This window comes from Cololabis saira, chromosome 12, assembly GCF_033807715.1.
Source record: "Cololabis saira isolate AMF1-May2022 chromosome 12, fColSai1.1, whole genome shotgun sequence".
In the NCBI taxonomy this organism is placed as follows: domain Eukaryota; kingdom Metazoa; phylum Chordata; class Actinopteri; order Beloniformes; family Belonidae; genus Cololabis; species Cololabis saira.
This window is the reverse complement of record NC_084598.1, coordinates 29,307,222-29,509,148: the sequence shown is the minus strand read 5'-3', so window position 1 is coordinate 29,509,148 and position 201,927 is coordinate 29,307,222. Positions and strand designations below refer to the sequence as shown.

The window sequence follows — 201,927 nt, the reverse complement described above, 5'->3', positions numbered from 1 at the left end:
AAGTCTTTCAATTCCTTGAAAGCTGATGTAAAGAAACAAAAATCTTAATGATTTACCTGCACAGACTTTCATATTGTCCAAGCCTTACAGTATATTCATTTTGGAATAACTCTCCAACATGCAATTTCTTAAAAGGACCTTAAATAAATAAAATAGATTAATAAAAAAATTGATTTTCACTTTTTTTTAATTTTCTGAAAAACAATTTTGATGTGTTGTTTTTGTATTCCTTCAAATTACATGAAGGGATTGTAGCAACACAAAGAACCTTTTTCCATGTTTTGCTCAGTGGTTCCCCTTATAGGCGTAGAGGTTTAACTGCTTTTACAGCACAAGATTGACTCTTGTTTGATCTTTTTCTTGGTCACTCTCATTTTCTCTTTTCTCATAACTTTCTTTCTTGAGACTCTTAACCCGTGTCAGTAGTATGCTGCATAGTGTCTTCACAGTTTTGTAGTACTGTCTGGAAATGTAGGGAGATTTGTTATATTCAATTCAAATCAATTTTATTTTCATAGCGTCTATTACCACAGAAGTTGTCTCTAGGCGCTTTGCAGAGTAGGGAAGAAACCTTGAGCAGGACCTGACTCAAAAGGGGGACCCTCCTGCCAAAGGCCAGCTGGGCAGAGCAGGAAAAGAGAAAACAGACAGAGAGAATGAAAAACAGAGAAAGGACAGACAAAGACACAATGGTTCGCTGGTACACTACAGAGATGACTGTATAAACAGATTGAGATTCCGGACACTGAGGTGGTCAGAGGGTGGGACTGCAGGTCAGGATGTCAGTAGGTATCCAACAGACATCCATACAGACAGGTGGAAGCAGCAGTGGGATGATCAGAGGGTGGGACTGCAGGGCACCATGCAGCTTCTGAACCTCTGGCCTGCAATCATGCATAGATCAGAAAAGGAGGGAGCAGACCAGCACAATAAACTACAAAAACAAAGGAGAACAATGATGGTTATGAGATACTTCTAATTTGTAACTGAGGGTGGATCTGATAAAAGGAAAGAGAAGAAGAGGAGAGAAGGAGGGGTGATGGGCACCACTCAGTGGATCATGTTGGCGTCCCCCTGCAGCGTAGGCCTATAGCAGCATGTTTACGATGAAGCTATATTTAAGCTGAACTGTTTTAGTCTTGTCCTGTAGCTGCAGCTATGACTACTGGCCCTAACACACTAGAGTTTACACTAACTATTGGCTTTACTAAACAGAAACGTTTTAAGTTTTAAAGGTGGAGGCCTCCTTAACCCAAATTGGAAGTTGGTTCCAATCCATAGTAATGGTGCCTGATAGCAGAAGATCTTGAGCCAACCATTTTCCACAAACTGAACTAAAAGTGATTGTCAGGTTTGCATTATGCATCTTCAGTTTCATACAAGTAAAAATATTTTGCCACAAACTGAATAGTTTCTCTCATGTATGACTTGACTTTTTTCTTTTTCCAGAAATTTAACAATTAAAATTAAATAAATAAATAAACTATGAACAGTCCCAAACTCAAGATGCAATATGACTGTTATTTAGCTTATGACAGAGCTAAGAGCTTCAGCCACATGCTCCCAGCCTTCGGCCATAAGGTGAACCCCGTTATCGTTTCATACCGCTCCCACCTTTGGGGACTACACAATCTTTACATCATAAGAAAGATTGATACATGCTCACCTTATAAGTAAAAGTTTGGAGCTCAAACCCCCCCCAAGAGTCCCGTGATCGGGACCGCAAAACGGTACTAGTTTCTTCTGAGCGGAGTAAGATTTTCGCCCGTGGGTAGAGGCGCGTGATCCCACTGCACCAATAGGATGTGTGTAAACACATCCTAAATAAACACAATATATTAATATTAATAACCCAAAATAGAGCTACAGTTTGTCATCTCCACGACACGTATCGTGACGTTCTTGTATCGTGAAATTTCGTGGCACAAGATATTGTTACACTCATAAACAACAATGACCCAATGAGCATTTCTCTTCAAAAGTAACATGAGTAGTGTCTGAAAGTTAAATTCTACTGATGAGCTCACTCGTAGTCTCCTAAATAGAACTCCACAATATAGTGACCATGAAATAGTGCTCTACGTAGTGAGTACCGGCATTTAGACTTTCTCTCTGCCATGATCTCAACTCTGTAGCTCTGTAAGCTAATTTGGGTGATGATGTGTGTCATAGCCAGACAGGACCTGGCTGGTATGGGAGTCCAATTAAAAGTCCAATTAAAACAGGATCACGTGAGAGCTAGATGACAAGTCCTGAGAATAATCAAATATGTCATCCTTCCATTTATCTACGTATCTGCTTCTTCCTATTCAGGGTCACAAGGGCCTGCTGGAGCACTCTTTAGGTGAAAGGGAGGGATGAACCCTCAACAGGTCACCAGTACATCACAGGGCTATAAACAAACTAATCAAATATTCCTTCAAATGAAAGAGACTGACATTTCAACATGAATAAAAAAACAAAACAGCCCTTGTTCTAACTTTAAACATCTTACAAACCTTACATTTTGTATTTTATACAGTATTCCATTTGCAAACACCAAATCAGATTTGGGCAGATGCTGGTATTTCTTATCCCCATTGTTATGCAATTTGTGTTTTTTTTTTATGTGCAGTTAGGGATTATTTTTTTTGCTAGGAAGGCATCAACTGCTTTTTTTTTCTTAATTGAAAAGACGGCCTGCTCTCGGCCCACCGGCTGCCACTGAAGAGACTGAAATAACCACATAATCATTTGCTCAATACACAAACACAGCTCTGGTTTAAGTCAGAACAAAGATAGTCGCTTTGTCAATCTGTATGCGAGACATGAGTGGTTCTCTTCCTTCCGCTCAAATTGTTTTCATTCTCTTCAAGACAAGTACAGGAAAGTGTAGTGAAACTTGATGTTTTGACCAACTTCATGAGCTCCTAAGAAGCAGGCAAGCAGCAAGATTATCCGAATATTCCATAATTGTGTGTCGTAATAGCTCTTTTTGCAGAGGTTTATTTTGCTGCCTTACGTTTGTTAATAGGTCATTTTCATCTGCGCAGTTAATGATTTAGTTTTTTGCTGGCGCAGCATTTGTGTGTATGAATGCTCATGATGGATGCAGGGCCCACCCAGGAAGTGACTCCACCCAGCAACGATGAACAGAATTCCCCCTTGCTGAAGGGAAGAGAGCGAGCCGTGCCCGTAGCCCCTGCGTTTGCCCCTCTCAAAAGACTCCATTGTTTCCAAAAGTCTGAGGCGAGTAAGTGAGCTAACGGCAGTTATGAAGCTCGCTGGTGGGGCAGAGGCTGGGGCGGTGGGTGTTGGGCCGTTGCCTAAAACCACATGGAGGAGAGGCAGCCAGACACAGAGCATCTCTGTGCGACTCGCAGCCTACTGTTGGAGCCATGCCTCAGCTTAACAGCACGTTATGAAAAAACTCCATGACATGACACAAAAAACACACCTTACTGTCAACCGACTCAACGATCCAGGGCCATATGGTCTTCCATATTTGGTGTTGTTTGTCTACTTGAAAAGGGATATTTTTTTCTCTCCCTCCCTCTCCCCTCTCTCTTTTTAAGTCGAAGAACGACTTCTAACGGCCAATCAGAGGGGGCAGCTGGATGCAGCCCCTGGCTACTTGTTAATAATGTGTGCGTGTTAAACTTGGAAATAGTAAGTGTCATGAGACCGTAAGTATATAATGATGGTATGTAGTGATGGTCAACAATGGGTTCATTTTTATCTGTTTCCATGGTGACTCTATAAGTACTTGATAGGAAGAGACAAAGAAGAGCTCTTCATGAACAATTACAGTAAACACATTATTGTTTTTTTTAGGGTTTTTTAAATTTTTATTATGATTTTTTTTATTGGAACAGTATGAACAAAAACACTGCAATTAAATAAAAAGTTTGAACAAATCAGATGGCACAAGTTAAAGACCGAGAAGTAATAATGTATGGCAAAAGCAGAAGGGAGGAAATGAACACATATCGTTGCAAACATTTGCAGAGTCTAAATTCTATTCATTAAACATTACACCACTCATTCAGTGCACATATTAAATAAGCTTATAAAGCAAGCAGGGCTAAGCTTAGACTTCATTATTCGTATGCCCATTTCGCACACTTAAAACTGTAAAACTGAGAAAAAGGGCATGACTGCCTAATACTGTGAGCTAAAACTAAGTGCAGCTATAAAATGTAATACTGTGTTTCAAAATCCGGGGTTGAAGATCGGATGGATGTTCCAGTAATCTAACTATTAAAGAACTAGGGATACATTGTCACGGCAATGCTACGATTACATCTGGCCGTTTAGAGCCAGAAGTCATCCAAGTACTTGTCTTTGGAATGGGCGGCAGTTAAAAAAAAAAAAAAAAAGTACAGTCAAGTCACATTAATAATGCACTTCAAAAGTTAAAATCCTCCTAGAGAGCAAGAGAATACCAGAGACAGTGGCACAAACCCTTCTGCTAAATTTCACAGATATGTATTAGCCTTTTATATGTCAGTGTTAAAGTGGGCAGAATGTCACGTTACTCTCGCAAATGAGGTTTTCTCTTCTGCTAGCCCCTAGAGCGCTCAAGTGTTGATGTAACTTCTGCACACTGTACTTCATGTAGATGGCCGACGTGTCAGGTATTCTGGCTGCACAGGAAAACTGTTTTAATTGGTGCTGGGAGGGGTAGGGGGTGGGGGTGCTTTAGCCATAAACAAAAACCTACGGTTGGCTGTACATACTGTGTATTCCATAATATCAAATGCTTGCCTAGTAACTGCAACAAATGAAAATGATATTAGCTGTATACTATGAAGCGCCTTTGCATTGTATATACATACATCCTGTGGAATTTTTTCAAAACAGTTTGCTCCGTCATAACCCCAGTTTTCATGTTTATTTGACACATTGCTCAATGAGTATTTCCCATGCATAGGTATATTTTTTTCCAACCTTCAAATCTAGGAAATAACTCCCCCTAGATATAATAATCAGCTTGTTTTTATCCCAATGAAATGCACGTGAAAAGCTCTGAAATTCAAAGCGATAACCTGCGGGCCCCTTGTTTGATTCTCTTGGGAAAACAGAGCCTTTCAATGTCAGCAGCTCCTCGGGATCAGGGAGGTTTGCAGGGGATGCAAGGATCTTACGTACCCCTCTCATCTTGCATACGATATAGTACATGCAGTATATACATCAACACATACACACACACATACACATACACACACATACATACACACACAGACACACACACTCACACGCACACACTCCTCCCTTCACCTCTTTGTTTTAGCATCAGTTCAGAGTCCTGGTTAATTTAGTTCAGTTCTGGCATCGTGCTCGCTGTAATGATTAAAATTGACGTCACAGTTCAGTAGTTCAGAATTTCCAGAACTTGGCATGCTTCTGCTGCTTGGTCGACTTCTTCTTCAAGGTCTGTGGGAGAACAAGACAGATGCGGTCAGTGATTCGGAAAGGAGGATCACTGTAACCATGGGAGACAAGAGTAGGTGGGGCTTGTGTTATTTCAAAGTTAAAGTCTTTGCTTTAATTGGTGAACTTATTTTATTTTTTTTTGTTATTTGCAATTAATTTCTCACTTTAAGGAACACAGACTAAAAAGAGGAAGGAAAGGGAAAAAAAAGCTTGGTTTTAGATTTAATTAAGATATTAACGATGTAGGACAGTTTGCAAAAAAAGGTTTCCCCTCTTAGCATACAGCAGCTTTTCAGCCAGCTTTATATAGTGTCATATTTTTTAACCAATAATCACACATCTGGACATTAGTTACCAAAGATAAAAACACAGATTTGCAGCTTCCACTTCCAGTGAACACAGACCCTCTGTTTCTGGAGATCAAATCAAGCCGTTAATATCAAACCAGCCTACGTGATGACCACTGGCCATGTAGACTGACACTGAGTCAATAAACAAAGTCATTTTGAGACTAAAGAGAGCCACTTGTCACTATGAATGGCTTGATTTTCCCTCAGAAGCATGGGACTATGTGTCAGTGAAAGGAGCAACAACAATCAAGCTTTGTCAGTATTTTTTATTTTTTTTTTGGGGTGGGGGTGGCATCTGTAGACATCGGTTACACGTCTGTGAAATGGTGGGTGAAAAGTTAAATTCATTAGCTGAAAGCATCAAATAGAAAATAGTAAACTAAACCATAATGCTGTCTTTTTTGGCAGGTTTTTTGCTCTTGGCAGACCTGTGACACAAAGAAAACATTAATCATCATTATTATTAACCATTATATTTAATCATTATATTCTCATATGGGAGGGTGTGGTCTGTGGGAATACTCTGACAGGGGAACACTGAGACCAATTATGGTCAAAAGTTTGTGTTGGGCATCCAGAGGCATCTTATCACCCAGAACAACGAGTCCTATTACCTCACAGGCTGTGTTCATTCAGTGGTGGATGTGTCCGTAATGACCAAATACTCGTGCCTCTTGGCAACGTGTACAGGAAGCCAGAAACCATGACTCCTTGAACATTAACTTCACAGCTCATGGTGTGAACTGCACAAAATATATGTATGAATGCCACTCGGAGGCGTTGGAAGAAAAGATACTTACGAATATTTGCCCATCCTTCTCACCGCTGCAATCACCACGGCGCTGACGATGACCATTGCCAACAGGGCCCCGATCACAATCCCGGTTATCTGCCCAGAGCTCAGACCGCCTGTGAGACAATAGTTGGATGTTTAGATAACATCAGTTTGTTTCTGGTATTACTGATAATGAAATACTAGGCTAGGGTGTAATTATCCCTCTTTCAGTGACTCGAATGTCATAGACCAGGGGTAGGCAACCCAAAATGTTGAAAGAGCCGTATTGGACCAAAAACACAAAAAACGAATATGTCTGGAGCCGCAAAAAATGAAAAGTCTTGTATGTATAAGACTTAGAATGAAGGCAACACGTGCTGCATGTATCTATATTAGTTATAACTGGGGGAAGATTTTTTTTTTCATTATGCACTCCGAGAAAAAAGTCGAAATGTCGAGAAAAGTCGAAAAGTCGAGAAAAAAGTCGAAATGTCAAGATTAATGTTGAAGTACAATCTCGAGAAAAAAGTCGAAATTTTGAGAAAAAAGTCAAAATTTTGAGAAAAAAGTTGAAATGTCGAGATTAATGTTGAAATCTTTTTTAACAGAAATGTTGAAATGTAATATTTATTCTACACATTTTTGCAGCATTGGAAAACATTCAGAATGTTTGTGTCATGTTTGTCCTCCTACAGAAACCACATTAACACAAAAAATATATACCCTCCCCCATCGATTTCCATTTTCAAACATTTTTGAAAAAGCTCCAGGGAGCCACCAGGGCGGCGCTAAAGAGCCGCATGCGGCTCTAGAGCAGCGGGTTGCCGACACCTGTCATAGACTAATCTATGAAAGGAACATCTCGAAAAGATAAAGTCACAATAAAGTGTTAATGCACTTTAATTTCACTTTAAAAAGGTTTAAGGCTTACGCTAATCCAGCTTTGTCCCCTTACCTTCATCAGCTTTGTCGTCGATAATCACGTCTTGTTCCCCCTCTGGCTCTACTGGCGCCTCGGTTCGCTCCTCGGGCTCCGTCGGTACAGCGGGCGCTGCTGTCTCCTCGGCAGGAGCGGGGGCCTCCGGAGTTGGATCTGCAGGCACCTCGGCGTGGGCTGTGGTCTCTTCAGCAGAGGCCGTAGCCTCAGGAGCAGCAGGAGCGTCAGACGTGAAGGACTGTGGAACTGCCGTGGAAGGATCATAAGGAGCCTCGGCCGTGACGGCATTGGCCTCAGTATCAACGGTGCCGGGGGGCAAACTGGGCTCCGCTGCAACATTGGGGATGGCAGTGGGGTCGGTGGGAGCAGGTCCAGTGATAACTGCGAGGGAATGAGTAGGTTGTAGAATGTCTGTCATCCCAGTATTGTCCGGGTCTTCGGGGAGCATCGTGGGAGCTGGGGAGTGCAGATGTAACAAACATTGCAGTTAAAGGAGCTGTATGTAAGAGCAATAATAAAACGAATCATAAAATGACCCCGATATGTCAACAGACATTTAAAAATCATGTTCATTTCAAATACTTATGTCACTGACAACAGCACTCAAGCCAAGATATTCCAGTTTAAAAAGAGGAGTTGCAGCCCTCAACTGATGTTTATGTTGTCATTTTTTGTTTTGGCCTGAAGCTCCACCCTCCACCGATCTCCCAATCGCCAAGTCAGTATTGTTTCTGAAGCTCCACCCTCCACCTATCTCCCAATCACGAAGTCAGTATTGTTTCGGCATCTGGGTTGCCAGCTCGGCTCTAATTATGGCAGCCATGGCAGCCTACGTTCCTGCTGCATTCTGCAGCCTACCTGGCAACCTCTGGTCGGGGGGAGGAGGGGGAGGGTACACGCCACTCAACAATATTTTGAAAGTGACTGCAGTACCAGTTTTGGACATTTCTTACAGACGGCTCCTTTAAGTTACTTGCTCATCTTTTCTGCATTTCATTTTTTCAACGGTTCTATCTGAGAAATGCTCGCAGGAGTTTTTACACCAAACTGTGCCCACATGCTGGCTCATTAGCAGTTACAGTACGAGTATGAGCATCTTTGTAAAGTAATTTGTCACATTTTACAAAATGTGCCATTTCATACACCTTTTAGGCAAGACAACTCTGAACATTTTATCAGTTATGTGAACTTCACAGTGTACTAAAGCAAAATTAATTTCAAATGACAGTAGCGACCCACTGAAGGAAGGAACCCAGGAGTGTGAAGCTCTCCAAACTGTCCTGATGGTGCAAACAAAAGAGGACAAAAACATTTAAGAAAGAATATTTCCGCCCACTCTCAGCTAACTATTCTTCCCCTCATCAGCACATGGTTACCAAAGTGGCGTGTACGCCCCGCCCAGTGACCTCAAAAAAAGCATACATCCTCCCTCCATCCTGTCTTTAGGTTTTTGTCTTTGTGTACTGGAATGCCACATCCTCTGCCTCATTTCCTGTGGAGGGAGCCAGTGTGTGAGGAGAGAAGTGGATGGTTTGTTAACCCTCAGACATTTATCAGCCTCAATTATTGGATGGTGGAGCTGCGGGGACGATCCCCACCATGACTGAGAGCCACTACTTTTTTGAATTTTATTCTTTTATTAAAAAAGGCAGTATGTTGTCATAGCAGCCGTTGTTGCTACTTTTTAATCCCATACAAACTTTTTGGACATTTATATAGAAAAAATAGGCTTTTTGCAGCGAATGTCACCCAGACATCTCTTTATCCTTGTCTTTTGCATCAAGGCCGGGGCTATGAATTCCTAATGGTTTCCCTCTAATAGCCCTAACTCCATCTCGTCACGCTCAACATCCCTCCAGCCACAACTGAAAGTTTAGCCTGGACAGCACTGCTATGAAATTAAGGAGCAAGACTTCAGCGTGGCACCAAAATTACAGTTCACAATCAACTTTCCACTGGCAAGGCCTTAGCCCGAAATGGCTCCTTCTCTCTGGAAAAGTAAAAATCTACTCATCCCTCCAAACTTTCTTTCTGCGAGGAGCGTAGAGCAAACCCTCCAAACTTAGCTCATGACATCATTCGCGCGCTCTCTCCATCTCCCTTTTATCCAGTTCCTTTAAATAGTTGAAATAATAGAGAATACTCTACAAGGGCAAAAATAACTCTGAATGGCCTGCAGTCATTAGCAACAGGCAGGGTAAATATAACAAAACATTTGTTCCCAGTGTGGACTATTGAAGGGGGGTTTTCAGATGGTTTGTTTGGAACGTCTGTAAGCGATGATAAAATGGTCTTCGCTTCACAGAGTATTGCTGCGCACTATGTGTAATCACCCCCTCAACCTCCACTAACAATTGCTTCATTATGTGTACAGTTCCCACAATTAGCTCAGAGTAGTATTTCCTTCCCACAGAGCGAACCCTCCTGGGTTAATGCAGCTGCACTAGTGAGTAACCTTGTCGCAGCATGCATCCCCTCTCCTCTCTTTTCCTTTTCATCTCATCTGTCTACCTCTCCGCGACCCGGCCGCTCCCCGAGGACAGATTTGTTGCTGCCGAAACTGTTTGATAAGGCCGAAGCCCCGGAGAGGAGATAGAGAGGGATGGCAGAAGGGAATCACAAGGGTTAAGAGCAAGGCACTCTGATGGGACGGCCTTATTCAAAACGCTCTGCCGTCCAGTCTGTCTCCTCTTAAAAGAAGGAGGGGACTTCTGTCTGGATCTGAAGGGGATGCTAATAAATGTGTGAGTCCTTTGGAAAGTCAGGCTAGAATCTGCAGGGCCAGATCAACGGTTTAAAGGATATTTTACATATATATGTGAGCTGTGGGCAGTTGCATTACTCAGCACTAGGGTATACAATGAATAACATTCAGACATGTTAAATACTTTGAAGAAACTTTTTTTTTTTTTTACCATAAATACTGTACCAAAGCCCTAATTACTCCAAATTATGAGTGGTGCAATCAGACCATTTACCTCTACTAAGATCATTTAGACCTCAAACATTCACTCGTGGCTATTTCAGTGTCAAGCACGCTTGAAACATCATCTAATGTCTGAAATGAATACCAACGAGTTCACACTGCATCTATTTGTACCTGGGCGTTTACATATACATTTTTGGATTTTACAAGCCACTGGAGCAGCTTCAGTGGTATTAAAAAAAAAAAGATATTCAAGATAAGCAAAAATGATCAACACAACCAAAACGTTTTAAGGATTAAGGACACACGAGATTGTGTAAGATTGTTTTCCCGAGTTTTAATGGGCCACAATAATTTGTTAGCCACAAATGACTCTGGTTTTACAGTTTCCCTGAAATATATGACGTGATGCAGATAAACAGGAAGGGTGAAGTAAAAAAAGGCAGGCAGTGAGTGGGTAAAGGAAAAGAAGGAGCTGCGAAAGACACTGAGGCACCCACGTGGGACTAGACATAAAAAAAAATCCTCCATGGATAGTTAAGGTCTGCAACAATATAGAGTGTGAGACAGGAAAGGAGTAAGTAGCAGCTCCCATCTTTCCATAAGATCGTAATCAGCCGCCACCGAGGGCCCCTAACTGTGTGTGTGTGTGTGTGTGTGTGTGTGTGTGTGTGTGCTTGCGTGTGCTTATTCACAGTTCTGTGTGGGAGAGAAATTTGAAGTGAGAAGAGTGTGAGTGGGTCCACCTTTGGAACGCAGGAATGTTTTCATGGCGCTGAAGAAGGGAAATGAGATAGATGCAGGCACCATGCCCATCTCAGAGCACATCCTCCCCCCACTTCACCAGCAACAGTCATCCCTGAACATACTGGGTTGTGCCATGTTAATGCCCATTCGGGATTTCAAACGGGAACCGGGCCAGAGTGGAATATTCTCAGCCAGACTTATCAAAAATGCAGTGCAATAAGTGTCTACACTCATAGGAACTGATGTTTTTCTCCTCACAGTTTAGATAAAAAAGGACAGGCAGCAGGTCCCATCTGGACTCCATCAGCATGGGCAGAAGCTGGCACCAGATCAAGTAGGACCTCTAATCTCAGGCTCCACAACTCTGATCACGTTTTGACAACGTAATGAACCCCGAAACGATGAAGGTATAACAAATAAGATGTAACGACTGTGGAAATAGCAAAAAAAAGAGAAAAAGACATGCTTTTTCACATTATTGCTCTCCTTTTTATTGAAAACAATTGAACTCCAATAAAAACAAGATCACTGACCACTGCAATTGTATAAGGCAAGCCCTCTTAATGTATTTAAAATTTAGCTGACCTTCTACTCCCACGTCACAAAACACCCACCCTGCTGAATAAGTGTTCCTTTGTCAGCAGCTCTGCTTTTTTTCCCTCCTTTTTTATCTTACAGCATGTCTCACCTCACAGAGAACATACGAGCTACTGATATGAGACGTTCAAGTTTTTTTTCCCCCGTTTGAACCCTTTTTTTGAAGTTTGAACCCGACTCTGCTTCTGATGGAGCTTGTGGAGTTCCACTCACATGTGACGGAGGCTGCTCCAGTTTCAGGTCATCAAGGCTAAAGCAGCCCTCCTTTTCCTTAAACAGATGTTTCTTTTTGCTTGCGGAGATATTTGGAAGTATGACTGTGTTTTTCTCCCCCCCCCCTCCTTCCGCAAAATGAGACTCAGTTGACGTGAGAGGAGGTTGTTCCCGTGGCTCATATTTGGAGCATGAGCGCAACATTTGAGTCATCTCTAAAAGCTGGGCACGGACAGAGGGCAACGACCTCTCCCTTCAACGTCCAGATGTGACTGGGATGTTATTAGCTCCGGTGAAGCAGACAAAACTCATTAAGATGGAGAGGAAAGGGTGTGGTAGGGGGGCCGGCGGTGAGAAGGAGTTAGGATTTTACAAGGTTTGTGGGGTTTCCTTCCCAGGATGGAGTTAAAAACATCCCAACTTGAGAGGCATGAAAGGGGCCTGAGCAGTTCTCTTTGTTTCGCTTTTTTTCCTAAAGATTAGGAAAACTAAACCCATAGAAACGGAGCAGGCATGTACACTGGTTAAGGTTGCAGTTTAAAAATAGTCCCACCCCCTCTGCTCCCCTGGTGTCCACACCAACTTTGCCTCCAAGGGTTAGACTCATCAGGACTGAACTAGGCATGGGGCGATATACGATATTATCGCGATATACGATATTATCGTATATCGCGATAAAAAACGGCTGCGATAACGTTATCGTGGGGTAATGTAATTATCGCCAATTTTTTTTATTTTTTTTTGGTCACACAAGGCTACCAGCCAGGTAGAAGCCAGTGTTATTTTTTTTCAAGTATTTTATTAATATTATTTATTATTATTATTTATTTAATATTTTTTCAGAGAGTAGTACAATCCGTGTGCATTTGACTACTGTGGCACTTTATTTTCACTCAATCTTTGTGTTGGCCATGCAGCTTTTGTTTTGTATACTACAGAGCAGTGCCTTAATTTTATTATTTTTCCAGAGAGCCGTACTAAGTAGCAGGCAGCCAGCCACTGTTAAAGTTTCAGAGAGTAATACAATCAGTGTGCATTTGGCTCTACTTTGTCACTTTATTTCTATTTGTCCCTTATTTCTTTCGACTCTCAGGGAAGTATTTTCTTACAAAAAAAGAAAGTTCAAATAAGTACCGGTACCGGTACTATAGTTTACACTTTGTAATGCATAACATTTACAGTACACTATTTGTTCTCTACCTCAAGTGTCACTGTGTTGAGAATGATTTGAGAATAAATGTTCTGAAGGAACCAGTGGATCCACGGTCCTTGCATTTTAAGAATTTTATAAGCAACGCGCTAATATCGTGATAATATCGTAATCGTGATATTTTTGTCCACTAATATCGTGATATGAAATTTTCATATCGTCCCATGCCTAGACTGAACAGGGGAAGGGGTGAGAGTCGGAGGAAAGGCGGAGGAGGGCTGTCCGGTGGAAGGAGAGGGGGTTTCAAGTGGTGACGCTCGACACCCCACCAAAGATGGGTAAACGCCAGGGGTGGCGTGCCGCGCGGTTTAACAATATACGGGAAAGGGTGGGGCACCCTTAAAGCTCATTGCGCCTCTTGCTCCTCTCTCATCCATATGACTGTCTTAAATATAGAGCCCTCTCACTATTAATACACCCAAACCAGCGCAGCCCTGCCCTATAGTTACCCCAGGCCTCAGCCACCCTCTCCACTACGGTGCCAGCTACTTTCTCTGGGCGAACAGTTGCTGGTGAAGGTGAGGGAGAGAAGCAGAGGAAAGAAAACGGACTAAAAACAGGGGGGATCCAGGAGAAAGAGATGGAAAGCTCCAACAAGTTTGAAGCAGGAGTAAAACGAGACGGAGTACACAGGATAGGCTTTCTGATAAATGTGCATGCGGTGTACGTTACAGTTTACAGCCCTCGCTCGCCCCCTCCCTCATTCCCTGCGTATGAGAGCTGCTTTGGGAGGCTTCCAAAGGATATTCCTTTCTCCTCTTTAGCAGTGCCAAGAGTCTACAGACGTGAGGCAGCAGAGCTCCCGCTATTACATCATATTGTTCCCACATGGCAGCAAATCAAACTTTTCCTCTTGTCTGGAGCGGAGAAGTGAGTAATAGTGTGGAAACAAGAGCGAAATATAGCCGGGAAGAAGACGCTGTCTATGAAATCGGCATACGGTGCCCATTTGAGCACTTCCTCTTTGTTATATTGAGCTGTAACACGAGGCTGAGGGGCAACATGATGCTGGAACTCCAGCCGGGCTTTGAAATTGTTTTCTCTAATAAAAAAAAAGATTTAAAAGTTTTAAAACATTTTAACAGGACAAAAAAAAAAAAAAAAAGTTTGATTAGATCCAGCCGTGAAAGTAAAGCTGTTCTGCCTCCATCTGAGTCCAGCCTCCGGAGTGTCATTGTTCAATCAGCGAGGATTACAGCAGACAAAGAGTGGTGTGGTGAGGGCACATGGAGGCGGCGGCACAGAGGGGACACGGTGTGCTAAAGGCAGGACAGGAATAAAAGAGCACACTTACCTGCCCATGTGAAGGCGCAGAAGGGCCCGGCCAGAGCCAGCAGGAGCAGATGCTGAACTTTCATTGTAGGAGAAAACTCTTCTTTAGTCTTCGGTCCTGTCAAAACCTTCTGGGGCTCTCTCAGGGAAAAGAGCACAACGCTGGGGACCTCGCACACGCCGCTCCAGACAGACACACCGGAGGGGAGAAGATAAAAAAATCGCCCCACCAAAAAAAAAAAAAAAAAAAGAACAAGAATCAAAGTAAAGTGTGTGGAGAGAGGTTTGGAAAGGAGGAGCGCGGCCCGGGATGTGGATAAGTTGTGAAGGTGAGGATGGAGGGGCAGAGCGAAAGAAATGCAGTTGTTGAAGGATGTGGAGAGGACAAGAGAAAAGAGAGGCGTCCTGGCCAGCGTGAGGAAGTGTAGCAAGAGGGAGGGAATGGCACACGGCAATGAGAGAAAAGAGGGTGTGTGTGTGTGTGTGTGTGTGTGTGTTTGTGTGAGGAACTGAGAAGGGGAGGTGGTACTGGTGGGCTAGGCGGGCTTGGGGAGAAAGGAGCAGGTTGGATTGGGAGGAGGCTCTTGTGGAGAGGGGCAGTAAGTTGGTTCCTACCCTCTCTGGTCTAAATGCACGGCCAGGCTGGCAAACCCAGCAGTACCAGCACACACTCACACACACTTGGAAACACAGATAAACAGAGAGTAGACTTACTTAGCAAGATATGAACACTTATAACTCTCATCCAGACCTGACCGACTTATAGGATTAGAAAGCTGACGTTATTTGTTTTTAAGTGCTTGAGAAAGATAACAGAACTTTAGTCTCAAATACTGCTCTCTAATCCAGCTAAGTTTGATGTCAACAAAGTTTAATAGTTCTTTGTTGCTTATAATAGGAAACATTGAATCAAATAAGCATCTGGAGCGCAGCTGCAATCCTCTTCTCAAACTCAAACATCACTTCTGCTCCTCCAAAAAAACAAAAAAAAAAGGATGGTGTGGAATCGTACATCTGCGGCCGGCGGGACAGCAACGAGACTTTGTTGCTTTTTGAACCAGTGAAAAGGAGGTGTAAATACAGTAAGAACACCGTGTGACATTCACATGAGAAAGCATGGGTGGTCTGCCCGCGTTTACATGCAGCAGCAAGGCAAACAAGCGGCCGCCTGGCACGAGGCTGACACCTGTTGGACAACAACCTGTACACGAAGGGGCACGGGGAGACTTTTCTGCCCAAAAAAATGAAACTTAGCAGTTGCTTTCAGTTTTGTTTTAGATGAAAAACGAGGCCTGGCTCACTCCCAAAAGACAAACCGACCCAGTCCACCGACACGCAGACGTGTTGAAAACAACTCTGAAATCAAAACACACAGCTGATGCAAGATTTAGTGCCGTAAAAATGCTCAATGACATTTTAATAAACACTCAAACAAACTTTAACCGTTGAACCGCCATACACAGAATATTTATGGACACACAAAAATGCCAATCCCTTTTTTTTTTTAAATCACTTATTTACAATATACTGAAAGTATGTACATGATGCATCTCCTGAAGGACAAGTTACAAAATACCACCCCTGTTCGCAACTTCCCTTTTTTTTTTCTTTTTCTTTTTTTAAATCAGTCTGTTTTTAAGGGGCAAAGAGAAGAGCAACATACTGATATTTACAAGGACAACCACACACAAACATAGAGGATATACATATGCTGGTCACTGTATTACAGCACTGAATGGCAAGAAGGAGCTTTTTTTTTTTCTTTCTTTCTTTTTTATTTTTACATGAGATTTTGCTCTGACCACCTGAATGATCACTGAGATTTTCCAAACGAAATAGGCTTTAAAAGGGATTTCTTTTCTCTTTTTTCCCTTTTTTTTAAAGTACATATAAGTAGTTTGTCTCTTACCTGCACTGGGCAACAGTTAGTCTGGAGAATCAGGGAGGAATTCTGTGGAGAACCTCGGCTAAAAGCTACTCAGACCTCAGAGACGTTCAAGCATAAATTATGCCAACAGATATTTACATGGGCTGGATGTCGGATTAACGCGGTCCGAGTTGGGATACAATACGAGCCACGTTATGCAGATGTCTGTTGGTAAAAAAAAATGTAGAGAGAACTGTGTTTTCTAGAAGAGTTAAGAAATGTGTGAGTTTGAGCTGTTTCAGATAATTAAAACTGGTTTCTCCACAACCTTATTGAGAGTTTGGTTTAGCCGTGCTCCTTATCAGAATCCCTCCCCGACTCTGCAAGTAGGGAGCGCTGTGACTGATGCCTACTGCAGATTAAAACCCTGACTACACAGAAGTACAACCAATTCCAACTCAGAAAAAGTTGGGACAAAATGGAAAGTGCAAATTAAAAACCAAAAAAATAGTACAATTATTCTTGAATTTACTTTGACTTATTGTTCTTTGATGACAGGACATTCAGATTATTTTATATTCCATGTCTACGTTCCTCAAACGTCATTTAATCTGTTAAATGCATCCATTTTTATTTTTCTTATTTCAGGCCTGCAAAAGACTTTGGACGAGTCTTCACACCAACACATTAAAAAGGCATATTGGCATTGGGGATACCAGGAATTTAAGTGTTATCATTTTTATTTTTGTTCACTTTTTCCTGCAGTCACATTTTAAAGTTTGTAACTGACCGTGCCACATTTTTATTTTTCTAAATTCTCCACACATCCCCTTCTGGGGACTTGGTCCAGAGTGCTGGAGAGTCAGTCTCTTTCCCCTCCCCTCTCTCTGTGTAGACTGCAGAATGTGGTTTTGTATTGTCTTATTGAAAAATGCATGAAAATCCCTGGAAAAGATGTCTTGTAGATGGTGCACATCATTTTAAATTTCACAGTACTTTTCTGCATGAATGACGCCACTACAAATGTGTAAAAGGCCTTTGCCAAGAACGCTGCTATATTCCCAAACCAACCCAGGCCCAAGCTCTTTTACTTGTTCTTACAGTCTAGAAGGTCTTCTTTGTCTTTTGTCCAAAGGATCACTGAATATTTCTTTCAAAATAAAATTTAATGACAAAGTGGCAAACACTTTGCTCCTCAAAGACATGGCCTACTATGGGCACTGCTTTTGTACCCAGTTAACATCCCCCCCCCCCCTTCTTACAAGAACTAGTCCCAAGTACCAACATTTTTTTACATTACGATGCAAGCCTGAAATCATAAAATGTATGTATATTAACATATCAAATAAAGTTGACTTGAAAAATCATGGAATGTCATCTGGAGAATAAAAAAATCAATTTTTTTCCGTTTTTTTCCCCTAATTTTCTTTTTCCAAACGTACCTAAATCAGGTAACCTCCACTTTTTCCGAAAAGAAAAAAAAAAATCCCAATAAGGTAATTTATTTCACTGTAGGAAACCCTAAAAAGTGTTGATACGAAGAAATTCATGTTTCTTAAGCATTTTTTAAGCTGTATGCAAAAAGAAATCGGAGACGACTACACACACTTGTACACACAGACGAAATTAACATCACAGTGAACAAAATGTTAAGCATTTTGTCTTTGCTCCTTGTCGAGCTGCTTTTTCTATGTCTTTTAAAACAAAGAAATAATATTATAATCATTAAAAACAAAGTCACGCTCTTCTTTTATTTATTTTCTTTCTTTTTTCTTTTTCTTTTAAACTAGACGCTATCCAGTTTGGCATTGTGCAAAAACTGCTCATTTTCTCCGTCGAGAGGCATCGTTAAACTCAAAGCAACCTGCTCCTTCTGGTCAGAAATGATAAGCACTTTTCCCCGAAATCATAGACACTTAAAAAAACTGAATTATATTATATCTGAGATAACGGTTTTATTATTGGCAAAGTCCAAGTCCGGCATCCATCTTGTTTTCATATTAATTTGTGGGTGTTTGTGCTACTGCAAAGCTCGTTTTCCATAGCATTTATTCATTTAGTTCATGGATATAACAAATATCTGCAAATCTTACAGTGAAACGCTGCTGAATCAGTAGCCAAACTTACAAAATAGGAAATGAAGACCGGAAGCTGCTGATGAGTTACCTTTAATTGTGTAGCAGATTAATGTTTCTACTGTATCATTATCAAAGTACCCAGAACATTCAACGTGCGCATGAAACAGAGGAGAGGTTCAACCTCTTTTTGGGTTGTTGTTTCTTACAATAATCAATAGTATAATCTATCGTGTCCTTTTAGGGTTTCTGTCTGTGAAGCTTTGAGGTGTTTTGGTCCCTCTTTGGATGATGATTGGATGTCGAGTGTGTGATATTTGGACGTGTAGATTTTTAAACTAGGTTAAATTATTCCTCCAACCATAAACACGTGCGCCTGATGAAATGCTTCCATTCTGTGTCCGGTTTCACTCCGATAATGATACAATGATACAGAAACAATACAGTCTTCAAAAATCAAAGGCTGCAAAATGAACCAGCCAACTTCGGTGTTCTTTTGTTTTCCCTTTTTTTTAACCTTTTCGATGTGCTTTCCTAGAGACGCTCGCGGTTAGCCGACGGAATCTGAAGACTGACGACGTCAGTTCACGACTCACAGTTAACCTCACATTTACACCCAGGTGCCAAAGGTATGAAGATGTGTGTGAACCCCCCCAGTAATATGAACTATTACACTGAAGATTGTGATATCTTAGTAAGAAAATAATAGGAAAAAAAATGAATTTGGGTTCAGAGTGACAGAACAAAGATAAAGACAGAACATTATTGGCAAAATATGGTAGGTCCTTTTTAAGACAAAGAGAAAGTGTCCCATATGTAACCAGCAGGTGGTGCTCTACTCACCCGTCAGGGTGATCGACCATCATTTCTTCCCTTCTAAGTTTTGTTGAGATGCACAGCAGCATAGAGAAAGCCAGTAAAAGAGTGAAGAAATTATTAAACAGAATGAAAATTTGAAATATTTGGACGTGCTTGGCATGTGTGAAAATAACTGTGATTTATGTTGTATCTCAGGGAGTCTGTTAACTTCATTAGGTTCTGGTGAAACATTGCAGACATAGGATAGAAGCTAGAGCTGGGAACATTTTACAGAAAAAAATTAAAATAAAACACAGTTGAGATTCACAATTGAGATTTACAGACAGTTTGACAAACTCTTGTAACCCTGTTGGCACGGAGGATGTATCATGTTCCCATGTTGCCGTCATCCTACATCAGTCTGTCACTTCTCAACTTTTTATAATGATTGTCTTATGACTCATCAGCTGCTCGCCATACAAAAAAGGCCAGCATGAGTTAAAAAACAAACAAACAAAAGCATCTGTTGGATTGTCGTCCGTTTCTTGGCTCTGGTAGAAACGGAGAGCGGGCTGGCCAGTTCCATACCTCACGCTGACACCGTCACACATCACCTCGGGGCTCTGAGCTCGTCTCAAGTCCTTCCCACCACCCCTTTGTTGGACTGACCCCTGCGTTTAGACGATGGAGTCCCAGTCAAAGTCGTCCTGGATGTCGTCGGCCGGGAGCATGCGTCTCACCTGAAAGTGCTGCTGGCTCAGCTGGCTGTGATGACCTGCACGAGACGAAACATGAGGAAGCGCTTAGCGTCCCAGATAACAGATTTCATTCCTTTCAAATATGTTAAGTAACTGAGATGAATAAGTAGTTAAGTAATGAAAGAAAAATCTGTTCAATCTGTCAGTTTTAACTGTCTTCAGTATTTTATCAAACACTAATTTTGTTGTATTTTTGATGTATACTTATTGTAAGTGGCCTAAAAGACTATTTTGAGATGATTTTATCACTGCAGAACTATTTTCAGCATAAAGAATTTCAACAGAAAATATAAGAAAGGGATACAATCTTATCAATTATTTTCTTAATGGGCTGGTCCATCAAAAAAAAAAAATGTCTTCATATAATGTCTTTAATAACAACTTTGCAGCATTACCTGAATTATGAGCGATTTTTTTTTTTAATTATCAAGAACTTAAATCTCTACTTCTGTAACTATTTCTCTTGTGAGTCAGCAAGTTTCAGAATGATTAAAAAAACTCTCTTGTATTCACCACTGGCCATAAAATAAGGAGTAGCATATCGGCTGTATCATCACAGTTCACCTCTTTTCTAATACACGCTTGGCTGCATTGACAGTCAGAATTATTATTCATATTTTCTACATATGTATAGAGTAAATAACTGTTTGACGTAGTTCCGACCAATAAAAGGTAACATATTAAAAAAAAACAAAAAAACTAGCTGTCCAAAATCATCATTTTTGAAGGTATTTTGCAGACGTGTCTCTGGGGTCAGCAGGCTGAAGCCACTGACCTCTCTACGTTTCCTCGCAGGAAAATGAGAAAACAAAATGTGGGTTTTCTTGAATGCACTGCCAGCTTCTAATTTTCCCCAAAAAAACCTACAAATTGGAATGAAGTTTGGTGCTTCCTTGAATCTTCATATTTCATCTTGTTAATTTTTAAGTGGTTTGAATATCATTAACGTGTTGCAAGGCACATTTCCTGCATTCCCTTCATTGTATCTTTAAGTACTTTCTGATGTGATGCATATTTCATAACTAATGCAGTAACTGCAAGATGTTAAACTGTCGAGGGGATGGAGCAAAGCCAAACCAGAACATTTCCTCCGCAACACTTGATAGTTTCTGGAAGTGTTTCTTGAAAACTGTGTTTGGCTTGTGTCGTCACGCAGTCCTTCATTTGTCCTGTAGAGAGTTTTTTTTCTGGGTTTACCTTTTGTACCCTCTCCTTGATTGTGGATACAACACTTTAAACCCAACTTAAGCACCTACAGTGATGGGATTTGGGGATTTGTGACTCATGGTTTCAAAAACCTCTCAGGATCGATGTGTGGGTCCTGCCAGTTCTGAAAAAACTGTAAGTCTTTTCACTCTATCCACATATTATTTTGACTGGAGTGATTTATTTTAGTTAATGATCTTGTACCAGACGCATAGGCATCTAAAACTTTTCTCTGAAGGCTATAGAGAGATCTTAAATTTTTTTTAATGGTGATTCAACAGATTTTTTTTACAAAAAAACCAATAACACAGTGTCCTTGACGTCAGACACGGAGATACTTATTAATCACACCTCACTGGGAATTTCTGATTATAGATTTTTGAACGTGTTCTTACATTTTATTTCTAATTGAAGTTTTTATTTGTTTGATATGAAAAAGATAACAAAAATTACATTTTATGAGTCATTTATGAATATAATTATCATTAACATGAATTATGTCAAAATGCTATCATGTTGCTTTGTACAAACACGTTGAAAACATCTATGAGTGACATGTTTTTCACTTTAGTTTAGGATTATACACTTGTAGCACCTATTTCTGACCTGTGAAGAGAGCGATGGAGGAGTCACCTGTCATGTTTGGAGCCGTGCTGCTCATCGGAGGCATGTGGGGATATCCTGGCGGGCCCATCAGGGAAGAAAGGTTCTGTCTGGAGTCCATGTAAATGGTCCCTGCGGGAAGACGAGCAAAAAGCAAGGACAAGTATAGTCAGATTAGCATCCTGACTCTCACACATTTGTCTTTGCAGAGCCCGAACTGTCACCGTGTGCACGCGCGATTCTACTGCCATCTTATCCTAAGCCTGATAAATCACGTAGAAATCTGCTGTCACTCAAAAGGATTCCCCCACAATTGAAACATCATCTCTCCTCAATCCCCACATTTTCACTGCAGTTGCCTTGAAATTGACAGCATCCATAAGCCCTTTGTAAATATATGATGGGCTTATAGCGGCACAATGAGCAAAGAGACTGTAATTAAGCTTCAAGGCCTGAGCTTCAGCCTCCGACACAGCCAGCGAGTGCAGAAATGGCCTTGAGCGTGTCTCTGAATGGCTACTGTTTAGGGTACGAAATATTTCATTGGAGATACAATTTCTTTACTATTTCTTTACTTTACATTTGAAGGTGAAATAGTTTTGGGTTTTTTTTTGGTTTTGGTTTCTTCATTGCATTATCTGACGATAAGCGAGATTATAAAATTCAGATAAAGGATCCAGTTTAAGCAGCAATGACTTTCAGATATGTTGGTCAGTAACTTTACATTAGAAACATATGCGTCAAACCTTTTCTTTGCTATTAAATGTCGTAGCTTTAGTTTTCCCTCTGTGTTTTAACCACTTCCTTCACTTATAAAAGTAAGGTGCTACTGTAAAAGACTGCAGGGTGGACTCACCTGTGCCGATGTGATGGTTATGTGGGTTGTGCTGAGCGTGCTGATTGTGGTGGCCGGGCTTTGGATGCATGGCGCCGTGCGGCTGAGGAGGGTGCAGGGGCGCTGACGGTGCCGGCGGGTGTTGGACCTGAGGTTGCTGGGGGGGGGTGATCCCCGTGGCTGTGAAGAACTGGTTAATGGAGGAACACAGGTCAGCCATCTGGGTGGCATCCAGAGACCAGTTGTTGAGCTCAGCCTGCCGCATGCTCTCCTTTAGACCTGACAAACACAAGAAGCAGAAGCAGACAGCGACAGTCACCCACTGGGTCGCTTTTATCTAAATCATCTCCTAAAATTACCATAAAAACTAGATACACATTTTGTAAAATCTCAAATTAAAACATTTTCAAAAAATTCACCAGTTTTCACTTTCTACGCCTGCACTAAAACCACGATGCATAATACTTATGTACTCAAGAAATGAGAATAAAACCCCCAAAAGAAGAGTTTTTGAAATGCGTTTCAAACCTTTCGCTTTGTTGGAGCACATTTTTGAAGTATTGAAGCCTCAAGTTTTCCTGGGCTTCACTTACACCTGGAGTTCAGGTTTTTCTGCCACTGCAAATGTTTGCTTATATTCAAGTCAGTGGACCTAAGACTAAACCAATTCTTTGCTGTGCATTGAGGGTTATGGTCCTCTTTAAAAGTGAACCTCCTGGCTCCGAGCATTATTAGGATGGTTTCAGTAAATATCTCTGTACTTTGTCCGGTTAAGCTTTTCGTGACGCTGTAAACACCTCCACAACATAATGCTGCAACCACTATGGTTCGCTGCCTGTATGGACAGATGCTTGGCTTCCTTCAGATATCCCACTCAGATTTGAGGCCAAACAGACAGGCTTTGATCAGATCAAAGTAATCTGGGACCCGAAGTGGACTTTTTTTGCTCTTCCACAGGTGGGAATCTGCTACCTGGCCTCTTTGCCCAGATTCATGCTGCATCACTTGGCGCTCAGCTGAAGTAACTATCAGGGTTTCTTCTCCATTGAATGCCTGATTTGAATCACCCTGTAGTTTCAAAGTTTTTCCATTTAAGACTTATGGAGGTTGCTGCGCTTCTGGAAACCTTCAATGCAGCAGAAACGTCGGCTTTTGTTATGGTATTCATCAAGCACCATTTCAAATGTCATCATAGCAAAGGTTTGAATGGTTTTATTTGTAAATGAGGCCAAGTGTTGCTCCATTACTTAGATTTAAACTTGTAATAATGCAGTTTTTTCTTTACCATTTCTTTTCTAATACTATTAAACTAGAACGCACTGATTCCTGACTATTTATCAATGTTTTACCTGTTTTCCAGGCAAATTCCAGGATTTCTTTTTAAATCTACCATTAGTAAATCACACATTGAAAAAGAAAGATAATCAAGTAACCTACCCATTATAAATGATTGTGACATTGAATTCAATAAGTAAAACCCAATAAGGTTTAACTATTCCTAACTGTGCCACGTAACTCAATTACAAATCCCTCATCAGCCCTCTGCTGATAACATGGATGTTCAGATCCGTACGTCGTACAAGACAAGACCCTGAAACTGGAACACGTGCTGTTTGCATGTGCTTATTAAAAAAAAAAAATGAACACTAACAAATTAACATTGAATCAATTTTATCTGGCTTGTGTTTGCCAAGACGCTCTCTGGATGCAAGACGGAGACAATAGAGGAGGTGTTAACGTCTGTGCGAGGGAGGTCAAGCGTTGCAGAAAGCTAGAGGTGGAGGGAGAGCGAGAGAGAGCGAGAGAGAGACAGGCAGGCAGCAGCAGCCTGGGTGTTTTAGGACCCGCCTTCTTCATCCATCATGTGGAGATGTTGCTGGCTTTGTGCGCTGACCGTGATAACAGGCTGTTACTGAGCCGGGATCTAATTGGATTATTCACATCATACAATTGGGAGGGTGCGAGACAGCCTGCGCGCACTTGTGTCTATGTGAGACGGAGAAGCATAAGAGCGGCAACCTCCCCGATGCAGGATAATGGCTTTTATTAGGGCCAGAACTATTATAACGTCGGGTATTGTGATACTGTGCCTCAAGGCCGAGTGTACATGAAGGCACAGAAAGGAATCATAATGGTTTAATCTGAAGTAACTGATCAGCATCATAAGCATTTAATCAGTTGTGTCTGTGTTGAAACAGACTGCAGCAGACAGCTTTATCAGTTCCATCTCAGACGTTCACAGTGCCGGAGCAGGACCGGGAGCGTAGGGGGCTGTGGATGCATACCTTGAAATGGGGAGAGGTCTACGTCAGCCCAGTTGTACCTGGTAGCGACGCGGCAGCTCTCTTTCAGCCAGTCAAGGTTGGGGTACCAGTCGGATGGCAAGCCTGAGACACAGCACATACACTTCTTTAAAGAAAGATGGAAACCCATTTCTGAATAGCCATGTGACCGATCTGATCCAACAATGACAAACATCCATCCATCATCTATCCCAGCTAAGGTGTCTTCTTTTTTTTTATACACACAATTTCCTAGTCTTGAAGTGACACAAAGAAACTTTTATGATATTTTATAGCAATGGAGGTTTGGCTGCTTTTACAATAATGTCCGAGATGTACTCTTGTTCAGTCTCTAGCTCAGCCACTTCCTCAATTTGTCCTCTGTGATTCCTTTCTTAAGTCTTTTAGTCGCCTCTCTTCTAGCTACTGTAGTTTCATCGGAAGCAACATGCAAGAATAGTAGTCAAGCTGCAAACAACAAGCAAGCCAAGCTCACGCTAGCACAGCAAGAAATGATAGAAAAATTGCAGATAGAGATGGTGAAATGACACAGCACCCACCCGGTTGTTCAAAATCACATGAGAATTCTTCCATTAATTATCGGCACAACATTGGGACTTATTGTTACCCTTTTCCTCTGAATTTTGCTCCAGGTTCAAGCAGCTAACAATAAAAAAAGTACTGACGTTGCACTGAATAACAAACAGGAAACAAACGTCCAACTGAGTAGAAAATGTTAAAACATGCAAGACAGAAATCTGATTTTCAGAGATAACATATCAGATAAAATACTGTACTGCTGGTGCACTGTAATCTCATCTCCATACTTGCACTTGCACTTGAACCATACTTGCTGATAAGACTTTCTGGTTGACAACAAAGCAAAAAAACAAGAGCCCAAGAGTTTCAGTTTTCCACTTCTGAGTTACAACAAAGTTGATCCCAAGCGGGCATGAAAGTGGTGAAGCGTTTTACCAGTATGAGCTGCATCTGTGTTGCAACAGTATCTCCTCATCCGTACGCAGTCAAAGTAACAGGGTTGCATAGTTTTTCAGTCATTTCAGACACCCACATATAAAAACTCTCAAGCACAAAAAAAGTGTTTGTTTTTTGTTGATAAAATGTCCCCTTCAAGGTTTTATTTAGTTATGTTAATTCAAATAGGTTTTACATTGTTATAACCTGCATGACTGCATGAGTTAAACACAATTTTCAGTCATTTGCTGAAATTTTACCCAAATTACACATTTTAACATTCAAATATGCTCTTGACAAATGCTTCATTCCTGGGTAAGTCTAAAGAGACTTTTGTATGACGACCGTGAGCATGAACAGTTTACTGGCTACACAGCTAGAAAAGCTGAAGTCTAGTCCAACAGGGGATAAGATAACTCATAACTCAGCTATTAAATATCTTGATATACCCCAGTTTCTGGGTGACGGGTGTACAATGTTGTTCCAGTAGTGGAAAAGAAAGTAATGTAAGAACAATCTACAAACTGTGATCCAGCCAAAGATGAGACTGAAATGAATTGACTCACATCATTTTACTAGATTAGTCAAGTAAACTGTTGACATTAGTGGACTTATTGCTTGTGTTGTGATCAGCAGCAAATGTCAAGCTTCACAATAAATACACACCCAAATAACTGATGCAAAAAAGTCACAAAAACAATTTCTGGCATTAAAAAAAAGGATTTATGTTTTATAAATGCATGCTTCTTCGCGTTTTTGCTCGATTACCTTTAATATTGTGTTGTTTTCTGGACTTGTTGCTGAGTCCATACATCTTTTTTTCACTTTTTGTGACTGTTACACAACTGCTGCATCCAAGTATTCATTTTGTTCAGGATGATTTGTATCACTTGTCACTTATTGCGGTTCATTTTTCCAAAACCTTGACTTATAAGGAAAGATTAGAAACCAACAATTCCTCTTATCTACTGAAAGGATCCTTTTAGGTCTTCTTTTTCCTCCACACTTTTATAATTCAGTAATTAATTGCGTCGTTTAGTGACGGATTTGCAACTAAATACCACCGTAGGGATTTGACTATGACTCAAAGACCTAAAAGAAGTGAACTGGTTCGTACTGAATAGTAGTCAAATTTGTGTTGGTCTTTTCTGCAAACAACCACAAGGTGGTACGAGTTCACACAGAAAAATTCCAGCTCCAGCCTGTTTTTTTCCCCTTCGTTTTTCTCCGCCTTTACCACCACCACCACCACCACCACCACCATCTAAACAACAGTGCATTCTCAAGCTGCAGATCAAAGACAGAGCGGTTGCTTTCATTCATCCCCAGCTTGGTTGAGGGAAAAACTAACCTAGATAAATGTCTGAAAATTATTTTATGCTCGCTCCAGAGCTGTGCTGCAGAGGGGCAGACGAGTAAAAAAAAAAAAGAAGAAGCAGATTGAGGATATGGGGGAGAAAAGCCCCACTTAAACTCTAGACAAGCCGGTTTGTATCAGCCCTATGCTTTTACTATAATGTGATGCATTCTGAAAGCCTACAGTGGAAAGGATAACATATAAACACAATTATTCTATGCAGACAAATATCAATGAATGTGTGAACACCAATGAAGCTTTGAGAATCGGTTGATGCAGAATCATCAGGCTGCACTGCATCTGTATATGTGTGATAGAAAACTACGCTTTCTGTGACGGTTTCACTAGAATCAGACAACATGATTCAAGAGAAAGGAATTGTGTCACCCTTTCTCCCAACTTGGTGTAGCCAAAGCAGAACATGCCATGGTCAGAAAAATTAAAATCTTATACGATCAGCATACAGTTTCTGGTAACTGGAAACTGTAAAATGAAAGAAAATGACACCAAAAAGAGTGGTGACTGTGTTCCTACCTGTCGTGGAGCAGCTCTGTACCGTGTGAGCGTGGTGGGAGAGAGACGGGTGCTGCTGGTGCTGGCCACGCTGCCCGTGCACCTGGTGCTGGTGGGACGAGAGGTGAGGGTGGTGGGACTGGATGTGGTTGTGTTGGTGATGATGTCCGCTGCTGCTTCCGGCACCAGGAGAGTGCTGGTAGGAGCAGGCTGTCCGGGCCTGCTGGCCAGAGTCACTCATATTGATCACACCAGCTGAGAAAAACACAAATAAAAACAACTAAGGTCAAGAAAATGGCATGGAACTGTTTATAAATATATCAGCAAATTGGTGCAAAATCAGTGTGACTTCAATCTCAGATTGTATAATTTTTTTTAATTATATACACACACACATACATATATATATATACATATACATATGTAGTTTATAGGAAATACTTATATAAATAAACAAACGCCCGTTCATTTTTTGGGAAATTTTATACAAAAATCAGGAAATACAGTCAAAGAATACCAGTTTGTGCACTGAGCAACATCACAAGTGATTCATTTTGTGGTTTCATTCCTAGTAAAGGTCTGAGCATCAGAATCTTTCATTAAGCAATGTAAAACTAGCTCCCTAGCTCTTCTTAGGGTTGTCTTCAGAGATTTTCCTTTCCAGGAATAACAAACACTGCATGTATTGTACACTCCAACCCTGCAACCCTGCACCTTAAACAATGTAATGAGCCCAGTGGCTCTCCTGATAATAGTTACCACATTTTCCTTCTGACAGCACTAACAAGCACCCTCTTCCTCATTAACCCAGTGATTTTATATATTCTGTACAGTACACTTTAGATGATTCCTGCAACAAAACAAAAAAAAAATGCTCACAAACACAGGAATGCATGCCACAAGGATGTGTTTTATCTTCGAGTCTTCACCAAGAATACTGACAGCTGTGTATATACAGGTTACTAGCTTTCCTGTCACGTTTGCAGACCTCTCAGAACCACTGCATTATCATCTTGCTTCCGTCTCTTCAACTTTCAAATACTTAAGAGTTACCCACACTAATTCTTTAAAACTTCCACTTGAGAAACAACCTAAAATTCCCCAACCACAATTGTCGGCCAAGACTAAACAATCTTAAGTTTCATGTATTAGAGCTATTTGGGAGAAAGCTGTAATACATTAAGTCCTGCTATAAAAACTATACTTTGACCAAATTTGTCATCATTTACAGACAGAAATAATCTGCGTTAGTCAGTAACAGTGATGTTAAAGTCTGAGTAAAACAGCCCAAAATATGTGTTCTCTGTTTTAAAGTAAAGTCTTATTAACCACCTAAGATTATCAAGAATAGTTAAAAAAGTATTTTTAAACTTTAGTTTTAAACTAAAAAGTGACGTTTTATCATATTCTTGAAAAAGTAGGAGTTCATTTATCGTAGCACACCTGATAAACTTACCAATAATCAGATTAATTCTGTGATTTAACAAGAAACAACCTGTGCTTGTGCTGTTTCTAAATGACAGGCTCCTGACTTACAACAAGGGTGACTGTTCTGCTGATCTGTTAATCGCGCTGCACATGGGAGATTGTCTTCATCAATATTGACGTTCCTTACTGCTGTTATGTAGATTAACACTGTTTTTGAAATGTTTCCTGGTTTAGTAGATCTCTCCCCAAGTCCTTGGTGCAGGTTTATGCTCATTTCTGAAATTTCTTGGTTCAGACATTAAGAACCGTTTGTCACAAAAATACCTGAACCTAACAAGGTGACCCAAAATAATAAGCTAAAGAAACCTGCCTCAGTTGAGCACATCTCTGTCACAAAATGTACACTTTCAACCTGGTTTATCCTCGTAGGGGTTTCTTCTCCTTTGCTTGCCTTGCTCTGTTATTACACCACCCACCGCTGGATGGCAGTGCAGGTTCTTTTCTGGGGTGCTGAAGTTCTTTTTCTTTCTATTTCTTATATATTTATATATCTCAGGGAGAGCGATGTACTTAATGAAGCATATTTTATGTAAGTTGGAGCATATAAATGTTAAGCACAGGTAATATTTACTGTCATTGTAGCAGTCAATCTTACTAGCAGGCTGAAAAAGACGAAGAAGTAAAAAAGATTCTGCGTTGGTTTTATTTTTTTTATAAAAAGTTATAAATTTGCCGTTCCAGTTGCAGTCAAGTTGGGTGAAAACGTCAGGCAATCGCAGGTTATATCCCAACTTACCCGCTCGCGCAAATAAAAAAAACAAAACTTGTCAGTTAACGCAATAAAGTTCAAGGATCAATTAAAGCTGCAAGCAGAGATGAACGGGCTCTCGCACCCTTGTGCACGTTCAGGCGTGCTGCAGTCGAAACGCTTGTATGACTTGCATGTAGATTCTTCAGGCCTGGACATTTAGCGGATGACACCAGCCACGACTCTCTATATGAAACCATTCAAAAGTTATGACAGAAAATAGGAACTATCAGATATCGACCAATCAGATGAAGGGGCGGGGCTAATTTGCAGCAATTATGTTCAAGGACGCAAAACCGAGTCAGATGGCACCACCCACGACTCTTTATCACATATGGACCAATCAGATGAAGGGGGGGCGTGCTTTTTGGCGTCTAGCGTCGCCACGGTAACGCTGTTTTCTTCCTTGCTTTTCTTGTAGATCTAAATGCTTCTGTTTTTTTTCCCTCCATCACTCAACAGGTCTTTTAACTGTGTCATTTTCCTGTGTGCGACACCCTGACCACAAACTGAAGAGGGACCTTATCAGCGGGTGAAACCAGGTAGCAGTTGCAAAGCTCAACGAAGCGCATCAATCTCCTCGGTTACAGATTACTACAGATGTGTGTTGTGAAAATAATGTGAGAGGAAGAGGGTGATGAGAAGATGGTGGGGGGTCCAGGAGGGAGGAGGCCTGGTGACCTGAAAGCTTCAGAACGCAATTAGCGAGATGCTTCACAAACTTTAGAACCGTTCTAATTAGCTGCTATGAAAGCTGCAGAAGCCTTTTGTGCTCTGCTACAGATGTGTTTGCGAGTTTCTTTCTCCTTCTTTTCAGTTCTTACTCTTAATTGCCTTTACTCATTTGACTGAGTGAGCCGTAAAATGCAGATATGCGGAACAACAAATTGTTTGTTTATTTGAATACAGCAAAGCAGGAAGAGTGCATAGAGGAGGTTAATATCAGAACGTTTGCTATGAAAGCGATGTTAAATTGTTTGAATTTCAGTGTGACTTTAAGCGTGTTAGTTAATTATGTGCATGAAGCCTGACATGGAAGTCTACAGGCATTTCTTTCTGCTGGCACTGCTGTAGATGTCAAACAGACTCACAATAACAGCTCGAACGAACCACGGCGAGGGAGGATACCCACCTTGCTGTGAGAAAGACTGCTCGAAGACACACTTGTAAAGGCTGCGGAAGGAGGCGCTGAGGTCCTCAAAGTCCGAGAAGCAGAGCTGCTTGTCCCGCGACTCGGGGACGGGTAAACCGTACTGGGGCTGTGGTGGAAGAGGAGGAGGAGGAGGGGGTGGCGGTGGAGGCTGGGTGGGCTGTTGGAGACTCAGGGACTGGGATGAAGGCTCCGAGTGGCTGCTCACCTTCAACACACAGAGAGGAAGGTTAGATGGATTCGTAACAATTGATAAAACCTGAATGCACCGAACCAGAAAGACTGATGCAAGATGCTGGACATTTTGATGTAAAAGAACAACACGGGAAGTGGGAAGCGGGAGAAATACGGGGCTTTCCAGCAAAACTATGTGCTCAAGCGTGAACGGTAGATCATTGTTCAGTCACACTGAGGTCTTGATATTCTGCCGCAATTACTGCAATTGCTGCGGCCCGTGTTTAACCAGAATTTACAGACGTCCATTAATCGTCTCACATGCAGATAATCAATTAATCAATGCCTGTGAAAGTGCAACAATAAGACACTTTACTGGTTCTCCAGCAAGGCTTTAGTGTGGAAGACACTCTGCAAAATAAAAAAAGTTAAATTCAATAATAATCACATTCTACTTAAATTAAATCACTGTTTCAGCTGGGCCTTCCAATCCGGCTATGAATCATTTTGTTAAATGAATCCACTCTTGCAGCTTGATCAAACCCAATTCAATTCCACAAAATGAAAAAAGAAATCTTTGCACCCGCTCATTTATTTTCACATAAACACAGAGACATAACAACGTCCCCTCAGCTTTTTTCGTGACTGTGCAGCCACTCTCCCTCCATCCTCATTCATCTCATCCGAGCTGTTGCCCTCCTCATCATGCACACTGTGAGCACAAGAAATGTTGTTGTGATCTAGGAAGCCTCTGCCGATACGGCCAAGTCACCAAGATGCATCTACCCGCACCCAATAACGGGAGAGCTCTGGCAGCGCTGCCACCAGTAATCACTGTCAGTCAGGAGGGTATCACCTGTGCAAGGTAATGAGTCAGAACTAACCCTGATCCCGGTGGACTAGACCGCAGATGAGCTCTGAAATAATGGAGATGGAGGAGGAGGGCGAGGAGTGGGGGGGAGCTGATGCTAGGAAAAAGGAAAACAAAAGATGGCCCCTAGAAATGAGAGGTTAACGAGATGAGATTGCATTGACCTTTGCTAATGCAGGTGGGATGTGAGCGGGGAAAAGTGATTGATGGTAAAAAGGTGAGCAGCTGTTACAAAGGGGAAATAATGAAGACCTGGGATTTTTCTGAGCTCTTGCAAGTCTGGGCCAAATGTTTTTGAACAGAGTGTGGCCTTTAAAATGATACAGCATTTGCTTTAAAAACAGAGAGAAGAAGAACACTTTAACAATCGTCTGGTTTCACCTATCGTGTCTATATTTGACACTTGGGAACTTTAATCATCACAAAGGGGAATGTTGACTGCTGCTGCTGCAGTATGAAGTATGAAATATGAAGTAAAAGGGTGGAGGGAAGAGAAAGAAATACAAAAAAGGAGTAAGGTAAAAATGTCAGGTATGTGTTTCTGACAACTACTTGGTTAACTGTTCTTCATCACAGATATAGATCTTGCCTGGATGCCAGGATTTACAGAAGATGGGCCACCGGCTTAAATTACATAAGAACCTTGAGGTGTGGAGGAACCAGATTGTGGAAGAGCTGAAGTTGAAACACAGAACCGTACATAATGCGCAGTGCCACATTGAGCACAAATCAAACACACTGTATTCCAACAGTCAAGAACGGTGTTGGACAGATAATGACTTGAGCGTGTTTAGCGTGTTTTGCGGCCACTGGACCTGTTTACGATGAAGTTATTAACTCCTATCTCTACTTGAGTATTTTACAGTCAAACATGTGATCATCGTCTCTTTGACAACTGAAGTTTGGCCAAACTTAAATGATGCAACAGATGGATGATCACAATAACGCAAAGAAATCCGCTGAAAAAGAAAATCAGCCCAGGTGTGTCGTGTTGTAGCCCAGTCAAAGCTCATTTTGTTGTTGATGTTGCATTACTGCATGATAAGGACTCCTTATCATTATAACGCAATTACGAAACCTTTGGAGATATGATGGCTGCAAAAATAATCTAAAAGATGCAAAAACGGCTGGTGTAGCGTTTCTTGGCTAGTCTGAGTTCCCCTGCAGCAGCACGCAACACACGACAGGACACGTCTGGTCAAGGTGGCTTTATGGAGAGCTCTTTTCAGTGTTCAGGAACTGATGGACTTGGTTGCGAGCCCTGGGTCCCAGGTCCTCCTCTGTCCCAGCTGCTACTGCTTAAAAGGGGGGACGGCGATGCACAGAGCGAATGCAGCTGGTCCAGTCTCGGCTGATCACCAGAACCGCTGCCCCACAGCTGAGCCGAAACTGCACCCCGAGGAGATCTGATATCCACCTGATGTCCACAATGAGATTATGCTTAAAACCCTGTTTAAAAAACAAGATTTGGAGTGTCTGATGTGACCCTGAGCCATCCTGTTGGTGTGCTGCTGTAAGTGTAGACCGCTGAACAGAATTATCTGCTTATAATTGCGTACAGTTTCAGGTGTATTCATTCTGCAGAGGGCGGGCATCATTTAAATGCACCAAAGATGATAAAGATGCATCTTTTTGAACCAGCTGTCGAGTTTTTGCATGACGAGCCTTTATCAGAGCATCCCCCGAAGGTTCAGAATCTACTTTGTGGTGTTTGACCCTGAGGGGTGTGAGAAACTGCGAACGCCATTAACGATCTGAAAACAAAATTCATTTCACAATGTAAATAACTGGTGGTTATGCTGGTAAAATGTACTAATATTTCTATGGTGCTAAAAAGGACTTCAGAGTAAATACAAATCATTTAGGACAGGCCGGTTTGACTTTTTTGATGAATAATTAATCCTCTACACCATCTGGCTTTGTGAATCATCCCTTAAAATAAATCAAATAAATAAATAAAATAGCTGGATTATGAATACTGGCATTTTTTTGGATCTAAATTGGGGGAAATTTAGGAAATATCCTTTGATCTGATGTCTAAAAATTTAGCCATTTTAGTCTGCTGTGAGAGCTTGCAGACCATAATAAGCTGTTGCACCTGGCTGATCCTGACTGACAGGATAATAATTAAAAAACATTTTAAAAATCCCCTGAAGCAAAGGCTATCATTAAAAAAAAAACAAAAAAAACAGAAAGGATTATAAAACTTATTCAAAATTATGACAAAACGTACATACCAGTACATGAAAGACATTAAAACATCAGAGGCTTCAGTGACCATTTGTGACTGAACTGTAAGAGATCAGCTGAAGAAAGCGAGAAAAAAAGCAACAAAAAAAACAAGGTTACAGTCCCCTAAAGGGAGGAAGTCATGGGCCGTGCTCGATCAGATGAAAATTATTAACAGTGATGAATCATACATTTGCATTGAGAAAGGGGATGAAGTCAGAACTTTTGTTTGGTTCAGGTCCAATGAAACATATTAATGTTACTGCATAAAACATGTCTCAACTATAGTTAGAAGGCCACTATCTGTGGACCTCAGAGGTTGGGAGGCTCTCAGTTGGGACGAGACCATGTAAGGCTTTGAAGGTGATCAGTAGGATTTGTAAATCAATACGAAAACTCACAGGAATCCAGTGAAGGGAAGAAAGTACAGGGAAGATGTGCTCATACTTTTTTTGTACTGGTAATGAGTCTTGCTGCAGCATTTTGGATTAATCGGGGGCGATGGGGGGAACGCTGACTGATACCTGAACACAGTGAATTAAAGCAGTCCAGGCAAGAGTAGACAAAAGCATGCATAACTTTTTCTAAGTCAGCTATTGAGAGACATGACCTGATTTTAGCTTTTGTATTCAGTTGGAAAGAACAAGACTGAACTACATTTAAATAAATATGTCAAAGTGAAGAATCCAACAAAATCCGGTTTCTTTATTATATAAAGTTAGCGCTGACTGAAACTGCCTCCTTATCTTCTGTATCTTGGCGTTTTAAAGTAAATAAACAATAACAAAGGCCTACTTCACTTTTTATTTTCAACTAAGTGAGCATGTAAGACTTATAAAGATAGAAAAAAAACTAATCATCTCATAAAATTTCACAGAAAAGTACAAATGCACATCCTCTCGCAGAATGAAGGTTCTCTGTTAAACATTACTAAAAAAAATAAAAACACATAATAAAAAAACATCAAGCGCACGGTGAGAGTTTCAGCAGTGAGCTTCTGCACCCACTGAGTGTCTGGACAGCTGACTGAATCCTCCAGGAAAAACCGTGTTCGTGCCAGCAGTATAAAATGTCTAGGCCTGGGATGAAAAACCCAAATGAACCATGCGAGACCCAGCTGTGGCAGCGTGAGGTTAGCTGCAGCTCACGTGCATGTGGACATCCTCCTGCAACCAAGATCAGTCCCACAACCACAACAGAGAGAGGGGTCTTACTGGTGTGTAGCCGTGTACATTGCTGCCGCTGGTGATGTTGCTGTTCAGGCTGTTGAGGTTGACGGATGCCAAGCTCTGCTCGGAGAGGCTGTTGCTCAGGCTGCCACCCAGGCTCACGGGACTCTCGCTGTCTTCGGCTTCGGGGTTGTACAGCGCTACCTAAACAAACGTGCACAGGAAACAACCAGGTTAACATCTCAAATGTTTTACAAGGATGCACTGGACCTAAAATACTGCCAACAAGACAGCAATGCATGACTTCATTGTCCTTCATTTTGTTTTCACGTTGAGGTGGAACAAGTCCACATTAAAGGTATTGTGACATCATTTTTAACATGCTTTTAACACTATTAAAAGTCTTGGCCAACATCCCTCAAATGTGTCTAAAAGAGTGTAACAAGAAAATATTCACTCTAGAACTCTATTCCTGGCTTTTTATTACAGTGTTTTTTTGCGCCGTGAAAAATGCTTCCTTTTCCCCCTTTCCTGTCAATCATTGCCCCACTCCTCCTCCAAACCTCCTCCTCCTCCAGCCATACGCTCACAGCGGCGTCGGAGAGAGCCGGGAGCGACAGGCGAAGCATGCACGGAAAAGGAGCATGGCGAACCACAGCAAACAATCATAAAAATAAAGGCATGCAAGCAGCAGTGTCACCTTATCTTAAGTCCAGTCAGTGGCCGCGGGTGTTCTTAGCAGTTTTCCTCCGGGGATTAGAACAAAAGAGGCTCTAAACACTAAACAGCTCCATGTTAAGCCTGATTTATGGTTCCGCGTTAAATCGACGCAGAGCCTACGCCGTAGGGTTCAGCGTACGTTGCGCGTCGCCGCGTAACCCTACGCCGTAGGCTCTGCGTCGGTGTAACGCGGAACCATAAATCAGCCTTTATGGTGCGCTGGAGAGGAGAGGAGGCAGGAGCTGGGTGGAGGGGGCGGTGATTTAGCGGATCGTTACGTAACGATCCGCCACCAAACCACATGCGCCGTTTTTGCACAGTTATGCGGAAAATCCCAGAAAGCACACAATACACTGAATGTTAAAAGTTCGTTGTTTTTTGGGTGTAATTGATGTCAAGACACCCAACAAAACACAAAAAATCAAGAAAAATGTGTTTTTCATGTCACAATCCCTTTAAGAGTTCATCCAATCACTCATGAGGAAATATATAAACAATAGGGATGGGCGGTATGGACTAAAAAATGTATCACAATAATTTCTGGCATTTATCCTGATAACGATAAAAATGACGATAAAAAAAAAACCAATTCAACTCCATCTTTTTACTATAAATCTATCTCGCTCTCAGATCCACCATGTTTGTTACACAAAAACGTCATCAACGGGAATTTATCTTTCTTTCTTTCTTTCTTTCTTTCTTTCTTTCTTTCTTTCTTTCTTTCTTTCTTTCTTTCTTTCTTTCTTTCTTTCTTTCTTTCTTTCTTTCTTTCTTTCTTTCTTTCTTTCTTTCTTTCTTTCTTTCTTTCTTTCTGGCTCATTTCCTTCCTTCCTTCTTCCCTTCCTCCTTTCCTTGTTTTCTCCCTTCCTTCTCCTCCTTCCTTCCTTCCTTCCTTCCTTCCTTCCTTCCTTCCTTCCTTCCTGCTCTCTCCTTCCTTCTTTCCTTCCTTCTTTTTTCCTCCTGCTCTCCCCTTCCTTCCTCCTTTCCTTGTTTTCTCCCTTCCTTCTCCCCTTTCCTTCCCTCCTTCCTTCCTTCCTTCCTTCCTCCTGCTCTCTTCTTCCTTCTTCCCTTCCTCTTTTCGCCCTTCCTTCCTCCTTTCCTTGTTTTCTCCCTTCCTTCTCCCCTTTCCTTCCCTCCTTCCTTCCTCCTGCTCTCTCCTTCCTTCCTCCTTTCCTTGTTTTCTCCCTTCCTTCTCCCTTCCTTCTCCCTTTCCTTTCTTCCTTCATTCCTTCCTTCCTTCCTTCTTTCCTCCTGCTCTCTCCTTCCTTCTTCCCTTCCTCTTTTCTCCGTCCCTTCCTCCCTTCCTCCCTTCCTTCCTTCCTTCCTTCCTTCCTTCCTTCCTTCCTTCCTTCCTTCCTTCCTTCCTTCCTTCCTTCACATACGTTGTGCGTGGATTTAACACAGAACCATAAATCAGCTTTACACAAAAACATCATCAACGGGAATTTATCGTTTTTACCGCAAGATGACAAATTCTTACCGTGGGGAATTTTTTTGACGGTATATCGTGAACGGTAAAATATCGCCCATTCCTAATAAACAAATAGATAAATATTGGTCTGAGCACATTTGTCCGGTTTTTGGATAAAAGAACACATGATCTTCATTAAATGACTAAACCCCGATGAAACCTGGCCCCTGTGCTGCGTTACAAGTCTTGTGGCAACAGATCACAGAGCGTTTAAATGCAGAGCCTCAGGATTACCTTGAATCTCGATTCTTTTTGTTTCGTGTTTTTTTTTCTTTTTTTTTTTGTTGTTGATGTTTTTTTTCTTCTGCTTTTTCTGTCAGGACTTGTGAGGCAGAGTGCCGGCATTGCCTCCAGGCAGCATTTAATTGTAAAGACAAATGTGAAAACATAGCCTTTGGGTGAGACAACAGTAAAGGCTCTCAGGGGCAATGCTCTTCCCTCCGGAGCAGCGTATAATGAGGGAAAAAAAAAGAAAAAACATAAAAAAGGAAAAGTATTTTTGAGTAGTGAGTGAACATTTATTCCCTCTTCCTGTGACAGTGTAATAAGAAAATTATTACATAATTCATGAGATACTTGACATTTACATGGATGCATAAGAAAAGGAGAAAATAAGACATTTTAAATTGTGGAAAACCTCAAATTTACAGGTTTTGTGAGATTTAAGAAAATCTTCAATCACCACACGTAAACACATCAGAGCATGAATATGAAGACCAACAATATCTCTAAAGAAACATATTTTCATCTATTCTAATTTGCTTTTATGAAGTAAGATGAGTATCTTTCTTTAGAAGCATAGTGCAACAACAGAATATCGGAGAGCAAATGCGTTGCAGAGGAGAGTCTGACACACTGCTCTGCCTGCAGGACGCCACCTGTCTGGACGTGGGCGAATATCATTGACGTTGGCATCAGCCTCATTATCATCAAGGTCTTCCTCTCCCTGCTCTGAATCACTCTTGCAGCAGCCTGACATGAGACATGGTGGAGATTTTCATGGTATAACAAAAAATGACTGCAAAGTGACACATTTAACTATAATGAAAAGATCTGTTCTTTGCTTTCAATCCACCTGCTACTAGTAAGAAACACTGCAGCAAGGATTACTTTGAGATGACAATGTAGATGGCTGTTAACAACATGCTCCGTTATATGAACTTTGACGGTGTTGTTGCACTACAATAATCAATAATGGTGTTAGATGATACCACTCAGAAAGAAAAAAAAATCAGAATTAAAATAAATTCCTTCAAGCCTTCAAGGTCAAGAGGTTGGATCAAGTAAACTCTTTAAACTTTAGTGTCCAAATTTCGAATATGAAGAATTGGCAGCATAATGCTAGTGAGAAATATCTGATCAAATCTCTTAAGTGCTGCAAAACCACGATCAAAGCCATTTTTGTTGACACACTCTGGGAAGTATGAGTCAGAATTTGTTCAAAATGCAGAGCAAAGCTGCAAAATGGGGTCAAATCCAGAGCTACAAATGACATCCAGAGCAAAAACGATCTGCTGTGGGACAAATCTCGTCTTCGCAGGATCAGCTGAAGGGGTCACCAATTACACAACAGCCCATCTTTGTGTGGATTCGCGATTCTGACAGGCGTGAGAGTCGCTGCTCTATCTCTGACCCTCAAATATGATCACATTTGCTAGAGAGTGTTCACATCTGTTGTATATTTTGTGTATTTAAAGTGAAAAACATAAAACAATAGGATTCCCACCCTCTGACAGTGAGAGAGAAAACAGAGTTTACGTTCTTCCCAGTTTTTTGAACAGTTAAATATATTTTGATTCCTCTTGAAATCAACAAGAGCTTACCTTGTTGGTAACCGCATTGATGGCCAGAGTTGGGGACGCCCCTCCTGACATGATGCAGTCCATTCTCAGAGACTCCGACTCCAAACTGTAAGGTGTTGATGCCTGCAAGGAAAGTGGAAAAAACATCTATGGATCAAAAAAGAATAAAAAAAACTTATATAAAACTTCAAGGACTTGGAATCTTGAGAAAAAGTCTGTTTTGTTTTCTACTTTACTGTACATGAAAGGACAGTAGATAACACTTATACTTCATCAATTAAAGCCACATATAGTAATTCTTACTGTAATTCATACAAACTGCAGGAGGAGGGGTGAGTAGCAGCAACCATCATTAATGAAACAACATTACATTGCACTTTTGGGATGATTTTTGTACTTTGAAATCGTTTCAAATGACCAGTCTTGGTAATGACACTTTACTTTGCCCTTACATGGCAGATGAATATCACATTTCTTTTGTAATGAAAACAGTAATTTTTTTTGCATACTTGCTTGTTAATGAGTCACGCTATTGTTAACATGTGTGTGTTTTTCTTTTCTAAAAGTCTGCAGCTTATGAAACTTTTGAGTTAACATCTAAAAGACAACAGTAAATAATTGGACATGCACGCTAAGACTGAGCACATGTATGCACAGAATTAGGCTTTATAAAGGGAGATGCTTTAAAAAAATAAAAATAAAAATAATGACATCAATTATACAAAGTGCACTTAAACCTCAACTATATCAGTATTTAGTTGATACACAAATTAGCCATGAAGAGTGCTGTAATCCTCTCAGGAATACTACATAGATTGTTCTGGGTATTTCTTTTTCTTTAATTTCATCGCATCACAAAAAAAAACTTGATATATCTCATTATTTCCGTAGATCTTCTCTGACAAAGAGTGGTTTGTGTTTGTTCTGCTGCGACGGCCTGCCATCTGTGGCAACATTTAAGCTGTTTTGTACTGACTGTAACTCAGACAAGAAGCTTCATAAATTGATTTAAATCAGAGAATCGGTACACACCCCAGGGAGACTGGTAAAACGTAGAGAAACCGTGATAAAGACAGTAAATCAACAAAGACCCTCGTTTGAAATTCTAGTAAACCCCATTTTGCTACTTTTAGTTCAATTAACTCACAAATTCCTGGAAAGTATCATGTAATAACCCTGTAATAACCCTAAAATACAAAGAAAGAGCCTGGATCACTGGCATTAAGTGAAGTATTTCCCAAAGATTCATTACAAAATAAATTAACAGTAACCACAAGTCTTTTCAGTGAATTGATACAGTATATATAAAACTATTTTAATAGACTGTGCTGAGTGGAAATACAGAGTTCACAACAAAGAACTTCACCCACTAATCGGAAACGTGAGCTGGATTTCGACCGTCGTGAGACGGGTTCGTTTTACTCTACTGCTGATGTGTTGTTGCAATAGTCATCAAAAGTTATGATTAGTTTCTGAGTGGTGCAAGTTCATGATTCGTCAATGAGCCAACGGCATCTCCGGCATGAAACAGCGTGAAGCAGCCGAGGTGCTGGACGTTTGAGCAGCTACAGAAGTGGACATTACAACTTTTACTCAATAAGATTAATTAAAATCATCCTTGTGCAACGTTCAAGCACCAAAATGTTTTCAGATGCAGTTCTTTTTCTGCCATCCTAAACAAGGGCAAGCAAAGGGTAACTCTGTGGGAGGATATAAGGAACTACTCAAAGATTGATGAGAGCCTGAACTGATGCCTCGCAAGTAAAAAAAAAAGTAAAAGTAAATTTTAAAAAGAATTAAGAGCAAGATGTTTTTTCCTCCTTGTCAGACTCCTTTCAGGGTTCAAGGCAGCTTGCCTGCCTCCCCAAACTGCTTACAGTAAGAGGATTGGTTGGTAACAATGCAATCTTTAATTTATGATAAACTCTTGGTGAAAACGGGTTTGCTCGTCCCCCCTGGTCCCCCCCGGCGGAGGCACTTAGAAAGAAGGAGGTGAGATGAGTCAAAAAGGCTCGGGGAAGAGGCAGAGAGAGGATGAATAGGTGGATAATTGAGTGGTGACAGACAGGCATATGAAGATCCATAAATGAAATGAAAGGGAGTGTTAATTCTGAGGGCAGCGGAGACGCAGGTACTAAACTAAATGTACACGGCCTGTCTACACATTAATACGGCGTATTAAGTGGATGACATTTAGCCTCACTGCCAACTTAAAATCTGTAGCTGTGAAGCCAAGGTGCAACAGCACCGCTAATGAAAGCGGCAAGACATTTTTAGTACACCATCTTATTCTTTTTTTTTTTTTTTTCCCCCAGATGGTAATACAATGCCATAAATCTTAACACTAAGAATCTCCCAGTTTCTCCTTGGCCCATGTGACAGCCCACAGCGTGTCTGCCAGCGATGCAAGTGAGGCATAAGAAAAAGGGTTAAAAGGGCCCATCCATGTAAGACGAGATGACAAGGCTCTGAATTAATTAATGTTTGTAATAAAAAATAAAAAAAAGCGTTGGTGAAGAAAATATGTCTAACGGCAGCCCCGGGGCCTTCTGCGGTAATTAACTGGAACACAAGCCTGGAATACCACCTCCTCCCTCGACTTACTGCTTTTTCCCCTTCCTTGAAGCTTAATTCTTTTCCCTGTACACGCTCTATACCTTGATGTCTTTTTTTATTATAATTATTATTATTATTATTATTATTATTTCTGGGTCCTTTCTTTTAAACGCTTCTTTATGTTACTACAAGCAACCCTTTCTGTCTCTTTACCTCAAGTCTTCCTCCAGTGAGTAATAGTGATTGTGCACTTTGCCGCTCCATGCCTGCCTGTGCTCTCTGGAGACGGGAGGCAGCAATATGGGCAGAGAGGGAGAGGACAGAGTGGCAGACAAACAGAAAGATAATGATTATGTTGCAACCGACAGCGACAGAGATGCTGGATGAAATGGAGAGAGGTGGCCGTGATGAACCACCGCAGATTTTATACAACAGTCTGGTGTACCTTTATAAAAATCTCAGCCATGCCTAGGTGGAATCTAAAATATGCAATAAAAAAAATAAAGGGAAACCTGCAAATTTGAGTTTAAGTTCCCCTGTTAAATAGTACAGATCCATTTTATGATGAACGGAAAATAATACCATGTGTTTAAGGTGCTAAATTCTCAATCTGGCAGTTTGGTGTTGAAGCATCAAAGGAGACATATTCTGGGCTGTTTGTCAGGATTTGACACAATTTCCTCACGTCTTAAAAAAAAAAAAAAAATGTCTTTCAAAGGCTTTAGTCAAAATATCAAAGGGATAGACTACAACAGCTCCCTTTTTAAACCAACCGCACCGCCGGATATGCCTTTGGAGATCCTTCGTACAGCTTTGCCCCTTCAACGGGCATTTGGGTGCAAATCACACTCAGTAACCTTTGAAGCCAATTCATTCACGTAAAAAAGCATGCAATGGTTAGCCAGACACAATCAAACCAGCAACTAGCGGAGAAACACTTGACCAGCAAGTGTTTTCTCTCAAGTCATGTAATAAACCAGCTCTGGCGGGGGTTCCCTGTTTAAAGTGAAACGAAAAGCAAAAGTAAAAACACTTTGAGGTGCAGCACATGCATCACAATGTTTAAATGGGTGGAGATTAAAGATGGAGCTTTGAACTGGAACTGCCATGTCAATTTACCCAGCAAATATGATCATAGTCTTATCATATTACATATTTTGAGACCTAGGTGACCTCACACTAAAGTACGTCATATTTAAGTTTGCAGTCACCTCAGACACTCAACAACTTTAATCAATCCACTTTGGGGAAATTATTTGAAAGTAAAATAAACAAATGATCATTTTGTTAATCATCTGCTTAGAAAGCACGAACACAATATGCAGCAGTCGGAGTCAAAACAACAGAGATGATAGCAGACATGGGTGATACGATACCAGCAACACATCATGAAGCTCGCTTTGAACTGCTTTTGTATTCACATCTGCAGTTTAATGACTGAGCGCCAGCCGCACTCTGCCGAGCCGATGCAGGGTTACATATATTTATAGCCTGCGCTGCTGTCAATCAATTTCTCAAAACCAATCTTCACTCCTATTTCTGTATTCTCAAATATTCCCCTGTAGCTCGTTCCCGCTTCGGCGGCATCTTGAAAATTGCAAATCCAGGAGCTAGTGATTAACCTGAGAGACTTACATACGCACAGCATTGTTTAATTGCAAGTACAGGCTCTCGTTCTGCTATGAACGAGCCACACGAGTGGTCAAAGACGCAGGCTTTTTCTTTTTTTATTCCCCATCACTTTCTTCAATATGAAGCGTTCCAGTAATGAGTACGTCTTTATCAGTCAAATTAGCCCTTAAGAATTCTATTTCAGTGGCTTGAAACATAAAATAAGGCACAAACAAATGTTTCTCCTGCCGTTCTCTGTGCTGTGCTTCTGTGGAGACGTTGTCTGCATGTAGCCACTTTAAACCTCCATGTGTGCCGACACAAGGCATTCAGACACAGCACACAATCAATGTTGTTACAAGCTTACAACAAGAAGAAAATATATTTGAGGCTTCAAAATGCACTATGGGCCGCATATGCGACTGCTTTGTGCTGAGAAATGCAGAAGAACTGCAAAGTGAAGCAATGAAAAGATAAGTTGCTTGTTTGTTCAGACTTTGTCCAGCTCTTTCACAGCATAAAATAAATAAATCCCAACAACTTTTGAACTACTATGAACCTTTTATGATGGCTCTCATAAACCCCCTTTTCACCAGAGGCTCCATACTTTGCTGGTCCACTGAGCTGTCAGTTAGCATCACCACGACGTGCATTTTTATCCACTGGTTTGATTTACAACCATGTTCTTGTCATAAGGGTTTCTGTGTTCAGTACTAATCATCTGATGTCCATGTTCCTACAAGCTTAACAAGAATTTTAATGGGGATTTCAGTGTAGTTTTCCAGAGGCTCTGCAGACTTTTTGGATTCTTTTTTTTGGAGGGTGGATCCTAGGGCTGCACGATTCTGGACAAAATGAGAATCACGATTTTTTTGCTTAGAATTGAGATCACGATTCTCTCACGATTTTTTTCCAATATATAATTTATTGCACTTATTACTTTACCTTTGCAACAGCTGAACAAAAATATAATAACAATAAACATCTCTTGTCTTCTTTACACAAACCTTTGAATAATTTAAACAATAATAACAATTTTGAACAATATTTGTTCCTGCCTGAGTTGAACACCCTTTCAGAAAGGGGACTTGTAACAGATCCTGTAGTTCTGAGGCAACAAATTATTCCTCTGGCTGGGATGAACCCCCCATTGCCTTTTGCTGCTATTAAGAAGCTGCCGATACAAAAGGTAAACGTTACAAAAAATATGATGGTGCCTGATAAAAGACTGGCATCAACTTTGTAACAGCTGACATTGAACATAAAAACAATAAACATCTCTCTTGTCTTTAAATAATTTAAACAATAATAACAATTTAACAATATTTGTTCATCCCTGAGTTGAACACCCTTTCAGAAAGGGGACTTGTAACAGATCCTGTAGTTCTGAGGCAACAAATTATTCCTCTGGCTGCTTTTTGCTGTAACAGCTGATATTGAACATAAAAACAATAAACATCTCTCTTGTCTTTAAATAATTTAAACAATAACAATTTTAACAATATTTATGTGCAATATGTGTCAGGTGATGAGAAAGGTAGATGTTTCTCCAAATGTAATCCACAATCATTAACAAAATATAACAAACATGACAACATGATAGTTGACCATGACAGGACTACAACAACCTAGAACATAGGCCTAGTCCTTTTTTTAATGCAGCCATTTAAAAAAAAAAAAAAAAAAAACTTTTTTTTTTTTTTTTTTTTTTGAATCGTCGTCATTTGGAAATGAGATTGCGTTCAAGCATGAATCGAGATCGCGATTTATTAACGATTAATCGTGCAGCCCTAGTGGATCCCAATCTCCCGTCCTTTTCTGATATCGTAACGAATCTTTCCTCTGAAAATGCTCATGCTGACAACAACTTATCACTTCTTTATTCTTCTCCAACATACTCCTTAAACCTGGATAAAAACAACTCCAGACACTGAAAATATAAGAGAAGTGGTTTGATCTGCTTGAATCCACAACTTGTCAGTGATGGAAGTTGCTTTAATCACACCATGTAAGGCTTCTAAAACAAACAGCTCTAGTGTCAGATGTTGGATTGCACTGAAGAACCACCGAAGCTTACCCGTTCTCCAGAGCGTGGCCTCTTCTTCGGCCTGCTGGGTACTGAGTCTTCTTTAGGATTGGTATCTATGGCCCAGTAGGAACCCTGAATGGTGAAGAGAGCAAAGAAAATTGAGTGTAATGTTTGGTGTCGACTGCTCTGTGCACTCTTTTAGAGCTTTCTATTGCTCTTTGGGATTTCAGTAAAGCTTCGTTATTTTTTTTAATTCTCTACTAAAGCCGAGTTTGGCAGAGAGATCCCAAAAAGAATAAACAAAAAAGGCAGAATAATCCACTCGTTCTCCACCGGATGATGCAGACATGATACCATTAGATACTGCAGTAACAGTTAGTGGACATAGCTCAACATTTTCTATAGCCTGACAAAAATAAACAAAAAATAAAGAATATGAAATTCTATATCCATTACCAATTGTATAATGCAAAAAGCAAATAAAACAAACAAAGAAAAAGACCTCAGAGCCTCAGAGATGTGCATCAAGACTTTTTGATTATTTTGGTTCAATATGTTGCTTATAAATTCTCAAAACATCCAAAAACAGCAGAATTATAACCACTTCAGTTCAGATATGGCAGACTCATAGATAATGATTATCAATAATTTCAGACCATCATCTTCTAAATTGCAGGAGCATATTGGTGCATTCAACCTGTCATTCCTCAAAAATCTGATATATTTCCCAACATAGCCTGGGAAAAAAAAAAATTAATGCAGTACATGAATAAGTTAGATAAGATATAAAACATGTAGCCCATTGCTGTCAACAAGACTAAGTTTTTTTGCAACCACCGAGATGGTGCTCACTAACTTTAAAGGGCTGCTAACAGTCCTGAAGGCCAGCGTACGAGACTGCTTCAATGTCTTATCAAAACAACATCAACATGTCTATGTCAGGAAACGGTGGTGCATAACCAGGACCAGGTTGCAGGGGGAGCAGTCTACGCAGAGATTCCCAGACCCCCTCTCCCCTGCCACATCCTCCAGAACAATGAGGCATTCCCAAGTCAGCCAACGGACGCGAGCGTGCCAGAAATTCCTGGCTCCGCCACGAGGCCTTCTCGCGGTGGAACATGTCTGAAAACTCTCCCCAGTGAGCGGTCCAGAAGGCATCAGACGCTCAAACATCTCAAACGACTCATTTCGATGCAGAGGAGCAGCAGCGCTTTTTCTGCTCTCCCACACCTGAGCTACTCACACAGTCCTTAAGGCTGAGCCAAGAAACCCATTGGAGCAAGCTCGTTTGAGCTGCTTTTATTCAAAATCTGCTCCTTTTAGTGACTATTTGCAGCTTGTGACCCGTAAGTGAGGGTTGGAACGTTAAGAATGATGGGTAAAATCATGGGTTTCACCTTTTGGCTCTGCCTCTTTCTTCAGACCAGTGCAGCATGCACATCACCCCAGACGCTGCCTCCATCTCCCCACAAACCTCCCACTCTACTCTACAAAACCCTGACATATTTAATTCATTTTCCTTTGCGTTAGATACCGCTAAAGTTAGGTGTGATTGTCACTGGACTTTTATTTGCATCTTTTTATATCAACTTATTAGGGGCATTGTTCATGCTTTTCTTACTTCTCCCTAATTAGGGTGCTTCAGTAACTCTGACATGTGGAAGCATCACCAAACTAAAGTCTTGCAGATGCATCCTTTAAAACCAAATGCATCTCATTTTCTTCCAGTTCTATATCAACTCAGTTCTTTTTTTTTTTTTTTTTCCCTGTGGTACTTACTCCTCTTCCTTCCCAGAAAAATGTGCGTCGAAAGAGTTTGAGTGAAACGTTAAAACACCGCCGCCTTTGAAATAAACACAAACAATAAGAGAGGAGGTAATCAACTGCTTTTGAAAGTTGCTGATTTCCTCTTGGTCTAATTTTTTTCCCCCCTACTTTTCATTTTTTCCTCTTCACTCCCAAGGAGGTTTAAATCTGCAGATTGAATTCAGGAGGTTGTTGTAGGCCACACATACAGGCAGAGCAACCCTCACCATCTTGCTCCCCCCCACATCCCCCCCACCTCTCTCTTATTCTTGCCTCTTCTCCTCCCCCTGTCTCTCAGTCCCACATCACTGAGCAGTACACAGCCAATTAACGTTAGCACATGCATGATTTAGCTTTTCCCTTCTCTCTGTGGCTTCAAACAGAGCATGTGCATTCAACTTCTCCACACAGAGATGACCTCGCACAGCCCACCCATGCCAAGGTATCGACCACTTCGATCCACGGTGTGAATTACGGTGCTGGTCAGGTCCAAGTCAGGCTAACAGGGGGGTAGCAGCTCTCTTTGTGTCTTTCCAGACTATAAGGCTCCACTCAAGCCCAAGGATTTTGTCTGAATTATTTAAACCTTCCTACCCCTAATTCATTTTTCAATGGCTCCAAAATCCCCACAGCCAGGAGAAACTCCCTCCCCCTCCACTACCTCAACCCCCCTCCCCATAAAAAACAAAACGAGCAAAGTTTTGAAAGCTAACTGAAAAGTTTTGGTGTGTCAGGTTTTTTTTTTTCCCTTTCAAAAAAGCTGTGAATTGTTCCAACACAATAAACCGGTGACGAGTTAAAATACATACATTTGATCTCGGATTTAAAAAGAACCACATGAAAACAGGTCTAATTACATACTTTCCCCGTCTGAACAAGTTCTTTGATTGAGCACAAACAAGGACTTGACAAATTGTTGTTAGCAACCTGGCACCATTGAAGTGGCCCTGGCAGCTCAGAAGCCTTCTAACCACACGATCAGTAGCGGCGGTTAAGTACGTCTAAAACTTCCTGTGATTGTGTCTCAGAGAGAGAAGAAAAAAGAAACAAGCCCTAATAAAGCATAACCGATGCATGACAGGTCTTGTGTCTGAGGGCGTGTACCTACATATACTTATTATTCATTACTCCCTGTCCCAGATTATTGCTTGGCAGAATCAATATCTGAGAGACCACAGAACATTAGAGATTCAGCCCAGCCAATTGTGGAGTTACAAACTGCTTTTAAGCACAAAGACTATACACACACATATATATATATTATATATATACACATAGATATATATACATATACACACATACATACTGTACATACATACACATATATATACACACACACACACGCTTCTTTGTCTGCCTTAGAAAAATAAAAAGAGCAGGTGAGTGTCTTAGCGTTCACTTTTATACATGTATGCAGGTATGCGATAGAAAAGCAAATGAACACTTGAAAAGCCATCACCTTTTCTTTTAATGCCGCTATTATTTTTTTCAAAAAAGATATAAAGATCAGTCAACACCATTCACAGCCAAGTGCATGAGTCAGAACCCGCTCTTTTGATCTGAGGTGTTTTGTGTAAAAGCATAACAACATCTGATCGTTGTGGTTCATAGCATCAGACGAATAGCAGCATATGAGGTTTTCACTGTGTTGTTATTTAGTTAACTAAAATGAAGGTGTAGCCTGGTCAGCCATCCTAAATGTCTTCCTCTTGGATAGAAATACTTAGTGTGGTGACTCTGGATTCAACTTTGATTTTGAAGCACACCTCTAAAAAAAGAGGGGGCACAAACTTTTGCACATTATATAACTCCTAATTATATGGAGCAGACACACCACTTCTATATGCATTTGTCTGAAATTCATTTGTATTTCATTTGTAGAGATTTTGTCCGTTTGTTTTAGTTTTTTCTTCACTTGAACAAATTTCATTGAAAAGTGTTTGTTTTTGCTTGTTTTTTTTACTCCTTCACCTCCATCTGCCAGCGCAGCACCTGCAGCCTGGTTGTGAGCTCCACAGGAGTTACTTTTAAGCTTAAGTTAATTCATAAATTCATATATTTAATACTTATTTTACATTTAATAGCCAAAATCAAAATACAAACAAACAATGAAAAGGGGATTTAATAGTCTTTGCATTTGTAAAATCAGTGACTGCTGGGTAACAGGTGTTATTTCACTGACCATTTCTGAATTTCTGTGCAGATACAGAAAAAAGTAACCCATAATGGAATTACAATGAATTCTGCTGTATTAAAATACATGAGAGGCAAGATACCGGAGTTAAAGCAACTGTGTTAACTGCTGGCAATGGTTGAGAGTATCCAAATACCGGATTATTATAAACAATATAATAGCAAATAATAATAATAAAAATAGCAAGTCAACAGTCATAAAATACCAAAATAAGTAGAGGGGATTGGGTATTGACATTTTGTCTGAAAATACAAGGTACGGGTCTTAAATCCGAGATGAGCTTTTCAGTCAAATCGCATTGTTCAGGGCACACTTACTTTTCCAGGGTCATCTTTGGAGCGAGGCACTTTGAGAAAACACTTGTTCAAAGACAGGTTGTGTCGTATCGAATTCTGCAAAGAAAGAAGAGGAGGAATGAAAGAAGAAAAATAGTTTCACAGTGAATCAACATTAAGCTCACATTTGTTAGAGAGGGAATCTACATTTACAGACTTCATTATAAGATCTTCACAATGACGCTAAGTGCCTCTTTAACTTTCTCAAATATTTATATCGTTTTAGAACTTGAGAGATTTAGAAGATGCCAGTCGACAGAGGACCCATCTTGCCGAGCTCTGAGACTCCTCTAATCCACTTCCATCGTTTAATTGAGAGAAGAAAATGCATGCGTTTCCCCCAGCAACTTTTACTAACAATGAATAAATATATCATCATAAAGTCCCAACAAACAGGTGATTATATCTAGAGTCAATACCAATGATTGTGTCATTATAGAAGCAAGTGATAAAATGGACCATAAAATAAATAAATAAAAAGAATCAAACCTGCACTAAAATTGACTGACTACATTTATAGTATTTAACTTTACGAAGATAGCTTGTACACAAAAAGACAACTAAGGATACTCTGAATGAACTGCTCTTGTCCACTGACTTTTAAATTAGTTTGATTGTACTGTTGCAAAATGCCAAATAGATTTGTTAACTTTAACTTTATTTACTTGCCCACATGATGTTGCTTTATTGCCTGGACAAAATTCACTTAATAGTACCGACAAAGTAATAAAAGGGCTTCGGGTTAAATAAGGCTTTTGACAGTACTGTCAATTCTCACGTATCGAAGAGTGAGATTCATGAATTGACTGTTTTTATGTGTCACACAGCAGCACATATCCATCTGCTTCACAGGTGGAAAGCAAATTGACAACGGAAAACTGGGATGTGAACACAGTCAAACCGGCTACAAATACAAGAACTTGAAAAGTATCCATATTCAGTATGCCGTTCATCTCAAAGGGTTGCATTTACACTGCAGGGTTCACAGGACCACTTTCCAACCCCCCTACCCCCAGATCAGTGTCACTTTACGTCTCCCGCCAGGAGAGGGTACAACTGGGGGTTGGTAGTCCAGTGGCTACAGAGGTGGGCTTGGGTCTAAATGGGACCCAGGTTCAAGCCCCAGAATGGCAACCAAGATGAACCACCTTGGGCTCCTGAGCAAGGCCTTAACCCTAATTGCTCCACAGTGTGTTTGTCTCAGATCTAAGTCGCTTTGGATAAAAGCGTCTGCTAAATGACAGTAGTAATAGTAGTATTAGTGGTAACTCCTGCTCATCGCATCTTGAACTTGGTCAACTTTTCTTTATGCTCCACCTTGGTCATGAAACAATCTGCAAAATTCACTACAGCTTCAACATTTTATCTCCCTGACCAGATTTAAAGAGTTGAAGAGTGTGACTGCTGTTCTCAAACCAGGCTTATATGATGTCGTCATTGTAAGTGTCTTCAGTAAGTTTTCAGTTTTGCTTTTTGTACTGGATCACCTGAATGAGTTTCGGCAATCTTAATCGTACGTAAGTTCATTCTGTGCCGGTGTCCCTCTTAAAGAAGTCCCCCTCGAAAAGGAAATGTTATCTCAAATGACTTCCTGGTAAAATAAAGGTTAAAAAAAAAAAAAAAAGGTAGGCTGCAGAGTGTTAAATGCAGATGAGCAGTCTGGCCGGGGGGTCGGGGAGTTCCAGATGCTCATGCACTGTGTCCATTAGGGCTGCAACTAATGACTATTTTCATAGTCGATTAATCTATCAATTATTGAAATGATTAATTGACCAATTGGTTTATGAATTGCACAATAACCTCAACCAGTTTACTTAGCCATTACGTTTTAAATTAGCCCAAGATTGTTTAAGGCATGTGCCAACTAACAATAAAGGATTGAAAATGATTTCTTCAGTCAAAAATGTGTGATTTATTTTAACAAACTTTGCTGCTCTAAAGACTATATAACATAAACAAATGACACGCAAAGGCTTTATATATTCATATTTACATAAAATGTCTAGTTAAAAACCCCTTAATGACCATCCTGTCATCACTAACAGGATTTGACAGTACTTCTCATTAGCATAACTCCTAGACCGTTTAAGATATGTAGAAAATTCAAAAACTAGCAGAAGTGAAAAGGGACATGAAGTTAGTTGGCATAAGAGAAAGGGACGCAGATTTTAGGGTTCGATAGATTCGCTGTGGAGAACCCTGAAGGGAACAGCTGAGAGGAAAAGAAGTCCTGAAAGCAAATAAAGCTTTGCACACATCTTTACGGCGGCCCATGCATCATCAAGGGGTTCATAAGTTGGTCAGTCATCTCGATGATGTGGTTCTTTAAGACCCTCTCCATGGCCTTCGTAGGGAGTGAGATGGGAGCCACAGGCCAAGGTATTACTTCAAGATGGGGACCACAGTGGGGTGCTTCCACAGCTGGGGACCTGTGCTGCTGTCCACAGAGCTCTGAAACGTGCTCCCCAGCAGCACCGCAGAACCCCACTGCTAATGTTGCATGGTGCTGCGCTCATCTTTGCTCCTTTTGTGGTCTCTTGGTATCTCTGTCCACTTATGTGTGTAGCCAAGCCTTCTATGTGCAGCATGCCGTCAGTGTCATTCTTATTTAACCACGTTTCCCTGAATGCAAGGTTTGAGGCAGTCCCGTATTAATGCATGCGGGTCACGCTGGAGTGCAGCGTGCCTGTTTTGCTGCGCGTAGAGCGCATTGGCACGGATGATGGAGGGGGCTGCACAGTCTTTACAATTCTCCCTCTTAAGTCTGGCTCGAATTGCAGCCGTATTCTTCCTTCTCCTCATTACCTTCTTATTTTTGTTGTGTGTCTAGTGGTCCTGGAGTATTTCCTGGGGTTCTGTGATAGAGGTGTGGGGTAGCAGAGTGAAAGTCTCTGGAGCAGGTGACTTTCTGACTTTTTCGGCTCTTCTCAGTTCCTTCTTCTGTGAGGTGTGCCTCTTTACAAACTGGTGTTATACTTTAGCACTACCCAGATAGCAAAATATGGTTACGCAAAAACATTGAATCCATGATGAAGCCCGGTTGTTGACAAACAGAATACGTTGATTCAGCATTGATTCGATGTTGGCATTAGAATTGGATGATTGTTTGATGGCTGATCCACCATCAATCATCGACCCTAACCAAAAAAATCAACCTTTTCCACCATAATACAACCTTGAATTTACATCTTTTGCTATCTGGGTACCTGCCCTCGAGGTACAGATAATAAGGGACGATGTCAAGTTGGGTGGGTATAAAGATATGGAGGCTGGATAATTCAACTCTGGATCTGTGATGTCACAGAATTCTGCAACTATAAACTCTGCAACTATGACATAATTTCAGCCCAAGATGGGCCTAAACAAGGAGACAGGGTCGAGCTATACTGGAATTTGTACTTAATCACTTCAAAACACCCAAAAATATGCTCTCACACACACACAATTTTTTTTTTTTTCTTTAAATCCCCTTTTAATGTTTACGCTGATATGGTTGATTGTCCACTATGAAAACATGAAGTTGCAAACGAAGTCACAATCTTGAAATAACAATAACCTTTCTTATTAATTTTTATTAACACGAGTGAAGCGCAAGTCCTCGTGCAGCAGATGCCGACAACTACATTGATCAAACCTGGAGCGTCTTTTCGGTACATGAAAACAGAAGATGAAGATTAAGCACATAATAACCCATTCAGTGTTATCCATACTAACAGGGTGGTGATATTTCCACAGTCTATAAAATCTTAAGGGTGTGTGTATGTGTGTATGCGTGCTTGCGTGCGTGCATGTGCATGTGTGTGCGTTGTGTACATGTAAGAGGAGGGAGAAGAAAAACAGGAAGAGAGAAGGCCAGAGAAGCCCACAACAGTGTGCGCAAACCTGAACATGAACCTGTTCTCCCTTCAGGCTCCCATTCTCCACTCATCTGCTGCTGCTAATTAATACCACTGGGGAGGAGGAGGAGGGGAGAAGAGAGACTGATCGGAGGAATTTTTTCTCTTCTCCTTCTCTCTGGTTGCTGCTCAAATCCAGCTTTGTTTCTCCAACAAAAGCATCTTTCTCTAGCATATCACGGTAGCCTCGTCCACCTCTGCCTCACCCCAATCCTCCGGCAGAAATGCTTCAGCAGTTTTTCAGCTGCTTTACTTTGTGGGTCACTGGCTTTTTTGAGGCCGTCTATCAAGGAAAGACACGGCAGTCTGGTGATGGAAAATAAAAGCAAAGACAAATGCCACCAGCTCGCCACACAGTGGCAAACAAACTCTGAAAAACTACCCAGTGACGTGCCGCTCGTTTATTTGCAGCCAATGGTTTCACTTCAGCATTCATTCCCGCTGACTTTGTTGTCTTTAACCAACCTTTACATTTTATTTTAATCACCCAAGCAGTTTTTGCACATCATTGAGCAACTTGCAACGTCTGCACAACGCCCCATATTTCATGGTACACACTGGTACTCTGAGTGCGTGTCCTTCATTACGCTGAGCGTTTTACTGATAAATGACCTACAGTGACAACAACAACAATTCCTACTGACCTTCAATTGTTAATTTTATGTCATCAAGTTTGGTAAATGTTCTCTTATAGGCCTATGTGGGTGTTTGTCAGTATTTCAAAGTATCCTTTTTCAGAGGGCTTGACTGTGCAGGGACACATTTCACCCTATAGCCAAATGCTAGTGTATGTTATTTTTTCAAATAAATAAGTAAATAAATACAAATAAAATACACTACGATATAGCACATTAGTTGCACGCTTCATACTGTGGATAGTTGTAACATGATATAAAGTGTAACAGTGTGCTCTTTGTAGTGTCGTCTAGGGTCAAACACATTGCAGCCAAAAATGTTCTACTAATACTGTTGGTTGAATGTTATATTGTTTCATGCAGCAATTTTATTTTAGTAGTCAGTACAGTATTACAAAACTAAATGCATCATTTTTTAAATACATTTATTACAGATTTTTAAATAATTCACTTTGTGGAGTATCATAGAGTGCTGCTTAGCATTACTGCTTAACCTAACCCTGCAAAATCGTTGATCGGTGGTTCTGATTGTACTGTTGCTATGGGATACAGTTTATCCCACAGTTTATCCCAGATCCACATGTAACATGAGAAATTGCATGAACTACAAGTCCCTGTAGTTAGTGCTTGTGGTTTAACTTGCAGCTGAATAAAAGAATAGCGTGAACTCAAAAAGACAACTAAAAATACAACACTTAAATCAGCAGATGTCTCACCATGACAATGCAGTCGTGTTCAGTCGAGTGCAGCCGTGAGTTAAACAAAAAAAAATGTTGCGGTTTTAGCATAGACTGTATAAAACAATGGACAAAGCATTAGGTCACATTGGTTTCTGAAGAGCGGTTTTGAAGCCTATTTTTCCTTGTACAGGGCGCAGCCATGTTGCTCGAGAAGCCGATAGAAACACACCCACTGCATGTCTATCAAAGTCAGCTTTGCTCCCAGCTCCTTCAGCTGAACCCCGCTGAAACAACTTCAGACATGAGACGTCAGATGTTCACAGCGGGATTTACCGTTTAACATGTTGACTCGATGGCAGAATCAAAAATGACGTTTAGCCAAAACTGGAACTGCAACGAATCTTAGTTCTGCGTGAACCTCAACGCGTGAACCTCAACGCGTGAACCTCAACGCGTGAACCTCAACGCGTGAACCTCAACACGTGAACCTCAACACGTGAACCTCAACACGTGAACCTCAACGCGTGAACCTCAACGCGTGAACCACAACGCGTGAACCACAACGCGTGAACCTCAACGCGTGAACCTCAACACGTGAACCTCAACGCGTGAACCTCAACGCGTGAACCTCAACGCGTGAACCTCAACACATGAACCTCAACGCGTGAACCTCAACGCGTGAGCCTCAACACGTGAACCTCAACGCGTGAACCTCAACGCGTGAGCCTCAACACGTGAACCTCAACGCGTGAACCTCAACGCGTGAACCTCAACACGTGAACCTCAACACGTGAACCTCAACGCGTGAACCTCAACACGTGAACCACAACACGTGAACCTCAACACGTGAACCTCAACACGTGAACCACAACACGTGCACCTCAACACGTGCACCTCAACGCGTGAACCTCAACGCGTGAACCACAACGCGTGAACCTCAACACGTGAACCTCAACGCGTGAACCACAACACGTGAACCACAACACGTGAACCTCAACGCGTGAACCTCAACGCGTGAACCTCAACGCGTGAACCTCAACGCGTGAACATCAACGCGTGAACCTCAACGCGTGAACCTCAACGCGTGAACCACAATGCGTGAACCTCAACACGTGAACCACAATGCGTGAACCTCAACGCAGACGTTAGATGGTTGGTGCTCAAAGTTGTCAGTTGAGTGAAGAATTGTTTGTTTTTCTTGTTTCAGGGTGGCCATGTGATGGACTGCCAACCTGTCTAAGATGTACTCCATCTATCAGCTGCCACAGGACTTAAATTAGCCCCTACTTAATAACCAATGGAGTCCGTAGTAACTGGAGGGCGACAGCCTGATGTTTTTAATGGAAGTAGTCAACTATGCCTCCCACATTTACAAGCTCATGCAAATTAGTTTGGTTAGTTTCACAAAGGCAACAATACCCTTTAGTGGCTTTTAGTGGCTAACTTTTCAGACATAGAGCCATCTGGAAACCACAAAGCAGTATTTGGAACGTCCTCAACATGATTTCCAGTCCAAAATTGTGGATTTATTCCCAATTTAAAGGATAACCTATTCTCACAATGTGACTCACATATATTTTATTGGCATCATTGTCACCTTTTGATGAAAGAAAATGTATATTATTTTTCAAAGTATTTGTTTGTGTGTATTGTTAAACCAATACCTTAATACATATGGGCTTTTTTAAGTTAGGGTAAACACATCCAATAAAAGCTACTGTATTGTTCCATATAAATGTCCCAATTAGCAGTGTTTTGAAGTGAAATAATGTGATACTTTGCACCTTTTGTACATCCACCCACTCCTTGCCCAGCCTGATTAGCAAGCATTTTTTTTTTTGTTAACTTGGTTGGGCCAACACAATTACTCCCCAGAAAGATCACAAAGTCACTGGCAATGCAAATGTTTAGATTTGAAATACAAGGAAATGCTGAGGGTTTCAGCGGGTTGAGTTTCAAAACTTTGGCATTAATTAAACTACATAGGTCTAGACATCCCAAGTAAATCTCAAGTAAACCGCACATTAGATGATTGTTTGAATATAGTCCCATAGAAAATGAATAGAATGCAGAGTGACACTGGCTCTTTATTTATTTACTTTATTTACGCCTATAGGAGCTTTTTCTTGGCCACAAATTCATAAAAGCCATAGAAAAAGATTTCATCTACAGCATATGATTTGGAAATCAGCATCATTAACAATTTATGAAAACATTTTTTTACATCCTGCCTCTGCCATGAGTAAAGGAATGTTCCTTTAGGATTTCCTAAAGAATGGATGACACCCATATTCCAGTCTAAGCTCCTTCAATTACTTTTGCATAAGTAGGAAAAATGTTATTAAATTGACTGACGGCTGGTAACCTACTCTATTCCTGTCTGAATTGTGTATTTACAGTTTTTGCCCATTGCTTGAACACATTTTGCAAAATTTCGCTCATTGTGCCAAAACTCTACACACAAGTAAGCATGACACAACACTGGGAAATATACCATTCACATCTGTGTCAAATTGAAACTCCACTATCACTGCCTTAACTCTGCTATCAAAACCTATGAATACTTGGTCAAAATGTAACTCTGATGACAAAATGACACACACTTGTATCATATGCATACACTTTCAGATCAGGGAGAACACACTAGTCTACTTTATATAAAACACTGCAGTCTTTGATTTTGTTTTGTTATTTTTGTTTATTCAGCAGGCACATTTTCAAGCAACCAAAAAAACCAAACCAAATAGGCCTACTCAATGTTGTACATAGTAACGTGAACTAAAAAAATAAATAAATAGAAAAAACACTATACTGTAAACAAAAAATTGTGCATACTGCACGTGGGCTCATGTTGTGTGCTGTTGTGTGAACAGGCGTTGGCGTCCTCCCCCAGAAGGTTTTCTAGTCATTCTAGAGAAATACAAACACAAATTGTCATCAGTTTGATTCTTTTTCTTACAGTACTTCACTGTATATAATGTATCATCCACTGTATTGAACCCTGCAATACCCTGTACCAGTGATGTGGTAATGTGATATACTGTAGAGTGCCATACATACCATCTGAGTAGAAGGTAGAGAGAGGAAAACATACCTGTTTTCCAGTCTGAATGTTCTTACAGTATTATAGATGCCACTGTGTGAGGTGCGGGTGGACTCTCTGCCCAGCTTCCCTCATTGTTCAGGCCATGATCTATAACATGATCCACCAAAGTTGCCCTTATATCGTCAGATATGGAGGTCCGTGCATTGCCTCTTCGACCTTGTCCTTGCCCTCCTTGTCGTCCTTGCCCTCCTTGTCGTCCTCGTCCTCTTCCTCGTCCTCTAGCTCTCCCTCTGCCTCTTGCTCTCCCTCCATCCATGCTTGCAAAGTTCTTGAAATGGCTAAACTGAGGCCTTTTTGTAGCTGGCTGATTGGTGTTACGTTTAGCAAGCAAGTGGCTTCAGGTGTGTATTTGAATGGTTGCAATTAACCAATGTGTTTTGTATTTTGGAAACATGTGTTTTCCAAATGGCACCCTGAGATTTCATTTGTGAACGAAGTGTCTTATGTATGAAATAGAGTCTAGTATGCAGGACCAAGTGTGTTGCATAAAGGACTAAGTGTGTTGCAGAATTGCAACTAGAGTGCAAAGCAGCGCTTTGGTTTAAGGTATGGGTACATGTGTTTGAGGTATGGTAACAAAAGTTTCAAGTTGTGTTACTTTAGTTTAGGCATGGGTCTATAGTGTTCAAGCAATGGGCAAAAACTGTAATACCTCTCTTCAACTGCTTTTTGCTGTGTTTTTTCCCCCACCAGTAGGCTTGTGCCTGCAGCAAAAGTGAATCTTGGGTAAAATACGGCTACATTCCACCGCCCGTCACTAAGGCCATACGATGTACTCAATACACTCATGCTGGGTGTAAACAGACATACTTGGAGCAGTCCACTTGTGGATCCCACAGGACAAATTTTAATACAGGACACCAAAGAGTTATAAAAGAGCTGTTGCAAAAAAAAAGGAAGGAAGAAGAAAAAGCATCAGTTTTTAAGCATTTATTACTCACACTGTTGTGCGGTCAGTGAATGTTCCTGCTGCTGCTTAATATGGGGAGCAGCATCTTAGACTTGACGAGGTTAGTTACATAAAGCAGACCTGATAAGCATGGGTGACTTCTTGACAAAATGCAAAGCGATATAATGTGAAGTGTGACAAAAAAAATAAAGAAAGAAGCCGGGTTTAGCTTTTGGGTGGAAAAAAAAAGACAAGGGGCCGGAGTGCAAAACTTAGTGTGTTCACAGGAATTTGCCACATACACTGATGTGTGATCAAAGACTGGCTGATGGGGGTTGAAGGGAATGGAGGAAAAGATTACATGCATTTGTGTATGTGAGCAAATATGACATGTACAGGTTGAAGCAGCCATCGGGTTACTCTGTGTATGTGTGTGTGTGTGTGTGTGTGTGTGTGTAAGGAATATGCTCATGTAGACTCTCAGTCATCCAGGTCACGGTAACTCTCAACTGGACTTCCTTCCAAAGGATTGATTAAAGCCTTTGAGAGACGCTAATGAAGCAGGTCACATGGAGAAAAGTGGCATCACACAAGTGGTACGGCAACATCAATAGCATTTCCTATTCCTCCTATGGCGAATTAACACTGTTGAAAGTAATGCATGGCAAGCTTGGACACAAAGCTCACGCCATTGCAATATCAGATATTTAAACCACAAAAACAGTCAAAATAGCTTAACAGATTTAAGGATGCACAGTTGTAAAAGCATCATTCTGTATCTTACTTTCCAAAAGTATCCTTCTAGGGCTTTTTCGTATATAGCATCCACTTCTTAATGATGGCGTGTGAATGTGTTAAATCAGATTGCAGGTCATGCAGCGCAACATTCACAAATCGGGCTACAACTTAAGACAAAGGTAACGGCAGCTATGTTGCTTGATGGTTTACATTAATAAATGATAAATCAATAAATGATAAACTAAAGGGGGCGGAGCCTTCTGTGAGATGAAGCTGATGTCAGCATGTCCTTCACAGCTACAGTATTTCATCATCTTTGATCAACGCAGGAACCTAAAAAAAGTTTCCCAACTGTAACTACATCACGCCAAACTTACATAAAGGGCAACCGAAAAAAATAATAAATACATATACTTAATATTTAATAATGTTTTCTAATAGCTTGACAGCAGTATGCAATGCATATAAAAGAAAAATAAGATGTTGCAAGGTTGTTTTTTTCCAGTATCCTGCGGAACTATCACTATCGGATTCTTTTGCCCTCCAGCACTAAGAAGACACAGAGTTCTGGGTTTAATTACGCATCATCAGATGCGCTGTTTTGCACAATGAGACTTCGTATAGCTGTGTTGTTGCAGTAGGAAGAAGAAGAATGATTAAAGCTGGGCAAAATGTTGATAAGCTGACAATTGAAGGATGTGTGAAATCATGCACGGGGGTCTATTCAGGCTCTTTCAGACAGACAGTGAGACGCTGAGGATAAAACTAAGATAAGTAGGCTATCGTGACAAATTGGGTGAGAACACGAGGTAAAATATCATACAGTTTGAGGCAGAAGAGTAAGAGCTGAATGGATGGAGGTGGGTGGGTGAGAGAGCTGGAGTCAGCTGGGAGAGAGCATAGCTATTGCATGTACATATGGACAGGTGTGTCAGATTGGAGTCTCCAGGCTCTGAGCCTCATTGAGATGCCTTATTATATCCTGACGGTGACAGAGTGACAGACACAGAGTATGCAGGGTTGAATACAAGTCAACACTTCAAATCCCACCTGATACATATTCATTTCATTTGATGGACCCTTCCCCCAACTTCTCTCACTGAAGTATTTCACGGAAGTTATCTATAAGATGGGAAGGTGGGTGTTTATACGACGGTGTGTGTATGTGTGTGTGAGTGAAAACGTGTGTCCTTGTGTAGCGTGCTTCAGTTCTGTCTGTGCATACACCTCCATGTTGACACGCATGTTTAAGTATGTGTGAGCCACTGTGCGGGCTTACTGAGACGTAATTGCAGACGTCTGGATGAATATGCGTTTCTACATGCATGCATTTTAACAGTTTGCATGTGGCATGAAAACATCACAGAGAAAAAGGAGGAAGCGGGATAGCTGTTGTCCCTCGGGTCCTTCCAAAAAGCTCCAAAAGAGTATGAGCATCCTTAAATCCAATGCATCCTTCAAACCAGTCAGCCCTGCTTGAGTAAATACACCTTTGACTATCTCTGATGCAGCTTTTTACCCTGTGACACTTTAATATAGCAGGTTCTTGCCGGTTGGTTTTCCAAATATTGCCTTTCCACAGGCCCAGGTCGGCTATCATTTCACTGATGAATCAGTTTTTTGTCAACAAACTCAACATTGTCAATGAATTTTTTTTTAAATGGGGCATTAGCTTAAAGGGGACCTATTATGAAAAACACGTTTTCTCTTGCTTTAACATATATAAAGTGGTCTCCCCTCAGCCTGCCAACTCAGAGAAGGAGGAAAGCAACCAAATTCTGCAGTGTCTGTACAGCCGCCCGGATGAGCCGTCCAGTGTGATGTGGCTTCTACGAGCTGTTCAGATTCTGCTTACGTAACGACGGGAGCGATTTACATAGGTTGGCCTCCGATGCGTGAAGCCACGCCCACAACTAACTCCGCCGGCCAGAGCTTCCGCCATTTTCTACGCATCATTCAGGCAGCCAATCAGCACAGTGCCTCATTATCATAGCCTCCCCGCCCACTCAGAATCCCACATAGATAATGTGGTTAGAGAATGGGAAGATAAAGATATGGCTCAGAGGCTGAATTTCTCATTTATTTAGCAAAAAAAATCAAAAGCTTGATTTTAAGACATTCAAGGCCTGTTTAAAATAGGTATTAGATGCCATAATAGGTCCCATTTAAACCACATTACTGTGTGACATTATTAAAGTTAAAAAAAAATATGACAAAATGTACTGACACTTTCGTCAATGGAAAATAAATGAGACGCTAAGATTCAGCAGAGATCGTGATTCTAAGATTCTGTAAGATTCTGCAGATCGTGCAGAAAAATGGGAGGAGTTGGGAACATGCAAACATCTGATATCCTTTCAGGAAACAACTCAACAATTAGCTCCCATACACAAATGTCAAGCCTGCGAAAAAGAGAAGTGCAAATATATGATCAGATTAAAGGATATTGAAAAAATATGAGACACTTTTTCTCTCATTGGAGCCAATATGACACGAAAAAGACAACAAACTAATATTGTTGTAAGTAACTCATTCACAAATTCAGCTATTAGCTAAAGCTAATATCGTTTCCTGTCCCACAGGTGTATTTTTGAAGAACTATGAACACCACTGATTTCATGCAATTTTAATGCTACTGACCAAACAACAACAAAAAAACATTAACTTAAGATATAAATGGTCTAAAACATTTTTTTAAGAATCGTAGGAGAAAAGTTAGAACCTGAAATAGTTTGTCTTTAAACGGGTTCTCAGGATTCTGTGACAGTACAGCACAAAGCTAAATACGGAGGACTTCAAGAAGCAGAGGAGAGTTCATTTTGTTTTTGATAGTGCCCGCAGTATTATTGCTCTTTTTAGTAAGGTGCTCCTCTGTGAAAAAGCAAGGTTGTATATAAAAAGTTATGTTTTTATTTCTTATGTGTGTCAAATCAGTCTGCACTACATGCTCAAACCTTAACTCTATTCCACAACAAGTTAACAGGGCTTTAATTACATAAAAAAAGATATAAATAATGATTTCAGAACTTCAAGGGAAACTTTACCGCATTATAACTGAATCCTGGGGTCAACCTCGGGATCTTCTCCCGCTTGGACAAAACGCCTTCACAGGGACAAATCCATGAGGCATCCTAATCAGATGCCTGAACCTGAAAATGACTCCTCTAAATGTTGGAGCAGCAGCTACTCCACGTCCCTCTTGAAGGATTTAACCTCTCACCCTAACGCTAAGGTTCCGCCACCCCTAACTCTCAAATTCACAGTCCCTAAGTGGTAAACTGTGGATACTAGGTACTTCACTAAATCTAAGAAAATTCAGATGAGAAAACTACAAAAAAAACTAAGTTCAGTTTTAGTCAAAATATTATAATTAAAACTGAAACACAATTAAAATAAACTCAATAAATCTGAATTATTTCATCAAGAAGCAGCAAGTCAAGAATTGCATATAAATCAATTTTGCCTTATTTGGAAAAGTCGATAACTTAAAAACTTTTAGTTTCTGACAATGTTGTTGGACAAGGTCTTTCAGTTGGTGTTTAGAGTCTGTAATTAACTTGTCCTTTAAAGCGTCAAGGAATTCAACAGGAAATACCCCCAGCTGCCCTCGGTGAAGGTTTGGACACACTGCAGTTTCTACAATGTTTCAAAGAAGAAGTAGGCGGACGTGACTCATGCAGTGCGCGAGGTTTACAGAATTAAAGTCAAGTACGTTGGGAGCACCACAATTTCTCTGGCTCACATCATCTATATCGCTCTGAGGTGAAAGGAGCTGAACATGTTAAACGTCCAGCTGCCGTCCAACGAAATTTGCAGCACTTATTAGCACTGAAAAAACACTGATCTCCGGTTCCACCTAGAGCAATACACCCGTACGGTTGAGTAGACGACGAGACGTAGAAAGCGCTCTGTACCTAAAGATTATCAGTTTTATCTTATCATTTTCCAGGGCCTTTTTTTTAAATGAATGCTGATGCAAACCCAACATTTCCCTAAAAGCTTTGAGTCAGTTACAAAGTATGCTGTCCAAGATATCAAACATGCCTCAAACTTTTACTTGAGCGGGTTGGATGGAAGTCAAACATTTGAACAAATGTTTGCTTCATTGTAGAATATTTAAGCCACAGTATTTCTGAGTTAGAAGGCTTTAGTCGAGTAATTAACGTGTTTTGTTTTTCTTGACATTCCTGTATAGTCAGAGAGAGGTAAAAGAGACTTACTAAACAGGGAACATGAATAAAATATCCAATATGGGAGTCAGCAGTAGCAGAGCTTAAGAAATAAAAGGTATCTTACCAATTTGAGACTAGTTCCAAAGGGGACGAGCTGTCGGATCCCATTTTTTCTAACTGAAAACGTCATTGCAAAGCAGCTGCGAGAAATGCAATGACTTCACTGAATAATAAAAGTTTCACAAAATCATAAACAATATGATGTTAATAGTTTGGGACATATGGGCATGGTATTGGCAGGGATCTATACAGGAGGGCAAACGGATGCATTGATAAATCATTAAAATTTGATCCGCGAAGTTCAGTTTGAGTGACGGATCAAAGCATTGATTTCAAAACTTAAATTTAAATTTAAAAAATGTTTTAAATGGTAACATTTCTAGTGCACCTGGCATCTCAGCGCAACTGGACATGAGTTGACCTTACTTTGTTGGACATTATATCCGTCACATGAGGCCTCTTCTAATTAAGTAAAACAAATCATTTCAGCTGTAATTGTAATAAAGCATTAGAAAAAAAAAGAATAATACAACAACCAAACTAGGTCGTGGTGGAACACTTCCAGTTCTTGGTTGTGTCAGGCATCGGCTATAGTGAAGTGACAGCCTGCGTCAGCGGCTTTCCCGGAGAGGAGGTGTGTGAGCAGGAGAGGCAGGCGAGCAGGAAGGAGTGCGCTGCTTGTTCTACACATGCATCCAAATAATGTGTGATGACAGCCTTTTTCTATTGTCTTGCTGAAATGAAGGTCATTTCAGATTGAATCTTGTGCTTATTAATTAGATCATTTGAGCTGGGGTGACATCCAACTAAATAAATACTTTTTTTTTTTTTTAAAAGGCATATTTTTCTCTTTTAGTTCAGATTTAATGATTTTAAAGTACAACAAAAGTCTGCTCAGACGCGGCCGAGGACTGGATAAAAGGTTAAATTCAGGTGTCTTATTTTTGCCACCTCTCCTGCTCTGCCGCCTCTTTCTGTAATAAAATTTTCATCACAGCCATTGAGAGAGCACTTTGTCATCATAAATTTACAATCAGCCCTCAGTAGCAGCACAACAGCTGCTTTTGGCCCGTCTTGAACTGTAAGTGCCCACAAGCCATTATGGTGTCTTTTGTGCTAAATCAGTTGTCTGAATATTATGTCAGCAAGACCAAGTCTGCTTTGACTCCAGTGACTCTTTCAGTCATACTTGATGACAAATAACTTGATAGAACCATGGTCAATTTTATAAATAAATACAAAAAAACACCACAAGGGTTTTACTGTCTCAGAAAGTCACATACTAGGGCAAGGATGCTTTAGCTTTGTTTAATCTAACCATAAAATACCACTTCCCTCTTTTTTTAAGTCTGATGTGATTTAAAAGGTGTGAAAAATGACAGACTAGCATCAGGGAGGATGTATAATCTGCAACCTAAGAAATACGCTCATTCTTTGGTATAATTGTTGCATTCCAGAGTGGTAAGGAAACAGTTTTAAGCCTGTTATTAGCCATATGGAGAGTGCTATGAGCCCGGCTGGTTAGTGAGGGAAACACAGTGCTGGATGCGTGCCAAACGCTCAAGGAGATAGCAAAGGAAATTCCTCACTTTTAATTAAGAATTTAATAGTGAGACTGGTATTAGTGATTAGTACCTAATTAAAAGCTCTAGCAGTGGTTCTCCTACAAGTATAATTAATAGTGTAGGGGTATGTATGTGTGCAGCTTGGTCATATTGTATATAATATAAAGTCATGTAGAAAAATGTTGAAATGTCTTTCATCAGGACATCAAATGAATAATACACTACATAACACACTGCATCACAGTTCATTTAACCAGGGAAAATCAAACTGGAGAAGCTTTCTGTGAAAAACTAAGTATAGCTTTTTTTATGCCTTTTTTCAGGTGGTAATCAAATGCACTTGGTTAATTGAGTTTGGTAGTGTGCTAACATAATGCCAAGGAGGAGACATCAGCACTGATCTTACAGAACTGAACTGAGTTGAAATCTATAATACTTTAAGGGAAATTATATTGTTGCAATCTAAACTATTTAAGAAAAGTAAATACATTTGCTAAAAAATAATAACTAAATTAAATAAGAATAGACAAGATAGTAAGTGTACCAGAGAGCAGCTTAATGGAAAGTCTCCAGCTATCACAAGTGCATTGGAGTTTTGTGCAGGTAGCCTGGCAACAACGTGGTTGATGAGGTCACATGGAGCATCAGCAGGTAATACAGGTGAAGTCTCTGTGCAGACAGCGTGGACAGAAACTCCCAGCCACAACAGTTCAATATCTGAGGCACAGAGACATCCATGGCAACATGTCAAGGACCTCACCATCCACTGTCACTAAGCACTCAGAGCCCAAGAAAATGCATTCACAATCCTCCTGCTGTCTCCACATCAGCCTAGATTGTCAACTTCATATAAAAAAATTGTTTCAATCTTCTTTTTTCTCTCCATGACCTTTCTTTTTCAACTTGCCTGGATTTGTGGGCTTATTACAGGTGTTAGCTGGTTTCAGGAAGGCTCAATCAGCCGGTCCTAATGTAAATAACTTTCCCTTGTCGTGGTCATGGTAGCAGATGTGAAAAAAAAAGCCAGAATTACTGGCAGAAAAGATTTAATCTTAAATTAATTCAAACCAGCACTTAAAATACTTTGAAAAAGAATAAGGAGATCAGAAATCGTACTTTTTATGGGAACAGAAAATCTGCAGAGACTCTCAAGGACATACCAAGAAAGACTTTTACAACCACAGCAACAGGGAGTCACTACTGTAACACTATTTTAAAATACAATGTAGAAATAAGTAATATTTGCTTCCCATCAATCTGGTAAGTTTTACAGGGTGATTTCCAAACAATAAGGATTCCATCTTAACATCATACCAACTGTCAAACACAGCAGCCCACAGGGGCCCGGATCCCACGGTAAACGCCGCGGGCCAGCTCCGCTGGGGTTTTGCCCCGTCCTCAGCACGACTTCAGATCACACCAGGAGCAGAGCATCACCTGCTCAAATCACTTCATGTAATTACCCAAAGGTTTCCAGATCATGTACGAATGACATGCAAATCTTTTGATGTACAGAGATATATTTCTCAACCTTTCTTGTCCTTTCTGGAGTGATATATCCAGTATAAAAATGGATGAGTGGTGTCAAAATATGCTTTTCAACTTCTAAGATGATCCCCTCGTTGTATTTGGTTCAAATTCCCCCTAAATCCCTCAGAGACTGATACCATCATACAAAAAAATTATCATTAAGTTATTATTACCACTAAAGATGGTTCTACAAGCTTCTGAACCGTGGGCTGGACTGGATGCACATTCATTTCAAAGAAGCTTAGAAATGAAAGCACCTTCTTTTATGTACAGATAAGCATGTGTGTGACTCAGGATAAAATGTCACCTAATATGTTTTAAATTCAAGAGCAACAGCTTATCTTACACAGATGTGGTGGAGGGAGTGCTTCTGATTTACCATAATGTCTTAAAAAGAAAAAAAAAATGTAATAAATTGAATTTCTTTTCCTCATCAAACTGTGACTGAAAGCACAAGGACACTAGAAGTATTTTCTTACTTTTCTTACATTTGAAAGGACTCTCATTGACGTTGTGCATTCTTTAACCCATTACCTGAACCTTGAGGTTGGGCAAAGCCGTTCTAATCAAAACACACCTTTTCTCAAATACCTCGCCACTCTCCACTTGCTGTCAGTTCTGAGTGTACGCTATAAAGTAAGGAAGTATTTCTACACAACTCTGGCTTTTGCAGAAATAAAAAGGGATGTAAAGAAAGAGGGTGGTTATCTCACCCTTTTGCATTTTAATTGACTTAAATAAGATCAATGTTTCCCCAATTCATCCAATTCAAGGGATATTAAAGTGACACGGTGCCTACGTACACCCCCCTCTGACTTGCTGCAGATATATAATCCAGCTTTGCTAATGATCCATTCTTTGAAAGCTGCGTACTTCAGGAATTAGTAGCCAGCTTCTGATCAATCACAAGTCGATCCACAACATCCCAAGTTCACATGCCCAAGTGATACTGAGCCCCACATTGCGAGCCGGTTCGTTTCTCGCTTGTAAGTGGCTTTGGACTAAAGCATCTGCAAAAATGATGGTGGCGTAATGTGAAGCTGAGTCCATCTTCAATAAATCATCAAAACATCTTTTTAAATTCATAACCACACACATACAAAAACTCAAGCTGTTTCAGCCTCTCAAAACAAACACACACTTACACATCTGGATGACAGACTGGTCTAATCGGACATATGAACTACAAAATGTCCAAGTAACAACCCTGTATGTGTATCTTAACAATGGAGGGTGTGAAACTCAACTATTGAATAAAAAAACAAGACAATTAGAGGTGTGTGTGGCATTTTAACAGTAAACTCTATCAGACTCATTTAAAATGTCTCTCTGGAAAAGACAAAAGCACACAAACGTTATGCTAAAATATGCAGCTGTAGACATAAAGGCGATGTTGTGAATGCATCGAAGAGACAGACGGACATGTGCAGCATATCCTATACATACGCTACACAGGCGTTGTTTCAAACTGAATCAAAACCAGCAGACTGGAGTGGTGAATAGACCAACAAAAATGTACCAAAATTCAAATAATGACTCCAGACTTCCTTCAAAAACATAAACATTTGACAATGAGTTTTGACTCGCACCGCTGTGGATCGCATATGTCCAGGGAAGGACCGGAGCCGGTATGATGATTCATATCAAGTCTGTCACTTGTGGTGTTCAGCCAAAGGCCAAAGTTAAAGGCCATCTTGGCACTGGTGTCTATCATTAATTTGAAACCAATTAGCTTGGCCGCATGGGAGCTCGTCTGAGGCCACGGGGTCCGCAAGAGACACGTCTGACTCCAACAAGCCAGTTGGTGAAGACAAAAAGGTCTAAACTCCATATCTCAAGTGGTAAATCATGGGTGGACCTTTACATCTCAATAACAACAGCGAAATGAGCTCTGAGTTGCTTAACTCTGTCACGGTTATAATTAGCATGACTGGAACATAATTAAATTCCAAATGTTGACATAATTTTCTGACGTTACCCACTTAAGAGATAGAGCAAATGCAGCATGATGGGAAGTTGAGTGGATATAAAGATGGAGAAGCTAGATAACTCTACTCTTATCCGAGTCTGTGATGTCATAGTGTCTCACAAATACCTTAAAACTTACTGAATGAAAAAACGCCTGCAGGAAAAAGTATGAGAATGCTTTCGTAATTACTGCTTTTCATAAAGTAATTAGTCTTTGGGTTCATTGACTTTTTCTTCCAGCCCTGTGAATGTTTAAGGAGTGTCTTCAATAATGTCCTCACGAGAATATAATTGTTTATGTTACTAGTTTAAGCACAATGTGTTAGTCTATTACTGTCACTTAGATGAAGATCATGTCGAACGTTATATGAATTTTATGAGGTAATGATGGGGAAAATTTTAGGAAGTTCACAAACTTCCCAATGAAAGTGACGAGGTTGTGAAATCTCAACGTTTCTGAGTTTATTACCTCAGACACCAAAAATAATGATGTGTCATAACATATCTCCTTTAGGTGTAGAATACAGATCGAGCTGGGATTTTATTTTATTTTATTTGATCGAATAACTGATTTCTTTGAAACATCTAATAAACAATAAGAACTGTTACTAAATGTAACATTTTTACCTGAAGAGCTACTCAAAATGTCATAAAAGTATATCAGTAAATGCAGTATGAAATATGACAGTTTCTAATGTTTTTTTAGGGGAGGGGGGGTTCTTCTTCTAGTGTAGCAGAAACAAAAGCATGCACCAGAGTGGAAGAAATAAGCGACTATTTTAGTGCTTCATTTTCTGGTGTCATCCTGGAAGACAACAGACGGATCCGGTGGGAGAAAATTACAGAAACACATGCATTAATATCAGAAAAGATGAGGCAGGCTGGATCTGCAAGGAAGCCTTGAATCAAGCAGTCTTAAATATGAAGCTCCCAGATATACTGCAGAGCCTGACTACCTGAATGTAATATATTAAGAAAGTATTTTCATTAATAGATTGTATTTTTCTCTTCTCTGACAGCAAGTCCTTATTACACAATGACAATGGCTGGATCTGTGAGGCTCAAACTGGCAAAGAAAGGTTCAGGGAGCTAGAGGCGTCATATTCACATGTGGACTTCGGTACAAACAAAACATAAATTCCACTAAAATATTGACATTGGATAGGTGACATGCTCACATTTTCTACAGCAAATGCATTTGCAACCATATCTAATGATGGACAAGTGATTAGATTTATTAAAAAAAAAAAAAAAAAAAAAAAAAAAAAAAGATGCCACCAAATTGACCCAATGTTTTGTCCATCACATTTTAAAGCCTCAGCTTTAAAGTTTTGACACCATTTTGATCTTCTGGAACCAGAAAACATCATATAAGCGAGTGGCAGACCTAAATGCAAACTGTAAAAAACTAACTGCCCTTGGGAGAACTCCCCAATCTTTTGATCTTCCAGATCCGACAAGAATCCTGCTACCCTGTGATGTCCTGCGGTCAGTGCATTAACTACATTACCTTGTTCCCCTTCCAACATTCCTAAGACAAAATGCATTTCCCACATTTCCCACTGACAGAAAAACAAGGAAAAAGGAACTGCTGTGTGGCGATGATTTCCTGCCACATGCTCTTTATGAGTTGTGTTAAAGGTGGCCTCAAGTGTGGAGGGACACGTGGATGTGAAAGGGATGTGAGGGGGCTGCAGAGGGCATGGGAAAGTAGAGCGCTGCAGATCGGAGCCTGATGCAATGCTGTTTGTATTCCAGTTGTAGCTCCCTTTGAGTTTATCCCTCTGCTTTGAAAAAAAAAAAAAACAACAACAAAAACACGGAAATGGTATGCATGCTTGTCACACAAGATGGTTTTAGAGGCTTCAACGAGCTTCATAAACAAAATCGCTTATGCATGCATGTGCTACTTAATTTTGGGATTTTTTTTTTTGTTTTGTTTTTTGTCACAGACCTCTGCCACAGCTCTAAAGGACGTTTCTCATCATTACTTCTGAGATGAAAAGAGCTCTCTCCATATTCATGCTTCCAGTAAAGATGTAGACAAAAATAAAAAGATAAAATAAAACGTTAAAAATCACAAGACATTGTGAAGTTGCATGATTACAACAGAAAGCTCTATTAAAATTTTAATGCCTTTCAAAGGGAGACTTTTTTTTAATAGATGCAAAAGATGCAATATGGTGGTCAACCAGTCAACCATGTTTTTGTGTAGCGAAACTGGTGCATGTGTGTGGTGTGTAATACTATGTTGTCCTGGTTTCAACTCTGCCATTCCTCCACTCTCACATTATCATACAGAGCAGACGGAGTGCGTGTGCTGGGTAGTAAAACTCTCCTCTGCTCTCCAACAGCACGCCCCTCCCATCTCATCTCCTGCTGAGCCCCCCGCGTGTAATCTGCAGACTGCACACGTACGCTGCCTACCTGAGTCAGAGTCTCTGCATGTGTGTGTGCGTCCGTGTGTCTACGTAAAGGAGACAGAAATTCCGGACGCATCGCACATGAGGTATTTTCTAAAAGCTGAAGACTTGGTACATTCAGAAAATAATAAATAATATATATATATATAAATATATGTGCATCTTTTTCAGCGTACTTGAAATGCATGTCGGTGTCACCTGACAATGTCTGCCGGATGTGGCGGCAAGACAATCTCTGCGGCTGCAACCCACCGTGCACAGCTGACAGCAATCACCTGAACTGGAATGAACCAGACTTATGTAACTGTGTGGCTGATATAAAACAAGTCCCGCTGAGCTGGGTTGGGTCATCCAGGAAGCAAAACTTTACAGTCTTTACTCAAAGGCTAATTTGTTTTTTCACAAATTCCAAAATATCCGCTCTTGCAAAAGTCAATGATGCAAGAAAATGCTAATTTCCCACGCATCTGAGCAACCTTTTTATAATTTACTTGAGATAAAACTGTATAAAAAAACAACATATGTATACTTATATTTTGAAGTCTGAAATATATTATTAAGAGTACTGCTATGCCGACACATTTGAATATTATGTAACATTGGTATGTCCCGGTTTAAGTGAAAAGCAACACAACTCTGGGTTCTGTATCTCGCAATAAGATCCTTGCAGTGATATCAAGGACAAATCCCAGAATATGTGAAAAGCAAACCTCAACGCCATCAGAGTAGAATCTTAATGCTACTGCTAAAATGTTGCCATAAAAACAAATCAATGCATCTCACGGTATAATTATGAGATGCTGAACCATCCTGGCGATCGCATACGAGCATCAGAAGAACGCGCTGGCTCCAAGGAGAACAAGCCAGAAAGGTCTCAGTAACCCTCATCTCCGCTCTGTGAACAAAATAATAATAATAAAAAAATAAAACTAATTGATCGAGTCCTATGTGCTGGTGAGGAGCTCTGCCAACACAACCTGGCTTGTATCATAACCTTTTTGTCTCTGCTTCTGGCGTGCATCCGCGCTCAGGGATTGGTGTGTTGAAGATTACAGACGGGGAACAAACAAGTTTGTGAAAGGAAAACACTAAGAGAGGATAGCAGTGAGTGACTAAGAGGGTGATGGAGAGGGGAGGGGAGTGCAAGTGCTTGGGAGATGAAGATAGAAAGTGAAAGGGAAGAGAAATAATGAGAGGAGAGGAAAAACGTTCCCACTCTCGGAGAGATGAATTGCTTGATAGTTTGCAGACAGCCTTTTCAGTGCATCAGTGGAGGGACTGTATACATCCTCTTCCTCACTAACAAGGCAGAGAATCCCCAAGACACAAATGCAGGGATCTATTCATTTCTCTCCAATAACGCTGGCACCTTTCTGCTCATATTAGCCAGGATTTGCATAGCCACATTTGCATAAAGATTTAATAATGTCATTTGAACGAGACAAAAATGCACCCGTCAATCATTCTCAGTTTGCTCTATCAAATCTGTTGTTGATTCAGACTTATTTCTAATCCTTTACCAAAAGTAGCCTTTGATTTTCAAATATTCACATTATAAATACTTAAAATGGAATTTAATTGATCTGTTTTTAAGGATGCAAAATAAAAAAATCAGCAGGTCTGTGATGGGAAAAGGCCTCCAGTTTTGTATTAAATGATTTTGTGCATTTAAACAGTATTGTGCATAGATGCACATGATTTTCTCTACATCTTCATTGTAAACATGAATATACTTAAATGAGCATCTGCAATGACCCGAGAGGAGTTGGAAATTATCATTGGTTGGAATAATCAAATCTAAAATGTAACGGCCCTGGGCTAGTGGCAATATAGTCTAGACGGGATGTCCCAAAAAGTGAATGTAAGGAGCATTTATGGGTACAAGTCGGGAACCGGCCTACTTTATATATTTCAAGGGTGCTGAATCCAAAAAAACCGGTACCCGAGCAAAATTTTGAGTTTTTGACCTTCTAATTTGCATATAAAAATGGCCGCCAAGCTGCCTGTCTTTTTCAGTCGTTGGACCATTTTCTCCAAGTTTTTTTGTAAGTAGGCATTCAAAGATGATGAATTAAGTGTCTAGATCTATAGTCTAGGGTCAAACAAGGATATAGTGGAGGCTCAGAGCCTTTTTTATGTATATATATGCAAAATACCAACTTTTAAGGTGAAATTAAGCATAATTTTTATCATTTTTTAAGGCCGACATAAATATTCAGTCAATATCAATCTTAAATGTTCCCAGTGTATATATGATATGTGATGTATTCCATATTACATAATAACTAAGAATAACACCATTGCAAGTTGTCTGAGAATTCATTTTTTTTATGCAAACAAAGCATAATGCTCTTAATTCAAACATCGAAAAACCCAAGTGAATAGGGAAAAAAAAAACATGAAACTTCCCTTGAACAGTTCTACAGATTTCGTAGTTCCATAGTTCCATTAACATTTTTCCATATAGTTCAATTCCATATAGTTCCATATAGGTCAATTGTTTTGGTAAATTGTTTTTATACCTTTCTAGTTTGCTTGTGTGCCATTTGTCTTTGGAATTTCATTTTGATTAGTATTTCTTTCTGCAGTCCTTTTCCAAGTTCTTTGGTTACCCATTGCCTTGGTATGCTTGAGGACTACAACTCCACATTTAAACGAGGACATTGGTCATCACTCTGACATGTACACATTGCAGTGCATAATAGTCCCGATTTTCAGCATTTGGCTATAGGTGGCTGCAGGTGGCTATAGGTGGCTGCAGATGGCTATAGGTGGCTGCAGGTGGCTATGGGTGGCTATAGGTGGCTGCAGGTGGCTATAGGTGGCTGCAGGTGGCTATAGGTGGCTATAGGTGGCTGCAGGTGGCTGTAGGTGGCTGTAGGTGGCTATAGGTGGCTGCAGGTGGCTATAGGTGGCTATAGGTGGCTATAGGTGGTTGCAGGTGGCTGCAGGTGGCTATAGGTGGTTGCAGGTGACTATAGGTGGCTGCAGGTGGCTGCAGGTGGCTGCAGGTGGCTATAGGTGGCTATAGGTGGTTTCAGGTGGCTGCAGGTGACTATAGGTGGTTGCAGGTGGGTTCCAGAGCCCAAGCTATGTGTGGAGGTGAGCCCGACTATCTCTAGCCGGTATCTCTCAACCTCACGCACAAGCTCCGGCTCCTTCCCCCCCAGCGAGGTGACATTCCATGTCCCCACTGTGAGGGTTTTGGTCCAGGGATTGGGTCGTCGAGGCACCCCGCCACGACTGCTACCCAGCCCACATTGCACCGGCCTTTCATGGACCTTCCTGCGGGTGGTGGGCCTACAGGAAGGCGGGCCCACGTCGCCGTTTCGGGCTGAGCCCGGCCGGGTCCCACGGGCAAAGACCCGGCCACCAGGCGCTCGCCTACGAGCCCCAACCCCAGGCCTGGCTCCAGGGCGGGGCCCCGCTGACGCCGATCCGGGCGACGTAATGGTCCTTGTTTTTCTTCTTCTCATCATGGTAGGCTTGTGAACCGCTCTTAGTCTCTCTAGTCTGGCCCGTCACCCAGGACCCTGTTTGCCATGGGAGTCCCTACCAGGGGCGAAAGTGCCCCCGACAACATAGCTCCTAGGATCACTCGGGCACACAAACCCCTCCACCACAGTAAGGTGGCGGTTCAAGGAGGGTTTTTTTTTTCTTTGTTATCATATAAAATGGTGTACATCATATGTCATATCAACAGGGAAAATTTCAGAGTAACTTTTATTTAATATTTAGGTCGGCCTTAAAAAATGACACAAATAATGCTTAATTTCACCTTAAAAGTCGGTATTTTGCATATATATATATATATACATAAAAAAGGCACTGAGCGTCCACTATATCCTTGTTTGACCCTTGACTATCGATCTAGAAACTTAATTTCCTCATCTTGATTGCGTACTTACAAAAAAAAATAGGAGGAAATGGTCCAATAACTGTGCAAGATGGGCAATTTGGCGGCCATTTTAATATGCAAATTAGAAGGTCAAAAAACAAAAATTTCACTCGGGTACCGGTTTTTTTGGACTCAGCATCCTTGAAATATGTAAGGTAGGCCGGTTCCCGACTTGTACCCATAAATGCTCCTTACTTCTTATAAAAGGCCTTTTTTCTGAAATCCGTCTAGACTAATAGTCGGTTGCCCTCCAAGTGGAAGGTCGTCGGCCCAATCCCCAGCTCTGTCACGTGTCGAAGTGTCCCTGGGCAGGAAACTGAAACCGGCCCTGGTCAACCATCCCATTTCTTTTCCTCTTCAATACAAATAATCCAGTCTGTTTCCTCTGGATTTGACTTCGATTTCCAGGGGGAAGGTCCAGCGGACAAGGTAGAAACTGCCCCTGGATGTCATCAGATGGTCACACAACCAATCAGAGAAAAAAGTATCTCGTGTACGGAGAGCGACACACAGACACAGATCTGCTGCAGTAAAAACTTGTTGCTTTAAGGTGTTATTTGCAACTGCGCTGCCATCTTGTTTCCTTTGAACAGTGCCTGGATGTTCCTATGTGAGTCACCGCATTATTACTGCCCCATTACAAGTGATTATGTACAATCTGAATAAAAAGGTTAATAAGCTTCTTGTGCTTATTCCATAATCTTTTGAGACCCATTTTACAGGCTAACTGAACCCCACATTGGCTGGAACAAAAACCCAGACACTCAAAGGCTCACAGGCCAGTGCTCTCATGGTACCACTCCATAGGCCAGATTAATGGGGAGGGTTCTGTTATATAGTTCAATATCAATTAAACTCATCTATTGTCAAAAACACAAGTAATTTAATTGTGCCAAATGTATAGACTCCTGCATTAAGAACTTTTATTTTGAAAACCACTTCCTGTATGATAAGCACTTTAAAAAGTTCCCATATTATCCTGTTTTAATGTCAATTTATCCTTTTAAAAGTAGTGGTTTGACATAAACCTCAACTCAAAAATGGTTTTCTGGATTGCAGAGTTTCGTTGACCCCCCCAGTCCCACCCCCAACACTCTGCTGTTATCGGCCACTTCTCTGAAACAGTCAAACGTAGAATAAACCAGGACCGCCGGGCGCGCAGTTGATCAACACACTTCCTTCATGTGCACAAATCACTGTCAGAACAGCATCATCACAGGAACAGATGTAGTGATGGTAAGGCCTGTAATAGAGCTGTATCTTTAGCGCCGCGGTAAAGCAGAGTTATTAACAAATGCCAGTAGAAAACAAGATAAACTGATGTTGTAAATATAGTCAATGAGCGATGCATCTGGTGCACAAAGTCCATCAGAACACTGATTCAGGAATGCAGTCCATCTGAAATCAAGTTAATTTGAAATTGAAAAAACATTCAGGCTAATTTGGAGTAACAACAACAAGAACAACTGGTTGCTGGTGCCATGATTGAATTTGTCAGCAAAGTACTGTAGTGACACTGTCAAATGCAGTCAACTACAATAAAACTGATGAACACTCCATGAAAGAGGACTCTACAGAGGCAAACTGCAAGTGACCGATGAATCAAAACCACTTCAAAAACATGTTTTTGATCAGCGTCTACATGGCAGTGGATGAGAGAACCGTACATATTTTGAAATGTATAGTTCTATATGAGGCAACCATCCAGTCAGCAAGTCTGCAGATCTGAGCAGCAGTGCGGATCTGGAATCAGGAATGCAAAAGACAGCTACCAGGAGGAGCCAGGCGGCTTCAACTGAGAATAAATAAGAGACTAAAGGCTCTGAAGTACAGTACCCGGTTTAGTACAAATGAGTCTAATGGTTTTAATTATTTTAATTCAATTTAAAGTTTTGTTTGAAACGTTGCATTTTCCTTGTCTCATTGGGTTGCAAACTGGCAAATACCAGGAATTTGTGTCTGAAAGCAGTATGAATAATACTTCTATTAAAGCCTATTGTGGAAACTTAATGTTGAAGAGCATATATTTGAGTGTCTGAAGGGACTCCTAACTCATAAACATTACCCCCTTACATGCTGGCCTTTCTTTAAGGAATATTTCTACCTTTTCCCAGTCTAAGTGTGTCTATGTAACCACTTATAACCCACATTTTTCCCACCTCTTCTTCACCGCTTTTTTCCCCACCTCCTGGGGAGCATAAAAAGGGCTGAAAAGGAGGAGATATCTTGTCCATTTAAGGTACATTCTTTAATTCCATAACTGAGTGTAACCTCAAACAATTTCTGATGACGTTTTACTCGTGCAACACCATTAACGGGATGTGGAAGATCACAGATTGAAACTCCTGTGTCTGCAGGAATTTTTCTTTAAATCACATTCACATTCAATCACATTAAACTTAACAATATTGAAATTAAAAAAATTAGGAGAAATACAGAAATAATGAGATTTGTGAGTCATGGGTCATCGTTATTTTGGCTTTACTGGCTTTCACACTGTGGCCCTGTATCTTTTTGGCCAAAACATGTCACAAAAATGTTGTTATGACCTCAGAAATTGTGCCAATTTTATTTGGGTGGGGTGGAAAAATGTTTTAAAAGACATTAAATGCCTCTTTCAATCCAGTGACTTCCAAAAAAGATTTTATCTTGCAGCAGTTACAGCAGCCCACATGATCAGAGCAGGACTGGGTGCTGATCCATTCAGGTGCAAGAAAACTTTATTTTGCAGACCATTAGACGCACCGGGTTATAAGGTGCATAATAAAACATATATAATATAACCTTTTTTCAACTTATTCATAATAACTCAGAATATCATTCAAACATAACTAAAACAAAAAAACAAATTCACATTTTAAACCATTCATCTTCCGTGAATCAACAAATAAAAAGTGGCGGAGGTAAGCACCGTACTACTCCTGTCCTCTGATTGGTTCATCATTACCAGCTATAGTGGACACCTGAAGTTAGTGTGAGGTTGGAACAACTTTGTATTCCATTTGATTATAACTGGATAATGATGTAGATTTGAAAAATTGGCTTTATGCTAAAAACCTAAAGTTGGTTTGACGTCTGATTATAGTAAGGTAACATTGACTAGATGTTGGACGATGTTTGCTTGCCAGCACTACATAATTAGTTATCTAACGTTGTCTGACGTTGCAGCCCGTATCCAATCAAGGACCAACTTTAATGTGTCAACTGGGAACGGTCCGATAATCAATCAAGCGGAGCGGCTTACGGAAGTCGCACTAAAACATTGACAGATTTTTTTTAGGCAGTGTACCACATAAAACTGATTCGAGGTCAGTAAGCACAAGTAAATTCATACATAAGGCACCCCGGATTATCAAGCGCACTGTGGATTTCGGAGAAAATGTAAAGAAGTGTGGAGAATACGGTAGATTAAGGCTGAAACTGAAAAACCTGCTCAACATTCAAAGTATTACTTTATAATAGTTTAAAAGGACTGTCCCGTCTTACCTTCCAGCCGCTACCCGCCTCTCTGTAGTAGGGGAAGTTGTCGCAGATCCACTGGTAGATCTCACTGAGGGTCATCCGTTTACGCGGCGAGCCGTTGATGGCGAAGGTGATGAGGCTGGCGTAGCTGTAGGGGGGTTTACCGTCTCTGTGCTGCGCGGCTTCCTCCTGGTCCAGAGTCGTCCCTGGGTCCAAGTGCACGATTTTCTTGCCAGGCCCGTGCCCGTGATGGTGAGCGTGATGATGGTGGTGGTGGTGGTGTCCGTGGTGGTGTCCCGCATCCACCTTCTGGATGGCTGCCCGCATGCTGAGCTGGGGAAGCCAGTCCATGGAAGTCAGGCTGCTCTCCAGCTCAGAGGTCATGTCGGCGCTTCTTGGTCAAGGGGTCAAAGGGGATGGTGGGGAGCTAAGCGACGTGGCGTATCGAGGCTCACTGAATGGGTTCTGTGCAGCAGTCTTGGCTCAAGCCTAGGAAGAGCAGGAGGTTTGTTTACTACACCTATTCATCTCCTGTAGCTGGAGCAGAAAGCACACTTGGCAGAGACACACGGATGTCAACTTGCATACCATTTTCTGCATGCAGTCTAGCCTTTTATAATGGATAAATCAATGTTTCGGAATTCTAATCAGTTTGTATTTAACACTGTATGTAACCATTACATGCAATGTAAGCTATGAATATTAAAAAAAAACTTTATCATACAGTTTTATCCCATTAATTATACATTACAAAGTGGTATGAGGTCTAGGTATGAGTTAAGTGTCTTACTCTTCCCATTTCTTTCCATCTTTCTTTGGGCCAAAGCATCTGGGGAAGTGAAAGGTAGAGTACTCTTCTCGTGCATGTTCACAAGATCTTCATTTAGCCACTTCACTGGCTGCTGATGCTGCTGCTGCTGCTGCTGCAACGTACAAGCACAAAACCACACAAGACGGTGAGCTGGCGCTCGCAGACAGCTCTCATAAGATATTAATATCGCACAACCGTTCAACTGGCCTCGGCATCTGTCCAACCCGATTAAAAACTCTTCTCCCCTTCTCCCTTTGTGTTATGCTGTGTCTATCTGGGTAGCCTCAAAGTCTCATTCTCTCCAAAGTGGAAATGGCAATTGGATCTGCGGAGTGACTAAAAGCTGGGGAATTGTTTTCACAAGTGCCTGCCAAATGGGGGGGAACAGCTCGGGAGGAATTCCAACCCTCCGGAGGAGCTGACAGACTCGTCCCCTTTCCCTCTCAGTCTAACAACCCCCCCACCCCACGCCGAGCCCCACACGCCCCCCCCCCAAACACACACACATTTTCTTTTCTGACTAGACGTCTCTCATTCTCCTGACAAGTCCGTGCCCACCTCTTTCCCCCCACCGTCTCAGACTCTCTGATCCTTGTCACACAGACAAAAACAAAGAAAAGGGAAAAAAAAAAAAAAAAAAAAGCTCAATAACCCTCACCGTTTTACTACAGTAGCTATTCTTGGCGCGGCAATGAACTTAAACACATGCCACGAGTTCAACAGAGTCTTTATTTCGGTTGCAGGAAGCTTTGTCAAATAGTTTTAACAGGATAGATTCATGCGAGAGAAATTACCAACTGTTCTGAGCATCAGTCAGTGGGAACATTCGTAGATTTGTCATTGCTGGACTGAGAATGTCATGCAAGTCTTACTCATAACAGAAGATGCTGCGTTCAACCCATGCTCTGATTAGACAGATTAGAGATAAATGTCTTTGCTTAATGCTTTTGGAAGATAAGCATCCTACAGCCTGAGCGATAGAGGTAAAAGAAATGGGCACAGAGTTGGGGCAGTCAAAAGTGAACAGCGGTTGTATAACAATCATCCTCCAAATGATTTAGAAGTGCAGATCTAAACGGTTTTACCGCCCCACGCTCTAACCTTTTTAAGTTACTCTGCAATAAAGGGCACAATGGCCCATGCATTCTCCATTTATGATGCGAATGATCACGGTGGGATAACTTCAACGCTTTCCTCCAGTTTTTATTATCAGCATGATTAAGAAGAGGAGAAACACCCAGCACTTGCAAAAGTAAGACCAGACAAAAACATTTATCAGAATCATAAAGCCAAAACAAGTCAGATAGTGGGACTATAGAAAAGAGAAGTTCAGCAAGGCTGAACGCATAAAAACCACCCTCATCTTCCACCTGAAGACTGTGTAAATGTCAAAAAAGCACACCCAAACGTCTTCTCCAAAATCCCAAGAGCCATCTCAATCAGTGCAGCTTTTCTTTTTCTTTTTTGTTCTGATGTTTTCTTTTTGGTGGGTAGGTGGAGACACAGGGTGGTGACACGCAAGACACACAGCAAGTACTTATTTTCCCCTCATTAAAAGGAGGGTCGAACTGAAAATTGAGCCCGCCACAAGCCTCAACCTGCTGCTCCGCCGTGCCTGTTGTTGTAAGGTCTGGGAGCGTGGGCTGACTGCACAGCCGCCCGGCTGAGGCTCCGCACCGCTAGCCTGGTGAGGTGTTGGCATGATGAGGGAAAAAAAAGCACGAGAGCGGAGAGTCAGGGGGAGGAGGGGGAGGCATGACTTGGCTGCTGGGGAGGGCTGCCCTGCTGGGTGGTTAGATGCAGCCAATTACCTAGTCGACTCAGTCAAGCGGTCCCACAGTGACCGAGCTAATCTCAGCGCTGTGCCTTTTGTTTCTGATATCTGCTGAGTCTCATGTGGGTCTCGGAAGCGAGCATGATATTGTGCAAAATAATAATAAACTACTGCTACCGAGAAGCCAATTTACACTAGTGCGGAGCATCTATGCTTATCCATCAGTTTTGTACTGAAATATACAGTTTTGTAAAGAATGCACAGACTATTGCGCTAAATAAGTACCGCAGACCCCCCAACATGAATTTGACAGGTTCAACATAACCACTTAGGGCAATTTTTAAGTACGTGTTCCTATTTCTTAAAAGAGTTTCCAACAAGATGAGCACTCTGTTGTGCAATAATTGCCTCAGAAAATTTTAATTTCATCATAATTAGTATAATTCACATTATTTTTCAGTTACAGAGGCAAAGAATACAGACAAAAGCTATCGGGGGGGTTGAAGTATGTGTCTCGTAAAACAACTTTCCATTTTATGTAGAAAACATGTGGTGACAGGCAGACACTTAAAACTTAACAGTATAACATTACTTTGTTGAGTGTTTTAACCAGATGAAAGTACTAAACTTGTAACACTTGTTTAAAAAACACGCTTATTAGGTTGTTTCAGCATTTCAACTGAGGTCTAAAGACAAATTTTCAAGTTGGTCCACATTGTCAACTATGTGAAATGCATACGGAGAAATGTTCATCTTCTTTTCCCACAAAAGCCATTTTCTTAATGTTGATAATCTGCATTAATAAAGGTTGTTGGAAATGAAAGTTATCTTTTGTTTAGTTTGTCAATAACCATATTCAAATATTGACCGGTATTTATGAACGTTGCTAAACAACATGATTCATACCGAATGATTTGAGCGGAATCCATAAACGACAGCAAGCGATACCGAAAAACCCAACAATGTTGCCAGTACGCTTTTAGCAGCACATCAGAAAACGTTCAAACACTGACAGCTGGTTTTAATGTTAAAAGTTGTTCTTTAACTACTCATTTTAATTCACTTTTATGTCATGTAATTCTTCTCTTTGCGGTTTTTTTGTTTGTTGGTTTTTTTTAAATATAGCAGTCAAAATGTTTTAAAATGTGTGGTCAATATGTTTTAGTTCTGTTTGGCATCTTTTTCCGCCATCAAATTTATTTTGTACTTTGCCCAACGACCATAGTGGAAAGAGTTGTTCCATTGCTGCTTGATTTTGGTGTCCGTTGTTTATTGATCATTTTTCACTTGCTACTTTCAACACAGACAAGACTTAACCCAGATGGCACAGAACATTTGGCCCAAACTTGGCCCATTTCTTCCAGTGTTCTTTGGTCAACATTTGACTTTGACTGATGTTATTGACTCAAGGTGATTGCGGCTGCCTGAACTTGGCCACATATCCAGCAGACATATTTCATTTCTTCCATTTTCTTCAGGCCTTTGGGCCCTGGCTGGCCCTCACAACATATGCCCAAACACAAGTTTGGCCCATTCGTGAACTTTAGGACACGAGCGGCCTGGCATATATGCCTTGCCGGTACCATAAATGACCCATAAGTGTCATGTATCCCATGTGTCCCTGATAGCAGACGCGTGGCGCTCATGTGTCTGCTATCAGGGAACAAATTTAGTCACTATATTTTGGTTAGTCCTACCTAGGGATGGGCGGTATGGACATTTTTTTTTATCACAATAGTTTCTGGCATTTATTCCGATAACGATAAAAATGACGATAAAAAAAATACCAATTCAACTCCACCTTTGTAACTATAAATCTATCACCGCATTCAGTCTTTGGAGCCCCCCAAAACACTGCTCTAAAAGAATACTAAATGCTACTAAACTACACCAATTACATTGAATTAATAAAAACCAATTAAATGAGTCCACCTGTACTGCAAAACTGTAATGACTCAGATCCGCCATGTTTGTTACACAAACACGTATCAACGGGAATTAATCCTTTTTTATTTCTTTCTTTCTTTCTTTCTTTCTTTCTTTCTTTCTTTCTTTCTTTCTTTCTTTCTTTCTTTCTTTCTTTCTTTCTTTCTTTCTTTCTTTCTTTCTTTCTATCATTTTTACCGCAAGATGCCAAATTCTTACCATGGGAAATTTTTTGGACGGTTATCGTGAACGGTAAAATATCGCCCATCCCTAGTCCTACCTAAGATTGTCCCACCCAAAGACTAAAGTCAAAGACTAGTCCTATTGTAACCAGTTCTCGCGACAGGCCCAGCAGAGCTTTGGGGCCAAAGCAGTGCTTAACTCATGGTTAACTGTCACAACAGAAAGAACTGTTTCTAACTGAGACAACTGCCCCGAACCAGCACTGGAACCACTCTGGTGGAATGATTTTGGAGCGAGTCAAGGAAAAACACCCCCTTGAAATACACTAGTTCCTCAAAAAGGTTCCTGCAGGCAAAACACAGGTCTTTACAGGTTTTTACTAAAGCATTATGCAGTAATAGAAGCAGCCGGTTTATGCATTTTGACCAAACCGATGAGAGTTTTTAAAATCTATGTTCTTTGAGGCAGTTGGGTATTAAATAAAAACGTGTTTGGTGCAGGATCTCCTGATTGCTGAACCTATAAAAAAAGATCAAATATTTTGAGTAGTTTAAATATGCAAAGAAACAATTTTCAAAAATGGATATGTAGCTAAAATGTGTAGATATCAGAAAAAGCTCAAATTATGGTAAAAAGAAGATCATTTCCTCAGTAGAATATAAAAATCATATATTTTTAAAAAGTTTTGCAGTTGAGAGATATTAGCACTAACGGAAGAGATTATCAGCGTTATTATAATTAATTTTTAAAAGATAGGATATGGATGTTTATGAACAAGCAATCTTTTACCTTCTTTAAAAAGACCCCAATTTCTTCACTGTGGATGGCGTGTGATTGAATGTATTCACCCATTAGACTTTGCAGCCATGATGCACTCACTCAGCTGTATGCATCACTAACAGCTAACAGTCCCCCGCTGCTAGCAGGCTTTTAGACTGAGAGAGGCTTTACAGTTCTGCATTTTAATAAAGAACTTTGAATGGAGTGACAGGGGATGGGTGAGAGAAGCAGGGGGGAGGAGGGAGAAGGAGCCAAAGAAAGAGGCATCAAAATATTTTCAGAGGAAAATGAAGTAATAACAAAATACCCACCCGGAGCGTGCAGAACGGAGAGGGGTTTCTGGAAAGAACTGATTTGGCAAGTGTAAGGCTAATGGGTCAAAAGAAAGTCTGCAGGCGTACTTAGCGCTGACATGTCTAACAAGTGTGGGCCATTCATAGGAAGGAGGAAAAGGTCCAAAAAGCAGTATTGAACATCTTAATTGCTTTCTGCTTCAGCAAAACATATAACTGAAAAGGTTCAATTATAAAATATCACGGCAAATCAGCTGCCCTCGTGGTGGCTGTTTGTTCGTCTCTAAATGGAGTTGGGTTAAGCAATTATCGTTTGATACTTTTTTCTCTCTCTTATTTATTTATTTTTTTTACTATCAATACTTACAGAAAACCTGCAGATGCTTCAATGCAACGCATTATTTCAAAGTGACATGTTTTTTTTTCTCCTCGTCTTAGTCCTTGAAGGGAGGGGTCAGACGAGCTACTTTTTGAAAGGACAAATAAAAAAGAAGAAAAAAAAGTCAGAAGACTTTCATCAGCTGGTTCATGTCAACCGAGTCAGGCTAGCAGCATCTCAATTGAAACAGAGCATCCTCATTCACATCATTTTTCTAAGGTCTGAAAGAATTTCTGATTGAAAGACGGAAAGTAAATCAGTAGGCTCCATTGAATCCCTCCAGGCGAAGAATAAAATATTCAAGTCGCTCAGCCCACACAGAAGGTAACACCTGAAAACTTCTGCCGAGGTAGAGTGAGTTAGCGACCCTCCAGATTCACTACTAACGACTACAAAAAAGCTATCAGAATTTGAGATTCTGACAACGACAGAATTAAAAAGGCATATTTTGTCATAAATAAAACATAGGAGTGCAGCATTCCGACAAACTCCCCCAACGAAAGGTCCCAAGAGAGAGATGGGATGCTGTTTGTGAGCTCGTACTTTGCACAGTAAAGGAGGCTATAGCAGAGCGTCACAGCAACTCAAACTACATTCCCACATCCAGCCGTGTTCAGCGAAGACTAGTCCTCTTTAAAAATTCATTAATTTACAGCAAAAATAGATTAAAGCGCCCAACTGCACCAACCTAAAAAGTTTGGCTTGTGAATAGCATTAATAATGGAAGCAAGCATCCCGAACCTCGAGGCCCAGGCTCGGAGGCATGGCTTTGGTTTTGTTGCGCTTTATAATGGAGCATAATTTACATTTTTTAGAAGTATTACAGCTTTTTGATGCTTGTTTATAATTACATTGTTTTCCATGCAAATTGGCTAACAATTGCTCCTCATTAAAACATAACCAGTAGTGTGCAAGTCTCTCAGCTTGTGTAAGACACGAGCTTTACATCAGGTTCAAAATGGAAGCGCTGCAGTGAACTCTTGTAGCTGGCAGCACAGCAGCTGGGCTCAATCCAAATAACAGCCCTTTAAAGGTGATCATACCCCCTTCTTATCTCTCTCATCTTTCTTTTTGAAATCACAGCAATGCTTTCCTAACTGAATCAAAGAGGATTTTGACAAGATAAAAGGATTTGCTGCATTAGAATTCAAATTATGTGTACTTTCCTGGGGACATGACAAAAATCTCAGTGACGGGGAGCACTCAGAGGACTTAAAAGTACTTGAAAAGAGAGAACGCCTGCACTAATGTGTTGTCAAAATGTATCAACTTGGAGCCTGATGACAGAGGATCCCGTTATATAGCTAAATCAATATACCATTTCATCTTTTCTATATACTGTAAAAATTAACAGTCTCTCACAACTCTCTTACATGCGTTTGGGGAACTATCAGCTCATTCCAATGATCACTTTTAAACAGATGATAATTGATTTAAGCAGTGGTAATTAAAGTGACCCGTTGACCTGCAGAGGCCTGATAATTAGAGGGAGATTAAGAAGCTTCCAGCTCAGATGACACCTCATCCTCACCTCTTTTAATAGCCACCACTACGGTACCTTCCAGCAAGCCGGTTAGCCAGCGGGCCCCTCAGGCAGAAGCGTTCATGATTAAGAGGAGCAATGCAGCTTCCAGGAGTCAATCCATACAAGAAAGGACTGCAGGCGTGTTTTTTAGCTCAAAGCGTATTGTTCCTTTATTATGTTTGTCATAGAGTGAACGGATCTTTTCAAGGTTAAACACAGATTCTTTACAGCAGCTGCACCGTGCAAACTAGAAACTTAATGCTGCAGCTCCGACATACAGAACGCCTTCTGCACAGCATGTCAAATATATTACTTATGAGCTGCAAAAACAAAATAAAAAAAGACTTTTAGACAATAAGCGCTAATGTCGATCACGCTGGCTTTTTCAATAAACCCGACTCAGTGTGAACACAGTACAAGCACCAGGGTGCAAGGCTTGCGTTTCCATACCAGATGTACTAAAACATGATTTCACACCCAAAAGTTTCAAAATGTTGAATACATATTTAATGCATTAACTCCATCGCATTTTAACCAGTGGAAAATTACTCTGAGCAGGACGAGTGGCTGCCCAAAGGTGCACAAGAACAACCTACTCCAAGTCCTGATGAATATGCAGGCATAGAACATAAAACGTTGACAGCCATGATTGATTTAAAAATAAATGGCATATGGAGTTCATCTTTGTCAAACAAACTGAAATGCCTGTGGAGAATCCACAAATAACCCTTCATTCAACTTTCAAAAAGTCGTAACTACACTCTTTTTTTTTTCCCCAGACAGCATTTGCTGACATTGACAATAATTAAAGCGACCTTTCTGATGGTAAAACACAAATCAGTAAAACATTGCGATGGTTCCTTCTCTTCACGTTTCATAAGATTCTCCATAACGTTTTAATGAGGCATTTAGGGGTCCGTGAGTGATGTACTGAGAAAGCCTACAATGGCAATCAGCTGTGAGTGTGGCAGCTGTTCAGCAATTAAAAAGCCAAATTACCCTCAATCAACACCATTTACAAGCACAAGTAAATCTCAGAGCAAATAATGATGAGAGAAATCTGCTCAGACAGCTCTCATCTTGATAGGAATTAGAGACGCATCCAAATCAGGAGCAGGGTTTTCTCTCCAAAAGCTCTCTTCAGGCTCTCTCTTTCACCAACACACACACACACACACATCTTCCTTTTGTCTGAACATCTTTAGTAAGATTAAGTTGGACAATACCGGCTGGCTGTCCACTCTACATTATGAAGAAAGACAATGGGTCTCCTTTAACAGTAAGATTATGGATTCTTGGTGGAAAGAAGCTAGTGTTCCATTAGGGACCATTTATGGAGAAGCACAGCTGGACCTTCCACCAGCTTGCTGGAAAACTCACAACCTTTCAGTTTGACAGCTTTTGAGGAGTTGTGCATCTTCTCTTTGTCACAAATGAATTGGTAAAATAATCTCCTCCCTCCTCTATAGCTGTGCCATCTGGATTGAATAAAAAGCACAGGATGATTCCAAATCTGTAAAATATTTTAACTCGAAGCAACTTAACTTGGCATCATCATCTTTGATGAGGAATGTCTGACTTTTTCTTTTTTTTTTTACATAATAGTCATAAACCGGGCCATGGGAAAACCTGTGATAACAATGACCCTGGACATAACGTGCACAGATTCAAGCATGCAAACACAAAACTATCACATCTGTAAGCATCAACATAATGGCCATCTATGAGTGGAGAGAAACAAAGTTTTCCTGAATCTCTCCAGACAACTGAAGTCGCTTCCCTTACTGTGCAGCTCATGTGGGACACATCACCATGGAGCCCGGTGTCCTATGAGTTTGCTTGTCTTCACATGAGAAGTCTCCAAAAGCTGTGAAACCCCAGTGTCCTCCATGCATCTCTGCTTCAAGTGCAATTGGATAATAATTGTTGCAAAAAGGGGCCACTTTCTTCATAGCATCTCGCCTGTCAGCCTCACAACATCAATGTCACCAATGAGCAGGGGCGTCAATTGGGTATGGCAAGGTATGGCAGCCGCCACACCTTTGCTTCAAGGGTTAAATGTAAATGTTTGTTTTTTTGGAATAACTACAAATGCAAATAAGAACAACATGATCGATTTCACTAGTTATTATACACTGCAAAAACTCGAAATCTTAACAAGAATATTTGTCTTATTTCTAGTTAAAATGTCTAATTTTTAGTCTCTTTTTTTTTAAAAATCTCATTACATTTAAGACAAGACTCAAAAACAACCATTTTCACCTGTTTCAAGTAAATTTTCACTTGAAATAAGTAGAAAAATCTGCCAGTGGAACAAGATTGTTTTGCTTGTAATGAGAAGATAAATCTTGTTCCACTGGCAGATTTTTCTACTTATTTCAAGTGAAAATTTACTTGAAACAGGTGAAAATGGTCAAATAACAAGTTATTTTTCTGGTAATGACTCTTGTTTTAAGTATAATGAGATTTTTTGACTAAAAATGAGACATTTTAACTAGAAATAAGACAAATATTCCTGGTAAGATTTTGAGTTTTTGCAGTGAGCGAGACTGCATTTGAAAAAGTTCAAATTTTTCTTGACCACACAGATAAGCTCCATAGCAGACTTCAGTGATGAGTATTTGCTGGACGTGTTGATTGATACTCTAGTTAAGTTCTGTGACTCGTAACCTTGCCATACCTTAGCTTCCACTGAATTGACGCCACTGCCAATGAGGTTCTCACGGTAAACTTGCAGAAGTTGACTTTTACAGCCTGACACGGTGTTAAAAAGGCAAACGCTCCGGTGTCTGCATCCGTGCATATTGTCACGGGCAGCTGATTTATGGTCCCGCGTTACACCAACGCAGAGCCTACGCCGTAGCGTACGCGGCGAAGCGCACCCTACGCCGTAGGCTCTGCGTCGATTTAACGCGGAACCATAATCCAGGCTTTAGTACTCACCGTCTACATGAATGTGAGCCGGCTTCTCTTCTTTTTTTTTCTTCTTTTCTGTTATGTGTACTCCCTTGAGGTTCTCCTTCGCAGACAAAAGCCCCCGGGGGTGTGAGCGGGGCTCGGGCCGGGCTCCGTGCGGCCGTGCGGCTGCAGCTGACCGCTGCTGTGGTCATCAGCTGATCGCCGCTCGACGCGCTGCAGACACTCGTCGCGGTTTGAGCTCAGCAGCAGAAGAAAACCCGGCTTTTCTCCGCGATCCGGAGCTCCGCTGGTGATAACCCACCGGAACTACTTCCAGCGCCAGCCGGAGCACGTTGAAGATGAATTCATGCACCACAATGGGGGGAGAGGGAAAAAAAAAAAATGAATTCACGTCCATTCAACTAGTCCCTGATTTCAATATTCTTGAGCATCTTTACAAGGGCAATCCGTGTCATAAGGAAAGGGAAAATAGCATAGGATCGTAATGAAACGCTCTACAGGTAATTATGAAAGCACTTGAAGGCAGTGGCGTCAATTCAGTGGAAGCTAAGGTATGGCAAGGTTACGAGTCACAGAACTTAACTAGAGTATCAATCAACACGTCCAGCAAATATTCATCACAGAAGTCTATGTAGCTTATCTGTGTGGTCAAGAAAATTTGAACTTTTTCAAATGCAGTCTCGCTCACTGCAAAAACAAAAAAAAAAGGAATATTTGTCTTATTTCTAGTTAAAATGTCTAATTTTTAGTCAAAAAATCCCATTACACTTAAAACAAGAGTCATCACCAGATAAATAACTTGTTATTTGACCATTTTCACCTGTTTCAAGTAGAATTTCACTTGAAATAAGTAGAAAAATCTGCCAGTGGGACAAGATTTATCTTCTCATTACAAGCAAAAAAATATTGTTCCACTGGCAGATTTTTCCACTTATTTTAAGTGAAAATCTACTTGAAACAGGTGAAAATTGTTGTTTTTGAGTCTTGTCTTAAATGTAATGAGATTTTTTTTTTACTAAAAATTAGACATTTTAACTAGAAATAAGATAAATATTCTTGTTAAGATTGTGAGTTTTTGCAGTGTATAATAACTAGGGAAATCGATCATGTTGTTCTGATTTGCATTTGTAGTTATTCTATATGTATTAAGTAATAGAATAATCAATACAAATAGACACAGAGTAATTCCATAAATGTAAAAAAAAAAAAAACAAACATTTACATTTTCCCTTGAAGCCGAGGTGTGGCGGCTGCCATACCTTGCCATACCCAATTGACGCCCCTGCTTGAAGGAAGGCAATTGTGCTTTTTTTTAGTTATATGGACCATATTCCTTACTGTTGCCACCATCCCAATGACTTTGTATCTTAAAAGTGGGAAAACTATAGAAAAAACCTGGGATGATTCAGACAGCAAAGTATAGTCCATACAAAAATGAAGGAAACAGTGCCTCAGCAAAGAACTAAAAGTGCTCTGCACAATGTGCTTTCTACACAAATCATTTTGAGGCTGCTATTATGTGTGTTTGTTTCTTAAACCTGTGTGGCTTCCTGTCTGAACAGGGAAAAGCCTGATGTGAAGTCACAGCACACCCACCTGGAGATAACATCAATCAGAAAACAATGTTAAGGATGCAGAATGTCCACCACCCTTTTGGTGACTTTTTCCCCCCTTGGCAGGTTTCACGGTTCACGTTCACAGTTTTGATTACCAAGGACATAGGTCGACAAAAAAGTCACCACCTGCAACTCAGTAAGAGCGTACCTTTGGAAAAGTGCTGCAGTGATTCATATATTTTTGATGGAAACAAGTTATTCAACCCTAACTGATGCAGTGTTATAAACAATAATATCAGAATTCTATCAAAGAAATAAAATATCTAAAGAAATAAAATATCTGCTGTCATTTCTAATATTGGGCTAAGAACCGGCCAATGAACTAATAAAACCTGAAAGAGTAGTAAACCATTATCTTCAATGAAATAAAATGGTCTCAGTGTAATCTAATTGAAGACAATGGTAAATTATTAGTGGTAAAATGTAGTTATATAGCAATTGTCTAATCTTTGTTGACTAAAGGTCATGTGAGCTGATGAGTTTAGATATAAACGGTTCCACCATGATGGGAGCATCGAGGTAAACACCCCCCCAATGACATGAACATATTGATTGAACGATTGAAAGAATGGCTCAGACAGAAGGAGACGTAATTTTCACACACGAATTAGCCACCAGAGTCCATTGACAATCATTTGGATGTGCTGGAGATGCGTATGCAGCAGTTTGCTTCTCCCATCATCCAAACAAGAGAATGAAACGACACTCTGGAAAGAAGTAAATGCTGTGACACCGCACAAGCATATTGAAATGACAGTACAACTGAAATTGAATGTGGTCAAACACAAATATTTGTTCCATCAATTTTTTTTCTAAATTTCCAATGGCATTTTCCTTTAGAAATGCCATGTTTTCTTTTTAAACTTCAAATTTGGTCCAAATTTGAGGAGCAGCTGCCAGCTCTCTGAGAATTTTGACAGAGATTATTCATAGACCTAATCAAATGTAACATGAGCAACTTAATTCCCCCCAAATAAAAGAATAAATGAATAAATGTACAGCCACAAGTCTCCATTTGCAAACAGAAGCTGCTGATCACGGATCATCACAGACCATCAGATACTACAGGAGAAGGTCTCATCCTATAGTATTTGATGGCAGGTTTAATAAGGATACCGCGCAAACTCAGAAGGAGGATTAGAAAAACACATGACGCTAAAGCACAAGAGACAGAGACTAGAGTTACACCCAGATACACACTCGAAGTGCTGCAGTGCTGGTATTGACAGTAATAAAAATAAATTGAAACATCAAGTTAATCATACACATGAGATATCTTGATTTGATCTCATGACAAAAATTAATGTTATCGATCAAAGACTGACCCTTTGTGGATGTTTTTTCACAGTAATGATTAAAAACTCTCACATCATGACAGTCCTAGAGATGGTGGAGATACTGTGGTTCCCTTTGTGTTTCAAATGTAAAGTGAGCTCCTGAAACTTTAATAACAAACAGGTTACTCTACAGTTCACTCACTGAACTTGTCATTTGCACAGACAATGATTTGAAGTTTTTTTTTATTCTTTTCCCAGGTACTTTGGCTTCTTCTCACAATCTAAAAACATGCATGGTGATTTTCAGTTGTTCTTCCTGTTTGTCTCCGTGTGGTCCTTTAATTTAGTGGTGACTTGTTCACAGTGAATGATGATAGATGACAGTTGGCGTAAACTTGAAGAGACCCCTGTGACCCTGAGGCAGCTTTAGATGGATGGATGGATATATGGATGGATGGACGGACAGACAGACAGATGATAATAATAACTTTATTTTATACATTTATCACATCCTTTAAAACAAGCTGTGAACTAACCAAGGCATTTATAATGAAAGAAACTTCCAAGTAACATTATAAAAATTGATACTGGCAACCCTGAGACTCTCTGAGATGATACTTCAAAATTTAGGAAATGCAAATGGAAAAGGGTCCGGACATAATACTCACTTAACACCAGCTACAGATAAGTATAAGGTTTTGCAGACAGATCAATACACAAACCAAACAGAAGGCAAAATGCACCCCTATGTTTTTGATACAACTTAGACTAATGTCACCTTAAATGTTCACAGTGCCTATCAGTGAATCATATCTAAGCAGCTTATTACTAGGTACTCTCTACTTTATTGATTTATTTAATTATATATTTGTATTCATTTTTTTCATTATGAAACTGAAAAAGCAACGATGTCATACACTGATATTACCTTTCATTGTGATATTTTAATATAAAATTGCAGGGAGGACAATTATCCCAAAATTAGTCATTGCCTGTCTGTGTAAGTCTATAGAAAAGTGTATTGTTAAGAGTGTATTATATCAATCTAGTACAACAAACTGGATTAATATAAATGTAACTTTTTATAAAACTTTCAAAGTAAATGAGATAAAGTATGGCGGAAACCATATAAGTTTAAATATACGTCATCACTAAAACATAGATCATATGTTTCTTTATTGATCTATGAACACATTAGGTTTTGAGTGGGAGCTCGGCCAAGTGATTTGTCCTTGTTTGGCTCATAAACGAGTCAGTGCTGCCCTCGTCTGGATTAAGAGACAACATGCAGCAAAATCAATTATATTTATGTCGACAAGTACTTAATCTACTACTAGTAATCTAGTAAAACACCGCTAGAGGGCGCTCTAGACCGCGGTTCAAAAATGGTGTGGAAAGTTTTCTTTTGTTCATATACTGTACCTACATTTTGAATTAATTTAATTAATTATATTGTAACAATAAACACTTTTAATTCCTACGTGAAAGCAGTGTTATCCTGACACAGCCTTCTCATCTATATCATCCTTCCATATATCAACACTTTTTCACGGGCTTTGATTTCAGACAAAAAATATGAATGTCTTTTTAGTTGAAATAATCTGCATAATATGTCCAAGATCTTCTCTGGTGTAACGGTTAACTTAACCCAAAGAGCACTTCTTGAATGTACAGTAACAACCTCTCTGCCCGCTGCTAAAACCGCGTCTGCAATTAATGCTGCGTTCCATTTACCTCGGAAGTCGGAACTCGCAATTGGGAATGACGTCACAGCCGAGTTATCAGCGTTCCAGTTACAAAGTAGGTAAACAAGTTTGTAGTTCGCATATACCACATAAAAAATGTAAATTACACTATAGCAGCATATATATGCCGAACAATACTTGTATACAACTGATTTAGTGTGACCAAAACTAGAATGAAGTGCTACGAATTTTTACAGAGCTCTCTTCTACTGTTTACAACCGGGGCAGCCATCTTGGAATGTGAACTCGGAGGTGGTGAAGTCTCTCCCACTTTCCCAGTGGGAAATCCCCATTCGAGGGGCGTTCCAGTTGAAAAATCCAACTGGGAACTGGTAAATCCCCACTTCCGAGGACAAATGGAACGCGGCATTAGAGCAGGTCGCGAGTGATGTGAAGAGGACCAATAAGACGGGACGCATGGAGGCTGAGAGAGGAATGTGCGTCTGTCGCGGAGCTTTCTGCTTCCGTTGTGCTGATTTATCATTTGGCAGCACGACGAAAACGACCGGCTCGGCCCGGTTTGATCCAGCTGGCGCTCCGGGGAAGCTGCACGACGTCATCGCAAAAGGGCAGAAGAATCCTCAGCTCCTACAGTGGGGAAAAAATGACTCTCCCTCTCTCTCTCTTAGGTTTTTTTTTTATTTCTGTTTTAGTCCACTTGTGAACACAGTCTCACATGACAGATAATTAAATTACTGATGTTTAATCGTCTTTAAATAAAAATTCAGAAACAACTCAAGCCACGACAGCCTTAACAATGTATTGTTATCAATATGCCTTTATAATAATATATGTTACTCCGTTTGTGTGTGTTTGTTGGGAAAAGCGCATGTAAATAAATATATAATTGTCTTGTTGGGTTCAATTACAACTATAGCCTGTATAACGAGGTTATAACAACATCAGAGAGAATTTAACCATAACATGTGGTTAACATGTGGAATATCTTTCACTCACTGCAACGTGCAACTATGTAAATATCCATAGATATCCGTCTGTTATCTTTTTATATACTAGTATTTCTTATTATTTATTTTTCTTCTTATTATTATTATTATTGTATATACCAGTTTACTGTTTATAGTGTGTTGTTATTATTATTGTGTTATTACTTTTCTATTGATGCCTCTTGTTTTTGCACTATCCCCTTTGCTGCTGTAAACTGCAAATTTCCCCTCTGTGGGACTATTAAAGGTTTATCTTATCTTATCTTATCTTATCTTATCTTATCTTATCTTATCTTATCTTAACATTGATGATGTGTGTGGGATACTAATATCGCGAGATAGAATAGACGAGAGTTGCTATTGCATCAAACGAGAACTGAATTTGTAGTATAATAGATTTAAAAAGAAATTAAATTAGAAAAAAGTTTTGTTTGACATCCATAGTACCATTAATGTGTACCTCAGTGGTATTCCTAATGTGATGCCTTGAAAAGTATTAGCAACAATATGTTGCTTGAACATATAAGCAAGGTTTCAGGATTTCATTGTCTAGATTTGCAAATGCTCTTGTGTAAATCTGAGTTGTTGAGTAATTGTTATCTAGAGTTCCAACGAATGCACCATGAAAAAAATACTCTACATGAAAAAAAATCTGATCAAAATAAAATATCCGATTTAACATTTCAAATGGGACACCATGCATGGTGAGAACCTACACCAACCAGGTTAAATTGTGTTAACAGGCTGTAATCACGCTGTTATTTCATGGTTTGTTCCCACTTGTCATACTCAGACTGGCCACTGTCTGTTGAGAAACATCAAGGCAGCACTGCTAAAAGGGAAGTACTGTCTAGTTTAGCCTGTCGTCTACCCGGCAGGTTAGTGACATGACCTGTAATCCATGTTGGCTCTTAATCTGTGTACAGTATAAGTCGTCTGAGCCTTGGTTTGACATCACAGATTAAATATGAATATACAATACAATATGTTGCTGGAACATATAAGCAAGGTTTCAGGATTTCATTGTCTAGATTTGTAAATGCTCTTGTGTAAATCTGAGTTCTTGTGTTATTGTTATCTAGAGTTCCAACGAATGCACCATGAAAAAAATACTCTACATGAAAAAAAATCTGATCAAAATAAAATATCCGATTTAACATTTCAAATGGGACACCATGCATGGTGAGAACCTACACCAAACAGGTTAAATTGATCTCAGCCAAACCCTAGAAGGATGACTCAAGTCTGAAAAGATATGAAATGGGGAAAAGGATTGGCTATAAACCAGATATTGAGATGAAGCAGGAATGCCAGTAAATAAATTGCCCCAAAGATTAAGCATAGAGGTGTGAAAGTTTAGTGAGATGAAGCCATAATTTCAAATTCATATGCAATACTCAATTTCCAGAGAGGGAATAAAATCAACTGGCCTAGTACAGTACCTGACTTGAATACAATAAAATACCCCTAGCTGTTTAAACGTGGAAACTGGAGCATCACAGCCTAGAAAGAACAAAAGCTGCAGGGTTTAAAGAAAAGTGTCTCAAGAGTGGTGTACTTCCCTTCCTTAAGACCTGAATAAGGGTTTGGTTGCCAAAATATGGAGTATTTCGTAGCTATAAAGTTAACAGAATTGTGCGCTTTGGGTCCATAATGTTTTTCCCTTTTCCTCTTTATTTTACCATTAATGATAATACTAATAATAAAAAGTAGGTCAAAATGTAAAGGAGCCGCTGATGTACTGTATGTTATATATCCATGGGTGTACACATAACTTTTTTTAAATGTCAAGTTTCTTTGGCAAGTTAGGAAGTCTTAGGTGGCGTCTTATCAGCAAACTGATGTTTAAACTTAATTTGTGAGTGATACAAAAGGAAACGTGGTAGTATCAGAAAGGGTAAATATGAATTATTTAGCTTTATTTACTTATTTATTTATTTTTGGCTGCATTCCTCTCCTTAAAAAAAACATAATTGTAGAACACCATCATACCCATACGCACATACATACATAAGCGCACTCATACTCGCACACACCTGATCGAAATCTGTGCAAAAACATTGACTTTCTTGTTTTGTACTATTTCGTTTGACTGTTTGTTTTGTTTGTTTTCTAGTGTAAATAATAATAAAAAAATATTTTTAAAAAGTGCATTTTTATACTTAATGATATGGGCATTACTTTTTTTTCTTTCTTTTTTGTTTTGCATTGGTTTTGTGTTATTACATCTATCCATTCATTTGTTTTTATGTATTGGTGCTTGTTTGTTAAAATATCAAATACATGCACCATGTTTGTTTTTCAGAAAAAAAAAAAATTTGATCACAAAAAAAAAAGTGTAAAATTCCACACATCATAATTCTTTTTTCTCTGATTGAATTGCACCATATCCCCCTAGAAAAGGCAATGGGCGGTCCTTTGTGCTCCAGTACAGAGAGGAAGGAAAAGAAGTGGGTCATTCACATGTTTTCTCTCAGCTAGATGGCGTTGGTAAACAATAGCCATCGTCTTGATCCAGTTATCAAATAAATACATCCCTGCCTTTGCAAAAGGACAACGGCCATTCAAAAAAAGGGAGGGAAATACAAGAAGTATTTAATATCGTTGGGTCACAATGACCTTATGTCATCTCCCCGACACTTGAGCGACCACCGCTACTACTGGTCTGGTCTAAACCGGTTCGGAGGGTGCGTGGTCTCATGCGCACTGCAGCCTACAGCATGAATTATGGTCCCGCGTTAAATCGACGCAGAGACTACGCCGTAGGGTACACCGTATGGTCTGCGTTGCTGTAACGTGGAACCATAACTGGCACTGTTTTCTCAGCCCACTCTGCGCGCTCACCAAGCCCCGCCCCCCTGCCACCGTCTATCCATAGACATATATAAAGGCTAGATGACTCGTCCGCGCTGCTGCGACGTCGTCACACGGCGGCCATCTTGCCACAGGAGAGTTCGCTCACTCATAACATTGTGTTTAATGGTGCATGTACTGCTTAAACAACATTAACTTGCTCAATTCTAGACAGATTTTCAAACAGTTTGGTTTGTTATGAACGTCAGAGATGTAGTTATGACACTGCATACTTGTGAATAATTATAAACATTGAAAAACGTACTTTCGTATGAAAATAACAAGAAACAGATAGCTATGACATGGTATTTATATTAAATGAATATTTCGATTGTATTCTTAGTAATATTTATATTTACATTATAACATATATACATATATATTATAACCTTATAACATGTGTGTATATATATATATATATATATATATATATATATATATATATATATATATATATATATATATATATATATATATATATATATATATGTGTATATAATTATAACATTATAACATGTTTATATATTATTACATTATGATGTATTTATATCATGACATTATAACATGTTTACACACATGTTATAATGTCATGATATTAATACATCATAATGTAATAATATATAAACATGTTATAAGGTAATAATATATGTATATATGTTATAATGTAAATATAAATATTACTAAGAATACTATAGAAATATTGATTTAATATAAATACCATGTCATAGCTATCTGTTTCTGGTTATTTTCATATAAAAGTACGTTTTTCAATGTTCATAATTATTCACAAGTATGCAGTGTCATAACTACATCTCTGACGTTCATAACAAACCAAACTGTTTGAAAATCTGTTGAGAATTGAGCAAGTTAAGGTTGTTTAAGCAGTACAGGCACCATTAAACACAATGTTATGAGTGAGCGACTCTCCTGTGGCAAGATGGCCGCCGGTGAACGACGCTGGAGACTCCGCCTTGAGTCATCTAGCCTTTATATATGTCTATGGTCTATCCATCGCTCTGCGTCTATCCCGCCTCTGATTGGCTACCCGAGCAGCGGCCCCGCCCACACCTTCCGCGCGTTGCCCGGACAACGAGACGGTCCGGGGCCGTGATTGGTCGCCGCCCCCTCCAAAAGCTTTGTTTTGGGGCCGACCCCGTCGGTCGCAGCCGTGCACGCCGCGGGCGCGCGGAGAAGTGGAGTTGTAAACGCAGCGTGGACTTTTCAGCACCAATACCTCGTGGATAGCAGCCAAACGCACCGAGAGAGGAGGCTGGGTTTTTTTTTCAGCCGTGTCATACAACGAACATTTTTTTTCCCTTTTTTTTTCCTTTAATGCTGTTTGTGCAAACCGCTGCGATCACGGGAAAACTTTAGCAGCAGAGTCGTGAAGCGGAAATACGGAGCAGCCAGGGCTTTGTATGAGAGAGACTCTAAAAACACTCGTTCTTCCGGTTGAAAAACACAATATTTTGCTTTTTTCCTCTCCCAACCAACGGTCTAGACGATGCACCGCGGACGAGACTAAATGGCTGGGAACGAAAGGAAACAAAGGGGATAGAGAAGACTGTCCTCCCCCGCCGGTTCGGTCCAGATTTTTTTTTTTTTTTTTGCTTTTTAGCCACATCACCGCCTGCTACAGTATACTAGTGCCGTTTAACCGCCGAGGTCTCCATTGTGTGAGCATCTCACCGCCAAACTCCGTCTGAATCCCGCGCTGCACCACACCTGCCCCCATAACAACAACACCACCACCAGGACATATTCTTCTTTTTTTCTCCCTTTTTTTTCCCTTTTTTTTTTTTTTTTTTTTAAATAAATATCACATCCTAACATGTGTTCTCGGGTGTGGTTCGTGACGGACCGGCGCATCAGCCAGGAGTACCCTCAGGTCCAGATCCTGCGGGCTCTGAAGGAGCGCTGCGTCGACGAGGATGTGGAGTTCCGCTCCCTCCTCATGGATCAGATCGTGCTGACGATCAGCCAGGGCCAATTAGGTAAGTATGACCCATTCAAATCATACCTGCCCCCGTCTGAATCTCGCATTTTGTGTTGTACATACTTAATTTTGCTGAATTATGGTTCCAAGTTAAATCGACGCAGAGCCTACGGCGTAGGATACGCGGCGACGCGCGCCATACGGTGCGCGTTGCCGCGTCCCTACGCCGTAGGCTCTGCGTTAGTGTAACGCGGGACCATAAATCGCCTTGAATTATGGTTCCGCGTTAAATCGACGCAGAGCCTACGCCGTCGCCGCGTAATAACGTCTGCGTCGGTGTAACGCGGGACCATAAATCAGCAGCACAGCGGTGACCGCCTAACCCACTTTCCAGCTAGACTGCCTCGTTTCATCCTCTCCAGTGTTGATTTACCCGAGCATTTGAGCTGCAGGAAGTGATTTTTTTTTAAGGATATAAAAATCCTGTAAACACCGTTTGCGCTTCTATGTTTTTAATATCTAGGCAGTTTGTGAATTTTTGCCCACCATCTCCTTGTAAATCAATTTGTGTTGAAAGGCTCTGTTGAAAGGCTAGCAATTATAACCAATCTGAGTTAGGGATGGGCGGTATGGACTAAAAAATGTATCACGATAATTTCTGGCATTTATCCCGATAACGATAAAAATGATAATAAAAAAAATACTTCTTTCTTTCTTTCTTTCTTTCTTTCTTTCTTTCTTTCTTTCTTTCTTTCTTTCTTTCTTTCTTTCTTTCTTTCTTTCTTTCTTTCTTTCTTTCTTTCTTTCTTTACTTCAGGCTAATTTCTTTCTTTCTTTCTTTACTTCAGGCTAATTTCTTTCTTTCTTTCTTTCTTTCTTTCTTTCAGGCTCATTTCCTTCCTTCTTTCTTTCTTTCCTTCTTTCTTTCTTTCTTTCAGGCTCATTTCTTTCTTTCTTTCTTTCTTTCTTTCTTTCTTTCTTTCTTTCTTTCTTTCTGGCTCATTTCCTCAATTTATCATTTTTACCGCGAGATGACAAATTCTTACCGTGGGGAATATTTTTGACGGTTTATCGTGAACGGTAAAATATCACCCATTCCTAATCTGAGTTATCAAAAACATCGTGTTTGTACTGAAGGTAGTAGTTTGCATGCAGATGTGACCAACACCCAAAGTGATGCTTAAAAGAAGAAAAAAAACACCTTAAAAAATGATTTCATTGTGTTAACTATAAGGCCAAATGCTAATCAGATTAACTAAAGAGATAGAAAATAAGGCTTGCACTGTTTCTGTTTGCTATTTGATGGATGGCTCATGTGGTAAACTGATTATGACGACTGGAATTGAATAACCCTGTTTTTGTTTATGTATTTTGTTGTCATTTTGCATTGCTCTGTCCGGAACCTTAACTATTTCACAGTAACAGGAGGGGGCTTAATGAAGTGACGGCAACAGCAGGAACTCACAACAGACACACATGGAATTTGTGGGCATGGTGCGAAATGGGGCTGTGTCTCCAGATGAGAGGTGTGAGAAACTTAATTAACACATAAATGGTGGGTTTAAATAAGCAGAGGCTGAGTTGATGGGTGCAAGCATGGGATGAACAGGAGTGTGTGTTAACAGCCTGTAATCACGCTGTTATTTCATGGTTTGTTCCCACTTGTCATACTCAGACTGGCAACTGTCTGTTGAGAAACATCAAGGCAGCACTGCTAAAAGGGAAGTACTGTCTAGTTTTTATCAAAAAGGAAGAAAACTGTCCAGTACTGTCTAGTTTATCCTGTCGTCTACCCGGCAGGTTAGTGACATGACCTGTAATCCATGCTGGCTCTTAATCTGTGTACAGTAGAAGTCGTCTGAGCCTTGGTTTGACATCACAGATTAAGACAGGTTGGTCATGTTGACGGATTCCTTCACAGGGTGTCACAGAATACATCTCTTCAGAATCAGAATCAGAATCAGAAAAGGGTTTATTGCCAAGTTTTCACACAAGGAATTTGTTATGGGGATTGGTGCAACACAATACAAATATAAAAACAAATATATAAGAGATAAAATAAAATTAAATGTATAAACAATAAAAAGTATAAACAGTAAAATAAAATGTAGACCGGAAATGTACAAAATGAGGTTTTAAAGTGCCGGGTGAGTCTGTACAAAAGTGACTTAGGAACTTAGGATAGGTAAAAAGTATAGACAGAAATGTACAATGAGGTTTGTAAAGTGCCGGATATGAGTCTGTGCAAAAGTTACAGGATTGGAGTTTTTACGTTAATATTGGAGTTTTTACGTTAATAAAACTCCAATATTAAGATGCACACTGGTCATACATTTATTATATCGCTTACCTACACTTCTTTTACACCTAAAATACAGACACGCTGGAGTTTGAAGTTCATAAACTGAGGGCAAGGAGGAATTGGCACCTCAACAGCATTATCTCTATCCGTAAAGCATAGTTTTTTCTTTTGCAATGCATGTGTCTTTCCAGGCCACATAAATTTACAATTTAATAATCATAAGGATTTGGTAGCAAAACATAGAAATGTTAGGTATTTGTATTTTGTATTTATTTATTTAGCACAATTTAAAAAATAGTGCAAGGAGGGAACGAAGCCCAGAGGGCTTGTACAGAGTTCCACTCCCGTCATCTACTGTAAACAGAAAATTAAATGTACAAACATAAGAAAACTCTAATTATAAACATGAAAAGAAAACAAGGATACATAATAGAGAATACATTGAAAAATTAGGACATGAGATATTTTTTCAGTAATTTTTTGAGGGATATAAATGACAATGTGGACCTCAGAGACATATCTAAATTGTTCCAGAGTTTAGGACCTCTAAATGAAATATTAAACTGATGAAAAGATGTTCGACAGAAGGGTAAATGTAGATTGACACTATGTCTAGTTGAGTATGAATGCAAGTCAGATATCATCTAGTGAGAGATAAGTTTTTATATAAACCTCAGAAAATATAGCTACTGTACGTCTGAGGTGTTTTTACAGTACTCATTGTGTATACATTTGAAATAACATCTATACATTTTAAACTAATGTATCACCTATGAAAATGTCCATAAATTAAATTAAATCAATATTTAGAGGGTGTAATAGGAAACGGCCCTGGGGCTTTGACAATATTATGTTACGTTTGAGGCAGTGCCGTTATTGTGGTGCTTGTAGTCAGAGGTTACAGTATATCCTCACCAAAGCTAGCTATTCCTCAGTCCAATGATGTGTCACATGCCACTGTGTCTGAGTGGCATGTGGTGGCAAATAAAAAAAGACATGTACTCACTATGCCCCGGAGGAAACTCATCTGTCAATATCGTCTATCTAAATCATTTTGCACCACGTAGTCTCACCGTCACTAACTGTGAACGTGCCTGTTATTAGTTGGAAGGCACCTGTCACTGGAACAAATGACCATATGTGTCTGATTGTAATGTGACGAGTCATGTTATATTTTTACAACAGATTAGCTAGTTGCTATTTTTCCAGTCTAGACATATGTCCGGCCAAGGGCGTGTCTCTTCTAATTGGTCATTAACCTAGGTATGTTAATCACCCGCCCAACCATGGAAATGTCCAGTAGAAGCTGCCGTTAGATGGATGAATAACCGTCCACATTAAGTAAGTAGTGGCCTTATCATTTGCCACCGCCTGCTGGTCAGTTATCAGCTTACCATTGGTCAGATAAGTAGCTGCCTGTGTCCAACAGCAAGCAGAAAGCCTCAGTGGACTGCCTTAATAGTCTTCACTTTGTCCACTTTACGGTCCAGATTAATGGCTTCAGTGTTTCCATGGGAAGAGGCTTCAGTGAGCTCACACATGTGCAGCTGGGGGATGTGGCCTGAAAGTAACATGTCTTATTTTCTTAACGCCACACCCAATTTTCAATTTTAAAGTTGGACTTATTTTCCCTAAAAAAAAAAAAAAAGATCAACTCGAGGTTAGGTTCATAAATAAAGTGTAATATAAACATTTAAGACTAATTAATTAAGTCTAAAATCAGTGTTTCCGCGGGGTTTTAAAAAGTATTAAAAAGTGATAAATGAAAATTGCCAAATTTAAGGCCATTAAAAGTGTTAAATTCACTGTCAGAGGTATTTTTTTTTTTTTAAATTGGTATTATTTTTTTACCTTTTACATTTTAAGCAGTCTATTTTATTGTCATTCACAAAGTGAAATAAATGTGAAACATCTGGTCAATATCAATGAGTCTATAAATCTGTTCTGTATAGTGTTCTATAGTTCAAAATCTGTATTAATGTTAAAAGGTCCGTGATTAACACTTAATGTTGTGACAGTTTTTTAAAAAAATCTGAAGGTAGTGAAAAAGGTATTAAATTGGTATTAAATTTAACATAAGGATTGCTGTATAAACCCTGAAAATAAATAAACGTATAAATAAGCAATCATAATAAGCAGTGATGTACCAGGGATCGATTAAATTGATCATGTGGATGAACCAATGCCTTTTTCAATGTAAAGTCAGCGTCAACGTGGTCAGGTACATCACATTGCTCGACACATGGCAGTCCCTTACATTAGATGTCTAAATCCAGATATCATCTAGTGAGAGGCATTTCACACCCGGCGTTCAAACATAATTTAACAAGTATCGGATATGAACTGATGTCATAAACCTCCGTGATCCTCGCTCCAGCCAGTGGGCACTCTCTTACCCCACACTGGCAAATGTGACACATTTGTGTCAGTAAATATGGAATATTATGGATGGCTTTGTAATTATCTCACCAGTGGATCATATGGCAGTCATGGGTTTCAAGTAAAGTGGCGTGTGCATGTTTCCAAAATACAATTACACTAAATTCTGTTGTTTGATGCTTGATTTGCAAGCTCTTACTGATCACTCATGCCATAAATTGGTCAGATTGGATGACTGTAATAATAATTTCATGAATTAACATCATATGGTTTTGAATTCTCCGATAAAATAACGTAAATAATTTAATACAAAAGATTGCTCACATGCAGCCTGAAGAGGTCTGTTTGCATTTTATTGGTTTGGGGCAAAGAACGTCACAGGTCTTGCTTCTTTTTTTTCCCTTTTTTTTGTCTAGATATGAAAGCACATGGGGCAGAACAAATTTGCATCACTCTGGGAGGTTTATTTCTTTATTTATTTCTGATAGTGCAAAACAGGCAAATAGGGATTCATCTGTCAACTTTTACAGTTCCCATTCTGACACTGATATGTGGGATTTGCATATCAGATACCCAATAATACTCTGACAAATGAATGCAAAGGGTTCACATACTTTTTGTTGCCACTGCAGTTATGTGCAGCTGACGTGTGACTTTGTAAGCGTACACACAGAATTCAGGTTGACAGATCAGCCTCATTGATCTGCCCCATTTAACAATACCTGATCCGGCTATTTAAACAATATTGAGCCCAATATCCGATTGTTATCAGATCAGTGCATCTCTACAGGCCCTGGCCGTCACACACTACACACTACACACTAATGTTGTTTATCCTTTTACAAGCTGTGATGGAAGAAGCTGCAGATTAATTCAATCCCATAAATATGATTGAAACATTTCAACGTTCTTCTGCATGAGGCTCCTGTTTTTTTTCATTTGGGGATTTTTGTGAATGTCCCGCCGCTCTGGCAGGTAAAAATGCACATTTTGGGCATGGCAAAAGCATCTTCACTGCTTCATGCTAGGGCTGGGCGATATGGACCAAAAGTCATATCTCGATATTTTCTAGCTAAATGGCGATACTCGATATATATCTCGATATTTTTTCTGTGTCATAATTGGGGTTTCCCCCAAAGCATTATAGCATAGCATCTCTGTTAGCTTCATTTTTTTCTGAGGCAAACCCTTAAAAAAACAGTCAGTTTTAATACAAAGCCTCGTGCCAAATGTCACACAGGTACCTTTGTTAACAGAGGTCTGCACAATATCAAAATGTATAAAACAAATCAAATAAAAATAAACTGCCTGCATATATAGAATAAAAATGCTTCTTGAATCAAATAAAACAAATATTCCTTTCCTGCATAACAAATTAAATTAAAATACACTGTGCAATTAATACAATGTAGACAGTAACAGGCAGACTTTTCCACTGAGGTTGACAGTTGTGCAAATAACAAAACATTTGTGCAAATCTCAAATAAAACATTCAAGTCAATTCGTCACAAAATAAGCTATATCAAAATCATTAAAAAAAAATGTAAAAAAAAAAAAAAACGTAAAAAAAAAACCTAAACATTTTTTTTAAATCGATATAAACGATATTGTCTCATACCATATCGTGTTTGAAAATATATCGATATATATTAAAATCTCGATATATCGCCCAGCCCTACTTCATGCTTTTTCAGTTTTTGTTTTTGAGCTATTTTTGGTGGCCCGTCTCCACTGCTTCAGCTCAAGAATTGTAAATGTTAAAATGTATTTAGCGTATTTAGCACTTGAGTGGCTTGTGAGCCCAACTCAAACCTTGAGAAACTGCATTAACATGCTGCCTCTATGGGTTAACGTAGGCAGGATACCCTGACCTCTACTGAAATTGCATTAAGGGCCGACATTAACTCGCCAGCTAAACACAGGCCCGGTCTGCTGTGTGACGTTGCAGCGGCATGCGTAGAATGCCTGTTATGCCTCTAAGCTTTGTAGGGCAGATTGAAAATGGGATGCACCTATACAATCCATCAAACAATGGGAATGCTACATTGGATCAAACCTGGATGAAGGAAAAAAAATCCTATTTCTTCTAAATATGAACACTTCGTACTCTAGTTATATGAACGTTATCTCAAATCTACCATATGCTTAAATAGTTATCTCGCAGAATTGCGAGGGATCTCTAAGCAGTTTTGCCATGGTCACATGACGGGCATTGTAGAGCACACAAACACTTGCATCAGATGAATAGGCCTGATTCATCCGGCTGCCTCATTGGTCTCCGTTAGGTCCCCCAGGAGACAGAGACGAGCACTGTGAATACTGTCTGTCAAAAACCATGAGACCACATCCCCTGACACTTCTCACTGTAACACCAGTCACAGCGCTCTCAGCGGCTGCACAATCACTGCAGTGTGGAAGAGCGCTGAATAGGGTTGGAGGTGGCAGTGAATCCTCCTGCTTCTTTGCGGAGATTGTCAAGAGGAAGTGGAGGAGAAAAATGAAGGGGTGGGGATCTGTTCATTGCCTCTCACACTTCTCTATTTACATGCATTTTTACATCGCACCTCACACCTCATTGCCCTATTTCAACATATTGGAAACTGTTGTGTTTAAAGATAGCAGCGACCGTTAAGCTTAAACAATTTCTAAGATCGCTGGATTGCCGCGTCACTGACAAATGTCCCTCCTTTCTTTTCCATTCTGTACATATAGTACACATGAATGCACACAGCTGCGCATAGGTTTTGTCATCACTTATTAAACATAAGGATGAGTTATTTAGTTGCATTCATAGGCTCAAAAAAATCTAATTTATCTCCTTTTCTCGTCCATGGTGATAAAATACCATCAGTCACCAGTAAATGATTTGCCAGGTTTCGGTCCACGGCTGCTGAAAATGCCATCTGTGCTGCAAAACATCAAGCCAACACATCTATGTGATTCAGTCATGCACATTCAGAGAGCTGCTTGGAGAGGGGCTTATAAGTGTTAAAATGTGCTTGATTTGTAGCTTTTTGTAGAAAGGTTGGCACGTTTGTAGTCAAACTATCAATTTCCTCACTATGACACCATAAAAGATTGTCTTTGTCAGCTCCCCCCACCTCCAGTTTTCTATAGCTTATACGTGGGGCGGTGAATTGAAATGGCTTTTCAGCAACCTATTCAGATGTGCTCAGTAAGCTATTGTTCCTTTGCTCTGATTTGCATTAGAAAAGTGATATCAGGATGAAACAATTGAGACCAGGGTCAATTTCATTTTCAATAAAGGAAAGGTTCATGCATTTCCTTCATCTGTTGGATTACACTGATTTTGCTTTGTGAATCCATCAGAAACGATTGACATTTAATCCAAACGATGTTGGTCTTGACAGTAGGATATTATATCCTAGAAATGTTTAAGTGAAATTCACACATATGTATGTTAGATTTCCCCTCACTGATTCTCTGTCTGAGCTCATGAACGGCTGTCACGGCATTTCCAAACATCTAACCCGTCCGGAAGTGAGCGTGTAATTCATGTGAATCCAACGTAGATGCTCTGTCACTGTGTTTACAGTATAATGCTGCTGATCAGTGTGATTAAATTGTAGATTTGCACCCACGGGACATCAGACATCTCTTTCCCTAACTGTCCTACATTGGGGCAAATACATATTTGGTGTCAGTATGTCATCTAGGTAGGATATCTCTTTCCCTGTGAAGGAAGAAGTCCACGTTTTATTACTGCAGTGGTAGATCTCAAAAGAGGCTGGATGTGTTTTAAATATTTGTATCAGGCTCTGCCAGGCTCACATTCATGCTTCGGCACCACAAACCGTGGAGCGTCGGCCTCTGCCCGGCCCTGTTAACCTGGCAGAATTCCAGTCCGTAGCCGTGTTGAGGCCCGGAGCAGCGTCCACACTCAGTAAGAGGAAGAAACTGTCGCAGCATTCGATGATCGGTTCCTAATCTCACCAGGCTGTAAATATGAATCTTAGGGAGGGAAATTGGAGCTGGAAACACAAATGTTTCAGATTTTAAACCTGTAAGTCAGGACATGCAAGATACTGTCTAAAGGCCCCAATTCCTCTATGAGAAAATTCCACCCACTCACCAGAACTTTTTCAGTTTTTCAGTCTATTTTGTATATCCTCAAGCCCACTGAGTGACTTAATAAAGGTACAAGATTTGTATCTAATCATAACCCTTTTTTGATCTTTTGTTTCCTATCTACTACTCTCTTTTCCCCATCATCGTCTCCCCCTCAAGGTCTGCGAGTGGAGCAGGAGTTGGTGACGTCTTACCCACAGGTGGTGGTGGTGCGGGTTCCTACGCCCTGGGTGCAGTCTGACAGTGACATCACGGTGCTGCGCCACCTGGAGAAGATGGGCTGTCGGCTGATCAACCGGCCTCAGGCCATACTCAACTGCGTCAACAAGTTTTGGACCTTTCAGGAGCTCGCCGGCCACGGGGTTCCCCTTCCCGACACCTTCTCCTACGGTAAATCCCCACCCAAACACTCCCAGGCGAGGCCAAAATTTACATTTCATTTCATTTAATTTATTCCATTCATGGTATATCTTAACAATGTTGTACAAAATTCCAAGAAGTACACATTACACCATGAAAGAAAAGGAGCAGGAAGAAGAAAACGTATGATACCTGCCCCTCTCTGTTAATACAATTACATTGACTTGCTGAACACCAATCTATCTATATATAAACAAGAAAACAAACAAAAATACCACTCTTCTATTTTTTTTCTCTTTCTCCTTCTTCTTTTTTGTAAGCACTTATCTTTTCTTTTTTAAACATTTTCTTAAGCTGACACAAACTTGTGCAACTTTTCAGTTCCTTGCTTTGTCTATGCCATAATTTTACACCTGTAACAGAAATACACATTTGTTTTATGTTTAGCCTTGCAAAAGTATGTTTGAAATCAAATTTAAGTCTGTTATCCTCATCCTCCAATCTGAACAAATGTTGTAACTGTTCTGGTAATGATCTTTTTTTTGCTTTAAACATTATTTTTAAAGTTTGAAGTTCAACTATATCCACTATTTTCAATAAACCTGCCGAAATAAATAATCTGTTTGATGGTTCTCTGAAGCCGACCCTATGAATGACATTCATACTTTCTTTTTCTTTTATTTAGAATATCCCCATAATACTTAGCGGCTACTTAAGCATTTATAAACAGCTGTTGCTGGGGTATTTGCAGGCTAAAATAAAATGTAGTGCACCTCAGGAAACGATGACGGAAAACAACAAGTTAGGAAAGAATAACAATCTCCTGTGCTTAAAAGGGCCTGCCAGCAAAGCTACAACCATTGTTATTTATTTATTGTTGACTTCATTGATTTTTGTAATAGGAAACAAAGGCAGACAACCAGAAGCACGTATTTCTTTCTGTTTACAAAAAATCCACAGTGTAGTGGTGTTCATGAGATCAGAAAGAGAAGGACGGAGGGGGGAGAAACGAGGGGGGAGCTGCATTCCTTGCGTCTCTGTGCACAGTAGGCCAGGCGAAGCCTGCAGAGCAGCTGGAGAGCTTATGTAACCGCCCCCGACCACCACCATGTACACACATCCCACCCCAAGCCTTTTTTTAAAATCAGTTTTCAAATTAAATATGTAATTTCCGTAGTAGCTTTATAATGCGGTTGTGACCACGTTTGGTGTCCGCTATCTCCTCCTCTGCTCCTTCGGTGTTTTTCCCCACTCAGGGAAAGCATGTGTGATTTAGAGCGTCAGAATAGAGCCAGGAGACTGGCTTGTTTTGCATCTGTTCCTTTGACCGAATGCCAGGCAGGACCAGACAGGAATACGAGGAGCGCGAGACAGCGCCAGAGAGGTGGACAATGGAAGTTGATGTGGAAAGAAATTATTATCACCCCTAATATTTTCAAGCACATTGTTTCATTGTCTTTCAAGCCGAAGCTGAAAGAATCTTGAGAACATCTGTTGCAAGGAGCTCGCGTTGTAAATCCTTGTCAGATACGGTCAGCTGCTTCACATTAAACTCTTCGGTCAGTGAGTCCTCTGTTCCAGTCGGATGAATCAAGCGACGAGTTCTTAAGCTCAGGACGGCTCTCGTACAGGCGTTCTGTTTTGTGTCCCTCCTGTTTCCATAGCGACGTGCTACATTTCCTCTCCTCCCACCGTCGAGTCGACTGCAATGTGTGAACCATGCCATCAAAACATGAAAAGCTTGTACTGTGGTTTACTATTTTTTCCTGAAAAACAAATCTTTGCATGGGTTTTCCTCAGGGGGACATGACAACTTCCGTAAGATGATTGACGAGGCGGAGCCGCTGGGCTACCCGGTAGTGGTGAAGAATGCGCGTGGCCACAGAGGTAAAAATCTATAATTCCCGTAATTAATTCTGTTCACCACACCTCGGAAATGTCCTCACCAGCTGGAATTCAGTCCACCCCCTCCATGAAATTCATTGACAGAGTGTCAGATAATTAGGTCTGTGGTGCTGCTTAGACTGTGAAACACAAACTTGTTAAGCTTTCAGACTGATTAATCATTTCAGTTTCTATTTTAAAAGTTGCGTGAGTTTCCTCATTTTCTTGAGAGCATAAGAGGCTTGTAAGTGGGGAGTTTGAGCCTCACCATTAATGCCGTGTGTCTCTCCGAGAGATCAGCCCCGGAGTCTGCTGACCCATCAGGCATTTCCTATTCGTAGTCATTAACTCCTGAGTGGCTCTACGATTGTGTCAGGGAATAACAACAGTGTTCGGTACCCCGGGCTGCCACCACAATGCATTGTTCTGGAAATCAGCCGTCAGTTAACAGCAAGTTTGACCCTTTTTATTGAGTTCACTGTCTCAAGGGTTGTTTCAGTTTTCTGTGGTTTTCCGGTGATGCTGGCCAAAGTCCAGCTTGCCTTCCTTCTCATTTAACCCTTGCAAGGCACTATGGCTTGGGTCAAAATTAGCCAAAACGAAGGCCCTCAGCTCCTCAGAGGGCTCGCCTATCCCTAAAGGAACAAATACAAAGAGCAGTCTGAAAACTTTATGGATCAGTGGAATTAAGAAGTGTTTATCACATGCCAAAGTTGGATATCATGTGCTGTCCACGACAAGTTGTTGGAGGATATTTGATATAATATTGAGGTGAACCACCCTGAACACCCCAATGTTTCAGCTTTGCAAGTACAAACTACAAATATTGATAATCTTAACTGTTATTCCATGCATATCATGTTGGATGTAGGGATGGGCGGTATGGACAAAAAAATGTATCACGATAATTTCTGGCATTTATCCCAATAACGATAAGCTGATTTCTTTCTTTCTTTCTTTCTTTCCTTCTTTCATGCTCATTTCTTTCTTTCTTTCTTTCATGCTCATTTATTTCTTCTTTCTTTCTTTCAGGCTCATTTATTTCTTCTTTCTTTCTTTCAGGCTCATTTCTTTCTTCTTTCTTTCTTTCAGGCTCATTTCTTTCTTTCTTTCTTTCTTTCCTTCTTTCATGCTCATTTCTTTCTTTCTTTCTTTCATGCTCATTTATTTCTTCTTTCTTTCTTTCAGGCTCATTTCTTTCTTCTTTCTTTCTTTCAGGCTCATTTCTTTCTTTCTTTCTTTCAGGCTCATTTCTTTCTTTCTTTCTTTCTTTCAGGCTCATTTCTTCTTTCTTTCTTTCAGGCTCATTTCTTTCTTTCAGGCTCATTTCTTTCTTTCTTTCTTTCTTTCTTTCATGCTCATTTCTTTCTTCTTTCTTTCTTTCAGGCTCATTTCTTTCTTTCATGCTCATTTCTTTCTTCTTTCTTTCTTTCAGGCTCATTTCTTTCTTTCAGGCTCATTTCTTTCTTTCTTTCTTTCTTTCTTTCTGGCTCATTTCCTCAATTTATCGTTTTTACCGTGAGATGACAAATTCTTACCGTGGGGAATTTTTTTGACGGTTTATCGTGAACGGTAAAATATCGCCCATTCCTAGTTGGATGTAACACTTAAGGAGTCAAACGTCTAAAATGAGGATCAAACCTGCTCACCATATCATTATAATATTAGGAAGACAGTGTTTGGATTGCAAGATCTGCATGTTCACGGAGCTGTGGCATGATTTTTCCTGGAAAAGTGTTCAACGGTCTTGACCATGAAGACGGAGCCAAGAGCTGCTAATTAAAGCGTGAGAAGCAGCTCTGAGAAGCAGCTCTGTCATGTCCTTTTTGTGAGAAATTGTAATTGAAACGGGATTTGCTTCGAGGATCTTTCCAGGAAAACATTGAGGACTCAATCCAGCCTCAACTTACATAACCCAAATGATAGACCTTGCGAGCGTCTTGATTGCATATTCACGTCGAGGCATGTGCTGCGACAGACTGAAAACAAGGCTCATTAGTCCTTTTCTTTTCTCATCTAGTGTGTTCTTCCGTCTCTTAGGAAAGGCTGTGTTCCTGGCGCGGGATAAACACCACCTGACGGATCTATGCCACCTGATCCGCCACGATACCCCCTACCTGTTTCAGGAGTACGTCAAGGAGTCGCATGGCCGCGACGTGCGCGTGGTCCTGGTGGGCGGCCGTGTCATCGGCTCCATGCTGCGCTGCTCCACTGACGGTCGCATGCAGAGCAACTGCTCCCTGGGTAGGCAGATGCCCGAGAGGCGGCCATCACAACGTTTAATTACTGAACCTGCTTCCTCCGCCCCTCTATAAGAGCTGTAATCACCACACTGGAACAGTTCTTAAATTCAGGACACTATTTTATAATATTTTGGCTTTCGATGACCCAACCTTTTGTCCTGACCTCTTACATGAATGGCAGATAACGTTGCCATCTGACTACTGCGATCATCAAATCATTGGAATAGAAAAAAATTGACCATTTACAGCATTCCTCTGTAATTGTGATTGAGTTTAATTCTCCACCTGCTCCAGCTGGTCTGGGCACCTGTCCAGAATCAAGCAGCTTGTGTTAAATCCGCCCCCTAGACTTTATATGACACAGCATTCCAGCTGATGGGACTGATTTCAGTGTCAGGGCATGAGCGGTTTCGGTGTAGCTAATACTCTGTGACATATTTAGGGCATCAGTCATCAGATTATTCTGATTCTGTTCAACAGTTCTTGTTGACGCTCTAGGTGGATCTTTAGGAGACGTGTCATCTTATGATGTTCAAAAGCAGAGGTGTCAAGTAACAAAGTACAAATACTTTGTTACCTTACTTAAGTAGAAATTTTGGTTATCTATACTTCACTGGAGTAATTATTTTTCAGACGACTTTTTACTTTTACTCCTTACATTTTCACGCAATTATCTGTACTTTTTACTCCTTACATTTTAAAAACAGCCTTGTTACTCTATTTCATTTCGGCCTTTAAAAAAAAACTATCCAGTTAAATTGCTCCATCCGGATAGAGTGAATTTGGTTGTGGTTGTTTCAGATGTTCTTGTCCAGTTTTGTTCTTACATCCGTTCCCTCAGATTCCTGCAACTAAACTTGGATGTACATTCCAATAAAGGTTAGGATAAATGATAACATGCCTCTGAAGTTTGACTTTTTGCACCATTACAATATTTATAGGCAACTAGTCATCATATCTCCTGCTCTCTGAAACACATTAATGCTCAATAGTACACATATATGGTCCTTTAATATATTTGCATTATACTAAGATGCATTCATTTTCAATGGCTTTTGTCCTTAATGGCTTTTTCCCCCTTACATTACTTTTACTTTTATACTTTAAGTAGTTTTGAAACCAGTACTTTTATACTTTTACTTGATTAAAAAACTTGAGTTGTATTGTGCAACTTGAGGAGTATTTTTAAACTCTAGTATCTATACTTCTCCCTGAGTAATGAATGTGAATACTTTTGACACCTCTGTTCAAAAGTGTACACAGCAAAATCACATTTTTACATGACATGTTGTTCAGTCTGTAGAAGTGCATCATGTTGGAGGTGTTAATCAGTTTCCCGTGTCTCTGAATCGCTAGGTGGCGTGGGTATGATGTGTCCACTGAGCGAGCAGGGGAAGCAGCTGGCCATAGAGGTGTCCAACATCCTCGGCATGGATGTGTGCGGCATCGACCTGCTGCAGCTCAACGACGGCTCGTTTGTGGTTTGCGAGGCAAACGCCAACGTGGGCTTCATCGCCTTCGACCAGGCCTGCGGCATGGACGTAGCGGGGATCGTGGCGGACTTTGCCCTGTCCATGCTCCCCGGCCGCCTCACCCGTAAGATGTCGCTGCTGTCCGTCGTGTCCAGCACCAGCGAGACCAGCAGCGAGCCCGAGGTGTGCATCGTACCGGCGGGACATACCGGCGGCTCGCTGCCCGAGGCCGTCTGCAACATGAGTGTGGGTTCCACTTCCAGCGAGAGCGACCCGGAGCTGGCGGAGCCCTCCCAGTTGTCTCCCCGCCAGTCCACACCCCCGGCCTTGCCCGATCTCCCTGACCTCTCTGATCAAGCGTACAACTTCAACACGATCCTGGCCAATGAGATCAAGCTATTGACTGAGTGAGATTAAAGCAAATCCGTACACGCACAAACACCACAAACACACACACTTACCTACACATGTACAAATGGCTGCATATCTCTTGTCAAAACATATCAGCTCCCTCCCCCCACCAAAAAACAACAAAAAAACAAACATGGTATGTAAAAAAAGAAGAGCTGAGAGAGATAGAACACACACATTGTGACACACAGAAACACGAGCGTCCTCCTCCTTTCAAGAAAACGATCTGAGGCTGCTCCCCTGACTCTCCTCTCTTTGATAGTTTTCTAAAAGTAGCTTATGCCGCAGCACGATGGGAAACAACCTGACAGATAACTGCCAAAACAGGCCTGCATTCATATTTATTTACTATTTTTGGAGGCGTGAAGGATTCCTACCGGTGCAAACACCTGCCTTGTTTTTAGATTCCTCTCAATGCAAGTTCGGACAGAAAAGGCTTTCCTGCTGAGACTGGGGTACGGTTCGGAGGCTGAATGAAGTATTTTCAAGACTCACGCTAGGTATTATATACTGTCAACTCTATTTTAGCAATGTAGTGCTGATGAAATGGACACTGGACGGGATGAGGACCAACGAGAGAGATACTTATTTAATTGTACCCGGGTCGTAATAGTTGCAACATGGCATGTTATGAGTTAACAACTCTTTTGCTCTATATTCTAAATTGCATGTGTATCAACCAATAGCAGTAGTCGGCTGCTTTTTAAAGCCTTTTAAAAAGTCATGAAATGCCTAGAATTTTATAATAAACCGATTCATTTTTCTCACACAGGATTTATGTAGGAAAGATGAGTCCGTTTGAAAGCCGTGTCGACACTTGCAACAAAAATATACCTCAAAACAGTAACATGTCACTGCCATAGGATGACATAGACATTCAAAGTTACGATACATATCAGCCTGGACCCCTGTGGTTTTCAAACGGCCCGGACATACCAGGTGTTCCTTCCGTTTATGTCTTGGACCTAAAAAGATCAATATGCATTACTTTTTTTTGTTACTTTTTTTAGTTTTGTAAATATTATAGGTAGCCAATTAGCTTTGCAGCATACTAGTGTCCAGTGGGTACAACTGGAAAAGCTGAAATAACTGCCGACCTTCACACTTCCATAAGCTACTGTGGACAAACTAGATTGTAAAGACTTGCGATATTAAAAACGTTAAGGTTGGAATTTGGTGCTATCAGTTGTGGATTTGATCAAACATGGATTCTTGTCATTTTTGTAGACTTTCCTTTTATTATTTTCATGACATTTCATAGTACTTTGTTTTTGATAAAAATGAAATAACACATGGAACATGTCGCCATGATGTACAAAAAAACTGAAAGTATATTTTTAAAATTTTCTTGAGTAAATTCTTTTTTTTTTATTGGAGAAGAAATCCAGGGATTTAAGCAGCAAAGACCTTATTGTTTACAGTTTTTATTTTCCTGGATTTACCTTTGATTTACCTTGTGAAGAAAATGAGATAGTCATGGGGTACACTGGGGTAAATGCCATCATTTTAAAATAATTTCCAACTGTGATCAAAAGCACAATTGCCAACATTATTTCGTCCACATAGTGACTTGTCTTTAGGCTTGTTACCCTTTCTGTTGAACACAACTCAGGGAAGCAGCCTGGATCTCAGCCCCCCAGCCCCACAAAAAAGGTATGATATAGCCATCCAAGCTGGAGACATGTCATGAACATAATATTTACACCCACACAAACAAAAGAAACCCCCAGAAAAATACAAAAACAACTATCGAAAAAAGGTTGTAAACTACAGTATAAGATGGTTGATATGCACTTTTATTTTTCCCCTGCCTGTTTCAGAATGTTCCTTGTTTTCTTCCTAATTTTACAGTGTTTTTGAAAAAAGTAGTAGTTTGTGTGCACTAATATTGTTTCAATAAAGTGAAACCGCTGTGAAGCTTGATTTTATATTCCTTTGTTGTGGGCCAAATTTACTAACTGTCTTGAAACTAACAGGCCCTGCTGCAGGGTGCCGTTTCTATATTTGCCAGACGACCAGACAGGGCAGCTTTTATTTTAAGTCTGCTGTCGATTGATCACAGTTGCTCCACAAGATTTTCACTACTACTGTGACGTTGTCTGGTATCTATATAATCCAAGTATATGACAAAGAAGCTGTGAAACCCCTTAACGTCGATACACAAGCAAGGCTTTCCCTAGTCACATCCCATCACGACGCCTCCCACGGGTGAACTCTCTTCTCTAGTTTGTCCCCAGCTCGTCTTTGTCTTTGTATGGAATCACACGTCATTCCACATTGTGTACATAATTGTAAATTCAAGCTCACATATTTCTTACATTGATAGTTAGCCATAGAAAAGAATCAAACTATAATTTCTCTCCTCCGGTCCGTTTTATTGTACATGCTGTCAGATGATATCTTGCCGATGAAGGCTGATTTACGAACCTCAGAACACCTTGGGTAACACTTTGACGTCTGGAGATGAGTCAGAGTTTCGCTTGGTTTTTAAACAAACAGCCACCGTAATGAAGTCGATAGCTACTGAAAGAAACAGGGACACCACGTGTTAGAAACAGCATTGGAAGGAAAAAATGAAGCATTTACTTGCACAAGTGGTGCCTGGCTGGACTGGAGCGTACAAGAGCGTAGCACAAGGTTGCTATTTAATTCCACTTCTGCTGCTATTGTACATTTAGTACAAAAAACAAAAAGGGACTATGAGAATTTCAAAAAGTGTTTCTCTGTATTGCTGCCTCTACAAAAAAAAAAAGTATGCCAAAAAACAAACATTCTGTTGTATAATTCAGTACAAATAACACTAGTAGTGTAATCATTTTAAAAATGACTTTACATAACAAATACTGTTTTCAAAGTGTATATAGAGATTTGACAGCAGTCACCATGTTCATTTTATGTCTTTTAAAACAAACCTGTGGTTTGCTGGAAGGTTTACAACTTTTATTTGAAGGAGAAAAATGCAATGTTTTTGTTTAAAGTAAAGTAATCCAGCTCTTGGGCTCATGTCATACATTAGGTACAAAGCGTTAAATTATATCGAGATATGTTGACTTTATAGAGAGGTTGTAGACTGCAAGACAGAAAAAACATTACATTCATAAGATTTCAGTAAAGTCCCTTGACCGTTTTTCTGTTCTTTTTATTTTTACAATGTTAAAAAAATGGATTGAAAAATGGATTCCAAAATCATGTAATTCACAAATTTTCAAAATGGTGTACATATGCATCCCTCTTTTCTTTTTTTTTTTTAGATTACAATAAAGAGTCATTATTCATAACCAATAAAAATGTGTCCTTTTATGCTTTTTACTGCGTTTGTTGAGAATTTCTACATCAATGCTTAATTTAAAAAATGTTCATCACATGCGGTGTATTCAAATATTCTTCTCAGCACTGCAGCTGTTGCTGTACTCACATGGGAGAAGCCGTGTACACGGGGCTAAACAGATATCCCAGTGGAGCAGCTCTCCGAGCAGAGGAAGAGACACGGCGTGTGTGCTGACTAGCCAGAACCAGGTTGTGGGTCTGTCTGCAGGTCCTGCACCAGCTGCAGCAGCAGGGACTGGACGGGTCCTGTCAGGTCATGCTTTGGTATCAGCTGGCTGGCCTGCAGGGCCGTGCTGCCAAATCCCAGTGCCTGGCACACAGTTGGAAACAGAAACAAATACAGCCATGCAGCTGCTGGACTCTGGGGAGTATAAAGCTGACTTATATTATGATGTCGCTTAAATCGGACCTCGGCCAGATGACTTCACTAGACCTACTTCTTTCATCCTCGTATCTAACTTGATACTGTGATACCGGCTTAGGGGAAAAAACTACCTTAGATGTAACGATGCCAAGCTCAGCGAGGGTTGTAATTCTTGCAGCATTTCATAATTTGTAAACAGCTGAAAAAAATTAGTCACACACACTTGTGTCTTCCACAAAGGTTTGTGTGTTTCCTGCCACATCCACACAGATCTCTTTGTATTTAATACAGCTCTAATACACTAAACCAAAGCTCTTTTGTGTGATGTGCCTTACATCCACACATTCACACTAAAAGTCCCTGGAAATATTGCTTAAGAAGCCAAACATTGCTTCTTCTAGACAGCAAGGATTTTTAAATGATAACAACTGAATCTCCAGGGAGTGAATTAACTTTCTTTTTTTTAAATTACGGTGCCAACACAACTACAGCAACTCGCGAGTCTCGTTTCCAAAACAAATGTTATAAACCAAACTACAACCAATTGCCACTATGCATCACTGACATCAATAGTCCAATTTTGTTTTTCACTGAATATAAGGAAAGACATAGCTGGACTGCACAGCAAACGTTTAGCTGGATAGAGATAAATCCTCCTTATACCATGCTTCAAACTTGTGTTAACAAAATTCACAGCAATAGCAACGAATGTAAAGCCATTTCTGCAAGGTCACAAAAGATTCCAGGGTGGCATTTAATGTTTTGATTGGAATCATAAATGTTATGTGATAAAAAAAAGAAAACTGTGCATTCAAGTGTAACAACTTATCCAGCATGCAAAACATGATGATAATGATGATGATATCATGAAGTGTGTTATGCAGTAACACAATGTGACGAAGCATATGAGGCTTTTAAAATGGGTGGGTGGCTGGATGGATGGATGGATGGATGGATGGATGGATGGAAATGATAAGATAAAGTCCAGACATTAATCCAGCAGGATTGTTATGAAAAGCCTTGAAACACGGCTTGCATGAGAACACTGATAATCATTCCAGAGCTGAAGCTGCCTTTTTTTTTGCTGTTGTTGTTGTATACCTGATAGTGATACAGTCCATCTACTGTCTTTTATCTGCATACGGTATATACTGTGCGTAATGCTGAAAAAATTCTCTCAATATTGCCAAAATAAATACTGATCCACTTCTTCAGAGACCCGTGAAATACCAACTGAAAAATGAAACGGATTACACTGAGGGCTCTTGGCATCACCGTGCGTCATAGTTTCCACGGTGATCCTTGGCACTCAGTCTTCCAACTGTTGTCTTGCTGCTTACAGTGAGTAGTGTATCTTCTGGCAAGTACAAAGTTAAAAACAGACCCCCAACAACATATCCCCCAGCCCTAACAACATAACAATAAAAAAAAATGAAATACAACATAAAACCACAAAAGATGTACATTAATTGCAGTGTTGAATTGCTGTAACTTTTCTGTCCCACAATTGTCTGCTTGTGCTTGACCATAATGTCCTCTAGAGGCATTGTGCTCTCTCTTTATCCAAACCCACTGAACATAAAAACTAACAAAGTGAGCCAGTCTGGTGTCGCCAAAGGTACAGATTCATCAACTACACCACTTTTGCATTGTTTTCCATAATATACAGGACTGTCTCAGAAAATTAGAATATTGTGATGAAGTTCTTTATTGTCTGTAATGCAATTAAAAAACAAAAATTTCATACATTCTGGATTCATTACAAATCAACTGAAATATTGCAAGCCTTTTATTATTTTAATATTGCTGATTATGGATTACAGTTTAAGATTAAGATTCCCAGAATATTCAAATTTTTTGAGATAGGATATTTGAGTTTTCTTAAGCTGTAAGCCATGATTAGCAATATTAAAATAATAAAAGGCTTGCAATATTTCAGTTGATTTGTAATGAATCCCGAATGTATGACATTTTTGTTTTTGTAATTGCATTACAGAAAATCACAATATTCTAATTTTCTGAGACAGTCCTGTATAAAAAATATCCAGCTCCATCTGACGTCAGAAGGGCAGAAGCAGGACACACAGAAACAGTTTCACAGTATACGGAAACAGGAAGCCAAAGTATAGGTCAGAATGGTGTCAGTCCTTCAAACTACCACTAATCTGCACCTTATGTTTACGACTTCGCTAATTAGAGATAATCCAGTCTTGAGACAGCATAAGGAGCAAATGTGGAACTGTGTCACAGTGTCATACCTTACGTCATCATATACTGTAACTCACCTGTTGGGAGTCTCCCTTCAGAAACCACAGGATGGCCAAGCAGTGAGCCACCATCGCAACCTGATTGGGGTCTTTTCTGAACTTTTGCTGTTCAAATTCCAGTATATCTCTTAATATCTTATCCACCTCAGCTTGCTGGGATTTGTCTGATTGAGAATCATGGAAGTAAAAAAAAAAGATGCCTTTTTATTTTATACCATGGTCTAAAATAATAATAAGCATTAATTTGCAAACAATTAAAAATAAGAATTTCAGAAAAGTGCACCAAATACTTAAATCTCTCGTTGGTATATTTACCGTTATCGTAAATACACAATCAGAATGATTTTCAAACATAGTTTGGAGCTGTGTCTGATGCAGTGCAGTTTAATGCTTTAGTGCTTCAAGGTCACACTCATCCAACAGTGGCTTCCAAATGTGGCTGATATGCAACTGAGATTTGTCCCTCTTCCGAAAATGTGTTCTCAGTATTATGCAATGTAGATGTTGAAAGATATCTTTAATATTGTAGATGTTTTTTTTTTTTTCTTTACTGATGAACTAACTTGATCAATTGATTCCCCTACAGGAAACCCATAGATTTGAAAATATATTATATTATTATATTATATTTTTGTCTGTCTTTCTGTTGGACTTGATTATGAAGTTTTGTTGTATTTCAAGAACTTTGCAACTTTTCTGGAAATGGCCTTAGTAAACTCCACATCAGAGCTCTTGTAGCTCATGTGGTTGTAATTCAAACACCATTTCCTCCAATAAAATGCATCTTGTTTTATTTTCTATATATTTTTTGTGAGCATTCTTTCCCACCCGTTTTTGTCAGTGAACATCCTATAAAGCCTGGGAATTTGCACTGCAGCTAACAGGCTTAGCATTATATGTAGGGCAGCAGCTGTGATAGAGGGTAGTAGTGCGGATGCTGCACAGCCAGAGATGTGTCAGCAATGGTCTCTCGTCAGCATTAAGCATGCTATAGTGTAAATCTGGGGTTTAGCGTTTGGATAGCACAGCAAGACAGATCAGCTAAATATAGCACTGCTGACCTTATTTTTTTCAGTTCCTCTTAGTTTCATTCATTGCTTTCCCTGCTAATAGATCTCTGGGCTGGAGTTTTTTTTTGTTTTTTTTTTGTCCAGCAGTTTGGTATATCCAAATGCAAAATTCAAATGCATTTACACTGTACATATTAACGGCACAGTACGCACCGAAAGAGGAGTCAAAGCTCATTGCAGGATCTTCGATGTTTTGCTCGTAGATCTTCAAGAGGTTAGTCAAAAGGCTGTGCAAAGTACGTACCACCTGCAATATGAGCAAAATACAATGATTTATGAAACACTTGAAACAAAATTACATTTAAGTTCTGTGTACAATAACATTTTAACAATTTCATCCCATGTATAGGGTACAAATGTGACATTATATTTACTTTACTTTTAATGTGCATCAAAGTATGTAAACGCCCTCTAGTAGTTGGGGAACTTTGTGAGTTTGCAGGTCTTTACATGTTCAGATAAGGTATGTTCTACTTTAGATAGTAAGGTATGTTCTACTTTGCTAGTAATATGAGGAAGTCCACACCTGTGAGTATAAGGAACAAGCAACAGACATCTTCTCCTGTTTAACAAACACATTAGCCATTAGAAAGTAGCCAGCACAGATGACTGTGCTATCCAGACCATACTCCTCACAGGCGAAGTATATCTGCAAACAACAGTGGGAATATCGAATTAGCAAAGTATTTTGACATCAAACAACAGAAATGACAGCATCTGTGCAATATTACTCAAATGTCAAATGAATCAAAACTGTACCATGTTTCCAGAGCTGCACCAAGTCTATGCTGATAAAAACCTTAACTGATTTAACTGAATGATCTCAGAAAATACTTCTGAGATATAACATCAAAAGTATGTGTCTATCTGCATGTCAGCATCCACAGAGTGGAATTACCAGAGAGGGGAAATCCATAGTTGTTGTCTGCTGACTTGTATTTTTTTTAAAGACTATTTAAACTGTTAGTTTCAAATGTTTTCAAAAAGCAAACACTGCTTCAGCTGAGAAGTAATGCAAATATTGAAAGGTAAAATAATATACAAAATGTATTCCTCTTAATGAAAACACTAACATCATTTGCAAAGTGAAACAGAGCTTCTTCCAGGTTTCCGGTTGCTGTGTTGAGGCGGCCGAGGCTCCTGTGCAACCGGTGTTGGACTGAGAAACCACATTCTGGACTCTGCAGTACGGCCCTCTCAGCATGGGACAGGAGCTCCGCTACAACCCCTAGATTATCCAGACCTGGATATGTTGAAGCAAGCACACATATGCACATGGGTACATGCAATAACAATAACATAAAAGAAGAAACTAGCGTAATCATTTGAGCTGGGACAGTATTTCAAGGTAATATCTCACCCATGTTGACCTCAGCCAACAGCAGGTATGCAGGAACCAGCTGAACAGTATTGGGACCGTGGACATCAATGGAACAGCGTAGGCAGAACTGGGCTGCAGGTACAGCTTCTCGGTGTTTACCCTCAGAAACCTTCCTTTGTGCCACCAACCTGCAAATCTCAATCAGCTCTTCCTACATAAAGAACCAAAATCAAAGTTACTTTCTTATCCCATTTACCCTTGGAGGGTTTTTGGGCATTTTGAGCTACTTTGGATTAGACTTCATATATCCCATAACATTTATTTTTAACATGGTAAATTTGTTCTACACATTTTTCAGCACTATCTTCTCTTCAGGACACCATAGCTAGTTTCAATAATGTACATACTGTATAGACTGTAATACAAAATCTACAATATAAAAACACAAAAACAAAGCCAGAAAATTAAATTTTAGTATCATAGAACACATAAACATACAATAACAAAGGTTGTTGTAGAATGGAAATGTGAGTTAAGGCTTATGTAGACATACAAATGACATGCACATGTTTGGTGAATTGAATTTATTATAAAAAAGCATAAAAAACTATCATTTTCCTTTACAAAGATGCTATAATTAGGTGTTTGTATATGTATTAACTTTAGTTGCAAATGTACAACTACAGGGTGGTATACAGCTCACACCAAGCAGAACTACTTGTTGGATTTGATAATAAAACAAAAGTAATTCACAACACAAGCCAGCATGACAGGACAGAGGTTCATCAAACATCAAAGAATGTTCTGCAGCAGTTCATAAAAGTGGGACTTCCTGTTTGTCACTGTATTTCATTAAGTGGAAACCAAAACATGTGTTTGTGTTATGAAAAGGTCAAACTTAGATTGTACAACTTAGTCCTGATTACTGATTAGTTAAGCTTTGGATTTTGTTAGTCTGAAATTAGCAAAACTAAAGACTGAAAGTTCAGTGCTAGAGTATTTGTATTGGAATGTTGAGTTACAGACAGAATGTTTTTGGCTTGTGGCTGGAGGTATATATATATATATATATATATATATATATATATATATATATATATAAACATTTATATAAACATTTCCAATGAAGTCTTCACCTTTTCACTATGGTTGTCTTCCGAGAAGTGAAGTGTTGTCAGGCTGCGGATGGGAACAAGCAGTTGACAAATTTTCTCATGGATCCCATCCCAGTCAGCCTGTTGGTGCTCCTCACCACTGAGAAATTAAATAAATAAATACATTACAGTTTCATATTATATATATATATATATATATATATATATATATATATATATATATATATATATATATATATATATATATATATATATATATATATATATTCAGATGTAGAATTAGGCAGGTACAGCATACATTGACAGTAAAATTTTACTTGTTTGGATTTTGTGAACATTTCCAAATCAAACTATTTAGAAGACATCATCTGAGTGCATGGAGGGCATTCTAAATTGTATGCCATTACATAACAAGTCTGTAATTTTCTTCATCTGGCTGCCTGATTCTGCACACTTCTGTGGAAACTGTCTAGGGTTTCCATGCATATTTCTTACTGTGGAACATGTGGCTTCACTACTGTGGATGTGAGTTTATGGACCCAAGACAAAAGCAGTGGAAAGACAAACCTGCCCAAAACTTCACTCGTATCACTGACACCACTTGTGCATGCGTGTACAGGCACACACACACACACACACACACACACACACACACACACACACACACACACACACACACACACACACACACACACACACACACACACACACACACACACACACACACACACACACACACACACACACACACACACACACACACAAACATAGATCAAGTGGTCCTCTCATGACTTACTCTTTAACCCTGCTAAATGTTCTTTGCCAAATATGCAGTAACTGTAATACTGTATGGAAAATAATAGCCAGTCACAACAAACAAAACAAGAAAGGATAATAAAGCTTGCAGACAAATAAGATTTAATAACAGCTTTGCCACAAGTCATTAATTCCAAATACAAAATAAATATGTTATTTATGCGATGGAAAATTAAAAAAGAGCTAAGTTATGACACATTCCCTTCAGCACTGATAAAATACAATTAAAAACATGTGTTTCTTTTGTCTTACTGATGTCCAGACTACAAATTTGCACTAAAATGAAAACATGTATCTCATTCATTCATTATAAAAGCTTGGAAGAAACACAAATGTGGTAAATGGCTGGAGGCTCCCTGAGCCCGCCTGCAGTGGTTTATCTCTTTCTAGTTGTCCCCAGAGAGGGTCACCACATGCTTCTCTTCCTACTGTGCCAGCTAAAATTTCACCAAGGACCATCATGTCCTAGAGATAAAATGAATGATGGTTTATATGGTACAATGGAAAAAAATAATAATAATAATGGGCCACTTCTATTTAAGGGGGGCAAGAACCCAGGCACCAGTTCCATGGCCAATAAATAAATAAATGACCACCCTGTGTAATGTCATTTCCAGCTGTTCCTCCTCCTGCTGGATGAGATCTCCTCGCCGACGTGGAACTGATTTTTGCTTTGTTAAAAAAACATGGTTAACACTGACATCTAGCGTCCAAACTTGTAGACATGGTTCGATGGAAAGAAAATATAAGAGTAAAAACAAAACAAAAACAAAAAAACACGCACAATGTATGGCCTTTTATGTCCCATCTGCGGTACCACGAACCTCTACAGTTTAGGGCATAAATGTTAGAAAGCTGTGAACTTACCAGTAAAAGGTGACCAAGCAACCGTCGCACTGCAGGTGTGCGTCTCTCTGACAAACTTCACACACCTTTCTCATTCCCTTCGGGAAGGCTAAAGGGATTATCTTAGTCCTTGTTCCCGAAACTGTACGTTCAGAATCCATTATAAAACAATAATAATAATAATAAAAGCCAATGTATTCCGGTTAAACGCACCAATCAATTAGCCTTCATGAAGATATTTCTGGTTTGGATCAGGATATTTGCCGTTGCTATGGAAACCGACTTCTGTTTTGAAAAGCGGACGCACTAACATCGGTGACAGTTCTTAACGTGTGCCACTGCAGGCATGTTCTGTTTTAATCTATCTGGCTTTTTTTTCTGGCTTTTTTTTTTTTTTATTACAAAGGGGGGGAAATGAAATAAAATAACTACTCAAAAAGTAATTGCTATGGTTAATGATTAGGCCTACTAGATTATTGAGAGTAGAAAGAAAAGAGTGAGTAGAAGGGCCCAGTGCATCACGGCCGTCCCCTTGTGATGTTTAGGTATACAGGACTGTCTCAGAAAATTAGAATATTGTGATTTTCTGTAATGCAATTACAAAAACAAAAATGTCATACATTCTGGATTCATTACAAATCAACTGAAATATTGCAAGCCTTTTATTATTTTAATATTGCTGATCATGGCTTACAGCTTAAGAAAACTCAAATATCCTATCTCAAAAAATTAGAATATTCTGGGAATCTTAATCTTAAACTGTAAGCCATAATCAGCAATATTAAAATAATAAAAGGCTTGCAATATTTCAGTTGATTTGTAATGAATCCAGAATGTATGACATTTTAGTTTTTTTAATTGCATTACAGAAAATAAAGAACTTTATCACAATATTCTAATTTTCTGAGACAGTCCTGCATATCGACATAACTAAAGCGGGGTTACCCTAAATACAAGGTTTATGAAAATGGATAGCTGTTACAACGTCTACCTCATCAAGTTGATGCACAACTACACAAGAGGGAAATTAGAGTATAAAAAGTGGCACCACTTGTGCATGCGTACAGGCACACACACGCACACACACACACACGCAAAAAGCACACAAACATAGATCGAGTCGTCCTCTCATGACTTACACTTTAACCCTGCTGAATGTTCTTTACCAAATATGCAGTAACTGTAATACTGTATGGAAAATAATAGCCAGTCACAACAAACAAAACAAGAAAGGATAATAGTCAGCTTGCAGACAAGTAAGATTTAATGACAGCTTTGCCACAAGTCATTAATTCCAAATACAAAATGAATATGTTATTTATGTGATGGAAAATTAAAAAAGAGCTAAGTTATGACACATTCCCTTCAGCACTGATAAAATAAAATTTTAAAAATGTGTTTCTTTTGTCTTACTGATGTCCAGACTACAAATTTGCACTAAACTGAAAATATGTATCTCATTCATTCATTATAAAAGCTTGGAAGAAACACAAATGTGGTAAATGGCTGGAGGCTCCCTGAGCCCGCCTCCAGTGGTTTATCTCTTTCTAGTTGTCCCCAGAGAGGGTCACCACATGCTTCTCTTCCTACTACTATTCATTTTAATTAACCAACAGCACCAGCAGTATAATCTAAAAATTCAAACAAAAATGTAGTCTATGAACCACCAGTTAGTTGTTTGTTACTTCAGAAATCCTATTTGCCGTGCTGTTATTTAGCAACCTGAGCCAGCAAAAAAAAACAAAAGTTGTAGTGAAGAGGAAAGGGGAGACCAGTACCAACTGTTCATGGCTGAACTACACAAGAGGGAAATTAGAGTATAAAAAGTGGCAGTCAAGTATTTTTCTGGCATTTAGGAGTTCTCAGAGGCTATGTACCTATGCCCTTTCATGTGGTAACAAGGGCCTCATTGAGAGCTGCCTGCAATTTGCTTCCAAATCTGTGTTTGCAAAGAGATGCAAAGTTGTCAGAGTGATCTAAAAAGGACACTCTTCATGGATGTTGGGAATGAAAAAACCCACTAGAGCTGTAAAAGCAAAGTCTAAAAGGGTGTTGTTGTACAATCATGCATTTCAATAAAACCACTCATAAAAAAGAAACTGGATCAACTTGTTAAAAAAAAGTATCCTTTAATAAAAAAACAACAAAAAAGTATACAAAATTTCTTCACTGTCTTTCTTGGTTACACATGACTACAGCAGGCAGCAAAAAACTATGACATGTCCTACAGTAAAGGTGAGCATAATAACACTGATCTAATTTTCCATGGTTAAGATATAACCTGTTATGTTTCCACATTTGTTTTTCCTGAACACATATATACAGATGAAAACGATAATTATTATAGAAGAAGCCTGAGATTACAGTTCATCATAAAACACAAGCTTTGGTATTTTTGCTAAACTTAATTTTCTTACAAATTGAAGTCATGTTAATCGATTTGTCTCCTTTGGTCACTCTTTCTTACGCAGGTGGATGTATATGACACCGCTGCAGAACAACAAAGGGACACACACCCAGGCCAGGATGAAGCAGTAGCCAAAGTGTCCAGATGTCAGGTCTTTGGAGTCTCCAAGGATTTCCTTTTGGTGGAGTGTATAAATAAGAGCTGCAGTAAAGGCTGTCAGACCTAAAAATAAAGAATCAAAAAAGTAAAATAATTATTTTTTTTAAATAAACTGAAATCCACCTGAATAGGCTGCAACGACATTTTGGTTTGGACGACAGAGAATGTGAAAGTTGTGTGTTTATAGTATTCATTCATTTATACAAGCCACTGTAATTTCCTGGATGAAGTCTATATTTGGACACCTTTATTATAAAAAATAGAATTCCCATCACTGAAAGGTATACAAAATGTACCAAAATAAACATTCATTCATTCATTATTTTGATTGGTTCTCATATGACGTACAATTACTGACTTGATTAACACTATCAGCATACACAGTACAGGACTGTCTCAGGAAATTAGAATATTGTGATAAAGTTCTTTATTTTCTGTAATACAATTAAAAAAACAAAAATGTCATACATTCTGGATTCATTACAAATCAACTGAAATATTGCAAGCCTTTTATTATTTTAATATTGGTGATTATGGCTTACAGTTTAAGATTAAGATTCCCAGAATATTCTAATTTTTTGAAATAGGATATTTGAGTTTTCTTAAGCTGTAAGCCATGATCAGCAATATTAAAATAATAAAAGGCTTGCAATATTTCAGTTGATTTGTAATGAATCCAGAATGTATGACATTTTTGTTTTTGTAATTGCATTACAGAAAATCACAATATTCTAATTTTCTGAGACAGTCCTGTATGTAGTAGTAAAAGCAACCTCCAGGACTGTTGTACATAAAATAAGAAGTTCTCATTAGTGTGCTGTTCAATTGGTTTAACTACACTAATGTGGTTTGACATCATCATTACCTCCAAAGACTTGACACAGTCCAGTGAAGTAGAAGAGTCCCCCCTTAGACATAGTGAACAACTGGCCCAGAAACACCAAGAAGGAGACTGAGGAAAAGACCACTGAGAGAATCATGAGGACCTGCACCGCCTGAAGCCACTCTGAAAAACAAACAGTTCCTGTATTTAATATTCAAGGCAGTACTATTTTTGTGAAGTCCAGTTCATGAAGGCATACTAACTCCAAAGCTACCTGTTTCTTTGGTGGATGAACACAACCAGGTTCCTGTGGAGTTATCAAACCAGCAGTTGTACCATAGGTCTGAGTTTTTGGAGCCGTCCCACACCCACCAGGACTTTAAACACAGATTTGACACGTGCAGTTGGATATGTCACAATTTTTGAAATAATACAGTTAAAGAGTGCAGTGTGTTGTAATTATGACTAATACCTTCTCCATGGTTGCAATGAACAACATTGCCAGGGTGATGAGATGCAGCAGGGTGACAAACATGAGCAGGTAAGGCATTTTCACTTCCCTGCAAAGAGCAAAAGAACAAACAAAAAAACCTTTAAAATGCCCGGCAACAGCATAACAGCTTACGACGTGGTAGCTGACCAGTTTATTTGGCATGGCAGTCAGAGCCACTATTGGGTAATTTTCCTGTTTTTGACTTTAAACATAAAATGGAAAATCTGAGAAGCTGAACAGAGTTGCACTCTGTGTTACATAAGAACACGCTTGAAAACTGAGTCCAGTGACTTATTTCTGAAGCTTCTCTTTGACAGGACTATGTGGTACCTTTTACAGGCAGCAGAGACCCTGGGTGGACCCCTTTGAAAGAGTCAAAATATTTATCCAATTAACTTTCCAGAACTTCTGAATAGTTGTTTTCATGACGGTGGGGTTAACAGTCGGCAGTTCAGCCAACATTTGGCTGTTTTTGAAGCTGCTTTAACTGTCACATGGTAGAAATTAAAGAGAGGAAAAGCCTGATCATTGTAGAGAACGACAAAACTGATCCTATATAGATCATTTCATTCACAAAAAAAAGAAAAGACATTCAGGAAAAGAAAAATGAAGACGACATACATCAGAGTATGGAGCAGCATGAAATTGTCTGTAAAGATCTCTATCTGATGGAGTGGCTCATTTGAGTGGGCGGTGGAGTCAATTATTGTCAAATTATGTTATTACGCTAGAACTCTTCCAACATAAAGAAGTCAATGGTAAAAATTCAGTGATAAATTACTTTTTTGGTATGAAAAAACAAATAAATACATATATTGGAAAAGCACAATAAGTAGCAACCCACATAACTCACTAATAAAAAATACAACAACAAAAACAAAGGTCTTTTCACTTTTGATGCTCTCTGGGATTTTTATAGCACTGAAGACATACAAAAATAACATCTTTGTTTCATAGACTTTTACTGCTGAAGCCATGATTTACCAAGAAATTACAAATAAATCCAAGAACTGAAAAATAAATATCTGCTTACCCTGTATATTGCTAGTCCACTTCAATCAGCAGCTTATCCTCTCAACATTGAGCCTCTTTTGGTGGTCAACACCCTTTTCTAGCCTTGCCACACACACCCCCCTCTTTTTTTATCCACTCTCTCCAAAATTTCCAAGGAGACCGCCCATTTCCTCTGTGCAAAACATAGGGCCTTTCAGCTCTGACTCCTCGTCCGTGAGTGCATCACCACCCAAAAAAGTCTCAAGTGAGACCCGCCCATAGACAGTGGGGGCACACTAAACCACATGAAAAGATTTCCTCTGTAAACAGCCCACTGAAAGCACTCTCTAGTATAATGAGCGTTCTGCCATACCTCAACCATTCATGCTAGGGGGTGGAATGACAAATAAACACACGGTTGCTACATAGCTCACATTTTTTTACATTAGGGCAAAATAATTAAGACTTTACTGAAGACACAGGGAAATCATACGAGCATGAAACTTTTTTCTGAAGATACACAGCCAGAATATGACACCAGGGCCCTGAGAAATAAATATTGTAAAATATCCTCAACTTATGATCAAAATGACAAACAGAATATCTATGTTTTGGGTGTCCGCAGTGGTTTGATTAATTTGTTTCTATTATTTTCAACCAGGTTTGTAGACATTTCTTGTGTCTCTGTGTGTAGTTTTGGCAAGGGTTTAAAAAGTTTAATTCTAGAAATCAGAAATACTTTCATGCCAACATCTTTTCAAAAAAGGATGAAGAAAGGATAACAGTCAAAATAATTTGATCAGTCAGAGATACATAGATAGAGGTCATATATATATATATATATATATATATATATATATATATATATATATATATATATATATATATATATATATATATATATATATATATATATATATATATATACATTTATATATATATACATTTATATATATATGTGTGTATATTATATATATACACATTTGTTTGAATGAGAAGACGTGTCCAAACTTTTGGTCTGTACTGTCTGTATTATATATATATATATATATATATATATATATATATATATATATATATATATATATATATATATATATATATATATATATATATATATAATATATAGATATTATATATATATATATAATATAACTCATCAATATGACTCTTAATATATATATATATATTATATATATATATATATATATATATATATATATATATATATATATATATATATATATATATATATATATATATATATATATATATATAATTTTAATTTAGGTAGTTATAAAGAAATACTTTTTTTGCCCTACAGTAGTATTTTATTTTACTTTTAAAATAAGACAATTTGATATATGTCTGTACTTAGAAAAGAGTAACGAGCCGAGGTGAAATTACAGGCGACTTTTGTCGCCCCCATGCGTTTACATCTGATTCAATACCTTTTATAAAAATACATAAATAGATACATAACGATACAAATATTTGATATAAACTGAAATGTTCAAAAAAATCCTATGATATAAATTAATTCGTTAATAATTGAATTATTATTCACATCAGTCCTGCAGCTTGTGAATCAGGTGATCTGCGTGGTTCAGCAGAATGTCTGACCTGTGGACCTCCGAAAATATCTAACTCATTTTGGGTCAAATTAAATGAAAGAATTCGACATTTATCTCTTAATTTTGGTTCAGTGGCCTCATACACTACCACCGTTTACACCGCTGTTCTCGTTTCTTCTGACGCAAATAAAACATTGAACGTGAATTAATTAATGGATGAATGCTATGTTCTCCAATGGCTCCAACAGTGAATTAATCTTTCTCTATAAATGTATTATTTGTTTATAGAAAATGGTTTCGATTAAATGAACAGCAAACATGCTGTTTGTTAATAAGGGACTGGCTCGTCACTGCCCCCTGCTGGAGAAGATGCTGAACAACACACACACGCAGCAGAATGAAGGCCAGCGACGGAAACAGGCTGAGGACGGACGGAAATACAAACGGACGGGAGGACTACACTTTTTTTTTCTTCTTTATTGAACACAATAAAACAACATAGAACAGTAATTAAACATCTTCTCGTAAGGATGATAGTATACTTAGTAGACATAATATGAGATGCTGTCAAATATAGAGCTATATAGAAAAAAAAATTAACTATATATTGAAATAAAAGACAAACGGGGTTTTATGAAGTGCAAACTATAAAAGTATCACAGTATTTAAAATCAGGCAAACAAAAGTACAAAAAAGAGGAGCAAGGACTGAGGCATGCATCAAAAAAGCAGAAAACAAGATATATCGTCACAAATCTTTTCAGCCATTTTGTTGGAGTCTATTTTTCTTAGGGATAAGAATAATCATTTAAAAAACAATCAAAGGAGGGTTTGCTATTCCTCCACTTACTACAATGAATATGATATTTACCCATGAGATTAACTATATTTATTATGTCAGATACATTCGACTTCAAGTTATCTATATAGAAAAAAATATGAGAGATATCAAAGACTGGTATGTCCTCTATTCTAAGTAGTAACCAGTTTCTTAATTCTAACCAGCAGTTTCTGGACACAGGAAAAACATATGTTCTAAAGTTTCATCTGCTACATTACAGAAAGCACATTGATCAACTTCGACCTTGAATCTTTTTTTAAGGAATTCTGAAACCGGGTACACTTTATACAAGGCAAGGCAATCGGCTGATGAACATTGAAATGTTTAGTGATTGTAATGTTTGTTTTCAAAATATAATCTGTATAACCCATATCCTCTATGAAAAAAAGTAGGATAAAAAGAGTTGGCTACTTATCGACTATACAGGCGCCTGATGATCAACAAGCAAGTGTTAGGATCAGACTTGTACACAGGAGTCAGATGCAGGGTATCAGAGTCTTTATTAGAGATTCTGACTCAATCCCAAGGCTGAGAAAAAGGCGGGCTATGAAATATTCTTTATAACATTCTTCCTCAGGAAGAAGCAGGGTTAATCAAGACATAAAAACCCAAAATCACTCCACACGGAAGAGACAAAAAGGTAATGCAAAAATTTGCAAAAATTTACAAGAAAGTTCAACTAAGATATAACTCTAAGTCACTCCACACGGAGGAGACAAATGGAAACTGTGGCAATACTATGGAGACGGTCGGGGCGTATGCACATGAACGGTGACGACACACTGGCAAAAGACCAGGGGAGACGCAGACTATTTGGCCGCGTTCAGACTGCCAGCCAATATTCGATTTTTAGCCCATCCAGATTGAAACTGGATGACTCTTTTGAAGTCCCAAACAGTCCCAAACCGCATGAGATCCGATTTCTGCAAACCAGATCGAAACCACCTCCGGGAGGTAGTTTCATATCGCATTCATATCGCATTTGGGCAGTCTGAACAGCTCCAAACCCTCAGATCGGTTTTGACTGTCCGTGACGTCACTCTACGCGACATCAGACAAGACCCATGCGCCAAACCACCCGCCCATTTCGAGTTGTGGAGCTACGTTACAGGTATGGAGCAGTCGGAAGATGCCGAAAACAGCAGTCCTTGGACAGAGGAAGAAAGAAGAGTTTTTGTTGTCGCAATTACATGACGTCACACAATAAACGCACTGGGTGACGCCTCTGCTCCGACGTCGCTGCTACGGCAACCCGTCAGATCAGTCAATGATGTGGCCCAGTCTGAACAGAGCCAGATCCGATATGGACACTTGCTAAAAACAGTGTGGACAGTCAGCCCTGAAAATCGGATATGAGAAGGAATCAGATATGAATCAGATTTGCCTGCAGTCTGAACGCGGCCTTTGAACACATGAGGGTAATGAGGAGCAGGTGAACACAATCAGGAATCAGGAAGGGCAATCAGCCCTGGTAGAAATAAGCTGATGGTCGTGTCAGGAGGACAGAAGATGATTAGTATCCTGACAGATAAGCCAGTTACAAAAGAACTGGAAGTTCAAAAAGACACCAAAAATAGGATGCTCTTCAAAAGGAAGAAGCCACAACAACATCCTAGCCAAAGCTCCTGCTCTTGCAAAAAGTGAGAGAAGGATTGTCTTGTTTATTTGGAGTTCTGTAGAGATAGCTGGCTGATGGAAGTTTGGAGACGTATGAATATAAGATGCTGCTGAAAATGTGTACTATTTAATTCGTTCAGTGTTCTGTATAAATGGCTGACCAGGTGAACTTTAGTTTCAGTGGCATACAAACACAACTGCATTGAGTTGTTTCTGCAGTATGTTTTTGTTCCAAGTCCATCTCTACAAGAGATGTAAGCTTTCAACTCTCTCATTTAAACGTTAATATCCTCAAACAAAAGCTTATAGTCACTTTAGGGCTATGTTCATAACATAACCCTAACTTTATTCGGTTAATAGCTAAAATATAATATATTTTCACAATATCTGCTCCACACTACATATTTAATTACATGTGCAAAGCACTCGTGGCTTTCTGTTGACGTGCCTTCTGGTAACAGTACAAGTGCTTTCTGAGTGGCACTGGAAGAGGCGTTTGACATTGACCAGCATATTTAAAAACAAAAAGAGAAAAAAAGAAGGCAAATTTAAGAAACCTGTGTCTTTTCCTGACATTTTGGATTTCCCACATCTTAAATACTGGCATGGCTGCTACTAGCAAGATATGTGAGTGACCTATCTCAGAATGAAGACGTACGTAGACTTACAGTAACATCAGGGTATCGCAGAGCCTCTTATCAGACAAACATCATTATTATCAACGTCGTATCAGTTTAAAGTTTGTAAACCAGAAAAAGTCTATATAGCTACACTATAGAAAGCATGAGGCACCAAAACACTGCCATGATTCGATCTAACCCGGAAAAACCCTCCGTTACACTAGTATGGCATAACAATGCTACAGTTTCTCTAAAGTAAACAATTAAAACCTTATAAAGTGATATAATATTAAAATAATATATGATATTTTAATACAGATTATTTTTCAGATTCTGTGCTGCTCCCTAATACATAGAACTGCATCTCTTACGTCCTGTGCTTCACAAAGAGCACACCTGCTCCCCTCAGCACGACCACTCATGTCTGGCAACCGTTGTCCGAGCTCTCCTGCGTGTCTCTGGTGGCGGGGGGAGAAACCAGCTGGGAAGTGAGGTTCAGGTATCCCAGCTCCAAAGGCTGCTGCGTGGAGACAGTGGCCTTTGTGTCGTCTAACAGCAGATGCTGGCTGTCCTTCACGCGGCAGGTTGCGTCAGAGATGTTCAAATGCTCAGTGGAACCTGATGTCAGGCTAATGATAAGGAAAACCTTTAATCATTGGAAAACACTCACACATTATTCTTCAATAATCATCTCAACAATTAGCCCTCTCAAAAATGACTTACCTTAAAGCGGATGTATGTAAGAGGCCATCAGAGAGACCACCAGAAAGGAGCGCTTTCTTAACATTCTGTTGAGAATTCAATGCAATTATAATCAAAGCCATAGAAGTATTTATTAGAACAAAATTTCTGTTACATGGTTTTAGGTATTCAAGTGCAAAAAATTCTTTAAATGCCAATTTTATCAAGCACACTGACCAACTGTGAGATGTTTCTCTAATCTGCAGCTTAAAGCAAACAGCTTTTCAAATACCAATTGACTCAATATGCGTAGAAAAGATTTTTAAAAATCTATTTGGTGCTGCAACTTATTATTGTATGGAAAACCACAGAGTGAGAAGGTTTGGGCGGCATTGCTATTTCTGTTTCGTTGAATTTCTCAGAACATGTACCAACTGGTGTTATGTTTCAGTTAATGTAATTGCAGCAGTTCAGACTTTTTTCTTTTTAAAGTTCATATACATTTACTACCAAGTGGAAACTTAATTATGGATGTTTCGCTATTTCAACTGTTATCTGTATTTTTCAGATTCAGCAATTACACGTTGCTCTTTATAAAAAACACAGTTAGTGGCTCTCCAGCAGGAATGTGTGTGGGTGTAAAAAATGATTAATGAAGATACCTGTGCTGGAGTGTTGAGGCAGTTCTCTTGCCTTCACTGTCCTCTCCTCTGCCTCACTTATCCTCAGTAACAGTTCCCTTTTGTCCTCCATCAGCTTCTCATTTTCCAGCATTATTATATGGTTTCATTTCTCTCTCCTTAAAGCCACCAGGGGCAGAGGCAATAGGAAGATATATATTACATAGATATATGTGGGGTAGACTTTTTTTGTCACATTTAATCTAGTTTTTTTTTTTGCATTTAAAACCATAATTTTTACACCAAACTATGAAACACTTAAAAGAAGACATATGCATAGACTTACTGAAACAGGGATAGAAGTGAAGGAAGGAAGCTCAGTGATATTCCGAAGACCAGACCTCAATCCAAATAGGAATCTCTGATATGACGTGAAAACTTTCCACCAACAGAACCAAGCAGGCTTGAAGAGTAATATGAAAAAAACAACAATGGACAGGTGTGCCAACTTCATAGAAATATCCCCAAAAAGAGTATTACCCTTCCGAGTACCACTCTTGACAGTCTTGAAGTAAAACAGAGGAATCAGTTAATGTTCATTTGGATGTTTTTATTCCTTGCTGTGATGATGTTTCTGTCAAACTGTATCAGCGTTCAAGCGGACTCTTCTAGCACCGGGTTTTGGCTCATTCATTTGAGCAGCACTGAGTTCTAACTCCAGCTGTTTCCTCCAGTCCTTGGATTGGTTTCAACTTTAATAATCCCCGAAGGGGAAACTTCATTGCCACCATGGCCACAACAATACAACACAAGACAATCAACAATACACATTAACAATATCTCCACCTAGGGACAGCAGTTGATCAATACAACAGCAAAATAAGTGATCAATACAAAAGATCAATACAACAGCAAAAAAAAGTGCAATGTGCAGTACAAGGGTTAATATAGCAGCAAGACATGACATCAGCAGTCCAAATTAAAAAGTGTGGTTGCTGCAGGAACAAAGGACTTCCTAAGTCTCTCTGTGGAGCATCTGGGCAAAAGAAGCCGTCTACTTCTGCTACTTCTCGCAAAAAAGCTGTACAGGGATGATCATCTTGGGACAGGATAGCTCTGAGCTTCCTCCTAGTCCTCTGCTCTGTTATGACCTCCAGAGAAGAAGGGCTCATACCAATGACAGATCCAGCCTTTTTAATAAGTTTGTTAATCCTGTTCCTGTCCTCCAATGTCAGGCTGCCATCTCAACAAACAACCGCATAAAAAAGGACACTTGCTAAAATGCCATTATAAAAAACATTTAAAAGGGATCTGCTGATGTCAAATTATCTGAGTTTCCGTAAGAAAAATAATCTGGATTGGGCCTTCTTAAAAATAGTATTGGAGTTCATCTTCCAGTCCAGTTTACAGTCCACATGCACACCAAGATATTTATATGAGGGTACAATCTCTACGGACTGTCCTTTAATCAAAATAGGGTCAGTTTCAGGTCTCTTCCTTCTCATGTCAATAACAAGTTCTTCTGTCTTGTCTACATTAAGAATAAGGTGGGCTTCCTCACACTAACTGACAAAACTGTCCACTTCTCTTTGGTAGGGGGCATTGTCATTATTAAAAATCAGAGGTGGGTAGTAACGAGTTACATTTACTCCGTTACATTTACTTGAGTACATTTTGGGAAATTTTGTACTTTTAGGAGTAGTTTTGAATCACTATACTTTTTACTTTTACTTGAGTAGATTTGTGAAGAAGAAACTGTACTCTTACTCCGCTACATTAGGCTACGTTGAGCTCGTTACTTTTCTTTTATACCCTCCACGTATGGGTCAATCTCATGACATCACTGAGTGATTCTTTGGGAAAGATGTTTGTTTTTGCATGTTTTGTCACATATACACAGACTCAAACAGACACACAGAGTTTATATGAGTTCATGGGCTTGTTCTAGTTCTGCCTGGTTAAAAAAGAAAAGTACAAAGGCTTGAAATTATGTGCTACTTTATTCTGTCATTTTATCAAAGTACTTTAATTTACTTTAAGCTTATTTAAATGTAAGCTATTTTTTATTAATTTTAATTTATTTTATTATTTTATTGATTTAATTTGCCTGAAGATTATTTTGTACTTTTGTCTGTTTGAATGGTTGTGTTAAAAAAATAAATCAGACGTTACTCAACAGTTACTCAGTACTTGAGTAGTTTTTTCACCAAGTACTTTTTTTACTTTTACTCAAGTAATTATTTGGATGACTACTTTTTACTTCTACTTGAGTCATATTATTCTGAAGTAACAGTACTTTTACTTGAGTACAATTTTTGGCTACTCTACCCCCCTCTGTTAAAAATATAGCCGACAAGGGCAGAATCATCAGAAAACGTTTGTAGATGACAAGAATTGCTGCTGTGCCTGCAGTCAGAAGTGTACAAAGTAAATAAAAACGGAGATAAAACTGTACCCTGTGGAGCCCCAATGCATGTGGTAACAGTTTCTGATCTACTGCCATGAAGCCTCACATACTGAGGCCTACCTGTGAGGTAATCGGTGACCCAAGTGATAGTAGAGCGGTTAAGATTATAATTAAAACGCTTATTGGCTTAGATCTGTGGCCGTAGTGTGTTAAAAGCATTAGAAAAGTAAAAAAACATTATTCTGATAGATGCACTCCTAAGTTCCACTGTATACTCTGTGTAACAGATACAGAAGGGCATCATCCGCATCTACACCTGCTCTATATGCAAATTGAAGCAGGTCCTGAAAGGCACAGACCTGCCTCTTTAAATGCCCCAGGACAGTCCTCTCAAAGCACTTCATTACATGTGAGGTTAAAGCAATAGATCTAAGATCTTTCAGTTTCCTAGCATTTGGTTTCTTAGACACTGGCACAATACATGACATTTCCAAATATCAGGAATCTTAGACAAGGACAGAGACATAGAGAACAAATAGTGCAAAACTGTGCACAGCTCATCAGCACACACTTTAAGGACACGTGGCATGATCCCATCTGGACCAGGGGCCTTATTTACTTTCAGGTGTTTAAGCTGGGAATGTACCTCATCAACTGTAACAGTTATAGGGGGAGAAGGAGTGGGTCTCTCCTCCTCCACGGAGAGGATGGGGGGAGTTGAAGAAACCTTATGTAAAGGGTCGGATGTTTCAAAACGGGCAAAGAATTGGTTAGCCTCATCAGGTGTAAAGCTCCCCTCTCTGATGTTAGAGCTAACAGGACCGTAACCAGTGATAGACTTTAAGCCCATCCATAGACCCGTTAGGGTCACACACCTGTAGTTTACTTTCTACCCTCTCCTTAAAATTCTTCTTACCCTGCCTTATGACCCGCTTAAGATTTTTCTGTGCCATTTTAATTTCCTCCTTATTCCTACTTACAAAAGCAGCCTTTTTGATATTAATAGCATTTTTGATTTTTTTTTAGTAACCCATGGCTTATTGTTTGAAAACACTTTGATGGTTTTACATGGGATGATCATAGAAGTACAAAAATTAATGTAATCAGTAACACAATCAGCTACATCATCAATTTTATTGGAATTGACCTCGTCTGTAAAAACAGACCAGTCTGTGCAGTCAAAACAGGCTCTTAATTCCTCACGTTTGTCCTTAGACCACACACGGACTGATTTAGTGGAAGTTGCTTTCTTATGAGCCAGTAATTTGTATTTTTTTGTTAGGAGCACCAGGTTATGGTCCGAGCTGCCCAGTGGTGGCAGAGCAGTGGAAGAGTAGCTGTCTTTAATGTTGCAATAAAACAAATCAATAGTTCTGTCATTTCTTGTTGGACAGGTGACAAACTGTCTAAAAGAAGGCAGTGAGGAGGAGAGGGTACAGTGGTTGAAATCTCCGTTTATGATCACAAGGGCACCTGGAGTGATTTGTCCTGAATGACACCACTGCTCGTTCACATACAAACACACCCCTCCTCCTGTCTTCTTGCCTCTTCTCACACTCTCTATCCAATCGGATCGCTGCGAAACCATCCATTTCCGTATATGATGCAGGAATGCTGTCATTTAGCCAAGACTCTGTGAAACATAGCAGACTGCTTTGCCGAAACAGGCGATCATATTTCAGAAGCGCTGCAAGTTCATCAGCTTTGTTCGCTAAGGAGCGCACATTGCCCATTATCACCGAAGGGAGAACGGGCTTGAATTTCCTCAGCCTGGCTCTGACGCGCAGGCCACCTTGTCTGCCTCTTTTCCTCCGTTTCAGCTCTGGGGGTATATCGAGTGTGGGCTTTCAGATCACCATAGCATCCCGAATGTGGTACAACTCATCCAGGCTGTAGGTGTACGCGGATGCCACTGTGGCTGTCATCACATGGCCTTGCACAGCCGGACAAACAAATTCCGTCCACAAAAAAAAGCCACAAAAAGAATTCGAAGGCGCAATCTTTTAATCCCGGCATCTTACTCTTGTATTGAACCACTCATCCCACAGTTACAGATAAAAAGATGAGCGAAAAAGAAAAAAACAAAAACTAAAAACACAACACCAGGTAGCGAGTCACCGACAGGGCAGGCGCCACTCGAGGGGGATGGCGAGTCCTTCTCCTCAGTCAGACGAGCCTCCAGCAGCGCAGCTCTTTCCTGGGCGCTGTCCCTTAGATGCTTTTCACATGGTTAAAGGAGAGCATTGTGGATTTATGTTCACATTTCAACCCTTATGAATAAGAAAGTCAATCACAGTTAAGTTTTTTTATGTGAGGTTTTTAAACCCACAGTTTTTAAAAACTCTTTTGATACACCAATGTGAAATTATTATAATGGAGAGATATAGAACTATTAAGAAGTGGGTTATTCCTTATGTAGGAGTCAGAGGTTTTGGCTTCCTCCTCGTTCAGTTGAATTTTTTCTTGGGCATCCAGCTTCTTCAGCTCTGCCTCCAGGCAGAGATAGCTTAATCTACATGGCCAAACTCAGTCATTCCAAGTTTAAATGCCGAAATCAACTAGCTGACAAATGACCCTGTTTGTATCTGAAACTAGTTTTCTTAAATATTAAAAGATAAAATGTAATTTGTTTCAGTTATGCACATTACCCTCCTGTGCAGTCCTTCCAGTTCTCCTTCATGGCGATGTCTCTCCTCCTTGCTGGCATTTTGGACTTCCCCCAGCAAAGATTCCAGCTCTTCATTCCTCTCTTCCAGCTCTTCCTGTCCATCTCGTAGCCTTTGGAGTTGCCGTTGCAACTCTTTCACCTGCACCCATCCAATTTCAATCGCCTCTTGACACCTAATAGAGAATAATGGTGATTCATGTCAAATAAAGGTGGGATATTCCTGAAGAATTCAACATAATACATCCCAGATGTAGTTATTGAGGCGATCATGCGTTTACCGTCTATGACACTGATTCTCTTCATGGGCTGATGAGGCAGGTGAACTGTTTTGTGGTGCACTGGTTCTGTCTTTTATTTCCCCTTTGGCAGCATCATTCTTTTTCAACTGAAATAAAGCAACACCAAACAATACTTAGCTGCAACAAACTTTGTACATTTCTAGAAAATAAAATTGTAAATACTAACCTTGTCCAGCAGACTTTTATTCTCAGCCTCTATAATGTGAACTTTTTCCCTGAGGGCTCTGTTGTCAGCATCCAGTCTGTCATTTTGCTCTTTGGCAACCTGAAGCTTCATCATATCTGTGAGCAGATATCTCATGTTACGGTTCATTTTTAACTGCTATTGTGTTTAAATAACAAACTGCAGTTTCTCGGATACCGATGTGGTACTAGATCATGATTTCTGATTTGAGATCGCAGGTCAGACTTATTGACCCACAAATTCTGTGTTTTAAATAATTCTGCAGAAAGGTAATTTAGAAAGTGAATTTATTTTATTATTTTATTTATTGGTTTATTTGACAGGGACAATGCACATCAATAAAAACATTGCTGTAAATGTGCCAGAGTTAGCCAAGAGGCTATTTTTCATCTGTAGTCCCTGGACAGATGTAAGAATACAAAAAAGTACAGAAAAGATACAGAAAGTACAGAAAAGTACAAAAGTACAGAAATAAAGAAAGGTGAAAATTAAGTTTTAGTGCTGACAGAGCTGAGTACTAATCAACCATTTCTTTAAACAAGCTCTAAACAAACTGTATGTGTCCAGTTCTCTGATAATTGCAGGGATGGAGTTCCATTCGTGTGCAGTTTTAACAGAGAATGCAGACTGACTGAAAGCACTTTTTCTGAGTGGAATAATACAATCCCCTCTTGCTGCACCTCTTGTGAACCGATCAGCAGTTGTTCTAATATTGACAAAGTGTTGACATTGATATTGTAGAATATTGTATTCTTTATCTGATAAAACTCTGGACAAAGTTAATGATTTTCTTCAGATGGGATGAGTTACCTCCATTGCAAAGCAAAAAGGCAAAAAGGCAAAAAGGCAAATACTTCAGACTTCCTAATTTCAAGCTACACTGAATGCAGCGTGACGTGAGATTGAGGCTGGGGATGAAGATGGGGAGGCTGGATAGCTTAACTCTGAGCTTCAGCTGTTTCAACACAGACTGAAAATCTCAATAGCTCACTGAACGACATGTTTTAAAAACAAGCAAGCCATAATTATTGAGAGAAATAATATGTTCCCTTCAAAATCTTACATACAAATATACCTCTATTCGTATTCTTACTCTCATTTCTAGCAACATACCATTTGGAAGTCGGTTGATGTTTCTGGCAGCTTGCAGCTCATTGGTGAGTGTACAGACATGCTGGTGAGTCTTTAGCAGCCTCCTGGATACATTCTCTAGGTCCCTAATGAGTTGCTTCAAGTCAATTTGCCCTTTGGCAATCTGCTCCATGCAGACATAATGTACAAAAAGTAGTTGATTAGTGTTGGAAGAGAACACTAGCAAAGAGGTCTGGTAGTTACATTGCAGATGCAAGTGACCCAGCATGCAGTTGTAAGAGACGTGCATTTTTAGGGTGAAATTCATCGTTGGTAAAAGCCTGGAGCAAGGGAAAAGTGAGAAAACAATCTGCTCATCCATACTCAATTACATTCTTACATTTTGTCTTATCACTTGTGTGTAAGTACTTGACAGCCAAAGCCGAAGCATCTAGAAAATCACAGGTGTGACAGCCATGTTGCATGCAGTTACGCCCAGGGGATCCTAACCCTTATCATAGTAGTCACGCAAATATCAAGGAAGAATGTCTTTGGAGTGCAAATGTGCTCTGTAAAGCAATGAGCCTCTGAAAGAAGCCAGTGTTAACTTGCACCACTTTGATTCTTTAACACGATACCAATGTTAGTTACTATTGATACTATGATCGATTAGTATCGGACACTACACACATATAACCAGCTGATGGCAGGATTTAGCCGCATCACTGTACATTAACTGGGGCATGTGTTCCTGTCCAAGTGTCATAAACCGATAGAAACTCGCTCAGCTACATTCATATGGTCTATGTGCTTACATATGCAGTTAAATTTGAAAGATCAACTCTGAACTTTGAAAACATTTAAAATTACAGGTTAGGATAAAAAATAAAAAAAAAACAACTGGTGAATTGCATTTTTCTGCAACATACATATATTGCAAACACCCTGTATGTGATGACATATCTAAGGTGTTTTTTTAAGCCAATGTGTGCATCAACACAATGTGTAACCCAGCAAAAGTTGAAAGAAATCACAGAACTATATTTAATGTGGTTTGAGAGTTTATGAATGAATGGTTGTTCTTATTACTTTGTAAATCCTACCTACATTTGTGCAGTTTTGTATTAATTGAGGACTGGAATTTTAACCTGAGCAGGACCCATGCAGCCATCAGACTACTACAGAAGCTGTCGCTGCTCCAACAACATGCAACATACTACGTAGTATCAGGTCTCACATGCCTCTTGTACTTACACATTGTGCCAAATTGGGCTATGCATTTGTGGAACAAATAGTTAAAAGATCAGCTGTTTAATACCATCACCCATCTAATACTAGTGATTGCAGGCTCTGGGTTAAAGATATCTCTCCAAGGGTTCTTATATGGATGAAATTGTCTTTTTTTAACTTAAGCGCTGAAGTTGACTATATAAAAATGCTCACATACAACACTTCTGATGATAAGGGTTCAACAAGAGTTGTAAACAGTGGTCATGTGATTTGTGAGCGATGACTTTACCTCTCCATGATCCATTGTCAGATCTTAAGGTTGTTGGAGCTGCAACTTTTGGTTGACGAATTATGTTTTCCAGTAGAGAAAATTCACTGTAATTCCCGCAGAGCAGAGGTCTGTTTGCAAAGATGGGTCAAAGATCAACATTTCCTCTGACTTCATCGCTCCCAGTGTTGTAGTAATCCATCTGTGGCATTGTCTTGATCCCTTTCTGTAAACATATGAGATTATGAAAAACACTTGTGTAAAGTTTTTTTTCCTGCAGGCTCAGGGATTATCGACCTGGGCCAGGACAGGTACGAACAGGTTAACCTGTTGGCTTAGACTACATCACCTGAGGATATGCAAAACTCCTAATCTGCACAGTATATTAACTTTGTTTGATATGTTGCTTTGTTATCTTTCAAATTTAACATACCGTAACTAGTAACGATAGCAGCTGCAGGCTCCAAGTTTAGTCGCTTGCAGTTGGAAGCATTATATTAAGTATCATATTATGAATTGTTGTTTTCCATGCGTTTTTCTTTTCAATAAATGAACACTTGCATTTAATTAATGATGTTTGATTTTCAGCAAACCTTTCACCCCAAGATGTCTGACGAGTTTTCAACTGCGCCTTGACGAAGCTCCCTATCAGGAAGGTGATTAACAGCAGATTTGGTGCCTACCATGAAAATATAATTGAATCACACTGCAGACGAGAAACTTTGACAGATGGCAATAAGTTATTCTCACCTTTGAAAAAGCAACAGCGCCGAGAAAGTCGAGTTCTGGCTTCAGACGTGTGGAGGTAAACTGGCTTCCACGGTTTCCTGAGCAACGGAGCTCCGTGTGTGTGACAGTGGGCTTGTTGTGCCAAAAAGTGATTGCCTGCCAGAATCTGATTTCTTCTGATTTCTGGCCGTTGAACCATAGCGCTAAAACGTCAGATTTTCAGATTATGAAGCTCAAGAATGAACCGCGGTTGAATTGGTTTGATATTGGATATTGGATATTCGACATTCAAATTCAACACCCATAAAACTTGTGATACATAGGCTACCACTGATTTTGTTCATATTGCTTGTGATGTGTTCATGGTCATCTAGACTATATATCACAAGAGAGTAATTATTATAAAATCATATTATGGGCTGATTTAATGAGGTTTAGGATGACCATGAACACATCACAAGTGGTTTGAAAACAATCGGTGTTATCACAATTTTATGGGTGTTGAATTCATTAAACCTCATTAAATCAGCCCATAATATGATTTTATAATAATTACTCTCTTGTGATATATAGTCTAGATGACCATGAACACATCACAAGCAATATGACCAAAATCATTGGTATGTATCACAAGTTTTATGGGTGTTGAATTCATTAAACCACATTAAATCAGCCCATAAATCAGCCCATACATATTATTTTTTAATAATTACTGTTTTGTGATATATAGTCTAGATGACCATGAACACATCACAAGTGGTTTGACCAAAATCAGTGGTATGTATCACAAGTTTTATGGGTGTTGAATTTGAATGTCAAATATCCAATATCAAACCAATTCAACCGCGGTCAAGAATGAGATCAAATCATATTTAGGCAGAAACAACTTTTCATTAACTGTATTTGGCCTTCAATCAATTTTTGGCAGGTGAAAATGCCTATTTTGTGTTGTAATGGTCCTTTAAAAGAGTTAAAAGCAATCCTTTGAGCTCTAGTGTTTCAGAATCAGAATCAGAATATTAATAATAATTTATTGTCGGTGTACCTGGGTACAGTGAGATTTGAAGCAGCATCCCCTCTCCAGTGCAAGACAAATAGCAGTAATGCAAACAATAAGAAATATAAAGCAATAAGAAATATAAGAAATATAAGTAATATAAAAATGTAAAAAAGGTTAAGGTGCATTTGAATCGTTTTTTTTTTTTTACAGATGACAGTATATGTAGGAATATTGCACAGAGTCCGGGAGAAGTATTGCACAGTTAAAAAAGACAGTAACGACAGTATATTATGAAGCTCAAGAATGAGATCAAATCATATTTAGATAGAAACAACCTTTCATTAACTGTATTTGGCCTTCAATCAATTTTTGGCAGGCAAAAAGACCCATTTTCAGGGGAGAAATCAGATTCTGGCAGGCAATTACTTTTTGGCACGACACCTGTGTTCTGCCAATCCTGGCTCCCTGCCGAGAAATGCTACTTTGTGGTTCTGCGCATGCACACAGTCGATTTTCAAAGTTTGATTGTCACGCCAATCATTTCTTGCACCATGTAAAATTGATAATATGGGATGTTGAGTATTTGATCCTTCAAAATACATGACCCATGGCATGAATTGCATTACACTTTGTGAACATTATACGATAAAGAGGAAAAAAAAAACTATTATATTGCTTTATTTGATATTCATTCAATCATTGGCCTTTATTTAGCCAGGCAGGTCATTAAGAACATTCTTATTTACAATGACGGCCTGGCAAGAGACAAGCACCACTTGGGGGAAAAGGAAGTGGTTTAGGGAGTAAAACAGTAAAATTGTAGCTCTGCAAAGGTAGAAAACCATTAGGTAGCATTTTTTGGCAAAGCAGCAGAAATCGGCAAGAGTACCTGGCTGCAGGCAAGATGGCCGACAAGGGCGCCGCCATACTTCCATCTATACCGGAAGTCCATACCGGAAGTTGGTCACTTCGTTAATATATTATTTTTTTTAATTTTTTTTTTTTTTTAAATTAACATTTGCAAACAGTACAATGATAACAAAACTTCACATTATGCAATTTCACGTTGAATTATAACATATAAAGAGTATTACTCAAATAAAAAACAAAACCAATGCATACCGGAGGTCCATACCGGAAGTTCATACCGGAAGTTGGTCTTTTTTTTGTTTTTTTATTTCCAACAGTTCTTTATTAACAGAACAAACAATCAAACAATACAAAAGCAAGTCTTATCAATGAAATATCAAACATCAGAACATCAGCCAGGGGGTAGGCTGCTAAATACGGAAGTTGGTCTTCTTTGTGTATATTGTTTAAATATGACGGAGGTAGTTTAAAAGCGGCCATAAAACGAAAATTATAAAACATTATTATAAAACATTATATAACATAACGTACTTACTAATAACTATGTTTTTTTTAACTTATTTATATACATATATAACAAAATAAAAAACATGTATGTATGTATGTATATATATATATATATATATATATATATATATATATATATATATATATATATATATATATATATATATATATATATATAATGTGTGCGTGTTTTATCATTTTGGATATATATATATATATATATATATATATATACTGTATATATATATATATATATATATATATATATATATATATATATATACATACATACATGTTTTTTATTTTGTTATATATGTATATAAATAAGTTTTAAAAAAACACCGTTATTAGTAAGTACGTTATGTTATATAATGTTTTATAATAATGTTTTATAATTTTCGTTTTATTGCCGCTTTTAAACTACCTCCGTCATATTTGAACAATATACACGAAGAAGACCAACTTCCGTATTTAGCAGCCTACCCCCTGGCTGATGTTCTGATGTTTGATATTTCATTGATAAGACTTGCTTTTGTATTGTTTGATTGTTTGTTCTGTTAATAAAGAACTGTTGGAAAAAAAAAAAAGACCAACTTCCGGTATGAACTTCCGGTATGGACCTCCGGTATGCATTGGTTTTGTTTTTTATTTGAGCAATACTCTTTATATGTTATAATTCAATGTGAAATTGCATAATGTGAAGTTTTGTTATCATTGTACTGTTTGCAAATGTTAATTTAAAAAAAAAAAAAAATAAAAAAAAAATGTGTATATTAACGAAGTGACCAACTTCCGGTATAGATAGAAGTATGGCGGCGCCCTTGTCGGCCATCTTGCCTGCAGCCAGGTCCCTCTCGAAATCGGCAGAACACTGCCATGACTTCTGGCAATACAGACTGAAGGCTGTCCGTCCGAGTATTCTTTCTCAGGACAATATATAATCTGGCACATTTTGCAAAGCAATTTCATGGAAAACGTTAAAAAATTTAAATAAAATTACTTTCATTGCCAATTTAAAAAGAAACAAAAATGTACATGACTTTGAATTTGTGACCTGAAGGTTAGACAGTTGGGTAAAACTTAAAAGCCTTTTCACATCCAGGGTAGATTGTCATTCTATTCAACTCATTTAAACCTGGACATTATTATCATTGTATTTAATTTTCTTAATCCTATTGTATTGTGCTGTAAAAAGAAATGTGGCCTGTGAAAAGACAAAAACGTCAGAAGCCCTTGGCTCCGTGCCATAAGAGCTAACACACACACACACACACACACACACACACACACACACACACACACACACACACACACACACACACACACACACACACACACACACACACACACACACACATATTGTATCATATGCAAATTTGTATCATGCTGTAAAACCTTTCTGCCCTCATTATTTATCATCCACTTTTGGGAGGCTCACCCAATCAGAACCGCTCTTTGTAAGCCCACAGGTTTGGTTTGAAACTCCAAATAAATCCCCTTAAATGATGGAAGTAGTTTGTCCTCTTTAAAGGGATATATTAGACTAGTTTGTTTCTTCTCCAGATAAACGAATACACTCTGACAGTAGATGGAAAAAAAGGAGTATGTTTTCTTGCCTTTAAGTAGTATTTCCACTGTATTTTACTTTTAGAATTAGATATAAATATATTTAAGTAACTAGAAAAAGGTAGCGATAGTCCATGGGCTAGACCAGATATCAGTACGACTCAAGGTGACAAAATTTGCTTGGGAGTGGTGGCCTAGTGGTTACAGAGGAGGGTTGGAGTCTGGAGGTGCCAGGTTCAAGCCCCTGGATTGCAACCAAGGTCAACCACTTTGAGCCCCTTAACCCTTATTACTGCAGCCCACTGCTACTAGTTCAACTAGAAAATGGGTTAAATGCAGAGAAAGAATTTCCCCATTGTGGGATTAATAAAGGAATTATTATTATTAGTGGAAGAAAGTAGGGGGTGTATTGGGATTGGCCCTAAATTACAGGAGACTTTGAAAATACTGTACTAGGTAAATACATTTGTTTTTTAAATATAATCTGAAAGGAATTTATTATTTTATTATATTATAACTCATTTATTATTTCTATCAATCTATAATTCCAACCAAACTCGGCTGTTTGTGTGGCAGCAACCCCCGCTTTACTTGTGAATGGTACGCTCCGTTGCCTAGCAACCCGTGGAAGCCAGTTCACCTCGGCACGCCTGTCCTCGCAACTCGGCTTTTCTCGTCGCAGTTACTTTTTCAAAGGTGAGAACGACGTAAACTTTCACTATTTTGTTTTCAGTTCCGTCACCTTACTGACGATATTGTTGTGATATCTCACCGCGGTCCCCGCGGATCCATCAGTTGCAGCAAACTCGCACAATCTGCGGCTACCGTTAGCAGGCTAGCGCTAAAACATATGTTTACATCCAAAGTTTGGGACTGGAGACTTCTTCTTCTCTGTCAGAGTTTACCTGTCTGCAGGGGGATTCAATTATATTTTCCACCAGATCTGCTGTTAATCACCTTCCTGAACAGGGAGCTTGGTTAAAGTGAATTCAAGACGCAGTTGAAAACAGTTTGCTCCTCCTCGTCAGACATTTTGGGGTGAAAGGTTTGCTGGAAATCAAAGATCATTAATTAAATGCAAGTGTTCATTTATTGAAAAGAAAAGAGCTTTGAATTCTTTCATAATTCATAATATGATACTTAATATAATGCTTCCAACTGCAAGCGACTAAACTTGGAGCCTGCATCGTTACTAGTTATGTTAAATTTGAAAGATAACAAAGCAGCATATCAAACAAAGTTACTATACTGTGCAGATTAGGAGTTTTGCATATCCTCAGGTGATGTAGTCTAAGCCAACGGTTAACCTGTTCGTACCTGTCCTGGCCCAGGTCGATAATCCCTGAGCCTGCAGGAAAAAAAACTTTACACAAGTGTTTTTCATAATCTCATATGTTTACAGAAAGGGATCAAGACAATGCCACAGATGGATTACTACAACACTGGGAGCGATGAAGTCAGAGGAAATGTTGATCTTTGACCCATCTTTGCAAACAGACCTCTGCTCTGCGGGAATTACGGTGAATTTTCTCTACTGGAAAACATAATTCGTCAACCAAAAGTTGCAGCTCCATCAACCTTAAGATCTGACAATGGATCGTGAAGAGGTAAAGTCATCGCTCACAAATCACATGACCACTGTTTACATCTCTTGGTGAACCCTTATCATCAGAAGTATTGTATGTGAGCATTTTTATATAGTCAACTTCAGCGCTTAAGTTTAAAAAAAGACAATTTCATCCATATAAGAGCCCTTGGAGAGATATCTTTAACCCAGAGCCTGCAATCACTAGTATTAGATGGGTGATGGTATTAAACAGCTGATCTTTTAACTATTTGTTCCACAAATGCATAGCCCTATTTGGCACAATGTGTAAGTACAAGAGGCATGTGAGACCTGATACTACGTAGTATGTTGCATGTTGTTGGAGCAGCGACAGCTTCTGTAGTAGTCTGACGGCTGCATGGGTCCTGCTCAGGTTACATTCTGTACAAAGGAGAATGATGAATTCCACAACAGGTGTTTAGTGCTGTCTTACAACTGGCACGTTAGAAACATACAAACGGATCAGTTTTCATTTAGACTGACAAGCATAGATACATTCTAGGATAATGTGCTATAATATTTATATGATTAACTGCTTAACAGTATGTAATACATCCTAATATTCAGAGAGTTATAGTTTTATAGAGATTTTTATTTATTTATTTTTTTAAACATTAGTGAGTTTAACACACACACATAACCAAAACCAAGTGTCTCAGAGCAATTTTATTGTATCAGTTTTTTATTAGGTGCAGTTTAAAATGGCATTTCAATATTTGAATAATGATATATCATCAGAAATCATTTATTACCTCCTCCCAACAGGTTTGGACGGAGCCAGACCAAATTTCTATGCGACTTCAGGAGGGTGGTCTTCCTCCAGAGGCCGGTGCAGATGAGCGGCAGCGACATCTGTTTCAAATGCTGCTCAACAGGGAGGCAAAGCTCCAGTCAGCCACCCAGGAGGTGCACACGTTACGTAAACAGCAGGCCAGTGAGATGAAGGAGGCGAGACATTTCTTGGATGTTTCAATTTACCAATTGTAATCAGAATTTCTCAAAAAGGTTAATGAGTCAGAACTGAATTTCATGTTTGTTTTTTTTCCCAAACTGTCAGGTGGAAAGCTATGTTGCACATATTCGAGGGCTGTTGGAAGATCGCGAGTGTCGGACTGCGGAGTGTGAGAGAGACAATGAAGAGCTGCGACATGAACTTCACCAGATCAAACACCAGCAAGGTGAACTCAGTAAAGCTGTTGCTAGTTTTAATGATGGCCTTCTCGCTTTTAAGTCGGAGCCTGCTTTTCCAATGCTCCTAAATCATATATCATAAAGACACCTGCTTTCACTAGATTTTTCATTTCCTTGAATATTAACTAATGTCATGCTGCATTTTAGTGCTATAAAAAAATGTACCATGCCTCATATACTACTGATAACAGGATTTTCCCTTTTTCTCCAGAGACTCAGAGCAGGGAGCTTGCTGAGATGTTGGCTCAGGAAAACCTGGGAGATGTGGATTTAAGTGGCCCCAGTGAGCAGGTGGCTTACCTACTGGTGGAAAGGGCCACACTTCTGGAAAGACTTGAGGCTGTTGAGAGGAATCTGGAAAGCCAGACCATTGCCGGCAACACGAATGAAGTCAACCACCAGGTAAAGCATTAATGACACAACACCATAAAACCTTTTTTTTCCCCTAAGAAATTGTAATCCTTTAAATGATACAAACCACATACATTTAGAAGGATATACAAAATAATGGGAACATCCATCCTGAATAATTACAATTGTATAATTCAAAAGTGAACTGGCACTCCTTTGTTATTTCCATATGAGTTGAGGACTATGGCGTGGGGAATCTTTATCTGTTCTTCAAGAGGAAGCTGTGCCAGCTGTTCCAGTTTCGAGAGATGTTATATGTTGAACACAATGAAGCCAAGCAGTGCTCTAAGTGAACCAAAAGAGTTTGGTGATAAAGCTGGCCAAACCATCACAGAACTGCCTCCTTGCTTGACATTTACACACAGTCAAGATCAAAGGCTTGTCTACACATCCTCTTACATGAATTTACCCTGAACAAAATAAAAAAAACTTGAAGGGAAGTGCTTCATTGAAGATTACATTCTTTTACAGGTTTACTGGGGGCTTCTTCTGTTTTTTGTACCATTTAACGTGTTGTTAAACATGAATGTAGGGCCGAGAGAGTTTGTAATGGCAGGCGTTTCATGGTATTTAGCGTCATTGAGCTTCGGATTAACTGTTTTATTCTACACTGGGTCAACAAGATGTTTGATAAACTCTCCAACCACTTTAATAACTATAGTTTTGTGATTTCTCAACTTTCACTGGGTTACACATTTTAATATATGGTGATGTGCACATTGGTTTAAAAAAAAAAAACAACCCACCATAGATATTACATCACGTACAGTGTGTGCGGCATGTATACGATTTATATACTGTCAGGAATTTTATTAATGTTCAACACTTGTATAAGAATGCAATTTACAAGTTTGTTTTCTTTCCTAACCTGTAATTTGAAATGTTTTCAAAGTTAAGATCCTACATCTTACATTAGTTATAGCTACGGTAATCTTTGAAATTTAGGCAAGGCAGGGCAGGTTTATTTATATGATTAAATCCAACAACAAGATTATTCTGAGTGCTTTATAGAGACATTAAAACATCATATAAATAAAAAGCATGATTTAAAATTAAACAAAAAAAGACTATAGATAAAATCAGTAGTTAAAATATAATTACATTTTGAAACTCAAGCTTAAAAGTAGCAATGCAGATTTTGAACTATATTCAAATGCAGCTGAAAACAGGTGTGTCTTCGACCTAAATTTAAATAAACTGAGTACTTCAGCTGATCTATGGCTTTGTGGGAGTTTGTTCCAGACATGTGGAGCAAAGAAGCTGAAAGCAGCTTCTCTATGTCTGTTTTTGACTCTGGGAACTGATAAAAAAACCGATCCAGGTGACCTGAGGGGTCTGGAAGGTTCATACTGTGTCAGGAGGTCACTGATGTATTTTGGTCCTAGATCATTCAGAGCATCAGAACCTTGAAGTCTTCTCTGACGGAGAGGCAGCCTGTGTAAAGACCTCAAAGTTGGACTGATGTGGTCCACTTTTTTGGTCTTAGTGAGGACTCGAGCAGCAGAGTTCTGAATGAGCTGCAGTTGTCTAACTGACTTTTTAGGTAAACCTGTTAAGATGGTGTTACAATAATCAAACCTACTAAAGATGAATGCATGGACTACTTTTTCCAGGTCCTGCTGAGACATCTGATCTTTTATCCTTGATATATTCTTAAGGTGATAGTAGGCTGAATTTGTTATTGCCTTAATGTTTTTTTTACAAGCTATCATTAAAATCAGATTTCTGGTCTGGTTGGTGTTTTTTAGGTGTATAGATTGAAGTTCTGTGCTGACCTGTGATCAGTTTTGTTTTTGTTTAACTGGAGAAAGTTGTGGCACATCCAGTCAGCAATCTCCTCAATGCATTGACCAAGAGTCCTTTACAGGGCATCTGGGTCAATGACAAATAAGGCTTCCAAAAAGGTATTTTTAAAAAGTCTGTTCAAAATGGATGTAATGTATATTTTTGAGTCTGGAACAATGTCTTTAAACAAGTCTCATTTCATAAATAACATTTCAAAGTGTTTAACTTCATTTTTTGAATGTATTTTTAACTTCACTGCCCAAAAAATGTCAGGTGGCGCAACCAAATATTTGTAAAAATATATGTATTTTCCTATTATTTATTCTAAGTGAAATCTTTGGTAAGCATAGAGTGTCTACAATGCCCAACACATTATTATTTTGTGGTTGTGTTTTGCATCTGCAATATTTTAAGATTATTGCATTCCAGTGGCCAGGTGTTTAGTATCTTTAGCGTCCAATTTTACATTTAAAGACAGAAAAATAATTATACAAATATACAAATGAATGCATTTAATACAATAGCTATTCACATCATAGTTATCAACCATTTGTTCACTTTAGGCAAGGCAAGTTTATTTATATAGCAAAATTCAACACAAGGTAATTCAAAGTGCTTTACATCAACATCAAAAGCGGCAAGACATAATTAGACAGTAAATAACAAATAAAATTAAATAAAATTATGAGAAAAGAAGGTAAAATAATAAAAAGCACAAGTTGCTGAAAACTAAGGGCAGTAGAGTAGGCTACCGCAGGTACACATCTCATTCGCGGTTTTCAGAAAAGTATTTAATTTAAGAGTATGCTTAAATAACAAATAAATGAAATAAAATGATAAGAAAAGAGGTAAAATAATAAAAAGCACAAGTTGTTAAAAATAAGGCCAGTAGAGTACAGCAGGTAAGTATTTAATTTAGGAGTATGCTTCAGTAAACTAATGTTTTTATGCCTGATTTAAAGCAGCTGACAGTTTGAGCAGACCATTTAAATCTATTGGTTTAAATAAATATTTTATATGGTCGCACCACCTGACATCAGTTGTGCCACCTGACAACATTAGTAATGACAGGAAATATGCTGAATAATTGCAATTTTTATTTCAAATACATTAGTAATAACAGGAAATGTGCTGAATAATTGCAATTTTTATTTCAAATACATTAGTGATGACAGGAAATATTCTGAATAGTTGCTGAATAATAGTTGATTTAGTCAACAGTCTCTATTGAAGTAAAAGTAGTAAAGTGATCAAAAACAGAATACATCACATGAAAACACATTCAGTAAATAGCAACTGGAATAGGCTGCAGTGCAATAGATTGATTAGATACAACAACAAAGTCATGTTTTAGTTTGATACACTTAAAAGAAACAACAGTTAGCTATGTAACTTTACAACTCAGTAGCACTTAAACACTCCGATCTTAAATCATTTTAGTCTACGAATTGGGGGTAGACCCATCCAATTCCCACAATGGAGAGATCAGGGAATTCATCCACTTAGTGATATCTATGATGAAAATGGCCTGCGCACATTTCAAGATATAAAGTTTAGTTTTAATTTACAGAACACATCTTTCTTTTTCTACTTGCAAATTAGGGCTGCACTTAAGGCGCAAGGTGTACCTAATGATGTAAAGTTATCTGAACATCCCCAGTATGAGCTAAAGACAAGTTAAAAACAAGGGGCGTGGTCACAACTATATATCAATATATTTCAAAAATGTCATATAAACCTTTAGCCCTAGATGCAATATGGAGAAGGGATATACCTGACTGGGACCCAAATTTCAACTGGAATGAAGTATGGACCAACATAATATCATCTTCCAGAAACCCAGATCATCAGCTTATTCATTTTCAATTTGTACACAGAACTTATTTAACACCTCGCAAGCTTTACCATATGAAGATCCTGGTTAGCTCTTTATTTACACTATGCTCTCAGAATAAACAAGGAACCTTCATGCATATGGTCTGGGAATGCCAACCTGTTGCAAACTTCTGGCAACAGGTTGCAACTGCATTATCCTCGATAATAGTATAGAATATTTCCATAAACCCTCAAACACTTATTTTAAATAATTCATCAACAATCAATGCTTCACTATGTCAAAAACGAATTTTGCATGCTGGCCTAACAGCAGCAAAAAAGATAATAGCAGTAAGATGGAAACCACCACACACGCTTAACATCTCCCATTGGTATCTGACTTTTCTTGATATTATCTATCTTGAAATATCTACAGCCCGAATCCATAATGCAAAACAACAAAATATTTTATTCTGGTATATGGCAGCAGATAAAATTAAGGCCGAACTTGAAAGATGTATTTAAAATTGATATAGACTACCTTGTTGCAGCTATCCTTGTCCAGTTTTTGATATTATTATGTTTTGCCTTTGTTTTATTTTGTACTTTGTTCTATTATCTTTTTTTCTGTTTTTCTTTATTATCAATTGTTTGCATCGAATGCTTAGGTCCAAGGGGTGGGTTTGGAAGGGGGTGAGAATATGTGTTAATAAGAAAATCATGAAAGATAAATAAAAACATTTGATCACAAAAAAAAGAAACAACAGCTATTGAAGTCCATTGAAAAATTTTATGTCAAATATCCAAATGTATTCATCAAGTATTCCAAGATTTTAAAACATTAAATGCATAGCAACTGGAATGCAACACTATATAATAACTACATACTAAATAAAAATAGATTGTGATTTAACAACAATGAATTCATGTATCACAAAAAATTTGAAAACATCTTAAAATGTTTGTTCAACACTGGTAGATGGCTCATATCCCAATTCAGGTATGCATACTGAAGCATTCCCAGTCTGCATGAGTTAGTTGTGTGTGCCAGGGCTCTGGCTCTGAGATCACTTTGAGCACATCGGTTGTGTAGTAAAAAATTATGTCAGCAGGAAGGGGCCAAGTGAACTTATTTTTTCTTCCCAACTGCTGCATGCAGCTCACCTCAATCTCATCACCATCACCTGAAGAACCTGTCCCACGAACGGCCGACCTTCATATTTCACTAAGATGAACTTCCCATTCAGATCATTGTCATCTTGGGTACTGGCTGTTTGCAAGTTGACCATTGTGGTATTGTGGCATTGGCAAATATGTGGTCTGCTGCAGAAGCAGGAGATCTCCCTGTGCATGATTTTCCCTGGTTCAGTGGAGATGACCTGGTGCATTGCCAAAGTTCCCTTTACAGGGGACACAACCTCAGGGACTGCTTCATCAAATCTTCTGGGCCCGGTTTTTCAAAAGGTTTAATCCGGATCAAATTGATCCGGATTTAGTAACCCTTTTTTTTGCTATCCAGGATCACGTAATCCAGCTTACTTTTGAGCCGGTTTTTCAAAGCAACATCGGATTGGATCAATCTGATCCGGATAGAAACTTTTCAGGATCACCAAATCTGGATAACCAGTGCTCAAATAGGGTAGGAAACACAATGTAGAACTATAGATATGTAAAGAGCAACAAGGGACGCAATAGTTAGACACTATTTCTGATTTGGATTTGTTTTGGATTTCAAAAACCAGTGATGCCATTGCCATTGCTTTGTTATTCTGTTTTATCATTGCATGCATCACTAAAAAATCATCTAAAAACAAAACAAAAATATTTTTGATTGTGATGAATTATAATATTATAATTAGTGACAGAATGATATATATTATTTGTGGTCAATATTGACAGCTGTTTGGGGGATTATTTTATGAGGCCAAACTCTTTCTACTTTGCTGTAGGCCTATACTGAAAGGCTGAATACGTTATAACCTACCTAATCACTGTAGCCTGACAGATGAACAAATCAAATTAAAACCTTATGAATAAATAGGATATCTTGTAGGCTATACTGCATGATCCAAATATAGTGTTATTTGATACAATTTTTAAGTTTCATTACATTTTGGGCCTGAAATCTACGCTGAATCCACCCTTCTGATGGGATCAGTTTAATCCCGATTTTTTGGATCAAAGTGATCCCAATCCTACTAAAAAGTTTTGATAAACCCAAACTGAAGGTTTGATCCAGATCAAAACCAGGATTGGATTACGTGATCTAATCCGATTACGTAATCCGTTTTGTCTTTTGAAAAACCCATTTTCATGATTTGATCCAATCCCTTATCCAAAATCCGAGCGGATTACTTTTGAAAAACCGGGCCCTGATGTCCTCTTCACTCACCCGGAAGAACTTGATGTCAGATTTTCTCTCTGTTAACAGACTATCTTCTGCTGGGAGTTCCATGGGAGTTTTATCTATTGACTCCGGTGTGAAATTCAAAATTTCCTCCATAGCCCTTTTCCTTTCCCTGTGCTTTCTCTGGTCATGCTTCCACTGTTGCCTCACTTTTTCCTTTTCTGATCTTGACAGCTGGCTGATGGGAGGTTTCATCATTTTTCCCTCTCTCTTCCTCCTCTGATAACTATAAAACACGAGAACAAATAAACTGGCATATTCCCATTTAAAAATCTGACAGGTCTGACTACTGTATAAAAGTAAAAACTGCAAAATAAACTGACATTTAAACTTGGATTATAGTTTATCAAGATGTATTACCTCTCTTTTCTTTTTGCAAGATAAGCCTCTCTTGCAGTCTGATCATTTCTAATGTGCTCCCTGTGTCGTGCTGACTTCTCTTTGATAGTGGCATCTAAAATTGTTAAAAATTATAATCATGAAAAAAGTTTGAAAGTGTACAAAATCTTTAACTTAAAACTAATAAACATTTTATAAATGTAATAGATCATTTTAAAGCTTTAAATAACATTATTTATTTCATATTGTGACATTCCTTGCAGTTGCGCCACCTGACTTTTACAACTAATTTCAAATTAAACAGGCTTCTACTTGGACACCTGTATTAGCTTTAGCCTTAGCTATCAAGTTCATACATATTTTTAAAATAGAATAAAGAGTTTTATGATAAAATCACATTTTCCTAGTTTTACATTGGTTGTACCACCTGACATGGAAAGTGTACCAGCCTACCTACGAGTTAAAAGTAGCTATTTTTATCTGATAAAATGTATCAATATTTGAGCAAGATCTACAAACCTTTTCACTCTGCCATAAAAGCATAAAAGTCACTGGGGGTCCCCTGGCTGATGCAACATCGTGTGTTTATTACCTCTTCACTTCACAATAAAAGCCCCATGTTTACGGTTGTGCCACCCTGACATTTAAGAACATAAATTGCTGGACAAAAGTTTTTCAATTATATCAACAGCTTTAAAACTATATTTTTAAAATCTGGTTAATTTGAAAGGTTTGAAACATAAAATAATGCTATAGTATTTTATCTTGAATTTCTTATCATTAAAAGGCCAGTTTTCTTAGTCTGTTCATTTGCACCGCCTGACATTTTGGGGGTTTGAGATGCCAAAATATAAAATAATATATATTATTTGAATGTACCTAAAAGGTATTCAAACTAAATAGGTTTTATAGAATAAAGTGATATATGTCATAAATTGATTACAATTATTTAAAAAGGAAATAATGGACCCAGACACAAAAATATGCATGTCATGTCATTGACCCTTCTGTCTCTTGGTGACATTGTAATCTATATCTTTCTGTCATCTGCACAGCTATGGTAGTTTATTTTGTTGTTCTTTATAATCTGTGCCAGTAGGAATATATAGATGTTATACAGAAGAGACCTCAGGATGGAACCTTGGGGAAATCCACATGTAATTATTATCAGCTCAGATGTAAGCCTACTTCCTGTTCCCTAATTACATTTTGAACCATTTTGGTACAGTTCTGTAAAGGCGCACCGAGTTCTCCAGTCGTTTCCATGATATATTGTGGTCAACTGTATCAAATGCTGCACTTAGATCCAGCAAAACTAAGACGGACATTTTTCCACTATCTGTCATCAAGCATATGACATTAAACACTGGTAGGAACAGTCTCAGTGCCGGGGTGCTAAAGTAATTGAGCTGTTGAAAAACTTATTTTTCATTCATCTTGATCTCCCATTGTGCAAGGCTCAGTTAAAATACATTTGTTTAATGTTAGATATGTAAGCACATAGGCCATATAAATGTAGCTGAGAGAGTTTCTATCGGTTTATGACACTTGGACAGGAACATGTGCGCCACACAACGGGAGCAGAACTCAGGCATCACAAGGAAGACATGCAGAAGACCATAGATGGCATGACAAAGGTGAGGTGATGTTCATTACAAGTCAGAATAAACTTTAGGATTGAAAAAATAAGGAGGACAAAAAAAGTAACATTTAGCTCTGTCAGTTAATGTACAGTGATGCGGCTAAATCCTGCCATCAGCTGGTTATATGTGTGTAGTGTCCGATGTGATTCTGCACACACTGGTTTTCCCTTTCAGCAGTGTTCATCCCAGAGTCCATGGAAGAAGCTGTTTGGCCTCCGCAGGTCTGGTCAGAGCAAACACATTATCACCCCTGTAGGTTTCCACTTCTTAGCTTATACTAACTAAGTAACTAACATTGGTATCGTGTTAAAGAATCGAAGTGGTGCAACACTGGTTCCTTTGCTGGATCATTGCTTTTCAAAGCACGTTTGCATTCCAAAGACAATGTTCCTTGATATTTGCGTGACTACTATGACGCTTACAACATGACCTCTCAACATCAGCGGGGTGTCCTGCTAATCTAAGGGTTAAGATCCATTGGACGTAACTGCATGCAACATGGCTGTCACACCTGTGATTTTCTAGATGCTTTGACTTTGGCTGTCAAGTAAATATATGAAAAAAACAAAATTTAAGAATGCAATTGGTTGTTTTTGTTCCAGTGCCTCTCTGTACAATGAATGGTGCTATTTATATAACACTTTTCCCTTGCTCCAGGCTTGCAGCGACAATGACTCTCAGCCTAAAAATGCATGTCTCTTACAACTGCATGCTGGGTCACTTGCATCTCCAATCTAACTACCAGACCTCTTTGCTATTGTTCTCTGGCTCCAACACAAACCAACTACTCTTTCTACACCAGGCCCTCATTGAAGAGATTTCCAGAGAGAGAAACGAGCAGCAGAGACTCGAGCGGGACCTAGAGGAGGCATCCAGGAGACTGGCAATGGCTCACCAGGATATCCGCAGACTCACCAATGAGCTGGATGCTGCCAAAAACAACAGCCAAGATCCAAATGGTACGTTGCTAGAAATGAGAGTACCGGTAAGAATATGAATAGAATTATTGTTGTATGTAAGATTTTAAAGGGAACATATTGGACATATTATTTTTATCTTTGGTTATGGCTTGCTTGTTTTTAAAATAAGTCGTTCAGTGAGCCATTCAGATTTTCAGTCTATGTTTTAACAGCTGAAGCTCAGAGTTAAGCTATCCACCCTCACATCATGCTGCATTCAGTGTAGCTTGAAATTAGGAAGTCTTTTTGCTTTGGAATGGTAGAAAGTAAAAAGTAACTCATCTCTAGTTATATTGTGACCCCACCTGAAGAAAAACATTAACTTCGTCTAGAGTTTTATCAGATAAAGAATAAAATATTCTGCATTTACCTTTCCCTACTTTACCTTTCTGCAGAATGACTTAAAACAGAATTTGGGGTTGATAAGTCTGACCTAAGATCCCAAATGAGAAACCTTCCTTCTTCATTGGTATTTACTTTCATTTTTTCCTCAATCAGGAATTAAATTTGAAATGAAAAAACATTTAATGTATTCATTATTTAATAAAGCATCAACATACACATGTGGGAAACATTGGAATCCTTAATTACTGAGAAATGCTTAAAGGTATCTTTGAAATTTGGTAGTTCTTAATGTTAGCCTCTGAAAACTGAAATAGAAAATAGATGAATGAGCTGATGGAGAAGCCCTAGGATTTGTAGAAAATATATCTGGCAGAGAATCGATGATGTGATCATTCTTTTACCCATCTACCACCTGTCAGCACACTGTTAAGGTGCTTCCATGTGGTGTTTACATCAGCCTGAGTCAGTTCAACCCATAACAGTATTGTGCTGTCTGTTAGTGTCCAATGTTTATTTTTGCATGGTAGTACAAAGCTGCATCGCAGATCTCGAAAGAAGTACAGTATGTCCCTAAGAGCAGAGAAAATACTGGCTTCTGCAGACAGCAGGCTCTGATGTTTCGACCAAAACATTTCACAGACATTTCATTAGACTGTTTCACACAGTAGTCATTCCATACTGTTGTTAAAAAAAGCCATTGTTTTTAAACTGTCACTGTTTATCTTTGATGAGGAAATATGTTTTTACATACATCCATGGTAAATTTTAAGCAGCATTGAAAACTTGTTTAAAAATGAAACAAGCAAGTAGCCTGCTGATTTGTTGTTGTGTTTTGTTATCAATATGATTATTATGAGTAGAATTGGAAAATATGCTTATTGTCTCAGGAGCTGAGCTTCACGTGACTCTCCAAGAAGTAGAAAACCTGAAGAAGGAAGTGGAGAAACTGAAACATTGTGGTGAGACAGAGGGATGTGAACATCAGGGATCTTATTTTAATCATTTTTAAAATACATTTTGTGGACAAAAGAAATGTCACATTAGACTTCCACCTCTTGCCCATGTGGTTTTGACAAACATGAATATTCAATATAGAAGCAAGTTTTTATACCAGGCTGTGACTCTTTTCTGCCATTAATTGGGAGTTTTACTATGGACGTTAGTAGGAACTGACTTGATCTAGCACCACATTGGTAACCGAGAAACTGCAGTTTGTTATTTAAACATGGGAAAATACAATAGCAGTTAAAAATGAACCGTAACATGAGATATCTGCTCACAGATATGATGAAGCTTCAGGTTGCCAAAGAGCATAATGACATACTGGATGCTGACAACAGAGCCCTCAGGGAAAAAGTTCACATTATAGAGGCTGAGAATAAAAGTCTGCTGGACCAGGTTAGTATTTACAATTTTATTTTCTATAAATGTACAAAGTTTGTTGCAGCTTAGTATTGTTTGGTGTTGCTTTATTTCAGTTGACAAAGAATGATGCTGCCAAAGAGGATTTAAAAGACAGAACCAGTGCACCACAAAACAGTTCACCTGCCTCATCAGCCCATGAAGAGAATCAGTGTCATAGACGGTAAACGCATGATTGCCTCAATAACTACATCTGGGATGTATTTATGTTGAATTCTTCAGGAATATCCCACCTTTCTTTGACATTAATCACCCTTATCATCTGTTAGGTGTCAAGAGGCGATTGAGAATGGATGGGTGCAGGTGAAAGAGTTACAACGGCAACTCCAAAGGCTACGCGATGGACAGGAAGAGCTGGAAGAGAGGAATGAAGAGCTGGAATCTTTGCTGGGGGAAGCGCAAAATGCCAGCAAGGAGGAGAGACATCGCCATGAAGGAGAACTGGAAGGACTGCACAGGAGGGTAAACCGACATTTTATCTTTTAATGTTTAAGAAAAATAGTTTCACATACAAACACTGACATTTCTCAGCTATTTGATTTAAGCATTTAAACTTGGAAACAATTATCTCCGTGATGACTGAGTTTGGCCATGTAGATCAGAAGCCTGGAGGCCGAGCTGAAGAAGCCGGATGTCCAAGAAAAAAATCAGAGGCACGAGGAGGAAGCCAAAACCTCTGACTCCTACGTAAGGAATAACCCACTTCTTAATAGTTCTACTGTATATCTCTCCATTATAATAATTTCTCGTTATTGTATCAAAAGAGTTTTTAAAAACTGTGTGTGGGTTTAAAAACCTCACATAAAAAAACTTAAATAACTGGGATTGACTTTCTTATTCATAAGGGTTGAAATGTGAACATAAATCCACAATGCTCTCCTTTAACCATGTGAAAAGCATCTAAGGGACAGCGCCCAGGAAAGAGCTGCGCTGCTGGAGGCTCGTCTGACTGAGGAGAAGGACTGGAGGAAACAGCTGGGGTTAGACCTCAGTGCTGCTCAAGCTGCCCTCAAAAAAGATAAAGAGGTAAAAAAAAAACACACACACTGCAATGATAGTTAATTCTGCCATCCAGACTTTGGTATGTGTTAAATAAGTGCACCAAGACCCGTTGTTTAGAAGATTCTGCTTCCAAATGAACTGGATTGAGGTCTGGTCTTTGGAATATCACCTTAGCTCCCTTCTTTCACTTCCATCCCATCTTCAATAAGTGTATCCACATGTCTGCCTTTGTTTGGTATGGATCACAAGCCACATCCTTTTGTATGAGTTCTGATTCTCTACCCTAAAGGCTTTGCAGATAGGTGAGCGAGAGCTGAAGAAGCTGAGACTTGATGTCAGTGGCCTTCAGAGAGAATGCCAACAGGGGAAAACGCTTATCAAGAGCCTCACCCAAGTCAAGGGTGAAAAGACATTACTTGAGGAAAAGGTTTGTCTGCTCTGTTTTTGAACCCGCTGTCTGTGATTTGTGTGTTTTACCATAATATGAAACTTGTATATATTCACTGTTAGCAAATCAAAACCAACGACACTGCTGTTTACATTAAAATGCCAATGTGAACATACAGCATGCATTGTTTTGATATTTAGACCCCAGATACCATCTTTGTTTTCAATTGTGTATCTCTCAGGTTGCTCAGATGGAGCTTGCACACAGCAGGCTCAAAAGCGAGTTTGAATGCTACAAGGACGGTAACGAAACCCAGCAGGGCCTGAGGGAGAGGCAGCTTCAGGAGAAGACTGACCAGCTCACTTCTGAACTCAGTAGCTTACAGACTGCATACAACACCCTGAGGTGATCTTTGAGCAGATGTCTTAGTCCAAACCAAACTCTATATTTAGTATTTTGAAAACATTTGAATTGTAATCGACCGGTCTCTGGAGACAACTGATAGAACTGTTGTGTCTGATACTTAAATAGTTTTTCTTTTCATGGTCAGTGAAAATAAGGGTGTAATTTTGGTGTTTGCTTAGTTTGCATACATGTATATATTTTCTAGCAACGAGATGGCCTCTGAACGGCTACAGACTACCGAGCTCCAGGCAAGGCTAAGATCCACTGCTTGGGAGAAGCTAGTGGCCGAAGAGCAAAAGGACGAACTCGAGCTGCAAATACAGCGCGTCAATAAGCAGCTCCTGTGGCATCAACAGCATCTGTCCACTACAGAAGAAGCACTTAGTTGCAGGCAGAAGCCTGAACCTGACACAGCTCATATAGAAAATATCCATAGTCCAGAGGAGAAGACCAAAGATAGTGACTTGAACCAGGTAATTTTATTCATGTCTTTTATGGTTATGAATTTATTGTTTGGATGTTCAAAAACTGGGGCAGGAGGGTAGAGGGAAAATAACCTCCTATTGTTAGTATGTGAGATCAAGGACACACATCTTTTATCTGCGCTGGGTTCAAGTTTGTTTTTTTTTTAAAGAGGGAATTTCCTCCTATGAGATTACATTTGATTCACACATATTTGTTGTGTTCATAGCTTTCACCTTTGAAGCAGAAACTGAATCATCTACAGACTAACCCTGGAGATGAGCAGTTGACCTCTCAACATCAAATTGCACTTCAAGCTCGGGTCAATGAAGCCCAGACTCTTATCAAGGTGCATATGATAAACTAAGCATCTTTTACCTAAATAGTAGGGGGGTTTCCACAGGGGACACCAAGACCTCTAATAATCATTTGCAAAGTTCAGTTTATGATTCATGTTTTACCAGCTGCATTATCTCTTACATTTAAGCACCAGATAATCTTGTTTATCAATTCAAAGGGTAATTTCACTGATATGAAGTAAAATAAAAGAACTCTAGGGCATATAGAAAATATTCTACTGCTTAGTTAATAGCATTTAATTGAATTTCTATCTATGTATAGTCATAAAAGGCCAAATGAGCATGTCTGTTAAAATTATGGAAGGTGCATGGAATTGATTTGATGATGGTTCATCAGACCCACAAATAGCTTTGGCTTTGGGCATCTATACATGTACTTCTTTTGTGATCATCTGTGCACTAATTTGTGTTTCTGTCTTCAGTCTCAAGACTCACTACTGAGTCAGAAGGCAGAGGAGGCTAAACAGATGAAGCAAGACCTACAAAGAGTTCAGAGCCTGTTTACCTCGGCAGAAAGAGAGTTGCGCTATGAGAAGGAAAAGAACATGGACCTGAAAAGACACAACACTTTGATGGATCAAGAAAAACTTAAGGTTGGCATTCAATCAGTGATAGTGCCATCAGTATAACCATGATCAAATTTAAAAGGAAAGAAAATTTCGCTTGGAAGACTTCGATAGTATTTATATATAGTTGTTCCCTTTCTTGTGATAACCTTTGTTTCTGCTCTCTTCCCCGGTTCGTGTAGCTGTGTGCAGAGCTGCAGCAGGCCCAGACCAAGCTGGTCCAGGTGGAGCAGAAAGTCCACTCTCAGGCAGCTGAACTTGAATGTCGGCAGCAGAAAATCAGAGATTTGGAGCTGCAGCTGGCACGCAACTCCACAAACCGCAGTGCAACTACTAGCCTGCAGGAAGACCTGCAGACTGAGAGGGAACGGCTCATTGCTGCTGACAAGAAGGTCAGTACTTTCACATGGATTGAGTGGCTGGTGGTCCAACGCTAAGATCAGATCTGCTCTCTAGAAGCATTCTAACTAATTAAATTCAGCTGCTGCAAAGATCTGATTTCTGCATAGTAGTTAGATTATGGGATGTTTAATCTCAGTGTATTGTTTTACTAATGAAGTATGTATTTGATTAAGATTATTAAGTGCAACCTCTCAGTGAAATTGATAATGACAGAGTTTAAGTGGGTTGCCAGACTGGTTATTTCTTGTCTCCCATTTTATGTTTCGTGAATTCACTTCACATTGAGGATAAAGGCTAAAGCTCTTTTAGAACACTTAATGGTCTGAAATAGTCGGCGTGGTGTCTGAATGAGCACTCATGCTTTTCTTAACATCGTGCAACAGCAGTCCCGCTAGGTCAGGCCTTGCAACACATATGCATCACTTTCAGCACGGCACAAGTCTAAACTACTGGAGTGGTAGGTTAGTTAGATAAATGATCAGTGAAGATAACAAGTTGCATTATCAAAAAATAAATAAATAAGAGCACTTGAATGTTTTTGAGCAGCAACTGTATCTTTATCAAAAACCTGTTTTCAGCTGCTTCCATCCACCCCCATCTTTGATTAGCACATTGTCACGTGCTTTTTAGCTCAACTTTTTTCTAAAGTTGATAACGTCTACACACTCAGTGCAGTGCAGAGGTCTTCAAATCCGGTCCTGGACTGGATTTGAAGACCTCTGGTGTAGTGAAATGAAACCTCGAGGACAATGCGTACTGTTCATTAAGCCTGAATAAGCAGTAAAGTGATATTTTCAGCTGCTTCATCCATTCTGGTCTCACACAACTACTGCTCACTCAGCATTCTAAAACAGTTATGGCATCACAATATGATGACACGGTGGCTCTCAAGTCTGAAAGAATGAGGGACACTAATGGATAGGTGATCGATGTCTAAAGGATGTATCTGCTATGGCTTTATTGTATTGAGGAAGCAATTTTTGTTACATATCTCATGACCAAAAGGGGCTTATATTGACATTCTGAACATTGCCCCAGGTAATCAACCCTCCTTCTCTTTTCTTTGGGTTCGGTGTATTAGTGAAATAATCAGTGAAACCTAAATATTGAGCTCTTAATGGGATATACTGTCTGTGACCTAATTTGCCCTTAAGCTTTCAATCATGTTAATCCCGATCTGAATGTACAGTTGTCGACTTAATATTTTCCCTGCAAACAGTTTCTAATGGGGTTAAATGCAGTTCTGGGAAAAGTATTTTACCCTCCCAAAGCGGCCCTAGAGAGTCACTTGTATTTGCAATTTCCTAGAAACTTCCAGAGCTGCAGAGCTGAACATTTATGATTGGTTAAATATTCTCAGCATTTTATCCCCGCCTTTCTCTCTCAGTCATCTCATATCTCATGCCTAGCATAGTTAATAAATCTTGCTAATTTTGGTTAAGCTAGAATGGCTGCTACTGTTTTTAAACACAACTTTGTACAAATTCATATCTGCTTTAGTCAGGTAAGAAGACACAGGGGCAGGCAAGACGTAGTGGTTGAGTCTGCTGTTGTAAGGCACAAATTAAAAGTGCGCCTTTTCTTTGTCACACTGAGTGAAACTGTGGCTTTGTTGTGATGGAAGGTGTTGGAGCTACAGCAGCAGCTAAAAAATGCTCATCACCAGCTGCGTTTGGAAGAAGCTCGGGCCAGCAATAGCAACCGCCTGGAGAGGGACAGCAGGGACCTGTCTGACAACTTGTCAGCACTGAGAGCCCAGCACCAGGAGGAGCAAATAACCAGGTCAGACTGCAGTGCACCTGACAGCGTGCAGTCTTTTTCTCAGTCCCAATTACAGGAGAGAATACCTTTGTTGTTTTCTTGGTCATTTTTTCCCACTCAGGAAGGTTTTAGAGCAGCGTGAAGAAAAGCTGCAGCAGCAGGTGTGCTCTCTCAGACTAAAGGAGGCCTCCCTGACCAGGACAAACACAGAACTTAGCCACCGTGTCCAGCAGCTGGATACACGTCTGTCCATTCTAGAGACTGAGCTTAGTAAAGCAAGAGAAGAGGTAAGGAAAAAAATGCATTCATTCATTATATGCTCCCTGTTAAATTCACATAACCAGGAATGTAGAATATTTTACCTTGTATCTGGTTTTAACAACTACACAGGGTTTAATACACTTGTGTTATTTAGGCAAAAGACAGCCAGAAGTCAAGCCACACGTTGCAGGAGGAGCTACTGGCCAGTCAGCAGGAGTGTGAAAAGCTGCAGTCGGAGCTGCAGCAGGTTTTCCTCCAACTTGATGCACATATCAGGTGAGACGTGTGTGTATCAGTGTTTATAGGCAATGCATTAGTATGAAATGATCAGTACCACAATAGTAAAATGAGTAATAAGGTTCATGAACTTAACTTTTGCTGTTACGTCTTTTACTCTCCTAACCAGGAAATACAATGAAAAGCAGAGTCAGCACAAAAGCAAGTTGTTTCGGGCCAAGCAGGTGTTTCTTAAGGAGACTGGACAGAGGGACGCCACCATCAAACAACTGGAGAATGAGCTGTCACTGGCCACTATTTCTTCATCTAAGGTCACACATATAAAACTATATATTATTATTTTATTTTCGTTCGTTTTGTTTATTTCGAACATGTATAAAAAACAAGTAAAAAAGATAAGAAAACAAATACAGGTGGGCATTCCATCACATAAAGAAAAAAACCCAACATCAAAACACATTTCAGTTACATGTTCGAAAAGGAGTGGGAGGAAGTATAAACTTATTTAATCCCACCCCCTTTCCACAACTAAACATAAATTATATGTCTGTATTTACCTTTATTCCATACACTAATTTGTATAAAAAGATATCATTTTTACAAAAATAACCTGTTTAATACCAGATGTAAGCTCTATCATAAATATAATATAACTATGGTATAAATATAATATAACTATGATATAAATATAATACGTATATCTAAGTATATAAACATACAAAGACAACATGATGAAATACCAGAACACACACAGCTGGTGATCTTTAAACACAGTCTTCACTTTTATACCTCAAATAAACTATTTCTTTATATTTCTTCTTAAATTGTTCTATGTTTGTACATTCTTTTAACTCCAAATTCAAACCATTCCACAGTTTAATTCCACAAACTGATACACAAAAACCTCTTTTTGTTGTACGCACAACTAAAGATTTGAAGTTTAAGTTACCCCTTAAATTATAACCCCCTTCCCTCCCAATGAATAATTTCTGAATGTTATCCAGTAGCGAATTATTTTTTGCTTTAAACATTACTTGTGCAGATTGAAATGCCACTAAATCCATAAGTTTTAGTACTTTAGACTGTAAGAATATTGAGTTAGTGTGATCTCGATATCCAGCCTTATGAATGTATCGTATTGCTCTCTTTTGAAGTGTGAGTAATGAGTAGTGTAACCTGGTTTTATAGTTATTGCCTCAAATTTCTGCACAGTAAGTGAAATATGGAAGAACTAGTGAACACTAAAAAATATGAAGGGCCCTGTAATCCAAAACCTGTTTTGCTCTGTTAAGTACTGCAATGCTCTTTGAAACTTTGTTTTGTACATGCTTAATATGAGATTTCCAGCTAATTTGATCATCCATTATTACTCCAAGAAATCTGATTTCGTTTACTCTTTCAATATCGCTGCCATCCAATTCAACTTTTATTTGCATATCACTTCTCCAATTACCAAAAATACATTATTTTTGTCTTACTCATGTTTAATGATAATTTGTTATCAGTGAACCATATTTTTAACTTACTCAGTTCTGTCGTGACATCAAGCATTAGTTTTTGTAAATCAGTACCAGAGCAGAACAGATTTTGTAAACATTCTTCAGGGCCTATTTTTGGGGAAGCACTCTGTTCTAACGCATATCTTCCTATTGCCTCTGCCCCGGTGGCTTTAAGGAGAGGGAAATGAACCATACAATAATGCTGGAAAATGAGAAGCTGATGGAGCACAAAAGGGAACTGTTACTGAGGATAAGTGAGGCGGAGGAGACGGACAGTGAAGGCAAGAGAACTGCCTCAACACTCCAGCACAGGTATCTTCACGAATCATTTTTTACACCCACACACATTCCTGCTGGAGAGCCACTAACTGTGTTTTTTTATTTTTATTTTAATGAAAAGGGACGTTTAATTGCTGAATCTGTTAACGGCTGACACAGCAGTAAAAGTCTGAACTGATGCAGTTACATTAACTGACAGATACAAATAACAGCAGTTGGTTAATGTTGTACATGTTCTGAGAAATAGCAGCCCTGCCCCAACCTCCTCACTCTGTGGTTTTCCATCCAATAATTAGTTGGAGCACCAGATGGATTTTTTAAAAATCTTTTCTATATGCATATTGCGTCAATTGTTATTTAAAAAAAGCTGTTTTCTTTAAACTGCATATTAGAGAAACATCCCACAGTTTGTCAGTGTGCTTGACAAAATTGGTATTTAAAGATTTTTTTGCGCTTGAATACCTAAAAACATGAGGAACATGTCCAGCAATTTCATACCGTCTGATTCTGTCAACAGAAAAATCAATGCACTTGATTGTGGAAAAATACAGTTTAAGCTTTTCATCATTAATTTCTTAAGTAAACAAAAACATAATGATTTTATTAAAGTTATAACTACGTAGTAAACAGTAGTGTAATTGAACTATCAATAACCTTTCTCCCTATATAGCACATATATCTTAGCAAAGAAGTGGGACAGCCTTTTTTATTTTATTCTAATTTTTTCAGTTAATCCTTGCTCTTCAGCTTGTTTGTTTTTTTTTTGTACCAAAACTTAAATTGTGTTTCTTACTTTCAATTGATTATAGATCAAACATATTCCCAATTTGTAGGTGTAAATGTGTACTGAAACTAACTGCTGAGTTCTCACATGAAAATCATCTTGTTTTTATTTATAATCTGCATTTAATCAACACGAATGACATCTTGTGTAAACTGTGGTGAATTTATGAGTGAAATCAAGGATTAATCCCTCTTAGGGTCGACATCTTGGAAATGGAAAACAAACAACTAGAGGACAGAACGATAAAGCTCTCCACTCAAGTGAGCTCCCTGGAACGGGCACTTAGGAACGCTTCTTTCGAGTCTTTCTACAGTTTGGAGGTATAAACATCTTTTTATTAGATTCAGCTATTTTCAGTTTGGTTAAAATAAGATCTAAATACACAAACATTTTGAAAATGCTCAATTAAAAAAAAATCTAATTCTAATGAATACTTCTATGGCTTTGGTTTTTTTGCACTTGAATACCTAAAACCATGTAACAGAAATGTTGTTCTAATAAATACTTCTATGGCTTTGATTATAATTGCCTTGAATTCTCAACAGAATGTTAAGAAAGTGCTCCTTTCTGGTGGTCTCTCTGATGGCCTCTTACATACATCTGCTTTAAGGTAAGTCATTTTTGAGATGGATAATTGTTGAGAAGATGATTATTGAAGAATAATTTGTGAGTGTTTTCCAATGATTAAAGGTTTGCCTTATCATTAGCCTGACATCAGGTTCCACTGAGCATTTGAACATCCCGGACGCAACCTGCCGCGTGAAGGACAGCCAGCATCTGCTGTTAGACGACACAAAGGCCACTGTCTCCACGCAGCAGCCTTTGGAGCTGGGATACCTGAACCTCACTTCCCAGCTGGTTTCTCCCCCCGCCACCAGAGACACGCAGGAGAGCTCGGACAACGGTTGCCAGACATGAGAGGTGCTGAGGGGTGCAGGTGTGCTCTTTGTGAAGCACAGGACGTAAGAGATGCAGTTCTATGTATTAGGGAGCAGCACAGAATCTGCAAATGATCCGTATTAAAATAGTAACATATATTATTATATTATTATTTTTCTGCTCAGGGTTTTATTTGAAAGCAGATTCTTTTTTTGGTTTGCCAGAACTGGGTTTTGACACCCAAGCTCCTAAATGAGACTGAAAATTTGGAACTTTAAAAAAAAAAGTGTGCAAAGTGTCAATCACATAGTGTGTGTGTGTGTGTGTGTGCGTGTGTGTGTGTGCGTGTGTGTGTGTGTGTGTGTGTGTGTGTGTGTGTGTGTGTGTGTGTGTGTGTGTGTGTGTGGAAGCTTACCAATAGCACAATCTTTTTATAATGTAAATATACTGTATGTGTATATACTGTATTTTGTTAAACAAGAAACTATTTCACACCAGTGCAGAAAGTATACAAATTTGTGAGGGATTTTAGAATGATTTTACCTGAGCACTTTATAAGGTTTTAATTGTGTTTACTTAAGAGAAACTGTAGCAATGGATTGCCATACTAGTATATCGGAGCGTTTTGCCTCACGCTTTCCATAGTGTAGCTATATAGACTTTTTCTGGTTTACAAACTTTAAACTGATACGACGTTGATAATAATGATGTTTGTCTGATAACAGACTCTGCGATACCCTGATGTTACTGTAAGTCTACGTACGTCTTCATTCTGAGATAGGTCACTCACATATCTTGCTAGTAGCAGCCATGCCAGTATTTAAGATGTGGGAAATCCAAAATGTCAGGAAAAGACACAGGCTTCTTAAACTTGCCTTCTTTTTTGTCTCTTTTTGTTTTTAAATATACTGGTCAATGTCAAACGCCTCTTCCAGTGCCACTCAGAAAGCACTTGTACTGTTACCAGAAAGCCACGAGTGCTTTGCACACGTCATTAAATACGTAGTATGGTGCAGATATGGTGAAAATATATTATATTTTAGCTATTAACTGAACAAAGTTAGGGTTATGTTATGAATATGGCCCTAAAGTGACTATATAAGCTTTTGTTTGAGGATATTCACATTTAAATGAGAGTTGAAAGCTTACATCTCTTGTAGAGATGGACTTGGAACAAAAACATACTGCAGAAACAACTCAATGCGGTTGTGTGGTAGTTAGCTAAAGTTCACCTGGTCAGCCTTTTATACAGAACTGAACAAATGAAATAGTACACATTTTCAGCAACAGTTTCAGCAACATCTTATATTCATATGTTTCCAAACTTCCATCAGCCAGCTATCTCTACAGAACTCCAAAGAAACAAGACAATCCTTCTCTCACTTTTTGCAGCAGCCGGAGCTTCTGATAGGATGTTGTTGTGGCTTCTTCTTTTTTTACTGTATTTTTGAACTTCCAGTTCTTTTGTAACTGGCTTATCTGTCAGGATAGTAATCATCTTCTGTCCTCCTGACACGACCATCAGCTTATTTCTACCAGGAGAGGTCCATCCATTCTCTAAGGCTGGGCCTCTTCAGGGGAGAGGAAAGCTCTCCTGCTTTTAGCTAAAACCCCACTTGGTCCAGTAATGCTTTACCAGTGTCAGGCTGCTGTTACACGGCATTAGCAGGATTTAATTCAATTCAATTCAATGCAATGCAATTCATATAGTCTATAACAACACAAGTTGTCTCTAGGTGCTTTCCAGAGACCCAGAACATGACCCCCGAGCATTATTACATAATCATAACATAAACAATGGCAAGAAAAAGTCCCCTGTAGGAGGGAAGAAACCTTGAGCAGGACCTGACTCATAAGGGGGGATCCTCCAGCCAAAGGTCGGCTGGGTGGGGAGAGCAGTAAAACGGAGATCAGACAGAGGATGAAGAACAGAGAGAGGACAGACACATTGGTACGTTAGTGCACTACAGAGACGACTATATAAACAGATGTAGACAGCAGACACTGAGGTGGTCAGGGTGGGACTGCAGGGCAGCTCCTGAAGCTCTGGCCTGCAACAGGTACAGAAGAGAAAAGGACGGGGCAGACATGATGCAACCTGTAGGTCCCATCATGATGAAACAGTCTAAGATGGACCCTAAGAATGATAAAATATAGAAGGAAGCTGTTTTCTGTGGCTGATGCAGCATGGGACCCTTGCCCTGTAAAGGACATAGTGTAAACCCAGTTTGTTCAAAGCCCTATCTAGCAGGGACTTTGACTGGATTCTGGACTGCAATCATGCCTTTCTGATCCATGTTCCAAATGTTACCAGGAATTAACTGTTTCTAAGTGGAAAATGGGGGGACCACCTCTTCAAGTGGGCAGTAAACCACTCAAGTCCAGCTTGATGAAATTTTGAGAACTCAGCAAGTTAAGAAGTGAACTTTTTATCCTACGTGGGTGCGGGCCAGAATAAATGTCGGCGGACTTGATGAGATAAGCAACCAATTATGTTTCCGGCTCGGGACATAACATTTACCTGTTTCATTTGTAACCAACGTGTACACCTGGGTCCTAACTACACACGATTTCAGTACCCCTTATTAGCCTGGAGCATGTCAACCCATGCCTGTGCCTGGTGCCATCCATGCTTGAATGTCTCTAAATATTAAATATAAACCTACATATGGTCAGGCTGATAGCTCAAACTGCATCCAAGCTGTTAATAATAGGTTTGAATATGTTTGAATTGAAATTCTCAAGATCTTTCTCTAATGCATATGTAAATACCCTCAAATTAAAAGTTCACTTTAAACCCAAATTCATGATATAACTGGAACTCCAATAACTTTTGATACACAGTTTAGTATATTTCCATATCTAACTTTAAACCACTATTGCTATTTTTTGTACTAGTAATACTTATAAGTCTTCAGTGTGCCTGAAATGAGGAAATCTTGCTGCTTCATTAATATTTGTTATAATACAAACCTATTTGAAAGACTTGGATTTATATTGGATTTGTATTCCAACTTTTTTTTTGAGAATAATAAAACTATTTTCATAAATAAATACTCTTGTCTTTTTCCTTGATGTATTACATTTGATCGTTGGCTGAAACAATTTCCAGCTCAAATTAGTTTTTAACAGTCTGTTTATTAAACAAGGTAAAGATACAAAGCTTCTTTCTTCTTCTCTTTTGAACATTGATAACCTTATTTTAAGTTCTCAGTCTTGGCTGTGCATATTTAGTCGTCTACAAACTGTATATGAACCCACAATGCAAGACGGGGGGGAAAAAAATGTCATAAAATCTACGCCGTATTTTTTTCAGAGAACATGAGTTAAACAGTTATACAGATTACAGCTTAAAAACTCCATGCGGAAGAAAGGAAACAAAAAATGTTTACACTACTGAATACTGCAGAACACAATACAGAGTAATGGAACTGGGATGATAGAACAGTTAAGGCTTACATGTAAATAACTGATATAAAACATGAATATTAATAACATACAGGTAGACTAAAATAATTACAGTAAGTCCTTACATAATCTTTTACAAAATCCAAACCGAACATGTTTATGGAAACTTAAAAATTGGTACCATAAAGGAGTAACATGTTTTACAGTACAACATGTACATTTTCCCATCATCTCAAATGAGAGTAAATTGAAGAGGCAGGGTCTGTTGTTGGCATAAACGTCTGATTTCAGGCCATAGGCTTGAGTAATAAGTTTTTGTTTTATTCTGAAAACATACTATATACTGTATAGGTATTTTACATTATTCTCAGTTCTTTCATCCAGCTGCAGCACCTGTTCTGAAATACCCTGAAGAATACAGGGATCCCTATTAAGTACCATTCAGAGGTTACAGTAAAAATACAACAAACAATACTGTGTACAGTAAAAATACTGAAAAAAGAGAGGAGTCAACCTCTGTATACACTCATAATATAGGCCTACTGAATATGATTTATACTGCAGTTTATTCCAAATGGGTAAAGCTTATTACAGATTTTAAAAACCTTTACTGTGTTAGAGTAGCTGTACAACAACTTCACATTTTGGTCCAGTGGTTGGTTTTAAAATTAACCACTTACAAGTAAATTTTTTTTTATGTCAGCTGAAGTGTTTTTTTTTTTCTTTTAATAAAAAAATAATTAAAAAAAAAAAAAAATGAAGATAGTAGAGCCGGCACCGACACCTGTGTAATGTATTCAACCTCTGCAACATATATTTTCTAATTCTCAGAAAGTAAAGATCAACTGCTTACATACACGATTATGAGTTTTACTTTCTCTGAGAACCCCAACCAAAGGTCATATATCACGAACCTAAGGGGTTTGAGAGAGAAAAAGTGGAGAAAAATGTTGTTCCTTTAATTATACGTTATGATCACAAAAGGTGCCACAAAGGTAAATGTAGAATAAAGAGCGAAAGATTTTGGAAAAACTAAAATGTTCAGCTTTTGTCCCACCTTATACTGAGTTTTTCTTTTTTCTTGGCCTCTTCAACTCAATAATTTAACTTCTTAATACAATCACCAAACATTTCAATTGTCATCAGCCGATTGCCTTTCATCAAATTAGGAGGACCCTGTTCTTGTGCAGAAATGTGAGGAAAAACATAGAAAGTAACAGCGAGGACTGTTATTTGTACCCAGTCTGTATTCTTAGCTGCCCTTCGTAACGTAATGCCCTTTGGCATTTTCCATTCAACGAGATTGAAACAATTTAAGCCAAAACCACAAGGCCAAAAAGTGCTTTAAGATTATCTTTGGATGTCTGTCAAGTACACCCAGCAAACTTTTTTTTTTCTTTCTTTTTTTTCTTCACTTTCTCAGGACAAAATATCATCTGGCACATTTTGGAAACCCATTTCATGGAAAAGGTTAAACAAATAAAAAAATAAGAAAAGGGAAAACATTGCCAATGGCCGATGCATCCAGCGGTTTACATGACGCTCACAAAAGTGCTTACGGAACCTGACGCAAGACGACAGTCTTTTCTGCTGCTCGATTCCCCCAGACGACATCAAGCTGTTTTTGTTACATTCACAAAATAATGCTGTGCTCTTTTGTGACGAGACGGGCCAAGTCAAGACAGATGGAGGCAGTCCGTTTACTGAATCTTAACACTGAATGTTTATGTCAGCTGTCATAATGCTAATGTGAGCCTTCTGTTGATGGCCGTGGGTGCGGCGCTCACGAGCCTCCGGCTGAACGCAGACTGCTGAATCTTACTGCCAAACGTCTTGCAGAGCTCAGATGAGGGAGATGCGAATGGGGATGTTGGGGGACTCAGTCCTCTGGGGAGACTGGTGGCTCACCAGGTGCTCCACCACCGTGTGTTTGGACATGTGCTTCATAAGATAGGTCTCCTTATGGAATAAAAAGAAAACACAAAAAGAAGATTAAACACCAAACATTACTTCTCACTAGGACTGGGCGATTTTGGACAAAAATAAAATCCAGATTTTTTTCTCTGAAAACCTGATTTTCGATTTCGATTTTTTTGGTAAAACTACAAAAGACAATGGAATAAATTGTTTCAAATATTTTATCTTTATCTTTTAAAGAAAAATAGCAAACAAATGTCCCTATTGGGAATGAAGTGCAATTGAAAGATACTTTAAATCCTCCTTGAGTAGTGATGCACCGATTGTTCGGTAACCGAAATTGTTCGTTTGTTTTGTTTAATAATTATTTATTTGTTAATTATTTGTTTAATAACGGCGTTGTAATATAAATAGACTGGCCACTCCGTAACTGTTGCGCACCACATAAATCGTTGGCCAACCAAAAACTAACCACATAACACTCCCGTAATGGTTGCGCACCACATAAAGTGTTGGCCAACAAAAAACGAACCACATAAGAATTTTACCTAACATTCACCAGCAGGTGGAACCAAAACAACATAAATCAATCTATTACAGGTGCGTTTAGATGAGTGGAAAATTTTATTTTAGAGTGGCAAAGAATAATACAAGAATGGCTGTTTGCAATGAATGTTCTGCTCAAATATCTAGAGGGGGCACATCTGCAAAGTCTTTCAGTACTACAAGTTTGATTTATCATTTGAAATGATACAAAAAACCCTGAGCGCTTTAAGCATTTTTATTGTTTTAAGGCCTATGTTACAATGTTCAGTCAGTTAAGCCTAACGTAAGCTCAAAGATGGCCAAAAAATGTATTTTGCTAATTTATTTATTTTAAGTTATTGTTCTTTGCTGGTATAATGTCTGCTGGAATATTTAAGAAATGCTGTGAAATTAAAAAATGTTCAGTTTTTTTATGTTCAACAAATGTTTTCTACTTTGTAATTTTGTAAAAGATATTTTTCTTTTAAAAGCATGCCTAAATCAAATTTATTTGATTTATGCAATGGTGAAAAAATTGGCAAAATAAATGAAAAAAAGGAAAATCGATTTTCCTTTTTTCCTTTTTTTAAACATCGTCTTGATTAATAAATCCGATTTAGATTTAAAATCGATTAATCGCACAGCCCTACTTCTCACATGTCAAACAAAATAGCTCCTGAGCCAATATGACCATTTTTCCCCAAGTAAAGTGATCTAAAAGCTTTTCCTCTGTAGTGTTGTGTAGTAAAATTGCAGCTCGGAAAGAGAGAACAGCCGGAAACAGAACAGCCGCCCTGTTAAATATCACAAACGGGAAGTGTGACTTCTAAGAAGGCAGACGGATTGCAACATAATGCTGATAAGATTGTGCCATTTGATCATTTTTCTGTCTGAATACATACACGGAAAATGCGAAACGTCAATGTCACTGTCGGGTAGTTCGTGGTTTACTCACTGAGGTGTATGCCCTGCCGCACATGCTGCAGCAGTAGGCCTTGGCGTTTTTGATGGCATGTGCTGACAAGTGAATCTGCAGCGATGCAGAGTCTGAGTAGGCACGGTAGCAGTTGGGACATTTATACGGCTTATCTTTGTTGTGCTGCCGCTGGTGAGACTGTTGAAGAAGAGGAAAAGAGAACGTTTAAGCTAAGAGTGGGAGCCTTTGTGATGTGGTCACATCTACTGAGATAAGGACATTTCTTCCCACGGAACACCCACATCTAAACCTGCCTCTCCAAATATGGTGGACGTGAAAAAAGCAAAAGGCTCATGTTACAGACGAACGGCCCTTTTTCTCAGAGACGGTTTTGCATTTATTGCGACATCCTGCTTCTGCTTATAAATGTACAAAAGTGGAAAAGGCCCAGTGTATTTGCATGAAAGGAAAAGCTGACACTTTGTAAAAAGAAAAAGAAAAACTTAATGTACATGACCAGGGTTTATACAGCAATCCTTATGTTAAATTTAATACCAATTTAATACCTTTTTCACTACCTTCAGATTTTTTTTAAAAACTGTCGCAACATTAAGTGTTAATCACGGGCCTTTTAACATTAATACAGATTTTGAACTATAGAACACTATACAGAACAGATTTATACTCATTGATGTTGACCAGATGTTTCACATTTATTTCACTTTGTGAATGACAATAAAATAGACTGATTAAAATGTAAAAGGTAAAAAATAATACCAATTAAAAAAAATAATACCTCTGACAGTGAATTTAACACTTTTAATGGCCTTAAATTTGGCAATTTTCATTTATCACTTTTTATTACTTTTTAAAACCCCGCGGAAACCCTGATGACTTTGAATTTGTGACTACAGCTTTAGTGAAGAGTTCTTACTCACCTGAAGGTTAGACAGTTGGGTAAAAGCCTTTTCACATCCAGGGTGAGAACATTTATAAGGTCTGTCGCCAGTGTGGATTCTGTGACAAAAGAGATGGATAAAAAAAATTATCACCTTTCCCTCCAGGATCGAGGGGCTTCCCTGATTAAACACAACTGTTACTGCAGAAAGCTTGATGTTTTGGAGGAGGGATTAAGAGATCGTCATGACCAGGAAAGGGAAACAATGATTTGAAGGTACAAGATCAAAGTATTTGCTCCTGACTGTATTAAAAAAAAATAAAAAAATAAAAATAATCAGCTTCTGGCTCCTTATTGAAGTCACTGTGTCATGACTTTGACATGAAATTAAAAAACAAAGCACACATGTCAAAATTCTCCCTGTGATCCACCTGAAGATGTCAAGGTATGTCATCTCAGTTGTGTTGTAAATATTAATAATCCAGGAAGACGCCATATTTCACATCGTATGAAGCCTATTATTATAAAATGGACTAATTTAGATCATCTTTTTTTATTTGACTTTATTATTTGACTTTTATTTGAAGTTATAATGCAAGTTAAAAACAGGTGAACAACACTATGTTATTATTCATGTAATAAACACTGAGCCTAACCTCAGGAACAGTGAGTAAGAATGTACATACCAGTAGAAACGTTGTTGGTGTAAGAGGATAAGCAGTACCCAGATTAATTGATCATTATCTAGAGTAGAAGGAGATGTTGTGGCAGCTTGACGTTCAGGAATATTTAGGTGCGAGGTGACACGATGCCGAGGAGGAAAAACAGCCATAGGCTAAGTCTGGGAAGGGTAGCTGACTTTTGTATTATTTTCAGATGGTTTATCCATATTTTTATTGAATCTGAAGTGTTCTGATACCCCCGTCCCCCTCCCAATGAAGTGATAAACAAAAAAAACAAAACAAAATATTAACAGATCCCTCTCCAAGTCAACAAAACACATGTGAACTGGTTGCAAACTCCCATGTCCCCTCTCTGACCCTAGCGAGGGAAAGGAGCTGATCACTGTCCTCTGTTCATTAAATTAGAGCTTATCAACACTAAAGTCTTTAATAATTTAACCTCGAGCCCTGGTTCTAATTTCAGCACCCATTTCTACATTAAACTAAGATTATCAATAATTATTAATTATCATTACAATTCTGAAGCAGCTGAAGGTTACTCATTATTTCTCTCTAGACATAGATTTTCATATCAAACAAATTACATTTTGAGGGGCGGAAACAAGTTAAAATAAGCACTAAATCTTATTTTGTTTTAGTAAGAACTTAACTGTCGATATTGATTCAGCTACAAGTATTTTTCCTTAAGTTAATGACATTGTGATGAAAAGGCAGAAGCTCTTCAAGCACTGAGTGAGACTGTTAATGTATTTTTTTTACTGTCTCTAAGCTGTGTTTTGTTTAATTTTTTCTTGGCAAGGACCAGATGACTTTTTCAAATCATGCCTTGACACATTGTTACCAACATCATGTTAACATGAAAACATTTATGAAAGTAGTCTTCATCTACATTAAAATCTGAGAACATTAGGAATGGTCACAGTGAGCTGTCACAGCGAGTGGATAGTTTCCCCTCTAGTTGTAGCTACAAACACTAACCTGGTGTGCTGCTGCAGGTGTGACAGCTGACGGAAGGAGTTCTCACAGTAGGAGCAGTGATACGGTTTGATTCCCAGGTGGATGCGCAGGTGCTGGGACAGGTAGGAGGCGTTGGCGAATGTTTTGGAGCAGTGGGGACACTTGTGTGGCTTTGCCTCCGTGTGGGACTTTGAGTGAATCTGCATCTCTGACTTCGTTAAGAAGGTGAGTGGACAAACTTTGCACCTGAAGAAAGAAAAGGGACAAAAAAATAAATATAAAAACATCAGACAAGTTGTTTTTTTAAAGAATTCAAGCACTAAACAGGTTATACAGCATTGTATTATTGTGTCTCTTCTCCAGTAAAATAATGTGGCTGATTAAAGTCTGGCAGCTGAGATCTTTTAGACAATAATGCAACTCCCTAATTCCAAATACAGTTACAGCCATCCAGTAGTTCCACCTCAAACCACTGGACTATCCGACTCTGCCTCGTCTCCTGCCTCTCTGTGAACTTTCCTACTATTATCTCAACAAATATTGTTCATTTCAAATGGTCTGTTCAGCCCTGCTGTCTGCAAGAGCTGCATCCCAATCTCAATCAACCATTTGCTTTTAGTCCTACTTTTCTCAAGCAAACATCACCATAATTAAACTTTCATTAGCTTTGCAACAACAGTACTTTAAAAAACGGTGACAGCATGAAATCAATTAATTCCTTCACACAATCAGTTTTAGAAATTAATTTTGAGTTAAGCTCCAGTTTTTATTTATTAAATGATACACTGGATCTTCAGTTAGACCGGAAAAAAAGCAGGATATTAATTATGATCACATACTTCGCTAAGAAATGTATACTTTTACTTTGGAAAGATTATTCCCCTCCAACTTTCAAGTTTTTTTTGGATCAAATGTCAGTTTTTTTACCATTGGAAAAATTTACTTTGGAAAAATACAACTGTGGTCATATCTTTCAAGAATTTTGGTCTCCATTATTTTCAAAACTGGAGAACTTTTCCAAGGGGGACCAATGAGTATCTCTATCTTTGAACGTGTGCCTTATACAGATGTATGTATACAGTATATATGAGAAAATAAGCATAGATATATATAGTTTATTGATATCGCTGTTGCTGGCATATTTTAATTTCTTTCTTTTTTTTATATATATTTTTTATATTTACTTAATTTTGTTCTCCCTCAATGTATGATTTTTTTTTTCCCCTGGGCAATTATGGGGAGGGTAGGAATGTGGGTAAAATAAAAATTGTGAATGTGAAAATGTGAATTGTTGTACCAGATTTTTGACTTTCAGATATTGGAAAGGAAGTGTGACATCCATTGTTCCTATGTTCATGTTATATTTTGCATATTACAAAATGGAAGGGAAAGTAACAGAGGGAAATAAGTAAGTCAAACTATAAATATCTGTTTGCCTTGCTGTGAAAGTATGATTGTGTTGAAGCTATTCTGTATTTTTCTCTCAGAAAAATAAAATGATAAAAACAATTTTTTTTAAATGCAATGAAAATGTGAATTGTGAAAATTATTGTGAAATAAAGAGATATAAAAAAAAAAAAAAAAAAAAGGTGACAGCAATTCAGGTGTCCCACCTGTAGATTTTCCCCTCTTTTGGAGCAATTGTGACGCAGCCTTGGTCAGCTAAGATGGGATAGGGCACCACGAGCAGCGGCCCAGTTGTGTTCTCAGCTTTAATCTTCTTCCTGCCCCGCGGGGCCTTGGGTGGGGGGCCCAGGAGTCCCGCCAAACCCCCGGCCTTCATGTGCTCCATGCCGGGGCCACTAGCCAGCCCGGAGATGATGTTCAGCGAGGGGGCCCCGCCCAGGCGGCTCTGGTTGCTGGACGTCGGGGTCGTGGGGGTCAGGGCGTCGGAGGTGCTGTGGCTGTCGGGGCGAGATGAAGGAGCCAGACCTTTGGAGGTGGGAACAATATGACTACATTAGCACGGACACAACAATACGTACGGCTCCAAAAAGGCTTTAGATTCCTTGACCTGCCAAATCTGTGTGAATGGTTGTACAAATGATCTGTACTTAATACTAATTCAGGGACTTCCCGGCTTCTATTTATGTCCCTTTGACATTACAAACAGTATCTAAAGTAACATTTTATTTACTCATAATTTGGGTCTTTTACTTATTCTACTAAGACAAATTCACAACCCAAATTCCAAGACAGTTGGGAGCCAGTGTCAAATTGAAGTATGTACGATGTAATTGTTTGCATTTCATAAAAGTTTTATTCACAATACAACAGAAACCATACAAAACACAGAAAATGTTAAATCTTTAGGGTATCAATAAATAACAGCCCATATAAAGTAAGTCTGGGAACTGAGGAGACCGGTTACCGGACGTCTACAGGAGGAATGCCATCCTATTCTTGTCTGACACCAGACTAGAGCTCCTCAACAGTGTTGGATCTTCTTTGTAGTACTTTTACTTTTCATTATGCACCAAATATTTTCAGCTGGTGAAAGATCTGGACTGCAGGTGGTCCAGGTCAACACCTGGACTCCTCTGTAATGAAGCGATGCTTTTGCAGTGCAAGCAGTATGTGTATGTGTATGACTGTCTTGCTAAAGGATGCGAGGCCTTCGGTAAAAAAGATGATGGGATCATATATTGCTGCCTTTCACCACTTATGTTTCCTTTCCAGATGTGGAAGCCGCTCATTCCCGAGGCACTAATGAACCCCCATACCATCAGAGATGCATGGGTGAGCTGAATTATGCTCAGATTTGGCTTTTTCTTTGCATAGCAGCGCTTTAACGTGCATTCGAGGACATTAACAGGAGAACCCTGTAGTTTGGTAGTGATTTCTGGAATCGTTCCCGAGTCCATAGAGTGATTTCCATGAAACAATCCTGACTGTTTTTTATGCAGTGCCACTTGAGGGTCCAAAGATCACCAGCATATAATAATCCCACAGTTGAAAAAACATTCTGAAACTGTTTTACTTGTGAGACACAGGTGAGGGGTAAAACCTAAGATTCTGGGATCATAACTCATCCTCATCAGCATTTACAGTAACAGAGCAGGTAAAATCCAGCGACTTAAAAAAAAAAAAGACGGCTGCAATGAAGAATAAGGACATAAAAGAAGAAGAAACACAATGAGATCAGCTTTGCTGCTTTTCCCATTTACATCTGGTACAGTGACCCAGCTTTCTTGGAAATTGGATTGTATATTATTTATTACAACAGTCACCCATCCAAATACAGTCAATGAAAATAACATAAGAACATAAGAAGGTTAATGAAAAAGTGACTGCAGTACCTGAGCGATGGTTTAACCGGTTAGCTTGCTCACTAAGTTGTCTCATATGCCAGTCTTCCCATAATCCTTTGGCCTTCACTGCTGACTTGTCATCCATATTTCCATCTGGAAGATAGTGGGTAATGTCAAATTAGTCAGAAAACAATAATAGGCACCGTTACCAATTCAAATTGAGGACCAATGAACCATTACATTCATTTACTAGATGATTCTGTCCAAAACAGCAAGTGAGTAAAAGTAAATGTTGTGAGGAACAGTCAACCCACAAACTGGAGACGGTACCTTGTCCAGAGTTGGAACGACTGTGCAGAGAAACGTCCTGCTGTCCGGAGCTCTGCGGGTGCTGATGGTGACCCGACACATGCTGCGTCTGGGGCTTCTGCACCGACATGCCGTGCTGAACGCTGCCATCGGGAGACGACGTGGGCACGAGTAAAGACTGCTGAGAGGGGGCGGAGGTAGGGGGCAGGTGCAGAGGGCGGATCTTCTCAGCCATCAACTGCTCCTTGATCTTGTTAATGAGGACCAGGTTATCCAGCTGAAACAGTTAATGTCATGCTCAACAAAAAACAACTACCACGTGTGAATGTCATTCATGCCCCCCCAAAAAAAATATTACAGGACAGAAGACAGTAATGAGCACATAGTACAAGTTTTTTTTTTTTTGTCTTTAAAACAATGCCTAGGGAGTTCTCTTTTTCTAGTGATGCACCAAATGTTCTGTAACCAAAATTGTTCGGCCGAAAATAGCAAAAAAACACTTTCGGTGTTCGGTGGAATAAGTGGGGAAAAAAAACGAACAATTAATAACGGCATGTTTAGATGACGCAAAAGAAGTGGATAAAACAAAATAAAGAAAAAGAAAATCAATCCCTTTCCCATATTAATACTTTTATGGGAAAGGGATTGATTTTCTTTTTCTTTATTTTATTTTATCCACTTTTTTTTTTACAATGCACTTTAATGCATTAAATGCATTTTTTTTTGTTTTAAGGCCTATGTTACAATCTTTCAGCAGTCAGTTATAGACCTGATGTAAGGTCAAAGATGGCCAAAAAAAATATTTTGCAAATTTATTTATTTTAAGTTAGTGCCTTGTTGGTATAATGTCTGCTGGAGTATTTAAAAATGCTGGGAAATTAAAAAAATGTTCAGTTGTTCATGTTCAATAAATATTTCTACCTTGTAATTTTGTAAAATATTTTTTTCTTTGAAAAGCATGCCTATAGCACATTTATTTGATGTATGCAATGGTGAAAAAATTGGCAAAATAAATGGAAAAACTGCGAAGAACCATTGTTCGGTATGTTATTCGGTATTCGGCAAAGTGTTTTTTTTCAGATTTTCATTTCCGTGCATCACTATCTTTTTCCATGGTGAAGCTGGATGGCTGAAAAGAAATTCACACATGGAAACAGGAGGGAATAGGAGGTGGAAATGCTGCAGTAGTTGCATGTCGTGACTGAACTTACCTGGCCTGGCATGGACGGCGGCGGCGGCCAGAAATACGGGTTGTTAAATCGAGGCTCTGCCATCCTGAAGTGAATGACAGCGACATTTCAGTCACAAGTTACACTGAAGTGTACATCGCACGTTTAAAATTATGCTGCCATACTTTAATTATAAATGCAAAAAAAACAACAAACCCTGGCTAGATTTAGGTTTCTAGAAAAACGTGTTTTTAAGCTCCAGATCTGGCGATGCACGCACTTCCAAAGTGAATGACTTACTTTTACTAAGCTTTAAGAACAACTTAAGGTAAACAAACTGCATAATTTATTTCATGGGGGCTTCTGTTAGTATTATTATTACTATTAGCACTTGTGATGTTCTGAATGCCACACCTAATTCTATTATAACATTGTAAGATTTAAAGTATTTTTACTTTTATATTTAAAATAAAGTTATGTATGAGATTTTAATTTCAAAGTTTGCATATAATTTTTGACAACATACAAGCTAGCTGGAGCCTTACCAATATATGATTTATTTTATATTATAGGCATATATTAATCCTTTTACACAGAAGATAAACTATGTAGCTATGCTTTTGCTTCTTTAAAAAAAATGTACTTTCAAATACTTTGATAGAAACACTTTTATGACCTCACTGGTTACAAAACGGTATGCAGCATTACAGTTAAGGAGGAAGTGATGTGCAGGTGAGAAAATGTCTTCTTAGTTATCTACTCACTTTGTGAAGCTGTAAAGTCAATTAAACATCCACCCATCATTTTCCCTCTACAATATATATTTTGTATAACTATAATCCTAAATCTTAAAAATGTTAGAAAGGGTGGAAAATAGGGGAAGGCAATTTTAACATTTGAGTTGATTTTCATTTTATTGCACAGTATCAACTCATGATATCATTTCCTCCTCTTTTTTCCCGTGAACTTCCTTTATTATTTAAAATAAGTATTCCTGCTTTTCAGACCTGCAGAAATTTTGAAAAAACAGTTGCTGGGGTAAAGCTTTTATCGCTTGTTAAAGCATTCTGGCATTAAAGCACAAACACAAACTGATGAAACGTTTCAGGTGTTACTTTAACACTGTTATTAAGGTTTGCAGAGGTACATAGTTTTTTTTTTTTTTTTTACATTTTCTTGTGTAAATATTCAGGACTCCACATAAACTTGCCCCAGAGCTGCCTGATTATAGAAAAAAAAATTAGCCCACCACACCAAACCAACATTGAAAGAATTATTCAAAACAATAATTTGCTGACTTGAAGCATGTTTCATTCATCAAACTTAACATACACATGTTTAGGTTTCCATAGTAAACTTAAACCTCTCTGAAATAAACTTTTTTTTGAGAGATAGAAATTAATGTTGCCTTCGAACAAGGATGACATGTTTAATATATTTAACATGTTAGCATATTTATACAAGAAGCGCTGTGTAATTGGGCGTGAAAGGGTAAATGAAATACACATTTAAGAACCTGCAACAAGTATTTCATTTACCTATTAACAAATGGAGTTTGTAGATTAAGGAATATGCTAATTCCTTTCAAATATCTTTTAAGAAGCTTAGATTTTAAGCAGTTCAATTATTTCATTATGCATTTCTTGACAAACTTGAGATTCAAGTTATTAAGCTATTAAGTTTCATTCTCTCACATTTTACCTTAATGTGATGCAAGTCTGGCATGTATTATTACACTAACCTGTCTAGTTTGAACAAAAATGACACTTTGAGTTGCACATTTTTGACAATGTCAGCAGATATATAATTAAAAACTAGATTAAAAACAAGTTTTAATACTGCCCTCCTAAAGTCACTTATTTCGGTATATAAAATCTTAGGGTGTACTAGTTTGATGATCCCATCCTTTAATTTCACTTGAGTTTTCCTCAGGATGAGTTTGCTGCTGCCAGAAGGGCATCTCCATGGCAACAGAGCAAACACCTTCCTCTGAGGAGGAGGCACATGAAAGATGGGCAAGTGGATGCTATATTTTTGAGAATTCATTTAAATCATTTTAAAGAACCAGTGAGTATAAAATAAAGTGCTATTTCAAATAAAATGACATTCCATTAACAAAGCAATATATGTCACTGTAGGAACACTGTCGAAACTTGTGCTCATTTACGTTTATAAGTCCCTGTGTGAGACAGAATTACGGTGAAAAATAAAATGTTTAACTATTTAACTGTCACCTGGACATTTATGGGGAGGTATTAGAAGACATTAGTCCGGCAGAGACATGGCTCTTCAGCTTCAAGCACACTGTGCTTCTTCTTTTGTCTGAATTTATTTTTGAAAAAGACAAAAAAATTAAAATCCCATATTCTTGATCCTAAAGTCTGGATACTGGGAGATATTAGTTCATTAAACATGACTTATCATAAAAAGTATTTCATTCTGCTTGCCGGCACCGCGACAAAAAATTGTATTTTAAAAAACTGGAAATCAGAAAACCCCCCAGCACCCAAACAGTGGATCAATGAACTTGGATCATATAGTACTCCAGAAAAAATATTGTATTCCGTTAGAAAAAAACCTAGAGACTTTGACCTTATTTGGGGACCTTTTTTGGATTTTTTGCTTTTAATGGACTAATGATCTGAATCATCGACTATATTAATGAATGTGTTTACACAGGACTTGATTATTTAATTTATTATTCATTTTTGTTCTAGTATTGATAGGCTTATGTTAAATGATTTAGAATGATGTAATCTATTGACCATATGAGGGAGGGAAGGGGAGAGGGGTGTGTTGTTTTTTTATTTTTATTTACTTTTTTTTTTAATTATTATTATTATTTATTTATTTTGGTTTAATTAATGTTACGAAAAGTAAAAAAAAAGGGGGGGAAATATTGATAATTATATTGTTATTGTAACTCTTGTTTCTTTTTCTTTTAATGCCCTCAATAAAGACATCTATACAAAAAGAAAAAGACAAAAAAAAAGAGGCGGCCGTCGCTTTAAATTCTCAGAGAAACGCAATGAAAAAAAAACTTTTCCTTCTTTGACTTTTCGGACATGTCGACAAGTCTGAGAGCAGCCCTCTGCTCCGTTCCCTGGAGGGGGAACTGACACTCTCTACACAGTTTTTCTTAAAACATTTCCAGACAAAAGAGAAACAAAAATGGCAGCCTTATTTTTATAAGGCGGGACGCCATATTCTGCAGACCCCAAAATTTTTTAGGAGCGTCTTGCATTTTCATTGCACGGTGTTGCAGGAAAAAACAGACCCGAGAGAGACGCAGACAAAAGGCGTGTGTTTTTCCATGCCAAAGGCACGGATGATTGTTTAGGGAGAAATGCAGGTTTGAATAGCCCGGCCTCCCCATGCATCTCAAAAAAACTGACACTTCCTCCAACAACCTGCAAAAAACAGCACGCAACACGACCCAATACGCCGATATTGGAGAAAAAAAAAGAAAAAAAAAAAAGATGTCCACGAAACAAGGTCAAAATACCACCAGCACCCATAAGCGCTAAGCCATCTTTGCAGAATTTCACTTTTAAGCTTGCTTTTTTTTCCTCCCTCAAATTCTGTAACTTTCCAGCGAATCGAATGACAGAATTTGTGCACATTTGTGCAACATTGTGCATATCTGGAAGGGAAATGTACAGGGGTAAAAAAAACGCGGAACAAATGTGCACAAATACCTTGTGTCCTGCTTGCAGATATTGTCTTGCGAGAACAGCTATAATATAAAAGCTTGATGTTCTTTCTGCCTCCACTTGGATCAGCGCTTCCGGGTCGCTTTGTTCACTTCTGGGTGCTTTTGCAGGCTAAAGCCGGATTTATGGTCCGCGTTAAATCGACGCAGTAGGGTTACCGTACGGTGCGCGTCGCCGCGGTACCCTACGCCGTAGACTCTGCGTTGGTGTAACGCAGAACCATAAATCAGTCTTTAAGCTCAGTACTGAGCAGAGGAAAGCAGCGGGGGGAAATTTACAGATGTTGCCTGGGATTCCTACCACACAAGTCACTATATTATTATCATGTAATGTGTTGATACATTTGCAGTGGAAACATATGAGGTTATTTTCACTCGTATTTTTGGTTATTTAGCGAGTATATAAAATGCATGCATGGAAATGAACGGTGTTGGCATTTTTACTGCAGGTGACTATTGAGTGTAGGGTTGCAACTCCCTGAAAAATAAATAAGGGACTAAATAAGGGACAAGTCAACCCGATTGCCTTCACCTTTCCTGGCGTGGTGAATTTTTTTTTAAGAGTGAAACGATTTTTTAACTGTTGAATTAGATGCAAATTATTATCCAGCAATTCACTTTAATACAAAATAACAAAATTAATTGAATAAAATAAGTATCTTTCTTAAACAGAAACCTGTCCTGCTTAACTTAAAATTGTATAAATTGATATAAAACAATAGAAAGAAAGCAGAACATCCATTAATAATAATAATAATAATAATTCATTTTATTTAGAGGCGCCTTTCATGTCACCCAAGGTCACCTTACAGGATTAAAACAAGAAATACAATTAAAAATACATTTTATAAGTTAAAAATACAATAAAACATCCGTAAAGCAGCAATAGACAGCATAAAAAATAAAAAGTAAATAAAACAATAAATAAACAAACTGGTGAGATGTAGGTGCACATTTTTAGTGCAATAACAAAAGTGCAAACAGAAAGTCTGTAGAAAACTTGCAAACATATTTGTGCCTCAAAGGCCATGACTAGGCTAAAGATGTAGTAAATCAGAAAAAAAAATTACTTATGAACTCAACAGATCGATGCCGTTTTCCATTGGCATTTTATGACTATTTTTGACTCTCAAAGTGCGTCCCTTTACAGCTCAATACGGGACATGTACTTTAGTTTATAAATACGGGATGATTCCATTTTTCAAGGGACGGTTGGCGACCCTAATTGAGTGATACTCAATACAGTGTAAATGACCTGCTGGGTCCCGCTTTGTTAGGTTGGTTAATCTCTAGGATGCATGATGGATCTTGTATTTGTCTAACATTCTTGCACACAACAGGATTAATTACTATACATTTTACACATTGTTCAAACTATAGACTGTATAAGAAGAACTGGATAACTGCACCTGGTCAAGAGTGCCTTTGAGCTTTTTCCTTGTACTGTGCTGTGGCTTATTGCAAATAGGTGGAGGAAAAAGTCGCTTAGCAGAATCAGAATCAGCTTTATTGGCCAAGTTTGAACATGCCAGACAGGGAATTTGACTCCGGTTATTTCGCTCACTGTACCCAGATTTAAATAGTAGCAAACAGTAAATAGACAAACATAGCTCTTAAAACCTGCTGTACTCTACTGCCCTTTTTTTTTTTTTTTTTTTTTTAACAGCTTGTGCTTTTTATTATTTTACTTCTTTTCTTATTCTTACCTATTTGTTATTATGTCTTGCCGCTTTTAATGTCAATGTAAAGCACTTTGAATTACCTTGTGTTGAATTGTGCTATATAAATACATTTGCCTTGCCTTAAAGGTATTGTGACATGAAAAACACATTTTTCTTGATTTTTTGTGTTTTGTTGGGTGTCTTGACATCAATTACACCCAAAAAACAACAAACTTTTAACATTCAGTGTATTGTGTGCTTTCTGGGATTTTCCGCATAACTGTGCAAAAACGGCGCACCTGGTTTGGTGGCGGATCGTTACGTAACGATCCGCTAAATCACCGCCCCCTCCACCCAGCTCCCTGCCTCCTCTCCTCTCCAGCGCACCATAAAGGCTGATTTATGGTTCCGCGTTACACCGACGGCGTAGGGTTACGCGGCGACGCGTACCGTACGCTGAACCCTACGGCGTAGGCTCTGCGTCGATTTAACGCGGAACCATAAATCAGGAGCTGTTTAGAGCCTCTTCTGTTCTAATCACCGGAGGAAAACTGCTAAGAAGACCCGCGGCCACTGACTGGTCTTAAGATAAGGAGACACTGCTGCTTGCATGCCTTTATTTTTATGATTGTTTGCTGTGGACTGTCTGCTTCGCCCTGCTGCTTTTCCGTGCATGCTTCGCCTGTCGCTTCCGGCTTAACTCTCCGACGCCGCTGTGAGCGTATTGCTCGCGGGGAGCTGCGGTCCCGGTCCTCTGGTCCCGGTTGGACTTCATCCCCGGGCTGTAGTCGCCCTGTCTGGGCTGTGTGTGTGGGTGTTTGTGGTCGGTGTGCGCGCGTGTGTGTGAAGACGGCAGAAGTGTGTAGCGGTTGGTTGGAGGAGGTTTGGAGGAGGAGCGGAGCAATGATTGACAGGAAAGGGGAAAAAGGACCCGTTTTTCACGGCGCAAAAAAACACTGTAATAAAAAGCCAGGAATGGAGTACTAGAGTGAAGTTTTTCTTGTTACACTCTTTTAGACACATTTGAGGGATGTTGGCCAAGACTTTTAATAGTGTTAAAAGCATGTTAAAAATGATGTCACAATACCTTTAATAACATAGATACATTTTTTTAAGTGAAAGGTGCAGCAGTATGAGGTAGTCATGGTTATTGAGAGGTGCATTGTTACAGCATATGATTGTGGTTATTATTATTGTTATTATTAGGGCGAAATGAGGGCCTTTTTGCCCCCCTAAAAGTCCCCCAAAAGTCACAAAATTTTGCACGCAAAAAAAAAATGTGATATTTAATGGTTTATTGGTTATGCCATTTCTTCGGCCACTTCTTCGCCCGAACCGTAACGTGCACCCAGGTGTGTTATACATCAAAATGTGAATCTCGATTGTGCGACGATGCACATTACTCTTCTCAGTCAAAAGGTTTACCATGGTGACGATAGACGCCAAAAAGCGTGCCCCCCCCACCTTCATCTGATTGGTCCATACAGAAAAAACTTTGTGCCTCAAGCCCCACAATACGGTTTGACGTACATGCACGAAAATTGGTACACACCTGTATCATGTCGCAACTTAAAGAAAAGTCTCTTGGCGCCTTGGCCGAAACCGAACAGGAAGTCGGCCATTTTAAATGAATCGTGTTATTTTGGCGAAATTTATGCCATTTCTTCAGCTGCTTCACAGCCCGAACCGTAACGTGCACCCAGGTGTGTTATACATCAAAATGTGCGTCTCGATCCTGTGACGATGCGCATTACTTTTCTCAGTCAAAAGCGTTACCGTGGCGATGATAGACGCCAAAAAGCAGGCCCCCCCTTCATCTGATTGGTCCATATTTGACAGTTCCCCAAAAGTCACCAAATTTTGCACGCCAGCCAGGCCTGACAAAAATTCGATATTTAATGGTTTGCATTAATGGTCGTGGCCTAATGGCTCAACAGCGCCCCTAGAAAACTTTGTGCCTAAAGCCCCACAATTATGGGCTCAAATTAATGCCATAAGTATTTTGTATCTGTAAATAAACTTTGTACTTGTAGAAATATTTTGTGCGTGTGCAAAAAATATTTGTGCTTGCAAAAAATATTTGTACTTGTAAAAATATTTTGTGCATGTGAAAAAAATATTTGTACTTGTAGAAATATTTTGTGCATGTGCAAAAAATATTTGTACTTGCAAAACATATAATATTTGTACTTCTAGATACAAAGCTAAAAACTTTTTACAAAGCTACAAACTTTTTTTACAAAGCTACAAACTTTTTTTTACAAAAGCTACAACATTTTTTTCAAAAGATACAAACTTTTTTTACAACTACGAGTTATGGCAGTGTTTTGACGTGCCAAAACTAAGAGCCAATCAGCGATCTTTGGCACGGGTTTCAAAGCGTTTCTGGAGAGCCAATCAGATCATTGCATCGCCTACTGACGTCGCCGCCATATTGGATGTGGCAAGACTGCGCTGCAAACTAATACAAGTAAGTGGACTTATTTTCATAAAGCACCTTTCTACAAAGAAATTTACGTTTTACGTCTCATTTATTCATTCACACACGCACTAATATACTTGGGAAACAGTTAGGCACCAAATATAATATATTTAATTTTCTCAGACGGCAAAAATAAGAACTTTATTGATCCCACATAGGAGTAATTCATGTTATATCAGCTATAGAGAACAAGGTAGTGCCGAAAAACAATATATATCCCCCCTCACAAAAATAAGAAAAATAGAGAAACATTCTCTCATTAACAAAGCATATTTTACATCTTTACACATTGCATTACATTTTATTGTTATTGTTATTTTATTGTCTGAAAAATGGTTCAAATATATTATTTTGTTATTTGATTTTTTTTAAATTTGTTTTGTTGATAAAAAAATATGTCTCTATTTTTGTGAGGGGGGATATATATTGTTTTTCGGTTTTTCAGCTCCGGTGATGGTCCCGGACCCCCCTCAGCCAGCTCCGAGGACCCGGGTTCCCCCCCAGGCATCTCCGAGGACCCGGGTTCCCCCCCAGGCATCTCCGAGCACCCGAGTTCCCCCCCAGGCAGCTCCGAGGATCCTCTGTGCCCCGAAGCCGGCTCCCTGTGTCCCGTCTGCTCCGCCCCAAGGGCGACCCCCCGAACTGTCTCGCCGGTCGGCCCGGCCTCGAGTGCGACCCCCCCGAACTGTTTGCCCGGTCCCGAGCACGGCCCCCGGAACATTGGCCGTGTGTTGGCCCTATTTACATTAATCACTTGTCAGGACTCAGCGTGTCGGGTTTCATTCGAGCCTGATCGCGCTGAGACCGAGAGAACCGATCAGTGATGCGATGGGCACGAGCCAGGTGCGCTGCTCTCTGGCCGTAAAGAATAGTAAAGCTGTGCTGGTTAAAATAGAAGTGCCCCGTCAAAATATAGAATCCCTCGGTAATTTATTGATTATACGTCTGGGTCCGTGCAGGACGGCGTCTGGGTCCGGACCGCGGTCCGCCTGTTAGTGACCTCTGGGATAAATGATCACGCCGCGCTCGCTCTCCCCGTTGGTGGGCGCAGACCCAAGTAATCGATCCCTGATCCTGGCGGATCTAAGCGTACTCTGTGCAAAATAAATGATTTTCTCTGTAAATACACACTATTTCTCTTACTATTACAGGTACAGCTAGCTGAGTGTCTTCTTCTCCTCATTTGGTCGGGAGTTGCTATGCAGTCCCGCGGCCCACACGTACAAAACAGTATTTTTTTGCGGCCCTCTAGGTGGCGCTCGCAGCCCAAGTTTGGGCCGCGGCCCTATGGTTAAGAATCACTGCACTAGATCAAAATACCAACAAAACAGCATTAGCTCTTCCAACTGAATATTTTAACCAAACTATAAAGTAAGAAAGGTTAAACATTAACTTAAATAACCAACGAGTAACCAAACAAAACCTGAACACACATTGTCCTTTCTCCATTCCATCAACAAGGTAAGTATTTTCAAACTATCCTACCAGCTGCGTGTTGACCTTTTAACTGAGGGTTTTTTTTTCTTGTATTGTGCAGGTTATTTGGTTCCTTCTCCTAAAGCTCTTATTGCTTAGTTCTCAGCACCAAACTTTTCTGGCTTTGTCTCTCGCTCCACATGTTGCTCTGAAGGCAATATGGTTGTCTTCAGGAAGTTGGTTTGAAATGACAGGAAGTTGGGTACTGTGGTGCTCATTGAATGTTGGTCTGCCCCCTGCAGGTCTGGATTAAGATGTGGCTGTTGTGTTGAATATGAATTAAGATGTGGTTGTTCTTTGCTGTTAAGGCAGTTGATGTTGTGATGTTGGCTATTCTGCTATTCTGCAGGCATCTTGGTTGTTTTGAATAGTGGTTCTTAGACGCTCCTGAATGAGTCATTGCATAAAGCCCGCCCTATTGCACTTGGTTTTGTTCTGTTCTGTATCCATGAAAACAAAAAGTGAATGGCAGCAGACCCATATCACGAGAGAAAATATTTATTATAAGAAAAAGAAAAAAAAGCAAAAAGACATTTTTGACTAGATTTATGGAATATTATGCCTATTGAGGAGCTGTTTTTGCAGTGTAGGGCAAACATAACAAAGGTTATATGCACACGTTTCTTTAAACTTTTTAAGTTTATTTATTAGGATAGAGTCAATAGACTAATAATATTAAACAAAGACCAATTATTCAGTTGTTCAATGATTGGAATTTTTTTTAAATAAACAGCATGCCTATGAGAACCTCAGATCGGGTGACTTAAGATGACATGTACACAAAATTAAACTATACATGTCGGAAAAAAATTATTCAACAAGCAAAAGTCAGAAATTATTGTTACCCTCTTCAGAACCAATATCAGAAAAAACTCTTTTTAAGGAGACTTACCGGTATTCAGAAACTTTTGATAAAACAAAACTTTTTCACATGCAAGAAACACAACCAGTCAAATGCTTCAATAAAGTGGTAAAGTACAAAGCATACACCTATTTTGTAAAACTGAAGTGAATTTAGTACCATTGGTAAAAAAGACATCAGCTAATTGTCGAAACAGACTATGTTACAGTGATTGAATAAGTTTCTTACAATTTAATTAACTTTATTGCACTGATTTCAGTCTTTTCTGCATCTGTTTAAAGCAGGATCTATTTATGCTTGTAATTAACATAAATACAAATTCTGGCACATAATTCAGTTCAGTTTATTGACAATCCAATAATACTTTATTCATTCCAGATGGAGAATGTAACACAATAATGTTCTCAATCACCCACGTAATCTGCTTAAGCTTTTCTTTTCTCTTGAAAATCAACCTGTTGACCAATTTCAGTGGCAAATGTATAATTCTGTGAACCCAAATGTATTCTTTATCAGTTATCTTGTTCTACTTGAACTTAACACATTTTTAAAACATTGTAGTTTGATATCATAAAACCTACATTACCTTAAGATTTTTAAGCAAGCTAAGAAATAGCATTTATAAATCCCCAAAAACAACACCAAGTGGCACACAAATTCTTTGGGGATTAGTCAAAGCAAAACATCCTCACTTTATACATTTTTAAATTAAAATTTTTCTGGACTGATGAAAAATGTCATAAAATGATGACAGGGGAATTCCCAACTCTGCAAAAGCTAGAGCTCATTTTCTTGGCATTTACAAAATAAGACCAGTTTTTAGACCAGCATGGCATATTTAATCTGCATGGAACCTTCCAAAAGAAAAAAACAGCCATACTCTCGGTTTTGAAAATTTCTTATTTTACCTCCTTGGCTTCTTTAGTTACACATCTGCCTGCCCCACTGCAAACAAAACCACTACTAGAAGAGGCGGATATATGGTTTTCCGCTGCTGACTGACATCATTAAACTGCTTAACCATTGTACTGATAATTATGTTTACAACAAAATATTTAGGTTTTGTAAAAGCTCACCTACTACATTCATTTTTACAAAATCCCTGGGGCCTCATTTCTAAAACTTGCTTGCGCACAAAACAGGGCTTGAAAGATGCGCAAGCCACCTTCTACGCAAAGGTTGGGATTTTAAAAAAAAAAACTAACCGAAAAATGTGTGTATCTCTACGCCAACCCTGACCCTTGCGCAGGAACATTTTGAAGATATGGGGAACTTGCGACGCAGGCGGTGAGGTGGTGAAATGAAGCCAGATTCATGTCATACTTTTAATGTCATCACATATCAGATTTATAATATAATAGCTCTGATCGTGTCCCTCTGTGTTTGAAGCACAGCGTCAGTCAGGACGCTCTGGTGCTGCAGCCGCGGTGCAGGACACGCCGGGCCGGGAACCTCCTCGTCACCCACCACTTCCAGCTGTAGAGTGACTGAGGACAGAACAAATGAGTGCTGGGCCACTCTACGAAGCCCCCTAAAAGGGACACTAATTTTTTTTATATATAACCATAAATCAGCCTTGAAGGTTTCACGCACGCATGTAAAACTCATTATATATATATTAAAAAAATCCGTGTCCCTTTAGGGGCTCCGTACCTCTTGGCCTCCACCTTCAAATCACACCACTTCTTTTTTTTTTCTGCAACAGATCTGTCCGTGGCACTCACGGCGTTTAGCGCAGCAACGCAGTGCTGCCACTCACTTGCTTTATTTTACACTATTTATATACTATTTATACTTTTACTGTGACCACCAAATAATGTCGTTTTCCTGGCCTCCACCTCATCCAAAACATCTCGATCTCAGTCTCCGTGAAATTTAGTGGCACGGTTGCCCAGCTCGACACGTCTCATTCATCCTGACGCGCAGCAGAAACAGACTACAGGAAGCCGCTGCGCATGCTCAGCAGGCTCATTCATATGCAAATACAGTCATCAAGTAGTTTGCATTGCCCATTTATGGTATGAAGTGGGCGTGTAAAGGGCGGGATATGAGGTGAATTCACCTGCGCAACCTTCCAGCTGGACTGTGATTTATAAAGCGAACATTGCGCGCAATTGTGCATGCACACGGTTTTATAAATCCGGATTCTTTTGTGCGCACGCCATTTTCGACTTTTGGGTTTACGTGCACTTTTAGTATGAATTCTACGCACTCTTTTATAAATGAGGCCCCTGGTCTGTGCTTTTGCTACTGAAAAGGCAATAAACAATAGTCCACTAGTCCAATGCAAACTACATTTTTAGGATGTTAAAGTTAAAACTGGAGTCAGTTTGGATCAGTGGTTCCCAAACGTTTTCTGGAATTTGATATTCTTCAAGCACCACAATTGGAATAAAAAAAATAAAAATAATGCACATTTTTGTTCTTTCAAAATAAAATATAAACACCATTGTACACAACGCACCATAGTAACACATTTTCTACATTTCGTCCAATGAATTCTATAACTTAGCATTCTTAGCTTACTACATGGTGCATTACAGGGATGACTATATAAACAGATGTAGACTGCAGACACTGAGATGGTCAGAGGGTGGGAGGAGACATCCAACAGAGACATCTGTATGGACAGGTGGAGGCAAGCACTGGGATGGTCAGGTGGTGTGGCTGCAGGGCAGCATGCAGCTCCTGAGGCCTGCAAACAAAGGCCACGTTTACACATAGCCAGGTATTTACAAAAACGTATATTTCCCCCTCTACGTTTTGAAAAATACCATCATTTACATCTGATTGTTTTCAAAATCTCTTCATTTACACGAACCCGCATAAATACGCTGTTATGGGGTGCTATGAGCAGCTAAACCTACAGGCGGCAGTGTAACAAGAAGCATAAAGTCATGCTAGCCAATCGGAATCCTGGAAAAAACCGTCAAGAAATGACACAAGTAACTACAGCAGCCAAACAAATTGTAAACACAGGTCGCACACATGACGCTGGTGACGTTTCTGTTGTATAATGTGACGTTCTGAAGCGTAAATGTACGTTTCCCTCTGTTTACAAGCAAACGTGAAGACAGAGTTTTTGCAAATCTCCACTTTGGCCGGAGTTTTCAGAAATTATCATTTTTGGTGACTTTGAGCTTCGTTTTCATGGAAACGAACAGCCAAAACACATGAAAACACCACCGTTTTTGCTACGTGTAAACGGTGCCAAAAAAAACGCCTGCTAAATGTGCTGAAATTAGTTGAATTAAAGCTAAAGTAAATTTTGAGTCAATTTTGAACGGTTAGAAAAAGGACCATATGACACGTTTAAATGGTTACGGTATATGCTTTGTTGCACCAGATATAGAGGCAACATACACTGTATGAAGCTTATCAACAGTTAACTTGTGTCATGCTTTTTTATTGTTAGCTCATCTCTCTAATGAGAGATAATGAACAGATTTTACTCTGTTTATGTTTGGTTTCTTATCGTTTTCTGAAAAGAAAGGCAACAGATCTTATTTTGGAAGTCACACACATGGCAATGTAGCTAATGTACACCACCTACTTCAAAGCCACCAAATCTATCCTTTAGTGTATTTTTCTTTTTTATGTCACCAGCCAGTGTTGTAACAAAACTTCTGAGGAATTTGAAAAAAAGAACTGGGCGTAGGAGCTGACGTCACTGTATACAGTATGTGTGTATGTAGAAGGGTTAGTGATCTCATTATGTTTCCTGTTTCTAGCCACCACTTCTCTGAAGACTACAGAGATGTGACAGCCCTGAATCACAATCACGCGAACACACGCTCACGCAAACATCCTTGTTTTATTCGTTTTTGTGCGTCAGAATCAGGAAATGTGCGGATGTGTTAGGGTCAGAATGCCTCATAGTGGTAATATCTCTGTAGGGCCCAGTCCTGGTCACAACTAGATAATCTCATTTTATTCATTTATTGTTTGTTTCTTTATTTGTTTTCAAATGAGTCAAGCTGGCTCCTATCTAAAGCTGTTTTTTCAACTGCCTCACAGTTTGAGCCCTTGACATGGACTTTGTATGGGTAAGTAATCCAATCCAGATTAATTTGACTAGTGTGCTTGTTTTATCAGAGAGTAGATTTCATCAATGACTATTTTAAGAGCAGCTGTGAAAGAGAGCAAAATGGATCACTGGCATTAAAGTGGGGCACACCGGCACTGTTGTGGTTTCACTCTTGAAGAAGTGAAGCTAAAGCTGTCATTCAGGGTTTTTTTTTAATTGATATTACAAGAGGTAAAGTAAAGTGGGGAAGGTCTCTGGATGATTGGGATTCATGGTCAAGGTCTTGCAGCTCTGGATGTAACAGACATCTGGTTATTTCTTAACTAATAATTAAGTTGTTAGTACAGAAGGGATTCATCTAGTACAACTATTCCCTACTTAAAGACGTTTTATTTAACTTATTTTCATGGAAGACTATAATGAACTAAACATGATTGAAGCAGTTCAGTGTTGAATATTCGGAGAGGTTAGCCCATTGGAATACTTGATAGATGAGTAGAATTTCAAATAACTATATTTTGTAAC

At 39.2% G+C, this 201,927-nt stretch overlaps 8 protein-coding genes across 10 annotated transcripts in view; 3 read left to right on the top strand and 5 right to left on the bottom strand.

Annotated features, from left to right (window-relative positions):
- Window positions 1-3,817: 3,817 nt before the first annotated feature.
- Window positions 3,818-14,924, bottom strand: si:ch211-156j16.1 (uncharacterized protein LOC564557 homolog). Its single transcript, XM_061736455.1, has 4 exons — window positions 14,465-14,924; window positions 7,496-7,933; window positions 6,566-6,674; window positions 3,818-5,415 (listed from the first exon to the last, which is right to left on the bottom strand). Exons 1-4 carry the CDS (start codon window positions 14,526-14,528, stop codon window positions 5,409-5,411), a joined length of 618 nt encoding a protein of 205 aa, XP_061592439.1. The 5' UTR covers window positions 14,529-14,924; the 3' UTR covers window positions 3,818-5,408.
- A 904-nt stretch (window positions 14,925-15,828) lies between these two features.
- Window positions 15,829-89,947, bottom strand: LOC133457318 (forkhead box protein J3-like). Of its 2 annotated transcripts, none has more exons than XM_061736453.1 (13): window positions 89,701-89,947; window positions 79,877-80,009; window positions 79,111-79,575; window positions 50,047-50,121; window positions 45,778-45,861; window positions 39,555-39,656; window positions 35,586-35,744; window positions 31,080-31,305; window positions 27,733-27,966; window positions 24,870-24,971; window positions 22,606-22,863; window positions 21,753-21,881; window positions 15,829-19,957 (listed from the first exon to the last, which is right to left on the bottom strand). In XM_061736453.1, the coding sequence occupies exons 3-13, from the start codon at window positions 79,468-79,470 to the stop codon at window positions 19,860-19,862; spliced, it is 1,827 nt and encodes a 608-aa protein (XP_061592437.1). In that variant the 5' UTR covers window positions 79,471-79,575; window positions 79,877-80,009; window positions 89,701-89,947; the 3' UTR covers window positions 15,829-19,859. The 2 variants fall into 2 exon arrangements, with proteins under 2 accessions (XP_061592437.1, XP_061592438.1); XM_061736454.1 differs by having other exon boundaries at window positions 21,780-21,881.
- A 9,329-nt stretch (window positions 89,948-99,276) lies between these two features.
- On the top strand, window positions 99,277-115,681 carry rimkla (ribosomal modification protein rimK-like family member A). 2 transcript variants are annotated; one of them, XM_061736450.1, is made up of 5 exons: window positions 99,277-100,108; window positions 108,980-109,210; window positions 110,981-111,067; window positions 113,105-113,308; window positions 114,664-115,681. In XM_061736450.1, the coding sequence occupies exons 1-5, from the start codon at window positions 99,946-99,948 to the stop codon at window positions 115,188-115,190; spliced, it is 1,212 nt and encodes a 403-aa protein (XP_061592434.1). In that variant the 5' UTR covers window positions 99,277-99,945; the 3' UTR covers window positions 115,191-115,681. The 2 variants fall into 2 exon arrangements, with proteins under 2 accessions (XP_061592434.1, XP_061592435.1); XM_061736451.1 differs by lacking the exon at window positions 110,981-111,067.
- A 3,011-nt stretch (window positions 115,682-118,692) lies between these two features.
- On the bottom strand, window positions 118,693-126,477 carry zmynd12 (zinc finger, MYND-type containing 12). Its single transcript, XM_061734866.1, has 8 exons — window positions 126,338-126,477; window positions 124,676-124,793; window positions 123,579-123,750; window positions 123,292-123,461; window positions 122,745-122,867; window positions 122,372-122,465; window positions 121,167-121,312; window positions 118,693-118,827 (listed from the first exon to the last, which is right to left on the bottom strand). Exons 1-8 carry the CDS (start codon window positions 126,475-126,477, stop codon window positions 118,693-118,695), a joined length of 1,098 nt encoding a protein of 365 aa, XP_061590850.1.
- A 1,948-nt stretch (window positions 126,478-128,425) lies between these two features.
- On the bottom strand, window positions 128,426-131,310 carry LOC133456518 (epithelial membrane protein 3-like). Its single transcript, XM_061735008.1, has 5 exons — window positions 131,232-131,310; window positions 130,178-130,265; window positions 129,980-130,082; window positions 129,748-129,888; window positions 128,426-128,945 (listed from the first exon to the last, which is right to left on the bottom strand). Exons 2-5 carry the CDS (start codon window positions 130,253-130,255, stop codon window positions 128,770-128,772), a joined length of 498 nt encoding a protein of 165 aa, XP_061590992.1. The 5' UTR covers window positions 130,256-130,265; window positions 131,232-131,310; the 3' UTR covers window positions 128,426-128,769.
- A 19,245-nt stretch (window positions 131,311-150,555) lies between these two features.
- ccdc30 (coiled-coil domain containing 30) lies at window positions 150,556-176,166 on the top strand. Its single transcript, XM_061736449.1, has 28 exons — window positions 150,556-150,638; window positions 151,345-151,549; window positions 152,314-152,496; window positions 152,606-152,726; window positions 152,951-153,141; window positions 161,053-161,133; window positions 161,314-161,391; window positions 161,942-162,098; window positions 163,331-163,402; window positions 163,726-163,841; window positions 163,922-164,028; window positions 164,135-164,327; window positions 164,463-164,552; window positions 164,763-164,891; window positions 165,157-165,294; window positions 165,497-165,660; window positions 165,866-166,133; window positions 166,352-166,471; window positions 166,904-167,074; window positions 167,230-167,439; window positions 169,074-169,231; window positions 169,332-169,497; window positions 169,626-169,747; window positions 169,878-170,019; window positions 171,383-171,519; window positions 172,467-172,590; window positions 172,816-172,880; window positions 172,978-176,166. Exons 2-28 carry the CDS (start codon window positions 151,535-151,537, stop codon window positions 173,186-173,188), a joined length of 3,729 nt encoding a protein of 1,242 aa, XP_061592433.1. The 5' UTR covers window positions 150,556-150,638; window positions 151,345-151,534; the 3' UTR covers window positions 173,189-176,166.
- Window positions 176,167-176,283: 117 nt separating this feature from the next.
- znf362b (zinc finger protein 362b) lies at window positions 176,284-190,980 on the bottom strand. The gene is made up of 9 exons (XM_061736447.1): window positions 190,881-190,980; window positions 187,225-187,288; window positions 186,035-186,290; window positions 185,753-185,857; window positions 184,067-184,385; window positions 182,475-182,699; window positions 180,854-180,932; window positions 179,955-180,113; window positions 176,284-178,516 (listed from the first exon to the last, which is right to left on the bottom strand). The coding sequence occupies exons 2-9, from the start codon at window positions 187,285-187,287 to the stop codon at window positions 178,400-178,402; spliced, it is 1,323 nt and encodes a 440-aa protein (XP_061592431.1). The 5' UTR covers window position 187,288; window positions 190,881-190,980; the 3' UTR covers window positions 176,284-178,399.
- A 10,426-nt stretch (window positions 190,981-201,406) lies between these two features.
- The window catches only part of si:ch211-112c15.8 (tumor necrosis factor receptor superfamily member 1A), a 15,628-nt gene continuing 15,107 nt past the window's right edge, over window positions 201,407-201,927 (top strand). Inside the window, exon 1 of the mRNA XM_061734865.1 lies at window positions 201,407-201,421. Within this exon, the coding sequence (XP_061590849.1) occupies window positions 201,407-201,421 (15 nt within the window). The remainder of the gene's footprint in view (window positions 201,422-201,927) is intronic.

Excerpts from the sequence above, each read along its gene's own strand:
- si:ch211-156j16.1 (XM_061736455.1), bottom strand. The coding sequence starts at position 14,528 with ATGAAAGTTCAGCATCTGCTCCTGCTGGCTCTGGCCGGGCCCTTCTGC. Across the intron at positions 7,934-14,464 it reads CTGCGCCTTCACATGGGCAG|CTCCCACGATGCTCCCCGAA; the intron begins GTAAGTGTGCTC and ends TGCACTCCCCAG. Across the intron at positions 6,675-7,495 it reads CGACGACAAAGCTGATGAAG|GCGGTCTGAGCTCTGGGCAG; the intron begins GTAAGGGGACAA and ends ATTGTCTCACAG.
- LOC133457318 (XM_061736453.1), bottom strand. The coding sequence starts at position 79,470 with ATGACCTCTGAGCTGGAGAGCAGCCTGACTTCCATGGACTGGCTTCCC. Across the intron at positions 45,862-50,046 it reads CCAAAGATGACCCTGGAAAA|GGTTCCTACTGGGCCATAGA; the intron begins GTAAGTGTGCCC and ends TTCACCATTCAG. Across the intron at positions 31,306-35,585 it reads ATGTACACGGCTACACACCA|GTGAGCAGCCACTCGGAGCC; the intron begins GTAAGACCCCTC and ends TGTGTGTTGAAG.
- rimkla (XM_061736450.1), top strand. The coding sequence starts at position 99,946 with ATGTGTTCTCGGGTGTGGTTCGTGACGGACCGGCGCATCAGCCAGGAG. Across the intron at positions 109,211-110,980 it reads TCCCGACACCTTCTCCTACG|GGGGACATGACAACTTCCGT; the intron begins GTAAATCCCCAC and ends GGTTTTCCTCAG. Across the intron at positions 113,309-114,663 it reads GCAGAGCAACTGCTCCCTGG|GTGGCGTGGGTATGATGTGT; the intron begins GTAGGCAGATGC and ends CTGAATCGCTAG.
- zmynd12 (XM_061734866.1), bottom strand. The coding sequence starts at position 126,477 with ATGGATTCTGAACGTACAGTTTCGGGAACAAGGACTAAGATAATCCCT. Across the intron at positions 123,751-124,675 it reads AAGACAACCATAGTGAAAAG|GAAGAGCTGATTGAGATTTG; the intron begins GTGAAGACTTCA and ends TTCTTTATGTAG. Across the intron at positions 122,868-123,291 it reads TGTTTCACTTTGCAAATGAT|ATATACTTCGCCTGTGAGGA; the intron begins GTTAGTGTTTTC and ends TGTTGTTTGCAG.
- LOC133456518 (XM_061735008.1), bottom strand. The coding sequence starts at position 130,255 with ATGCCTTACCTGCTCATGTTTGTCACCCTGCTGCATCTCATCACCCTG. Across the intron at positions 130,083-130,177 it reads TCATTGCAACCATGGAGAAG|TCCTGGTGGGTGTGGGACGG; the intron begins GTATTAGTCATA and ends CTGTGTTTAAAG. Across the intron at positions 129,889-129,979 it reads TTCATCCACCAAAGAAACAG|AGTGGCTTCAGGCGGTGCAG; the intron begins GTAGCTTTGGAG and ends TTTGTTTTTCAG.
- ccdc30 (XM_061736449.1), top strand. Across the intron at positions 167,440-169,073 it reads TCATTGCTGCTGACAAGAAG|GTGTTGGAGCTACAGCAGCA; the intron begins GTCAGTACTTTC and ends TTGTGATGGAAG. Across the intron at positions 171,520-172,466 it reads GCCTCAACACTCCAGCACAG|GGTCGACATCTTGGAAATGG; the intron begins GTATCTTCACGA and ends AATCCCTCTTAG.
- znf362b (XM_061736447.1), bottom strand. The coding sequence starts at position 187,287 with ATGGCAGAGCCTCGATTTAACAACCCGTATTTCTGGCCGCCGCCGCCG. Across the intron at positions 180,114-180,853 it reads CCCAACTGTCTAACCTTCAG|TCTCACCAGCGGCAGCACAA; the intron begins GTGAGTAAGAAC and ends CTTCTTCAACAG. Across the intron at positions 178,517-179,954 it reads GCGGCAGGGCATACACCTCA|GAGACCTATCTTATGAAGCA; the intron begins GTGAGTAAACCA and ends TTATTCCATAAG.